General features: G+C 56.5%; 14 protein-coding genes, 1 long non-coding RNA gene and 1 other non-coding gene across 39 annotated transcripts in view; 8 read left to right on the top strand and 8 right to left on the bottom strand.

The window, feature by feature from the left end:
• Positions 1–6,538, bottom strand: part of CFAP410 (cilia and flagella associated protein 410) — an 11,052-nt gene extending 4,514 nt beyond the window's left edge. Inside the window, exons 1-4 of one of the 2 annotated variants that reach the window (XM_053220489.1) lie at positions 5,927–6,538; positions 4,623–4,641; positions 3,291–3,337; positions 907–1,136 (exon numbers count right to left, since the gene is read on the bottom strand). In XM_053220489.1, coding sequence (XP_053076464.1) covers positions 907–1,136; positions 3,291–3,337; positions 4,623–4,641; positions 5,927–6,156 — 526 coding nt within the window. In that variant the 5' untranslated portion in view covers positions 6,157–6,538. The remainder of the gene's footprint in view (positions 1–906; positions 1,137–3,290; positions 3,338–4,622; positions 4,642–5,926) is intronic. The other variant, XM_027041475.2, reaches the window with a different exon arrangement.
• A 2,459-nt stretch (positions 6,539–8,997) lies between these two features.
• On the top strand, positions 8,998–64,651 carry TRPM2 (transient receptor potential cation channel subfamily M member 2). Of its 14 annotated transcripts, none has more exons than XM_053220487.1 (34): positions 8,998–12,603; positions 16,845–17,114; positions 17,833–17,921; positions 25,786–25,954; positions 26,467–26,647; positions 28,685–28,851; positions 30,150–30,330; positions 31,261–31,322; positions 32,386–32,586; positions 34,564–34,666; positions 37,977–38,098; positions 38,279–38,632; positions 40,944–41,081; positions 42,412–42,541; positions 42,729–42,874; positions 43,347–43,459; positions 44,410–44,623; positions 45,314–45,432; positions 45,942–46,074; positions 46,485–46,656; positions 51,763–51,946; positions 52,104–52,285; positions 52,520–52,652; positions 54,248–54,335; positions 56,141–56,228; positions 57,129–57,286; positions 58,021–58,097; positions 58,348–58,449; positions 59,732–59,818; positions 60,389–60,494; positions 62,060–62,161; positions 63,315–63,383; positions 63,578–63,694; positions 64,282–64,651. In XM_053220487.1, exons 2-34 carry the CDS (start codon positions 16,950–16,952, stop codon positions 64,405–64,407), a joined length of 4,578 nt encoding a protein of 1,525 aa, XP_053076462.1. In that variant the 5' UTR covers positions 8,998–12,603; positions 16,845–16,949; the 3' UTR covers positions 64,408–64,651. The 14 variants fall into 14 exon arrangements, with proteins under 14 accessions (XP_053076462.1, XP_053076452.1, XP_026897265.2 ...); XM_053220477.1 differs by lacking the exon at positions 63,315–63,383 and adding an exon at positions 55,829–55,906; XM_027041464.2 differs by lacking the exons at positions 8,998–12,603; positions 63,315–63,383 and adding exons at positions 13,138–13,346; positions 55,829–55,906.
• LOC128315090 (uncharacterized) lies at positions 27,332–28,685 on the bottom strand. Its single transcript, XR_008297485.1, has 2 exons — positions 28,107–28,685; positions 27,332–28,020 (listed from the first exon to the last, which is right to left on the bottom strand). It is a non-coding gene; the product is annotated as an uncharacterized LOC128315090 (long non-coding RNA).
• LOC113594458 (Z6 small nucleolar RNA) lies at positions 60,448–60,524 on the top strand. Its single transcript, XR_003414843.1, has one exon. It is a non-coding gene; the product is annotated as a Z6 small nucleolar RNA (small nucleolar RNA).
• An 11,482-nt stretch (positions 64,652–76,133) lies between the features above and the next one.
• On the top strand, positions 76,134–79,099 carry LRRC3 (leucine rich repeat containing 3). Its single transcript, XM_027041461.2, has 2 exons — positions 76,134–76,289; positions 76,911–79,099. The coding sequence occupies exon 2, from the start codon at positions 77,069–77,071 to the stop codon at positions 77,840–77,842; it is 774 nt and encodes a 257-aa protein (XP_026897262.1). The 5' UTR covers positions 76,134–76,289; positions 76,911–77,068; the 3' UTR covers positions 77,843–79,099.
• An 11,862-nt stretch (positions 79,100–90,961) lies between these two features.
• Positions 90,962–246,253, bottom strand: TSPEAR (thrombospondin type laminin G domain and EAR repeats). The gene is made up of 12 exons (XM_027041446.2): positions 245,433–246,253; positions 142,788–143,008; positions 116,637–116,875; positions 114,658–114,748; positions 113,020–113,176; positions 111,528–111,659; positions 110,610–110,836; positions 108,969–109,155; positions 107,578–107,807; positions 95,831–96,018; positions 94,033–94,134; positions 90,962–91,478 (listed from the first exon to the last, which is right to left on the bottom strand). Exons 1-12 carry the CDS (start codon positions 245,515–245,517, stop codon positions 91,325–91,327), a joined length of 2,013 nt encoding a protein of 670 aa, XP_026897247.1. The 5' UTR covers positions 245,518–246,253; the 3' UTR covers positions 90,962–91,324.
• LOC113594340 (keratin-associated protein 10-7-like) lies at positions 119,272–120,525 on the bottom strand. Of its 3 annotated transcripts, none has more exons than XM_053220469.1 (2): positions 119,785–120,525; positions 119,272–119,709 (listed from the first exon to the last, which is right to left on the bottom strand). In XM_053220469.1, the coding sequence occupies exons 1-2, from the start codon at positions 120,454–120,456 to the stop codon at positions 119,605–119,607; spliced, it is 777 nt and encodes a 258-aa protein (XP_053076444.1). In that variant the 5' UTR covers positions 120,457–120,525; the 3' UTR covers positions 119,272–119,604. The 3 variants fall into 3 exon arrangements, with proteins under 3 accessions (XP_053076444.1, XP_053076445.1, XP_026897260.2); XM_053220470.1 differs by having other exon boundaries at positions 119,272–119,862; positions 120,061–120,525; XM_027041459.2 differs by having other exon boundaries at positions 119,272–120,525.
• Positions 119,272–129,900, bottom strand: LOC113594412 (keratin-associated protein 10-5-like). The gene is given in 3 exon segments (XM_053220460.1): positions 119,272–119,461; positions 128,192–129,175; positions 129,178–129,900. Coding segments are annotated over 2 exon segments (1,569 nt in total). The 5' UTR covers positions 129,838–129,900; the 3' UTR covers positions 119,272–119,461; positions 128,192–128,266.
• Positions 132,613–137,162, bottom strand: LOC128315088 (keratin-associated protein 10-8-like). Its single transcript, XM_053220472.1, has one exon. It carries the CDS (start codon positions 137,075–137,077, stop codon positions 136,505–136,507), a length of 573 nt encoding a protein of 190 aa, XP_053076447.1. The 5' UTR covers positions 137,078–137,162; the 3' UTR covers positions 132,613–136,504.
• LOC128315089 (keratin-associated protein 10-7-like) lies at positions 160,587–161,892 on the bottom strand. Its single transcript, XM_053220476.1, has 2 exons — positions 161,591–161,892; positions 160,587–161,525 (listed from the first exon to the last, which is right to left on the bottom strand). Exons 1-2 carry the CDS (start codon positions 161,804–161,806, stop codon positions 160,881–160,883), a joined length of 861 nt encoding a protein of 286 aa, XP_053076451.1. The 5' UTR covers positions 161,807–161,892; the 3' UTR covers positions 160,587–160,880.
• Positions 165,988–193,751, top strand: LOC128315085 (keratin-associated protein 10-7-like). Of its 4 annotated transcripts, XM_053220463.1 has the most exons (3): positions 165,988–167,122; positions 181,689–181,750; positions 193,319–193,751. In XM_053220463.1, the coding sequence occupies exons 1-3, from the start codon at positions 166,050–166,052 to the stop codon at positions 193,459–193,461; spliced, it is 1,278 nt and encodes a 425-aa protein (XP_053076438.1). In that variant the 5' UTR covers positions 165,988–166,049; the 3' UTR covers positions 193,462–193,751. The 4 variants fall into 4 exon arrangements, with proteins under 4 accessions (XP_053076438.1, XP_053076436.1, XP_053076439.1 ...); XM_053220461.1 differs by lacking the exon at positions 165,988–167,122 and having other exon boundaries at positions 180,375–181,750; XM_053220464.1 differs by lacking the exons at positions 165,988–167,122; positions 193,319–193,751 and adding an exon at positions 180,375–181,452 and having other exon boundaries at positions 181,588–182,139.
• Positions 201,515–202,808, top strand: LOC113597372 (keratin-associated protein 10-8-like). 3 transcript variants are annotated; one of them, XM_053220468.1, is made up of 2 exons: positions 201,515–202,002; positions 202,183–202,808. In XM_053220468.1, exons 1-2 carry the CDS (start codon positions 201,574–201,576, stop codon positions 202,504–202,506), a joined length of 753 nt encoding a protein of 250 aa, XP_053076443.1. In that variant the 5' UTR covers positions 201,515–201,573; the 3' UTR covers positions 202,507–202,808. The 3 variants fall into 3 exon arrangements, with proteins under 3 accessions (XP_053076443.1, XP_053076442.1, XP_026909009.2); XM_053220467.1 differs by having other exon boundaries at positions 201,515–202,032; XM_027053208.2 differs by having other exon boundaries at positions 201,515–202,808.
• LOC128310959 (keratin-associated protein 12-2-like) lies at positions 208,370–209,231 on the top strand. Its single transcript, XM_053220475.1, has 2 exons — positions 208,370–208,612; positions 208,671–209,231. Exons 1-2 carry the CDS (start codon positions 208,437–208,439, stop codon positions 208,945–208,947), a joined length of 453 nt encoding a protein of 150 aa, XP_053076450.1. The 5' UTR covers positions 208,370–208,436; the 3' UTR covers positions 208,948–209,231.
• On the bottom strand, positions 221,617–222,455 carry LOC106985674 (keratin-associated protein 12-1). Of its 2 annotated transcripts, XM_053220474.1 has the most exons (2): positions 222,223–222,455; positions 221,617–222,162 (listed from the first exon to the last, which is right to left on the bottom strand). In XM_053220474.1, the coding sequence occupies exons 1-2, from the start codon at positions 222,376–222,378 to the stop codon at positions 221,887–221,889; spliced, it is 432 nt and encodes a 143-aa protein (XP_053076449.1). In that variant the 5' UTR covers positions 222,379–222,455; the 3' UTR covers positions 221,617–221,886. The 2 variants fall into 2 exon arrangements, with proteins under 2 accessions (XP_053076449.1, XP_053076448.1); XM_053220473.1 differs by having other exon boundaries at positions 221,617–222,455.
• LOC128315087 (keratin-associated protein 10-7-like) lies at positions 234,013–235,868 on the top strand. Its single transcript, XM_053220471.1, has one exon. It carries the CDS (start codon positions 234,056–234,058, stop codon positions 234,818–234,820), a length of 765 nt encoding a protein of 254 aa, XP_053076446.1. The 5' UTR covers positions 234,013–234,055; the 3' UTR covers positions 234,821–235,868.
• On the top strand, positions 238,873–241,239 carry LOC128315086 (keratin-associated protein 10-1-like). 2 transcript variants are annotated; one of them, XM_053220466.1, is made up of 2 exons: positions 238,873–239,785; positions 239,831–241,239. In XM_053220466.1, the coding sequence occupies exons 1-2, from the start codon at positions 238,969–238,971 to the stop codon at positions 240,109–240,111; spliced, it is 1,098 nt and encodes a 365-aa protein (XP_053076441.1). In that variant the 5' UTR covers positions 238,873–238,968; the 3' UTR covers positions 240,112–241,239. The 2 variants fall into 2 exon arrangements, with proteins under 2 accessions (XP_053076441.1, XP_053076440.1); XM_053220465.1 differs by having other exon boundaries at positions 238,873–241,239.
• Positions 246,254–277,423: the final 31,170 nt, after the last annotated feature.

Below are 277,423 nucleotides of genomic sequence, written 5' to 3'. Positions count from 1 at the left end.
GTGGGGTCGTGCCTGTCACACCCTGACCCTGGCATGTGCTGGATGAGAGCCTGAACTTCAGCAGTTCTGCAAGTATTCATAAGAAGTGAGGGGTGCCTGGGTGGCTCAGTCGGTTAAGCGTCTGACTTCAGCTCAGGTCATGATCTCACGGTTCGTGAGTTCAAGCCCCATATTCGGCTCTGTGCTGACAGCTCAGAGCCTGGAGCCTGCTTCGGATTCTGTGTCTCCCTCTCTCTCACTGTCCCCTGCTCATGCTCTGTCTCTCTCTGCCTCAAAAATAAATAAAACATTAAAAAAAAAAAAAAAAAGAAGTGAAATTAACGTACACTTTAAAAAGGAACAGAGTGCATAATATTTAGTCCATTTCACTCACACGTGGCTTAATTTCCCGGAGTTAACGTATGGGAGTTAACGTATGCACACGTGGGGAGGGCCAGGGACCGGCACGGCCATTACAGTGGACCCCAGGAAACAGGCACGGGTCCCGGACAACGGGTGTGGCGCAGACCCGGGCTGCGGGGAGGCGCCCTCCCGCCTCCAACAGGAAAACCAGGGGACCCGGTGCTCGGAGGGCAAGGGTCCCCTCTGCCTGCAGGGACGCTGCCAGCCCTCCCGGACCCTCGACGCGCTCGCCAGGGCGCTCAGGGAAGTGCAGCAGTGCATTCTGACAATAAAAGGGCAGCGGAAACAACTCTGCTCTGACAGTGGGGCCGATGGGCAGTGTGGGGCCGTGCCCAGGGCCCCTCGCCCCACTCACGCTTGCGAAGTGAGGAGTGCAAACCTGGGGGCTCTCCCCAGAGACCATGGTGGGGGGTGGGGTACACCTGCCAGGTCCACAAGGATCAGCAACACGCGGGAAGGGCGGGGGAGAGGAGGGGCCCCCGTCGGGGCGGCGCGGACACCTACTCTGGTTGTCCAGCTTCTGCAGGTGCGGCAGGTTACGCAGGACGGTCATGCGGTAGAGGTGTGGGTCGGACCCACAGCACGGGTTCTCCGCCAGCCACAGCACGCGCAGGCGCGGCAGGCCCTTCAGGTAGTAGAGCTCCGCCAGGCTGGGGATGCGGTTCCTCCGCAGGTACAGCTCACTCAGCTGCTGGCAGCGGCTCACGGGCTCCAGGGTAGACACGCTGTTGACGCTGCACGGGGACAGCACGGTGTCAGCTGTAAGGCCCGCGCCCATCCGCCCTCCCCCGGGGAAGCTGATCGAAGCTGGGAGGCACGAGTCACGTTCCACGAGGTGCCCGGGGCGAGGAGAAAGCGTCAGGAGTACGGGCAGCAGTGAGCAACCCCCAACTTGGTGAGTTGTTAGGCTCACCGAGTCAATGGGGAGGTAGGAGGGCCCACTCTCCCTCACAGGACAGGAAACAGGCCTCCAAGGGACCGTCTCCATGCCCCAAAGCAGGCAGCAGCCAGCAGAACCCACAGCAAATACAAGGAAGCCCTACCCTACACACGCTGGGCACCGAACTTCTGAGCCCCGGCTTGAGCAGCAGGGTATATGGGTTTACATTTTCCGCAGAGATGTGAGCACATCACAGACAGAAGGTCGCCCAGGCATCTAGGCAGAGACTCTACGGTCTAAACGGACACAAGCAGAAAGCTCGCACCTCCACAAAAGCAAGCGGACCGTGGACACACGCCCAGCGCAGTGTCCAGCCGAGCTCAGAGCCCAGCGTCCTCGTGGGCCTGGTGGGAGCTCCTCCTCCACAGCTTTGGGGACGCTGCTGCTCCCTGCCGAGCCGGAGGGCACGGGTGGGGCCACTCCAAGAGACCCTGCCCGACGAGACCTATCTAGAACATTCTCTCTGGAGTCTGTATCTGCGTTGGCAGCGATGTCCTGATTCTTCCAGGGACACCCCTGCAATTCTGAACACTCACTGACCGCAGTTACCAGCGCTCAAGGTGTGCGGGAGCTGCCCAAGGCACAGGCAGGGGTGCGGTGGGACCCGAGGCTACACGCTGGCCCGGTCCTCCTCGTCGACCACCGGGCTATCTGTGGTTGGACTGAATGTCTGTGCCCCCCAAACTCATACGTTGAAACCTACCCCCCAAGGTGCCGGTGTTTGGAGGTGGCTGGGTCAGAGGAGCCCTCACAACGGGACCTTAGGAAAGAGACCCCCGAGCTCCCTCGCTCCTGGCCCCACCTGAGGACCCAGCGAGAAAATGGCGTGTGAACCGGAAAACAGGTCTCACCGGACACTGAAAATCCAACACCCTCATCTTGGACTTGCGGCTCCGGAATAGACTGAGACAGGCCTTGTACACACGAGGACTAAGACCGTAGGGAAATGACCGCACCTCACCAAAGATCGGCACCCTGTGTTCACAAGGCAATTTACACCCAGTCCCAGTGCCGCCAGATACCCAGGCCCTGGAACCTGGGCTCAGTCAACAACCCCGGGCCTTGTCCTTTCTCAGAGCCGTCCACAGGGCGCTCAGAGAGGCCCAGCGACCTGCCCCAAACCACTCCAGGCACGGCAGAGCCGGGGTTCAAGCCACGCCTACCCCCAGGTTTCCTGCTACTTGGGGGAATGGAAGGCAATATATTTATTTGTCAGGTAAGGCTTCCTGGGGTGTGGGCTCAAACCTCGGCTTCACTGATACGAGGCAGTGACAGTGACAGCTGGTGTGTGCGCACTGGCTCAGCGCTACAGCCCCTCCTCACTGCCCCCAAGGGGCAGGCGCTGGTATTATTTCCATATTACAGATAGGGAAACTGAGGCCCAGGGACCTGAGCCTTGCCCAACGTGGGAGGGCCGGCATCTGGCAAGCGGTGATGACTCACGGGCTCTCTCCAAACAGCCCAGCTGCCAGAAGTCCCGGCAGCACCTGGTTCAGCCATGGATTCCCTAGTCTGTTAAGATGCCAAGGCCTCCGGAAGAGGTGGCTATGACCGGTCAGAGGCCGTGTTTTTGCGGGGACACTGGTGGAGCTCCTGGCAGCTCCGGAACCAGAGGGCAGAAATGGTGGGGGTGCTGGAGGCGGACGTGGCCACCTCGAGGGCAGCTGCTCATCACGTGGGGGTTGCACCCACTGAGCATGGTGAGGCTGGGCACGGATGCAGCGGGGCGTGCTCGAGGGGACGGCCGGGGGCCCCTCATAAGGAGGCAGAGCTCAGGGGGGCTGAGGCACAGCCAGGCCTTGTGCCGCCGACCCTGCTCCGCACACAGAAGCTCCCCACCCCCACGCCCCCAGACAGACTCTTGTTGGGAGCTTTCAGATTATCCGAGGGGATCTGAGCCTTCTCCTTTTGAGCCCCGTGACTCAGAGCACAGCAGGCGTTTAGGTACCTGAGGGTGATCACTTCCAGGCTGGGCATTTCCCGGCAGATGGAGACCTAGGAAGGAAAGGAATGTGATGGCAGACACCGCCAGGCGCTCTCTCCACGAGCCCGGCACAGGGACGGGGTGGCACCACAGAGAGCCCCATCTCAGCCCTCCGCGCCTACGCGGGGCAGCCGCTGGCCTCATGGGGGCTGACGCAACACGTGACAGCAGGCAGGCTCCGCACGACACTCCGCTTTGCACCCAGACACTCCCTCAACATGAAGAAGCACGCGCTCTCTCTAGGACTTTGGAGAGCGTTGCCGCTATCAGAGGCCGCTATCCCTGAGATGCCCGCAGAAGACATCAAGGGAGGGGACCTCAATGGCCCCTGCGTGGACAGAGAAGGTTTCTTTTGCTGTCCCTGAGGCACAGGGAGAAGGCTCGGCCAACGGAGCTGGGGCAAAAGGGAGACAGGATTGGAACTGGACCTCACACCACATTAATACTGTTGATTCAGGGAAAAGACCAATGGGGCGCTTGGCTGGGTCCATAAAGTCAGCCTGGAAGGCCGATGGGGGGGTACAGCCCCCACAAACGTCTGTGCTGCCACGTGTCAGGCGTGGAGCCAGATGAGGCCCTTGACCTCCAGAGGCTCACGGTTGGCTCAGAGTGCTTTACATGTGCAATGGGTTTGTTATCTGCTACAGTGGCATTTTTGGGTTTCAGGGGTTTTTTTGGGCTGCTGAATATGCAGCATTTCAGCTATAGAAGGAGGCGGAATCAGCTTTTCTGGATAGCCCAGTGTCTCAGCAGCACTTCTGACTGTTTCCAAGGAAAGGGACGCTTCACGTTACAAAAGTGAGAAAGAAATCACAGGTACACAATCCGTGTGTAAGTCCGGGACGTTCACTCTCGGAGAGGGAGAGGGCAAGACCGTTCACAGACCCGGAGCTCAGCTGGGGGCACTGCCCCCGCCCAACCCAGGTGCCCATCTCTTCCCGCCGTGGCCCGGGGGGTGGGGGTGGGGGTGGGGAGCAGAATGCTGGATCTGACCAAGAACAGGGCCAAAACGAGCAACTCCTCAGTGACCCAAAGCCTTCCCCCTCCTCTGGGAGACCTGGGACACGAAGCCTTTCATCAACTAAATTCTGAAAGGAACTTCAGAATAAAGCTGGGCACTCGGGGGTATGTTTTTCATTAGTCATTCTACATTCCAAGCACTGCTAAATGAACAAAGTACCAGATTAGGGGCTGAATTGAATGTGTGCGGTTCTGTAAATTTAACAGTTCTCTTGAGGGACAGGTGACACCTTTGGGGACCAGGGGGCATCTGGAGATGATCAGCAGAATACTTACATCTGTGAGGCGGCTGCCCCTATGGAGAGAGAAGACATACTTTAATTCTGTTAAAGCTGAGTAAGAAAACAAATGGACACAAATTAGTGACAAATGTCTACAAACTAAAATTCTATAATTCCAATGATAAAGTGAGGGAAACCTTGCCCAGATGACTCACAAAAGTGTCAAAAGTTGTCACACCACTGAAAACTGTTTATGTCTGGTGCCTGAGGGGTGCTTCTCAGACTGAGGAGCCGGAGGGCTGCCCCACTTGGAGGGCACAAAGACCCACTCACCCTCCAGGCTGCCGCAAGGCAGGACCACTTCCCTCACTGATGTAAGCAGACAAGCAAGTCCTTGTAACAGGCCACGCTCAAAGGCTGAACACGCAGCTTATGAGACCAACACTAGAGAGCCTGAAATAGGGCCCTTGTCTCTCCCTGCTCTGGGGAAGCATGGCCACCCCACGCAAGACAAAGAAGCGTATTGTTGAGAACAAACGGCAGAGCCAAATGTCAGAAGTGCCAGGGCAGAGGGAAAGGCTTTTTAATGCACAGGCAGGGCCCACTGCAGTCAATCTGCCCACACTTCCTGCGAGGCCGGTCTGCCCCTGGCTGGGCTCCCCACGCCCCACCTGAACTGTCCAGTGTACAGGGGTGCGTGAAGCCTTGCTTTGAGTCCCCAGTGAACACCTGTAGACCTTCCCAGAGTTCATGGAGTGCTTCTGGTCCTTCCTCAGCCCAGCCAGACCTGGTCACCCCCCAGACAGGGAGTCACCTGGGGACAGCCCCTCCCCAACAGGGCCCAGTTACAAGAATGTTTATGGATTCCTTACTTGGGAGTCTCAGCTCTCTCTCTTTCCCACTAGAAATGGTGTTAATCACCTCGATCCCCCACCCGATTAGTAGACCTGGCACCCAGTGGCTGGCAATGTCAGAAATCAGATCCTTCCAGAGGGGACCCGTTTGCCCCATCTACCCGTTTGTCCATTGCATCGGGCCCAATGCCATCTAGAGGGCTGACAGAGACTTCGCGGTAATGCCAATTGTCTCAAAGAGTGCATGTTTGGGGCCTGGGTCTGAAGCACCACCACTCCGCGGGGGCAAAGATTCTGGAATGATCCTTGCCAAAGGCCACCTGGGCTGGTGGCAGCACTTCCTGCATGCTGGGCGGGGCCCTGGCACTTGCTCTCCTCCGTCCCGAACCCTTTTCTGGCCCCTCCGCAGGCCCTTCCCGCCCCCCGCCCAGAGCCCAGGTGCCGGGCGGGGGTGCTGGGCAGCGGGAAGGACGTGAGGGGACGGCCCCGGGCTCTGGGCCCTCACCAGCAGTTGAGCTTCCGCACGCTGTGCAGCTCCGAGGCCTTGGCCCGGGACAGGACCATCTTCCGAGTCAGCTTCATGGTGGAGGGCCTCCCGGAACCCGCCCCCGGCCCCCGGCCCGGCCCGGCCCTGCCCTCAACCAGCCGCCCGCTAGCCACGGGTTCCCGGCTCCATGGCGGCCTGTCTCCAGGGGGCGGGGCCCGCGTCGTCAGGGGCGGGCCCTGCGAGTCCATTGGCCATTCCTTGAGGGGCGAAGCGGCGCGAGCGAGGTGGGGCCGCCTGGGCAAGCGCTCAACGCGTTAGTTCGGCCCTCTCCTGCCCCGCCCCGCCCCTCCGGCTGCGCGCGTCCAGGCCTGCGCGTGCGCGGCGTGGGGGGACGGGGGACGGAGAAGTGTCTGCTTCTGACGTAATTCTGCTGCGACCCAGGTGAGGCCCCTCGTCGGGACAGACCGGCGATACCGAGTCACCGAGCACCGGGGCCCCCAGCTCCGAGTCTTCGAGCCCTGAGATCCTGAACCGCCCCAGCCCCGAGCCTTCTAGCTCTTGAGCCCCCGAGCTCGGAGCCTGGAACGTAGACGTGACAGTGTCTTGACTCCCTGAATAACGGAGATTTACACTGTTCAGATAAGAAGCCAGCCCTAGGCCCGTGTGGATTTCCTTTCCCCTTGAGCATAAAGGTACCCCCCCCCCCCCCCCCCCCGTATTAGGCGTTTCAGAAGCCAGAGGCGCAGCTTACGTTGACTGGCTTTGGGATCTCAGAGCTGTTGAAGGTGACAGGACCCAGCTTTAGTCATCCTCCTCTGTCCCCTTTTCCACTGCCTTTGGCCTGCCCGGCCCATCGGCAGAGCCTGCTAAGTCGCTCCACCCTTGATGTCTGTTCGCCCTCACTGTCTGATCCGGTTGTCCTGCAGGTGGTATCTGATCGTCTCCGCCTGCCTTTAGCAAGACCCCCGACCCGCGATGTCTCAGTACTTTTCCGTCCCCTGGGTTCTCCCCACCACCACCACCACGCTGACCTTGGCTGTAAACCCCATTTGTCTTTGTATTTGGAGTTGAGGCCAGTCTCTCTCCCCTATTCCAATAGCCTTGAATAAAGTCTTCCTTACTGTTTTAAGAAGTGTCAGAATAACTTTTTCTTGAGCGGAGGTCAGAGACTGCTTTCCCAGGACGTCACAGCAACCTCTGAAGCCCAGGGCCCCTGAGACTGGTGGAGGGCCTGCCCGTACCAGGGGCGTACTGCACGACAGGAGGCGGAGACGCCGTGGGAGAGAGTAGACTTCCTATGGGGTCTCCCGTCCCTCTCAGCCCTGCCGCTTGTATCACAAAGACGACATAGGGATTTTACAAAGAGGAAAGTCTGCCCATGGAAGTTGAGCAATTATTGCTGTTCTGTGGGGTTTGTCCACGTGCTGTGTTTTGCTGGGCCACGGGATGCCGTGAGCAGTTTATCGGTCAGATTCTTGCCCTGAGGCCTCTCATCAGTGCATGGGTGAGGTGCCCCCCCCCCCAAATGGTGTGTGAGCCTCCTCAGGCAACAGAGTGCAGTGCTGTTCTTTGAGGAGGAAGAAAGCCCGTAAATAGTGCCAGTCGGAGCTCTCAGACGGACCCTGGGTCTAGTATCAGGCTCTGGCGACCTGTCCAGGTCTCAGGGCAGGACAGGAGTGCAGCCTCACCGAGAGTGGCAGGAAGAGTCCAAAAAGCCCAGGCTGTGCAAGCTTGCAGAGGCTTTCTGGCTGTCCCAACTTGGGAGCCGCATCAGGTGACAGGAGAGTCTGCCCAAGGTGTGGGTGACCTGCCACCAGCAGATGGAAGCCAGCATCTGCAGAAGCTGGTCCTGGGGAAGGTGGGACAGGCAGAGCACGGTGTGCTGTGGCCGTGGGCCGGGACATGTGGGAAGGGGGCTTTGCAGTTGCTGGCCCTGCTTGTCCCCACCTGGCTGAGATGGCCTCTCCTCCTCCTACCAGGACTGGTGTGGTCCAGGTACAAGAACCAGACCAGGTGGGGCATGAGCCACACCAGGGAGGCTGTGGGACAGGCCCCAGCTCTCGGCAGCAGGGCTGCACCTGGGAGGCTCTGTGTAGGCGATGGGGGTGACAGGGGAAGGTGTGAGGACCCTGCAGGTCTGCCTGGAGTAGGTCGACCCTCAGGTTCAGGGTGTGTGGATTTCCCTGTACTAACCACTGGGGAACAGGAACCACTGGGCCCTGAGTCCAGGCGGCCTGGGCCTCTGGGAGGAATCTTCTCAGCGGAAGTTGAGGATGGGCCCCCGTCAGGCACCCACACAGAGGGAAGGAGGAGACAGGTGTGCTTACGGCCCTCTGGCCTCTGGGGGCCTCTGCAGCCCCTGCCGGCTCTGTGGCTGTTCAAGAGGGTGGCTGGGGTGTGAACCGGTTGAAGGTCCTGGTGACTCAGGTGACTCTTGTAAAGCGAGGATTCTTTGCCTGCTTAAGTAGAAGTGTGTCGGTTTGGATGTGTCACTGTGCATCCCCAGAACTCCCTTCCCCGTGTAGCTCCGACGAGGGATTTGCATGCGCTTTGGAAGACAGCAGGTGGAAGGCCATCCCGGGCAGAGGTGGGGAGAGATGGATGGACTCAGAAGGGTGGGGTGGGGGTGGGGGCCCAGGGTCTTCCCTGAACTCTGCCCTCTTCTTGCCGACAGTGGCCTTACCTGCCGCCAGCAGCCCTTGTTGCTGCAAACTCACGGTGGCAGAGCTCTGAAGAGGCCACCGCCGTCCACAGACCTCTCCACAGCCCCCCTCGTGGTCCTGCTTCCAGAGCTGGCCACGCCGAGCTCCCCAGCTCCCCTGCAAGCCCGCTCCTGTGCACCTGCCCCCCTGCCCTGGGAGAAATGCTTCTCGCTCCCCCTTGTCCAGTTTCTCCCGGACTTCTGTGTCCCCAGCTCCTTCCCGCTACTGTGTAAAGATGAGCGCCTGTCACACATCTCCTATTTTGCCATGTTCCCAGGGCTCCTGCTTCCTGGAATGAACCCTGACACAGGCAGAAATGCAGCACCAATTTGCTTAAACCAAAACGGAAACACCGGTTCCCGTCGCCGAGTAGCCGAGGGGACACGGGTGGGCGTCGCCGAGAAGCCAAGGGCAGTGGCTTCAAGTGTGGCCGGATCCAGGGCCTCGGTCTTCGTTATTGGGGCCCGGCCTCTACTCCCGCTCCCAGCTTACACTTGCCCGCATCAGATGCTGTCTGCCCTCTGCTTCAGGCCTGCACCGTGGCTGCTTGAGTCCAGCAGAAAGAAAGCTTTTCCCAGTGACTCAAGTGCCTGTTTGGGGACTGGCCTGGCATCAGTCCCATGCACCCCGAATCCGGCTCTGCGGCTGGCGGTGCAAAGCCCGGGTTTCCGGCCTGAGCCACATGCCCAAGGTGGATGATGGGAGTGAGGGAGGGGAAGTGACCCAGAGGAACATCAGAGAAGAAGGGAACCCGCTGCTTCAGACTGGCGGTTGCCGTGGGAAAGGTGACAGCCCGAACATGCCTTGTCTTCTGCCCCCCACCACGTTCTCTCCTTGTGTCCCCTGCACACACTTCCTTATTCCAGGGGAACTTCCCTCTCCCAGCGGTCACTCTGGGGCGATTCCCATGTGGCCCTGGCTACTATAGGACAGTGTCCTTCCCTCACTTCTAGCCCAGCTGAATCACGAGCTTCATTTCTGCCAGCACCACATCCCAGAGACCCGCGTGGCTTCCCCGAACTCCTGTGAGCTTCTGGAAGCTACACCCCCAGCGTCTCCTCCTTATGGCTCCTTGAAGCCCCCGGGTTGGAGGGGGAGTGGGAGGGGCCAGGTGGCCTCCAGGCCGGGAGGCATGGTCCTCCCTCTGCTGGGGTCCTGGCCCCTGTGCAGTCTGGGAGATAGCACTGCTCCAGCAGGCGTGACAAGGACCCAGGGACAGGGCCTGCTCTCCTCTCAGCACCCTGGACGGGCTGACCACTCCGCCCTCATCCCCAGGGGGCTGCGCCACAGCGGGTGGGGACTGAAGCACAGAGGAAAGTTCGGGGTGTTTGGGCTGGACGGTGGCAGAGAAGAAGGTCCTGGGGTGGAGAGAGAGGAACCTCCTCCAGGTGTGAGCTCTGCTTCTCCGATGGCAGCAGAAACTGTCAGTAGCCAGCAAGGTCACCCCAGGGTGGACCGTCCCCAGACCTGCCTACCTTCCTGCTGCCTGGTTTTCCTCTGGGGACTCGGCCTCCGTGTGTTTTAGCCACTCTGCCTCCAGTTCTGCCTCCGCTCTCAGCTGAGACCCTCCCGGGCACGGCCCCCGGCCTATCACTGCTGGGGTACAAAGGCGAGCCCTGTGGCTCTGGGTGCACAGCTGGAGGGCCACCCGGCCTCAGAGCTCCCTGGGGCTCCTGGGAGAGCACCGGACTCGGACTCGGGCGGCCTGGAGCCGCTGGCCCGTCTTCCCGAGCTGGCTGTCCAGGGCTCCTGAGGCCTCGCCTGCCAGCGCGGGGCCGGCTGCCTCTCACACCCAGGAATACCCTTGAGGGCAACAACCACTGCCTGCTCCCTCCATGCTGTGCCTGGTGGGGGACTCCACGCTGGGCCTGCTGGCGATCGTGTTCTGACCACGCGGGGCCGGGGATGACTGGGACTTGCCCCAGCTTCTGCCCTAGCTTCCCTTCTCTCTACCCACCCCGACCCCAACCTCCAAACCCTTTGGTTATCCGGTTATCCGCAGCTATGTAACAATGGCTCCAAACCTAGCAGCTGACGGCGGGAGACATTACCTCTTCACGGTGCCTGAGGGGCGGGAATCTGGGAGCCGTGGGGCTGCTGGCCTGGTCTGGGGCCTCTCGTGGGGTCAGGCTGTGGGCCCGGGGCCAGGGGCTGGGGACCAGGGCTGCCATCTCTGGAGACCTGAGTGGGGTCCGGGCTCGTTCACGCGGCTTGTGAGAGAAGAGTAGCCTGCATGTGTTCATTTAACACAGTGTCCTGAGAGGTTGTTTGGGCCTCGAGGTCCTTCCCAGCTCTGTCCCCATATCTGTTGCTTGGAAACGCGCTGCCTGCTATGGCTGTCGGGAAGGCACGTGGTGCAGGGCATTGGCCCCTGCGCCGATTTGTTCCCTCGTCACCATCACATCTCAACCGTCCTTTCTGAGAGGTCATTCCCAGAAGGCAGATGATCTGTCAACCTCAGGCATGAAGGCATGAAGGCATGAAGGGACGATGGTGTCCCCAGCATGAAGCCCACTTCTCTTGGTGCTCTGTCCGGACCAGGGCTCTGCAAGCCACAGCCACTGCCTGTTTTTGTAAATAAAGTTTTATTGGCACACGGCCACGCCCATCCATGTACCTGTGGCTGATGGCTGCTTCCTGGCTGCAGGGGGCTGAGTAGTTAAAACGGAGCCCCTGAGCCTGCGGATCCTGAAGCATTACCAGTGGCCCTTAGAGAAGCCGTTGCAGCCCCGCCCTAGACTCTGGCCGTGTTGTCGCCCCACCCCCTGGACCCACCCCAGCAGCCAGCTTCTCTGCTCCCGTGGATTATTCACGGCCGGCCACAGCATGCCCATGCCACGTGGCCAGACTGCTCTCTTTTTCACTGACTGAGTTTTCTTTTCACTGCCAGAACTTTTTACCTTGGCCGTGTTGTCCACGCCGTGAAAACGTCCTCCGCGTTTCCTTTAGCTGGATGTGAGCCAAGTCGCAATCAAAGTCAGGACTGCTGCGTTCCTGCTTTATGGCCAAACGCCTCTTTATTTTTATGGGATGGATGTTTCATAATTGCTCTTGCAACGGCGTCCTGGCGGACGGAACGTGGCCTTCTTGTGAAATGTGTGGTTTTTTCTGGAAGGGAAGGAGCCACAGGGGCGACATGAGCGCTGATGTTTGGTCAGCAGCCTGTTTCACGTACTGCTTCCCCTTCACCGACGTTCCCACAGAGGCCCTGGGATACTCGGAAGCCAAAGTCAGACCGCCCATGCCTGCCCCCCCAGAGCTCTGCGTGATTGCTGTCTCTTGAAATATTAACTGATCCTCCGCCGTGTGCTTTCAGTCAGTGGAATGGCTCTCAGGCCAGAAGGCCCCCCAGGGAAGGAGCGCTAGCCCAGAGTCTGGGCACGGCTGCTAAAAACCAGCTGCAGACGCCGTGGGTCTCTGCTTGCTTTGCCTGTTAACTAAGGTCTAAGACCCCTCCCGGGGGCGGTGGCAAGCCAGCTCCTGCAGCGGGTGCCGGCCGCCGAAGGCCTGGGCTGCCAGACTCTGACAACGCAGCAGTGACAGGGGGGCGCCTCCTGCAGGTGAGAGCCTCCAATCAGCCGTCACACCCCCGCTGCTGTCCACCCTTTACCTCCACGGTGCTGACCGCTTCGGAGGAGGGCTCCAACCACCCTTGTGCCCATCAAAGTGCCTTGAGAAATCCATCAAGCACTGCCCTACGTAAGGGGCTCTGATGGGTTCTGATGGACCACAGGGGTCCTGTGGGCCCATGGCACTGTGGCTCACCCCTCTGTGGAGAGGCAGGGGCAGATAAAGGCCAGGTGCCTTCCAGTGGAGGGTGTCATGGGCAGGAATCTGAACACTAGGTCAGCACGCCCAGGGGAGGAAATGAGGGCGTGGTCAGGCGGCCAGGAGTCAGCTGGCAGAGGTGCAGGGCCCGGGAGTGGCATTGTGCCACTGTGGGGGGCATTGTGCACTGGCGTCTGGGAAGGAGAAGGCAGTGGTCTTTGTGAGGTGAGGGCACTGTGGGGGGTGGTCTGGACCTTTAGGAAAGCTGTGGTCAGCTTTTTTGTGTGAGGGGGTGGAGTCAGAATCCTTATCCTTCTTCCAGCCAGGAGGACTGAGAAGGGGCAGTCCAACCAGGGTGGAGTTTAGACATCTGTGGGACCCCATGGCCAGCACCTGCCACGTGGGTGCTGTGAGGTTAGATCTTCCCTGCCCCCTCGGGCCCTGCCTTACTGGGAATGGTCTCCTGGCTTTGGGTACTTCCAGGAAGACGGGGTGGGGGGGGGGGTGAGGGTGGCTGCAGGCATCTCGGTGGAGGAGCATCCTGAGGTCTGCAGGAGGGGAAGTGGGTCCCAGGCTCCAGGCCCACTTCGGTCTCCTGTCCCGCCCACCAGCCGACCCCTGCCCCCCTCCCCGTCCCTGCCCGACGCCGTTCCGTCGGGCCTTTCAAGGAGAAGCCGGCTGCTCCTCCCTCAGGAGGCAGGTACAGGCCCAAGAGCCAGGTCCGGGGCGGGGCGGGGGGGGGGGGGTCCCGTCTGGTGGGGCGTCTCCGTGCGTCCTTGGCGCTGGCGGGCGCGGGACTCGCGGGCTGAGCGCCCCGGGCTGGTGACGCAGAGCGCGCTGCGGGCGACGCGGACCGCGCGCGCGGGACGCACGCTCGGCGGCGAGACATGCGGGCGGCCCCGCGGGGCCAGCTGGCGGTCCTGCGCAGCGGCGCGGGTGACGCGGGGACACGGGACGGCTCCGAGCAGGTACGCCCGCCCGCCGCCGGGGATGGACAACACCGGGGTGCGGAGAGACGTGACAGGACCCGCGCTGGGGCCGGGGAGCGGGCCGCCGGCGCAGGTTGGGGGAGGGGCGAGGGCGCGGGGTGGGAGGAGGGTGCCCCCCAGGGTCCAGGGCCGCGGGCCGGGCTGCTGGTACAAGCAGAGGGCGGGCTGCCGGGTGCGGGGGCCTGGGCGCAGGCCGGGGTGCCGGTGCGGGCGCGGGGCACACACTGGGGCGCCGCAGGGGCGCAGGTTCGAGTGTAAGCTCCGGGGTGGAGATGCGGGCCTGGGCTCAGGCGGGAGTGCGGGGTGCGGGGACCCAGGCTGCAGGCAGGGTGCCGGCACAGGCGTTGCGACGGGGCCAGGGTGAAGTCTTTCCGGGGGCGCCTTGCTCCGACCTGGGGAGATGAGGAACTTGCCACATCTAGGACTAAGCCTCTGACCACAGCTTTCCCACCCCCACCCACCGCAAGACCAGGGGGCCCCTTGCCGCCGGCGGCAGGCACTTCCTTTGATGGGTGTGCTGCTATTTACAGTCTGGAAAGTGTTTTCCCTGCAGGGATTTCAGAGGATGCCTGACCTGGGGATGGGCAGGGAGCATGCAAACGGTTTAGAAAGAGAAGTGGGAAGAGGGGGTGGGGGGGGACGTCTGGCCAGCGTGCCCTGAATAGCCTCACATAGGGAGTCTGTCGGTTCAGCCTTCTGGGCTGGGCTGGTGGGATATGGGGCGGAGACCCTGTCTTTGTGAGTTCCCAGGGTCCCGGCCTAGGTGGCTGCTGCAAAGGACAGTCCTCAGGACTTTTGTTTTGTTTGGACTTGGTGTCTATTCCGAATGTCGCCAGGGCACAGCCTTCCAGCATGCCGCCCCCGGACTGCAGGAGCCTGGATGGGGGGGCCCACCTGGGCGCAGGCGCTGCCGTGTGGCCCCCTCCCCATGCACCTGTGCTCGCTGCCCGTGGCCCCTCCCACTCCTCTCTCCTCCTCGGCCCTGCGTTTGGACATCCACCCCACTGTGCCCCTGCCTCTTGCAGGCCCGCTCACTCCATGGCAACAGCTTCGCGTGTCTGTCGGGGGTCCTGTGCCGAAGGGCATCTATAGATGTGCATTTGTTTGTTTGTTTTTCAGAAACACTTATCTAGATACTTATATCATATATCTATTATCATTAGTGTTTATACCATTACGTTCTACTTTTTGAGTCTGTGTCCTTGGTTTTTTTCCCACTTTTTATTTATATATATATTTTAAATGTTTGCTTAGTTTTGAGAGAGAGACAGAGAGGGACAGAGACAGAGACAGAGTGTGAGCCGGGGAGGGGCAGAGAGAGAGGGAGACACAGAATCCAAAGCAGGCTCTGGGCTCCGAGCTGTCAGCACAGAACCCAATGCGGGGTTCAAACTCACGAACCATGGCATCATGACCTGAGCCAAAGTCGGACGCTTAACCGACGGAGCCACCCAGGCGCCCCTTTTTCCTACTTTTTAAATAAAAATTTCCAAACATACACAAAGTTGAAAGAATTTTGCAGTGAACCCTTAGATGTGCATTTTGTGTGACTGTATGTGCAGGCCCGTGTGCCGTCATGTTCTATTTATGTATCTATGTGCCTGTCTTCTTGGAAGTCATTTACTTACAAAGTGCTCTTTTTTTTTTTTTAAGTTTATTTATGTATTTTCAGAGAGAGTGTGAGCGAGCGCTTGGGAGGAGGGGCAGAGAGAGAGAACCCCAAGCAGGCTCTGCACTGTCAGTGCAGAGCCCGACGACAGGGTTTGAACTCACAAACCGTGAGATCATGACCTGAGCTGAAGTTGGACGTTTAACCCACTGAGCCACCCAGGTGCCCCCACTTTCATCGTTCTTGCCATTGCAAGAACGTGTTTGCCATTGCATATGGAGAGTTAGAGTTACAAACCGGGGTGACCACAACTGCCTTCTGGTGATATGTGAAGAAAACGATGGAGAGTTGGATTTGGGGGGGAGCCCCCGAGAAGGTGGATGGGGGATTTTGTAAGGTCATGGTCAGCCCTGGGTTTCCAGACTCTTCCAGGGCCCAGACTTGGATGGGGGAGGGAGGAGGAGGGGAGGGCAGGGGAGGAGAGAGAAGGTCAGTCAGCATCCCCAGTACTCCGCCCCCCCCCCCCCCCCCCGTTTTGCATGGCTCCTGGCCCTGCCTGAGGGGCCAGGTGACAGCGATTGCCTTAGGGCTGCTCAGGTGTGAGGCTTGCCACACTCAGGCAGCTTGTGAACAGAAGTTTATTCTCACAGCCCTGGAGGCTGGAGGGCTGAGGTCAGGGTGGCAGCATGGTGGGGGGGGGAGGGCCCCCTTCTGGGTTGCAGACTTCTGTCCTCACGGTGGGGAAGGGGAGAGGGCACTCCCTGGGGCTTCCATCAGAGCACGGACCCCGGTCCTCAGGGCCTCGTCACCTCCCAGAGGCCCCGCCTCCGACTACCATCGCCGCTGGGGGGCGGTTTCCACATGCGAACTTCAGGGGGGCACATTCGGACCATAGCGGTCCACTCCTGGCCCCCCAGATTCATGTCCTTCTCACATGAGAACTACATTCACTCCATCCCAACAGCCGAGCGTTAACTCATTCCAGCAGCTACTCCGAAGTCTGATCTAAATCTCATCCGAGTCAGGGGTGGGGGAGACCCCAGCTGCGTTTATCCTGAGGCGGATTCCTCTCCGGCTGTGGGCCTGTCCCGCCAGCAATGGTGGGGCACCGGACGGGCACTCCCACTCCGAAGGGGAGCAACCGGAGGGGTGACGGGGTCCAAGCAAACCTAAACCTTAAGGCCCCTGGCCTGGTGGTCCTGCCCGATGGCTTTTCTGGGCACAGCCCACCCTGCGCTCTCCCCGGCTGGAGACGCATGCCAGTGGCTCTGCTGGTTTGGGGCCACCCCACCCCACAGCTCCACTGGGTATTGTCCTTGCAGTGGCCCTCTCCCAGGGCCAGGTGCCCAAGGCTCTGGGTGGCCTCGTCTGTTAAAATCTGGGTGGAGGCGGCTGAGCCCCCCAGACTTGCACGCTTTTCAGAACAGCAGTGATGGCATCGTGCGGGCGCCACTAACCCTGGCCACAGGGGGCCAGCTGGAGCGACGCCTGGGGCTGCGGGGAATTGGGAGAGCCGGGCCCAAGATGAGTGGGGTGCAGGGCAGCTGTGGCTCCCCGTTTGCAATCGTTCCGCCCCCCCAGGCCCTCGCACTCTGGGCTTGTGCTGGGAGGACGGCCCCATGGACGGGGATGGAGTGCCTCCTCCGGCCCTTCAAAGTGACCTGAGGTCGCTGTGGCTACCAATGGGCCTCTGGGGCCCTGGGGATGTGCATGTGCTTCCAGACGACCCGGGGCCCCTGCTGGCGGACAGAGCTGGGGCAGCCGGGGAAAGGCGCCGACCAATGAGTGGACAGGCCCCGTGCGAGGAAGCACGTGCCCTGTGCTGTCGGGACACCTGCCTCATTCCCCTCTCTGATCTATTCTGGCAGCCCTCCATGGTGTGTTTCCAGAACCTTCAGCCTCACGAGCTGGAGTAAAGGCTGTCCTGAGGGAGGGAGAAGACCGTGGCAGCTGGAGTGGAGGCAGCCCTCACGATGGAGCCCCCCACCCTGAGGAAAGCCGGCTCCAAGCAGGAGGAGGCCTTTGGGGTGCAGCCCCGGAGGGTCGCTGACCTGGGCACGGTCCCCAGTCTCCGGCGCAGCAACAGCAGCCTGCGCAAGGTCAGGAGGTCCCAGAACCTCTTTGGCAACAGTGAGAAGGTAGGCTTCCGGTGGCCAGCAGGGCCCCCCTCCGCCGGGTCCCCCAGAGCCCTGGTGTGTTTCTTGCTTGGGCAGAGGCTCGGCTGAGCCGGGGAAAGGGGACCTGGAGAAAATGGTCAGTGGCCAGGTCCGCCCCCTCCTTGCATCGCACGCCCCTTCCTGTTCTTGGTCTGGTTGGGAGGGCGTTAGGCAAGCACTGCAACCCCATCCCGGGCAGACTCGCTGGAAGCTGTCACCCCTGACCTCACTGTGCGATGACTTCACGTCTCCGATGTCACTGGAGGGCCCTGAGCACCACCGACGTCCTGGGCTAGATTCCCCAAGGCCCGCGACAAGACTGTGTTGAGGGCATGTTTGACTCCCTCGGCCCCTGGTCAGGTGGCGGGAGGGCGTTGGCCTGCCGTCTCGTCAGGACAGAGGCAGGTGTCCACACCCCTACCTGCCGCACCGCTTTATTCCCGAGGAAGGCAGCATTGACAGAGAAACTGGAAAGTGCCGTGCTACTTAAGTAGGGCAAAGGAGGAAGAGGTCCCACAGGGCTGTTCCTCCCACACCTGGGAGCCGGGGCCGGGCACCCCCGCCCCGCTCACGCCTTCTGGAAAAGTCCCGTGTAGCTCGACAGGGAGCCCAGGTGATCTAGGAGTGGCGGAGGGTTTGCTGTCCCGAACAGTGTTGCTATGACTGCCCGGGGATCTCAAAGCGCCCTTTTTATCCTCAGCAAGAAAGTCTCAGTTCGTGGATCCCCGAAAATATCAAGAAGAAGGAATGCATGTACTTTGTGGAGAGCTCCAAACTGTCTGACGCTGGGTAAGGGGCCTGTTAGTGTGGCCACCCCTCCCCCTGTTCCCACGGGCCGGGACCTCGGCGGGCTCCGTTGGTATGTGTGTGTGTCTGTGTGTGTTGTGTCCGTGCGTGTGTGGCCTGGGAAGGCACAGCCCGTGTCTACATGGCTTCAGCGAGCCCAGTCCTGTCTTCGTGGCCTCGCAGGCCCAATCCCGTGTGTGTGTGTGTGTGTGTGTGTGTGTGTGTGTGTATCCGTGTGGTCTTGGGGGGCCCAGTCCTGTGTGTGTGTGTGCCCTCAGTGGGCCCAGTCTGTGTTTGCGTGGCCTCGGGGGGCCCAGTCCCGTGTCCGCATGGCCTTGGGGGGCACAGTCCCTGGTCTGTGTGTCTGTGTGGCCTCAGTGGGCCCAGTCCGTGTCCGCGTGGCCTCGGACGCTTACCCGTCCAGCTGTCTGTGGACGAGCAGCTTTGCCTCACACGTCCTGCAGGTGGGGTGCAGAGAGCTTAGGTGACTCATCCAGGGTCATCAGGGGACTGCTCCACAGGGGCACTTGGACTTGAACGTGCTCATTTGGGCGCCACGTTGCATGCCTCTAGAATGTTCATTTCCCTCTGGAGTAGAGGGTGTCACAGTGCCGTGGGGGCTCTACGGGGACTCAGGGAGAACGCCCAGCCTGGGCCCCTCACTGAGGTCGGTGCCAAATGCAGACCGGGCCACCTCACCCTCAGGAACCGCCCCCCCCCCCCCCCCCCGCCTCTCCTACCTGTGGGGCCAAGACCACCTCCGCGGGCAGCGGTGGCCTCTACGCCTCCACACGGCTGGACGTTTCCCTCCTGGGCCGCTGGCTGCCCAGCAGGGCCGCCCGGGAGCTTGGGGGCGCTGCGGGCAGCTTCGGAGGAACCTCCTGGGAGGTGTGGCACGTCCTCGCCGTTCCTTGAGGAGTATGATTTGTGTCAGCGCCTCCCCCTAGCCGCACCAGAGTCGTGTCTTGCCACCGACCGGCCACGCTCTTTCTCCTCCGCCTTCCTTGTCGCCTACTGAGCTCTTGTGGTGGATGCTGGCTCTGCTGTGCGGCCCTCCCTGACCACACGGGGAAGTAACCTCTCTCCCCACCACGCTCCATCTATCTATCTTTTTACCAGTCCTTCGCACCCCGAGATCGTGTGGCTTCGTGGCGGCAGAATCCCTCTTCCGCTTCCCACGGTGGACGAATAGCATCCAGCCCCCGCGTGTCGAATGACCTGGGGGGAGGAGCCCGCATGGGGAAGGGAGAGAGATTAGGCCGCGGCTCGGGCAGGAGGGATCACCGCCGACGAGGCCGTTCCCGGGGCCCTGCGATCTGCCCGCCGTCGTCACTGAGGGGCTGGGGTTCACGCCTCCGGCGTGGCTCCGCGTCAGGGCCGCGTCCTCATTTCTCCGTCCTGGGAGCAGACCCTTGAGCCAGAGAGGGTTGCCAGCATGTTCCCAGCTGGCAGCTTGGCAGGGAGTGCCAACGTACTCCGTGTGCGTCATCGGAGCTTCCCAGCCACGCTGCTCGCTCTGACGACGTACAGAGAGCGTTTTGCGTCGAGGTTTCCAGTCTTTGTTAGTTTACAGGAAGCTTATGAAAATAGCCTCCGAGGGAACGAGTGTCACCCAGGCGGCCTGTGCAGGACTCGCTGGCTTCAAAGTTGTTCCGAAGGCTTACGCGGCAGTCTGGTCTCCGGCTCGTGGGGCCCGGAGCCACCACCCACCCGACCCCGGGCCCCTTCTTTCCTCTGAGCTAAGACCCAGTGGAGGATGCTGACAAGGGTCAGCGAGGGCCGGGGGACTCAGCTGGGATTTGAGGCTGAAACGGGGCTTCCTGCTCCTTCACGGCCCCTTTCCTGCTTTGAAGAAATACTGCTCAGGATGCCTTTGGTTCTGGAAATTTCCAGGAGCACGTTCACTAGCATCAGGTTTGACGCAAGGGGCTGCTACAGAGGGCTGTCGCTCGGATGTTACATTGAGGGCTGGGAAGCACGGGACCCAGTGATGGCCGGAAAGGTGGGGGCACCCAGAGACATTTTCTTGTAGGGTACCGTGTGATTGGTCAACGGCAACTAGAATGAAGTACCGGTGTCCTGATTAGCCGCGTCTTACGACCTAAAGCAGTTTCCTAAATTATGTTTCAGAACCTGATGGAAGCCGGGGATGGGGTTTATGGCTGGAGAGGTGAAGCAGGTGCCCGGAGGTCCCGGGGACGGCAGGAAACACAGGGAAGGCGGGGAGCTTGGCGAGGTGCATCCGAGTGGGCGCTTCTGGTCATCGGCTGCCTGGGAACTCACCAGGCGTGTTGGACGTCCTGGGGGCGGCCGGTTCCTGGGTCTTTGTCTGGAAGCACCAGTGGCCCGCAGATTGTTTCCTGGTGCTCCCTCATGGAAGAACGGGGCATTCTCCTTGCCTCCTGTTTTCCTTCTCAAAGATTTGGGACCCCACGTGGCAAGAGCGGGGTGTGCGGAGCGGCCGGGATCCTGGTGGCGGGGGCCGTCCCGGCTGCCTGGCGTGGAGGTGGGCAGTGTGCCCACAGCCCTGATGCTCGTGGGCCCCCTTGTGCTCCCCACGTGGAACCAGAAGGAAAGCAAAGGAAGGTGCTCCCCGGGGGCCGGCAGACCCCAGAGAGATGGGGTTCTGATTCGAGTCAGAGACGGCGGTGTAGACTTGTTTCTGGGGGTCCTTGGGGTCGCCGTACGTGTTCTAGGACAGCAGTCACAGCGCACGGACGCCCAGCAGGCTCAACAGGGAAAGCACACGGGCGGGTCTGAGACTCCGTGTGCAGGCTTGCGACCTCTGTCCCCCGTCTCCCTCCCCAGGGGCATGCCAGCAGGAGAGAACGCAGCTGTGTGCCGGGCTTCTGTCCTGCGAAGCTGTTAGGGGCTCAGCGCCCGGGGTTAGTCCCGGGCTGGTGACATCGGCACCTCTGCCTAGCACCCCCCACATTCCAGATGCCCAGGGAAAGCAGGTGTTGAGCACAGATCGTGTCCTCTGCACAGTCTGGGATGAGTGGATTGGGGAATGCAGACCGTTCTGAAAGCCCAGCCTAGTGAGCAGCCCCTCCAGAGACAGTGGTCCCAGGCCTGCGGGGGACTGTGTCCCGCACAGGGTGTTCCCCATCAAAGGGGTCCCTCCAGCGGATGGAGAGGGCGTGCTCCCTTGTGAGAGCAGAGTGCGGTCCAGGAGGAGACGGTGGGAAGGTCCTCCCCGTCACGAACGGAGCCTTGGAACAGATTTATTTATACACCTTACATATTTCCATCAAAGGCGTTGGGGTCTCCCCCACCGCCTTCCAGACCTGAACCCCCCCCACCCCCCCCACCTCCCTACATCCTCATAATCTAATTAGTCCCACGTCCTGAGGGTCCTTCTCAGCTCTGCCCAGATTTGACTCGTTTCCCTTCCCACCACCGCCACCCCAGACCTTCCCCATACTGTCACAGTTACTTTGCGACCTTGACGTATTGGCTCTTTCTCCTCCCTGGAACCCTCATCCATAAAACACAGAGACCGAAGCGGATGCTTCAGAAGCTGTCTTCAGGACGAGGCGTGCATGCTTAGTAAGACCGAGGCGCCTCTCCAGACTGCATGGAGCAGCCCAGATGGAGAGCTTGGGCAGCCACGTAGATTTAAGATCTAATCTCAGCAGAGGGGGTGGCTCAGAGACGAGGTAAGGAGGTGACCCGTCTCAAGCCATTAGAGACTGAACAGAAAGCCTGGGGGCAGCGCTGGGCCAAGATACAAGAGCTGGGTCCTCGTCCTGGTGACTCCCCCCTCCCTGCCTTTGACCATAAATCGAGGTGGTCACACAACACATAACGTGGACCCTGTGTTCCCTGCAGGTCTGAAAGCGCCTGAGTCTCCCTGAGGGGTCGATGGAGGTCAGAGGGCGCACTCCGAGCTCTCCACGGGTGGGGCTTGTGCTCAGAGCACTGGGGGCCCCTGCGGTCACCACACGCAGAAGGAGGGACAGCCCTCGGGGAGGAGCCCAGCAGCACCTGGGTGCAGGGCAGGCCACGGGTGTCTTAACCCATCCTGGGTGCTCTGCATGCTTAGTTGTTTGGCACTAATTTTATACGTTACTTCTAGAACCTCTTTAGACCCTCAAGGCATTCTGTAGGCTGGGGGTCAGGGGATGTACTGTTTCCCCCTTGTAGCGGTGGAGAAATGGAGAGCCAGAGCGTCTGAGCGGGGCAGCTCCGCGTCCTTCCCTGTGCCACCTGGCCCCTGCATCCTTCCTTGTGCCACCTGGCCCCCTCCGCATCCTTCCCTGTGCCACTTGTCCCCCAGCATCCTCCCCCGAGCCACCTGGCCCCCAGCATCCTTCCCTGTGTCACCTGCCTCCGAGCATCGTCCCCCGAGCCACCTGCCCCCCAGCGTCCTCCCTCAAGCCACCTGGCCCCCCATGTCCTTCCCCTGTGCCACCTGGCCCCCCATCCTTCCCTGTGCCACCTGCCCCCCAGCGTCCTTGCCCGAGCCACCTGCCCCCCAGCGTCCTTCCCTGTGCCACCTGGCCCCAGGCTCATCTGGCCTCGGACTGCTTGCTTGTCTCATCTGTCTCTCGTCCTTCGGGTCACTTGATACTAATGAGATGTCAGAACCTAAAAATTCACAATTTCCAATGTAAGGAGGTGTATAGAACACACTTATCTCCTCTCTCTCCCGAAGCCCCAGTGAATAGCAGGAAAGGAGTGAAAAGGTCTCAGTCCCCGAACCTGAAGGACACGAGAGGGGAGGTCACAGTTGGAAGGAGGTGCTGAGGTGCTGCGGCGGGAAAAGCAGAACCCAGAGCGGGGAGTCCCGGGCGCGGGTTCTCCCGTAGCGTCGTCCAGGTGCCCGGCGGGCTGGCCTGCGTCTGTCGCGTGCTGCTTTGAGCCTGCACCACGCGGGGGCTCCTTACCCTTTTTACTCCGGAACCATCATAGGTTTTAGGAAGTTGCAAAGATGCCACGGGAGCTCCCCGGGTTCCGAGCCTGGTCCCGCCCCTGCGTCCTCTGCCCCCACCGCCCTGAGCGCCCGGCAGCCACGAGTCTGTTCTTCATGCCCGCAACCTTGCCACTTCGAGCACGCCACCTAAGGAATCCGACCGAAGTGACCGTGTCACTTTCCACCCAGCGCGATCCCTTCGCCATCCATCCGGGTTGTTGTGCATATCGGCAGTCCTCCCCCCTTTGCTGCCAAGCGGTCGGTCACTCTCAGCTTGCCTCCGTCGTTGGAAGCGAGGATTTTGTAGACAATAAATAATCGGGTCTTACTTTTTCCATCCACTCTGCAAAACCTGTGTCTTTTCAAACTGGTGTATTTACGACACTATATTTAAGGTGAGTTTTGATGTTAGGACTTAAGTCCGCCATCGCATCTTTCCGTTTTAAGGTTTTTCTTTTTCTGCCTTTCCAGGTGACTTGAACATTTTTCCAGAGTTCCGTTTACCCGTTCCGTCATTCTTCCTTCCTTCTGCTGTTCAACCTTTCCACCGTCCATCACTTCGTTTCTGCTTAGAGAACGACCTTTATCCACCCTCGTAGGGCAGTCCTGTGGGTGACAGATTCCCTCCGTTTTCTTTCATCCGAGAACGTCTGACTGAGCCGTGCGTCTGCTGAGTGTTCAATTCTGGGTTGGTGCTTTTTGAAAGCTGTTGTGCCCCTTCCTCCTTGTACTTCCTGAAGAGGGAGACACAGAATCCAAAGCAGGCCCCAGGCTGTGAGCTGTCAGCACAGAGCCCGACACGGGGCTCGAACTCACAAACTGTGAGATCATGACCTGTGCTGAAGTCAGACGCTTAACCAACGGAACCACCCAGGCGCCCCAATTTCACTTTCTGTTTGTTACTTCTGTATAGACATAAAATTGATTTATTTCTATTGACCTTGTATCCTACAAACTTGTTAGAGTTACTGTCAGTCTTACACCTTTTTGTAGATTCCCTAGGGTTTTCTACACACACAATTCCATCACCTGTGAATAAAGATAGTTTTACTTCTTTTCTTCTATATGTGCCTTTTCTTTCCTTTCCTTCCTTCTTTTCTTTTTCCCTCCCTTCCCTTCCCTTCCCTCTTCCTTCCCTTCCCTTCCCTTCCCTTCCCTTCCCTTCCCTCTTCCTTCCCTTCCCTTCCCTCTTCCTTCCTTTCCCTTCCCTTCCCTTCCCTTCCCTTCCCTTCCCTTCCCTTCCCTTCCCTTCCCTTCCCTCTTCCTTCCCATCCCTTCCTTCTTCCTTCCCATCCCTTCCCTTCCCTCTTCCTTCCCTTCCCTCTTGCTTCCCTTCCCTTCCCTTCCCTTCCCTCTTCCTTCCCTTCCCTTCCCTCTTCCTTCCCTTCCCTCTTCCTTCCCTTCCTTTCCCTTCCCTTCCCTTCCCTTCCCTTCCCTCTTCCTTCCCTTCCCTTCCCTTCCCTTCCCTTCCCTTCCCTTCCCTTCCCTCTTCCTTCCCTTCCCTTCCCTTCCCTTCCCTTCCCTTCCCTTCCCTCTTCCTTCCCTTCCCTTCCCTTCCCTTCCCTTCCCTTCCCTTCCCTTCCCTTCCCTTCCCTTCCCTTCCCCCTGTACCCTTTCCTCTCCTTTCTTTCCACCACCCCATTAGCTAGGACCTCTAGTGCCATGCTGAATAGCAGTGCTGAGGGTGGACAGCATCGTCTTGTTCCCAATCTTAGTGATGAAGGGTTCAGCCTTTTATCCTCGAGTATGATGTCAGCAGTAGGATTTTCACAGATGCTTTTGTACCAGGTTGAGGAAGTTCCCCTCTGTTCTTGCTTTGCTGACAGTTGTTACTACAACTGGGTGTTGAATTTGATAAAACACTATGATCCAAGCAAACGATCAGACGGCTTTTCTCCCTTATTCTGCTAATATGATAAACTATGTTGATTGGTTTTTAAGTGATAACCCAACCTCTCATTCCTAGGAAAGCTCCCATTGGGCCATAATTTTTTATTAAGTTTTTAATTTTAATTCCAGTGTAATCAGCATACAGTGTTAGATTGGTTTCAGGTGTGCAATACAGCCACTTCTGTACCTAACTCAGTGCTCATCACAGCTGGTCACAATTTCTTTACACGCGTTTCCGGCCCCGCCCCCCTTCCCTCGGCCCCGCCCCCTCTCCCTCTTCCCTTGGGGACTCTGTGACGTGCCTGCTCCCGCTTCCTTCACAGCTCTGAGGCTCAGAGGCTCTTCACGTCATTGTTCATTTAGGTCTGTTTCTCTCTGGCGTTCATGGTGGGTCATTGCTATGCTCTGTGTTCAAGTTCACGGATTCTTTCCTCTGCCACCTTCATTCTGTGGCTGAGTCCATCCACTGAGTTTTGAAAAGATTTTGGTTCGTTAGTGCATTCTTTTCAGTTTTTAAATTTCCATTTGATATGTCTTCCATTTCTTCGCTGAGACTTTATACGTTTTCCTTTTTTCCAAGTGTGTTCGTGATTCCTTGGTAAAGCAGTTTTATGGTAGCTGCCTTAACGTCCTTGTCAGATGATTCTAACAACAGCGTCACCTTGGCCTCGGTGGCTGCTGTCTTTTCTCATTCCGGTGGAGATTTTCCTGGTTCCTGGTGTGATGGTGATGTTCAGTCTGAAACCTTGACCTTTGGGGTATTATGTTATGAGACTGCATCCTGTGGTTTAGCAGGTGCCCTGTGACGTGTCTGTGGGGGAGGGGGGGCCCTGCCTCATTACCGCCACGTGGCGATGGGAGTCCAAGCCCCTCTCAGCCCGGGTTGACGCTCGGTGGGAAGGGGTGGGAGCCTCAGCTCCCCGCTGGGCTTTCACTGACACGGCTCCTCCTCACAGCGGGGGGTGGGGTCCTGATGCTCCGCTGGGCCCCTGCTGACACCCCCCGCGGGGGGCACGGGGCACCTCCTTCCCTCCGCTGACCGTGACCGTGTGGTCTTTGCAGGAAGGTGGTGTGCGAGTGCGGCTACACACGCCAGCAGCACTTGGAGGAGGCTACCAGGCCCCACACTTGGCAGGGCAAGGATTGGGACCCAAAAAAGCATGTCCAGGAGATGCCAACGGACGCCTTTGGTGACATTGTTTTCACGGGCCTGGGCCAGAAGGTGGGGAAGGTTGGTCTCCACCCCTCCGCTGCTCTCGCTGTGACTCACGTCACCCTTCCGTGACCTGAGGCGCCTCCGGAGAGGCCTCGAGCCTTGCCAGCACTAGTGACGGGGCAGGCGGGGCTTCACGAGGCTCACGGGAGACCCAAGGGTGCCCTCGGGGTTCTCGGTCACCACAAAGCAGGGCGGGTGCATCCCACAGCAGAGAGGCGGGGGTCAGAGGGGTGCCGTGAGTGCAGGCTGGGCGGAGGGGGCTGGGAGATGGGGCTGGTCTTCCCAGGGCGGCCTGTTGTCCCGCTGGGCCTTTGCCCCTTCCCCCTTCCTCTCGATCCGTGTCCTGCTTAGGTGCGGCCGCTTCTGCTCACTGGATCTAGATCCAGGGTGGGGGGCGTCCGCCCACCTGGCTGGGCTCTCGGGCGGGCTGGTGGGGGGGTGCCCACAGCTGCCCTGCCGTCTCTAGGGCTGGGCTGGGCCCCCCGCTGACACGGGGTCCCCCCTGCTGCCCTGTCACTTCCCTGCAGTACGTTCGCCTCTCCCAGGACACACCCCCCAGCGTGATCTACCACCTGATGACCCAGTATTGGGGCCTGGACGTCCCCAACCTCCTCATCTCGGTGACAGGCGGGGCCAAGGACTTCAACATGAAGCCCAGGCTGAAGAGCGTCTTCCGAAGAGGCCTGGTCAAGGTGGCCCAGACCACAGGTAGCCCTCGGGGGCTGGAGCCATGGGCGGGCTGAGCAGGCAGCACCACAGCTGTTGGGACTACGGGGGTCCTCGGGGGCCACCCAGGCCGTGCCCGGCCCAGTCAGACTCCCCAGCCCTCGCCGGCCCACGGCGGCTGCCGCTGGGCATGCTCGTGGGGCAGACAGGGCTCCAGCCAGCTCCCGAGAGGGACTCCCTGCTCTGCCCCCACGGGAGGCCTCGTTTAGCCGCGAGGTAACGGCAGGAGGTGGAGGAGGCTGGAGGCGGTCGTGTTCACCGTGGGGCCTTCGGGGAGGGTCTCCACGAACCAAACCCCTGTTACCTAACCCGTCTGTTCACATCTGGGAGGGGGGGACAACGGTGTCCATCTTTACACATGACGTGACTGCCTCGGGGTCCCGTGCCCCCCAGGGGTGCACCCCCAGTGAGCACAGGGCAAGGCCCCAGGCTGCGTGAGCTCCACGCAGGCAGCCCCGGGTGCTCCCTCAAAGTGACGCCGGAGAAGCAGCCGTGCTGCCCGTGGTCTCCAAGGCGGCTACGCCGGGTTGGTTAAGGGCAGGAGAGCAAGGATTCTGGTCCAGATGAGACTGGGCCACCCAGAGGACGCTGGCTTTAAGGATCTGGTTTTAGCAGCACGTGAGGGCCGCGCTCTCCGTTTGGTCTTTGCCCTGAAACAGAGGCTCGGTCAGGGTCTCACTGGCCCGTGTCTCTTGGGGCTTCCGCAGCACGTGGGATTTGGTTAAATGCAGCCGACCATCCCCCAGGCACGCTCGTGACCTTCGCAATGAGCCCATTAGGTGCTCACCTGTCCCCCAGGTAATCACAGGTGACGGTTTTACCTCGTCTTGACAGTTATCTTTTTAGGGTTCGATAGCAAAGTCCTTGCTGTCACCTCCCAGCCCCAGAGCCAGGGCCACACGTTTTAGATGGTTCCTTATGGCAGCACCACGCACAGCTGGTTTCTAGGCACCGGGTGGTGTGCCGTGGCCGGCACTGCCCCGGTAGCAGGCAGCCCGAATGATAGAGAACTTCACCCCTTTTCCGAGGAGGCAGCTGCACGTCTACCCCGTGTCTCCTCTCATCCGGACACGGGCTGGAGGAGCAGAGCACACTGGGGACCTGCTTTCTCCTGGTGGGCAAGGTGCAGCAAAGATGGCCGGTGCAGATTCAGGGCTCCCAGACCTGGTGTTCACGGTGCTCCCTGCACGCGATGCCCCGAGCGGGTCCCCCGGTCACGGTGCTCCCCGAGCGCGATGCCCTGAGCGGGTCCCCCGGTCACGGTGCTCCCCGAGTGCGATGCCCCGAGCGGGTCCCCCGGTCACAGTGCTGCCCGCATGTGATGCCCAGAGTGGGTCCCCTGGTCACAGTGCTCCCTGTGTGCAATGCCCAGAGCGGGTCCCCTGGTTATGATGCTCCCCACATGTGATGCCCCAAGAGGGTCCCTTGGTCATGGTGTTACCCAAATGCGATGCCCCAGGTGGGTCCCCTGGTCACGGTGCTTCCCGCGTGCGACGCTCTGAGCAGATCCCCTGGTCAGGTCACACAGGGCTGGGAAGTGTGTGCCCTATCAGGGCCCCTGCAGGTCACATGGCAGTGGGCAGGGTGGCAGGACAAGTGGCCAGGAGCAGGGGTACAGTCTGCCACACTCAGGCTCCGAGAGCTGAGGAGAAGAAGGGACGTTTATGACTTGGAGTAGAAGAATTCAGACACTTGCGTTCCGAGTGCAGGACAGGGAAGCAGCAGCAGGCGGGGGGTGGGGGGCGGGGTGGGGGGAGAGGCCCACAGTCCCCGCTCCCGGCCGCACCACCTCCCTGAGCAAAGTGGGAACCCTCGGCCCCCAGAGCTGCTCTGTGAAGGCAGAATCGCGCTGTGGCTGCTTCCTCCGTGGTCCTGGTCCCGAGACTTACACCTGATGACAAGTTTGAAAGCCCTCTGAGCTGGGCCCTGCAGAGGAAGGACAGTGGGCGTCAGAAGCACACGGGGCCGCGGGCATCAGGCGTGTGCGTGGAGGGTGCACAGCTCCGGTCCTGTCCCCAGGGGCCTGGATCATCACCGGCGGCTCCCACACGGGTGTGATGAAACAGGTGGGCGAGGCGGTGCGTGACTTCACGCTGAGCAGCAGCCACAACGAAGGAGAAGTCGTCACCGTCGGAGTGGCCACGTGGGGCACCGTGCACAACCGTGAAGACCTGATCCACCCCTCGGTGAGTTCGGCCACCTCTCCTGGTGGGCGGCGTCAGAGGGGGTGACGTGTAGGGCCCCCTGGGTCTGCAGTGGACGGGCCGCTGCCTGGGCACCAGGGTAAATGCAGCACGGAGGGAGGAGCCTGGACAGGGGTGCAGGAGACCAGGGCTCACGCCCAGCCGCACCACAGACCCTGATGGCCAGGGTGAGCGGCTGATGTGGCTGGACCCCCTTGCGATTACAAGATGGGTCCACGTAAGAGCCACCACGGGTCTTAGAAACACAGAAACGACTTAGCAGAAAGCAGGGGCGTGGCCGCCTCTGCGCGGCCAGAGAGTGTCGCGTTCTGATCCCAAAGCCTGACCTCTGAACCCTGTGAACCCGGCCCTCACAGGAGCCCTGAGCCCAGGCGACACGGTGCTCTGGTTCTGGTAGTCATTACCGAGCCACCCAGGTGCCCCCCTTTCCCTCCGGTTTCTGATCCGCGGTCCTCATTTCCTTCTGGGCCTTGGCTGGCGGCTCCTCAGTGTCCAGAGCTATGGACGCTCTGCCGGCACGTCGAAGACGGTCGAAGCTCGCTCTGCCCGCCCCCCACTCCCGTCTGGCGTCACCAGGCGTGCCCTTGCACCTGTGCTCCTACCGCAGTCTGTTCAAGGCCCCTCGGACGTTGTCCCTCGTGTCCCCAGCGTCCTTCCGGTCTCCGCCCGTTGCCCGGTTCCAAGGCCATCTCACATTTGTGCGTGTTTCTTATGGCGACGCTCCACTTCCTGATTGTCAGATCTGTTCCGGTTTCCCGCAGCCGCTGTAACAGACGATCGCGCGCCTGGTGGCTCAGAGCCGCAGAAATGCGTTCTCTCCCCTTCGGAGCCAGGGCTCCGGATCCGCCTCGCCTGGCCCGGATCCCGGTGCGGCGGGGCCCTGCTTCCTCCGGAGGCCGGCGGGGGGGGCAGCCGGTCCGTGCCTTCCAGTGGCCACTGGCTTTCCCCGGCCGTGGCCACATTGCCCCGATCTCTGCCTTCACGGTCACTGGGCTCTCCTCCTGTTGTGGTCAAATCTCCCTCTGCCTCCCTCTCGGAAGGTCGCTGTGGAGACATATAGGACCCACCCGGATACTTCGGGATAAATCTTCCCCGTGTTACGATCCTTAACTTAAATCTATAGGGGCTCTTTTTCCAAATGAGGGAACGTTCACAGCTTCCAGGAATGAGGACTTCGTATCTTTGGGGGTCACTTTCTAGCCTACTAGGCCCCCATTTCTGGCATTCAAGATGCAGAACTCTCTGTCTGTCTGTGTCTGACTCTCTCCGGCCGTCCCCAGGGCGGCTTTCCTGCCGAGTACGTCATGGACGAGGAAGGCCAAGGGCACCTGACCTGCCTGGACAGTAACCACTCCCACTTCATCCTTGTGGACGACGGGACCCACGGCCGCTACGGGGTCGAGATTCCCCTGAGGACGAGGCTGGAGAAGTTCATATCAGAGCAGACAAAGGAAAGAGGAGGTGAGGGAGCCCCCATGTGTCTGCTGTCCCTCAGGTCATACGTAGTGCACCGGTAGTCACTCTACACCACAAGCACGGCTCAGTCTGGAAATAGCAACGTGCATAACTCGGCCCTGACGTGTCTTCCCTCGTGGGTGAGATGGGCCAGGTTCCAGGACACGGGAAGGGCAAATGCACAGGATGTGAGGGGCGGAGAAGGGACCAGAATAGCAGCAGGTCCTAGCTCTGTGCCAGGTTGGGTGGGCCCCTTCAGAGCCATGGTGTTCAAGCTTCACTGCACGTCAGAGTCCCCGGCGTGCGGGGAGAACTTGCTCTTCTCCGTGCTCAGGTGAGGCTGAGGCTGCCGGCCCGGGGACCGCGTGAGAGCCCCGCTGTGTCCCAGAGAGCCTAGGTGGGGGTGTGGGGCTGGAGACACCAAGGCGGCACGCGGGGGGACGTCTGTTGCCCCGGAGAGATTTCTGAAGTCTTTGCAGGTGCTCTGGCTGCCGGGACGGATGGGGGGGCTCAGGGCGAGGGCTGAGCGACGGGACAGAGGATGGAGGTCCCGACGCTGTGCTCCCCTGCCATGTGTGCGGTGCCTAAAGCCCACCCGCTTGGCGTGCGCAGATTTGAGGCTCCACGAAAGGCATGCCGAGGAAAGCAGGCTGGTCGGGGTGGCCTCTGAGGCAGACAGTCCTGCCTTCGCCTGCACCCCCAGAAAGGGAACAGAAGTAGAAGGTGGACGAGCCATCTCAGGGCTCGAATTTGCTCTCATTACGTAGAACAGGCAGATCGTCCACTGACGGCCGAGCGTCCGCCTTTGAAAACCACTCAGTACCAACTGTCCGTCTCCATCAATGCCTCTGGAGCTGGCGGGAGGTGGGCAAGAGGGCCCCAGGGGGACGGTCTGGGCCCCCGCATCCCTAATTCGGGGTTCATGCTTCGTCCTAGGAGTGGCCATCAAGATCCCCATAGTCTGTGTGGTGCTGGAGGGGGGACCCGGCACACTGCACGTGAGTACTGGCCTGTGGGGTGGGGATCTGAGGTGCAACCCTGCTGCGGGGGGGCGCTCTGGCCCAGAGCCCCGTGACTGGCACCCCAGCGGAGTCGTTGGCAAGGGGGAGGGGCAAGGAGAAAGAGTGGTGACTGTGGGTGGGAAGGCAGCCTTCGAGGAGGTACCCTGCTGCGGGGTGGGGGGACACTGGCTCCAGGCCTGGGTGGCTGACCAGTAGGAGGGGCCGCAGGGGGACCCACACAGCACCTTCTTGCAGGACCCCAGGGTGGCCACTCTGCACAGTTCTCGAAGAGCCGGCCCTCAGGCACCCCAGCCCCATGGGACTAGCAGCTAGACGTAAAGCAGGTTCCTCGGTGGTTTTAACACATTCTCCTTGATGGAGGAAGGCTGACCGCAGGGACACATGATGCTCTTACAGCCTGCAGGTTTGGGGCAGGAGCAAGGACATTGCATTTATGGGACTGGAGGAAATGTGTGTTCATGCTTAGGAATGTCAGGAGAGCTCCCCCGTTTCAGACCCAGTCCCCGGGGGACAGGAATGCATCTGGTCCCCTGTCCCCTCCGCACGCGGGGTTCTCTGCATGGAGGCCCCACTCCCTCACGCCCAGAGCACGGTGCCTGCTCATGTGGAGGGTGTCCTTCCCGCGGGGGTCCGAGTCCCTTCCTGAAGTTGACCTCGTGCCGGGTGTCCAGGGGTCTCCTCGTGTGGCCCTGGTCTCACCCTGGGCCTTAACGAGGGAGCGAAACCACAAGCCGGCAGCACGGTCCCCCGGGGATGGCTCCCTCACCCACACACCCGTGGGCCGAAACGCTGTAGGGCTCCCGTTCCGGTGGCCACGGTCCACCTGAGCAGTAGGCCTGAAGGAGCCGGTCTGTCAGGTGGCCGCCCCTGTGTCAGGATTAGTGCTTTTCACCCCCAGCAGCAGAGGCTGCCAGACTCAGTGTTTTCACTTCATTTCTCAGTAGCCCCGTAGCCTTGACGCTGAGATGCCTGTGGTTCAGGGGTCAGAGCCGGGCGGGCACTCGGGCCCCGGGGCTCACCGTGGGCCCCTGCGTTTCAGACCATCTATAACGCCATCACCAACGGCACCCCCTGCGTGGTGGTGGAGGGCTCGGGCCGTGTGGCCGACGTCATCGCCCAGGTGGCCGGCCTGCCCATATCTGAGGTCACCATCTCCCGGATCCAGCAGAAGCTGAGTGTGTTCTTCCAGGAGGTGTTTGAGACCCTCACTGAGAGCAGGATTGCGGAATGGACCAAGAAGGTAGGCACACAGGCACCTGCTGGCTCCCAGACACCCTTAGCCTGGAATCAGGACCAGGGCCTAGAAACAGAGACCCCGCGGGCCTGGAGCGCACATGGATGTGATCTTGGAGGAGCGGGGGGCTTTGTGCCAGGCGGGGGCCCAGGGTGGACGGAAAGCCCTCAACTGAGGCAGCACGGTGTCCTGCCCAGGGGGAGGGCATGTCTTGAACCTCTGCCCCCAGAACTGCAGGCTGGACTGGGGAACGGACGGGGCTGACAGCACAGCTGTTTGGGAGCGAGGACTGCCTGGGTCGGGGGGCAGGAGGCGGCTGTTGAGCCCAGTGCAGGGCAGAGGGGTAGAGCTTCAGGCGGCGCGGGGCTGCCGGGTGATGGCCACGGGATCTGGCGCAGCCTCCAAGCCTGGTGAGCCCCAGGCCGCCCGGGCAGATTAATGGGGGCGTTTGAGCCCTGGCAAGGCAGGGGGACAGGGGGACCGTGAGGCCACAGGGGCCTGAGCGCGGCTCCTGGGGGCCGTGGGGTGTCTGCGCGCCCCTCAGCCAGAGGCGTCGGCAGGTGTGAGCCCATCCTGAGGATTCGCAGGTCCGGTGAGCGTTCCAGGGGACCCCAGCCCCGGTCTCCGGGGTGTTTGGGAGACCCAGTCCCCGGGGGCAGGCTGGTTATACTGCCTGGAAGCAGGGAGCCTCAGGTCATCAGGACATCCTCGTGAGGACCGGGCACGGCCCTCATTTCAGGTGTCCTGCTGGTTCTCTCTCGCCCTTTGGTTCTGGGGTAATTTTAGGTCCGCAGAATGGTTGCAAAGGTAGTAGAGCGCTTCTGGCCAACCGTTACCCAGCCCGTCCCGAGGGTCACATCCCGCAGAGCTGCGGTCAGAACTGAGAGACGAGCCAAAGCTCGCACTGTTGCTTTTGACGTCGGTCTGCTAATGTCCTTTCTCCGTCCCGGGATCCAAATCAGACTCTACCACATTGCGTTTAGCCTTTTCCCTTTCATTATGCGCCCCCATCCTTCCTCCTTCCTCCCTACTTCCTTCCTTCCCTCCTTCCTTCCTTCCTTCCTTCCTTCCTTCCTTCCTTTCCTTTCTTCCTCCCTCCCTCCCTCCTTCCTCCCTCCCTCCTTCCTCCTTCTTTCCCCTCCCCCTTCTTCCTTCCTCCCTCCCTCCCTCCTTCTTCCTTCCTTCCTTCCTTCCCTCCCCTCCCCTCCCCCTCCTTCCTTCCCTCCCCTCCCCTCCCCCTCCTTCCTTCCTCCCTCCCTCCCTCCTCTCTCCCTCCCTCCCTCCTCCCTTTCTTCCTCCTTTCTTCATTCCTCCTTCCTCCCTCCCTCCCTCCCTTCCTTTCTTCCTTCCCCTCCCCCTCCTTCCTTCCTCCCTCCCTCCCTCCTTTTTCCTTCCTTCCTTCCTTCCTTCCTTCCTTCCTTCCTTCCTTCCTTCCCTCCCCTCCCCCTCCTTCCTCCCTCCCTCCCTCCCTTCCTTCCTTCTTTCTTCCTTCCCCTCTCCCCCTCCCTCCCTCCCTCCCTCCCTTCTTTCTTCCTTCCCCTCCCCCTCCCTCCCTCTCTTCCTTCCTTCCTTCCTCCTTCCTTCCTAAGCCTGACGCTATTTAGCTAGCCACCAGATTTCAAGGATTTTCTAGAACATCACCACAAACATTGGAAGAGAGACTGGGGGCTCTGGGGGTGGGCGGGCAGGCAAGTTGAGGAAGCGGGGGAGGAGTCCCAAGTTCAGCGGTGTCGGGCGTTCTGCAGACAGTCTCGTGGCGGGCGGAAGCCCTTACACTTGGGTGTGTTTCCTCCCGGCAGACTTCTCGCACACGTGGTGTATTTGGTCCTTACACATCTTCATCTTCACCGTGGGGAGGCGAGGTGGTGGCCTCATGCCGGGGCGCTGGCTGTGTGTCCGGGGGCCTCGATTCTGCGGGCGCCCCTCGAGGAGGCGGGGGGCCGCTCGTCACCCCAAACCTCACCTGGGCCGTGTCGGTTGCAGATCCAAGACATTGTGCGGAGGCGGCAGCTGCTGACCATCTTCCGGGAAGGCAAGGATGGGCAGCAGGACGTGGACGTGGCCATCCTGCAGGCCTTGCTGAAAGGTGAGGGTCAGGCAAGGTGGGGCGGAGGGAGAAGCAGAGGGGAGGTGCCCGGGGCCCCGAGCTTGGAGGCACCAAAAGACCCACCCCTGAGTCAGAGGCACCGGTCAGAGGGCAGCCGGGGGTGGGCCACGTCGGGGCCCAGGTCACAGCCCCGCCAGGCAGGTGGGGGCCCGCAGCCGGGGCTGGCGGTTCGGGCCCCTTTCTCCGACTTACCTTCCTCAGCGGAGCCCGAGTGCAGCCGCACGAGTGGTCCCTCCGCGGCATCGCAGCCGCCCATACAGTGTCGGGGAAGGAAGAAGGCCTTGGGAGGCCTGCTGCCGACCTGCGTGCTTGCTCATGTGCCGGGCTCCCACGGCCCCTCCTGGGCGATAGAGCTCCCGCGGCGGCCGCCCCTGGGCCAGCCCCTGGCCTGCCCTCCGCCCCACACTCCCCTCTCCCTCCGATTCTGGGGGACGGCAGGTGCTCCTGCCCCTCCCGCTGTGGACGACGTCCCCACGCCAGGAAGCCGTCGTGCTGGCTCCTCACCCCCGAGGGACGCGGCCCAGGCGGAGCAGGGCGGCAGGAAGCTTTGCCGGGAGAGGGGGGCAAACCTGGGCTTGTTCCGTGGCCTCCTCCTGACAGAAGGACTCGCGATGGCACGTAAAACCTCACGGAGCCAGTGAGACGGTTAAAACCTGGACCGGGGCTCTCATTTGAAGACCCCCGTCCGGGGAGACAGAAGAACCGGGAAGAGCCGGTTGAATAGACTCAGAGCAGCTGTGCAGGAGCTGGGATGCCACCGTGGCCCGTGCGGCCCCCGCCACCAAGGACCCCGAAGGCCGGGAAGCCGCTGTGAAGATCCACGTGACCACAGGGGTTCGACAGTGTCCGCTCGAGGCACTCGACCCTCCTGTTCACAGACGGGGCAGTGAGAGCGTCTGTCCCCTCCTTGCCTTCTTCCGTGAAGGGACCACGGAGCAGGAAGAGAGAATGCCAGGCTGCCACGTCTGGGAGGTGGTGACGAGGGGCCTGCGGCCCTGAGCGGGGGCATCCCTGCACAGCGCCGGGCGGGGGGGTGGGGGGGAGGGACCGCTGCTCACGGCCAGGACGGAGCCCAGTGTCTGTTCTTCGAGTTCAAGAGCAAGTGAAGATAATGCTGTGAATCGTGGTTTCTCCTGGGTGCGGGGGGAGCTGAGCGGGGAGGCCGTGCGGGCCTCTGGGCTGTGGGAATGTTTCATTTCTTGTTCGTGGCGGTGGTTACACAGGTGTGGACGTCGGCCTCCCACGTGTGCCGGGGGCGGGGCAGGTCCTGGGGGAGAACGAGGGCATATTTATTTCTGGAAGCCAACACAATGTAATTGGTTGTTCAGGGGAGAGGCGGTGGGCCTCTGGGAGAAAGTGGCTCTCTCTTTATTATGTGTGCAATATATGAAAACAATAGAAATATGTATATGGTTTTTCAATAACAATCCCCTTTAAAGATTTGTTTATTTATTTTGAGAGAGAGACAGAGAGGGAGGGAGAGAGAGGGAGCGAGCAGCAGGGGCAGAGAGAAAAGGAGAGAGAGAGAATCCCAAGCAGGCTCTGTGCTGTCAGCTCAGAGCCTGATGGGGCTTCAACTCGTGAACCGCGAGATCATGACCTGAGCCAAAACCAAGAGTCGGATGCTTAACCGACTGAGCCACCCGGGCACCCCAATGACAACCCCGTTTAAAAATCAACTTTATCGAGGTTATGGTTTAAAGAAGGTGACGTCCCCCATCCTGGGTTTACTGCCGGATGCATTTGAGCGGGTGCGTACCCTGCGTACTGATGCAATCCAGATACAGGACAGCTCCCCCCACCCCCCAGAGCTCCCTTGTGCTTCTGTGTGCCTTGGGTAACCATCTGTCTGCTTTCTGTCCTTGGAGATGGTTTTGCCTGTGCTAGAAACTCACAGAAATGGAATCATACACTCGGTGTTCTTTTGTGTCTTGCGTCGGCTCAGAGCAGCACGTTTGAGATTCTTCCGCGTGGGCGTGTGTCAGAGCTCTGTTCCTTTCTACTGCTGAGTGTTATTTCACTGTGCAAAGGTTAGGGTTAGCTCGCTTCTCCACCCGCCTGTCTCTGGACCCGAAGACCGCCTCCGGTGTGGGGCTCTGATAAAAGCTGCAGTTTGTTCCCGTTTCTCTCGGGTCCGCATCTCGGGGAGTGGAATTATGGTTCTCTGTGGCACGGGCACGTTTATAAGAAACCGCCCAACTGTTTTCCAACAAGATGGCACCGCCTTCCCTCGTTGCCAGCCGTGGACGTGGGCTCTAGCTTTTCTGCGTCCTCACCGGCGCTTGGCAGGGTCAGCGTTTTAAACTGAAGCCGTCCTAGTGGGTGTGAAGTGACAGCTCGGGGTGGTTTGGATCTGCGTCTCTCTGATGGCCCGTGACACGGCGCGTCTCTTCCTGGGCTTGTTGGCCGCGAGTTAGCATCCGGGGGACGTGCCTTTCAGATCGTCTGTCCATGTTTGTTTGGTGGTTTGTCTTCTCAGTTTCGAGTTGCAGGAGGTCTTGAAATACTCTGATACGAATCCTTTGTTAGAGAGATGCCCTGGGGAGGTTTTCTCTTGGTTCCTGGCTCGCCTTCCGAGTTCCTTCAAGTTGTCTTTGACGAGCAGAAGGCTTACATTTTACTGGAGTTTCATCTGTCCGTTTTGTCCTGTCTGGTCCGTGTCCTTCGCACCCCAGGAAATCTTTAGCTGCTCTGCGGCTGCAGATCTTGTCTCGTGTTTCGCCGTGGAAAGTCTGCAGGCACCGCCTTTACGTGTAGGTGTCTGGGGCACATCTCAGCTTGGGTCTTGTGTGTGGTGTCAGGCGAGGGTCCAAGTTCCCTTTTCACTTCCCCAAATAGCAGCCCATGCTTTAAGGTGTGAAACCCGCCAGGGAGAGCAGGAAGCAGTTGGGAAAGCCGCTGTAGAGCCTGGGTGGGGCGGTGGTTCTGCAGTCAAGGTGAGAAAGGAAACTGATGGGATATGCAGTGGTGACTTCCGAGGGTTCGTGCGAACACGCCTGCCTTTCAGACACCCGTGTCTTCTGTAAGTGCTGGGGCCAAGGGGCTTGACCAGGAGGTGGGGGCGGGGACGAGCCAGAGTGAGGCCGAAACCCGGAGATTCCCCGATTCCAGCACTGAAAGGAAACGTGCTTTTCACGAAGGTGTGTGCGTGGGGGGGGATTCCGCCACTGGGCACACGGAGACACCGCGGTTGGTGACAAATCCCTCCCTGTGTGACATTATCAGATGGCAGGGAAGTGGCTCTGAGACCCAGATGGAAGCCTCCTGACACGAGTGCTCTTACCTGCAGCCTCTCGGAGCCATGACCACTTTGGCCACGAGAACTGGGACCACCAGCTGAAGTTAGCGGTGGCGTGGAACCGCGTGGACATCGCCCGGAGCGAGATCTTCACCGACGAGCGGCAGTGGAAGGTAGGGCTCCTGGGCTGCCCCGTGGAGGGCCTTGTTGGCCCCCGGGAGCAAGGCCAGGCCCCGGAGGGGGGCCTCTGCACGACCCCAGCCCTTCCCCAGGTGGAGACAACGGCAGTCCCGTCTCCAGCGGCCTCGCCATCAGGGTGTGCGAGGCCTGCCCCCCACGGTGCTCTCTCTCAGCCTTCAGAGCTGCACCCCATGATGACGGCCGCCCTCATCTCCAACAAGCCCGAATTCGTGAAGCTCTTCCTGGAGAACGGGGTGCGGCTGAAGGAGTTCGTCACGTGGGACACCCTGCTCTACCTGTACCAGAACCTGGACCCCTCCTGCCTGTTCCACAGCAAGCTTCAGAAGGTGCTGGCCGAGGAGCCGGAGCGGCCGGTCTGCACGCCCCCCGCCCCCCGTGTGCAGATGCACCACGTGGCTCAGGTGCTCCGGGAGCTGCTGGGGGACTTCACGCAGCCGCTGTACCCCCGGCCCCGGACCGGCGACCGGCCGCGGCTCCTGCTTCCCGTGCCGAACATCAAGCTAAACGTGCGTGCTGGTGACGTGGCCCTAGCCCCACTTGGCCCGTGTGCTGGGCCGCTGCTATGTCCTTAGGGCTTCTTTTTAAAAGAAATTGTCCTTTATTTTTATTGGGAAAGAAATATGCTCCATTGTAGTCTGCCAGGGCCCCTATAAAAAAATACCACAGACCGGGCAGCTTAAACAAGATATTTAGTCCCTCACTGTCTGGAGGCTGAAGTCTGGCCTCGAGGCATCGTGGGGCCGGTTTCTAGGGGGGCCTCTCTTTCTGGCTTGAGGACAGCCGCCTTCTGCCACGTCCTCACGTGGTCTTCGCTCGGCGTGCAGGCAGAGAGATACGGAGAGCAACAGTGTCCCTTCCCCTTCTTACAGGGACACAGGTCCCATCAGATCAGGGCCACAACCTATGACCTCATTCAACCTTAATCACCTCCAAATACGGTCACTTTAGGAGCTGGGGCTTCAATGTATGAACTTTGGGGACATGTTTTCATCCATTATTCTCCCTTTCTAAAAATTTCAGACAGTACAAAAGGTTATGCAGGGAAAATGATCTCCTTCGTGCCTTGTACCCCCCCTCCTGGCCACCAGGTGAAATTGGATTTTCATGTGGTCAGGTCAGCAAGATTCCGCCACATTGCTGTGAGGTGCCCAGCATGTGCACTGCCACACAGGAGCACGGGAGAGATTGTTTTCTAGTCTCCGTCCGTGTTTGATGGGACTCTTGACTCATCTCGGTGTTAAGTGTGAGACTGGCTTCTGAATTTATGTTAGCAAGTATCCATCTCCCAGTTCTTTAAGCTTTTTAATGTTTCTTTTTGAGAGAGAGAGAGAGAGAGAGAGAGAGAGAAAGAGAGAGAGAGAGCATGATTAGGGGAGGGGCAGAGAGAGAGGGGGACAGAGGATCTGAAGCAGGCTCCAGGCTTGGAGCTGTCAGCATGGAGCCCGACGCAGGCCTCAAACCCATACACTGTGAGAGCATTACTTGAGCCAAAGTCAGACACTTAACCAACTGAGCCACCCAGGCGCTCTGTTACCAAAACATTTTTAATCCTATTTTGATCTCAACTTGATTGCATTGTAACATGTGTTTACTATGATACTGGATTATGTTGCTGATATTTTCATGGTTTTTGCATCAGAATGTTTGAAGCTTTGATTGTGGTTTTATTTGGGGGCTGTCTTTGTCAGGTTCTGGTATCAGCTTGATGTTGTCCTTGTGGAAACCATTGGGAAATCTTCCTCATTTCTTTGCTCTGGAACAGTTTATGTGGCTGGAACTCCCTGTTCTTACAGATCAGCAGGCTCTCCTAGGAGTCCATCAGGGCTCAGTGCCTTTTTCAGTAGTAGCTCTGAGGATTTTCTGTTTCTTTTCTGATAATTGATCTGTTGAGCTTTTCTATGTGTTCTAAGATTAGATTTGGGTTTTCCTCTTCTGCTAGAAAATTACCCGCTTCCTTGAGTTTTCAAATTCATCCATCGTCCCAGGTAGGCTATGCCTGACTCTGGAGAAAGACGTGGCTGTGGCTTGGTTTTGTATATTCACAGTTCTGCATTTCTTAATTCCAGAGTATTTAAGATGCCCTTTAAGAAGGTCAAAATTGGAAGCTACAGTTAACTGTGTCTATAACTTAATTTGTCGATTAAGTTTTTAAAAATATAAAGATAAGCTTTTAGGAAATGTACAAAATGACTTGAAGAAAGTGGAATTTTGTGCTTGATGTGGGAAGTTGTTCTCACCTCTGGTAATTATTTCCAGACCATCTGAGTAGGTGTTTACTTACTGATCAGCCAGGAAGCTGGATTCCCATGTGACTGTGTAAATTGAGTGTGTCTGGGGGCAAGGGGCCCTCCTGCTCACAAGTATTCCTTGTCTGTTCAGCAACAGTTCCTTGTTGGTCTTCTCTGCAGGTGACACTGTAGGTTCCCTTGAGGAGCTCACTGCCACGAATCTATAACAGACTCTGTGTTGGAAGTTTACCTCACAGAAAAAGGCTGGATGCCGTCAGCTAAGATGAAGGAGACTAGAGGTGCCTGGTGTGTAACATGAGGCTACAATTGTTGGCAAAGGACTTAGCTGGGTTTTCCACTTTCTGAGTGTTTCCACATGTCTCCAGAGTGATGGTCTTAAAACTCCAGTGTACATGAGATTGATCTAAAGTGTTGCTGAAGATGCAGGTTGTAGGGCTCACCCTCCAGGAACAGTGGTTCCAGAAAGGTGTGGAGCTGGGCTCAGGACCTGCATGCTCAGCAGGCACACCCAGGGATGCTGAAGCTAGTGGGGACCTAGGAGAGGTTCTGAATGTCTACTGCTCACCAGGTGCAGGGAGTGAGTCTCCGGTCCCTCTACAAGCGTTCACCAGGCCACGTGGCCTTCACCATGGACCCAGTCCGTGATCTTCTCATTTGGGCCATCATCCAGAACCGTCGGGAGCTGGCAGAAATCATCTGGGCACAGGTAACCAGACCTGTTTCTCAGCACACACGGCTACATGTGGACGAGTGACGGGGTTTCAGCCAGGGAGTGTGGCCAGAAAGCCAGTGCCGACAGCAGGTGGAGGAGCACGTGGCCTTGGAGGGAGGGCGGTGGGCGTCCATGACCCCAGAAGAGACCCAGGGTGCCCAGTGGTGGAGAACAGAGAATTTGGCTCAGGCAAGGAAAGAATTTTAAGAAGCTGTGCTGCCCCCTGCCATTCTGTCCAGGGGCTGAGCTCAGGGGGCACACACAGCTGGGAGGAGCCGCCCTCCATGGCCCACACGGGGGTTCCGGTGGGTCGGCACCTGTGCTGTGGCTGTCCTGTTCACTAGACAGTCTGGAGGCAAGTTACATCCCCGGAGGTGCTACATCTCTTTCCACTGACCGTTACGGGTCTCAACAGAGACAGTCTGGTACTTAGATGGGGGAAGAGCCCCTTTCTGAGCCACCTGAGAACATCGGTCAGCAGCTCCCTTGCCACTGGGTCCATGGGCAGCTTGGTGGTCATGACGGAGGACATGCCAGGTGGGGCCTGAAGCCAAGTGTTGTGGACCCAAGTCTCTCACACGTGGTTCTCCTTTACTTCAAGCAGATTCTCTTCTTAAAACAGTGTCATTTTTTCTCAGAGAGGTCCCCTACCTCTCAGTGTTGGCCTTTCCAAATTGCTGTTGTGGAACCAGTCCCCTCCCCAGTGATGCCAGCAGAGTGGCATAGGTGGCTTCCTACCTGGTCTGTGGTTCTGGGGGTTTTGCCCTCTCCCAAAGTGTGTGGTGGGTCCGTGGTGGAGCTGGGCCTGACCGTGGCCTCAGGCGTGCTCTGTGGGGCAAAGTGGATGGGAGGCCCAGAGATTTCCAGGCTCTGCCACCGGCCCCTCGTCCTGGGCCAGTGCTGCCTTCTGACCAGGCAGTGCTTTGAGAGCTTTCCTTGAGATTTTCTTAACATCCCTGGTGCCGCTGAGGCAGGGCGCCCAGAGCCTTGAGGGGTCTTGCGTGGACCTGGTCACGTTTCTGCCCTTCAGCCCCATGCTGGGGGTTGACCAGATGCCCAGGGAGCGCTGAGATTCATGCCTGCATTGGGTCCGTGCTCCGGGTGGGCGAGCAGACCGCTCCCACTGGCCAGTGCGGGAGCCCAGGCCACCAGCTAAGGCTCACCTCTAGATCTGGGGTGACCCAAGTGATACAGACAAGAGCACAAGTAATCAGCTAGTGGCCCCTGTGTCGCGGGGCCTCTGTTCTCATCACCCCTGGGCAGCGTGTCTGGGGTTCCCGGGCTGGACCACCCAGGTTCTCACTGTGGCCTCCCTGGTGCCCAGAGCCAGGACTGCATTGCCGCGGCCTTGGCCTGCAGCAAGATCCTGAAGGAGCTGTCTAAGGAGGAGGAGGACACGGACAGCTTGGAGGAGATGCTGGCTCTCGCTGACGAGTATGAACACAGAGCCATCGGTGAGTCCACAGGTGGCGGCCTTGGACCACGGCTCCCCTCCTCACATGTCACCCCAGGATCCTCGTCCCCGGCCTCCGCCCCCAGTTCTGTCCAGACCGTCTCATCGGCTGGGGCTGCTCCCTGACGCTGTGCCCCGGCATCGGGGACTAGGACCCTGCTGCCATGACACGATCTTCCTCGTCCCAGGGGTGTTCACCGAGTGCCACCGGAAGGATGAGGACCGAGCTCAGAAGCTGCTCACCCGCGTGTCGGAGGCCTGGGGCAAGACCACCTGCCTGCAGCTAGCCCTGGAGGCCAAGGACATGAAGTTCGTGTCTCACGGAGGCGTCCAGGTGACGTGCAGGCTTGCTTCCGGGAGGAGCTGTCCGTGGTGCTGCCGGTGCGGGTGCAGCCCCCGCTCACACAGAGGCACATGGGTCCCTGTGCTGCGGGGACCCGGGGACAGGCCTGGGCCTTGGTCCTGTGCTGCGGACCGACACACCCTCTCCACTCCCTTTGCAAGTCAGCAAAGTGGTGCTAAGAGAGAGTGGGCGGGGGGTCCCCTACCTGGGAGCCTACAGTCCTCCACGCGGCCCCAGCCCTTACCTCCGGGAAAGACTGCCCGGCCCTGCCCACCTGAGCCTCTTCCTCCGCCAGAAGATGACGGGGCCTGTCCCGTGCTGCCCACCACGCTGCGTGGCTGGGGGCTCAGAGTGCCGTGCTTGGGGCATGCAGGCGTGTGGCGCCGAGAAGACACCTTGTTCACCCTCAGGGGTGGGGCACAGGGGGTGCCCACCGGCCTGAAGCTGCCTCCTCTGTCCACAGGCCTTTCTAACCAAGGTGTGGTGGGGCCAGCTCTGCGTGGACAATGGGCTCTGGCGGGTGATCGTGTGTATGCTGGCCTTCCCATTGCTCTATACCGGCCTCATCTCCTTCAGGTGCCAGCCTGGCCTCTGGGCTGTAGGGGGAGGGAGGGGGTGCAGGGCCCCAGACCTTCCTTCCCAAATGTGCTTGCTGGGGGCAGGTCACACCTGTCTTGGTGGCTGCTACCAGGTCCTACGGTGATAGAGAGGCATGCAGGCGGGAGGCAAGGGGGGAGGGGTCTCTCTGTGTGCTGAACACCTACCGTGCCAAGCACCAAAAATGGGCTGAGCACTGGCCCTGCCCTGAGCACCTCTCTGCACTGAGTGCTGGCCCTGCCCTGAGCACGCTCCCTGCCCTGAGCAACCCCCTGCACTGAGCACACCACAGCCCTGAGCACCCTGTCTGCACTGAGCACCCCTGCCCTAAGCACCCCTGCCCTAAGCACCACTTGCCATGAGCACCCCCTCTGCACTGAGCACACCCCTGCACTGAGCTGGCCCCTGCCCTGAGCACCCCCCTGCACTGAGCAGCCCCCGTGCACAGAGCTTCCCCCTGCACTGAGCACCCCCCTGCCCTCAGCACTGGCTCTGCACTGAGCTTCCCCTGCACTGAGCACCCATCGTGCACTGAGCACCCATCGTGCACTGAGCACCCCAGCACTGAGAACCCTCCATGACCTGAACACCCCCTTGCACTGAGCACCCACCTGCCCTGAGCACTGGCTCTGCACTGAGCTCCCCCCTGCACTGAGCATCCCTGGACCCAATATTTATTTTCAGTCCCGGTGGAACCAGAGACAGGTGCTCTCAGGGCCCTCCCCATGTGGGGCCTTGTGGTGGAGCCCCCATGTGGCTGTGTGTGGAGAGTCCGTGGGCTGCATGGATGCCCCCTGTGCCCAGGCCCGTCTCTGCCGTGTGACAGGAACACACCAGCGCGGTGGCCCTGCTCCTTAGGGGAGGCGGAGGTCCTTTGGGCTCCAGGCCCCTCACAGCCCACCCCCCTCCCATCTGCATCTGCCCTGTAGGGAGAGGAGGCTGCAGGCCGGGCCGGGTCTGCCCCGGGTCCGAGCCTTCTTCAATGCCCCCGTGGTCATCTTCCACCTCAACATCCTGTCCTACTTTGCCTTCCTCTGCCTGTTCGCCTACGTGCTCATGGTGGACTTCCAGCCCACACCCTCGTGCTGCGAGTACCTCATTTACTTCTGGCTCTTCTCCCTCGTGTGCGAGGAGCTGCGGCAGGTGTGCCCGCCCAGCCCCCTTCCCCGATTCCCTTGGGTCCCCAGCCCCCGCGGCCTGTCCACTGGTCCCCATCCCCACCCGCGTCCCCCGGCACTGGAACCCGCAGCTGGCTCACCTTCTCCGTAGGCCCACAGCGGGCTAACCGGGCACCTAGACGCTGCAGTCAGGGTCCGGGGTGGCATCAGAGTTCCCCGGGAGGCAAGTGCGGGAGGCGGCGCTGTCCAGCTGGCTTCCCCTCTGGCTGTGCCACCTCCTGAAGTCCGACCTGCTCCCAGGGGGCAAAGCCCCAGATCGGAGGGTGGGTGTGACCTCCTCCCCGAGGGGGGCCGTCTGCCCCACCCATCCAGTTGCCGGGGACCGGGGCTGCCGTGGTCCTGCTTCTCTGGGTCTTCTGCGGAAGCAGGTGGACAGGGGTCCTGTGGGAAGCTGGCTCACACAGACAGGAGGGGATTGTCCCTGCCACACACATTTGTGGACTGATGGGTTGCGGTGGGTCGGACGGTGGGCTCAGGGCCGCCTGGCAACACCTCTGCCTGGGCTCCTTTCCCACTCTTCCTCGACCCAGGGTACCTGGGGACGGTGGGAATCTGTCCTCTTCCTGGCTAGCCTCACTCTCCGGGAAGGAGGGAGTGTTTTCATTGCTGCTGGTGAGGTTGGTGAAGACAGACCCCTAACCTCGTCCTCTCGCAGCTATTCTATGACCCTGATGAGTTCGGGCTGATGAAGATGGCCCTCCTGTACTTCAGTGACTTCTGGAATAAACTGGATATCGGTGCCATCTTGCTGTTCATAGCAGGACTGACCTGCAGGTGAGCGGCCTGTCTTCTCTGCGGCTTCCCGTCTGCGGCTGCAGCCTGGCGGGCTCACGTCCCCTCTGGCCATGTCTGCTGTCTGTCTGGGGGACAAAATCTGCCCTGAGCAAAGGGGAAGTTGCCAGAGCTCCCGCCCCCTCAGAGGGCTGCGCACCTGCAGCCCAATGACTCCGCCTCCTGCTGGGGCCCCGCCCGCTCCCCTGCCCATTAGGGCCACGGTGTCCCTGCCTCAGTTCCTTTCTCCATGAGGCAAGAGGGACCAGCCCAGCCATGCTGCTTCCCAAGAGGCCAGCATGGCCCACCTCCCCTGCCCAAGGCTGGGCTTCTGGACCTTTCCGGATAACACCTCCCTGGAGGCACTGCTCCATGAGCTCACACCCTGTTTTTAGTTCTCTGGGGTCCGGGGGCCTCCAGAGCACACGTGGGCTTGGTCAGGTGAGCGGGCAGCTGGGGACGGGCTCTGGGAGCGGTGAGCTCAGGGGTCCTTGATTCTGCCTGGGGGCCAGGCTCATACCAGCGTTGCTGTACCCCGGGCGCATCATCCTCTCTCTGGACTTCATCATGTTCTGCCTCCGGCTGATGCACATTTTCACCATCAGTAAGACACTGGGGCCCAAGATCATCATCGTGAAGCGGATGGTAAGGGGATCAGGGGGTCCGGATGCCAGTTGCAAGCAGGGTGCTCCAGGGCTTGAGCAAAGCACGTCCCTGCTTTGCCTTTGGGCTCCCAACCCCAGCATGCCCATCGCAGGTCTTTGCCTGTATGTCACCTCTTCCAGACAGCCTCCCCTGATCTCCACAGCTCATTCCCGAGCCCTGTTACAGCTCCTATCACTCCCTCCGTGGGTCACAGTCATACCCAGCCCCTCCTACACACCATGCCCAGCACCCTGTAAGCATGTGGGGGCAGGCCAGGGCTGTGGCCCCAAGTGTCCCTGTCCAGGGTGACAGCAGCTCCTCCCCCCACCGCAGAGCACACAGCCTGAGTATGGGGGGCAGCGGAAGCGTGTGGGTGGGCGGCTGCAGCTGGTGCCACCCTGTCTCTGCAGATGAAGGACGTCTTCTTCTTCCTCTTCCTGTTGGCGGTGTGGGTGGTGTCTTTCGGGGTGGCCAAGCAGGCCATCCTCATCCACAACGAGAGCCGGGTGGACTGGATCTTCCGGGGGGTCGTCTACCAGTCGTACCTCACCATCTTCGGCCAGATGCCGGCCTATATCGACGGTAGGACACGGGTCCCTGACGGCTCCGGCAGGGGTGCCTGGAAAGCTCCCTGAAGGCTGGGAGGTGAGGGGCGGGGAGTGGGGTGGCTCCCCGGGAGCCTGTGTGGCAGGAGACCCAGTGCATGTGATGCTTAGTTGCGGCGGGGGGGCGGGGGGCTGGGGGGAGCCTGGGCCGTGGCTGAGATCTGGGGTGGGCCAAGGGTGCGGACTGGGGCTCTGACACCCCTCCCGGACACCACATGTCACCCTGTCCCTCCTCCTCCTCCTCTAGATGGAGAGAATCCTTTCTGTACGCTGAGTTTTTTCTTTTCGACAGCGTCATCGAGGTAGAACACCTAATAGGAAAAGCTCACCTGTTTGAGGTGTGTGCTTCAGTGGTTTTCACCGTACTTACGGAATCGCATTTTAGAACATTTGCATCACCCACCAAAGACACCCACCCCCCTTAGCAGTCACTCCCCGTGTCCCCAGCCGTTGGCGACCTCTAATCTGCCTTCCCTCTATACAGTCTGCCTCTGCTGGACATCTCGTATGAACTGGATGATGCAACGTGCGGTCTTTGCGTCTTGCTCTGTCTTAGCGTGACGTTTTCAAGACTCAGCCATATTGTAGCCTGCGTCAGCATTTAGTCCCCCTTTGCTGTTGTTAAACAATGTTCCATTGCACGGACAGGCCACATTTTGTTTCTGCATTTGTAAACCGGTGAGCTCCTGAGTTGTTTCTGCCTTCTGGCTGTTATGTGTAACATTGCTCGGAACGGTTGTAACAGTGATGTTTCCAATTATGTGTCTGTGTGGACGTGTTTCCCTCCCGCTTGGATGAAGGTCAGGCAGTGGAATGTACGCCTGCTGGGTTGTGTGCTGTCTTTAGCAGTTTGAGAAACGGCCACACTGCTTTCTACAGCAGCTGCACCGTATCTCGCGTCCCCACCGCAACAATACAGGGCCCAGCGCTCCAGATTCGAGCGGGCTTGTCACTGTTGTCTTTCTTGCTTCTGGCCATCTCAGGGGGCACGAGACGCGTCTCATTTCCCTGATGGCAAATGTGCTCGTGTGCTCACGGAGCCGTTCGCGTGCCTTCTTTGGAGAAACGTCTGCTCCTATCGTTGGCCCATTTTTCTTTCTTTTCTTTTTTTTTTTTTAATTTTTTTTAACGTTTATTTATTTTTGAGACAGAGACAGACAGAGTATGAACAGGGGAGGGGCAGAGAGAGAGGGAGACACAGAATCTGAAACAGGCTCCAGGCTCTGAGCTGTCAGCACAGAGCCCGACGCGGGGCTCGAACTCACGGACCATGAGATCATGACCTGAGCCGAAGTCGGCCACTCAACCGACTGAGCCACCCAGGTGCCCCATTGGCCCATTTTTCAAGTGGGTTATTTTTCTTTCTTCCTGAGTTATACGGACGCCAGTCCCTTCTCGTACTTCTGACTTGCAAATATGTTCTACCATGCTGCAGGCTGTCTTGTCCCTTTCTGGATGGTGTCCTTTGAAGCACCAGGTTTTAATTTTGGCGAAGTCCACCCCCCAGTCGCTCTGGTCACTTGTGCTTTTGTTGTCATATCTCAGAACCCGCTGCCTGACCCAGGATTGTGACCATTTATGTGACCCAAGATCGTGACCATTTGCTGTCGTATCTCAGAACCCGCTGCCTGACCCAAGATCGTGACCATTTATGTGTTGTTATTCTAGAAGTTAGAATAACTTCTTACTTTTGGCCTTTGAGCTATTTAGGTTAATTTTGTAAACAGTGTGAGGCAGGGGTCACTCTTCTGCATGCAAATACCCAGTTTGTTGAAATCCCCATTGAATTGTCTTGGCCCCTTGTCAAAAACCAATGGACCATTAATGAAAGGGTTTATCTACAAACTCTCCATTCTGTTCCATTGATCTGTGTGTCTGCTCTTGGGCTAACACCACATAGCCTGGTGAGTGTCACTTTGTAGTAAGTTTTACGATTAGGACGTGTCAGGCCTTCAACTTTGCTCTCCTTTTTCAAGATTGCTTTGGCCTCCAGGTCCCTTGGGTCCACACACATTTTTGGATCAACCTCTCAATTTCTCCAAAAAACATCCAGGACTTTGACGGTGAACGTGGGATGTCTTTCTGCTTATTTAGATCTTTAACTTCCTTCAACAAAATTTTGTGATTTTCCGGGTCTGAGCTACGCTGCTTTTGTTAAGTTTATTCCTAAGTGTTTTATTCTTTTTCATATTGTTGTAAAGAGAATTGCTTTATTCATTTTATTTTTGGATTGTCTGTTGCTAAGGTATAGAAACGCGCTGTATGTGGGGTGCCTGGGTGGCTCAGGTCATGATCTCGCGGTTCGTGGGTTCGAGCCCCGCGTCGGGCTCCGTGCTGACAGCTCAGAGCCTGGAGCTGCTTTGGATTCTGTGTCTCCCTCTCTCTCTGTCCCTCCCCCGCTTACGCGCTGTCTTTGTCTCTCAAAAATAAATGAACATTAAAAATTTTTTTAAATACACTGTATTTACACGTCGATCTTGCTGAAGTTCTTTATAGCACTACCAGTTTTTGGTGGATTCCCCGGGATTTGCTGTGCAGGAGATCATGTCTTCTGCAAATAGAGATATTTTCTCTTGTTCTTTCCCACCTGATACCTTTTACTTCTTGTTCGTGCTGAATTATCCTGGCTAGAGCCTCTGGTACAACATTGAATAGAAGTATCCAGGACAAACATCTCTTTGTGGTGCCTGATCTTAGAGGCGGGAGTTTTTTTCAGTCTCACTATTAAGTACGAAGTTCGCTGCGGGTTTTTGTAAACGTCCTTCATCCGGGTGAAGAAGCTCCCTCCCACCCCTAGTGTCTTGATTGCTTTCATTATAAAAGCAGGCACGACTCTGTCAAACGCTTTTCCTGCACCTGTTGAAATGTCTGCATGATTTTTTGTTCTTTATGCTACTAACACGGTGTGTTCATTAACTGATTTTCAGATGTGAAACCGGTTCTGCCCTCCTGGGACAGACCTCACTCGGTCACGGTGTGTAACTCTCTTTATGTGATGCTGGATTCAGTTTGCCAGCGTTTTGTGGAGAATGTTTGCATCTATGTTCATAAAGGGCATTGGTCTGTCGTTTCGTTTCTTGTAATGTTTTTGTCTGGTTTTGGTATCAGGGTGACATTGGCCTCCTAGCACGAGTTAGCAGTGTTTCCTCCTCTCACTATTTTGGAACACTTTGTGAAGGATTGGGTTTGAATTCTTCAAACGTTCAGGAGAATTCACGAGTGAAGCCCCCTGGGCCTGAACTTTTCTTCGTGTGAAGTTCTAAAATTATTACTTCTGTCTCTTTCCTTGTTCCAGGTCTGTCTGGATTTCCCATTTCTTCCTCAGTCCCCTGTGGTGCCTTGCCTCTTTCTAGGACTTTTTGTCCATTTTTTCTACACCATCTACTTTGTTAGCACACAATTTTGTAGTATTTCCTTACAGTTCTTTTTATTTCTGTAGGGTTGGTGGTGATGTTCTCTCTTCCGTTTATAACTTTAGCAATTTGAACCTTTTTTCCCCCTTGATCAGTCTAGGTAAAAGGCTGTAATTTTGTTGGTCTTTTCCAAGAACCAGATTTTGGTTTTATTGATTTTCTTTATTGCTTTTGTATTCTCCATTTCACTTATTTGCATTCTGATCTTTATTATTTCCTTCCTTCTGCTTGCTCTGGGTTCAGTCTGCTTTTCTTTTGTCTTAGTTGGCTAAAGTGGAAGGTTGTGTTACTGGGGTGCCTGGGTGGCTGAGTCGGTTAAGTGGCCGACTCTTGATTTTGGCTCAGGTCATGATCTCATGGTTCACGAGATCAAGCCCTGTGTCGGGCTCCGTGCGGATAGGGTGGAGCCTGCTTGGGATTCTCTCTCTTCCTCTCTCTCTGCCCCTCCCTTGCTTGAACTCTCTCTCTCTTTCAAAAAGTGGTAGATTATGTTATTGATTTGAGCTCTTCTTTTTTAAAAACATTTTTAAGTGTTCTTATTTATTTTTGAGAGAGAGAGAGAGAGAGAGCAGGGGAGGGGCAGAGAGAGAGGGAGACACAATCTGAATCCAGGCTCTGAGCTGTCAGCACAGAGCTGGGCACGGGGCTCGAACTCATGAACTGTGAAACCATGACCTGAGCCAAAGTTGGACATTTAACGACTGAGCCACCCAGGCACCACTCTTTCTTCTTTTTCATAGCACCTTCTTGTAGGGGGACTGACAAGTGGGCGCAGGGCAGCAGGATACTGACTTGCAGTTTTAAAAAATTAGTGCATGCTCATTGTTGACAATTTTAAATCCAAGTAAGTATAAAGAATAATGTGCATAATCCCACTTCCGGGTGTTAACCATCATTAATAACTGCCACTTAGTGTGTTTCGTGAGAGGTTTTTATTTTTTAAGTTTATTTATTTTGAGGCAGGGAGGGGCAGAGAGGGAGAGAGAGCATCCCAAGCAGGCTCCACGCTGTCAGTACAGAGCCCGACGTGGGGCTTGATCCCACAACCCTGAGATCATGGCCTGAGCCAAAATCAAGAGTTGGATGCTTAACCAACTGAACCACCCAGGTGCCCCTTGGAGGGTTTGTTTTTTTTTTAACGTACAAGCTGGACATATGTTTTGTTGAATATGCCCTTCACTTTTCTTCAAACGTGGGACTACATTTCTGTTTGTAATCACCTGTTGGGTATGGGTACATTACCTGTGCCGCAATTTTCCTTTCCCCCCGCCTCCCTTCTTTTCCTGAGAGTTGTTCATTTACTCCGCTTGAATTCTGTCCACGGCAGGGCAGTGGGCTCCCTGTGGTTGGGGGCTGTGTCTCAATGGTGACAGCCCCTCCCCCTTCCCAGCCCCCGGCCCTGCCCCGGGCCCAGGAAGTGGCCTGAAGGGGACAGCTGGGTGCTGGGTGGGTGTATGTGCCTGGGGCGGGACTACAGGTCTGGCTCCTCACTTCCCTCGCCCGCGGAGGACCCTTGGGGGTAGACAGACGCCTCTCTCTGGACCTGAGCTGACAGCTGAGGTCACCCCGTTGTGCAGGTGTCCAGGCCTTGAGGACGCCCATTGCCAAGGGACTCTGGTGACTCGGCGTTGGCTGTCTTTGTTCCCTGCGCCCGCCCCCCCCCCCCCCAGGTGTGAACTTCAGCCTGGACCAGTGCAGCCCCAACGGCACAGATCCCTACAAGCCCAAGTGCCCGGAGAGCGATGCCGTCCGGCACGAGCCTGCCTTCCCCGAGTGGCTGACGGTCATCCTGCTCTGCCTGTACCTGCTCTTCACCAACATCCTGCTGCTGAACCTCCTCATCGCCATGTTCAAGTGAGGGCCCGGGGCAGCGCGGTGGGCGGGTCCTCCTCGCCCCCCGGAGAGCGCGGTGGGCGGGTCCTCCTCGCCCCCCGGAGAGCGCGGTGGGCGGGTCCTTCTCGCAGCGCCGGCCCGGTCTCCTGTAACCCGCGCTCTCCTTGCCTCCCGCCAGCTACACATTCCAGCAGGTCCAGGAGCACACGGACCAGATCTGGAAGTTCCAGCGTCACGACCTGATAGAGGAGTACCAGGGCAGGCCCCCCGCGCCTCCCCCCTTCATCCTCCTCAGCCACCTGCATCTCTTCATCAAGAGGGTGGTCCTGAAGATCCCCGCCAGGCGGCGCAAGCAGCTCAGTAAGGCCGCCTGCGCAGTCCCCGGGGGCGCGCTCCGCTGGCTTGGGGTGCGGTCGGGGGGCCGGTGGGTGAGCGTGGCTGCTCCTTCTAGAACCCTGTTGGCTCAGCAGGCGTGCAGACCCTCGGACGGGCGTGGGGCGGGGTCCTCCCCGTCAGGGCCCCTCCCCGCCAGAGCCTCCCGTGTCCCTTGCACGCGGCGTTCAGGCCCCTCTGTCCGCCCCCCTGCGCCCGCAGAGAGCAAGCTGGAGAAGAACGAGGAGGCCGCCCTTCTGTCCTGGGAGATCTACCTGAAAGAGAGCTACCTGCAGAACCAGCAGTACCAGCAGAAGCAGAGGCCGGAGCAGAAGATTCAAGACATTGGCAATAAGTACAGGAGGCCGTGGCAGCCCAGGGGCGCGCGAAAAACCCCCACTGCCCCAAGTCGCACCGGGGACACGGCCCACCTGGGGGAGAGGCCCGGGCACTGCTCCTGGGGCGGGAAGCTTGTGTCCTCCAGCTGACCCGTGGCTCCCCCCTTGGGAAGCCCGGATCTCACGGGGTGGGGAGGAGGGTGAAGGCTGCACCAGCACTGGGGGCAGGGCTGACCCTTGACCTCCTTAGGAGGCAGGGGTGGGGGAGCTGGTCCTGCTGGCCCTGTGTCTCTCCCTGGGCCAGGAGAGGAGGGGACACGTGCCATGTGGCTATGGCGTCTCCTGGCCCTGGTGCAGTCCCGTGGGCCGTGCAGGGAGAGGGGCGTCCTGCCGCCTGGTGGGGGCGGGGGGGGGGGGGACAGCCAGCGGGCGGGCTCCCTGCAGGCAGGCGAGCACCCTCTCCTCAGAGCTGTGCACCTGCCTTGCTGGGTGTCTCTCAGCTCATCCGTGGGCTGGAGCCAATGATGGCTGCCATCGCCTGGCACAGCTTCCAGAGCGTGCCGGAGGGAGGGCACATGGAGAGCGGGTGCTTGTCTCGGCTGGAGACGCAGGGGGTCATGCTGCCCTGCACCAGCCACCTACCTGCTCTCCCTGGTCGGGTGAGGGCTCCGAGGCCCAGGGAGGCAGCATGGCCTGTGCGGCCCCACAGCCCCCAGGGCTGAGCTGAGCTGACCCTCACATGCACCTACAAAGGGGGTGGGGGTGGGAGTTTGTTGGTGATGAGGTGGGGTCTCTGACAAGCTTGTCATGGGGACTGAGTCACAGGGGTCCAAAGCCACCCCATCACCTTCTCTCCAGTAACCACACAGCATATCCGCAGGCTGACTTGGGGAACACGGCAGGAAGCGGTTCCGTGGCTTTTGTGGGATTGGGGAACGCGTGGTGAAGCGGGGAGTAAACTGCGCCCCCCTCCGCCCCCCGAGAACTGTTCACAGCGGGTCCCGGGCCCAGCTCAGCACTCACTGGTCACTGAAGGGGCTGCTGACTTTGTTACTACGAGCGTTCTCTGAAGGTGCCCTTGAGGGGAGAAGGAGGAAACGCCGGGCACAGCCAGGCAGGAGAGTCTGAGCGGCGTTCGGCCGTGGGATCCCTTGCCTATACACTTGGCAGCCAAAGTTGGGTGACGTCCCCATGTGGTAGCAAAATAAGACAAACCCAAACAGACGTTCCCCAAACAGCGGCACTGCCCATCCCCCGAACCCATCGGTGCCCAGAAGCAGCTTTGATCTTTGCACTTGGCTGTCTAGCGGCCTGTCAGCAAATCAAAGGGAGGACTGCTCATCCCTGTGTGACTCCCAGTGATGCTCCCACGGCTGGCAGTGTGGCTGTGTGAGCTGGGGGCGTCCACTTGCTGGAAGATCTTCCCCTTTGGGGCCGTGGGCAGTGTTCCTTCTATACAGAAACGGGTTATAAATACTTTCAGATTCAGGGGAAGGTGCCTGAAGTTAAGGGGTCCCAGGTAGGGACTCGCACCTACAGACTAGCATTGTGTATCCTCGACATCCAGGCCCCTGGGGCCGGCCCGGCTGGGCTCAGCTGGGTGTTCTTTCAGGGTCAGCACCATGGTGGACTTGCTGGAAATGGAAAGTCTGAAGCGCTCAGGCTCCATGGAGCAGAGACTGGCCTCCCTGGAGGAGCAGGTGAGTTCCAGGCCAGCGCCTCTGTTTCCGGGTCATGGATCTGCCTGGCCGGGGCACCGCTCTGGTGCAGGGGCTTCGAGGATGAGCACGCTGGGGAAACGGCCAGGGGAAGGAGCTGGGGGATGTTGGGGCCATCGTTCCCAACCAGAAGAGGTGCCCTCCAGAACGTTCTGCCAAACACTTCCCCACTGAGCTTCACTACCCTGCACTGTGGGGCGTCTACATCATGGGCTGCTCTGAGGGAGCCGCTCTCCTCCCCAGCTCTGGCCTCCTCAGAGCTGTCCTCCGAGGTGACCTGGCCGCAGGACTCCACATCCAGAAGCTGTGGGAATTCCAAACGCCCGCGGCTGCTTTCCCAGGCTAACCGCGGATGCTGTTGGGGAGGGAGGGCCCCAGGGCAGCAAGATGCGTTTGAACGTCTGGGTGGAGCACTGGGCTGAGTAACATCAGAAAGCGTGTGGACGTCTCAGACCAGCCCCAGACGGTTGGAACGTTGGGTCAAGGTTCTGATGCTTCTGCACGAGGGGGAGCTCAGAGGACGTTGCCAACAGGCAGCAGGCAGTCGATGAACAACCTCCGCCCCACTCGTCCCCCATCAATGCCCACTGATGGTCCCCCACCAGTGGAGCCACGCCTGCTGGGCTCCAAGTCCTGGACCTGAGACAGGCAGCCCTGAGCAGCTTCCCATCTGAGAGTTATCACCTTGCAGGCCAGCTGGGCTCAGGTGCTTGAACATCCCTTCACCCATCCGTCCATCCATCATCCTTCCATCCTCCCATCTTTCCTTCCTTTCTTCTCTCCTCCCTCCTCCCTTCCTTCCTTCCTTCCTTCCCTCCTTCCCCCCTCCCTCCCTCCCTCTCTTCATCCATTCATCCACCCATCCATCCGTCATTTCACGTTTCCTATGCCCCTCGTCCATGCCACATCCAGGGCTGGCCTGGGCAACATCAAGGCAAACAGGCATTGCCTCCCCCTCAGAGAGTTGCAGTCTGGGGGGCACAGACGTAAACGTCCATTGTCACAGTATGGTTTAGTAAGTGCAGCAATCAAGGCGGATGCAGGGGCTGGCGGTCAGGGAGGCCTCGGGCCTTCAGAATAAGAGGGGTGGACGGGGAGGAGGTTGGGTCCCTGCCCCTCTGTGCCCCTCTTGCTGGGGGCTTTCTTATGAGCACCCCTGCTGCCCAGAGCAGCCTCCCAGCAGGCAACACCTGAGCCCCACACGCTGTCACAGGAATCTTGTCTCTTCCCAGCTCTGCTGTGTCAGGTGGGGGCAAGCCACTCGGCCCTGTGATGGTGGGGTGCCCACCGTGAGCCAGCCCCTGCCCTGGGACCGCTGTACACGGGGGTCTGCCCCGACTGCCTTCTCCCCTGTGGGTCCCTGCCTTGCTGACGCCCTCCCGAACGGGTGCAGCTGCTGCTGAACTGAGTTCTCCTGGCCCTGTTGGTCCCCTGGCTCCCACCATCCCCCGTAGTTGAACATGTTTGACTTCCAGGAGTTTCTTTTCTCTGGGAGGAGCAAGAGCCATGGGGAGCCTCGGTGGGCGGTCACGCTCCACCTTCCTGCGGCTCAGGTTTGTTGTACTGTGGCTTCAGGATGGTTCAGCGGCCTCTGCTGTGTCCAGTCCCAGTGGCCATTGCGTCTCACGGGTGGGCACTGCCCGTGACACCGAGGGAAGCAGGGCAGGCTCTGATGCCCGTGGGGTCACTGCAGCCTTCCCATAGTGCCCTCGCCGGTTCAGTGGAGGGCTGGGTGTGCTGTACGGAGGCAGGCGTGGACCAAATCTTGTTTGGGATGTGCCTTCCAGGTGGCCCAGACGTCCAGAGCGCTGCACTGGGTCATGAAGGCCCTGAGGGACGGTGGCTTCGGCTCAGAGGAGGGCATCCCCGCCCCGGGTGAGTGCGCGGCCCTGCCAGCAGCTGGTACCTGCTTGAGTCCGGGGGTCTGTGGGGAGGAGAGGCAGCAGGCTAGATTCTGGCGGGGACTGGGGGTAGGCCGACTGAGCTCCTCCTGGGTCCCATGGGCCTGGGGGAGGGTAGACTGCCCCACAGAAGCAGGGGCCCTGCACAACCGAGCCCATGACTGGACCTGGTGGGGGGCTTTGAGAGGGGGCCTGCGCATCATGCTATATAGGAGGGGCCGCTCCAGGATGCGCCCAAGACCCAGACCAGGTGGCAGAAACCATAGTCCGTGTGTCTTTTTTTTTTTTTTTAATATATTTATTTTTGAGAGAGAGAGAGGGAAGGGGTGAGCAGGGGGAGGGCCAGAGAGAGGGACAGAGAATCCCAAGCAGGTTCCGCACTGTCAGCACAGAGCCTAACATGGGGCTTGATCCCACGAACTGTGAGATCGTGACCTGAGCCAAAGTCAGACACAACCGACTGAGCCACCCAGGTGGCCCCCCAAAGTCCATATTTCTAAGTTTGCAGCCAGCCAAGAAATGGGCAAGACTGGCCCTCCTGGGGCGGTGCTGACCCCGGAGGGGGCACACGTGCCCTCCCTAGCCGGATGGGCCTCTGTAAGGGCCGTGAGTCCAGCTAATTACCGAGAGCTCTGGGGCAGCCACACAAGGAGGCAGGTGCTGGCTGGGGGGACACTGCCCGACCCCAGATCTCTGTCCCCCCAGGGCCGTAGTGGGGAGCCCCCCTTCGGGGCTGGTGGTGTTCAGTCTGGTCTCGGGGAGGCGGAGGTGGCCCAGTTCTGGGGAAAGGACCATCGAGGACGCCCCTGTCCTGTGGGCCAGGTGCCTGAGCCGGGGCCCGGCTTTGCCCACGGCTCCCTGTGGCTGTTCCCAGCACCCCAGAAGGCCTCAGAGGGGCAGGACCTCGAGCCGGACGGCAGACAGGAGGAGGAGGACGTGGGCGACACCCACCACGTGAACGCCCGGCACCTCCTGTACCCCAACTCCCACGTCACCCGTTTCCCCGTGCCCAACGAGAAGGTGCCCTGGGAGGTGAGTGTGGGTCCTGGCGCTCTCCCACCGGGCCAGAGGTGCCCCGTGTTCTGGACATGGCCAGGCGCCAGGTGGACAAGCCTGTGCAGCCTCACAGAGACGTGCTGGGCAGAGGGGGAAACTGAGTCACTAGGGCCACACAGCTAGATGTGGTGGAGCTGGGCGCCCAGTGGGCTGCTGACCCTACAGGGAGCTGACTGCCCCGTTACCTCCAGTGGCCTCACTCATCCCAGACCCCAGCATCCCCAGGGACTGGTCGCTGCCCCTTTCGTGAGTGCAGGTGAGGGATAGCATCGAGGAGGGAGGAAGAGGAAGGGCAGCAGCATCTGTGTGCCCTCCCCGCCCCCACGGGCTTTCCCTCTGGCCTTTCTAGAACATTCCAGGCTGTTGCCTCCATTCCTTCTCCCCAGTCTCTGCCAGCTGGAGTCCCTCTGGAGTCCAGCCTAGACCCTTGCCCCATCCTGGGGGCTCCCCTGGACCACCAGTGCTGTCGCCAGCCCCCTCGGCTGGGTCCCTGGGGGTGGTACGCTCAGCCTGCCTGAGCTCAGAGCTACCCTGTGCACTTTGGGGTCTGTCTCAGGGCCCATGGCGTGAACGCTTTGAGGAAGAGGTGCTGCTGTTGGTCATCCTGGCCACAGGGCCCTAGCCGTGGTCAGGGGTGCCAGTCTGAGGGCTGCAGGGGCCCTACCGTGGTCGGGTGCCAGTCTGAGGGCAGGACCGGCGTCTTTGTGCAGACGGCGTTTCTCATCTACGACCCGCCCTTTTACACAGACGACAGGAAGGACAGGGGCTTGGTGGACCCCGTGGGAAAGTGAGTGTGCACATCCTTGGCCCTGGGCAGGAGGGAGGGTGGGGGACCAGCAGGCGCTCCAGGGTGACGGCCAGAAGGAGCTCAGGGTGAGGGCCTGCCTCCTGCCTGGGCAGGGTGCCCTGTCCTCCCCGAGGGCTGGGACATTCTGGGGAGGCACCTGGCTGGGGGCACCTGCCAGAGACACGGGGCTCTCTGACAGTCTTGGTCACTGCCCCCTCTTACGGGGACATGGCCTCTCCGCTTTTCCCAGCGCCCTGGAGCCTCTGTCCGGGATCAGCTACAACGCCGTGGACGGACCCATAGACCGGCGGAGCTTCCACGGGGTCTACGTGGTTCAGGACGGGCTCCCTCTGTGAGTGCGGCTGCCTGCCATCCCGGGTCAGCCGGGCCTTTGTGGGGCTTGCTTCTGGGGTCAGCCGTCCTGTCCTGGCAAACTAGCCATCTTTCTGATAGAAGTGAACAAAATGCAGAAGAAAAGAGATGCTGATGTAAAACGCTGCCTTACTCGATGAGACCCCTCTCTGCGTCTCCCAGGACACTGGCGTGGAGCTGGGGAGGCGCACTTACCCCAGCTGGCCTTGGGGCTTGGCCCTCGTCCCTGAGTGCCCTTGGTGACTTCCCCCCATTTCCACAGATTCTGACAAAGAGCAGGCTTGCCCTGAGAGGGAGGAGTTGAGGGGCCAGCGGGGTGGCGTCAGGGGACGGTGGTGTTTCCTACTTCTGTTCTCTGTGGGGACGGGCACCGTGTCCCATTGTACACTGAGTACATCCAATGTCAAGATGTTGGGTGACGGTGGCGTCACACCCAGCAGTCACTTGGTGAGCACCTCTGGGTGTCAGCCTGGGGTTCTGGAGATAAAGGAACCTCCTCTGCCCAGGGTGCAGCGCCAGGGGCCGGAGGAAGAGGAAGGCACCATGAGAATTAAGGGAGGGACCACAGACGGGGCCAGAGGTGGCTTGAGAGAGGGGGCAGGTGGGGCGGCCTCTCGGGAATGTCCTGGAACAGGAGTGGGTGTCTGTGCCTGGAGCCAGAGGTGGCATAAGGAGGTGGCGGGAGACGGCGGGGTGTGAACGTGGAGTCCCTGGTCCCAGTCAAGGTGGCAGGAGGTGCGATGGGGCGGACACAGGTGGTACCGTGGGAGAGAGCAGGCTGGAGAGTCACAGAGGGACCCATAGGCCCTGCCCCTGCATGTGTGAAGCCTTGGGATGCAGACGCGTGTCGTGCGGCGCAATGGGCTGATCACACAGTCTCTAGGGGTCGGGACGGCCACATTAACACCTGTGCTGGACTTCTGCTCCCAAGGAGATCTCTTTCTTTTCCAACCAACTCCAAGGTGACCTGAATCTCCTGCCTCATCTCTTGGAGTCCCTAAAGGACAAGATTTGTCCCTAGGTGGACAGTCCTGGGTGGGGAGGCAGATTCGGCCAGGCTGGTGGAGGGGATCCTATCCCAGCCTCCACACACTGGCTTCTTCCCTGCCTCCCGCCGAGGAGAGCGGCCTGGGGTCTGAGAGCCCTGGGCCAGGGCGGGTCCAGGTAGAGTTGGCACACTGCCCCATGAGTGGCCCCCGCCCACGGCCCCACCTGGTCCCGCCGGATGCAGGCAGCAATCTGAGCAGATCCGTCCTCCCCAGGAACCCCATGGGCCGCACAGGACTGCGTGGACGTGGAAGCCTCGGTTGCTTTGGACCCAACCACACGCTGCAGCCTGTGATCACCCGGTGAGTGTGCCACTGAGGCACCCACGGGCCCCTCCCCACGTGCTCAGAGCTGAGGGGACAGATCGCACGTGGCGCATGGTGCCAGGCTCATGGTGGGGCCTGGATAAGTGTAAGTGCACCCGAGATGCAGGGCGGGGGTGTCCCTGTCCCCTAGGAAAAGCCCAGGCCTGTCCCCACCCCTGGAAGCTGCTCTTGCTTCCTTGTGGGCCCCCCTCGGTTAGTGGGCCTCTGGGAGGAGGGCAAAGCCATGGCCAGGGCCCAGGACCACAGACTAGATGAAAATACACATAATCCCGCCCAGCATTTCCAGAGTAAGGAGAGGAGCAGGTGGGGCCAGGCTGTGTGCTTCTTTGAGGCTCGTGATAAAAAAAATATTTTCCTCAAAGGCCTGTCCACTCCAGTCCCTCCAGTGGTGTGGAAGCAGGAAAGACATCCTAATGGTCCCCGTCTCGGTTCTTCCCCTGGAGCCATGTTGGGAAAGGAGACAGGGTTGCCCCCGTCTGCCCCATGTCCTCCTCAGTTGGGGGGGGGGGCTGACCGCAGAGTCCCTGTGAGCTGCCCCTTTTACAGGTGGAGGCGGAACCAGGATGGAGCCATCTGCAGGAAAAGCATAAAGAAAATGCTCGAAGTGCTGGTCGTAAAGCACTCCCTCTCGGAACACTGGGCCTTGCCAGGGGTAAGCCGTGCAAGCTGTCTGTCCAGAGCGTCTGTCCCTCCATCCATCCCACCCAACGACGGAACACCTGCTCCTACAGTCCCCGCCCTGGGCAGTTCTGGACTCTGTCCCTGGTGCTGAAGGACAAACCAGTACTTGGCTTTTTAGGAGGGATTCTCCCTGCTGTCTACTCATTTTGCTGTAGTGAAAACGGGTTCAGATACTCTCTGGGGTGAGCACTGTGTCCCGAGCACCAGGCTCAGCACTGTGGCTGCGTCAGGGGCTAGGCTGCGTGTCCTCGAGGAGCTCATGGCCTTGGAGGCAAATATGACTCCCCATGCAGGTGTCTCAGGCAGGCACCTGCCTCTTGGTGTGCGACCCTGAGCTGAGCCCTAAGGACAGGACAGGGGCCAGGGCTGGGAGGAGGGGGCATATGGCCCCTCAGCTCTGGAGTGGCAGCTGGTTGCAGGGCTGAAGGCCAGAATGCATCCGGGGCCTTGTGGGGATCAACATAACTGGGCTGCAGAAGGCCCTGGGCTGGACCCCCCAGGTGTTACTCCCAGATCAGTCTGCCTGCCCCGACTCCCACCCGTGTTCTGGGTGGGTCCTGGCAAGAGGACCACGTTCCCTGACAGGCTCTGGGTCGGTGCACAGCATCTGGGCTGCAGCCCCATTTGGGAACCTCTCCTCTGAGCCTGCTTCTGGGAAGTCGTGATTTACCCCAACTCGGCACCCACCGTGGCCCAGTGGCCGCTCTCCTGGGGGCAGCCTGTTGGTGAGCATGTGTGGGGTGGTGGTTCCACTGGGTCCCCAGGATGCAACAAGGATTCTGGGCAGCTCCAGCCCTGCAGCCACGATCCCCTGTGCCCCCCAGCTGAAGGAGCACCACTCTGAACCAGGTATCGGGCCAGCCCCTCTCCCCCTGGGAGAGAGTCTCTAGCACGATTCAGCCTTCCTCTTGGGCACTTTGGCCTCTCCGGGTGGGACACTGGCCCAGTCCCTGGTGGCATCTTCCAAGCAGTGCACCTATAGCCCCAACCCTGCATGGGTCCCCCCACCACTGCAGCTTTTGGGGGGCACAGGCGTCTCAGGGGACAAAGCAGATGGATGTGATGTGGACTTCGAGAGACGTTAATGACAAAAAGGGTCTCTCGGAGGGGTGGAGGCCAGGCAGTGCAGGTGCAGGGCCCATGTCCCTGGGGTGGGTGGTGTCGGGAGGGACTGGGAGCTCAGCCTGGGGGAGCAGAGGTGAGAGACGGCATGTAGGGGAATGCAAGAAAATAGTTAAAACGTGCCCTTCTGCTGGTGGCCAGGGCACTGGAGGGCAGGGCGCGTGTTGCTTTATGGGCGCCCACACGTACTCCCCAAACATTGTGCCTCTGGTCTGACGCACCCCTGCTCCGCACAGGCTGACGTGGGCAGTGCACTCTGGACAATGTCACTCCAGCCCTGAGACAGCCAAGCGGCCAGACACTCATCTGCCTGTGGCTCCAGGGGGCTGGCCTGCTGCCCACTCTGGGCAGATGGCCAGTGGAGGTGGGTCTCCGAACAGCCTTCAGACCTGCCCCTGCCTCCTCTCTGCCCAGGGCTCCCGGGAACCAGGAGAGATACTGCCCCGGAAGCTGAAGCAGGTCCTCCGTAGAGAGTTCTGGTCTTCCTTCCAGAACTTGCTGACGCAGGGCACAGAGGTAAGGTGGCCTCTGCTGCGGTCCCATCTGTGTGCCCCGGCCACCCACGGTGTGCTGGTGGGGAGGGCTGCAGGGTGAGCCGGATGGAACACTGGGGACCCTGCTCCCGCCCCAGGAAGGAGCTGGGACCAGGAAGCGTGGCCCTGGCTCTGGTCCCTGGGCACCTGCCTTCCCTCCCTGACCTTCTTCTCTCCAGGTCAGGGGGGGCAGGCCGCCTCCTCCGCCACACACACTTTTGCCCTGGAGCACGTGGGTGCATGGGACCACAGTGTCTGAGTCTCCGAGGGCAGAGGGGGCATTGGGCCAGCGCCCGGCTCCCCAAGGCCTGGACGGGGGTGGGGGCGGGGGGCCTGTATTCTCCACCGTCTTTTCTTAGTTACGAAAGCGGTACGTTACACGTTTGGTGTAACACACGCCCCTTCACACTCACCCACAGGAGCCCCGCTCCAGACTTTGTTTACTTCTTTACACGCCTGCCGCGGGCTCTGTTGCCAGTTTTCTCTCTGCGCTCGAACACCCATACACTCTTAATAAAAACAGGGCCACACAGCACACGCTTCTCTGTAACTTGCTTTTTCACTTAATTTGCAATGCTCATATTTACAAATTTGCCTCCTCTTTTCCATGGTCGCATAACGATTTGTGTCATGATTTCTTGAACGTCCTCTCGGTGGACCCAGAGTTGGTACTGGTCCTGTGTCTCTCCTATCTTAGGATGAAACAGGCAATCGCTGATATTTAGGGTGTTGACCCGTGAACCTGGTCATTTCATAAGGGCTGTCCTGTGCAGTGCCCCAGGGAATAGCACCGTCTCTTTGTAGAAAAGAATTAAGTAGTTTATTTATGGAGGTGAAACATAACATAAAATTAACCATTTTAGAGTGAACAGGTCAGTGGCATTTAGTGCATTGGCCATGTTGTGCCACCATCACCTCCCACCTGTTCCAGAACATTCCATCCCCCATGAGCAGTCATTGCCTTTCCCCCCACCATTCCCTGGCACCCACTGACCTGCGTTCTGTTCTGTGTCCCGGCCTGTTCAGGACACTGGCTGTAAGTGGAATCACACAGGACGCACGCGGGCTTTGGCGTCTGGCTTCTTTCACTTAGTGCAATGTTTGTGACGTCCGCCATCCCTTTTTATCCTCCCAAGGACAGTCGAGGCGGGTGTGGATGCCAAGCCAGAGACCAGGAGGGCGCTGAGGGAGGCGCGGACCCCGCGGTGGGTCGGGCACGCGGGAGGTGGTGTTGGGGAGCAGGCGGCACGGGGCAGGGAAAGAGCCCGGCGGGGCCCCGGGAGCAGTGGACGGCTGTGCTCAGTGTCCCTGGGCCGGGACAGAGCGCAGGACGTGCATGGGGCCCCTCCCTCGGGGAGGAAGCCGGGGCGGACCGGCTCACCCCTGCGCTGCCTCCCAGGTATACAGAGGGTACGTGGACGACCCAAGGAACACGGACAACGCCTGGATTGAGACCGTGGCCATCAGCATCCACTTCTCAGACCAGAGCGACATGGACCTGAAGAGGCTGAACTCTGTATGGGCCTGGGCCGCAGGCTCCCGGTTGGGGGGGGGGGGGGAGATGCAGGCGAGTGAGCTCTGGGGGTCACTCGGGGCCTCCAGGAGGGGTCTGCCTGGCCTCCCAGGGGGCCGGAGCTGGCCAAGACCAGAGAGCGGGGGCTGCAGAGAGCAGAGGGCTCCGAGAGGCACTGGGAGAGGCGAGAGGGCACCAGCAGGTGGCTGGATGGGGACCCTCGGACGGGACTCCCTGGGGGAAGCTGGTTCCCATGCCTTCATGGGGATAATGTCTCCACATTTATATCAGTCCCACCGTCCCTAATCCAGACTGGATTTAAAGGACAGAACACCTGAGATGAAGGCCACCTGCTCTTTTCTCATCAAGGACTTTCAGAGCTTGGTGGGAATTTCCCGTCATGCTTGAAGTAGCTGTTCTTTCTCCCCTTTGATAGAAGAATACAGGGAGGCAGCCCTAGGCAGAGACCGGGGGCGCGTGTCACCCCCCCCCCCCCACCGGGCCCTTCTGAGCTCAGCCGCAGCTCTGGGGTGTGGGGCAGACGTGGGGCCAGCTCAGGAGGGAGTCAGGACCTACGTTTGCCCTTGCAGCACCTGCATGCCTGTGACCCCGGGATGTCCGTCCGATGGCAGGTCGTGGACAGGCGCATCCCGCTGTATGCCAACCACAAGACCATCCTCCAGAAGGTGGCCACTTTGTATGGGGCTTTCTACTGACCCGTGGACTCTGGCCGGGTCCCGATGCCGGGGGCGGGTGAGGCTGGTCTACCCACAGCCCCCTTGGAAGCTCGGCTGCCAGGGACTCAGGCCGAGGCCGGACACCCAAGGCACGGGCCGCCCTGGGCCTCGGATGGGCAAGGGGCTGCTGCTGGGACACCTCGCGGTGTGGTCTGGAAATCTGCTGCTTCTCACAGCCACCTCGAGTCACTGAGCAGACGAGCCTGTGAATTGGAGGGCGTCAGGGCACGGGCCGGCTCTCGTCACACGGCCATTCCTCATGGCCGGTGTGGCTCCTGGGATCCCGCCAGCCATGGCTGCCCCTGGCGGCCTCAGCCCTCAGCCCAGGTGACTCCCTCCTGGTCATGTCGTGAGCAGCTCGCCCACCACCAGATGTGCATTGGCCCAAGGCCCGCATTTCCTGCACAGTTGGGACTGTGGCCTTGTCCTGGAGCCCACACCCCAGAGGTGGCACCCACCGTGACTTCACTCGGACCCTCACCTGCCCTGGGGTGGGGCCCCGTGGGAGCCTCAGTTCACTGCCCTGGCCTCTCAGGGCTGAGCCCCTTTGAGGGGCAAGAGCCAGGCGAGCACACGCCTTCTCTGGGGGTCAAAGTGTGTCTGCCTCCGTGCTGTCCTGGGGATCCGGGCAGGGGCTCTCCACGCACAGCGCTCCCTGTGAGCCCAGGGCAGGGCAGGCGGCGGGCCTAGATGGTGGGGGGGCCGCTCTGCTCAGTGTCCATGACTCACAAGCCATCAGCATAAACCGCCAACAGTCATTAGGGCCAGGATATCGTAAAACCCAACATTAAATCTGTTGCCCGTACCGGCCCGGCCAGCCTCTCTGTGTTCCCTACAGACAAAGTTACAGACATGGGCAGTGGTCAGGGGGCTGTGTCTGGGCCACTGAGACCTCTTCCGGCCCGCGGCCCAGCTGCCTGTGGCCCGAGGGCGTCTCCTGTGGCCATCTCCCCCGGGTTCCTCCCCTTGGACACCCTGCAGGCTCCTTGGGCCCAGACCAGTCCACCCCCACCGGCCCCCCGTTTTTCATCCTCCTGGACCCGCCTCCAGCATGGCCCCCGGTGCCCAGGCTGGGACTCGGCAAGGCCACGCCCCTTCCGTGGCTGCCCACGCCCAGGTGTGGGGGGGCCTTGGTTTTTTATCTAGACTCCCAACTAGCATCCGACTGGCAGCACCGAATAAAAACATTTTAGAATGGAAAGACTCAGAAAATGTGTCACTCGTGCATCCTTTCTGAAGGATCTTCTTTGTTTTTATTTTATTGTTTACTTATTTAGTTATGAATATAATTTATTGCCACGTTAGCTAACATACGATGTATGCAGTGTGCTCTTGGCTTCAGGGGTAGATTCCTGTGGTTCATCACTTACATACCACACCCAGTGCTCAGCCCAGCAAGTGCCCTCCTCGGTGCCCGTCACCCATTTGCCCCTCCTCCCAGCTCAAACTGTCAGTTTGTTCTCCGTATTTAAGAGTCTCTTACAGTTTGCCACCCTCTCTGTCTGAAGCTATGTTTCCCCTTCCCCTCCCCCATGGTCTTCCGTGAAGTTTCTCAAGTTCCACATATGAGTGAAAACATATGGTGTCTGTCCTTCTCCGACTGACTTATTTCACTCAGCATAATACCTTCCAGTTCCGTCCACATTGTTGCAAACGGCAGGATTTCATTCTTCCTCGTTGCCAAGTAGTATTCCATCGTATGCATAAACCACATCTTTATCCATTTGGCAGATGATGGAGATTTGGGCTCTTTCCATAATTTGGCTATTGTTGAAAGTATTGACTCCCTTGGGTCAATTCCTAGCAGTGCTATTGCTGGGTCGTAGGGTCGTTCTATCTTTAATATTTTGAGGAACCTCCACACTGTTTTCCAGAGCAGCTGCACCAGTTTGCATTCCCACCAGCAGTGCAAGAGGGTTGCCCTTTAAAAGAACTTCTCTAAGACGGATTCCAGAAAAGCGAACCGCGGACTCAGCTGGGCTGCTGTAACAAAATTCCACAGACAGGGCGGCTTAAACAACGGACTTGTTTCCAGTCCTGGAGGCTGGAGGTCTGAGACCCAGGGGCCAGCACCCATCTCTGGTGAGAGCTCCCCTCCTGGCTTGGGGACGGCTGTCTCTCGCCGTGTGCCGAGTGCCTGTCCTCAGTGTGTGCACGGGGAGGGAGCGAGTGCTCCGGTGTCTCCTCTCAGAAGGACTCTAATCCTATGACGTCAGGGCTCCACTCTTAAGGCCTCATTTAACCTTAATTACTATATTAGAGGCCCCACCTCCAAATACAGCCACAAGGGGAGATAGGGCTCCAGCATATGAATTTGGGGGTGGGGCGGACACAATAACACACACACACACACACACGTGTGCACAGGTGCACAGCCCAAGCTCTGTGTAAGCCAAGAGACCATTAAGATGTATGGCTGCGTCTTACACCTGTTGGGGCACAGCGTAAAAAGAAAATTTAACAAGCGCTCAGCACTAAAGCCCCCGATGGGGTCACTGGCAGCTGGCGGTGGAGGGCGATCCCAGCGCACGGGTGTCCTCTTGCCTAGGACGACGGGGGCGGGCTGGCCGGCCACACTGCCGCGCGGACGGCGGCGGCTCCCGGACGCGGGCAGCAAGCAGGGCTGTTGCGGGGCGAGCGGTCGCTGGCGGGACAGACACACATGAATCACTGTGAACCCCCGGCGGGGTCAAGTGGAACGACAAAATCGGGGAAAAACAGGAACCAGCGGAGGATGGTCGCTGTGCAATAGAACGAGAGGAGACACTCAAAACGCCTCAGTGATCAGGACACGTGTGAGTCCGGGTTTTCATACTGGGATAAAAAACAACCCGACTCGTTCTTTCTCGTGGCGCCTCGGACGCGGTGGGCTGCTTCAGGATGATGCGGGACGTCTTCCCAGCTACCGGCTGCTGGAAACTCTTTGAACGGAAACCTCGTACCTTTTCTGAGAAGCGAATGGCCGCAGACGCTGGGTGGACTTGGGGGAGAATGGAAGGGTGACGTGGTCTGGGTCACAGGTGGCTGTGACGGACAAGGCCTCCCCGTGAAGGGGGGGTGTCTTGACCCACGGCCGCGTCCGCCTGCTGCTGAGCAGGGGGATTCCTGCTACCGACCCGGGAGGAGGGGGGGAGAAAGCGCGACCCTGCTCGGGGTGCGTCGCGGATGCCAATCTCAGTGCTCTCCACTTGGTCCTTGTGGGACAGGGGAGAAGGATATTGCTGGCCTCACTGACCCATGGACTCCGAACTAGCAGGATCCACGAGCTTTTCAGTCTCTCGAAGGAAGAGGCCGTCCGCCAGCACGTTGTGAGAATGCCCCTAAACAGAGAGGGTGAGAAACCTCGGGCCAAAGCGCCCAGGGTCTTGTTCCTCTGCGTGTCCTCCAGCAGGGACGTCGGCACACTGCTCGGAAGGATCAGGACGCTAAGAAGACTAAGCAGGAGCTGCAGAGTACGTCAGACTTGTGGGCAGCCGCTTGAAGGGGGCCAGGGGCAGATCGCCAAGAGACGGAGGCTGAAGAACAAGAAATAAATAGGATGATGCCTTATCAAACCACCTTAACTAATTTTTTGCATTCACAGCAAAACAGATCAACCGGGAGACACTCGGGTGGGAGAAAAGGGAGCATGGTCAGTCTGATGGTGCATAAAGTGTGCAAGAGATACCTTCAAGTTGAGAGGCCAGGCCACGCTGTGACGGTGGTAGAGACGGGCAGGGAGGGCTTCTTCCGCGGGGGGTGGGTAGCTCAGGAAAGGATTCTGAGCAGAACGTATCTACTGTGCTTTTTGAGAGGCATGGAGCAGCTTGGAAATAAAGGACTCGGACTGTTAAAAAAAAAATAATAACCCGACTCATTTCTATTGTTTTCTATGTATTTGTCTGTATCACCTGAGACAGAGAGACTCAGAAGAGCTGGCAGAGTGGAGAAGTCGTCTGGGCAAATGCTCTCAGAGAGAATGGTTAGGGAGACAGCGTTAAGCCGACTGCCAACCCCGGTCTGGGCCTTCTCGAAGGAGCACACATGGGTCCTGGGTTAGAGAAAGGCATCCATCTAGGGAGAAGGCATCGCTGTCAGGAGCCGTTACCCACCCAACACCCTCGCTTTTTAAATATGTAAAGCAAACTTGATAGAAATTCAAGGGGAAATTGGCAAATTCACAGTAATATTTGAGATACTTCCTCAGGAATCAAGAAATCAAAGAGGAAGAGGAAAATAGGGCAGAATGTGAATAACACAATGAAGACCTAAGTCACTCTGTGTGGTGTGTGTGTGCACATATATACATTCATACATGTTATGCATTTATATATATAATGTATATATTAAACATATATACATTATGTACAACTTATACGTAAGTTTGTCGACACATAAATTATATAAATGATGTACAACGTATTTATATACATAATAAGAAATATATATTTATGTCTGTATAATAACTTAAGTGTAACATGCATACAGGGGCGCCTGGGTGGTTTAGTCGGTTGAGCGTCCGACTTCAGCTCAGGTCGTGATCCTACAGCTTGTGGGTTCAAGCCCCGTGTCTGGCTCTGGGCTGACAGCTCGGAGCCCGGAGCCTGCTTCGGATTCTGTGTCTCCCTGTCTCTCCGCCTCTCCCCTGCTCGTGCTCTGTGTCTCTCTGTCTCAAAAATAAATAAATCATTAAAAACAATTTTTAGCATGCATACACATGTGCCACATACATAAGCATACACTGCTTATATATGTGTGTGTATATGGCTCTGTACCCCCCACCCCAATAGCAGCAGCAAGAGGTCCAGAGGAGACACACGGTTCTCAGACACACACAGGACATTCACAAAAACCAGGCGTGCTCTATATACACCACCAAGCAGATCTCAGCAACTTTGCCAAGGCGGCTCTGGGACGGGGCCACACGCTCCACACTCTTAGAACAGTCACATTAGAACAAAAACGTACAGCAGAAGGGACAGAAAGTACGTCCAGTGGTTCCAGGAGCCTGTGCTTGGGATGTTGAGTGACCGGTCCCCTGACCAGCACGGAGGGCAAGGAGGTGGCGTACAGGGCAGGGCACTGCTGGATGATGCGTCCCTCTGGTCTCCGTTCTCCCTGGGGGGCTTCTGTCCTCACTCTGAAGCTGCCTGTTTCCTGGGTGGGAGCACTGGTGGGGAACGGCTCTGCCTCTCGGGAGAGCAGGCGCTGTCCCTGCGCTGGGTCTCTGGGCCACCCCCACCTGCTCGGGGAGGGGCCGGTGAGGACCCGGAGCTGGGCATTGGCCAGGGAACCCAAGGGGGCCACCACGCCCTGCGAGGACGTGCCCTTCCACACCCTCCTCCCCGCCTGAGACCCGCACCGTTAGTCGTGAGCAGACCAACGCGAGACAGCAAGGATGTTCGTGTCCCGACCTGCTGGCTGTGGCTGGAGAGTCTCGCGGGGAAGGTTTCTAACCTTAGCTGCACTTGGAAGACTGAGAGTGAATTATCTAGGGTTATAACTTAAGAAACTCAAGAAACGGCTACGACATAAATGCAGGGGCCAACAAAGTCAGGGTTTACGGAGGAGGAAAAAATAAAGCAACGGTGTGATGAATACATTAAAAAATTGGTTCTTGGAAAAGACAGTCCAGACAAAGCAGACAAAATGTGGCAATCCATCCACCGGCCGGGCTCTCGGAGGGCCGCTGGCCCCCTGGCCCTGCCTGTTCGGGTCCCCCACCAGCAGCCCGCAGCCCCCTCCCTTGATGCGGCCGCAGCCCCTCCTGTGAGCCAGCTGGGGTTCTGTCTGGGCGTCCCCTGGCTGGGCCAGGGCAGGAGCTGGGGCCTCCTGGGGCGGCCTGGAGGCCGGGGCAGAGAGGGCTGAGCCTGGGCCAGCAAGGGGGTCGAGACAGCAGAGCGGCACTCTGGCCTCACCGAGATGTTTCACTCCTTGGCCTGGTTTCGTCCTGGCTCCCGCGGCTGCCGGGAGCTCGGCTCTTCCGTGCTGGTCCCCGGAGAGATGCTCTCAGACTCGCCCAGCAAAACCACCTTCCTGATGGGGAAGCAATTAGCCGGCTGGCACAGCTGCCTGGCATCCCTGGGGACAGGAAGCCTGGACTCTGGGTGGATAAATGGGTGAGCTAATCAGCCCTGAGCCCAATTACAGTCGGAAGGGCAGCTACAGAGGGCGGTCCACGTGGCCAGGATAGCATTAGAAGGTTTCTGGTGTTTTGAGAGCACGGGCTGGTGGTCCGGAGTGGACAGAGAGCCAGACTCTCTCAGGGCTCTGTGGCCCGGGCCTGGCCGGCAGCCAGAGCCTCCTGTGAGGGCAGCTTGCGACCAGGAAGACCGCTCACCCACACAGCTTTACACGAGCGCCTTGAATCCGTCCATCCGTCTGTCCACTGATGCAGAACCACTGACACCTGTGACCATCCCTGAAGCGCAAACCTGGGTGGCACGTTACTGTTTTCTGTTATCGGGGCAGAATACGCTTCGTCATCTGGGCAAATCTTAACTATGAGCAGCCCGATGTGTTTTTACTTATGGTAACAACCAGCACTGAGCTCCAGATCCAGATCATGCAGCCCGGGAGCAACCCCTCCCCCCCCGCCCCGCCCCATCCCTACTAGAACGTTCCCTAAGCAGAACCACACAGCGTGAGTTCACAGTGTCTGGACCCTCCCACTCTGCTTAATGTCTGTGGATCCCCCTGCATCGGCACCGTACTTTTTGGTAGTAACCCCGTTTAATTTGCTTAATTTAAACATTAAGATATTCCTTAACTTGGGGCTCCCTTCCAGCCTCTCTTTGATTTGCCATACGCTAACATGCTGGCAGCTTCAAGCCTCTTTAATCTTTAAAGATTTTAATCTCTTTAAAAGAGAGCTGGCTGCTCACAGCAGAAATAATCCCGTGTTGTGGGGCTCCTACACATGAGGACATATATGCCGTGTCAGCAACGCAGCACCCACTGCACGTGACGTGGCCAAACGTGGCCCGAGGGACCACCGAGGTAAGCAGCGACAGCTGGACGTGACACCCTGAGCAGCCACTGAAGTAACGTGGCAGAGAGTTACAGCTGGGGTCAACTCAGGACGGAAGACGCAATCATAACACTCACTGCCAACAGAGGCAGGGGGAGAGGAGAAGGGAGCAGAGCAGAGGAAGACAGGCTAGAGCCCGAGCACCGAGTGTGGGTTCTCACAGCCCGGACACCACCGCCGGGAAACGCTGTGGCCTGATTCTGTTCTGCCCTCCCCCACGTCCCTGTCCGACCCAGGACCCGCATGGCAGTTAGCTCTTCTCACTCTGTGGTCTTTTCCTCCTGTCTTTTACGAAGTTCACAGACCAGTCACCTTGTAACATGTCTTTCAGTTTGGGTGTGTCTGAAGTGTTCTCACCAGTGCAGTGAGATTATGCATTTTTGGCAAGAACGTCACAGAAGCGATGTTGTGTGTTTCTGGGTCCATCACATCAAGGGCTGAGTGACGCCGGCTTGACTTATTACCGATGATGTTAACCTTGGTCACATAGGTAGGGTGGCTTCTGCCAGGCTTCTCTACCGTAAAACCATTATTTTTCCCTTTGTAGTTAACAAATGCAGTGAGAAAGACACTTTGGTGCAATAGAAACCCCGAAGGAAGCGGGACAATGGAAGCAGACCCTTGTGCTGACCTAATCGCAAGGAGGCCATGGTGACTATGCTGGTGTCAGACAAAACCGAGGTCAAGGCAAAAAATCTCGGGGTAAAGAGGGTTATTTCATAATGATAAAGGGTCAATTTATAATAAATACATATTAATCTGAATATAGGACTTCAAATGCAAGAAGCAAAAACTGGTAGAACTGAAGGAAAGCAGACAAATCTACAGTCACAGAGACATCAACACCCCTCTCTCAGTAATTAATAAAACAAATAGAAAATCAGCAATAATGTAAAATACTAGATTCACACTATCAGCAGACTTGACCTCATCGACACTTCTAGAACATTCCACTGAGCAACCATAGAACACATTTAAATACACATATAACAATTATTAACACAGCCCACTTTTTGGGCCATAAATGAACCTCAACAAATTTAAAAGGACCCAAAGGATACAGAGTGTGCTCTCTGAGGATGGATTTAAATGAATAATCAAAACCAGAAAGATCTTCAGAAAATCCCCAAATATCTGGAAACAAAAGAAAACACTTCTAAGTCCGTGAGTCAAAAAAGGAATCAAAGGGTAAATTAGAAAGTGTTTCAAACTTAGTGAATTTCATTACAAAATCCTGAGATGTAGCTAAAGCAGGACTTGGAGGAAAATGTATAGCACCAAAATGCCTGTACTAGAGAAGAAGAAAAGTCTCAAACCAGTGAGCTCAACTTTCACCGTAAGAAACAACAACAACAACAACAAAAAATTGAAGAGGAAATTAAACCCATGTAAGCAAAAGATCAGAATGGATGTCAATTGGGAAAGAAAACAGAAAAAAAAAAAAAAAAGAAATCAATGCAACTAAAAATGGGTTCTTTGAAAATGTCAATAAAATTGATAAACTTCTATCCTGACTGACTGATGAGTAAAAGAAAAGAAAGCTGATGCAAACTACCCGTATCAGGAATGGATTGACATCACTTCATACTCTGTATTGAAAAGATAACTAGGGAGCATTATGAGTAGCTTTATGCTGATCAATTAATTCAGATGAAACAGACAATTCCTCGAGAGAGATGAAGTACCAACATTCCGTGAAGGAAAAAAAAAAATAACCTCAGCAGCTCTATCTCTATTAAATAATTCAACAGCATACAAAAATGGTGATACATCATAGCCAAGTGGGATTTATTCCAAGGGCATAAGGTTAACACTTGACACTTGAAAATCTGTTAATATAATCTTCCATATAAACATACCAATTTTAAAAAAAGGTTCTCAATGGGTGAAGAAAAGACATTTATTTGACAACATCCAAAACGCTTCCTGATAAAAATGCTCAGCAAACTAGAAATAGAAGGTATCAACCTTAAAAATAGCCAGTTATTTTACTGGCAAAATGAGTTTATTCAGGAAGCGCAGAGGAATTGCAATTTGGAATACAGCAAACTACAGTGAGCCACATGCAAGTCCGAAGAGACAAAGGAAAGGTCAGCTTTTATTAGGTTGCAGGAGGAACTTGGGGAGGGTTGTGTTGAACAGGAGTTTATTGGAGAAGAACAAGAGTTCGAGGTTGTGACATTTCCTGATTGGCAGGAAGTGGTGGTAGGTGTGTTGTTGCTGGGGCAGGGAGGGATCTTCCTTCCTTTTCTTAAAAGGAGATTAAATTCCTATCGGAAAAATGTCCTCCCTCACAAGATAATTATCTTCCTTCTTCCTGCTGGTGATGCAGGCTTCAAGGAGCGATACATGTGTGAAAGTACCCCTTCGGTACATCCTGACTCCATTTTCAAGAGGTTTCCTCTATTTTCACAAAGGAAACTTCCTCTAATTGATATGAACAGCTTCAAAAGATCTACCACCAACGTTATTCCTAACAGACTGACTGCTTTCCCCCTAAGATCAGGATGGACAAAGATATCTGCTCTCAGTCCTCCTATTAGTACTGAACTAGAGGCTCTAGCCAAAGCAATTAGGCACAGATTGAAGTAAAAGGCACGCAGACTGGAAAGAAAGAATACTCTTTTTATTTACAGATAACATGATTGTATATGTAGAAAATCCTAAGATATGTATGAAAAAGTTAATGGAACTAATAAGTGATTTTAGCAAAGTTAAGTTTGGTATACAAAAATCACTTTTATTTCTGTATACTATCATGTAACAAACAGAAATTAGAATAAAGATACCATTTACAATAACATAAAACTATCAGAAATAAGTATGACAAGAGATGTGCAAGATACGCAAACCAAAAACTACAAAACACAACTGAAAGAAACAAAAGAAGTTCTAAATAAATGAGAAGATATACCATGTTCATGGACTGAAAGACTCAATATTGTCAAGATATTAATTCTCTCAAACTGATCTATGGATTCAGTGGAATCCCAAACAAAACGCAATAGGTTTTTTTGGTGGAAGTTGGTACGTTGGTTCTAAAATTCATGAGGGAGTGCAAAAGATCTAGATGACCAAAAGAATATGAAGGAACAAAGCTGGGAGATTTACACTACCTGATTCAAGAATCATTATAAAGGGGCGCCTGGGTGGCTCAGTTGGTTAAGCGTCCAACTTCATGTGTTTGAGCCCAGCATTGGGCTCTGTGCTGACAGCTTGGAGCCTGGAGCCTGCTTTGGATTATGTGTCTAACCTGTCTCTCTGTCCCTCCCCTGCTTGTGCCCTGTCTCTATCTCTCTCAAAAATAAACATTAAAAAAAAGAACTGTTATAAAGCCACAGCAATAAAGACAGCTTGGACAATTGGCATAAAAATAGGCAAACAGACCAATGGAAGGCAGAGAGCACGGAAGGAGACTCACACACATCTAGGACCACTGATATTCAACAGAGGGTCACAGGCACCTCAGCTGAGAAGGGACGGTTACTTCAACAAACAGCCCTGGAAACTGAATATCCACACGCAGAAAAAAACAGACTTGAATTATATCTCACGCCATGTACCCAAACTAACTCAAGATGGGTAAGAGACATACGTGGGCATATACAGCATGGCACATTCATATTACGTGCTCCTACAAAGGAATAACCATCGACTGCTGCAGTACCAGGAGTGCAGAGAGAAATGAGCTAGACTCCGCCTATACAAGTTCCAGCAAGCGCGAGCTCATGGACTGGGCTCAGCAGGTACTTGCCTGGGGAGGGGGCTGGAGGGAAAGGGGAAACTCTGGGCTATTTACTGCATTATTCGTGGTGATGGCTTCACGCGTGCATGCAGGTGTCAAACACAGCGAATGCAAATACGTGTGTCGTTACGCCACAATAAAGATGCTTTTGAAACCCTGGAGAGGGCTCTGATCCAGCTTAAACGCTAGACCCCACCCCCACATTCCCTCGCCAGGACCTGGGAGGGTGGGGGCTGGGGCAGGACCCAGCCGGGCGGAGACCCAACCTCACTAACCAGCCTCGGGGGCCGCGGGCAGCGGACCTGCGGGAAAAAGCACCGCTTTTTCGGTCTCCGCCCGACACCCACCGCCCCCAGCCTCAGAGCCGGGCGGCAGGGCAGGGACTGGGTCTGCGGCCCTACGGCCCGCCCTCAGCCCCGCCCACAGCCTCCGAGACCCCGCCCCACCTCCGGTCTAACGGTGCCACCTCCCCCCAACAGACCCCAGACTCCGCCCAGGGCCCGCCCCTGTCCCACAGGCCCCTCTTTGCCCTGGCCCCACCCCTCTGCGGACTCCGTCCGAGCCCTGCTCCGCCCCTCCTCCGCCTCAATCCCCGCCTCAACCCAGATTCCGCCTTAAGGCCCGCCCCGCCCCACCACGGCCTCAGACCCCGCCCGAGACCCCACCCCACGATGCAGTACAGCCCCGCCCCCAACCCGCCCCATCCAAGACTCCGCCCAGGCCCCGCCCCATTGTGCCTCACAGCCCCGCCCCCTCGCCGCACCCAGGCCCCGCCCCACCTCTCCTTACAGCCCCGCCTCCAGCCCCGCCCCACCCCCGGCTCCACGCCTTCCTGCCCTTGCAGCTCCTCCCCCACCGCAGGCCTCGCCCACAGGCCCCACCCCGTCTCTCCCTTGCAGCCCCGCCCACAGGCCCTGCCCCTCGTCCTCAGGCCCCGCCCCCGCCCCAGGCCCCGCCTCGCGGAGCCGCAGGCAGAGCCGCGCGCGTCCCGAGCGGCCGCAGAGGTGGGCGCAGGCCCGGGGTCGCCTCCGCACCCGGGTGTGGCTCGGGTCGGGCTCGAGCGGCCGGGAGCGTCGCGCAGAACGGTGTCCGGAGGCGGCCGCGCAGGTAAAGCCCCCGCCCCGGGGGTCGCGGGGGTCGCGGGGTCCGGGCCCCGCCCGCCAGGCCCGGCGCGCGGCGCCGCCACTCCACGCCCCAGCGCGGCCGCGCGCCCAGGGCTTGGCTTTTCTGTTCTCGGTTTCCTTCTTTCTCTAACACAACTGAAATAAAAAGGCGCCGCCCCCGCTGCCGCGTGCTCCGTCCTGTCGGGGCTGACAAAGAGGACCTTTAGCTCTTACTACACTTCCCCGAGGGCTGTCAGAGGGAGCGCCGCCAGTCGGTGGCTCATCCGGCCGCCCTGCATTACGGTTTCTTAAGAGAACCCTGCAGCCCGGTCCTCTCGGTTTCCAGCCTTGAGCAGCTGGGGGGCGGTGGACCCTCGCCGGGCCGGGCAAGCCCCTGGTCCCCTAGGTGTGCAGTGGGTGTGTCCAGGGTTCCTGGACCCAGCCAGCGGTCGGCACGACCTGTCCTTGCTCGTCTGGGTGGCGTTGGGAATCCCTGGAAATAAGTTACAGAGACCCCCGCTGGTCAGATGCTTCAGTGTGCCCGTGACATGCCCCCCAAAGTCAGAGCGCTCCGGGGTTCCCCGCTGGAGCACGGTCACTGATGCTGCTTGCTGCTCTCTTTTAGAACTGACAGAACCCCGCTTTTCCTGGCACGCGAGGAACGAGAGTTCATGTGTGTGTCCGATGGTCGCTTGCACAGCGGCGGCCGGGGGAGTGGGGAAAAACGCAGCTCTGCGGCACTGAGTGAGCGGACGCTGTCGTGTGTCCCCAGGCGTGGTCAGCATGGGCCCCGTGGGCAAGCAGAGCCCCTCAGCCCCACCGGGCCCCACGGGAGGGTCTTGCCTCCTCCTCCTCTTCTGCCTGCGCTTGGGCGCTTCCTGCCCACAGGGCTGCCAGTGCCCTGACCACGCTGGGGCCGTGGCCGTCCACTGCAGCGCGAGGGGCCTGCAGGAGATCCCCAAGGACATCCCTGCCGACGCCGTGCTCCTGAAGCTTGATGCCAACAAGATCGCCCACATCCCCAACGGGGCCTTCCAGCACCTGAACCAGCTGAGAGAGCTGGACTTGTCCCAGAACACCATCGAGACCATCGGCCCCGCTGCCTTCTCGGGCCTGGCCGGGGGCCTGCGGCTGCTGGACCTGTCTCATAACCGCATCCGCAGGATTCCCAAGGATGCCCTGGGCAAGCTCAGCGCCAAGATCCGCCTGTCCCACAACCCCCTGCACTGCGAGTGTGCGCTGCAGGAGGCGCTGTGGGAGCTGAAGCTGGACCCCGAGTCGGTGGACGAGATCGCCTGCCACACGGCCGTGCGGGACGAGTACGTGGGCAAGCCGCTCATCCAGGCGCTCGACTCCGGCGTCAGCTTCTGCAGCACCCACCACAAGACCACCGACGTGGCCATGCTGGTCACCATGTTCGGCTGGTTCGCCATGGTGATCACCTACGTCGTGTACTACGTGCGCCAGAATCAGGAGGACGCCAGGAAGCACCTGGAGTACCTGAAGTCCCTGCCCAGCGCCCCCGCGTCCAAGGACCCCGTCGGCCCTGCGCCCTAGTGCCCGCTGGCCGGACTGCCCGCCTGTCCCCTAGCACTTTTGTAGAGGATGGTGACTGACCCCTGCTTGCAAGACCCCTGAGCGGCGGGTCCCCACAGCCCTTCTGTGCAGCACCCCACCCTTCCAGAACCCTCTCTCGTGTTGTGTTTTAGTCACCACGCCGCCTTTCAAGTCCAACATGTTACCGTCGGGCCCGCTTGACGGGCCAGGAAACCAAAGCTTGGAGAAACGGCATCGCCCGCCACGACACAGTTGGGAAACAACCCAGTCGGGACTTAACACCGGGCCGCCTGTCGTGACGTTCCATGTCCCTTGCACTCAGCTGGCCGCTTCCCCGTGGCGTCCGTAGGGTGTGAACAGCGTTCAGAGAAGAATGGGCTCGCGCCCGGGAGCGTGAGGTCAGCCCGCAGAGGGTGGGGTGCCGACTGGTCTGTTGGAGGCAGAGTCCTACACCGCAGAACTGGGTTGCCCTGCCCCCGAGTAGTGGTTCCTGAGCACATCCGACCACAGGACTCTTTCCAGAGCAAAGTAGTAGAGACCAGGTTTTTCTCGAGAGGTAAGTGAAAAAGCGTAGTTCAAACTAACCTTTGAACAGCTTTGTTTATTCTCAGAATGTTTGTTAAGAGTAACGTTTGTACTGAAATTTCACTCCGGGGAGAGGGGGAAAAATCGTAAAAATCAAAACCCGAGAAAACCATGGACAGAAGCCCGAAAAAGGTCCAGAGTGGATCATCAAGGAGGGCAGTGTCCGCAGCCAGACCGGTGCGTCCCTGCCCTCTGTCCCGCCACTGTCCGAGCCTGGTTTGGGGGAAGGCCCGTCATCCTGGGTCGATACTGTGCCTTGCTTTTCTACTCACTGATGCCTAAAGCAGGTCCTTCTCCAGGACAGGAGGACTGAGATTTGGTGTCTCAAGGCCAGTCAACGGGATGCTACCTTTCTCCAGCAACAGGAAGTCTGTCCCTTCCTCTCTCTGTCTCTCTGCCTCTCTCTCCACCTTTGCCACCAGGAATCTCAGAGCTAATTCCTGTACAACTTTATGTTCGGGGCAGACATTACCTCCACCTGTGTAACTGTGATCTGTCTTCCCAGTTTTATTTTTTGATGTCTTTTGTATGAGTATTTATTTTTAAATTGCTTCAAATATTTGGGGGGGGGGAGACAAAATTGGGACACATTGCTCATGAACTTGAGGTATAAAGGGTACAAGTTTCATCGAGGAGATGCTTGGAAAGGATTAAAATAGAGGGTGGTCTGTACCCGGAAAGCGTCACATGATCTGACATGGGACACGAACACGGGATCCTATCTGAGTGTTGATTCAGAGATTCAGATTCCCCGGCTGAGACCCAAAAGGCTCGTCCAAATGAGGTCATGATTTTTTCAGTTATGGTGCATTAAAAAGAAACAGCTGTCAGCTTCCAAATACCCTCCCGCACCCAAACCCCCCACTTCTCTGCCCCCTGTCCAGATCAGGTGTGCAGGGATGGGGGCAGGGCCCAGGGCCGCCTCCCACAGCCTGACACTCCCAGGGACGAAGGTAGGTGCTGCTGCTGGCTGACCAGCCGGGCAGGGGCCCCACCCGCCCAGGGTGCATGTGGTGGGGAGAGGGGGGCCACCACCCGAGGAGCTCACCACCTGTGGGTTTGCCCGATGGAGGTGACCCGCTACAGGTGTGGGGGCAGCGTGCCGGGGTCCTGTGGGTACGCCTCCGTGCTGTGAGGGAGGCCTTGGCTTTGTGGGGGCCTGTCCCCTGCCAGGGAACTCGACATTTCCTCTTACGCCAGAATGAGCCCAGAGAGCCTGGATTCCACCCAAACGTGGCTCTTCAGGGAGTGCGCAGGGCATGGGGGCTCCTTCCCTCCTTGCCCTTTTTGAGGACCCTGGACACACCAGAAGGTCTCTCCCTCTTACCCTGAGCCAGAGTCCGGCTGCCAGGCCTTCCTGGCCTTTCCGGGACCTTGCCCTTCAGGGGGTGTCCCAGAGCGCACGCCTCCCTCCAAGGAAGACCACCGGGTCCCTAAACTCCGGGACCACGAAGCTCCCCCCCTGGTCCCCGGGAGCCCTCTGCTCTCCCGGGCTACAATCATCGTCTTCCCTCTTTCCCTTCCCCTTGAGGGACCCCTTAACGACACCCTGCCAGGGCCCACCCCCTTCCTCGCTGCCACGTGTGAGTGCGTCCCGCTGGAGGCCCCCAAGGGCCCCACGGCTGAGCGGCCCCAGCCCTGCACCAGTGGGCATTTACTTCCGTCTTAAACCTGCCGGGGCGGGGCAGGGTCTAGCTGGCCTCCCAGGGAGAATCCGTGGTGACAGTGTCAGGTACGCGACAAAGGGGGTATCTTGGCTGGCCAGTCTCAGGGGTAGTGGGGTCATAGCCTTATGGAACGTGGGTGGCCCTTGGCTCTCACTGTGATCCCCAAACAAGGGACCTTCAAAGCTCTTCATGCACATACACATTCCAGTCTGTGAAGCCCGTTTACCGTCGGAGGTAACATGTCACAAGGTCTGGGGGTCAGGGCAGGGTGACTCCAGGGCTCCCCATGGGGCAGGAGGTTGGAGCAGCCACCCTAGCTCAGGGTGGTGATGGGGCCGCCCTTCCTTCCCACGGGGGTTGGTGGAAGGGGTCTGGCTTCTAGGGAGGCCTGAGGGCCAGAGGGGTGACGAGGGGCCGTGAGAGGCTCATGGAACCCTTCGGGGAGCCTGGTCTCCCTGCCCAGCTGCTCTGGTTGGGCTGGGGGAGGCTTCCTGCTCCCTTGGTCCCCAGCCTCACCGTGGATGTGCCTCGTGGAGCCCAGAGTCCCACCCCCAACCTGACCCTAGGAGGGGATGCCTGATAACTCGTGGCCTCCTGGTGCCCCAGCCTGCCTCCACTTTGGGCTTTGGGGTCGCTCCCTTGGGTGGCCCAGTGGTGGGGATGGGCCATCTGGACACTCGGGGGCTGTCCCTGGTGGGTGGGCTCCTGGGCAGAAGACCCCTGCGTGGAGGGCGCCCCCAGCTGGGCTCCATGGGGAGGACAGGACGTGCACCGCCAGGGTTCCTGCGCGGCTGGGACTGGGGGCTCCTCTTGTAGACTCTGTTCTAAAGCCCTGGAACCGGGGGCCGCCTCCCGCCATGGGGCGCTAAGTCCCCAGGTTGGCCTGCAGTGAGGGTGGATGATGGTTTTAAATTGGACACGCGATTGGGTAAACCCAGGTGTATTTTCCTCTTTTTTTAAAAATTTAAAAAAATGTTCTTTATTTATTTTTGAGAGAGAGACAGAGTGCAAGCAGGGGAGGGGCAGAGAGACGGGGGGACACAGAATCCAAAGCAGGCTCCCAGCATGGAGCCTGACGCGGGGCTGGAACCCACGAACCGTAAGATCAAGACCTGAGCCGAAGTCGGACGCTCAGCCGACCGAGCCACCCGGGCGCCCCTCGGGTGTGCTTTTCTTAATGGAAGGTGGCTGCGGGCAGCAGGGGAGGGGAGTCAGGCAGTTGAGAGCAGGGGCTGCACAGCACAGGGCTTCTGGCTCCGCCCTGTGGCGGCTTGGATTCCGCAGGCGGTCTAAGGAGTGTGCATGCAGACGCCCCAGTGCGGGGCTGCAGGGGGTCAGCTCCTCCCAGAGGGTCAGCAGAACGCTGGGGCATCAGCCAAGTCGAGGCTGGGGTGCGAGGGCGTCTGAGCGGTGGAGCTGGGTCCCGGTCACGAGCACCGGAGACGGCTCGGTGGGCGCTGTGCGCCGGCCTCAGCCCTGCCGGCTTTCCTGCACCTGCTCCCCGGGCTCCCTTGCCGCGGGCTCTCGACAGATGCATTTACAGGAGACGTTGATCCCGGACTGAGTTACCTGGGGAGAAGCCAGGGCTGCTTTGGCAGACTGTGGCAGAGATGGAATGTTCTGGATTTGTGGCAGCTCCCGGCAAACGCAGGAGCCTGGCATGGTTTCTGTAGTCCTCTTTCCCGGAAGCTGGGTCCAGAGTCTCACTGCCCTCCCCGCTGCCTCTGACCTCTCAATAAACCCCTTTGTGTTTACATTGGCTGGAGTGGATTCTGTTCTCTGCGTCTCTGACCCACTCGACCCAGACCTGCCCCCCGTTCCTCCTTGCTGCAGACCTTGCCAGTACTGAAGCTTCCGGACCCAGCACACCTGAGAGCCCACGGCATGGCAGAGGGGTGCCGCGGGTGCGGGAGCCAGCTCGTACAGGCTCCAACCGGCTCACGACGGCCAATAGTTAAGTTGGGGGGCATCTTGTGAGCCAGTCGACATCATGATGGCAGCTTGAGGTTGACCACGGGGAGAGTCTGTACCCCAGGCGATTGACGGCACCACAACCGGGCTCCGCTCTCCCGCTCCCGGAGATCGTTAGCCACGTGGGAGCGAGCCGCTGCTGGGGACAGGGCGGTGGGGGCAGGAGGCTGGCGGGAGGGTCACCGAGATCACCGTAACCCGCAGTAAACGCGCCTGCTGGGCACGAGTTCCTGTGATCTCAGCGTGCGCTTTCTTCCCAAGCTCAGGACCAGAGTCAGGAGGGTGCAGGGCCCTGCGGCAAGTGGGCGGGGAGGCCTGCAGCAGCCCCAGGCCCCAGGGGGGACTTCCAGCCAGCCTTGGCGAACTCCCCCCCCCCCCCCACCGGGGCCTGGCCGCTGTCGGGAATATTTCCATTTTCAGACGAGAAGCCGAGACTCTGAGGTCTGGAGGGGACAGATGCCCAACTTGGGAGGCAGCTGTGTGGGGCTGGGCTGGGCAGGAATCTGGGCCTTCTGATGCCCAGGCCTGGAAGTTCTCACTCTGGGAAGGACGGGCCCGAGGGCTGTCAGAGAGCAGAGGCGGGCCTCGGTTTCACCCCAGGTCGAAGCGCCAGGGGAGCCAGGAGGAGCAGAGCCCGTCCACGGCCCGTCCCGGCAAGGCCAGGAGTGCGGGGTCTGCCTCTGTCACCCTGGCACCGACACTGACCTGGAGGGAGCGGGCGCGGGGCTGGCTGCCAGGTCGGGCACCTAGCGCCTGCTGGGTACCTGTGCGACGGAGGTGGGGAGACCGCATCCCAGAGCGAGAGGCCCACTGTGCTGAGCTCTCCTGACCCTCTTGGAGACGCTGGGCCTGCGAAGGGAGGGAGAAACAGCCTGGGGGTGGGGGGGGGGGTGGTGTGGCGTGTGGCCACAGGCAGTGGCAGGGGGCGGGGACATTCGATGACTTCCCCGAGGTCCTGCGGGTTGGTGAATGCCCGGCTGGTTGTGGACAGCAGACAGACGTCGGGGCAGACAGATGTCGGACCGTCTCTGAAACCTCAGCAGCCGGCAGAGGCGTCTGAGCAGTTGAGGTGTGGCAAAAACCCCGGAGCGGGAAGAGTGCGTTTGTGTGGAGGTGTGGGGACTGTGTGTCCGCCCAGCTGGTGACTGTGGCAGGCGTGGCTCCAGAACGGAGTCCGCAGCCCGGAGGTCACCTGTGGAAAGCCTCTTACCTCGTGAAGCCCACCCGGCCGCCAGCTCGCAGCCAGCCCCAGGAGGCCGGGGCCGATGAGGGTGCTCACCGAGACCCTGCCCCTCCCCTCCTCACCCTGTCCCTCCCCACAGGCTTCCGGAAGGGCAGGGAGATTCCTTCCAAAGGGAGGAGGCCCCTGGGACATCCCTGAACAGTGGCCACCTCAGTGCTGGACTCCCCCGAGGGCCGGCTGTCGGAGCCCACGTACATGGTGAGCCCCCCGGGCCCCCCGCACCGCTGCCCAGCCCCCACCGTGCCCTCCATCCCACGGGTGAGCTGGCCATGGCCCCCTTGGATGGGCACACGCTCTCCTGCCCTCCAGGGCCCTCAGCACTCCTGCTGTCTCACAACTGCCAGCACCCCCTCTGCGCCCACTCCTGGGCACCACCAGGGTGGGCCTCGCTCGGCCGGAGGGCTGGGTCCTGCCGTCTCCTGGGGTTGGTGGTGCTGACATGCCCTGCGTGTGGTCAGCCGGGGCCAGGCCCCCCTGCCCCGCCCCAGCCTCCCCTGCTCTCTGGTCTCTCCAGAGCTGCCCGCTGGAGTTGCTGGAGCGAGGGCTTGGGACGGACACCAGACCTCCTGTCCTTGCCCTGGGCCGAGAATCACAGCCTGTCAGTCAGATGTCACAATAATTAGGACACCAAGCTTGAGGTTTTCCGAGCCAATGACTTGCTTTGTTGACAGGAGCCGCTCTGCTCAGGTTTTAACTATGTGGCCCCACGGGAAGGCCGGGCCAGTCCTGTCACCGCGGCGGGCCCAGGAGCACCTGCCGTTGTGACATCCATTCCATTCCAAGTGGGTTTACGTCATCAGAATTTAAGCCCGTTTTCCACCATGTGGATTTCCTCTGCTGTGGATGTTTGCTCGCGCTCTTTGCTCTGGTTCCCGTGCTCTGCTCCCGCTTGGCTGCGGGCCTCACGGCCTCGGACCTCGGGTGTCGGCCATTTGAACCAGTCAAGCCTTGGATGTACCAGTGTGCTGGTATTTCAACTTTATTGATATTTTTAAAAATATATAAATACCTATTTGACAAATATATAGTCTTCCCTTTCCATTTACTGCTCTTGTGTTTACCTTTAAAAAGTTTCTCTCCAGGGGCACCTGGGTGGCTCAGTCAGTTGAGCATCCGACTTTGGCTCAGGTCACGATCTCACGGTCCGTGGGTTCCAGCCCTGCATCGGGCTCTGTGCTGACGGCTCAGAGCCTGGAGCCTGCTTCGGATTCTGTGTCTCCCTCTCTCTCTCTCTGCTCCTCAGACCCTGCTCATGCTCTGTCTCTCAAAAATAAACATTAAAAAAAAAAAAAGTTTCCCTCCAAATAGAAAAAATTCCATTTCAGAATCTTTTTTTTTTCTGACACCTGGAACTTTAACTTCTCCAAATTTATGCCAAGACCAAATTGAATTGTTTTTATATAATTGAATACCTGGAGGCCAGTATTTCCCTTATTTTTCAAGGTATTTTTTTTGTGTTAATTCTTTGAAGTGTTCTGTGGATTTCTCTGTTCATCATTAAAAGGGACAGCGCTGAGCTTTTGGTCAACATGCACAAAAACCACACATGTAGGAAATCGTGACAGTGTGAGGTGTCATTGGAGGGTTTGTCCGAATCTTATCTCTAGGAGTGTGAGTTTTGGGGTCTCCTTAGAGTTCATCTAAGGAGCCGGGCAGTTTTAACCAGGCACTGTTTGTGTTTGTGCACAGGGTGACCGTCAGTCTTTGCAAACACCACACTCTGTTGGGTGAGACCTTGAGGGTCATGACTGAACGCAGCTCTGCCCCTCTGCCCGCACAGGACGGCACCCGACGTCTGCCAGTGCTGGGGGCACAGAAGGGGGTCTGGGGCCCAGGCAGGAGGGGTAGGAGTGGGGAGGGGTCAAAGCCCCTGGGAGTGCTCGGCCTCAAGGACGCCCTCCTCCGGTCCCCAGAACCTGTAAATGCATCAGGTCTCACAGCAAGGTGGGATTAGGGGTGCTGGCCAGCTGGCCTTGGGAAAGGGACACTATCCTGTGTCATCCCTGCGGGCGTCTTGCTCGAGATTGTTGCTGGTGGACGAGGTGGGGGGAGGAGCCAGAGTAAAGCAATCCAGAGAGAGGGCATCGGGCCTTCCACTCCTGGCTGCGAAGATGGAGAAGGGACCTTGAGCCAAGGAGAGGTTCGCTTCCGGAAGCTGGAAGAGACAGGGAAGGGGTTCTCCCCTGGAGCCTCCAGGGGGAATGCAGCCCCGCCCACACCTTGACTTTGGCTCAGCGAGACCCAGGTGGGACTTCTGAGCCCCAGAATTATAAGACAATACATTTCTGTTGCTTTCGGCCACTGAGTGTGTGATAGTTTGTGACAGCAGCCACAGGAGACTGACACGCGGGGCCCAGCCTGTTGTTGGGTGGACGTGGCGGGCGGTGTTCCTCTCCCCAGCATCTGCTGCCCTCCCTCCCTGGGGACGAGGCAGGACCAGTCAGGCTCGGGTCCTTAGATGTGCCTACGGGCAGCCGAGCCCACAAGGTTCTCTGACGGCTTCGGGCAGGTTTCCACTGACCCTCTAGCACTTTCCCACCGGGCAGAGAGGCCGTCTGCAAGGCATCCCCGCGCTGTCCTCTCCCCACACGGCGCCTCCTCGTCCTGTGCTCTCAGCCAGAGGCCGGGCCGCCTGGACTCCCGCGCATGCACGGTGTCACCGCGATTTACCTGGTTACCACGCATGCGCCCGGCCTTTGGAGGACGGCTGGCTCCTAAAGCCCAGCTGCTGCCTGTCCTGGGACAGCTCTACCACTAGATACGCAGCCAGAGAGGGGAAATCACATGCCGCACGCAAGCGCCCCGTGACGTTTGCAGCAGTCACACTCGGGAAAGCACCCGGAGGCCCATCGACGGGTGCACAAGCGACGAGCTAGTCTTACCTGGGGAGAAAGCGACAAAGTGAACAATAAGGTCGGTAATAAGAATGAGCAAAGTGCAGGCGTGGCCACCACATAGCAGAGTGACAGAGGCACATGGGAGTGCGAGTGTGCACCCCGCTGAAGGGAACCCGAGGGTGACAAAGCTTGCCAGAGACAGAGGCGGGAGGTGGCGCGGCGGGGATTGGCCGGAACGGGGCCCCAGGGGGCCTGGGGGGCCCCCCCGGAAAGACTCTAGACCTTGTCCGGGGCTGGTTGTCTGGATTTGCATAATTGGCAAAACTCACTGAACGGGACACTTACGGTCCGTGCGTCTTAATTAAATAAAATTAAATCAAAATAAAATTAAACAAAAATGAGGGCAAAATTAAGGAGCTGCTTCGGAGTCACGGAGCCATGCGCCTTGCCGAGATGCCCTTTCACTCCAGGCTCGCTTACGAGCTGCTAATCATAACAGATCATTTTAGAGGCTGTCCCAGTACGAAACGGTCCTCCCAGGAGTGGGGAAACCCCCTTGGGCGTTGTGTGTTGCCGATTTGCTAGCATGTGGTTTAAGGCAAGGAATCTATGTTCAGAAGTAGGACAGCCTGTCTTTCTCTTTCAAAAGTGATTTTACGTGATCCAAGTTTGTTTAGGAAAACACACCTGGGCAGGTAAGTGGCCACGAGGCCGGTCCAACCGTTGCCTACTGGTGTGTCCAGGAATGGTGCCCCGGGCCACGCAGCGGCCATACCACGTCCTCATGCTGCAGCCCCGGGGATGAGGGGTCCCCTATTTTAGATGTGAGGGACCCCAGAAGACCAAGGTTGAGGGGTTCGGTTACTTGCTCGAGTTCAAACAGTAAAGAGAAGAAACAGGGCTTGACCCCGCTCCATCTGACAGGAAATGTGTGCACTCCACGGTCCCGCTGGACGGTCTTCTCAGCAACATACAACTAGAGAAGGGGACGCTGGGGAGCACTCCGGGCACCTGCCCTGGGGACGGTGCGGAGCACTTGGGGCACCTGCACCCTGGGGAAGGTCGGGGAGCACCTGGAGCATGTGAACCCTGGGAAGGTGGGGAGCATCTGGAGCACCTGCACCCTGGGGAAGGTTGGGGAGCACCTGGAGCACGTGAACCCTGGGAAGGTTGGGGAGCATTTGGGGCACCTGCCCTGGGGAAGGTTGGGGAGCACTTAGAGCATGTGAACCCTGGAGAAAGTGGGGAGCATCTGGAGCACCTGCACCCTGGGGAAGGTTGGGGAGCACCTGGAGCACGTGAACCCTGGGAAGGTTGGGGAGCACTTGGGGCATCTGCCCTGGGGAAGGTTGGGGGGCACTTAGAGCATGTGAACCCTGGAGAAAGTGGGGAGCACCTGGAGCACATACACCCTGGGGAAGGTCAGGGAGCACCTGGAGCACCTACACCCTGGGGAAGGTTGGGAGCTCCCAGGGCACCTTGGGGACATGCCCAAGACACGGTCCCTGGCTAGAAGGGCCTGGAAGGTGTGTACACAGCTGTGTGCGTGTGTGTGTGCACAGCTGTGGGGTATATGTGCATTTGCGCACATGTAAGAATGTATATGCACGTGTGCATGGGTGTGTGTTCACATGCAGGTGTATATGCATGGGTGTGTGTATGTGTGTGTAGGCATGTGTGGATGAGTGAATATGTGTTTGAGTGGAATGTATGTGTATGTGCATGTGTTGCATGTGTGTGTGCGTGAATGGGTGTCTATGTATGTGTGGGGGATGTGCATGTGTGTGGGTGTGTATAAGTGTGCATGCATGTGAAGTGGTATGTGCGTATATGTGCATATGTGTGCATGGGGTGGACATGTGCATGTGCATCAGTGGGCATGTGGAGGGAGTATGTGGGGGTGTGTGCACGTGTGTGGGTGGGTGTGGGTGTGCATGTATATGAGGTGTGTGTGTGCATACATGTGCACGTGTGTGCATGGGGTGGTTATGTGTGTGTGCATGAGTGGGTGTGTCTGTGAGGGGGATGTGCATGGGTGTGTGTGTGCAGGTGCGTACATCTGTGTGTGTGTGCGTGTGTGCAGGCATGTATGCCTGGGGGGGACATGCATGTATGTGAGGTATACAAGTGCATGTGTGGCAGAGGGTGAGGGGGATGTTGGTGGTGCCGAGGTTAAGCGGTGCCCGGAAGAGGAGCCCATCGTGCTGGAAGTGTCGAGTGTCGACCGGGGTGAACACGCGACCTTGCCAGGGCACTCCATGTGCTGACCTGGCGGATGGTGAAATGGGCGAAGCCCCGCGTTGGCCGGGCTGACGGGGCAGGTGTGATCCCGCACCCTGGTCGTGCCGAGCCTCGTCCGGGCTTCAGGAGGGAGCCCTGGGAGTGAGAAGTCCGTGCAGAAGTTTTCACGGACGTTTCTCCCGGAAATCGCGACTTCGGAGAAATGACCCCAAGAGAACTAACTGCAGCTGTACCATCACGTCCTTCAAGTTATTTACCGCCGTAAAGACGGTTGAGAGTCCCACGGGTTAACCAAAGACGCCCAGCCCGGCACACTCCGGAATACCGCCTCGGTGAAATGCGGCTCAGCTGCCAAAGTGACAAGAAGGTGGCCACGTCAAACCACGTGCGAATTCGTGGGAAAGCGCAGGCCTCCTTGCAAGTGCTCGTCAACGGACAAAAACCAGGAGAGCTTACTTGAAAAGATGTAAATATTTTAGTGTTCTCTCCACTTCCCCTCTTGCTTGCGTTTGTAATTTAAACAGATCTTGGTTTACACTTTTGTGTTTCCACCCAGTAGAACGGAGATCAGATTCTGTGCCAAGGACGCGGGGGCACCGTTTGCTTGCAAAGTCCCGGGCAGGATGAGGTGGCTCCCACTGTATGTGCCGCTGTCACCTGCCTCCTTCCTCCCTGGGCTCGTCCCCCATGGCGAGCCAGACACACAGCAACACCAGCCTGGCAGAGAGGCCGCTGGTGTATGTCTGGGTCACTCCAGGGGGAGAGAAGCTGCGTGGGGTGGCGCCCGGCTGGCCCCTCCCCCATGGGTAAACTGAGGCTCGGTGATCAGGAAGTGGCAAGTGGGACTCCTGCGGGCCGTTGCCTGTTAGCCTCTTGTGTTCACCAAGCCTCTCCAGAGCATCAAAACCGCCAGGACGGGATGTGTAGAGACAAGAGCTTTGTCACAGGGACCGGGTGCGGAGGATTTCAGCGGCTGCTGAGGGCCACCGGCCAGGGGGAGACCTGGCAGGGCCGAAGGTACATTCCAGTCTGAAGGCGGGAGAATCCCCCTTGCCGGGGAGGCTGGTCTTTTGTTCCATTCCTCCCTTCACCTGATTGGGTGAGGCCCCTGCATTGCGGAAGGCCACCTGCTTTATCCAGACTCCTGTGATGTGTGTTAATCTCATCCAGAAACATCCTCCCGGTTGACACATAAAAGTAACCATCCCGGGCCGGCCTCCCCTCTCCTGTGTGGAGGCACCTGTGGAATAAGCCCCCAAGATGACCACCCACCAGTGCCCTCTGCCGACCCTGCCCGAGGGCTGCCCGCCCCCCGGCAGGCCACCCCAGCCCGTGGGGTCTCTTTCTTCCTTGTGTCAAATCTCAGATAAAATCAGAGGCCCCGCCCCCCGTTGGCCCTAAGAAGGTCTTGTCTCCCCACGACCCCTCTCTGGGAGTGCAGGACACCGCTTTGAATCTGAATTTCAGGGGAACGACAAATACCCCTTTAGTGTATGTTCCGTGCAGTATTTGGGGTTCACATATACTAAAAACAGCATCCATGGTTTACCTGTGATTCAGATTTAGCTGGAGAGCCTGCATTTTTATGTGGCACCCTCGGCCGGCTGTCCCTGGACCGGCTGTCGCCATCACCACCTGGCCCAGACCTCCCTCGAGCCCCAGGCCCCCCTGCCCTCTGTGGCTCTCCCTGGGGAGAGCCCTGGGGAGGGACATCCTCGTCCGGGGTCAGCTCCAGCCCTCCCCGAGGCACACGGTCCGCTTATTGGCCTGAAGGTGGCTCAGAAAAATCTCAGCTTTCGGAAATCCGTATTGAAATCCCAAATCTGGCTTGGCCGGAGGAGGCGTGGGGTAGGTTTCCTTCCTGGGAGCGGGAAGGGCACCCCATTCTCACATGCACGTGGCCGTGGGGAGCCAGACCCCGGTGACAGCTGGGGCTGCGCCGTGCCCCCTGCTCTGTGATCTTGGGCAAAGATCACCGAGAGTTGAAACTTGAAAGACAGAAACAGCAGAGTACCAAACCAAGGGTGGGTCCCTGAGCTCGGGCAGTGGCCTGGCTCCACGTCCCTCCCCGGCCCTCGCTCTCCTGGAGCCCGTGGCCATGGGTGATGGAATAGGCCTGGCCTGGCCCTCACCCCACAGGCCTTCCCAGCAAAGGCTGCAGCACATGGCCGTTCTTTTACACGCAGATTGTGAGGGTGTGTGTCCTGTCGCGCCCAGGGAGGCAGGAGGCCCCCGCCGGGCAGGGCTGGGGCTCTAGACATGGGAGCTGAGTGAGCGTGGGCCCCAAGGAGGTGTCCCCAGTGCACCCCGCACGTCCACGAGGCCAGTGCAGTGACCAGGGAGCCGGCCTGCGTGGCTTTGCACGGGGTGGGATGGGGTGGGACCCAGTCCCCGCACCGCTGGTTCCTCCCCGAAACCGACCCCCGCCGCATTCCTGGCTAAACCGGGGCCAGAAGAGGCAGCGAGTCCCTGCAGGGGAGGGGCGCCCTCCGGCTCGGTGACCCGGGACCCGAGGGCACATCCCACCGCGCTGGCCGAGTGAACCGTCCCCCCCACAAACACGCAGACGCCTTCAGGCCTTTGGTAAAGAGCGTCATAAATATATTTCTGTACAGACAGTATACAATAAATAGCCGGTGTGAGATACGTGAATCCGCGTGAAGCCTGTGCCCGCGCCCGGGTGGGCCGGGAGGACCGTGGGGAGGTCCCGCTGGTTCTGAGGTAAAATTTTGTATGAACTTCTCCCTTGAGGCGAACCCCGGGCAGCCCGCCCGGGGTCACAGGGCAGCACCCGACTCCGGCCCGACCGCCCGCGGAGCCCCCAAATCCGCCACGACGGTCACCGGGGCAGAGAGGTGGACGGACGGCCCCCCGGACGAGGGCCAGGGCCTGGAAAGGGCCGGCTTCTCCCAGGGCTCCGGGAGGGGCGCCGGTGCCCTCACCCCGTCCTCAGCTTCAGCACCCGGGAGCGGGGCTCCTTCGCGCTGGAGTAGACGAGGTAGGAACCCGCCGCGGTGCGGAAGGTCTCCCAGTCTCTGCAGCCAAAGGTCGGGAGGCTGTGCACGGCCACGAACCCTTCATACCCCTGCCACCTGCCGGAGACATACCGTCAGCCTGGCCGGCCACAGGCGGGGGGGGGCGAGGTGCGCTGGGCATCCGAGCGGGACCCTCCGGGACCCTCTCCGGGCCTGCTCCTGCCCCTCTGCCCCCACCTGCCCCCCCCCCTCCCCGGGCTGCACAAACTCTCCGCACCACAGTCAGCCTGCAGAGAGGGAAACGGAGGCAAGAAGGGGGACACTGCCCTGTCCCAGACCCCACAGCTCCTCGCATCCATCCCAGATTCTACCCCTGGTCCAGAGTGCCGTGTGGCAGGCACCCCCCTCAACGGGCAGGGGGGATGTGGAGGGGATCCCGGCGGTTCCAGAAGGTTCATTGTAGGGGCTGAGCCAGGGCCTCCCCTACTCCTGGGGTCGGTGTTGACAGTGAGCACGTGCCCTCAAACACATACCTGTCACCACAAGGGCATCACCATCGTGCCGTCTGTTTACAGGGGGCTCTGCAGCCCGGCCCCCTCCCCACTTTGGGCCCCCACACCTGCCCACCATGTGTGGCCATCAGCCGTTCTAGGGTTTGCCCTCCAAACGGGGTTCACTGGCGGTGGCTTCACTTTCTAGGGTGGGGTTCCCACGGCGGGCACCTGGGTCAAAGGGCACCATGGTTTTCATTTGGTATTTGCCCAGAAACTTCCCAGAAAGGCCTGGGCAGGTCCTGTTCTGAGGGGAAAGAAGGGCGGGGCTGTTCCACAAGGGGCGGGGCCTTCAAACAGCCTTTAAAGCTGGGGAGGCACCGTCCTCAGGCTTTGAGAGAGCAGCTCCTAATGTCTGCTCTACTCAGGTTTCTGATTTTCTTCCCGTGATTCCTGTTCGTGCCCTTGCCCATTTTTCCAAATTAAAATTAGCTTTGATTAACCTGTAGGGGTTCCTCTTCCATTAAATGTGTGGTCAAAAGTTTTCTTATTAATTTTTTTTTTTTTTTTTTTTTTTTTTTGAGAGAGAGAGAGAGAGGGAGACACAGAATCCGAAACAGGCTCTGGGCTCTGAGCTGTCAGCACAGAGCCCGACGCGGGGCTCGAACCCACAGACCATGAAATCATGATCCGAGCCTAAGTAAGACACTTAACTGAGCCACCCGGGCGCCCCAATAGTTTTCTTTGTGAATAGGATGCCTTTTCCCCCAGAACCCTGAAGTTTAGGGTATCTTCCCAGCAACCTTGCACAGGCCTTGTTTACAGAGGCGTCGCGCCCTCCTGGGTAAGCTTGCGGTCAAAGTTGTCTTAGCTTTTCTGCTAATATTTCTGTTGTTTACTTGCTTACAGTTAGATTTTTAATCCCTGTAAAGTTTATTTCTGTGTATAATATGCAGCAGGGTATGGCTGTGTTTTCCTCCAGACGGATAGGAAATTATACACAATTACTTATTAAGTAACACATAACACATGCTTTCCTCATTGACTTGAAACACATTTGTCACATTAAATGTTCGTAAATTGCTGGCTTCTCTTCTGGACTATATGCCTTCCCGCCTGCGTGTTTAGTTTTCGCAGAAACCACCTGCTGTGTTTCCATTGTCTGAGGGCCTCCTCCCCTACTGTGTTTTTTCAAAATCTTGGCCACATTTGAAAATTTATTCTTCCACATGAATTTCAAAACTCCTTTGTCATGTTAAAAATTCTACTTTCTAATAAATCAAACAGGCTAAAGAAACTTGGCGATTTTTCTAGTAAGATATAGATGACCCAAATTGTCTGGAGAACAGGTAAAAGAAAAAACTGACTTCACTGATAACCCTGGGAGAAATTGGGCAAGTTGTTCAAGAGACGCTATTGAACGCGAACAAAGCCCCAGTGGCTTTATAAGAGAATTTAAGCCAGGACTGACTGGATGGCTCAGTCAGTTAAGCGTCTGACTTCGGCTCAGGTCATGATCTGACCGTCTGCGGGTTCGAGTCCCGCGTCGGGCTCTGTGCTGACTGCTCAGAGACCGGAGCCTGCTTCGGATTCTGTGTCTCCCTCTCTCTCTGCCCCTCCCCTGCTTGTGCTCTGTCTCTCAAAAATAAATAAAAATGTAAAAAAAAAAAAAAAATTAAAAAAAAAGAATTTAAGCTAACCACAAAGGAAGTAGATACATCTTACTATTTGAACTATCCCAGTCTGGGGGGGCAGGTGGAAAACGTCATGATCAACAGCTGGAGATAGAAAGGGAAACGTCCCAGGTGTTGTGCTCACACAACTCGAAAACCTCCCAGAGGCGACTTCAAGGCAGCGCCCCGGTGCGTGTGTGAGGAAAGGCAGGACATCTGACATGGGGACAGAGCTGCCACAGTCCTGGACGGGAACATTTCACAGAATGAAATATCGCGAACTCTCAAGGCACGGTGTCGGAATACCGTGCCTGCGGCCAGGATCCGAAGGTGGGGGCGTCTGTGTGACCAGCGGGCCACCTGGCTGACCCCGGGGCATGACCCAGACTCGGCCTGCTCTGAGGGGACCCACAGACTGCCCGCCTGTGCCTGGCTGTGGCCGGCACTCACCCCACTGCCAACAAACCCAGGCTGTGTGGAAGGGGGTGGCCCTCGGAGGCTCCTTACCTGTAAATAATACTGTTTACCAGGAAGGTGTTTCCATCGAAGGAGTTTGCGACCACCAGGAAATAATCTTCTCCCACCGAGAAAAACTCCCAGTCCAGAGCGCTGCGGAGACAGGTGAGCAGGCATCAGCGGCAGCCGGCGCTCTGGCTTCCAGCCCGTTCCCCCAGGCGCAGAACCCCGGGCCCACTGCCCACCCAAGACCCAGAGCGATTTCGTCACAAGGCGCGTGGGTCCGTTCTGGGGAGGTGCGAACTGGTCGTTCACTTTAAAAACGTTTTTTGAATTTAAATCATAAAATACAAATGGCATAAAATTTTCATCCCGTCCATTTTTAAGCATACAGTCGAGCAGTGTCAAGTACATTAATAACACTGTCTACCATCGCCACTGTCCGTCTCCGGAAACTTCTCGGGTCCCCAGACTGAGCCTCCGTCCCCATGAAACACTAACCCCGTGCCCCCAGCCCTGGCCCCCACCCTGCTCCCGGTCTCTGAATTGCGAGCTCAAGGGGCCTCGTTTGAGTGGAATCACACCGTTTTTGTCCTTTGGTGACTGGCCTATCTCACTCGCTAAGAAGTCCTCGAGGTCTGCCGTGTGGTGGCCTGTGTCACAGCCCTTTCAAGGCCGGATGACCCTCCACCGTGTGGAGGGACGGTTTGCTTATCCCTCCGTCTGTCCACGGGTGCTTGTCCTGTGCGGTGTGGCCGCGGGTGACGGGCAGGGTGGTGCCCCGGGAGTAGTCGTCCAGAGGCGGCGGGTTCTCGAGTCAAGGCGCGTGGGACTCACGCTGTCTGCACCAGACTCCTAGCAGAGGCCAGCTTTGCTTTAACGCGGTAGAAACGGAGGCGTCCAGCCGTGAGTCCCTGCTGAGCCCCCAGAACGGGTATATCTCTGTCCTCCAGAGCCACACCGTTTGGTCAAGGTGGAGAGACCCACATGTCCACCATCTAGGGGGGGTACACGAAACGGATCCGCCCACGCATAATGGAGTATTCTTCGGCCAGTGCTGACGCACACCGGAGCGTGCGTGAACCCCGAGGAGCACGCTAAGTGACAGCGGCCAGGCACCAAAGGCCACCTCCCATATGACTCCACGTCTTGGAAACATCCAGAATGGGGAACCCCGTGGAGACAGAAAGTAGAGCCTGGTTGCCAGCGTTGGGGTGGGGGCAGGAGGGGCAGCTGAATGGTAGGGGTTCTTCTTGGGGTGCTGGAAACGTTCCAAGTTACCTGGTGGTGGTTGCACATCTCTGTGAATTTAATAAAAATCACTGAATCGCAGCCAAGCAACCAGCCACAGTGTTGGAAAGCGGTGAGAGCCGAGCCCACAAATACAGTAAAACCTTGGTCTGCGAGCGCAGTTCGCCCTGGAAACAGGCTCCTCATCCAAAGCACTTGTATCTCAAAGCACATTTCAAGAACCGCTGGCTCAGCTGGGGTCACGTGACGCCGGGCGTGTGGCAAGACGTCGCGCGTTTGCCAAGTCGAAGCTTATTCGAGACGGTTGCTCGTCGTGCAGACTCGCGATCCAGGTTTTACCGCAGAGGCCACGCAGTCCGTCAGCGGGCCCAGCGGGAGGTTCGCAACGTGTTGAGGAGTGAGGCCACGTCACGCCCCCAGCGGCCGCGCACCGCGCCTCAGGCGGCCGCCGCGTGTGCCCTGGGAGTCTCGCGCGGGGCTCAGAGCCGTGCCGCCTCCGCCGGGTGGGCCCCAGCGGGCAGCGCAGGCAGCCGACGCCTCAGAGCCCCTGGGACGCCGTGCCCTGCCCTTCTAGCCGGCCCCCAGCCTCGAGGCGCACCTGCAGGTGGTGATCTCCTGGAACCTGACGAAGGTCTGCGCGGTGACATTCAGCTCGTAGATGACCGAGTTGATGACGTATGAGTCGTTGCGTGCTTCCATTTCCACGTCGTAGCTGTGACTGTTGGCGACGGCCAGGAAGACCCTCTCTCCGATGTGAAACACCTCCCAGTCCGCGGCGCCGAACGTCTGGGACAGAAAGAGGAGTGCGGGGGGGGGGGGGCGGGCGTGAAGAGAGGCCCTCGGAAGGGTCCCGGCGCGGCCGCGGGGAGACACCCCTAACCCGCAGACGCGGCTGGGGCCCCGCTGCGCTGCAGGCACCAGTCGGGTGGCGGTCCCCGTCTGGCTTCGCTCGCTTTCCCGGCCTCGTCGCCACCACTCCTGTCCTGAGGGTGGGTGCCCAGCTGCACCCACGCCCGAAGAGGTCATCTGTGCAAAGTGCCCCTTAGCCTTCTGAGTCCCCCACTCCCCCATGCGCAATGCTGCCCCTCCGGCTGCTATGACACCTCTTCCAGGGAGCCCTCCCTGCTTCCTCCAGTCCTGGCTCTGACCTCGGGAGCAGCCTCTAGATAGTTGTGTTCCTCACCACACGCTCTCCCTGGCCTGAGGCCTTCTTCGGACCCCGTAGGCAGCCCCGTCCCTGGGCTCCCATGCAGGCTGCTCGTCCACAAATCACTTACAGCCCTCGGGGGTGAGACGCACGTGGCGCAACGGGGCCGGACTTGGACACGAGTGGCGAGCCGTGGAGCCTTTGCCCCGACCTCCAGCTGCACGCGCTGATTTGCACGTGGGGCCCACGAGGAGGAAGTTCATGTCCGGTTTATGGCCAGCATCTCAGGGATTGTGGTGACGCAGGTGGTGCAGGGAAGGAGAGGACCCGGGGCGGGCACAGGGAGAGACCCTTTGGGCGACAGCAAATGGTAGGGGCCGAGGAGAGAGAAAACGTGGTCGCTCCCCGGGGCGGGGTCTGTGGCCGATGGGAGAGCACGTCAACGCCCAGGGGAGCCTGAACCACAGCAAGTGCAGGCTGCCTGGCCTTCAGTTCCCATGTCCGCAGGAAGGGGGTTCTGTTGACCCCATCTGTCCCCACGGGCTGGTGAGAGCTGCAGAAACTCTCCAGTGGCACACTTTGCATTGAGGTTGTCTTTAAAAGTTTGCCTCCAGGGGCACCTGGGGGGCTCAGTTGGTTAAGTGTCCAACTTCAGCTCAGGTCACGATCTCATGGTTCATGGGTTCAAGCCCCACGTCAGGGCTGACAGCTCAGAGCCTGGAGCCTGCTTTGGATTCTGTCTCTCTCTGTCTCTCTTTGCCCCTCCCCTGCTTGTGCTCTGTTTCTCTCTCTCAAAAGTAAACATTAAAAAAAAATTTTTTTTTGAAGTTTGCCTCCTGACTTTCAGCTTCTGATGGTGGCAGAGGGCTGCCTGTTAGACTGACCCCTGCCGAAAGCAACTGTAAACACGACTGTGCATGCAACTATCGGAAGGTTCTGGAGGGTGGCCAAGGGCAGGCAGAAACCGGAGGGGCCGTGACCCTTGAACAAAGGGAATCACATGCACAAGGTGTGTGCTTGTCTGACTTTTCCTCTGAGGACTGTCCTTGTCCCACCGCACGTGGGCATTGCACTCGGGTGGGTGCAGCAGGCTGACTGGCTGGGGTTCTTGAGGGGAGAGTCTGGAGTTCCCAGAGTGTCTAGAGACAGAAGGGGAATATCCGAGAGAGGAGGGAGGCACAGAAGGGGGAGCCCTGATGTCTCCCCGTTAACCTCTCTCAAGTCCTTGTCTGGCTCCCGAACTGCACACATGGGGCGAGTTTCCCGGGACCCACAAACAACAGGCGAGAGGCCAGAAGCGTAAGCAGAAGGCAAGCGTGACCCCTGATCAAGAGACAATACTGGACAGAAATGTACCAACGGTGCCAATACTGAAGCTGCACAAGCCACGATGACTCTGATGAGAGTGTAGGGAAAAGGGCTGGGACGGGGAGCCACCCGGCCGGCCGTCCAGAGGGTGTCAGGGAGCCAGAAGGGAGACCCCTGGCGGTTACCCAAACTGAAACACACAAAGGGGATGGTAACAAACATGAACAGAACGGGGATAATGCAATGCGATCAATGCACATACAGCTGGACCTTCCAGAAGGAAAAGAGAACGAGGCAGAAGAAAACATTTAAATCAAAATCTTCCCACATTTGATTAAAAACACCAAACCACAGATCCAAGATCAGAGACCCAACGCAGAATAAACACAAAAATCCACGCCCAGACACGTGGTGCTCAAATCACTGAAACAGAAGACAAGGCGAGAACCTCAAAGGCAGCGGGAGAAGACACATTCGCTACATCAGCGCAGGGACGGCCGTGCCTGTGACCCCGGACTTCTCACTGGAGACCAGGGGTGCTCAGCGTCAAAGGAGAAACATCCTCAAAGTGTGTGAGCTCTGAATTCTAAAACTGGTGAGATTATCCTTCACAAATGAAAGTGAAATGAAGCTCTTTTCAGACAGAAGTGACAATGATTGCTAGCAGCCCTGCTTTGCAGGAAAAGCTAGAGGCCACTGCCAGGGCTGAGGGCGGACCCTGCCGGGCCGAGCCAGGGTCTGCCGCGCTGAGCCAGGGTCTGCCGCACAGATGCTCAAGGGCGCTGGAAGGTGAGCTCTGGGCGTATACAGACAGCTGAGCGTTCACAGCAAAATACTGACAGATCCCAGGCGTCTAAAGCAAGCACACACAGCACACACATGTACACATGCACATACACGTGCACGCACACACATGCATGCACGCGCTTGCACACATGTACACACACGTGCACACACACGTTGCACAGCAGCCTGACACACAGGTAGGGATAACATTATATTGTCACAAGGCTATTACTCCTACGTTGTCAATAGTGAAAAGGCGTGTTGGTGGCATAGTGGTGAGCACAGCTGTCTTTCAATAATGAAAAGGCAAAAAAAAAAAAATTAAAATAAGGACAAAAGACATTTCCCAAAAGAAAGTACAGAAAGCCAATAAATGCATGGACACACGCCCCCTATCTTGAGTCCTCAGGGAATTAACAACTTTAAACCACACAGAGACATCACTTCGCACCCAATGTGTAAAAATGCTGACAAAAGCAAACGTTTTCTCCTCATCTGGAATCTTGCGTGGGGCCGTGGTGGAGCCCAGAGGAGGCGCTCGGCGTGTTCTGGGTGCACCTGCCTGGCGGCAGGGGGTAGTGGGGAGCTGTGTGTGTGTGTGTGGGGGGCAGAAAGCGTGGGGGGGGGCCTGTGAGAATGAAGCGTGGTGGAAGGCAGAGGGTCCGTTCCTTCCTTCCAAGACTAACTTTCAGCTTTTCCGGCCACCGAGAAAGCTGGAACAGGACAATAGATCCAGGATCTGTGTCCACAGGCACCTCGGAAGCAAGAAAAAGATTTGTCTTCGGTGCTTTGGGTCAGTGTCTGAGGCACGTTGCTGGGGAACCCCTGCAGCGTGCTAAGGATGGGAGGTCACCTCCACACATCCTGCTGGCCGCCGCGGCCCCGGACACAGGGACACTCCTCGTGTTTGGGCAACAGTTGGCTCTTAGCACCGTCCCCGCCCTGCACATTTTGGGGCTGTGCTCAGGGCCGGGGTCTAGGGGGATTCCTTTGTGTGGACTAGGACCGAGCCCAGGGGCGAGGGGATGCCCAAAGCCACGCAGCGGGCAGGCTGGGGACCGGGCTGCTCCCCTGGGGACACTGCGTCCGGCCGGGGGGCGGGTCCCAGATTGTCCTGGCTGGGCTGGAGCTGGCCGTACGGCAGGAGCGTGCCTGTGACCCGCCACCGCGTCCCTCCCTGGCTACACAATGCCCAGCGAGGCCTCACGCGCCTGCCCCTCCTTGGCACGTCTGTCACTTTGCCCACGTGCAGATTCGGGATGTGCTGCCCCGTCCCCCGTCAGCCTCAGAGCCGAGCCAACCCCAGCCGCGGGACAAAGAACAAACTCTGGCCTGACGTGGCGGCATTCTCTCCATGCCCAGCAGAGGGCGCCATTGCCTGCCGTGACCCAGCCAACAGGGCCCTGACAGAGGACAGGCCTCGCCCTGCTTGGGCTCCCAGTTCTGCTGCTCTAGAAACGGGTCCGGACCTGTCCTGAGGAGCAGAAACAGGCGAGTTTCGGCTAAAAGAATAAGAGCCACAAGGGCAAGGACAAGGGGCCAGGACACCTGGCAGTCCCTGCCTCCCTGTGGGGGCCAGGAGCCGGGCTAAAGCTTTCTTGGATGAGCTTGTCCTGTCGTGGCTGTGGCTCCACGAGGTGGCACGATTTCCGTCCCCTGGGGCCACCTCACAACATCTGAGGAGGCCCATGGAGTCTTCAGTCCCGTCCTCTCTGTGACACCTGCTCAGGACCCACGCGTGCAGAGTTCCACCTGCGGCTCCGTGACTTTCCAGAAACGGAACGGGAGTCATCAGAACATCACACGCTCCCCCAGCCCTGTGCTGAAGAAGCCACGTCACTGGGAAACTAACACTTGCAAACGCACAGGCTTGCACACACACCTGCACACACAGACATGCACCTGTGCACACACATGCACCTTGTACAAACATGCACACACACGCACCTGTATACACACATGCACGTGCCTGCGTGCACGCGGATGCACACACGTGTGTAGGCACATACACACCCGCGCACACTCACATACACGAGACATGCACACGCACCCATGCACACACGTGCGCATATCTGCACGCACACATGCGCTTGGGCCCACCCTTGCAGTACAAGCGGCCGGGAGCTGCTCTGAGGACGGGATCTCCCCAGTCGCCACGGCTTCCTTCCAGCTCCAACCTACGTGACCCTCGGCCTGCTCACCTGTCTTCAGTCCCAGCATGGAGGGGCTGCGGGAGGCTCTGGGAGCACAGGGAGAAGAGGTCCCGGGGGAGGAGGAAGGACGAGGTGTGTCTCGTGGCAGTAAGGCACGGGGGAGCACTCAGGTGTGCGTGGTTTCGAGGCTCTCGTCCGCACGCCCACCGCCCTGGGGCGCCTGCCACGGCGAGTACGGGGGTGCCTCATCCAATCTGCATTTCAGATAAACAATGAGTTTTCAGTCTATGTGTATCCCATGCACGACTTGGGACATGATTTTACGAGAAATTATTCATTGTTTACCTGGAATTCGAACTGAACGAGGCATCCTGTATTTCATCTGGGCGGAGGGTGGCAGAGGCCCACACGAGGTCTCCCCGATCATGGCCGTTGGCCGTCAGCGACCCCTCCTCCCCGCACGGGGCTGCCAGCGGCCCTCACAGAACAGGGCCAACACCCTCGCCCTGGGCCGGAGGCCGGGCTCCCGTGGCTCAGAAGTGAGAGTGGGGAGAGTCTCTACCTGGGGCTGCACCAGCCTGGGCACGGGGTGTATGGGCCTGGGGCCCGATGTCAGGCAGCTCCTGGATTCTAGGCACGTTAGGGACTCATCAGAGAGAGAAGAAGAACTTCCCACATCAAACAGCTCTGCCAAACCCTGCCTGGCACCCAGCGAGGTAGCCAGGCACCTGCTGGGCTGGGCGGGCCCCTCCCTCCCTCCTTCTGAGTGGAAATCCCCCAGTGCCCTGTCCCAACAGCCCCCAGCACGCAGCCTGGCGGGCTGCCCACGCACCTCACGGGGATAATGGCGCTTCTGGGGGACTCGGCAGCCAGGTGTACCTGGAGCCCCTGACAACCTCCCTCCAGGGTGGGTGGGCTCCTGGGAAGGAGAGGATCAGCTACTGGGCCAGGAGGCCCTTGGGTTCTGGCTTTGGGGAGCAAAGAATCGAGGTCAGGGGGTGCCTGGGGTGCAGGACGGGAGGTGGGGTGAGCTGCCAGGGGCACACAGGCAGCTCCCCCAAAGGGTCCCGGGGGGACGCTGCTGTCCTCGTGGCATGCAGGTGGCCGAAGTGGGCGAGGGTCCCATCCCCCAGGCTGCCTGGCCGCAGAAGTCACCAGGAGGAAGCCCCCTCCCAGGGCTGTCCGGCGCACCGACCACCGAGGGGGACTCTTATGCGACCCTCCCCTCGGTAGGGCTCTGAACCCAACGTGCTGGCCTGTCTTCCAGTTCCTTCCTGGCCCTTTACATTCCTGGTGGAAGCTACGTTTCTGACAAACAACGCCCCCGGCCCCACACACCCGCTGATAACCAGCCTGCCTCCCCCCCCCCCTCCCCCGACAACCTGTTTCCCCACATCCACACCCTGACTTGGTCAGCCGCTCGCCTCTCCCCTCCATTCTGGGTCCACACCGGGTGACCTGGGCCCAGGCCCCACAGCTAGAGGCGGGGTTTCCCATGGGTGGGGTTCATTCCTTCCCGGACACCCCCAGCTCTGGCCTTCTTTGATCTAAGCCGATGGGCCAAAGTCATTGGAGCTTTGGACTCTGCCAGCTGAAGGAAGGTTCTAGAACTCCTGGTGGGAGAGGTGGGGAGACATAGGGGGTGAGGCTGAGGAATGCGCCCCAGGTGAGCCACAAACCCTGCAGCCCTGGGATGCCCCCGGCTCCCTCCCAGCACATCTGTGTGCACAGCCACTGCTCAAACGCCCCCCTGCCCCCCACAGCACCCCATGTCTGGCTGGTGCCTCCAGAAAGGGCCTCCTCGAGGTCAGCACCTCTCCACGTGCGCACGCCTTCAAAGCACCCAACCTTGCCCGCTTCAAAGCTCACGGTCACAAAAGACGTTACAAACTGCAAACCAAATCATAAACACACGAAGGCATCACCAGGACCTAAAAGGACTTAAACGTGATGTGAAAAATGTTGGCAAAACATGAAAGTGGGATTTTGTGGGTTTGAGGTGTGGTCGAGGCATAAGGCGGTGTGGCATGCGGGAGAAGGCCTCTGGGCCGGGCGCAGGGCTGCTGTCGCCCGTCGGGCCGGGTGGTGGCGGTGCCCCCAGAGCTCTGGCTGCTGGGACAGCTCCAGCCTGGGCACAGGCTGGTGCTGGCTCTCAGATGCCGCCCGAAAATGCAGCGTGGCCGCCCCCCACCTCCCGGGCCGGCTTGTTCACCACCGCCCGTGTCGCTGAGGACAGACTCCTGCAACCCCAGCCCGGGAGTGCCTCCCACCTGCCTTCTAAGACCCTGGGGAGTCTGCTCGGCAGAGTTCAGCACCTGTCCCGACCCTGTTGTGATAGGGGGATGGGGCGCACACACAGGCAGGGCGAGGAGACACGCATCCCCAGGGGCCCCTTCCAGGCTCCACACCAGCGACGGGGCCTCGTCTGCGTGCACTGGCTCTCGCACGTACCAGCCGTGTCCCCCACTGGGTCCCCTCACTTCCCAGCCTCAGTTTTCTCAGCTGTGAAATGGGTCTGAGGTGGAATCAGGAGCCAGTAAATGCAGCTGCAGACCTCCCTTCAAATATCTCTGTAAATGGCAAAAAGGCTTTTCAAAAGGGGAAGCAAGAAAGGTGGCCCTCAGCGGAAATCCCAGAGTGGCTGCATGAGGCTGCCAGCAAGGGGGAAAACCGTGTCCCAAGCACAGGGCGGGCCTCCACGCCACCTGGTCCTGCCTGTTGGGGAGCCCCAGGCTGCCCGCGCCCGGCCTGGGCACCTGGAGACAGAGCTGCCCCTGCCTGGGGGCTGCGGCTGCCTGTCCCCTTAGGGGGTCCTGCGGAGACCCCTCCGATTCCTGCGAGCAGTGCAGGCATGGGCTCTTCACACCCCACTGCAGCTCTAGGATGAAGACAGGGGGCCCCAGCCTCCTTCCACCTCCCCTTGCCCTTGGCCCCCTACCGACGAGCCCCAAGAGATGCACTCAGTGTCGGACCCCAGACTTTGTCCACAGGATGGCTCTAGAATCCAGACATCACTGTTCGCATTTCTAGCGCGCTGGCCATGCCCCGAAGTCACTCTGGCAGAGCCTGGGGCCAGGCTGAGCTCACGCCCTGCCCGGGGGTTTCAGTGGTGGGAGGAGCTCCGGGCCAGCCCTGGGGACCGTCCCCACGTGCAGTCTGAACGGTGACGGCTCTGCCTATGGCTTCCTGCACACGTGCCCCGGAGGGCTGCCCATCGTGGCTGTTCAACAAGATGCTGGTTGCTGCTTCTTCCGGAATGCATCCCTGCTTCCCTCTTTTTCCTTCTTGGGGAAGGAGACCCCATCTCTGCACACGACCATGTCTTCCAGCCTCTCGCCGCACCCCCTCCCCAGCCCCCCACCTCGGGAGCCGCTCCCTCCTGCCCTGCGGATGCCGCACCTGCGACGCCGTCCCGGGGAATCTACCCGCGTGGTCACTCCTGCATCCCGTTCAGCCCACCTGCACGGAGTCCTGCTTCCCTAACCTCCCACCTGTGCCATCTGGGCACTGGTTCCCATTCTGGAACTTTCCTTCACCACCATCTTTGGTTGGAGCCACCAGTTGTGATTCTGATCTCCTGTGTTGGGGGTGACTCCCACGGGGCACACCTCCAGGACAGCACCTTCCTCTACTTTTCCCAGTGTCCCATGCAGCTACGCCAGCTCATGTGACCAGTGCCGGCCAGTGGGGCCTTCCCGCCTCTCCTGGCCGTGGTCAAGGCTCCGACGGTGCAGACATGTGGCAGCGGAGAGCCGGGAACCTCACAGTGCTTCACCTGGTGAGGACTAACCTTCGGTGGCAGGAAGCCACTGACATTTGTGGCACCCTGTGCCCCTCCTCCTGCACAAAGTGCAGCCAACAGAATCCAGGCTGAGTGGTCTCCCCAGGATCACAGAGGGCAGACTCTGGGCCAGGGCGCACGGCTACGGGTGAGAAACTGGGAAAGTGTCCTAGGATCTTTCCTGCGACGCCCGCGAATTTCCTCACACAGTCAGACCCGCGTGATCCGGTCTCCGGGGCCAGCGCCCCCTCCGAGGGCGTGTTCCCGGGTCTCGGGGATCCCCTCTGATGGCCCCGTTGCTCTCTTCCCCACCATCACTCCTTCTGGATCTCCCGGCTGGATCCTCTCTGTCTCAGCTTCTGGTTCTGCATTCTAGAAGTTTCCCCGACCTTGATTTTCCAGTCACGTTAACAATGCGATGCTAGCAACTGTACTTGTGATTCCTCAGAGCTCTGTGCTGACTTTATAAATGTAATACCTTCTTGAACACCTCTGCAGATCAGTATAATTTTTAAAACCCCCTTGTGTCCCACAGCCAGCCTGGTCTCCAGCATGGACGTACGTGCTGTTTTAGCTACCAGCTCGTGTGATCGGGTCAAACCCCGGGAGGCCCCAGCCGTCGGCTTGGAGGTGATGGTGAGGATGGTCGGTGCTGGGCTGTGCTCCGGGAGCCGGGCCCCCTGGTCGTGGCCCCGGATGAGGAGCCAAGACAACGAACACCCTCTAACTTGGCCTTTTTTCAGATGCAGGAGGTTTAGGGTCAAGGTGTAGGTGGGCATTGGTGAAAATCTCCAAACTGCACCCCCAAGCCAGGCAGAAACCTGGAAACAAGCTTCCTGAATCTTCCTCCAGAATAAAGCCTTCAGTTCCTGCGGTCGCCCCTCGTGTGGGCTACAGATGTGCGAGCACCCGGAACCCCACCTCAGGCTGGGCGCGCTCACGGTAGGACATCCACGCGACCCGGTGACACGGAGGAAGCGTAGAGCCCACGGACTTTCCACACGAGCTGCGTCAGCCTGTCGCCTTTCACAGCTGCTCAGTGCCACATGCTCATTCCCAGCCACCGTCCCCGCGTGTCTGGGCCTCCTGGGGATTCCTGATTTTGCCACTGTGGAGGCCCGCTTCCCTGGCCGTCCGGCCCCAGACGCCCCAGCGGAGGCCCCAGACGCTCCCGGGTCTTTAGTCTCAAAGGCCTGGCGTCTAGGTCCACGTGGGCCCTGACAGGCAGACCCCAGGCCAGCCCGCTGCGGGATGCTCTTCAAACTGGTGTGCACACACCCAGGCCCGTTGCTGGGGCCAGCCCCACCCCAGGCCGTCCAAGCTGTTTTCCGGGTCCTGGCGTTCACAAGGCATCACAGCGATGGCGGATGCCACATAAGGAGCGCGTGCTCGAGGACCCTGTCCTACGCCGAATGGAGTAAGAGCAAGCACCACACTGCCCGGGCTCCCATCCAGAGCTGCGGCTCCGGCAGGAGCGAGTCCTGGGACCCCCGTGCCTCAGTTTCCCCAGCTGTACAGGGAGACTGGGACAGCACTTAGCTCACAGCGTGGCTGTGAGGACTGAGTGGGAGGAGGCGGGCGAAGCTCCTGGTCTGGGTGCTTTGCGTGGTTACTGCTCGGCTAGCAGCAGCCGCCGACGCGGCTCAGCCCGCTCAGCCCCTCTGGCCGTTACGAAGGCGCGTGGCTGCAAAGGAATCGTGCCCACCCCGGTCCCACTTCTCCCCGGGGCACCCCATCTCAGGAACCAGCAGCCCCAGCAATGACCACCCCCCTGCTGGGAAACTCGGGGTCGGGCCGGCTCCCCGCTCACGCCCACACCCTCTGGGGCAATGTCAGCGCTCGGGGACCCGGCTGCCCCTCCTGCAGCTGTCCTCGCCCTCTGGGGCTTGTCCTAACGTCGCTGGGACGCGGTGCCCTGGCTGGGATTTGGGGGGGCTGCAGCGTGAGCCCCCCAAGCGGGCGGTGGACAGCGCCTCGGCCTCCAGCTGGCCGGCCGTGACCGGTGCAAGCCCAGCCCGGCGGCGGGAACAAACAGGAACTGGCTCGAGCTGCTGTCCGCGAGCCCCGGCTGTGTCCTCGCCGCAGGCTCCTCTGAGCGCTCCACCTCCCTATGCTACCCCTCCACCGCCCCGCAGAGGAGCCTGAAACATTGAACTTCATCTTTCCTCCCGTGCGTTTGAGGCCCACCCCATGTGCCACCTCCAGGCTTGTCCTAGATGGGACAGCGTGTGTGGAATGTTCTAGACTGCCTTCGGTCACTACAGCCTCTCTGCACGGCTGCTGTTCTCAAGGTAGGCGCTGCTTAGCAAAGCCCGCCTGCCCTTCCCAGTTCCCCGCAGAGCCGAAGGGAGGGTGGGTTCTGTGTGTTCCCGTGTTCCCTCCTCTGTCCTGTGACCACCGGCCCCAGGCTGTGGGCACCGCCCACACAGGACGCCTCGCTGGGACGTCCAATGCCAAAGGAGCCACCACCCCAAGGCTCAGAGGGCCCTCGAAGCATTTCTCCCGGGCGGATGAGGGGACAGATAAACCAGAAAAGGAATGTTCCAGAAGGATCCAGGGAGGAAGGAGTCACACTGGTGGTGCATCCTCTCCACCATTCCTGGAGGTAGACAGGGAGTCCCCACGGCTCCACCAGGAAAACAGATGGGCAGCCAGTTCCAGCCCTGAGACTGAGACAGTGGCCCCCCACGCCCCCGCCCCCCGCCAACACCTGTGTTTCCTCTCCATGATCCTCTGCCACGAGCGGGTAGCCCAGGAGCCTGGAACCATCTACGGGACACTCGTGGTCTGAGGGAGAAGTGGGCAGTGCTGCCCCGTCCCTCACCCCCAGGCGGGCCCGGGGCCGCGGCTCAGCTGCCCCAGGACAGGAGCCTGGCGCCCCCACAAAGGCGATTCGGGGGACATGAGGGCCCCCGAGCACCCGGCGCTGCCCGGGGGAGCTCCGTGCCGGAGGGAGGGCAGGCCAGGGGCCCTCCCACCACACGTTAGGGCCCCCCAGGCCCTACTCGGGGTAACAGGCTGCTGCAGGCAACACGAGCTCAGCCTGAGCCCTGTGGGGGAGGTGCCTGGGTGAAGAGGGTCTGGGGTGGGGGGTCCCGGCTCCAGCCGCCACACTGCAGTGCCACGCGGCCCGGCAGGGGTGAGACACGGGCCTCCCGCCGGCTCCTTACCAGGAAGGCCTGGAACAGCTGGAAGGAGCCAAGGAGCCAGACGTACAGGTGGGAGTGCACCTTGGTGGACGTGCCGTTGAAGGCGTTGGCCACCGCCAGGAAGGAGTAGGGCCCCACGGTGAAGAACTCCCAGTCGTAGGCGCCCGAGGTGGCAATGGTCTGGTTGGCCTCGAAGAGTCGGGTCCTCGGGTTCCACTTGTAGATGACGCTGTCGATGTTGTGGTTATCACCTGCCACCAAGCAGCCGCGTTGGCGGGGAAGGGGGGGGGAGGCGGACTTCCGAAGCCTCACGGCGGCCGTGGCAGAGCCCTGGCCCGCCCTGGCCCTGCCCCAGGCCGGAGGGAGGGGTCTGTCCTGTGCACCGAGGCCTCTGGCCGCCGGGCACCTTCCCTGCTCACCCCGCACTCCCTGCCCCTGTGCCCAGAGGAAGGCCCTCCCTGGGTCTCCGCCTTTGAGGGCTCCAGACCTGCTGCCCCGCAGCCCTCTGTCTTGGAGATGGGGCCCCAACCCCTCCCTAGCCTCACTGCTCACACTGCCCCCTGCTCTCTCCGAGAGCCCCCTGCTCTCACTGTCCCCCACAGGTCAGGCCTTTGCACTTCCTGACCCTCTGCCCGGAAGGCCCCTCCCCACAACATGCTCCCAGGAGCCCCCCTGGCTGGGCCAGCCTCTCCCGGAACACTCATTTCCCTGGGGAGCACTGGGGAGCGGGCCCTGGGGTCCCCCTGCCCGTGAGCCGGGAGGCAGGGCTCCTCCCCCGCGGGTTGTGGGCAGAGCTGCCCTGAACCCTGCCCTCGAGAGTTACACACCCAGGAAGGGCCTGCTGCGGTCACTCAGGCCGTCACTGACCCAGAAACCAGGCTTCCCGGTCTCTGCCAGGCCTGTCCCCCCCACCGCACCCGCTGTGTCACAGGGTCTGTGTGCAGAAGGCATGTTCTGGGGCAAACAAGCCCCCCCATCCTTCCAGCGAGTCTGTTCTGCCAGCCGGAGTCCATGCCGATGTCCCTCCAGGGGACACGGGCATGCCGGGCGAACAGCTGGCCTTCACACCTGCCTCAGTCACCTCCTCTGGGAAGGTTAGTCACTTGGTTGGTTGGTCAGTCAGTTAGTCGGGTGGTCAGTTTCGAATGTGGCAGTCTGTGCAGCCGGGCGGCCTGCGTTTCGGTAACCACTCTCCCAAGGGCAGGCACCCGCACGGACTGTGCCTGCCTGTCCGCCTGCCCGGACGCTGACAGGGTGCTCAGGTGTGTTCACCCTCGGACGTCACTGTCAGATGGCCAAGCCCAAAGAATCAGGCTGGGTGTGGCTTATTATAACGTGGTCATGAGGTGAGGGTTCGGGTGAGTCAGCCCCCTGCCCCGTGGCTCCCTTCCAGGTGGGAGGCCACAGCCTACCTTCCCTGTGGTTGGCCACGGCCAAGAAGTGCTCCCCGGCCATCTCGAAGGCTTCCCAGTCCCGGGCGCTGTGGGTGGGGACCCTCTGGTACGGTGTGAACCTCAGTTTCCTCTGGCTCCATTTGTAAATGACAGAGAACTCCTGGCCCTTTTCATTCGGTTCAAAATTAGCCACAGCCAGGAATACCTGAAAGACAGGACCCGGGACACTTGGTTCTTGTCACCTGTGCGAGGGGCCTGGGGCTGATCTTCTGAGCACCTGCGTCTCTGTCCGATGGCCACTGTCTCTCCGGATCTGTCAGTCACGTTCATCAGTCTGTTGTCTCCATTTTTGTCTCCAAAATCAGGAACGGCTCTGTGCACAGAACTGTGCTCATCGCCCGGACGAGCAGAAACACACGATCACGTCCTCCTCCCGCACAGACGCACATGTTGTCACATAGCTGAGTAGGACACGCAAGTGCCCAACATGGGATGGGACCAGGAGGCAAGCTGGCTCGGCGTGTGGGGTGAGTCTGCTGAGCCTGGAAGCGAGCGTGCGCTCAGTGAGCCCGGCACCTGCTTTGGTGAAATGTTTTTCTGAATTTCCTAATATTTCTTGACGTGAAGTTAACATTTCTTAGGGGCCCATGGGTGGCTCGGTTGGTTAAGCGTCTGACTTTTGATTTCGGCTCAGGCCATGATCTCATGGTTGGGGGATCGAGCCCCGCACTGGGTTCTGAGCTGACAGTGTGGTGCCTGTTTGGGATTCTCTCTCTCTCCCTCTCTCTCTCTCTCTCTCTCTCTCTGCCCCTCCCTGTTCGTGCTCTCGCACTGTCTCTAAAATAAAAAAAGAAAAGTTTGCATTTTTTATAATGAAAATGCCGTCAACCAAAAAGCCAGAGCACCAGTCGCTCATCTGCCATGCTGGACTGGGAGCACGGCTGGGCCATGGTGGGCGGTGGCCTAGAGGTCTGTCTGACCTGCTGGCTGTTTCCTCGTCAGGGCGCACCTAGTGAGGGCAGGGCCGCACGGGGCACACTCGTGTTGGCGAGTGAGTGCTTTGGAGGACGGGCACGGGGTCGTGGGGGGAGGCCCTCGGCCACTGCCACTGCAGCAGAGGGTGTCGGGGCTGGGGAGAGAGTGCATCGTGCTGGGGGCGCAGCTCAGACACCCCCCCCCCCCCACATCATGCCCTCTGGCCCATCCAGCCCCGGCTGGGAGGGGGCTGTCCGTGAGGGTCTTACACCCTCACCTAAGGGCCTGTCCCTCTCCGTTTGGACACCGCATGTCCTCGGGACCTGGAGTGAGTCAAGGAGACAGGACCGTGGTCGTCCGCATTCTGAGATGCTTTCTGCGCTGTTGACCAGCTCATCAAGTGAGCCAACAAGCTCTCAATTTAGTCACAATGGGTCTACACGGACTTGACAGCATCTTAGGAATGGTCTTGTCTTTATTTTGTAGGAAGCCAAAGGCACGTCACACTTTGGACTTAGAGACCCCACCAAGTGTCTGATCTCGAAAGCCCCTCAGAACCTAAGTAAGACTTTGAAACCACGAGGAATACTCTTCCCGTATTTCCTACAGAAGGGGTCCCAACCTTTGGACTCCGGGTTTCTCCAAGATAAGAGGGATTGAGAAACTCGCCGAACGCAGACTTGCCTTCTTCCCAATGGTGAAGTGTCTCCAGGACTGTGCCTGGTGCGTGGGAATGTTCTGGTAGGAGGCGAACTTCCCATCGGTCCACTTGTAGATGGCGGACGTGGCTTTGCGGTTGGCGGCTGCCACGAAGAGCCCGGCCTCGGGGATGGCAAAGACCTCGATGCCCAGCGTCTCCGAGTCGGTGAACAGGCTTTGATGTTCTTCCACGTAGTCCAGTTTCTCCTTGGCTGGCGGTAGAAACGTGGAGACCCGCTTAATGCCTCCCCGCATGGAAGCCGACAGGCCGGCTTGGGAGTGTGACCCCAGGGCCCCGAGCCGTGACCCCACAGCATCAGCGACTGCCAGGGCGGTTCGCCTGGGGGCATTTCACCCTCATGGAGAGGCCATCAGGGGAGGCTGTGCGGGTTTTAGGGTCTATGCGGCGTCCAGGGACGCTGAAGGGACGGAACTGATGTGTCGCGTCCTCATTAGACATTTCCCACGCCCGCTGCTCTACACAAAGCTGTGCCCATGAGCAGCGGGGTCAGCGGCCGAGGGCGGCGGCCGCAGCCAGCTCCCGTTTCCCATGGTGACTGTCCAGAGCGCCCTGGGTGACCTCGACCCCCCTGTCCCCATGCGGAAGGCTCTGCCGGAAGGTCCCAGGGGAACAACATACATCCAGGCTCCTGGTGTCATCCCCAGCATGTGTGACGGGGGCAGACACGGCACGAGGAGGGTGTCCCCTCGACAGGGATTGGACGTGCACGAGGGGAGGGGTGGCGAGCCCTGCTCCCCTCGTGTCCCGCCCAGGAGGACACACGTCTCCAGGTTGAATATGCAGCCTGCTGTCCGGGGGGTCCTCCCTATTCCCAAGTCGCACTGGCTCCAAGAAGAACCCCCGAGTCCCCAGAGCCCCAGGAGGCGCGCCGCCCTCCTCACCTGCTAACACGGAGACCCACTGGCTGCCCACACACAGGAACAGCCCCTTCCGGCTAGCATCAAACCAGAACTGGGCATCCTCCATTTTGGTGCATGGAGGCCGGGACCCCAGAGTCACCTTCAGGTCGGTTTCTGGGGGAACAAGGAAGGCGAGTGTCCAGAGAACATGCTCCCTGGAGGAGACCCCTGACCCAGGCGGTCCCACCTTTGCCTCTGCGTGTGGGGACCATGAGGACACAAGGGTCTCCACTGTGGCCTGCTCCCCCCGGGTGTCTGCGGGGCGGGATGCACGCCGTCCGGCTTCCTGCCAGCCTCACTGCCCACTCCAGAGTGCGGCCCTCCTCCCCTTGGAAAAGCCTTGGTGATCGCACACCCACTGCCCTGCTCACCGCTCAGACCTCTCTCCCTGGCGTCAGTTTATCTAAGCTTGAGTTTTGCCTAATTCCGTGGCGTTTGACCCCATCGCTGCTGGTGGTTACACCTCATTTCGAGCCAGGCCCGCACGTCCCGGTGATGCCGCATGGCGGATTCACAGCGACATCATTGTCGCCGCCAAGCCGACACCCGCACCTCGACTGTGACCCGGGGCACCTCGACCTGATGTAGCGCCCAGCAGAGCCCCAGGGGGGCAGTCCTGCCTCCCGCCTATTCTGAGATGACGGGACACATGTGCAAAATTCCCGTGGAGCATATGAAAATTCCACTGTGCAGGGAAATTATTTTCCTCTGTGTCTCTTCTTTTACTATAGCAATCATTCAAAGTTGTACCGTTCCTACAAAATTATTCAACATAGCATGACAACAAACTGCATCAGTTTATAGACTATTAAAGCTCTCTCCAGCATGATAGAAAAAGCTACAGCTGGTGCTTCTGGAAGTTTGGAAACCCCATCCCAGGAGGGGAGTGTAAAGGCGGATGTGCTCGAGGGGCGTCCCCTGACTGGTGAGGCATGACCGTGAGGCCGAGGAGGGGCTGGGGCTGTCTCCCCCGCCTCGCTGAGTGGTGGGGGCTGCAGTGGGGGCGGGATCCGGCTTCTCCGGGGTGGGGTGTGTGGCTTACATATGCAGCATGGTGACTTCAGCCCCAGGAGACGCGAGCACGGGCTAAATGCTGGGGACCCTCTGGGCTGGGGGGTCACGGACAACTGGAATGTGCCTCTCACAGTTTGGGGTCCCCGCTGGGGTGGGGGCTGAGGCTTAGATGCCTATCAGAGAGGGATGGGGGTAAAGACCCCAAATACTGCTCTGGGGACAAAACAGGCAGCAGATGGAAGTCAGAGGCTCAAGAGAAGGAAGACGAGGTCAGGGAACAGCACTGGGGGTCCAGGAAGAACCAGGTTCTCTGGTGGCCATTGGGCAGGACCCCTGCCCATCTGCATCAAGCCAGTCCCTTTGTCAACTTAATAGCCACCTTCCTTTCTCTGTTACCAAGTGACAAGGCTCTCAGGGTCTGCCATAAGTGAGGGGGAGTGGGTGGCTTTGACCTACTAACCATAGGGATATTTTAGCACCTCATTATCTTCTGGCTTCCCCAGGGGGCCCTGCAAGACTGGGGGGATGGACAGCACAGCCAACTCGGGACTCCTGCAGGGACAGAGCCTTGCGGTGGCATCCGAGCCAGGCAGTAAGACCAGCTGCCTCACCAGGCCCTGCAGAGAGACGGAGAGCATGCTTAGAACATCGTTGCCAGAGAGTGCTTGGACCCACCCCTGGGCTCAGCCTGGCCAGACCCTGGTGGAGGGGTGAGAATGAGGACTGAGGGTCTGGCCACCTCAAGAGCCAGGTGAGAAGAATCTGCTGATAGGTTGGGAGTGTGGGGAGCACTGGGAACAATGGTGGATAATTCTACACCGTTGTAAGGTAACAGCCACGGAAGGGGTTTTTCCTGTGAACCAGCCTAGAGTGACTGGGTTGCATTGTTCATCCATCCATCTGTCCATCTGTCTGTCCATCCATCACCCATCCATCCATCCCCCCATCCCCCCACCCATCCATCCATCCCCCATCCATTCACCTATATGTCCACCCATCACGCACCCATCCATCCATCTATCCACCCATCCATCCATCCATCCCCCATCCATTCACCCATATGTCCATCCATCACTCATCCACCCATCTATCCACCCATCCATCCATTCCCCCCTCCATTCACCCATATGTCCATCCATCACCCATCCATCCAGCCAACCATCCATCCACCCTTCCATCCACCCACCCATCTATCCATCCACCCACCCATCCATCCATCCATCCATCCCCCCATCCATTCACCCATATGTCCATCCATCACCCATCTGTCCATCCATCCATCCATCCACCCATCCATCCATCCACCCATCCATTCACCCATATGTCCATCCATCGCCCATCCATCCACCCATCCATCCACCTATCCATCCATCCATCCATCCATCCCCCCATCCACCCATCCATCCATCTATCCATCCCCCATCCACCTATCCATTCACCCATATGTCCATCAATCACTCATCCATCTATCTACCCATCCGTCACTCAGCCTTATGTTCACCCACCTATCCGTCCATCACTGATCCATCCATCCATATGTCCACCCACCACCCATACAGTTATCCATCTGTCCATCCATCCATCCATCCATCCAAACCTGCCATCCACAAATATTCACCAAGCACCTATTATATATCACGCATGGGTCTAGAAACTGGACACAGTATGGAACAGGGTCCCTCACCTGCCCTCTATGGGAGAGACAGCCAATGAGCAAACACACAGCTGGTCTGAGAGTGGTCAGGGCTATGGAGGAAAGACAACCAGGAGAAGGGGTTGGGTGCAAGGCTCATCTTCTCCAAGTGGTAGGGGAAGGTCTCCAAGGAGGATGACATGGGGTGGGGTCCTGAGGGTACAGGCTGTGATCTGTGGTGACAGTGGGGATGAGTGTGCCAGGAAGAGGGAACGGCGAGTGAAAAGGCCCTGTGGTAAATTGTGCCTCGCAAGTGTGGAGCCCCATGTACCCCAGGGCTCCCTGCTCCCGTGTGGCACACACCGATCTGTCGGATCAGAGTGTGAGGACACGGGGCCTGTAGTGACGGCCCCTCTGTGAGCACTGCTGTTGGGAGGCCAGACAGGCAGCCCCTCCCGTGCTTACCGTGAACAGGCCTTTGGTCCTCTTCCGGCTGCCGATGAAGAATCGGGCTCCTCGCACCGAGAGGGTGGCCGGGAAGGGCACGTCAGCCATTCTGAAAACATTTGAGGGTGGCTTTAGGGCCATGGGAGAGCAGCGTCACAGCCCGTTTATGCAGAAAAGGACAGGGGAAGCAGTGCACGGGGGTATCAGTTTCCCAGGGTGGCTGTAATGAACACCCCATACTGGGGGCTTAGGTGGCAGATTATCCACAGTTCTGGAGGCCGGGAGTCTGACGTCAGGGTGTTGCAGGGTCCCGCTCCCTCTGGAGGCTCACCCAGCTCTGGGCTTTCTGGTATTCCCTGGCTTGTAGCTACGTCACCCCCTCTGCCTGTCTTCACATGGCCTTGTCTGTGCCTCTCCTCTTCTTATAAGGACACCAGGTTCTGGATCAGGGCCCGCCCGACTGCAGCCATGACCTCAACTTAACTTGATTACACCTGCAAAGACTCTGTCTCCAAGCAAGTTTGCATTGCAGGGTTCTGGTGGACGTGAATTTGAGGAGCGCTCTTTTCCCCAGGACAAGAGTCTTCTGCAAAAGTGTGGCCACAGAGGTGTCCGTTCAGGGGTTCTCCCATCTCTCTGGAAACTCTAGTGGCTCCCAGCGGCACTGAGTCCCCAGCCTGCCCACCCTCCACCATGCCTATGGGGAAACAGATGGTGTCCGACCCCGCTGATGGCCTGGGAGGCATTGGCAGATGTGGCCAGAGCTGGGTCTTGACGCGGAAGTGGACGCTGCACCCCGAGGGTGGGGGAGAAGGTGGGTGCCTGCTGGAGGGGGGGGGCCTGACTGGAGCCTCTGGGGTGGATGAGCCAGGCATCTCCCCCTGTAAGAACCTGCTCCTTCCAGGCCTGCATCGGGCTGCAGCTGGCCGTGGTGAGGCCACTTTCTGAGCACCGTCCCAGAATCCCCCGTGCTCTGATCACAGCGCGCCCTCCGCGGTGCCCACGAGGCCTGTGACGCCCGACCCCCAGGCCCCGGAGTCCTCCTTGGCCACCACTGGCTGTAGCCGCGGCTCCTTCCCTCCCCTTCCTTGGCCCCCTCCACCTCCCCATCACAGAGCTGCTCCCACTGCTGGGTCCCCACTGTCATCACCCTGGTAAAGGCCCTGATGCGCTTGGGAGCAGAGGGAGCCCTTGTGGTAGAGACGGATTTAAACAAAGTGTCCGAATGGCAAAGAATCTTTTTATTATGGAATAAGTTTCATAGTAACAGAGCAAAGTAAGATTCTACCTCTGAAAGTAGTATCTGGAATAATGAGAGGTTTTAATGTAAACTGGACAATTTGTGATTTAAGAGAGTCACCAGCCCCACTGAGCCAGGATGGTCGTCACGAGCCGGTGGGACTATGGGGACCGACGCTCCCTGGTCCAGCCTAGTGACCAGGCGACGGCGAGGGCAGGGAGGGAACTCAGGCTGCTGATGCCTGGGGCTGTGCCGAAGCTACCAGAAGGGCTACTCTGCGTGTTTATTTGGGGTCAGAGTGACTATTCACTCATCCCGACGGGCAAACCGGGTCTTAGGCCAAACGATGTGTTGAAAATCACAAGGCAGGAGCTGGGCTCCCTCCAGTCAGGCTGCAGGTTCAGTTTGGCTCTGGTGCCTGAGCTCTCTGTGACCTTCCTCTGCGTGTTTCCTGATGGTGACCCTGCTCTGCAAGGCACAGTCCCCACCCCACCCCCAGCCAAGTCCAACCTACCAGGCCTGGGCGCCTGCACTCGCCCCCACCCACTGCGGCCGCTCTGGAGGACGGGTTTGGTGGCCGACCCTGCTGATGACCCTGCGCTCCCGCTTCAGGGGATGGTCCCTAAAGATTGTTCGCCCACGGGCCCGAGCCCAGGGCGCACGGTGCCCGCAGCACCCGGCCAGCCGGCCCGCCCCGCGGCCCTGGACCCGCCGTGTCCGGCAGCACCCGGCCCTCCCCGGGCGCCCCGCTACCTACATGTCCGCGGGGACGCCGCAGTCCGCGGTGAGGGAAAAGGATCCTTCGGACACGGCCAAGACCAGCGTGTGCCATTGGTTGTCCATCAGAGCGGGACTGCGGAAGGTCACGCGGGTTTGCCAGGCCCCCGCCGCATCCTGGCTGAGGAACAGGAAGTGCAGCCTGGTGGGCGAGTACCGCAGACCCAGCAACAGCCCGTCAGACTCCTCCGTCACCACAGTGAACAGGTATTCGTTCTTCTGCAAGAGAGGGCGGGGCAGGGGACGGGGCAGGTGAGGGCGGAGCAAGGGAGGGCGGGGCAGGGGTGGGGCAGGGAGGGCGGGACAGGGGAGGGCGGGGCAGGGGTGGGGCAGGGAGGGCGGGACAGGGGAGAGCAGGGCAGGGGGTGGGGGCAGGGGAGGGTGGAACAGGGGAGGGAGGGACAGGTGAGAGCAAGGCAGGGGAGGGTGGGACAGGTGAGGGCGGGGGAGGGTTTGGGGCAGGGGAGGGCGGGGCAGGGGAGGTTGGGACAGGGGAGGGGGCGAGGAGAGGGTGGGGCAAGGGAGAAGGGACAGGGGAGGGGGCAGTGCAGGGCGGGATAGCGGAGGGGGAGAGGGGAGGGTGGGGCAGGGGAGGATGGACAGGTGAGGTCGGGCAGGGCGTGGGGGCAGGTGAGGGCGGGGCAGGGGAGGAGGACAGGGGAGGGTGGGGCAGGAGAGAGTGGGACAAGGAGGGCAGAATAGGGAAAGGGGGACAGGGGAGGGCGGGTAGGGGAGAATAGGGCACAGGAGGGGGGCTGGCAGGCGGGACAAGGGAGGGGGCAGGTGAGGCAGGGTGGGGCAGGTGAGGGTGGGGGAGGGCTCAGGGGAGGAGGGCAGGGCAGGTGAGGGTGGGGGAGGGCTCAGGAGAGGGTGGGACAGGGGAGGGGGACAGGGGAGGGTGGGTCAGGGGGTGGATGCAGGGGAGGGCGGGACAGGGGAGGGGGGACAGGTGAAGGTGGAGCAGGAGAGGGTGGGGCAGGGAGGGCGAGGCAGGGAGAGCAGGGCAGGGAGGCGGGACAGGGAGGGCGCAGGAGAGGGTGGGCAGGGAGGTGAGACAGGGCAGGGCGGGCAGGGAGGGAACAGGGGAGGGTGGACAGGGCAGGCAGGGAGGCATTGACAGGTGGGGAGGGGGGACGGGCAGGGGAGGGCGGGCAAGGGAGGCAGGATGGTGAGGGAGGATAGGCAGGGGAGGTGGGGGAGGGGAGGTGAGACAGGAGGACTGGGCTCCCAGGGCAGGGCCTACTGCAGTGACCAAGGTCTGTGATCCACCAGATCCCTGCTCCAACCTGTCAGGGTGGCCGCTATCGGGAAACCAGAAACTAGTGCCTCTGAGGATGTGGAGAGATGGGAAGCCGTGCGCCCCGGTGGCGGGGCTGCCAAACGGCATAGCTGTTCTACAACACAGCCCGCGGTCCCCCGGCAAAGTTAGTAGAGGACTGTTACGACGCCCCACAGGACTGACAGCAGGGTCCCCGAGAGAGGCACCCACGTCCGCAAAGGTAAGTGCGGGAGCAGCAGCGGTGCGATGTGCTCTAGCCACACAGTGGAAGGTCACCCAGCCTCGCAAAGAGGCTTCAGCGTCCACACGCACGAACCCGGGGGACGTCACGCTGAGTGAAGTAAGCCATCAGCAAGGACAAACACCGCGCGGCCCACTTCTGCGAGAGACCTAGTCCAGTCGCGTTCAGGGGCGGAGCCTGGAAGGGGGCGCCAGGGCTGGGGAGGCGGGGAAGGGGGCCGGTCGGGGAAGACGGAAAAGTCTGGACAAGGACGGCGGGATGGCTGCGCTGAAATGGACACGGAACGCTTTCTGTCACGTCCACCTCAACACCACTAAACCTCCACGAGCTTCCGCCACCAAGACGGTGACCCGGACACACCAGTAAGGCCAGCCGCACGTCGTTCGACGCACCCTTGATTATCTGTCGTTGCCGTTTAGGGTCTACTGCTTCCCAGCCTCACACAGGGAAAGGGGCCACGGCGTGAAAGTGACCGGCCAGGCGCCAGGGCGGGGGGAAACTCTGCACTGTGGTTTCTGCAGCGAGCCTCGGCCGGGGGCACTGTGACCAAACCCGTGCAACCGTTCCGCTGAAGAAATTAAAGCCTCCGTGGCCCTCGTATTTAACTTAACACCTGAGCCAGTAAAATACACTTGGCGTGGCCTGGGTTATGTGGCCTGTGTGCTGAGGGACACGCGTGGCCCCGTTAGTTCCCACGGTGGGATGCTCAGCCTGCACTTACCTTCCACAGGGGAGGGAGTGGGGGTGAGGCGTGGAAGCCAAACCCACTAAGTCAGGACAGAATCCTCACATGGTGACGGTTGGGACGTGGGCAGGTGGCCGGGAAGAAGCACTGACCTCGCAGCTATGGCACCTGCTGGGACCGAGTCCCCACATCCCCCTGTTCTGCCTTTGGGCACTGGGCCCAGCAGCACGGAGCTTCCTGGGCCAGGGCGTGAGTCCCACCCGTGGCCCTGCCCACAGGAGTTAGGCCCGCCTCTGGGACTGCTCAGTCCCTCGTTCCTAGAAATGTTCGTGGCTGGAGGAGACCGTGTCCGGGCAAAACCCTGGGGTCCCCGCACCCCCATGAAGGTCAGATGAAAGGAAAACAAATCGGCCGGTGAAGTAAGTTTATTGGGCTTCCTGAAGAGGTGCTGACAGGTTAGGAGTCAAAGCCAAGTGACCCAAGCGGAGAAAGGGGGAGGGAAGGACAGGTGACCCAGAACAGGTGCAGGTGCCTCCTGGGAGCAGAAGCCCCGGGAAGCCATGGGGTCAGCATTCTTGGGAGGCAGGAGGTCAAGGTCAGGTCAGGAGAGTGGACACATGGGGGACCCCGTCCTGGGTGGGGGCAGCCACCTAACACAGGTCAGGACTGACTGAGGGGTGGCCGGGAGGACCACAGTCACCAGGTGGGACCTGAGCCCGGCTGGCCCTGGGGGGACGTGCCCATCAGCAGCAGGACTGGCCTGAGGCGGGGCCGCAGCAGGCGGGGCGGGGGCACACAGGGCGGCAGAGCAGGGACACGCAGGAGGAGGGTCTGCAGCAGGGGCTGGGCTGGCAGCAGGAGGGGCCTGAGCAGGGGGAGTCCTCGCAGCACACAGGGGTGCAGCAGACGGGCTTGCAGCAGACAGGGGCGCAGCAGGTGGGCCTGCACACGGGGCGGCAGAGCAGGGACACGCAGGAGGAGGGTCTGCAGCAGAGGCTGGGCTGGCAGCAGGAGGGGGCTGAGCAGGGGGAGTCCTCGCAGCAGACAGGGGTGCAGCACACGGGCTTGCAGCACACAGGGGTGCAGCAGTCTCCCTGGCAGGGGGAGGAGGTGCAGCAGGACGGCTGGCAGCATGAAGAGGTTGTGCAGGGGGAGTCCTCGCAGCACACAGGGGTGCAGCACACGGGCTTGCAGCACACAGGGGTGCAGCAGGTGGGCCTGCACACGGGGCGGCAGAGCAGGGACACGCAGGAGGAGGGTCTGCAGCAGGGGCTGGGCTGGCAGCAGGAGGGGCCTGAGCAGGGGGAGTCCTCGCAGCAGACAGGGGTGCAGCACACGGGCTTGCAGCACGCAGGGGTGCAGCAGACGGGCTTGCAGCACGCAGGGGTGCAGCAGTCTCCCTGGCAGGGGGAGGAGGGGCCGCACAGGAGGGTCAGGCAGGGGGCGGGGGCGCAGCACGGGGGCTCGCAGCAGCTCTCTGGGCAGTCGTCCACCTGCCAGGAGGGGTCGGGGCAGGAGTCCGAGGATCCGGGCAGGCAGACGCGGCTGCCGTAGCTCAGGTCGCTGGAGCAGACGGACAGGGTGGACGCGGCCATGGCGGGGGCAGTGGGGCTGCAGGAGGCGGTGTGTGTGTGTGAGTGTGTGTGAGTGTGTGTGTGTGAGTGTGTGAGGAGCTCCAGCTGTCTGTCGGCTTTTATACCTCCCAGCTGTGTGTTGTCACCAAGACTTCCCTTTCCTTGTTGGTGTTTTGACGGAGTCCTGAGAGTGTTTATTACTTCTGGTTTATTTACACTAAAGAGTTTGCTGCTTGGACAATGCCTGTCATGGTTAAGGACTGGATTGGCCCCTGACTACTTTTGGTTCTCTAAGCAAACACCACAGGAAAACTCTAGAGTCCTGGAGCCCTGCGGGCATGCAGCCTGCTCACTGCCCAGTGTGCGCCCTGATGCCCGGGGGTTTGGGCGGTCCAGGTGAGCACCGTGCATCCCCGGGTCTCAGCGAGCAGAAGGACCGGAACGCCGGGACAGGTCTGCCCATCGGCCGCAGGACGTCCGCACACTGAGTGCTGAGTGGAGGCCAGGCAGTCAGGAGCGAATGGGAAGGGGACAGAGTGTCTCAGCGCAGAACGACAGAGATGGACTGTGCAAAACCTAAGAGAAACGATGTGCACAGCATCCAACGTTCATCAGAGAAGCTTTCCAGGAAGACCGATTGACAAAAGGCAACATTTCTCAGACAGAGGGAGATGTGGTCTTCGGAGGTGGAATCTGACCAAACGTGGGATGAGATACACAGAGAATGCTGCACGTCGGGACACACTGGTGAGTTGTCTTACACCAAACCTAAAGAAGCATCCTGGAAGCTTCCAGAGAGATCGGAAGTGATTGGAAGCAACTCAGCGAACCGAGATGCCTAAAGACCTGGAACCACATCTGCAAAGCTGGAGGGAGATGGGATCGATTACGCGGCAGCCCTGAGCCCTCTGGTGCACGGGACGGGAAGGTTCGCGGCTGCTCCGAGACCCTGCTACTCACACACCGTCTATGAACGCAGACAGGACTCCGTGGGCCAGCAAACTCAGTGCAGAAACAAAGAGAAGCAGAACATAACAAATAATCAAGAGCAAAAAAGAAAAAAAATCAGCAAAGAGCAGATTGCAGTCCTCGACGTCTTCAGGGGGAAGAATTTCGGCCGCTTGGCCTTACAGAATCTATAGAGCAACTGTTCGCTGTCCCACCCCGCGTCCCTCTACGTTTCACTCGTTCTGTGGCGGCACCATGCGGAAGCCCCTTGTGTTCCCCATCCCAAACCCCTGCCACCACTGACTCTCAGTCACTACAGTTGTGTCTCTTCTAGAATGTCCTATGCATACAGTATGCAGCCTTTCGGGTCTGGCTTCTTTCATTTAGCAGAACGCACTGGGCTTCACGCATGTCGTGAACTGACAGCTCTCCTCTCTTTACTGCTGAGTGGACTCCACTGTGTGGACGTACCACAACTTGATTATTCTGTCGATGGGTGAAGGACATTTTCTTTTTCTTTCTTCTTTTTTAAAAAAAATTTTTTTTAACGTTTTATTTATTTTTGAGACAGGGAGAGACAGAGCATGAACAGGGAAGGGTCAGAGAGAGGGAGACACAGAATCGGAAACAGGCTCGAGGCTCTGAGCTGTCAGCCCAGAGCCCGACGCGGGGCTCGAACTCACGGACCGCGAGATCGTGACCTGAGCCGAAGTCGGACGCTTGACCGACTGAGCCACCCCGGCTCTCCGGGTGAAGGACATTTTCATTGCTTCCTGCTTTCGAGGGTTATGAACATGCTGCCACAAACATCGTGTGCAGGTTTTTGCAATGCAGCGAGTTTTTATTTCTCCAGGGTAAGCACCTAGGAGGGGCGTCGCTGGGTCACAGGGCAAGAGCCTGTTTAACGTGATAAAAAACCACCAAACTACAGGGCACCTGGGTGGTTACGCATCTCTCGATCTCGGCTCAGGTCATGATCTCACAGTTCGTGGCTCCAAGCCCTGCCTTGGACCCTGTGCTGATAGCACCGAGCCTGCTTGGGCTTCTCTCCCTCCCTCTCTCTCTGCCCCTCCCCTGCTTGTGTACGTGCTCTCTAAATAAATAAATAAATAGCAGCCAAACTGTTTTGCACAGTGGCTGTGCCTTTTTGCGTTCCCTCCCTCCCCAACAGCACGGAGAGCTCTGGTCGCCGTGTATCATTGCCAGCACTTGAAGCTGTTAACTTTCTGTTAAACAGTAGCCATTCTAATCGGTGAGCAGGCGTATCTTCCTGTATTTGCCTCTGCATTGCCCTGATGACGAACGGCGTCGAGCATTGTTTCACGTGTTTATTTGCCATCCATGCGTCTTTTTGGTATTTCTGCAAGGGTTCAGGCCCCTCCCTTTTGTAGGTTTTCTTGACATTGAATTTTGAGAGTCCTTTATGCACTGCGGATGCATATGGTGGACCCCCGGCTAACACGGGAGTTACCGTCAAACATTTGTGTATAACTTTGACTCCCCAAGACCTTAACTGTTTCTTGCCTGCTGTTGACCGGAAGCCCTACTGATCACGCACACGGTCGATGGACACGGATCTGTATGTTGTGTATCTCTTACCGGCTTTTTGAGGAGCAATCAGAGTTAATGTGGGTAAAGTCCAATTTATCAATTTCCTTCTTTTTCAGACCATGCCTTTGGTATTAAACCTAAGAACTCCGCCCAACACACGGTCACAATGTTCTCCTGTGTTTTCTTCTGCAAGTTTAAAACGTTCACATTTTACATTTAGGCCTAGGATCAATTTTGATTACATTTTTACACTAAGTGTAAGCTATGGGTCAAGATTCACTTTTTTTTTTTTTTTTTTTTGCATATGGCCATCTAGATGTTCCAAACACACTGTGTCACTGATGTGTCAGAAATCAGTTGCCTGTTTTCGTGTGGGTGTGTGTGTCTATCCTGTTTCATTAATCTGCACGCTTCTGTCCCTTTGCCGACATCACATTGTCTTGATTGCTATAGTTTTAAAGCAGATCTGGAAGCAGGTAGTGAAGTCCACCAACTCTGCTCATCATCTTCACATGGTTTGGGTAGTGGAGCTTCTTTGCCTTTCCAAATAATTTTAGAATTAGCTTGTTCACAGTGACAAAAATCTCTTGCTGGGATTGCCTTGAATCTGTGGATCAGTCTGGAGGTAACTGACGTCACGACAATTACTCGACTGTAACCTAGAACATAGTCGAGCTCTCCATTTATTTACGTCTTGTTAAATTACTCCCATCAGTAATTTTTATCATTCTCATGCACACATTCTGTGAGATTTATACCTAAGCTTTCATTTTTCACTCTGTTGTAAATCAAACTTTTAAACAAAAATTTTCAGTTTCAATTCTTTATTGCTATTATCTACAAATGAATTGGGGCTCCTGGGTGGCTCAGTCGGTTGAGCATCTGACTTCAGCTCAGGTTGTGATCTTGTGGTTTGTGAGTTCCAGCCCTGTATCCGGCTTCTTCGGATTCTGTGTCTCCCTCTCTGTCTGCCCTTCCCCTGCTCACACTCTGTCTCTCTCTCTCAAAAATAAGTAAAACATTTTTAAAAATTAAAAAAAAAAAGAAATGAATTAATTTGGGGGCACCTGGTGTCTCAATCAATTAAGCATCCAACTTTGGCTCAGGTCATGATCTCACAGTTTGTGAGTTCAGCCCCACGTCGGGGTCTGTGCTGACAGCTCAGAGCCTGGAGCCTGCTTCAGATTCTGTATCTTCCTCTCTCTCTGAAACTCCCTTGCTTGTGCTCTGTCTCTTTCTCTCAAAAATAAATAAACGTCAAAAAATTTTTTTAATAAAAAAATAAATGAATTAATTTTTATTATTTTAGGCTTACATACTTCAACTTTGCCAAACTCTCTTATATTTCTAGGAGTTTTTTGTATATTCTTGGGGGTTTTCTATGTGGATGATCATGTCCTCTGGGAATGGAGACAACTGCATTTCTTCATTTTCAATACGTATGCGTTTTATTTCTTTTCCTCGCTTGTTGCACAGGTAAGGCTTCAGCGTGACGTTGAACAGGAACAGTGAGAGAGGACATCTGTATCTTCTTCCTGATCTTTAGCAGAAAGCATTCAGTCTTTTACAATTAAGTATGATGTTGGCTGTAAGTTTTTCACAGATGCCTTATATCAAGTTCAGAGTTTGTTCAATCATTCCTAGTTCACTATAAACTTTAAAAAAGTTAAACAGGAGGGAACGCTCCCCAACTCATCTTATGAGACTTATAATCCTGTGACAACAAAGCCAGGCAAAGACACTACAGGAACAGAAAACTACAAAACAATATCCCTTATGAACATTGATGCAAAAATCTTCAATAAAACACTAGCAAATTGAATTCAGCAGCAGAGTAAAGGAATTATGCACCACAACCAAGGAGGACCTATTTCTCGAATTTAAGGGTGGTTCCACATATGAAAACCAGTCAATATAATAGCCAACATTACCAGAATAAAGGAAAAAGTACATGATCATCTCAATTGATGCAGAAAAAGCATTTGAAAAAGTTCAACACCCTCTCACGATAAAACACTCAACAAATTAGGAGTAGAAGGAACTACCTCAACAAAATAAAATATATATGTGAAAATCCCACAACAAACATCATACTCAACAGTGAAAGACTGAGAGCTTTTCCTGTAAGATCAGGACAGAGATGCCCACTTTCACTGCCTCTATTCACCACAGGACTGGAAGTCCTAGGGGAATAGTTAGAGAATAAAATACAGTAGCCCAAATTGGAAGGGAAGAAGTAAAATCATCTCTGTTCACAGACGCTGTGATCTTATTTGTGGAAAACCCTAAGGACCCGTTAGCACTAGCAAATGGATTCAGAAAGACAGCAGGATACAAAAGACAAAAGACAGCAGGATGCAAAATTCAGTTGCATTTCCATACATTGCTAATGAACAACCCCAAAAGGAATTTATAAAACAATTCCATTTACAATTGCACGAAAAAAGAATAAAGTAAAATGAATTAACAACCACGGAGGTGAAAGAGCTGTCCAACGAAAACTACAAAACATTGCTGAAACACAGTAAGGAAGACAAATAAATGGAAAGGCATTCCATGTTCAAGGATTGGAACACTCAATATCGTTACGATATCACTGTCATCTCAAGCAATCTACAGATGTAACACAATCACTACTGAAATCTCAGTGAGGTGTTTTACTGAAACCTAAAACCCCATCCTTAAATTCATGTGGAATCAAGGGATCCTGCATAGCCAAAACAATCCTGAAAACAAAACAAAACAAAACAAAGCTAGAGGACTCCCACTCCTTGATTTCAAAACTACAAATCTATAGGAAGGCAAACCATAAGAGACTCTTAAATACAGAGAACAAACTGAGGGTTGATGGGGGAGGGGAACGGGTGATGGGCACTGAGGAGGGCACTTGTTGGGATGAGCACTGGGTGTCGTATGTAAGCGATGAATCATGGGAATCTACTCCCAAAGCCAAGAGCACCCTGTACGCGCTGTATGTTAGCTAACTTGACAATAAATTATATGAAAAAAAAAAACCACTACAAAGCTACAATAATGAACACAGGGTGATACTGGCATAAAAACAGACATACAGACCAATGGAATAGAGTCCAGAAATAAACATATTAGGTGAAATCATTTTTGAAAGAGCACCGAGTCCATTCAATAGAGAAACGACAGTCTCTTCAGCAAGCAATGCAGGCAAAACTGACTATCCCCAGGGAAAAGAAGGTAGGTGGACTCTTACCTCACACCATACACAAAAATGAACTCAAAATAGACCCATGACCTAAAAGGAAGACCTAAACTATAAAACTCTTAGAAGAAAACACAGGACAAAATGTTTGCAACATTGGATTTCGTGGTGATTTCCTGGATGTGATACCAGAGGCACAGGCAACATACGAAAAATACAAAAAGTGGCCTTTACAAAAATTGTAAATATTTTGCATCAGAAGGCAATGCCAATGGAGAAGAAAAGGTAACCTAAATACAATGAGAGAAAATATTTGAAAATCATGTGATAAGAAATTATATATAACACGTGTAGAGAATTCCCCAAACTCAACAACAAAAAACAAAACAACCCAATTCCAAAATGAGCAAAGGACTTGAATAGACATTTTTCCAAAGAAGAAGTACAAATTACGTGACCTATAAGCATGTGAAAGAGGCTCCGCGTTACTAATCACTAGAGAAACACAAATCAAAACTACAATGAGAAGCCACCTTACGTCCATTAGGGTAAATATATATACATAATATATAACATAATATTTATATAAATGTAAATACAAGGAGTTAACCACATATATCACATAGAATATTCACGCGAATAGAAACACAACGAGGAGATAACACGTAATCTACATACGTAACAAGGAGAAAATAACAAGTGTTGATGAGGACGTGGACAAACCGAAGTCCTCGCGTGTCGTTAGTAGGAGTGAGAAAAGGCCCAGCTACCGTGGAAGCTTGTGTGGTGGTTCTTGAAGGAGTAGCAACGGACTTACTCTATGGTCTGGGGATTATATTGGGAATATGCTCAGAAGAACTGGAAGTAGGGATTCGAAGAGATGCTTGGACACACATGTTCACAGTGACCCCGGTGCCCTCAGCAGATAGATGGATGAGCAGATGTGGCCCGTCCATACCGTGGAACGTTATTCAGCCATAAAGGGAAGCAAGTCGGACTAGAACACTGATGAGGCATGAGGACGCTGGGCCGAGTGAAATGTGATTCCACTTATGTGAGGAGCTTCAGAGACAGAAAGCAGAAGCGTGGGCGCCAGGGCCGGGGAGGGGACACGGCAGAGCACAGAGGGTCTCAGGTGGGGAGACCGCTGGGACGGGGCCTCTTCTCCAGCACTCTGACCCCAACACTGTCTGCCCGGGCTTTTCCCAAGGCCATCTATGGAACTCGGGGTCCTTGGAGTTCCGTGGGGTTTGCCCTCCTGCACAGGGGCTGGAGATTCTGTCCAGGTGGTGAGGGCACCAACAGTGACAGGAACCTTGCTTATCTCCCTCACAAGTGCACTGGTTTTACGCGTCTTGGGCCCCGGATCTGACACCCTTGCTTCATGATCTTGTCAACTTTCAGAGTTGGCCCAGGTGGGAAGGAATCCCGTCCCTGTTACCCCATCTTGGCTGGAGCACTGCCTCCCCTGCTCCATCACCTTTCTGCTAAATGGGTAGAGCCCGGGGGAGGAACACAGGACGACCCCAGGCGCATAGAGGATGTTCTCCCTATGGGAGAGCTCCCTGGAGCACCCAGACCCACTTGTCTGGGGCCGGTTTGCCCAGATGGGGCTGTGGGTGGAAACGGGCCAGGGGCTGAGAACCCCCAGACCATGACCCGTGTGCAGGTGACCAGCCTGGGAAGCCCTGAGCACTGGGCCCACCGGCACGGAGCTTCCTGGGCCAGGGCGTGAGTCCCACCCGTGGCCCTGCCCACAGGAGTTAGGCCCGCCTCTGGGACTGCTCAGTCCCTCGTTCCTAGAAATGTTCGTGGCTGGAGGAGACCATGTCTGGGCAAAACCCTGGGGTCCCCGCACCCCCATGAAGGTCAGATGAAAGGAAACAAATCGGCTGGTGAAGTGAGTTTATTGGGCTTCCTGAAGAGGTGCTGACAGGTTAGGAGTCAAAGCCAAGTGACCCAAGCAGAGAAAGGGGGCAAGGAGGACAGGTGACCCAGAACAGGTGCAGGTGCCTCCTGGAGCAGAAGCCCCAGGACAGAATGCGGGGTCAGCATTCCCGGGAGGCAGGAGGTCAAGGTCAGGCCTGATGGGTGGCCAGGAGGACCACAGTCACCAGGTGGGACCTGAGCCCAGCTGGCCCCGGGGGGACGTGCCCATCAGCAGCAGGACTGGCCTGAGGCGGGGCCGCAGCAGGCAGGGCGGGGGCACACGGGGCGGCAGAGCAGGGACACGCAGGAGGCTGGGCGGCAGCAGGAGGAGGCAGGGGCGCAGCAGGTGGGGCGGGGGCACACGGGGCGGCAGAGCAGGGATACACTGGAGGAGGGTCTGCAGCAGGGGCTGGGCTGGCAGCAGGAGGGGGCTGAGCAGGGGGAATCCTCGCAGCAGACAGGGGTGCAGCAGACGGGCTTGCAGCAGACAGGGGTGCAGCACACGGGCTTGCAGCAGACAGGGGTGCAGCAGGCGGGCCTGCACACGGGGCGGCAGAGCAGGGACACGCAGGAGGAGGGTCTGCAGCAGGGGCTGGGCTGGCAGCAGGAGGGGGCTGAGCAGGGGGAATCCTCGCAGCAGACAGGGGTGCAGCAGACGGGCTTGTAGCAGACAGGGGTGCAGCAGACGGGCTTGCAGCAGACAGGGGTGCAGCAGGCGGGCCTGCACACGGGGCGGCAGAGCAGGGACACGCAGGAGGAGGGTCTGCAGCAGGGGCTGGGCTGGCAGCAGGAGGGGGCTGAGCAGGGGGAATCCTCGCAGCAGACAGGGGTGCAGCAGACGGGCTTGCAGCAGACAGGGGTGCAGCACACGGGCTTGCAGCAGACAGGGGTGCAGCAGGCGGGCCTGCACACGGGGCGGCAGAGCAGGGACACGCAGGAGGAGGGTCTGCAGCAGGGGCTGGGCTGGCAGCAGGAGGGGGCTGAGCAGGGGGAATCCTCGCAGCAGACAGGGGTGCAGCAGACGGGCTTGTAGCAGACAGGGGTGCAGCAGACGGGCTTGCAGCAGACAGGGGTGCAGCAGGCGGGCCTGCACACGGGGCGGCAGAGCAGGGACACGCAGGAGGAGGGTCTGCAGCAGGGCTGGGCTGGCAGCAGGAGGGGGCTGAGCAGGGGGAGTCCTCGCAGCAGACAGGTGTGCAGCACACGGGCTTGCAGCAGACAGGGGTGCAGCACACGGGCTTGCAGCACACAGGGGTGCAGCACACGGGCTTGCAGCACACAGGGGTGCAGCAGTCTCCCTGGCAGGGGGAGGAGGTGCAACAGGACGGCTGGCAGCATGAAGAGGTTGTGCAGGGGGAGTCCTCACAGCAGACAGGGGTGCAGCAGGCGGGCTTGCAGCAGACAGGGGTGCAGCACACGGGCTTGCAGCACACAGGGGTGCAGCAGTCTCCCTGGCAGGGGGAGGAGGTGCAACAGGACGGCTGGCAGCATGAAGAGGTTGTGCAGGGGGAGTCCTCACAGCACACAGGGGTGCAGCAGACAGGCTTGCAGCACGCAGGGGTGCAGCAGACGGGCTTGCAGCACGCAGGGGTGCAGCAGTCTCCCTGGCAGGGGGAGGAGGGGCCGCACAGGAGGGTCAGGCAGGGGGCGGGGGCGCAGCACGGGGGCTCGCAGCAGCTCTCTGGGCAGTCGTCCACCTGCCAGGAGGGGTCGGGGCAGGAGTCCGAGGATCCGGGCAGGCAGACGCGGCTGCCGTAGCTCAGGTCGCTGGAGCAGACGGACAGGGTGGACGCGGCCATGGCGGGGGCGGTGGGTTGGAGGAGGGAGTGGGTGTGGGTGTGGGTGTGTGCGTGAGTGCGGATGTGTGCCGGGTACCCTGGGAGGCCATGGCTTTTATATCTGCCCCTGGCTTGTGTTGTCCCCACAGGAGCCTCACCCCCTTCCTTGTTGGTGTGGTGCCAGTTCAGGGAAGCCACATTAGATGAGTCAGTTGCCCAGGAGGTTCTGATGACCGCCTGACCGGGTCTGGCCCTCGGGGAAGCTGGGGTCCCTGTGGGGAGTCAGGGAAGTGGGTGTCCATGCCTTCCTGTGGCAGACGGCCGTGGTGGCCCCCCATGGGGCTGCTTGTGACTGCCGGGTTCCGCGGGTTACGTGGCAGAAAGGTGCAGACCTGCTCCCACTGCCCCAGGGGGCCCAGGAGGACATCAGCTCCCGCGGGGGGGCCACGTGCTGGGCGGGAGCAGAGGGCAGCGTCGCAGGCACCTGGTGCCACCAGGAGCCTGGGGTCGTTGGTCTGTCACATGCACACCCACGGCCGAGGTGCGGGGGTGTGGCCGCGGGGCGCGAGGGTCCCAGCACACAGAGGGCAGCCCCAGGAGGGAGGCAGGCAGCCGGGGCGGGTCTGTCTCTTACGCCCATGGGTGCGCGGTGCTCCCATGGGGGAGGCGGTGTGGGTGTCACGGAAGCAGTGATGACAGCACAGGACAACTCTCAGAGATTTTGGCCATTCCGTGGCATTGACGGGGATCTGGGTAGTGCCCTGGTGTAAGCTCGAGGGGTGACGGGGCAACAGCAGGGGACAGCGTCTTGTGCCAGCCAGGAGGCGGACGGCGGGTCTGCAGGATCCTGCCCTGGCGTCAGTGTCCCCCTGATAGAACCCAGCAGTGAAGCCACGTGGGCCTGGGGGTTTCTACGTGGATCTGTTTAAATTATAGATTCACCAGAAGTTATAAAAAATTATACTGGGAACTCCTGTCGCCCTTTACGCATTTCCCTCAGTGATGGCCACTTGTGTAACGTTAGCACAAGTCACAACCAGGAGATCGGCCACCCAAGATCCCACCACATTTACCCACATCGGTCTGTGTGTGTGTGTGTGTGTGTGTGTGTGTGTGCATCTCCGTGTGCGTGTGTCTCTGTGTGGGCATGCATGTGCCTCTCTGCAGTGTTCGTATTTGTGGATCATATGGCCACCGCGGTCAGTGTGGGCGCGACCGGAGGCCCCCTCCAGCGCCCCTGACGGCCACACCCAGCCCATGCATCCCTGGCCGCGCACGCCCGCCTCCCCACCTCTACTCCTTGGCTGTACCGAGGCCGTTGCCGAAGGGGAATCATGCAGCAGGCCACTGTCGGAGGTTTTCTCGTACTTGGCTCCTTTGAGACGCAGGCACGGTTCTGTGGTCCGATGTTCTGTGCTGCTTTACGGTTTGCCTGCTGAAGGACGGGTGGGCTGCGGGAAGGTTCTTACGGACACGTCCAATGTCTTTAATAGAACGGGGCTGTTCGGGTTATGTATTTCCTCTTGAGTGGAGAAATACGTTCTTGTCCATTTCACTGGGGTTGTCGAATCCACGCACGTCACGTGGCTCATGATGTCCCCTTATCACACTTCCTGGAGGGTCTGGGGGGCCTCCAGTGAGGCTGCTCCCCTCATTGTCCGTGTCAGCGATCGGCAGCTTCTCTACCAGTACCTTCTTTGCCTCTCCCTTCCTTCTCTCTCTGCAAGGAGCATTAAGGGACTAGAGTGGGACGCTGTGAAACTCCACGACGGGTCTGGGTTCGTGGAGGGGCTGAGATGCAACCGTGGGGGTCCCAGGGCGCAGGACCAGTACGCTGCTTGGCCATTCAGTTTCCATCGATATTTCACTCATGCACAGGTGGCCTTCAGCAGGTGCCCGTGCCCTCCACGCCCACGGCTGAGCACAGCACCCCCTCACCCCAGGACGATGCCCCAGAGCACACAGTGTGGACAGAGAGAGCACATCTCCTGAAGACTGTGCGAGAGTGATGGACACTCGTGGATCCACAGCAACGCTCAAAAGAAGACGTCAGGCAACGTGGGATGCAAGAAGGTATGGTCCCAGTGAACCCAGAACAGAAAGTCATCGTGTGCAGGTGATGGGGGGGGGGGGCGGGAATTCAACGTCTTAGGAGAAGACCCTCAAAATAGCACTAATGGCGATGTTGGTGACGTTAGCTACCATTTTCTGAGTCAGTGGGGGCTCTGAGCATTTCACATCTGGTAACCCACTTAATTTTCACGTCAACTAAGTGACACGTCATTCCATACTGTGAATGAACAGAGGAGGGAGCCTGGGCACAGAGAGGTTAAGCAACCTACTCAAGGTCACGCAGCCCAACGTGGCTGAAGCGGGACTGAAGCCAGCGCATACGGGATCTACGCTCTAACCGGGACTTCCTCATTCCTAATCAAATGGTGGAAGACAGCAAGTGTTCAAGGAAATTGAACACCAAGCAGCTGGATTAAAGACTCACAACAGAGGCAGGAAACAGCAATCATGTCAGCAGTCGGAAGGACAAATGCTGGTGGTACCCCCAAAACACAAGAAAACACCTACAGATGTGGTCAGACAACATGTAATGCACGGACGGATGTTCAGCCGAGACCAAATGCAATAACCCAGTGACCAGAGAGGGAGAGGAGCAGCTAAGATCAAAACAACAGTCAAAGAAATTAAAAAAGGGTTGGGGGGCGCCTGGGTGGCTCAGTCGGTTAAGCGTCCAACTTAGGTCAGGTCATGATCTCTTAGCTTGTGAGTTTGAGCCCCGCGTCAGGCTCTGGGCCGACAGCTCAGAGCCTGGAACCTGCTTCGGATTCTGTGTCCCCCCGCCCTCTCTCCACCCCTCTCCTGCTCATGCTCTCTCTCTCTGTCTCTCAAAAATAAATAAACATTAAAAAAAAGTTAAAAAAAAAAAACAGTCAAAGAAGTAACAGAGGGTGTGCTGCCCGGAGCTGAATGGACAAGACGTGTGCATGTGGGCTGGAAGAACTTGTGAGTTTCAAGAGCATCACGCACTTTGAGTCAACCCTGCACACATATTGCTGAGTTTTTACAAGTTTATTTTTTTTTTATGTTTATTTTGAGACACGGAGAGACAGAGCATGAACAGGGGAGGGGCAGAGAGAGAGGGAGACACAGAATCGGAAGCAGGCTCCAGGCTCCGAGCTGTCAGCACACAGCCCGACATGGGGCTCAAACTCATGGACCGCGAGCGCATGACCTGAGCCGAAGTCGGACGCTTAACCGACTGAGCCCCCCAGGCGCCCCCTCTTTTTCACTTTTAAATGCGGCTGCTGGGATGGCTGTAATGTGGCTCGTACCATGTTTCTGTCAGACGGTGGCCCTTCAGATGATCCCAGAAAACTGAAAGGCGTGGGGCGCGGCCAGATGGTGGGAGAAACACCCAATTCCGTCTCAAGGAGGAATTTCTCACGCCGTATCATTGATTCGTGACTTGACCAGTTGAAACACAAATACGAAGGGAGACTTAGACATTCACGAGTGTGACTGAAAACAGGATGTGTGTCTTTCAAAACAGCAGGGAAAGTAGAAGAAAAACATCCATGGTGGGTATTTTAAAGACAAGAAGCAGCAGAAACAAAAAGAAAATGACAGCAGGCAGGGCTCAGCCGTCGGTTTCGAAGGACATCTCATCTTTCAGGGCAGGGCGCCTGGGGGGCTCAGTCAATTAAGCGTCCAACTCTCAACTTCGGTTCAGGTCATGAGCTCACGGGTTGTGGGTCTGAGCCCCGAGTCGGGCTCTGCGGTGACAGCTCAGAGTCTGCTTGGGATTCTCTCTCTCTCTGCCTTTCTCTGCCCTTCCCCCACTCATGTTCTCTCTCTCTCTCTCTCTCTCTCTCTCTCTCTCTAAGATAAATAAACTAAAAAAAAACCACCCAAAGTACATTTCACCTACTGTTTTTTATTAGACAACAAAACTCTCAAAACGGTTCGTCATATCTAAGCCCAGAAAGATGGTGGTACCATCACGACCCAAGGAGCCAACAGGGCCTTGAGGAGTGCTTGGCCGTGTGCCGCACTCAGCTGCCTCCCGCCTCCCGCTGAGGTGCCGCTGACCCGGAGTGGGGACCGCCCGCCTCCTGCACGTCGGGGGCTCACTGGGCAGCTTTCCCTGCCGCCCGCCCCCCTCGGGGGCCCTCCGACTCTCCGGTCAGGTTTGTACACACCCGCCGTGAAAACCACGAGGGACAAATGAAAAGACACCGTGGCTGACAGGGAAGGGCCCCTCGAGAATTAAGGGTCCAGAAACAACAGGGACACACACACAACCCTTCCTGAGAGTCGGGGCGTCACGGGGGCTGTGCCTCACCTCCGGGAACCCGTGGGCGAGCGGGGCTGACCACCGTCCTGCTGGTGGTCAGAGCCACAGACAGAGAGCTGCTCACGGCCAGAGGGTGCCGGGCGCCCCGACCCTTTCTGTGCCTGCCCCCGCTCCCCGCCAGCTTGAGAAGGCTTCAGCTGGTTCTAAATGAAGAAAGAAAAAACCTGACGGAAATCAAAGGGCACCGATTACAGGAAGGCACGCTGAAACTTGAAAACAAGCGAGTGATTTAGCACACTCCTCCAGTGAGCCCCAGGTGATGTCCTGCGGGGTGGGTGCCGGCCGCCCGGCCATCCGTGAGTGTGGGGCCAGCTGTCCCCGTGAGGCCCGCACACCTGACGTCCGCGGCCGCGAAGGCTCGGGCCCTGCTGATCCTCCCGGGACTGCTGGCTGTTCACCACCACTTGAAGCGCTGGATTTCGGGTACAGGTTGGTGAGACTAAAGATGCCATTCCTCTCTTCTCATCCCGGGTCAGAGCCCAGGGAAGCACCCCTGCTCTGACCCGCAACACTTAGCAGAACCCAGAGTCGCTTCGGTCGCCAGGGCACGTGCCAGTCTGGCCGACTGGGACTCGGGAGTGAGCGGTTCTGGGGGTCGAAGGGACCACAAGTCAACGGCAGGCGCCCGCCGGGGAGGGCAGAGGAAGGGGAGGAGGGGTCTTCAGGGAGAAGCAGGACGGGGCCGGGCGCCTGGGCCGTCCTGGCAGGGAGGCTGGGGTGGGGGCCAGAAGCTGAAGCTCAGTGAGATGGGGCAGAGGAGGGGAGGGGCGGCGCCCAGGGAGAGGCCAGGCTGCTGGGTGGGTGGGTGTGGCTGTTCACCGAGCGACTTGGGGACCGGGGACGAGGGACAGGACACGCCCTGCACCACAGTTGGGGGGGCATGTTGGCATCCACAGGGATCCCGGGTGACTGGCCGGCCAACCATCCAGGAGTCACAATGTTTTGTGCCAGGAAACGCTCCCCAAGGGACACCTGCTTCCTTCTGACCGCAGGTTGGTACATTACAATGTTGCCAGGCATGGTTTCCCTCGAATGTGGCCCGAGGGCTTGTGAGGCCTCCCAGACGTGGCCCTTCCTCACTGGGGATCATCCGTGGCCCAGGGCACGTGCCTGCTGGGCACCGTGCCTGTAGGGCCGGTGGGAATCCCTCCTCCCCGTTTCTTACAACAAGGCGACCTGCCTGAACACTTGAAATCCTGAGGGGACAGCCCAATGAGACCCACCATTTTCAGTACGCCAGACCCTGGGCTGTTGGTCCAGGGAGATGGTTAATTTTATGTGTCATCTTGGCCAGGTCATCATGCTCAGTTGTTTGGTCAAACACATACAAACATTGCCGTGAAGGCCCAGACTGGTATTTACATCGGTCGGCTCTGAGTGAAGCAGATTATCTGTCATATGGTGGGTGGGCCTCACCCAATCAGTTGAAGGACTCGGAGCACAGACAGAGGTCCCCCAAGAGGTAGCCGGAGTCTATCAGCAGACCGTCTCTGGGCTCAAGCTCCAACATCAGCTCATCCCTGGGAAGCCTGCCCTGCAGATTTTGGACTTGCCGGCCCCACACTCATGTGAACCTATGCCTCAAAACCGCCGCATGTTTACGCACACATCCTATTGGCTGTGTCTCTGGAGAATCCTGACCGACACGGGCTCCCGTCATCACCACGCACAGCACTCATGCTCCTGGTGTCTTCACACAGAGGGACGCGCTCGCCCCTGTGCCGAGGGCCACCGGAGAGTGGCTGGCACCATGCATGCCCCCAAGGCGGAAGCTCTTTTAACCGGGCCTCCTTTGTCCCTGGCAAAGGCTCAGGGCCCGACAGATGGCCCTCCGTCCCTCACTGGTGAAGGGCTCTAGGGGCCTCCCAGGTGGGCTGGCTTGTGGGGCTGCCGGGGGACAGCCAGCGCAGGAGGCCCAGCAGGGGGTGCGGGTGGCCACCCTGCCCGCCAGTGCTGTTGTGACAGACGCGGCTCCAGGCCTCTCAGAGCAGCCCCGCCCCACGTGCAACATCGCAGCCCTTCCCTGCTGGCCGAGACGCGCATTCGAGGCCTTCGGGGGCTGACGGTGACTTTATTGGTTAACAGGTCGCTCACGTAGGACAGGACAAAGTGACCTCAATCCGGCTATGATAGAGAGGAGGACACCAGGTGACACACAGGGCCCTCGGGAAGCTGCAGCTGCCCCAGGGGGCCAGCCCGACAGTGAGGGCTCAGCCTTGTCTGCTGCGGTGGGCACCTGGGGGCAGAAGGAGACGCCAGACTGGGCTCGAGGCTCCGAATACTTTGGGTGGGAGTCCTAGCAGCAGTGGGGGGACGTGCCCATCAGCAGCAGGACTGGCCCGAGGCGAGCACGCAGCAGGCAGGGCGGGGGCACACGGGGCGGCAGAGCAGGGACACGCAGGAGGAGGGTCTGCAGCAGGGGCTGGGCTGGCAGCAGGAGGGGGCTGAGCAGGGGGAGTCCTCGCAGCACACAGGGGTGCAGCAGACGGGCTTGTAGCAGACAGGGGTGCAGCAGACGGGCTTGCAGCACACAGGGGTGCAGCAGACGGGCTTGCAGCAGACAGGGGTGCAGCAGACGGGCTTACAGCACACAGGGGTGCAGCAGACGGGCTTGCAGTACACAGGGGTGCAGCAGACAGGCTTGCAGCACGCAGGGGTGCAGCAGACGGGCTTGCAGCACGCAGGGGTGCAGCAGTCTCCCTGGCAGGGGGAGGAGGGGCCGCACAGGAGTGTCAGGCAGGGGGCGGGGGCGCAGCACGGGGGCTCGCAGCAGCTCTCCGGGCAGTCGTCCACCTGCCAGGAGGGGTCGGGGCAGGAGTCCGAGGATCCGGGCAGGCAGACGCGGCTGCCGTAGCTCAGGTCGCTGGAGCAGACGGACAGGGTGGACGCGGCCATGGCGGGGGCGGTGGGGCTGGAGGAGGGAGTGGGTGTGTGTGTGGAGTGTGTGTGTGTGAGGGTGTGAGGAGCTCCGGCTGTCTGTCAGCTTTTATACCTCCTGGCTGTGTGTTGTCTCAGCAGCAGGCTGAGTGAAGCTCCCCTTCCTTGTTGGTGTTTGGTGTTCTTCTGAGTGCTCACTATGCTGCTTCCCAGTCCAAAAGCTGCTGGCTTGTGAGGCTCTTGAGTGGACCTCAGGCCATCCTGACCTGCGTTCGTCCCAGAGGAGACACAGCAGAGATGCTTTGATGCTTTTGCGGAGACTGTAGCAATCAGGAGATTTTCTGGAAGCGACAGCCTGGGCTCCATCCCATGGGGGACTGCCCGTGTAAACAGACCTTGTCTCCAAGGGCAGGGACGAGCAGGGGGGCAGTCCTGGAATCTGAGCTCTGAGCCAAGGGAGGGTGGCCCAGCTGAGGACAGGTCTGACGATGCTCAGCCGGCCTGGCCACGGGGCAGGAGGCACCGTGTGGGGTGATGCCGCTGGTTGCAGTGGGCATAGATTGGACTCGCTCTCCCGGGAGGGAGTCCTGGGGCAGGTGTGAGGACAAAGTGTCCTAGGGGCAGAGACTGGCTCACAGAAGGGGCCAGGGTCACAGGTGTGGGCTAGCACCGTACGAATGACCGTGAGGGGCGATGTGTCTACTTCACCGCTTCATTCCCCATGCTTGCTTCCACACCTGAGACCTAGTGAGCACATAACACCCCACGTGGCCCCTCACGTCCTCGTGGACACTCGGCCATGGTACTCTAAGCTGCAGGCCTCCGGCGGGGGCTTGTTGGGGCCCAGGGGGCTTCAGGGTTTAAAGCCTCACTGACCCCTGATGGATGGGACTGGGGGCTCTGCCAGTCAGCCCTCAGTGGACAAATGTTATTATCTGAAAGAAATAGTGGCTTAAAACTTACCGAATCTATTGAAAAACTTTAATCTACACATCCAGGAGGCTCAACGCACTCAAATAAGTTACGCACAAAAGACCCGCAGACAGACACGTCGCGGCGAGGGTGCCGATGGCAACGTGGATCCACAGGAAAATGGGAAGAGAACCAGAAATGATGAAAAGGCCAGGAGAGCAAAAGCCTTGCATTTCATCTTGTTTTCCTTTCTTCTCTCAGCTTCTTCGAAGTCATAAAAGGCATTAGGTAATAATTACAATACATTCTTGTGTTTTTTACATGGACCGATGGAGTGTGTGTTAACAGCAAGACCATGAAAGGGGACAAGAAGGGACAGCATCCCATACGAAAGGGACAAGAAGGGACAGCGTCCTGGATGAAAAGGAGAATGTTTTTATGTCACGGGAGTGGAGCTGGTATAAATCAGAAGCTAATTCGGCTAAGGTAAAATAAACATGCGTAAGCCCTAGAGAGCAAACACTAGGAAAAACTTTTCTTTAAAGTGAAAAATCATTAAATAAAAAAGCCGCCTGAGAAAACATTCACTAGGTGCACAGGAACGCGCCAACAGAGGACGAGAGGAACGCAGGCGGGCGACACGAGACGCAGAGGGAGAGGAACGGGTGGTAGCAGGTGCTCCCTCCAGCTGCGGCTGGTTCTCCCCGCGGGCGGCGGTCATGTGACAGAAAATCGCCGCTCACGCTGGATTAGCAAATGTTGACACTTGGCTCCTGGGGGACTAGAGTCAGGTTCCTGTGAGCCCCTGGTCTCATTTTCATCAACCGATCAATACAGAACCCCGTTTCATGTGTGTCCAGGAAAAAACACAGCGTCTCCCTTCACCCACACATAACGCTCCTGACGCCAGCTGCGTGGGTGCCCCATGATTAAGTTCCATTCCGACACTCCCCAGCGCTAGCGCAGACCCCAGGTTAAGGGTGCGGGCCACGAGACTGCCCCCACTTCAGAGGCCAGCCACCGGTAGTAGCTGCCCAGTTACCCACAACGTCTGCCTGACTTGGCTACAGAACGGAGGTTCCTGTGACCTCCCCCTTGGGGTTATTACTTTGCTAGGGAAATAGATGAGCTGTATTGCTGATTTGTTACAAAGGTTATTTTAAAGGATACAGATAAACAGCCGCATGGAGGGATGCGCAAGGCGAGGCCTGTGGCAGGGGGCGGCGAGTACAGGAGCTTCTCTCCCTGTGGACTTGGGGTGCGCCACCCTCCTCGGCACATGGATACATTCACCAGACTGGAAGTTCTCAGAATTCTGCACGTTGGGATTTCTACAGAGGCTTCCTCATGCAGGCACGATCTGTCATTAACTAAGTTTCTAGCCACTCTCCCCTTTCCTGAGGATGGGAATGGAGCCTACAGCATGAAGCTTCTAACCAAAGCTTGGTCGTTCTGGTGAGTAGCCCCCATCCTGAAGCTAACCCAGAGTCAATCACTTCATTAGAACAGAAATCATTCCTACCACCCAGGAAGTCCCAAGGCATTTAGGAGCTCTGTGTCAGGAACTGGGGTCAAAGACCAAATATTAGCAAGAACCAGGGACAGAGACACATATATTTTATTATACACATATTCTATATATATATCATATTATATATCTCAACATACATTATTATTTCACAGTGAATATCTAGCATTCATTGCTGATTCTCTGAACTCACCTCCAATCGCAACATAACTCACACCCAAAGGAAGCTTATTTAACACATGTATTTTCTCCATGAGGCACATCGCAGCCTTCTTGCATAATGAGGCCATGTCAAGCAGTGACATCACCAAAAGAAGCACAGGATCATGGAAAATGTGGCACTGAATAGACAGCACAAGACACCTGTTTGACCTCCACTGGGAACCTGTGTGTGGGGACACCCAATGTTTTGCTGCTCAATGCACGTCCATGAAACACTGTGAAAGCACTGTGAGAATTGACTTTGAGATTACAGATCAATTTTAGTGAGTAGCTGAAGTTGCAAATGCCAAATCCATGAATAACGAGGATCAATAATAACATCAATTGTGAATGAATTAAATAATACAATCAAGGAGAAGATTGTTAGACTGGATAAAATTGAGATTCAACTATATACTCATTATAGGAGACACACTTTAGAGTCAAAGATACAGCTAGACTGGAAGTAAAAGGATAGGAAAAACATATGCAAACAGCAGCCACAAGAAAATATTAATATTTACTAACATCAGATAAAGTAGACTTTAAAACAAAAATTGTTACTAGAGACAAAGAGGGATATTTTATAATGATAAAAAGGTCAATCCATGAGGAACATGTAACAATTATAAACACATATGCAAATAATAACTGAGTACCAAAATAGACAAAGCAAAAGCTGACACACATAAAGGAAAAAAATAGACCATTCAATAACATTAGTCGAAGACCTCAATATCCCAATTTCAACAATGGAAAGAACAACTGGAGAGAAGATCACCAAGGACATGAAGAGTACTGTAAACTAGCAAGACCTAATGGACATCTGTAGCACACCCCAACCAACAACAGCAGAATGTACGCCCTTCAGTAACGCACATGGCACATCCAATAGGACAGAGCACAGGCTAGGCCATAAACAAATGCCAGTACGTTAAAATGGATACAAAAATGCAAAGTATGTTCTCTGACCACAGGGGAATGAAATTAGAAATTAGTAACAGAAAAGAAATTGGGGGAATTCATAAATACGTGGACACTAAACAACACACTCCTAAATAACCAAAATGTCAAAGAAGAATTCAAAAGGGAAATCATAAAATACTTTTAGGGGCACCTGGGTGGCTCAGAAGGTTGAGCGTCCGACTTCAGTTCAGGTCATGATCTCATGGTTTGTGGGTTCGAGCCCTGCATCGGGCTCTGTGCTGATAGCTCAGAGCCTGGAGCCTGCTTCAGATTCTGTGTCTCCCTCTTTCTCCCCCCTCCCTGCTTGGGATCTCTCACTCCCTTTTTCAAAAATAAATTTAAAAATTTTTAAAAATTAAAAAAATACTTTTAAATGAATGAAAGTGAAGATCGAAATACTAGAACTTACAGGATGCAGCTTCTTAGAGATTTACACTGTAAGTTGCTATATTCCACTTTAAGACATGGCAGACAAGCAGAAGGAAGGAAATGATAAAGATCAGACCATAAGTAAGTTAAACAGAGAATGGAAAAATAATACAGCCAATAAAACTGGTTCTTTGAAAAGATCAATAAAATTGACAATCCTTTGGCTACATTGATCAGGGAGAGAGAGACAGACGGAGAGACAGAGAGAGAGAAGACTCAGATGGTGAGAATCAGAAATGAAAGAGAGAACAGTGCTGTCAGCCTTTACAGAAACAAAGAGGATTACAGAGAAATGCTATGAACAACTGTGTGCCGAGAAATTATATACGTTAGATGAACAAATCCTTAGGAACAAAATAACTGTCAGACTGGTACTCTAGAGGCTGTAGAACATCATTTTGTTGCATTAAAGAAAATATAAATCCGTGGGAAAACACCCCCGTTTAAGGATGAGAAGACCTGGGGCGCCTGGGTGGCTCAGTCGGTTAAGCGTCCGACTCTTGATTTCGACCCGTGTTCGGGTCATAATCTCACAGGTTTGTGGGCTCTAGCCCTGCTGCAGAGCCTGCTTGGGATTCTCTCTCTCCCTCTCTCTCCCTGCCCCTCCCCTGCTCCCTCCCTCCCTCTCTCAAAAATACAACATAAAGAAAGCCACTTGTATAAAAGCTGCTTCCCGGAGTGATGTAATTTGAGTCCCCCGGGTAGCGCTATCTCGGTGATAGGACGTGTTCACCACATGCTGTACTTAATCCCCTATGTAGAAGCACTAGGATAAAAGACGTTTCTGCAACACAAGTTTTACCCGAAGAAATAATCACTGAGCACAGCAGAAAGTAAGAGATGAAGCGGACAGCACAGCCAGTCCGTGGGCGGTACACACGTCAGAGTCGTCCAGAGTAGAGTCCTTGCGTCCAACTATTGGAGTCGTGTTCAGGACAGTAGCTGACAAGACAGAGGCTTTACGCTGAGAAGTGGAATTTATGTAAAGCAGAAGAAAACAGAAATTATAGAAAGGGGAAAATGCAGTGAATGGAGTAGAAAACTCGGCAGGCTTGACGGCAGGGAAGAGAGGGGCTTTCGTGAGCACATGTCACTGACGCATCGGGGAGTGTCGCCTTCCACAGCACAAGCCAACAAGGACTGTGACCGGGGGTGGAAGGGCCCTCCTTTCTTAACTGAGGACTCTGACCTGGTCACACACCTATGAAGTGCACTGTCCTGGACCCCATGGGGAAGCAGCAACGGGCCCCTGGGGGCCTCACCTTGGGGGGCTTCTAGCCTGGTGGGAGGATGGGAATATTAGCTGGACCCGAGGTGGATGAAACCGCAGATCGCAGGTAACCACGTCCAAAAGGGCCTGTTCTTACCGTTTTATTGTCTACATTTCCCGTGAAGAGACGGCAAAGTAAAAACTCTAAGCATCATCCCTAGCCTTCGACGGTTCAGCCCACCAGAAAAATTTCCATTGCAGGAATTACCGGTACGAATTCCCAGCAAACGGTGCCTCAGGTTCTGCTTGCACACACACTGTGACGGGGACCTCACTACCTACCGAGTCCGGCCACTCTTGACCCTACAGATACCGTAGGAGCCTCTGGCTGGAGCCTGGCCACAGTCTGGAGCGGCCGTGCCCGCTGTACGCGGGGGCAGTGAGGACATCGCATAGGAACATGAGTAAAAAGCATCACTGACCTTAGGGGGAAGATTGGGAACTTTCAAGGTTATGACGATCGAAAATTCTTCAGGGAAGAGGTCGCATTGGAAGAAAATCCTCGATGCGGGGAAGCTCATGGCGTGGGGGGCGGCGGCCGAGAGCTGGAGTCCTCGCACGCCATTCGCCTGTGTCACCCTGATTCCGCCCGCAGCGCCATTTGGAGGGAGGGCCTCTGCCAGGATGTCCAGGGGGCGCAGGTCTGTGTCAGGGAAACCACACGTGGGTTACGCGGGTGCTTACGGGGTGCCTGGCGCGGCAGGCTCTGAACCCTCACGGGGCCCCTACGAGTTTCCCCTTGAACCAGTGGGGAAACTGAGGCCCCGAGGGTTAAGACGGCCGTTGAGTCTGCGGCGACCCCTCCCCCCTCCGCCAAACCCCGGAGCACATCCCGTGGCGCCACTGTTTCCCAGTTGATAGCCGAGCCCTGTGCTGGGCGAGCCAGGGGACAGAGGACGGACGAGTCCCCTCGGGGGCTGGGCTTCAGGAGTTCAGGGACCCTGGAACGTGGAGCATGGCATTTCCTGTGGCCTCAGCGGGGCTCCGTGACTCGTGTCCCCGCGTGCTGTGGAAGGTAGGGCCGCCATGGGACGGGCACTGCTCCTCACACAGCCTGCAGAGGGCAGACATGCTCCCGGAGAGCCTCCGTCCTACAGTTCAAGGTCGTCAGAAACACAGCTGAGGGGCTGGCCTGCCTCAGCTGAGGCCAGATGATGGGAAAGGAAAATGGGGAGCCCCGAGGGGGGCACCTGTGCCCAGAGAGGCTGTTTCTGGACCAACTCACAAGGCCCGGCCTCCAGAAAGGAGGTGCCGGCTTGGAGTAGTGCCCGTGGCTGCCGCCCGGACCCTTCCCGACCCGGCCACGTCAGGTCAGCGGGCAATGACAGTGGAGGCTGACCTGAGGTCCAGTGTGGTCTGTCACAGGTGTCCCTCCCTCCCTCCCTACAGGAGCCATGGTCCCTTGATTCAGTGTCCTTCCAGGAGGGAGAAGCTTCCCTGGGACAGGAAGCCCCATGACCGGGGTCTTGAAGGGCTTTCTGTGCCGTCGCAGCCTGGCGAGGCCCACGGCATACACCCGCTTGCGTTGGTCTGGGACATAGTGACCTGTGTCCTCTCCCAAGTGCAAGGCCTGTCCAGGACGGACACTGTGGTACCTCCATTTCCCCAGAAGTGTGTGGCCGGCCCCTGGCCTATCGTCGTTGCTGGATAAATGTCTGCCACACTGATGTGAACTGGGCAGGGAAAGCGGGGTACCCTGCAGAGGGTCTTGAACATGGGTTGTGCCTGCCGCCACAGGCTGAGAGCCTCGAGGGACACAGGCTGTGTCCGCCGCTCATGGTGAGGGCGTGGGCAGAGAAACAGCGGCAAGAGTAGTTTGTAGCAGGTGCTGGGCCCAGGAACCCGGACCGCCTCCCGTGAGCACACAGCGCCACTTTGGGTTCGTGGCTGGCTCCAAGTAGACGGACGTTCGGCCGTCACTGACCGGTCCTCTGGTTTACCAGGGGAACAGCTCTTCAGAGCAGGGTCGCCGTCACCAACAAAACCCAGAAAACTTCAGCGGTGACTGCCGCCCCTCTGGCTGGCTCTGTCCTCACGGGCACTCGGCACACCTTTCCTGTTGTACGGGTTCCGAGCCCAGTCCCCGCTGGCAGGGACAGACGGCTAATATTTGGGGACCGTTGCCAGCTTCCAGGTGCCCCTGCGGGCTACGTCCACCTCATGCACACCTGGCCCAGGCTGGTGTCGCACAGAGGACGTGACCGATTCCCTGTGCCTGGAAAAACCTCGAAGGCCTTGATCAGGGTGCAGAGGAAGGGCACCCAGCCCTCTGTCTGCTCTCTGAACATGGGTGAGGACACCAGGTGACCAGTCAGAGTGGAGAGCTCCTTCCCAGCGAGGCTGGGGAACATCACTCCCTCTCCTGAGTCACATGGCCACCCACCGCAGTCACACCGGACCAGACCCCAGCAGCCGGGGCAGACGTACACCTACAGTTCTCAGGCAGCCCACAGAATAATCCAGAAAACCCAGGGACACCCTCCCTTAGGGGCTGAACCAGTGATCCTCCTTGAAGCAAGGGCTGTGGCTCAGGGGGGGTGGGGGTCTGGGGTCACTTCCAGCCTGTTGGGGGACGACATGATCACGACTCCCCATTTCTGTGAGAAGCAGAGTCTGGAGGCAGCACCAGCGAGAATGGTGGGCGGCGACTGATGCATCTGAGAGGGGCTTTGCTGTTCCCTAGTTGGACCCCCTTCTGAGGACAGGGCAGGCTGAGCTCGCAAACCCTGCCCCCGCCCTGGGCCAGCAGCCCCGTCAGAGGCCACCCCCTGCAGGGCTGAGCAGCCAGGTGGCCTGGGACCAGGACCCGTGAGGATAGGGCACATTTCCCCCCCTCGGATCAGAGGGACCTAAGAAGCAAAGTCTGAAACAGGAGTTCAGAGGACAGGCACCAGGTGCAAAGAAGAAATGACAAGACAGCGAGCCATGAGCGTGTGGTCCAGAGTCGGGAAGACTGGTCCCAAGCGCTGCTGGGTTGCAGCACTGAGTGCCATCAGGACTTGGGGGCCAGGCGGAGGGGGCAGAACGATGGGCACCCCAGTATGGATACTCCGGCTCCCTAATGCCCCCAGCAGGACACCGAGCAGGGCTGTGCCCCCGGGGCTCACAGGAGGGGAGCCCGGAGCAGCCATTGCAGTGGGGACCATGGACCTGCCCACGCTGCCCAGGAGCATGGAGCACGACCCAGATCACACCTGCCCCCTCCGCCCCCTCCACGCCCCCCACCCCCGCCATGGGTTTCACCGTCAGATCCCTGCCGGTCGCTGGTCAGGAGGAAGCGTGTGCACGGCGCGTGGGGGCCAGTGGAGCGCAAGAGGGGCCTGAACTGGGTCGGGAGGACAAGGACGGATGCCTCTGGGGGGCGCTGTGAGGAGGGGCGGGTATATCAGCATTGTCACTATTGTTCCCGTGTTACAAATGGCACGTGGAGAGCCGGGAGACCGTTGGCTTCTCGGAAAGAGAGGCCCTAGAACTCCCTCCTGGAGAAGGGTCTGTGTCCCTCAAGGGTCTGCACGCCAAAGGCAGGGGTCACCCCTGAGGCAGCTTTGGGGGGGGGCAGGGTCCCAGACCGACTGTAGGGAGGAGACTGGCATCTCAGGGGTGGGGGCGAGCCTGGGCTCCGGGACCTAACCCTGACGAGGCCTGGGGCAGGAGGGGCACCAGGGTCGGACTCCAAGTCCTCTGGGGGTGTGTCGGGGTGGGGCCCCTGGGGGGTGTGAGGCTCTAAGGAAACACTGTGCCCCACATTCACCCCCCAAAACGCCGAGAGACGCTGGGTGCACGGCCCGCCGGACGGTTTAGGCCGAGGCCCCACCAGGCTCTGGCCCCTCGTTCAGGACACGCGCGTCTGCCACCAGGCAGGCCGCCAGCACCCAGGACGGGCCTCGGCCCGGCTGCGCCCCGGACATAGGCAATCAGGGTGCGTCAGCAGCACGGGGAGCCCCGAATCTGGCTGATCCCCCCGCGAGCCCCTCCCTCCCTCCGTTGTTTGGCTAAAGAGCCTCTTCCTGGGCCCCCTCCCCCCACTGCCATGCAGACATGCAGGCTCTGCCGCGACACACGCTCGGTCCGTGGCATCCGGGTCTCCACCCCCGCCCCGCGTGCCGTCTGCACGCGCGGGCAGGGAGTTCCTGCCTCCCTGGAGGTGTTCCCGCTGGAGGCAGGGAGGAGGGGTGACCGAGTCTACAAGAGGCAGAGCCACCGCAGGACACTCAGAGGCACACGGAGAGGCTCGGCAAGTTAGTTCTAACCAGCAGGACACACACGCACCGCAGCGCCCTCCTCCGCCCGGAGGCTGCGTACGCATGCGGGCCGCGACCCCGCCGCGTGCTGACCGTGACCACATCTCGTGCAGAATGTGACCACGCTACGTGCCCATGGCCACAGGACCTCGACTCCCGGCCTCCACAGCAGCCGGCCCCGAAGCCGTCGGCCCAAAGGAGCTGGGACTTGGCAGACGACTGACCCCCTCCCTCAACCCCTAACTGGTCACGTCGGAGGCCGGGCTTCGCCTTGGCTGCCTGCAGCTTCCCCACCCCACGGTCTCCGGGATGCCCAGAGCCTCTCTTCTACCCCTATGACTTCCCTCCCTCCCCGGCTCGGAGTCTGCCAAACCCGGTGCTGGTGGGGGGCCCCCTGTCACAGCCAGCTTGGAAGAAACAGCCCCTGCTTCTTCTCATTTAGGGGGTCTTCCTTTACTCTACAGAGGCTTCTTGAAAGCGCAGCTTCAGGGGTACTTGTCCTCAGGGTACTTACAATTTAGCGGTGGTAGCCACGAATACATGAACTCAAAACCGGCCACACGTAGGTCCTAAACGAGCCTCTAGATCTTAAGAGCCGTCCCACAACTAACTCACTGAAACTGAAACTCTCAGAGCCTCGGTTTTCTCATCTGTAAGATGGGAAGGTGGGGGCGTCCCCCCCCCGGGACCCAGCTGAGCTGCTGGGTGGGTGAGCCGGTAACAGCAGCAAGGCAAAGCGGAGGAAGCAGTGAAGGCTGTCATCACTCACTGCGGTAGTCTGAGCAAGAGGCTAAAACCAGAGGAAGCGTGGACTGCCCCCCCCCCCCAGGGAAAGGCATGTGGTGGGGGTCATGCCCAGGAGCCCAGGATGAAAGCCTCCCGTGGTTCGAGGAGTCCTGGAGTGGGGAGGAGCGGGAGGGAGGGTTGGGCATGAAGCACCGGGTACTGGGGCGGGGGGGGGGGGTGGGGGGGGAGGGGAGGGGCTTCCAGGCATCCCACGAGGAGGCCTCTGATGGCGGCGCCAGGGCTAGAAATGCACATGTACGTCGGAGCATGGCTGGCAGGCCTGGGTCTCTGCTGCAGTTTCACCAGGATGGCAGTGCCCTGGCTGTGTCCCAATCCCGGTGTGTGGCGGGGCTTTCTCGTGCCGCCCGCCGGGTGAAGCCTTCGTGATTGACTGCGGCTGGGCTGATAGGTCACGCATAGGATTTCTGGCCCGGAGCCAGGCCCTTCACGCTCCAGAACTGTTTCCTGGGAGGGCTTTCTATACTGGAGCCCGTCAAGACCCAGGTTATTCGGGAGAGGCCACCTGCGTCGGCTGGCAGTGCAGGTGTGGGCCACAGCGCCTCAGCCAGCTGGACCCTGACACTCTAGATGGCCTCCAAGAAGGGGGGCTCCCCCACTGGGGCGGGAAAGGAGGCAGAACTCAATGGCCAAGAAAGTCCCCCTTACTCTGGGGATTTCGTTGATTTAAATTGTGTGCCCAGAGCCCAGGAGAAGTTTATTTCCAGGAATTTAGGTTGGGGTATTATAAGTTGTTGCTCTGTGGGACAGTAAGACTGACTGTATAGCCATCATCACAAATCAGGCCAGTTTGGGCCTAAGAAGAGGCAGGTGGACCCATGCAGACAAGAGATGGAGAATTCAAATGCCCATGGGTCAGTAGTCCGCGTGGATCAGCGGGGAGGGAAGGGCATTCAAGAGAGGGTGATGGCAAGGCTGGGTGTCTGTGGGGAGAAAACCAGGCTGACCTCCTCCCTGAACAGGACATGTAGTCGTCCCTCCCAGGACGTCCCTCCCTCCTCCTCCCAGGAGGGCGGACGGTGAACATTCCAAGTTGGAGGATTGGTGGCTATCTCTGTGACTTTGGGGTACAGATGATTCCCCAAACAAGCTCAATAAACGTGAGCCATTAGAAAGAAGCCGGTACATTTGCTCATGTCACACCACGGGCAAAGCCAATAGTCCCAGCACGGAACAAGAAAGGTGTCTGTCACACCAAGAAAGGTACAGAAGGAACAGGAAGGCCCTGAAAACCAACAAGGAAAACATAGGAACAATCTTCACCAAAAAAAACCCAACAACAGCAACAAAAACAAAGGTAGGCAACCTAGAAAAGAAGAAACCCAAAGGGCTCACATATGACAAAATACTCAAGTCAATAAGGAGTCAGATTAATGCAAATTAACCCTAATAAAAGACCACTTTTCTCCTGTTATACTGGTTAAAAAAGGAAATAGGAAAATAATGTAAAGACGGAATGGGAATAGGAAAATAACTCCTGTCCCTTTTGTGTGTTCAAACCTGCTTTTCTTAACTTGTTTTAAAGGAAGTCAAGGGATACGGAAGAGGTTGACACACTGGGCTTTGAGCGGGACCCTGAGACTCTCTGGGGCTGCAGCACGGACACATCCCAAACCGGCGAAGGCAAAAGCAGTGTGGCAGTTGGGCCACCGCACTTTCAGGGAGGTGCCAAAATGGCAATGACACCAAGAATAACCTCGAAAAGGCATAACAGAGTGCCCGTGGCCGGCCAGAGCTAAGCCCTCTACACACATCGACACTTTTCAATCCATGTTCATCCGCTTCAGTCTCCCGCCAAAGTCTGCTTTAACTCCTTGGGTTCCAGGGTACTCAGTGTGCACGTTGCCCAAAGGGTCAAGCAGACGGTACAGCAGGGACTGGGGCCTTTGCGCCCAGCTCTCCTGAGACCTGTGTGTCCCAGAGCCTCTGCCATTGGCCTTTCAGAGGCTCAGTCTCCCCATTAGTAATAGGGAATGGTATCCCCCTTTCTTGCAGGGCTGTAGGAAGGATTGGAAATACTGTCTGGCAGGTAGAAGTCGCTCCCCAGAAATGGACAGCCTCACAGTGACTGATCTGGAAACGGACTGCCTGTCCCTCACGAGGCAGTCAGCCCTGTGCTGGGCCAATGACAGAGGCTCTGGGACACACAGGTCTCAGGAGAGCTGGGCACAAAGGCCCCAGTCCCTGCTGTACCGTCTGTTTGACCCTTTGGGCAATGTGCACACTGAGTACCCTTGAACCCAAGGAGGGTTCTGTGGGAGGATGTAGCTGCCTGCAGGAAGGCAGGCTCCCAGGGCTGGCTAAGCAGGAGCCGAGTAAGACCCACGTGGCTAGTACACAGCGTGGTGTTACATCCGCTTTGCATAAATCGGCAATAGGGTATCCGGGGTGCCTTAATCAGCTGACACAGAAAAATACACACACAGCTGGAACGAGTCCACCTGCTGGACCCACACTTGCCAGCCCCAACCCGGAACCTTCTCTTCCCTCCTTTCTCCAGTGTTGTCCATTAGGTATAGCAACTGCCCGGCCTCAGTGGACACATGGACATTCAAGAGGCGAAACACGGGTCACGTATCACACAGACCGCAAGGCTGGCATGGGGACAAGCGGGTTTGATCTGAGCTCTTCCCGAGACAGGATGCTCAGCTGCCCGCAGGGCCCCACCCACAGAACTTGTCCCTATTGATCCAAGATGCCACCTCTAATCTCCTCTGCCAGGAGCTGAGAGGTGGGAGAGGCAAACATGAAGGGGCAGTCCCTGCCCCCCGGGGACCTTTATAATAAAAACACTGCTCTCCCCCGCCAGGCAAGATTATCTCTGCGATCGAGCCAGCTTCCCATGTTCCCTTATCTCACGTCCTTCTGGCAAGTGAGAACAGGACGAGAGGATGAATCCGGCTGCAGTGGCCCCAGGCTGCAGGATGTGGAAAGTCCAAACCGCTCAGCACCTGGAGCTTCACCTGCCTTCCGATCCCGTTGTGTGTGACTCCTCCTGGATTCTATTAGCCTTCAAACGTGTGCACTGGGCCCAGGGATTCTGGAATCGGAGCCGGAAAGGGCTGACATATCAGGGCTATTGGCACAGGGAGGACTGGTAGTGTGCGGCTAGAGGAGAAGGAAGTTTATAGAACTAAGTGCTCCATTAGACAAGAAGACGGGTATCAGACCGACCAACTAATTTGGATTTAAGAAACTTGAATGCAGAAGGATAAGTTAATGTAATTGTATGTAATGTAACTCAGAGGAAGTGAAAACAAGACAAATAGAGGAAATCAATTGAAATCAAAGCAGCTTCTTTGAGAAGATGAATAAAATTGATAAGCTTCCAGCCAGACTGACAAGGGGGAAAAAACAAGAAGAAATAACTTACCAATATCGGGAGCAAAAGAGGGATATTTCCAACCATTTTCCACAAATTAAAAGGTTGAGGAGGGACCTCCGCAAACAACGTTATGCTTATATATTCACACCCTGTGTGAAATGGACCAATTCCCGAGTAGGCACAAATTCCTGAAACTCATTAAAGAAGAAAGATGACCAGAAAGTCCTGTATCTGTTAAAGAAAACTCCAGTTTCTTAGGAAACTCTCCCAGGTATTTAAAGAAGACCAAACACTGACTCTACACAATCTTTTCTAGAAAGTAGAAGAGGAGGAACCCTTGCCAACTCCTTTTGTGAGGGCAGCACTATCAAAATTGAAGACCTTGCAATAAAAGAAAACTACAGACTTATATCTTCATCACAGCAGACATGAGAATCCTGGATAAAATGTTAGCACATCAAATCCAGCAACATATAAAAAGGACAATCATCACAACCAAGTGAGGTTTACCTAGGAATTCAAGACTGGCTCAAAATTCAAAAGTCAATTAATGTGAGTACACGGAACCTCTCTGTCCTGGCTTTGCAATTTCCTGTAAATATCAAAATAAAAAGCATTAATAACCAATTAATGTAATTCACTGTATGAAGAGACTGAAAAAGAAAATGACGCAATCATCTCAACAGGTACATGAAAAGCATTCCATGAAACCCAACATCCATTCAGGATAAAATCTCTCAGTGATAAGAAGGAGCTTTATAGCCTGAGAAAGCTAATCGAGACAAAACCACCACGACCACGGTCCAACTGGCATGAATATTGAACGCCTCCCCCCAAGACCAGGGATGTGCTAGTGTGCACACCCACACCTCCTCGCTTGGCCCACTGGAGCCCAGCATCAACGAGCCCATCTAGCTCCGGATCTTGGCTTCTAAATGCCATCATCCACTGAAAGAAGCAGGACTCCCTGGAGAAGGGGTGGGTTGTAGGGAGGGGACGGGGAGAATTCGAGATGAGCTGGGACCAGAAGTGAGATGTTGGAAAGCTGCAGGTGTGCTGAAAGGTACAAGAGCCAGATGAAGGAGGTCCCAATGGTCAAAGCTGGGACAATTTGGACAACAAAATAAATGATGATGATACTGGATTATAACTCAAATAATACAACAAATACTCTCTAAGTCACATTGAAATGAATAAAAACATGTAAATAAGTGGAGGAGAAGGGGCAACTCCTCCTTATAGAAGGATTTCAGTTAATAAGTGGAGGTGGGATGGGGAAGTGGAAACTCACCATCAGAATACCACAGGGACCTTGTTGTAGGCACAGTCCCCAGAGGGACGCTAAATTAATTGGACAAACGCGATATCTGCAAAGTTTCATAGAACCTCCCCCACCACAAATATTTATCAATTACAAAGGGAAATATAAACATATCCCCCATGACAAGATACATCAACATCATGTGCCCTTGTTTCACTGTGGGATCCTTTCCCCAAATCTAATAACCTTGGTCGAGTTGTGACAAAACCTCGGATGACCCTAAATTTCTACAAGACACCTGGTCCGGGCTCTTCAAGACTGTCAAGACAGAAAGGATAAGGAAAGACCAAGAAACTCTCAGACTGAGTCTTCCCTACAAGACTAGGGAGACCTTACAAATGCAGCGTGGGGGCCCGGACCAGAGAGGGGACATTTGTGGGAAGTGGGTCGGTCCTCTAGTGACTAGTAACGTGCCAACGTTGACTTCTAAGACTCGTCATCGATCTGTGGGTATGTGAGATGTTACTAGAGGAAGCTGGGCAAGGGGCATCCGTAAATCTTCTGTCCTCTTTTTACAAGTATTCTGCCAACTGCACAAAACCAAAAATTGTCCCGTGAGCTCAGCCCCGCCTGGACAAGCAGATGTGTGTGTGCTGCTGGCCTGTCATGTCATGCCACGTGCTACCTGCACCCCGTCCTTCACTTGCTGCAGCCTGGAGTCCCCAAGAAAGGAGACCTGCTCGGTATTTTCTTCCCTCCCAGGTTCTGGCTCTGGATCTGCTTCAAAGCAGGTGCTCGCTCTGGGTGGAAATGTGTCCCCAGGAGGGTGCTGAAGCCCTAACCTCCGGTACCCACAGATGTGACCTTAGCTGGAAAGGCGGTCTCCGTAGAGGATCAAGATACATTGAGGTCATTGGGGGAGAGGGATCCTAATCCAACACGACCTGGTGTCCTTGTAAAATGAGCGAATGTGGATGCAGACAGGCACTCAGGGAGGGTGCCATGTGCAGATGCAGGCAGAAATTGGGAGATGCTTCTACAAGCCGAGGAAGCCCCAGATTGCCAGCGAACACCAGAAGCTGGGAAAGCACGGGACAGGTTCTCCCTCGTGGCCTCAGGACGAATCAACCCTGCCGATCCTTGATCTCAGACCCCCAGCCTCCAAACGGTGAGAGAACGAATCTGTTGTTTAAGCCACGGTCTGTGGTGCTTCGTTGCTGTGACCGACTGAGCACCACATACAAACCATGACTCATCGCTATTTAGAAACCAAATAACCTGCCAAGCACAGAGGCACATGACTGTGCTCAGCCAGCAGGGCACTCCGCGGAAGCACTTGCCCCAGACCAGGACCTAGGACCCAGCACCCAGCACACAGGGATTCTACCTTGGCCCCCGGTGGCCCCTGCTAAAACAACAAGAAACCACACTCCGCCCCCAAGTTTTCTTTCTCGAACTAAACACAGGGAAAACTCCCGAGCCAATTTCCTGAGTTCTATGAACGGAGCAAGGACCTCTGGAAGGAAAACAGCTGTGGCTGGTTCTGCAAGGAACCAACATTCAAAAATCTTGGCGCCCAGGGTGGGAGGGTGTGGGGAGCCTGCTGCTAGGACAGCACAAGCCAGAGAACCTGGCACACACTCGCATTAGGGGCTTTCATCTCTGTATTGCCTGAAATCCTCTCACATGCCCCACTGATATCGCCGCCCAGGGCTGTAATCTGTTGCTTACATCCTGTGTGAGCAGAGATATTTTCCTCAACCTCTCTGGGCTTTTGCGTCCTCCCCATGGTCGGATTGATAGGACTCATGCCTACGATATTTACAAGGACTGGTAATAATGGCAAAGGGCAAGCACATTCTGGTCACTGAATGTGTGGGGCACAGGTGGATTGGTCAGAACGTAAAGACACTGTCATGATTTCTGGGTATTTTGGCAGTGTTTTAAAAATTATGTTTGGAATACTGATGTGTTGGAGTCCTTGCAGGAAGTACTGATTCTCTTCCAACGATTATAAAATCAAAAAGGATTTTAAGTGAAGGTGTCTGACAGTTGCCTACAACTTGACCGCAGAAGAGGCAGAGATTGTCCGGGATGCCAGAGTACCCGCCATGTCGAAAGCCTGGTTCCAGGATGGATGAGAATGTTCATCACACAGGTTTTCAGCCACCAGCTCAGTGTGCCAACTGTAATACATGGGACAAGAGAGTAAAGATCATCCAAAGATTGAGAATTCTGGGGGAGAGTCTTCTTTAAAATAAAGTGCTGCTCCCCTGCCGTGGCCCAGCAGAGATGGCCATTCATGATCAAGGCAATCAGTGTGCTTACCAAAGTCAACTCTGAGTGTAGAAAGTAATTTGCTAGGCAGGGAGCAAACCTCACCAAGATATCCAACGCTGTTACCCATTTCCATTGGCCATTTGGGTGGGGCCTCATCTCATGAAGAATTAGTTTACAAAAAACAAAACTCTCTTCATTGGTCTTTCATTCACTAAGAGATATTATTTCAATTTCTAACTTAGCGACAATACAAATGTTGATGACTCAAGAGACAAAGACCGTGACTAGAGGTCATATCTACCCCCTTGAATAACTGGTGCTTCTCACTAGGCACAGAGACCAGCACCTTTGGGATGCCTCTGTCTGCATCCTCAGAGCCTGGAATAAAGACCTAATGTTCCCACGCCCTTGAACGGACCCTGATCTGTGAAATTCATCATCACCAGGTGAAGCACTTCCTTAGCCTGTTTTAGACCTTTACAGACGAGTCTGATTGAATATATTTAACCTGGAGAATTTGTAAGGCCCATAACTAAGCACATGCTTCTGCCTCTCAGACTGGCTTCAGACTCTTTACACATGTCCCATTTCTCCCCAGAAATGCCCTCTGTTCATTTACTCACTAGAAACCATCAGCAATGCCAGGATGAAAGTCCAAGCGCCTCCCTTGACCACTCTTACCCACAAAATTCTTAGCTGTGAATCTGGATTTTGCTTCCACATACAGGGCCCTCAATTGGGGCTTAATATACTTACCATGGGGTATGTGCAAACAGGACTCCACTGAACCTTGGTTGGGATGTAGGGTTGGTGATGTTTCTCATGGAGCTCAGAGCCCCAGAAAAGTTAGGCTGAGGCTCCAGCACCCATTACGAGCGTTCTACAGGGAGACTGTTGGTTGCATGCTCCAGTTCTGGGCAGCAGGTATGTGTCAGTTTGGAATTGAGTCTAGCTGGAGCATTTCCCAGAGTGAAAAAGGCAGACTCAGTTTCAGAGTCAGGGAAGATCTTGAGCAGTTAAATAGGGAAGCAAGGGATTGTCTAGAAAAGAAACAGAAGTCTCAAAAACAAGGAGTGGGGCTTTGCTTTGGGTCATGATGGACCTGACTTGTCCTCCCACCTTAAATAAGTAGAAGATGGGACAAGGATACAAGAAACCCATTTTTAGACATTAAACAACTGACAGTGCAGATCCCTGGGAGAAGAAAAGCAGAGGGGGTGAACCCTACAATTGCCCAGGCTCAAGGGCCAAGAGAGTCTCTAGGCCACAGTATATGGAGGGGAATGCTATCAGCATTGTGTTTTGTCGAGCTGAAGAGGGGGAAATCAGGGTCAAGGAGGCTGAGGCACCGGGAATTTACGAGGGCAGACACAGGAGAAGAGGCAAATATATAGCAAAATGCTCCATGGGAACCCCCTGAGACCACTGTCGATACCAAGTCATTCATTCAGAGCTCAGAACCCCATGAGGCTGGACAGTAATAACCATGGAGCTCGAAGGTGAACAATTCCCAGAGCTTATGCAAGGCTGAGAGACACTGGAGTTCCAAAAAACCACAATGGAGAGACCTCATTGAGTACCAGAGACATTCAGTACAGATCCCAGAAATCACATAATAGTTGTGCTAAACCTGCCTGAGAATAAAGGCCTCTCTAGATCTGCCATAACAAAATGTAGAAACAAGCATAGAAGCATCACAATTATCAAGCCGTCCCACAGGTGGTAACTGCCAGACAGAACAAAGCCCAGCACTCCTTAAAAGAAGGAAACAAAGTATGACAGTCAACAGTATGACAACATTATTTAATTGAAATCCAGAAACCAATAAAAATTGCTAGAAACATTAAGAAGAGGAAAATCTAACTCATAATCAAGAGACAAAACAGTTTATAGAAATAAACCCAGAAATAACAGTTGATGGAATTAGCAGACAAGGTAGTAAAAACAACTACGATAAATATGTTCAAGGATTTCAAGGAAAAAATGAACACAATGAGGAGAGAAATGTAAGGTACAAAAGAGAACTGAATGGAGCTCCAAGAGCTGGAAAACATAATATTAACAATAAAAAATTTAAAGGATGAGTTTACACTCAGTGTAAAGATTACTGACCTAGAAGACATAATCAGAGAAATTACCCAAAACAAAAGACAGTAAGAAAAAAAATTAAATTAACAGAGCCTCAGTGATCTGAGGAACAATATTAAGTGGTCTAACATACATATAATTGGAGTACCTGAGAAAAAGTTCAGGTGGTGGGAGACAAAAAATATTTAAAGAGATAATGGCCAAATAACTCTTCCAAATTTGATGAAATTGAGAAATATATGGAAAACTTGAGAAACAATATATACTAACATGACCTTGTTGACATTTATTCCCTCCAACAACAGTAGAGTTCACATTTTTTCAAGTGTATATAGAACATTCACCAAAATAAATCATATGCTGGGCCATAAAACAAGTCTTAGTACATTTAATAGGATTGAAATCATACCGAGAATGCTGTTTGACCACAACAAAATCAGAAATCATGAACAGAAAGATATCTGGAAAACTGAAAAATATTTGGATATTAAATAACAAACTTCAAAATAGTCCATGAGTCAAAGGAGAAATCACAATGGAAAATTGGAAATATTTTAAATAAAATAAAAATAAGCTTTATGGAATGCAACTCACACAATATATAGAAGGAAATGTGTAGGCTTTATTTATATTAGAAAATAAGGAAGGTCTATAATTATCTAAGCTTCTACCTTAAGAAGCTACAAAAGAAGCACAATTTGAACCCAAAATAAGTAGAGGGAAGGAAATAATTCAGAAGTGTAGAAATCTACCAAATAGAAAATGGACAAACAAGAGACAAAATTAATAAACCTAAGTCTGATTTTTTGAAAGATCACCAAAATTGATAAATTTCTACCTTGACCAGTCAAGAAAAAGAAAAGAAAGAAAGAAAAGGAAATAAATTAACAATATCAGGAATAAAGAAAGGGTTATCACTAGAGATTCTATAGCCACTAAAAGAATTATAAAAGGGGTGCCTGGGTGGCCCAGTCGGTTGAGCGTCCCACTTCAGCTCACGTCATGATCTTGCGGTTCATGAGTTCGAGCCCCACGTCAGACTCTGTGCTGACAGCTCAGAGCCTGGAGCCTGCTTCGGATTCTGTGTCTCCCTCTCTCTCTGTCCCTCCCCTGCTCATGCTCTGTGTGTATCTCTCTCTCTCTCTCAAAAATAAATAAACATTAGAATTTTTAAAAAGAACAATAAAAGAAGAAGGCAATTTTATGCTGATACATTCAACAACTGAGGTGAAATGGACAAATAGCTGGAGAGATATAAATTATAAATACGAATACAAGAAGATACAGAAAAACAAAATAGCCCTCTATCAGTTGAAGTAACTGAATTATAGTTAAGATCCTTCCCACCAAGAAAATACCAAGCCCAGTCCTAAGGAATATACAAAAAAGCTATTAGAATTCATAAGTGTAGTTACCAAGGTTACAGGATACAAGGTAAATACACACAAATTAATTAAATTTCTACATGTTAGCAATGAATACTTGGAAATGTAATAAATAAACCATTATCTAAAACATTGCAAAGTGAAGTGATAGAGAAACTTAACATATGTACAACATCTATCTACAAAAAATTACAAAATATTGTGGAAAAAAAGTCATCCTAAGTGACTGGAAATATATACTATGTTTATAAATTGAAAGACTTGGTTTTGTTAAAATATCACTTCCTTCCAAATTCACCTACAAGTTTAATGCAATTCCAATAAAAATCCCAGCAAGTTCTTCCTTAGAAAGCAATGAGCTGATTCTAAAATATATTCTAAAATCAATACAGAAATGTAACGGACCTAGGATAGCCAACCAATTTTGAAAACGGAAAGAGGAATTGGTCGACTAAGTGCTGGAATTCAAGACTTAATTTGAAGCTCCATTGATGGAGACAGCGTGTTGCTGGTGCAAGGACAAATGCAGAAGAAGATGAGAGAACAGCGTCCAGAAATACACGCACACATACACACGGCCAATGGATTTTTTGGCAAGCATACTTCAATGGCGAAAGGATAGTCCTCTCGACAAATGATGCTCACCAACCAACAGCACATTCAAAAATTAACTAGAAAGGGATTATAGAACTTGACATAAAAGTTAAAGCCATGGAGTTTCTAGAAATACGCACAGGACAAAACCGGCGTGACCCTGCATGTAGACAAAGATTTCTCAGCACCACCGAAGAAAGGGAATTCATTGAATATCATCAAAATTAAAGATGCCAGCCTCTCCAAAAGCACGGTCAAGAACATGCAAAGTCTAGCCACAGGTGGAGGAATTTGCAATACACATGTATGACAAATGCATCGTACCTGGAACACATAAAGAACACTTAACAATTAATAAGGGTCGCCTGGGCGATTCAGTCAGACAAGCATCTGACTTCAGCTCAGGCCATGATCTCTCAGTTCGTGAGTTCCAGACCCGCGTTGGGCTTTCTGCTGACAGTGCACGAGCTTGCTTCAGATCGTCTCTCCTTCCCTCTCCCTCCTCCCCCACTCGCACTCTGTCTCTCTCTCTCAAAAAAGAATAAACATTTAAAAAAATTTTTAAGTTGAACAGTGAATAAGAACTCGAACAATCCAATTATGGAAAATGGGCAGAGGATTTGAACAGATGCTTCGCCGAATGGGAAAGAGGCAGGTGAGCCACTGACCTACCCCCACAGATCCGTCAGCAGGAGATGCAAATATCACTGTGCCTACTGCCCTGGCCACGGACCCAGTAAGCCTACCCCTAGGTATTGACCCAAGAGAGGTGAGAGCACACAGAGTCCAGGTGTTTACAGTGGGATCATCCATAATCATAAACACCTGGAGACACCCCAAATGTACTTCGATGGGTAAACAAACAACTGTGACACATCCATTCAATAAAACATGACTCTGCAATTAAAAAGGAATTCGCGGCGAGTATCCACAACAAAGGGACAAGTAAAGGAAGCCAGACCCCGGGCACGCATAGTGTTGCCTCTTCTCAAGGCACTCCTTTAGTAACACAGCAGAGCAGTGGTGCCCGGCTGTGGCCAGCGGTGGTGGCTGGGAAGGGACACAAAGAAACCTTTGGAGGGAAATCTTGACACAAGTGGAGGCTGCAACATGAAGACCTTTCTCAAAACTCGTCAAACTGAACAATGAAATAGGGTGCATCTGATTACATGTAAATTGCACTTCAAAAAGGCAATTTTAATGGAAGTATTAGCAAAACACTGGTAAGTGGGGAGAAGGGTTTGGGCAAGGAAAATGCAGCAGGCGGGGCATGAGGCATGGGGTGGAAGGTGGCAGGGTTTCAGGGAAGGAGATTGAGGTCCTGGGGACAGCAGCGGCTCCTTTCGTGGGTTCTGGCCATGGCCACAGCCACGGGGAGAGGAAGCAGCGCGGGGGCAGGGGGCCGACACCCAGTCCCCATGGGGGGTTCAGGAAGGGTGGAAGTCCGTCTGATCCTTCACCGGTAGGGGACTCCGGTCCCGGGTTTGCAACAGCTCTGGAACCCTGGTGGGTGACTTCCTGCATATCTCCGCCCTTGTCAGCAGGTGCCCTCATGTGCGGCCAATGTCACCCTGACATCAGAGCAGACTGTCACCTACAGCACTTGGTACATCGTGGCCTGACGGGGTCCTCAGTTCACAGGGAGGGCCCTGCACCATGACTCCGTGTCCCTCATAGCCCCCCGGGCGGAGCCTAGCCTACCAGATGGTGGCCCCCAGAGTCTGGCCCGGGACCACCTGGGGGCCCTGCCACCCACCCTCATACTTTGTTTCAAACCTAGTCGATTTCTTTGAGAGGTTGGAGCACCGTCTGCCCCTCTCCATCACCTTTCTGCTAAATGGGTAGATCCCGCGGGAGGACCACAGGGCGACCCCAGGCCCGTAGAGGCTGTGAGCCTGGAGCCCCCAGGCCTGCTTGTCTGGGCCCGGTTTGCCCGGATGGGGCAGTGGGTGGAAACGGGCCAGGCCACGACCCGTGTGCAGGTGACCAGCCTGGGAAGCCCTGGGCACTGGGCCCACCGGCACGGAGCTTCCTGGGCCAGGGCGTGAGTCCCACCCGTGGCCCTGCCCACAGGAGTTAGGCCCGCCTCTGGGACTGCTCAGTCTCTCGTTCCTAGAAATGTTCGTGGCTGGAGGAGACCGTGTCTGGGAAAAGCCCTGGGGTCCCCGCACCCCCATGAAGGTCAGATGAAAGGAAAACAAATCGGCCGGTGAAGTGAGTTTATTGGGCTTCCTGAAGAGGTGCTGACAGGTTAGGAGTCAAAGCCAAGTGACCCAAGCGGAGAAAGGGGGAGGGAAGGACAGGTGACCCAGAACAGGTGCAGGTGCCTCCTGGAGCAGAAGTCCCGGGAAGCCATGGGGTCAGCGTTCCTGGGAGGCAGGAGGTCAAGGTCAGGTCAGGAGAGTGGACACATGGGGGACCCCGTCCTGGGTGGGGGCAGCCACCTAACACAGGTCAGGACTGACTGAAGGGTGGCCAAGAGGACCACAGTCACCAGGTGGGACCTGAGCCCGGATGGCCCTGGGGGGACGTGCCCATCAGCAGCAGGACTGGCCTGAGGCGGGGCCGCAGCAGGCAGGGCAGGGGCACGTGGGGCGGCAGAGCAGGGACACGCAGGAGGCCGGGCGGCAGCAGGAGGAGGCAGGGGCGCAGCAGGTGGGCCGGGGGCACACGGGGCGGCAGAGCAGGGATACACTGGAGGAGGGTCTGCAGCAGGGGCTGGGCTGGCAGCAGGAGGGGCCTGAGCAGGGGGAGTCCTCGCAGCACACAGGGGTGCAGCAGACGGGCTTGCAGCAGACAGGGGTGCAGCAGACGGGCTTGCAGAAGACAGGGGTGCAGCAGGTGGGCCTGCACACGGGGCGGCAGAGCAGGGACACGCAGGAGGAGGGCCTGCAGCAGGGGCTGGGCTGGCAGCAGGAGGGGCCTGAGCAGGGGGAGTCCTCGCAGCAGACAGGGGTGCAGCAGACGGGCTTGCAGCACACAGGGGTGCAGCAGACGGGCTTGCAGCAGACAGGGGTGCAGCAGACGGGCTTGCAGCACACAGGGGTGCAGCAGTCTCCCTGGCAGGGGGAGGAGGTGCAACAGGATGGCTGGCAGCATGAAGAGGTTGTGCAGGGGGAGTCCTCGCAGCACACAGGGGTGCAGCACACGGGCTTGCAGCACACAGGGGTGCAGCAGACGGGCTTGCAGCACGCAAGGGTGCAGCAGACGGGCTTGCAGCACGCAGGGTGCAGCGACGGCTTGCAGCACGCAGGGTGCAGCAGTCTCCCTGGCAGGGGGAGGAGGGGCCGCACAGGAGGGTCAGGCAGGGGGCGGGGGCGCAGCACGGGGGCTCGCAGCAGCTCTCTGGGCAGTCGTCCACCTGCCAGGAGGGGTCGGGGCAGGAGTCCGAGGATCCGGGCAGGCAGACGCGGCTGCCGTAGCTCAGGTCGCTGGAGCAGACGGACAGGGTGGACGCGGCCATGACGGGGGCGGTGGGGCTGGAGGAGGGAGTGGGTGTGGGTGTGTGAGTGTGTGTGAGAGTGTGTGAGGTGCCTTAGGCTGACAACTTTTATACCCTCCTGGCTCTTGTGTCCCAGGCCCCACAAGCCTCTAGTTCCGGCTCCCAGGCTGCATTAGGGATGTTTATTTGCCTGGATGTTGTCCGCAGCTCGTAAATCTCCCAGAGCATCTGACTCAGAGCGGGTCCCATTGTGTCCCAGGGGAGCAGGAGTGGGATGGACAAGGCCCCAGCCCTGGGTCTCCAAGCAGGGGTGGAGGGTGTCGGGTAAGTGTGTTGAGACCGTCCTGGGGGCACCAGCTGGGGCAGCCCCAGGGCAGTGCTCACTTGGCGGGAGGACCACGTTAGGGGGTTTCTCTGTGGTTCAAGCGCCTCTTCCCCTGGGGATTAGGCGCTAGAGGTCAGGACACAGTGGAAAGGACACGCTCACATCTGGGGGCTGAAACCAGAAGGCAGGCGCCGCCTCGTTCCACGTCAGCCGGGGGTGTGTGGCGGCCTCTCAAGGTCGGGGCTTTCTGCACATGTCCTCGCGTGACCGTGCACACGTCACAAGCAGTGATTTGGGGTTACGAGTAAATTTTCGCGAGTAGGTGAACCACAAATAAAGAATCCATGAACAATGAGATTGACTCTATCCACCCATCCTCTCTCTACATCTCTTCTCTCTCTACATGTGTACATACGCATAGAATGGATTTGTGTGTACACGTTTTCAAAATACAGACTGTATCGTGTTCTACCCACTTGGCTTTTTCATAACTTAATACAACGTGCAGCTCCCGTGAATATGTAACGATTTCTCTTTCTAGTTTGCAGCTGCGTAGAACTTCACACTGTCCTGTGTATTGACTTGTATTCTTTCCCATCTTTGCCCTTCCATCATTCTCGTGCCCTTATATTTAGGATCTAGCTCTTGGAATCAGCACACAGGTTTTCCGTGATTTCCATGCAGACTAACGGTCCTTCTTTGTAAATCGAACTGTTTAATACTTTACATTTAATTTCATTATTGATAATTGGGTTTATGTCTACTATCTGAGTGCATGTCTTCTATTTCTCTCAAATTTTTATGTTCCTTTTAAAAATCATTTCCCGGGGTGCCTGGGTAGCTCAGTCAGTTCAGCGTCTGGCTTCGGCTCAGGTTGTGATCTCACAGGTCGTGAGTTCGAGCCCCACATCGGACTCTGTGCTGACCGCTCGGAGCCTGGGGCCTGCTTCGGGTTCCGTGTCTCCCTCTCTGCCCCTCCTCCACTCATGCTCTGTCTCTCTCTCTCTCTCAAAAAATAAATACACATTGAAAAAAATTTAAAACTCATTTCCTGACTGCTTTGGGTATTTTTTATCACTTATCTCCTGTCTTTCACTCAATACTAGTTGTACGCGGTTTGGGGATTGTCTCGGCGGCTGCCCCAGAGGCCACAGCGTACCTTCCTGGGATATTCAAGTCTGAGGGACCTGGGCGCTTGGGCCGCTTCCAGAGCAACAGCCTAAGGGCCTCGTCCTTCTCATGATGCGTGGTTTCATTTCCACTTACAGTTTAGAGCCCACGGGAAATTGTAAATATAATACATATTGTAACGTTGTGAATGGAAACGTGGGCCATTTGTCACTTCAACTGTGCTTCTGTTTCCCCTTCCAGGCTCTCTTCAACCTTCCTGCATTTCTGTCCTTTGCCGTCCTACCCAAAACCCTCCCTTGGGAGTTACTTTAAAGTGGATCTTCCGGTGTGGCCCGTGCTCCATTTCTGTTGGTCTGGCGATGTGTTGGGGCACCTTCACCTCTGGGTGGTGCTCTTGGGGAGCAATAGTCCACTTGCGCAGCCCTTTCCTTTGCCCTTAAACACGCCACCCCACTGTTCCATTCCCGCTGTCTGGCCCTTCCACCACCCGTGCTACTGCAACACCCACCTAAGAGTCGATAAACGCCGCTCCTGTTCTCTTCAGTCTAGAATGTCTACTTGTCTCTTCATGCGTGTTTCAGTTTTACGGTGTCACACCCGTTTCCCTGAGCACATTCACCACCATTGTTTTGCAAGTCTCTGTCCGAGGACTCCACCCCTGTCATCTCAGGTTTGTTTCTATCATCCGTTTTTTCTGTTGGCGTGACTGTCATTCTTGATTGAATGTTTGACATCGTCTATGAAAAATTCTGGCAGCTGTGGATGAGTTTGTCTCCTTCCGAAGAGTTTCACCTCTCGCTCTGGCTGGTGGCCTGAGTGGGGGCAAGGGACTCACTGACGTCAGGCTGCTCCTGGGATTTAGCTGTCCAGGGGTCCACCCAGAGCCACTCCGCCTTGGCCAGTCATCAGAGTCGTTGCCTCCTTGGTTGAGGCTGTAAAGGCTCTGCTCAGGCTGTCCTGGCTTTCTCCTGGCTTCCTCAGCATCTTTCCCGCATGGCATGAAAGCATGCCAAATGCCTGGACGTTTAACCTGCAGCTTTGGGGCTCCCCCTGGTGCCCGCCACTGATCTAGGCTTGTCCCCTAGAGTCCGTGCTGCCTCTGCTGCCACAGTTCTCTCCACGCCCTCAAGGTTTCTAGAAGCTCTGCCGGCCTCACTATGTGCTAGTTACTTCCCCTCGAACCCCACACCAAGATTCATCAGTGGTACCTCAGGAAAAGCCATTCAGAGATGCCAGCTCGCCTCTCGGAAGTCACCCCATCTCCACCTGTTGACTCTCAATGCTGAGTCTCATCAGCAGCCTTCAAAGGCTTTACGCAGACGTTTTTGTATTTTATGCTGTCCTCGGCAGGAGCATATTGGAAGGCAAACACCCCCCCGCCCCCCTTGCTCGGCCATGCGCGTCCAGCTTATGGATCAGTTCCTGTACCTCCAGAGGGGCCTGAGCACAGGATGCCAGGCTCGACTCTATCCTATTTTTATAGCTCGAGACATACAGAAAGATGACTCGGCCCACAGTTTAACTGCATTCTCACAACCCCTTCCTGGACTGTCATGAACCCCTCTCACCGGGGTAAGAACCATTGCTGGAAAGAGAAGGGCGGAAGGGAAAGGTGAGAATTTGAGCCCAGGGACTTCCCAGGGTGGGGGCATCACAGGCCTTCCCACTGGGGTGCCTCTCCTGCCCTGCTGCTGAGTCGGCTTCTCTCTGGTATCACAGGGCACTGAGAGCCTGCCTCCTTGGCCCACAAGGCTCCCTGTGCCGGGCCAGCAGGGCCCACTGAAGGTTCAATTCTGGTGCTAGCCCACATTTCCAGCACACAGTGGGGAGGCCGTGGCTCCACAGTGAATAAACTCATGCTTGGAAGGTTCCAGGACCGGAGAGGATGGAAACTCATCCAGCAGAGGACCCCCAAAGCACGTGGTGGCCACTTGGATAGCACCTGCAGAAGAAAGGAAGGGGCCTGCATGACGTACCTGGCTGCAGTCACCCGAGGAATTTTTCAGTTCACAATCAAGAAAATCAACAGGATTTGATCAGCGCAAAAGCAGTCACTGTTTTCCATACAGAGGCTCAGCTGAGGCTACGCTTTCTTCAGGGAGAAAACAGGGGGTCCGTTTGTACTCACACTTCACAGCGTTTGGGGTAAATGCAAGTGGGAATCAGAAGGCCACGGACAGATGGCATCTCCGGCCTCAGTGAGTGCTCAGGCAGAGGACAGGGGCATGCACGGCCACCCAAGGACACCGGACTGTCCCACCTTTCCCTGCCTGCCACCTGACCAGTGCCCTCAGGCACCACACAGAGTTCCGGGGTGTCATGACCAGGAAAGTTCTGGCCACATACCCCCGTTGACCCTGGTTCCTCTAGCCTGGCACTCTGAAAGCTGTGCCACCCTGACAAGCGGATCCCCCCCGTGAATGCAAAACCCATCCACATGCCTCAAAAGGGCAGAAGGAATTAGAATATCTGGATTTCTTACGCAGCCACAGAACATGGTATTTGCACACTCACACCTTTTCTAGCTCAACGCACGTTCTGGATGCTCAGGGTGCGTCAACAGACTCAAAAATGTACTAGGAGTTTTATAGCTAAGCAACATCTCATAGAATCAAACATAAACCTGGAACTAATGAGAGTCCCCTGGGCTGCAAACACCAACAAGGAAGGAGCCGTGGGAGCCGTCGGCTGGGACAACACGCAGCCGGGAGGTATAAAAGCTGACAGACAGCCGGAGCTCCTCACACCCTCACACACACACACTCCACACACACACCCACTCCCTCCTCCAGCCCCACCGCCCCCGCCATGGCCGCGTCCACCCTGTCCGTCTGCTCCAGCGACCTGAGCTACGGCAGCCGCGTCTGCCTGCCCGGATCCTCGGACTCCTGCCCCGACCCCTCCTGGCAGGTGGACGACTGCCCAGAGAGCTGCTGCGAGCCCCCGTGCTGCGCCCCCGCCCCCTGCCTGACCCTCCTGTGCGGCCCCTCCTCCCCCTGCCAGGGAGACTGCTGCACCCCTGCGTGCTGCAAGCCCGTCTGCTGCACCCCTGCGTGCTGCAAGCCTGTCTGCTGCACCCCTGTGTGCTGTGAGGACTCCCCCTGCACAACCTCTTCATGCTGCCAGCCGTCCTGTTGCACCTCCTCCCCCTGCCAGGGAGACTGCTGCACCCCTGCGTGCTGCAAGCCCGTCTGCTGCACCCCTGCGTGCTGCAAGCCTGTCTGCTGCACCCCTGTGTGCTGCAAGCCCGTCTGCTGCACCCCTGTGTGCTGTAAGCCCGTCTGCTGCAGCCCTGTGTGCTGCGAGGACTCCCCCTGCTCAGCCCCCTCCTGCTGCCAGCCCAGCCCCTGCTGCAGACCCTCCTCCTGCGTGTCCTTGCTCTGCCGCCCCGTGTGCAAGCCCGTCTGCTGCACCCCTGTCTGCTGCAAGCTCTTCTCCTGCACCCCTGTGTGCTGCGAGGACTCCCCCTGCACAACCTCTTCATGCTGCCAGCCCGCCTGCTGCACCTCCTCCCCCTGCCAGGAAGACTGCTGCACCCCTGCGTGCTGCAAGCCCGTCTGCTGCACCCCTGTCTGCTGCAAGCCCGTGTGCTGCACCCCTGTGTGCTGCGAGGACTCCCCCTGCTCAGCCCCCTCCTGCTGCCAGCCCAGCCCCTGCTGCAGACCCTCCTCCTGCGTGTCCCTGCTCTGCCGCCCCGTGTGCAGGCCCACCTGCTGCACCCCTGTCTGCTGCAAGCCCGTCTGCTGCACCCCTGTGTGCTGCGAGGACTCCCCCTGCTCAGCCTCCTCCTGCTGCCAGCCCAGCCCCTGCTGCAGACCCTCTTCCAGTGTATCCCTGCTCTGCCGCCCCGTGTGCCCCCGCCCTGCCTGCTGCGCCCCTGCCTCCCCCTGCCAGCCCAGCTGCTGCCGCCCGGCCTCCTGCGTGTCCCTGCTCTGCCGCCCTGTGTGCCCCCGCCCTGCCTGCTGCACCCCTGCCTCGGGCCAGGAGTGTTGCCGCTGAGCGATCTTTTTAAGGGCATCCTGAATCTCGAGAGCTCCTCCACACACTGTGGGTTCTTTACAAAGCACCGAGACAGGTGTCAGGTCCCCTTTCCTGGGTCCCTGCAGTGGACACCGGTCACCAACCCCATTTTGCACCTGTCCTCCTACAAACAGCTCACTCGTTTGCTCAAGTGCTGACTTCCCAAATCAGCGTGCCCTGCCTCCTCAGCCTGGGTTGGCAGTGACCCCAGCCGGGCCTCCCGCAGCCTTCGGACCGTATGTGGAGTGGAGGGAGAGAAGATACAGTATCCACAGCGTCACCCCTGGACCCTGTGTGGCCCCTGCTCCCCCACTGACTCCCGAGCTGGTTTCTTTATCGTCCCACGAGCTATCGGTTCCTCCAATAAATTCTTTTCTTTATTAACTTAACCAGGATGCCTTTCTGTGCTTTCCAACAAAGACCCCTGCCTGACATTCCCCACGAGCGCGGCCTGTGGTTTTCCCCAGGCCCGCATGTTCCTGGCCTTCGGCGGTCGAGGCGGTGCCTCTGGCTACGTGTGTGTCCAAAACAGAGCACAGTGTCAAGGACATAAGGGCTGAGTGATCCACCCCGGGGAAGAGCCACCTTTCGGGGCGACTTCCCTGGACCCAGACTGTCTCCAGCCCCCACACTCCAGAAGGATGGATGCCACGGGCCCTGTGTAGTTGGGAGTTAGCACCGCAGGCCCGGCACGGCCGCCCTTAGGCCTGCTCACAGCATGAGCCCTTGGCTGTTGTCTGGGAATGTGGATTTTGGGGTTCCCACCAGGTGATAGGAGGGCCCCAATGGGCGTACACTGTGCAAATACTATGGCTTGTGCTGAATACCTGCTCTGCCTGGGGGTCTGGAATTTGGGTACGAGCCAGGCAGAGGGTGCCCACGTGACCGGGCCCTGATAGAAACCGTGATCTCTGATGGGTCCCTGGGTGGGGGCGGGAGTGGGGGGTGACACATCACATGTGTTGTCACAGCTCCTAGCTGGGGAGTGAAGTGCATCCTGTATGACTCCACTGGGAGGGGCTCTGGAAACGTGTGCCTGGTGCCCCTCGACTTTTCCCCGTGCGCCTTTGTGCTGTGTGTGCTGAGTCCTGCGAGGTCCCCCGGCAAATCACCAAATCCTGGGGACCCCCCCCCGTCAGATTGGCGGAAATGTCCAAGTCTGACAACAAGCATGGCTCTCTGTTCAGTGCTGCCGGCGACAGTCCTCCTGTTTCGGGGCAAAGTGGTAACAACCCGGAGAGGCCGAGTCCATGCACACCCCAAGGTGGCTCTCCTGGAGAAGACCTCATGGGCTGCACCTGACCCCCACGTGGGTTATTTCACGGAGCTCAAAAAGCGTCAATGTTAAAAACCAGCGGGCACTCCTCGGCGGGAGAATGGACAGCTAGAGTGCGCGTGTGCACACAAAGGAAGTGCATGTAGCGGTTAAAAGGACTGAACCGGAGAAACACATCGACGTGAATGGGTCTCAAAAACATAACATGGAGTGAGAACAAGAATCGCGTTGCAACCGATCCGTGCAGAAGAGCACACATCGGAAGGTTAAAAGCACAGAGGAGTATCTTGTCTTCACGACTGTAAACAACTCTACTAAAACTACAAAGGTGTGTGGGGGGGGGGTGTGAACGCCAGCCTCCACACAGGGGCTGGCTACCCCAAGGGAGGGAGTGGGGTGGGCACATGAGGGTGTTGACGGCATCTGGAATATTCTGTAAGTATGGCAAGAGGTGAAGATTTCTGTTAATTCCTAGGTACGTGGATGTCTATTATATTATTTTCTATGCTTTTTGAAATATTTTATAGTCAAAATACTAGCCAGAAAAGTAAAGACATGTTACATAGACCAATTCCTGAGCCAGATTCAGTAAGACAAACTTAGAGCAATAAATAGAAGTTTCATTGGGAAAATTTAAAGTTGCTTTCCCAAACTGGAAAGGAAACAGAAACGCAATTTCAAGTTCCCAGGACATAAAGGAAGCCAAGCCCTACATCTCAGAGCCTGGGGGTTTGAGTGAAGCAGGATTCAGGGGGCAATCAAATCCTTAAGGACATACAGCAGAAAATAAGCAAAGTTTACAATAAGTAAGATTTCAATTCAGAAAGTTAAAAAAAAAAACTTCCAAAGGAAAAAAAAGAAACAAATTAATAAAATTAATGAATTAAAAACAGAAAAAGCAATAGTAGATCTAATCAAGAAAACGGAGTGTTTTTAAAAGGTCTATAAGAGATTAAAAATGTTGGAAACCTGAAAGAGAGATAATGGGTATTGAATATGAAAACAGGCACACGACAGGCGATGGAGAAAATGTGAAATTATAGAAAAATATACATCTTTAAGTCAACACAATCAAACTTTTTAGGCAAAGGGGATAACTGTCTAGGAAAAGATCATTCCTGAAATCAGTGTCAGGAAAGCTAAGACACTTGAAAAGATAGGGATCATAGGAGAATTTGAAAGGACAGGGCGACACTATCTGTCACACAAAGCACAAGATCCAGATGTGGATCAGACTTACAGACCAAGGGGTCTCCCAGGGGCCCGGTAACGACCCTCACCCCCAGTGCCACTTGATCCCCAATCAGGATGTCACTGCGGTTCAGCAGGGTAGTGGTGAGACTGGCCCACCGGCTCTCCGTATGAGCAAAACAAACTGCCTTTTACCTCACACCACACACACAATTAATGGAGGGGAGGCAGGAATCTTAGGGCTTCATGTGGAAGGTGAAATAGTGGAGGTCCAGAAGGACACACAGGAGAATATCTTCACCATGTGTGGTAGGCAAAGACTGGAAATAGTACATTAAAAAAACACTAAACATAAAAGGAGAGAATCACTGTGTTGGACTTCATTAAAATTAGGAACTCCTATTCGTCAAAGGACACCATGAACCACAACACATCCATTAGGACGCCTAACTAACTAGACTAACTCGGGGTAGTCTACGCCGCACGTCAGAAAGTCTAACTACCCCGAGTGTCAGGGAGGATGTGGAAGAACCAGAGCATACGCATGCGCCTGTGGGAACGTGGACGGGTACAGTCACTTTGGAACAGGTTTGGCAGTCTCTTAATCATATGCCAACCATGTGGCCCAGACATTCCACCCCTGGCTGTTTACCCAAGAGCAAAGATAACACAAGTCCACATGAAGAATTGCTCACGAATGTTCATACTAGCCATATGTGCATCAACAGCTGAGTGGATAAACAAATTGTGTTATATCCACACAATGGAATGCTACTCAGCACAGAAAGAAGGCAATCACATACATGTTTATACATCTCAATATACTCAGGGGAGGAAGTCAAACCCAAAGAGTTGGTGTAATGTAATTTAATTTATGTGCAACTGTAGAGAAGACAAAACTAACCTAGATGGGAAGGAGATCTGGAATTTCCCAGGTCAAGGCTAAAAGGAGGTGGGATTAAGAACACATGAGAAATTTGGGGGATGATGGAAAAGTTCTCTATCTTGCTCATGGCAGTGGGCATGCAGGGGCAGATTTTCCCAAAACTCAACAAATGGAAACTTTAGATGGATACACATCCCAGTATGTAATCAAACCTCAATAAAGTTAACTTCTCTATTTAAATTTTTTTAATGTTTATTTATTTTTGAGAGAGAGAAACACAGAGTGTGAGCGGGGGAGGGGCAGAGAGAGAGGGAGACACAGAATCGGAAGCAGGCTCCAGGCTCCCAGCTGTCAGCACAGAGCCCGACGCGGGGCTCGAACCCACGAACTGTGAGATCGTGAGCCACGCAGGTGCCCCTGAAGTTGACTCTTTTAAAAGGACCCCACCAAGAGGATGAGGAAATGAAACCCCCTCTAGGAAGAGTCCTGTGTAATGCTCATATCCAATGGAGTGCTGAAGCACACGTGTATCAGCTCTTCCCAGGTCTGTGCTCAGAACATCATGGTGGTAGCTGTGGTGTGTTTACAGCACAGAAGCAGGGACATGCAACAAATCAAGGCTCGTTTTGTTTTGTTTTGTTTTGTTTTGTTTTGTTTTGTTTTGTTTTATAGAGAGCCAATTATTAAACATTTACCACACACCACTGCATACATACAACTAACTCATATTTGGAATATATAATAAATTTTTATAAGCCAATGAGAAATGCAAATAATCTTACTTTTAACAAAAAGACAAGCAAATGACTTGAACTGGCACCTCACAAGAAAAGACATCCAAATGTTTAAAGAGCGGCTTTACTCATCAGGGAATGCAAATTAATGTAATGATGTGGTATCCCTACACCCTTTCCAAAATGGGTAAAAATTTTAAAAGATTGACAATACCTCTTTTATAAAAGATTCAGAGTGACTAGAAGTCGTAAGATTGGTCCGTGGGAATGTAAATATTTTTAGAAAGCCATTGGACAAAAAAATATATCTGCTCAACTGCACCTGTGCCTAACATTTGATCTGGAAATCCCACTCATGGAATCTCATTAAAGAGATATTGACAGATATGTCCACCAAAAACAAAATGCACAGGAATTTTTATAGCAGCATTATTAATATTAGCCAAATTCTGGAAACAATCCAAAACTCCATCACTGGGAAAGAGAGCGAATCAATAACACATAGCAGGTTTAACGTAACAACTTTTATGGCACAGCAAAAAAAGAATGAACTACTGAATCTGCAGCAACATGGATGCTTATCACAGACACTGTGTTGAACAAAAGGAGCCATAAACCAAAGAGTAGGCAGAAGAGGCGAAACCAATCCAGGCAGAGATAAGGTGGAATAGCGACTCCTTGGAGGAGGTGGGTTAATGGAGAAACAGCACAAGGGAACACTTGGGATTCTGGAAACATTCTGTCTTCAACAAAATATTGTAAGGGAAGGGCGCCTTGGTGGCTCAGTTGGTTAGGCGTCCATCTTTGGTTCAGGCCATGATCTCGCAATTCTTGAGTTCAAACCCCACATCAAGCTCTGTGCTGATAGCCTGGAGCCTGGAGCCTGCTTTGGATTCTGTGTCTCCCTCTCTCTCTGCCCCTCCCCTCTCTCATTCTGCCTCTCTCTCTCAAAAATAAATATACATAAAAAAAATATTCTAAGGGAAAGCCTTTCCAATCCAGAGGACTATACCCAGCTAAATTATTAATCAAGAATAAGTGGAGAATAAATAAAATAATTTTTAGTTATGTCATGCTCACAAATTTATCTCCCATGCACCCATTTTCAGAAAGCTACCAGAGGGTGTGCTTCCTCAAAATAAAGGCATAAATCCAGAAAGAAAAGAACACCACATTCAGGAAATAAGAGATTCATGGTAGGAGAGATATGGAGGAAAATCCAAAGACAATGGTGAGGGGAGATCCCTGGATGACACCTGAACACACGTGCAGCTGAGGGAATAGACAGCAGACAACAGCCCACAAATAGAAAGAGTTCTTGGAGAGATGTTTCCACAAAATAAATGGAGCTGGCAGACTACCCAATATGTTCAACCTTCTTGAGTGGACCTTGGGGATACATTAGTCAGAGGACTTGGGGATGATTTAATGATAGGTACACAAAGAAATAAGCAAATAAACATAAGAAGCAATTGTTAACTCTAAGAACAGAAAAACACAAGCAAAAGCAAAACATGTACAAATGAGGAAATTAAGTCTGGCTCTAGTACACAGACCTGGCTATGAGCAATACACCCTGGTTAAAATGATACAGATTTGACACCGATTTGACCAACTTTTGCTGCCTTCTAGGAAAAGGAACTTTTTATGGGCCTGGTGGAAAATATGAGAAAGTGCCTTCCTCCACAACAGAAACTCACATCGTATCTAAAACTGAAGACTCAAGAAGGGGGGAAGATGGTAGTGGAGTAGGAGGACCCCAGGCTGGCCTTGTCCCATGAATACAACTAGATAACCATCAAGTCATCCTAAATACCCCAGAAATTGATCTGAAGACTGCAGAACAAACCCCACAACTAATGGGGGACAAAAGGTCACATCAAAGAAGGTAGGATGTGCAGAGATGTGGCTTGAAAGAGACACAGATCATGGCCATTGCAGTGGGAAAGGAACAGTGGTCGTGGAGAAGGGGGAGAGACAGACTAACACACAGGGAAGCACACGGGGGAAACAAAGCCCCACTGCAAGTGGCTTAGAAAGTGAAAGGGCCCAAGTTTCCTGAATTCTTACAACCAGTGGGGCTTAGAGCCTGGAGTTTGAAAGATCAGTGTGCTTGTCTCTGGGACAGCGCAGAGGACACTGGGCTGCTCTTGGAGAAAAGACAGGCAAACAGTCCACAGACATACAGCATGGAAACAGCAATCTGAAGAGCACCTGGGGGCACACAGTGGGGATATTATTCGCTCATCTAGAAGCATATCCAAGAGAGGCAGCATTCACGGAGAGACTTCTCTGTGAACAAAGGAACTGGCCAATGCCATCTCCCTCCTACAACCTCCATCAAAAGCACAGGGCCACCTGCAGGAACCAGCCCAGTGCTGACACTGGCTATCTACCTTGCTTACACCAAGCCTCATTCCCCCGTGTTCCAGAAGAGCCACCCTTCCCAGTCATGCTCACCACAGTCCCAGCATGACATTTCCCCTCCCCTAGAAGACCAGCCCAAACCCCTGCTCACACTGCACTTCCCAACACAGGAGTTTTGCAAGACCTTGGTTCCGGTGGTGGTGGCAACAGGTCTCATTTCACAAGCAGGCCAGAGCACAACTCGTTAAAATGTGCCACATTCAGGCCAGGGACCAAACACTTCCCACAACAGGCAAAGAGAGCCTAGAGATGACTGGCTTGAAAGATAAAGTGGCCAGGACATAACAGCAGAGTACACACAGAACACACCAGAGACATTCCTGGAAGCATCAGATTCTGGGGAACAGGGAACACTACATTAGGGGCCCTAATGGTCCTCTTCCTCATAAGGCGATTACCTTTAAGAACAGGAGAGTGACTCCTAACACACAGAAGCAGGCACACAGACTTAGGCAAAATAGAAGGCAGAGGAATTTGTCCCAAATGAAAGAACAGGACAAGGCACGGCAAGAGATTTAAGAGGAATAGATATCAGTAACATGCCTGATGGAGAATTTAAAGCAATGATCGTAAGGATACTCACTGGACTTGAGAAAAGAGTGGAGGACATCAGTGAGACCATTAACACAGAGATAAAGTATAAGAGCAGAGATAAAAGTTTCAACAAATGAAATGACAAACATGCTGGATAGGATGAACAGCAGGTTGGAAGAAGCAGAGGAATGAGTCAATGACCTAGAAGACAGAGTAATGGAAAGCAACGAAGGTGAATAAAGAGGAAAAAAAAAAAAAGAATTATGGAACATGAAAATAGACTTAGGGAAATCAGTGAATCCATGAAATATAACAAAATGTAATAAAATTTATATTATATGGATCCCAGAAGAAGAAGAGAGAGAAAAGAAGGCAGAGAAATAATAACTGAAAACTTCTCTAGTCTGGGAAAGGAAACAGATATCTAGATGCAGGAGGCACAGAGAACCGCCAACAAAATCCACAAAAGCAGATCCACACCAAGACATATTGTATTTAAAATTGCAAAATACAGTGATAAAGAACAAATATGAGAAGCAGCAAGATAAAAGAAGAATTATATTAAAAGGGAAAACATCTAAGGCGAGCAGGAGATTTTCCAGCAGAAACTTTCCAGGCCAGAAGGGAGGTGCATGGTATATTCAAAGTGCTGAAGGGGGGAATTTCAGCCAAGAATACTCTATCCAGCAAGGCTAATATTCAGAATAGAAGGAGATATAAAGAGTTTCCCAGACAAACAAAAATGAAAGGAGTTCACGACCACTAAACCAGCCCTGCAAGAAATACTAATGAGGATTATTTGAGTGGAAAGAATGACCAAAAGTGGCAGGATGAAGGTAAGAAATGAATGTTTCTGTAAAAAAATGAATATTTCTATAAAAAGTCAGTGCAGGAACTCACAAAATAAAAGGATGTAAAATATAACAACATATACCTAAAATATGGGGAGGAGTAAAGAATGGGTTCATGGGGTGTCTGGGTGGCTTAGTCAGTTAAGCATCTGACTCTTGATTTTGGCTCAGGTCATGATCTCATGGTTCATGAGATTGAGCCCTACACTGGGCTCTGCGCTGACAGCATGGAGTCTGCCTGGGATTCTTTCTCTCCTTCCCTCTCTGCCCTTTCCTCACTCACAGACTCTCTCTCTCTCTCTCTCTCTCTCTCTCTCAAAAATTAGAAGAAGAAGAACAAGAACAAGAACAAGAAGAAGAAGAAGAAGAATGGGTTCAAAATTAAATGAACATCAACTTAAGATGAACTGCTATATGCAGAAGAGGTTATATACAAACCTAATGGTAACCATATGTCAAAACCTACTAATAAATATGCAAAGAATAAAGAGAATTCCAAATACATCACTAAAGAAAACCAGCAAGTCTCAACCATGAAAGACAAAAAGGGATCAGAGAAAATCTTCAGAGACAACCACAAAACAATAAAATGGCAATAAATACATATCTATCAATTAATTACTTTGAATGTAAATGGACTAAACTCTTCAATCAAAATACAGAGGGTGACAGAATAGATTAAAAAAAAAAACAAGACCCATCTATATTCTGCCTACAGGAGGCTCATTTTAGACCTAAAGACACCTGCTAATTGAAAGTGAGGAGATGGAGAAACATTTATCATATAAATGGAGGTCAAAAGAAAGCTGGAGTAGCCACACTTATATAGGACAAACTAGATTTAAAAACAAAGATTGTAGCAGGAGGCAAAGAAGGACACAATATAATAATAAAGGGGACAATCCAACAAGAAGATATAACAACTGTAAACACTTACACACCCAACAGAGAAGCACCCAAATATATAAACACAAAGAAACTAATTTGTTAATAACAAACACAAAGAAACTAATTTATAAAAATACAATAATAGTAAAGGGCTTTAACACCCCACTTACAACAATGGACAGATCATCTAAGCAGAAAATCAACAAGGAACAGTGGCTTTGAATGACACGCTGGACTTAACAGCTATATTCAGAACATTCCATTCTAAAGCAGCAGAATACACATTCTTTTCAAGGGCACATGGAACATTCTACAGAATAAATCATATATCAGGTCAAAATTAAGCCTCAACAAATCTAAAGAGACTGGAGTCATACCATGCACCTTTTCTGACCACAACACTATGAAACTTGAAGTCAACCACAAGAAAAACTCTGGAAAGAACACGAATACATGGAGGTTAGGGAACATCCTACTAAAGAATGAATGGGTCAACCAGAACATTAAAGAAATTTTTAAAAAATACATAGAAACAAGTGAAAATGAAAACAAGTGGGTCCAAAACCTTTGGGATGCAGCAAAGGCAGTTCTAAGAAAGACGTCTATAGCAATACAGCTCTACCTCAAGAAGCAAGAAAAGACTCAAATATACAATCTAACATTACACCTCAAGGATCTAAAAACGGAACAGCAAATAAAGCCTAAAACGAAAAGAAGATGGGAAATAATAAAGATCAGAGCAGAAATTAATGATATAGAAACTAAAACAAACAAACAACAACAAAACAAACAGTAAAACAGATCAATGAAACCAAGAGCTAGTTATTTGAAAAAAAAAATCAATAAAATTTATAAACCTCTAGCCAGAATAATCAAGACAAAAAGAGAAAGGACACCCAAAAAAATTACAAATGAGAGAAAAGAAATAACAATAAACCCCACAGATATACAAATAATCATAAGAGAACATTATAAAAAACTATACACCAACAAATTAACAACCGAGAAGGATAAATTCCTAGAAACATAACCTACCAAAACTGAAACAGCAAGAAATAGAAAATTTGAACGGACCAATTACCAGCAAAGAATTTGAATCCATAATCAAGAAAATCCCAACAACAAAAAAATGTCCAGGGCCAGATGGCTTCACAGGGGAATTCTATCAAACATCTAAAGGAGAGTTAGTACCTATTCTTCTCAAACTATTCCAAAAACTAGTAAAGGAAGAAAAACTTCCAAATTCATTCTATGAGGCCAGCATTACCCTGATACCAAAACCACATAAAGAAATCACACACACACACACACACATACACACACACACAAAACTACAGGCCAATGTCCCTGATTAACACAGATGCAAAATCCTCAACAAAATATTAGCAAACTGAATCCAACAATACTTTAAAAAGACTTATTCACCACAATCAATTGGGATTTATTCAATATAAAGAATGGTTCAATATTTGCAAAGCAATTGATGTGATATACCACATTAATAAAAGCAAGATAAGAACCATATGATCATTTCAATAGATGCAGAAAAAACATGTGACAAAGTACAACATCCATTCATGATAAAAAAAAAAACCTCAACAAAGTAGATTTAGAGGAAACATACCTCAATAAAACAAAGGCAATATATAAAAACCTCACAGCTAACATCATCCTGACAGCCTTTTCCCTAAGGTCTGAAACAAGACAGGGATGTCCACTCCCACCACTGTATTCAACATAGTACTAGAAGTCTTAGCAACAGACAGCAACAACAAAGGCATCCAAGTGAGTAAGAAGAAAGTCAAACTTTCACCGTTTGCAGATGACATGATACTATAGATAAGAAACCCGAAACACTCTACCAAAAAACTGCTAGAGCTGATAAATAAATTCAGTAAAGTCACAGGATACAAAATCAATGTACAGAAATCTGTTGCATTTCTACACACCGATAATGAAGAAGTCGACAGAGAAATTAAGAAAAAAATCCCATTTACAATTGAACCAAAAATAATAAGATACCTAAGAATAAACCTAACCAAAGAGGTAAAGATCTGCACTCTGAAAACTACAGAACACTGATGAAAGGAACTGAAGAGGACACAAAGAAATGGAAAGAGATTCCATGCTCATGGATTGAAAAACCAAATACTGTTAAAGTGTCTATACTACCCAAAACAATCTACACATGTAATGAAATCCTTATCAGAATACCAACAGCATTTTTCACAGAACTAGAACAAACAGTCCTAAAATTTGTATGGAACCACAAAAGATCCTGAATAGCCAAAGCAACCTTGAAAAAGCAAAGCGAAGCTGGAGGCATAATAATTCTAGAGTTCAAGTTATATTACAAAGCTGTAGTCATCAAGAGAGTATGGTACTGGCACAAAAATGGACAAATAGATCAATAGGACAGAATAGAAAATTCCGGAAATAAACCTAGAGTTATATGGTTAATTAATCTTCGACAAAACAAGGGAGGATATCCAAAGGGAAAAAGACAGTCTCTTCAACAAATGGTGTTGGGAAAATCGGACGACAATGTGCAAAAGAATGAAACCAGACCACTTTCTTACACCATGCACAAAAATTAACTCAAAATAAAGACCTAAATATGAGACCTGAAACCATAAAAATCCTGGAAGAGAACACAGGCAGTGATTGTTCTTACATCCACCATAACAACATTTTTCTATATTTATTCCCCAAGGCAGGGGAAACAAAAGCAAAACTAAACTAACTCCTGGGACTATATCAAAATAAAAAGCTTCTGCAGAGAAAAGGAAACAACCAACAAAACTAAAAGGCAACCTACAGAATAGGAGAAGGTATTTGCAAATCATATATCTGATAAAGGGTTAGTATCCAAAATCTATAAAGAACTTCTCAAACTCAACACCCAAAAAACAAATAATCCAGTGAAGAAATGGGCAAAAGACATGAACAGACACTTCTCCAAAGAAGACATCCAGATGGCCAACCGACACATGAAAAAATGCTCACATCACTCATCATCAGGGAAATGTAAATCAAAACCACAATGAGATACCACCTTATACCTGTCAGAATGGCTCACATTAACAACTCAGGCAACAACAGATGTTGGTGAGGATGCGGAGGAAGAGGATCTCTTTTGCATTGTTGGTGGCAATGCAAACTGGTGTAGCCACTCTGAAAAACAGTGTGGAGGTTCCTCAAAAAGTTAAAAATAGAACTACCCTACGATCCAGCTGTTGCATTGTTAGATACTTATCCAAAGGATATAAAAATACTAATTCAAAGGGATATGTGCACCCCAATGTTTATAGCAGCATTACTTAAAACAGCAAATTTTGGAAAGAGCCCAAACGTCCATCGACTGATCAAGAAGGGGTGTGTGTGTGTGTGTGTGTGTGTGTGTGTGTGTAGATACAGAGATAGACAGATAGATATATGCATATAACGGAATATTACTCAGCCTTTGAAAAGACTGAAATCTTATAAAGACATGGATGGAACTAGAGAGTATTATGCTAAGTAAAATTAGTCAAAGACAAATACCATATGGCTTTACTCACATGCGGAATTTAAAAACTAAAACAAACGAGTAAAGGGGAGAAAAGAGAGAGAGGCAAACCAAGAAACAGACTCTTAACTACAGAGAACTAACTGACGGTCACCAGAGGGGAGGTGGGTGGGGGGATGGGGGAAACAGGTGATGGGGATCAAGGAGGGCACTTGGGATGAGCACCAGGTGATAAACATAAAAACTGGAAAAAAGTCAAAAATTAAAAGAAAATAATGAAACTGCAAACTCGGGAGAGAACAGAATAACGCACATGGTTTGGTAGCTGTGAGATAAGCAGGGAATTAAGAACAGGGTCTGGAACGGACCATGGAAGTCACACGCACTCGGCAGGGCTGGGCGCACCTGCCAGAGTCTGCAGGTGGAGCCGGCAAGGGGACACCCCTCCGGCCAACACAGCCTCGTAGAGCGAGGAGGGTCTGGGCCACGTGCGGAGCACCTGCAGAGACCGGAATTCACACCAAAGGCACACAGGCGAAAATGGAGTGGACACACCCAACCACCGGCCTCTCAGCCAACGGAAACTCTGCATCCCAGGCTTTGCTTTCTGGACACGAGCCACCAGCCACCACCAGACACACTCAGGGTCTTGGAGATGGTGCCGCAAACACCTCGCAGGAGGTAAACCAGTCAGCACTGTCAGCAAACACGCCGGCAATAACAAGGAAAAGGAAGTCCGGTCGAGACTCCGGCGACGCACAGCACCCCAGGGAGGGATATAAAAGCCCTTGGCCCGGAGCACCTCGCCCTCGCACCTGCCACACACACCCCCGTCCAGCTCGGCTCCCAGCACAAAACTCCAGCATGGCTGACCCCTGCTGCTCTAGGACTTGTGTTATTGCCGCGTCCACCCTGTCCGTCTGCTCCAGCGACCTGAGCTACGGCAGCCGCGTCTGCCTGCCCGGATCCTCGGACTCCTGCCCCGACCCCTCCTGGCAGGTGGACGACTGCCCAGAGAGCTGCTGCGAGCCCCCGTGCTGCGCCCCCGCCCCCTGCCTGACCCTCCTGTGCGGCCCCTCCTCCCCCTGCCAGGGAGACTGCTGCACCCCTGCGTGCTGCAAGCCCGTCTGCTGCACCCCTGCGTGCTGCAAGCCCGTCTGCTGCACCCCTGTGTGCTGCAAGCCCGTCTGCTGCACCCCTGTGTGCTGCAAGCCCGTGTGCTGCACCCCTGTGTGCTGCGAGGACTCCCCCTGCACAACCTCTTCATGCTGCCAGCCGTCCTGTTGCACCTCCTCCCCCTGCCAGGGAGACTGCCGCACCCCTGCGCGCTGCAAGCCCATCTGCTGCACCCCTGCGTGCTGCAAGCCCGTCTGCTGCACCCCTGTCTGCTGCAAGCCCGTCTGCTGCACCCCTGTGTGCTGTAAGCCCGTCTGCTGCACCCCTGTCTGCTGCAAGCCCGTCTGCTGCACCCCTGTCTGCTGCAAGCCCGTCTGCTGCACCCCTGTCTGCTGCGAGGACTCCCCCTGCACAACCTCTTCATGCTGCCAGCCGTCCTGCTGCACCTCCTCCCCCTGCCAGGGAGACTGCTGTACCCCTGCGTGCTGCAAGCCCTGCTGTACCCCTGTCTGCTGCGAGGACTCCCCCTGCTCAGCCCCCTCCTGCTGCCAGCCCAGCCCCTGCTGCAGACTCTCCTGCGTGTCCCTGCTCTGCCGCCTCATGTGCAGGCCCTCCTGCTGCACCCCTGTGTGCTGCAAGCCCGTCTGCTGCACCCCTGTGTGCTGCGAGGACTCCCCCTGCTCAGCCCCCTCCTGCTGCCAGCCCAGCCCCTGCTGCAGACCCTCCTCCTGCGTGTCCTTGCTCTGCCGCCCCGTGTGCAGGCCCACCTGCTGCACCCCTGTCTGCTGCAAGCCCACCTGCTGCACCCCTGTCTGCTGCAAGCCCATCTGCTGCACCCCTGTGTGCTGCAAGCCCGTCTGCTGCACCCATGTCTGCTGCGAGGACTCCCCCTGCTCACCCCCCTCCTGCTGCCAGCCCAGCCCCTGCTGCAGACCCTCCTCCTGCGTGTCCCTGCTCTGCCGCCCCGTGTGCAGGCCCGCCTGCTGTGCCCCTGCCTCCTCCTGCTGCACCCCTGCCTCCCCCTGCCGGCCCAGCTGCTGCCGCCCGGCCTCCTGCGTGTCCCTGCTCTGCCGCCCCGCGTGCCCCAACCCTGCCTGCTGCGGCCCCGCCTCAGGCCAGTCCTGCTGCTGATGGGCACGTCCCCCCAGGGCCAGCTGGGCTCAGGTCCCACCTGGTGACTGTGGTCCTCCCGGCCACCCCTCAGTCAGTCCTGACCTGTGTTAGGTGGCTGCCCCCACCCAGGACGGGGTCCCCCATGTGTCCACTCTCCTGACCTGACCTTGACCTCCTGCCTCCCAGGAACGCTGACCCCGTGGCTTCCCGGGACTTCTGCTCCCAGGAGGCACCTGCACCTGTTCTGGGTCACCTGTCCTTCCCTCCCCCCTTCTCTGCTCAGGTCACTTGACCTCGACTCCTAACCTGTCAGTACCTCCTTGGGTACCCCAATAAACTCACTTCGCCAGCTGATCTGCTTCCTTCCATCTGACCCTCAGGGTGCGGGGACCCCAGGGTTTTACCCAGACACGGTCTCCTCCAGCCACAAACATTTCTAGGAACGAGGGACTGAGCAGTCCCAGAGGCGGGCCTAACTCCTGTGGGCAGGGCCACGGGTGGGACTCACGCCCTGGCCCAGGAAGCTCCGTGCCGGTGGGCCCAGTGCCCAGGGCTTCCCAGGCTGGTCCCCTGTACACGGGTCGTGGCCTGGCCCGTTTCCACCCACTGCCCCATCCGGGCAAACCGGGCCCAGACAAGCAGGCCTGGGGGCTCCAGGCTCACAGCCTCTACGGGCCTGGGGTCGCCCTGTGGTCCTCCCGCGGGATCTACCCATTTAGCAGAAAGGTGATGGAGAGGGGCAGACGGTGCTCCAACCTCTCAAAGAAATCGACTAGGTTTGAAACAAAGTATGAGGGTGGGTGGCAGGGCCCCCAGGTGGTCCCGGGCCAGACTCTGGGGCCACCATCTGGTAGGCTAGGCTCCGCCCGGGGGGCTATGAGGGACACGGAGTCATGGTGCAGGGCCCTCCTGTGAACTGAGGGCCCCGTCAGGCCACGATGTACCGAGTGCTGTAGGTGACAGTCCACTCTGATGTCAGGGTGACATTGGCCGCACATGAGGGCACCTGCTGACAAGGGCGGGGATATGTAGTGAGGTCACCCACCACGGTGGCCGGGATCGTCCTGCCCCAGCCCCTGCCCCCACCCTAGGAACACTTGTCCTGAGTGGTTTGCACACGTGACCTGCGATTCTGCGGGCTTCTCTCCAGTCTCTGGAGCCGTGCCAGCCCAGCTGGTGAAGACCCTTCCAGTATCTGTCCACACAAACCAGGGTCTTGTGCTTCTGGCTCAGGCCCCTTGCCTCCGTCCATCCAGCCGTGTAGACCCCTTGCAGGTGTGCTAATAAACTCCCATGCCCCAGTTTGCTGATCCCGTCTGGTATGCGTCTCCTGCCCGGGCCCTCTGGGCTCTCCTGTTGCTTCCGTAAGGCGCACAGTCTTGAACGCTCTGAGCCCACCTGCCATTCCGTGGTGTATTCACAAGAAGCAGTGGCCCGGCCCAGCCCTTCTCTGGGCCTCACAGCTGTAGGCACCAGGAGGCCTCGGGAGCTAATCTCACTGTGGTCCCTGCTCTCAGGCCTCTTCACGCCCCTCACGATGAGGAAGCTGAGGCCACACACAGGATGACCAGCCCCGTCCAGGCGGTGCTCCGGCTGCTGCCTTTGGGGGAGAACTTCGTAGACGTGAACTTTGCCCTGCGGCAGAACTCCTTTTCTGTGACAGAAGCGTCTCTTGGCCCCAGGATGATGTTTGTCTGCACGTTTACACGTCACGGGAGACATGGGATTCTGGGTCTGAGTGACATGGCCCAAGTGGCCAAGTGGCGTGGATGGTGCACACCCAAAGAGCCACCCTGCCACCGGCTGTCATAGGGCCCGCTCTCCGATCACCCGAGGGCACCTGCCAGTCTTTGCCCATGGGGCAGTTCCTGGCTGCCACGGCGGGTCCAAGCCTGGCCCACACCTGAGCAGGGGTGGCTGTCCCCACCGACCACCAGGTGGCCTCTGTCATGTGCTTTGTGCTGCAGCTGGGACAGTCCTGAGACAAAGAGTGGTCATGGTGGCTGGGAAGGTACCAGAAGGCTACAGGCTAAACAGGGTGTCGGGGGCCCCGCTGGCAGAGGGGGACTGAGAAGCATATGCCCAACAGCCCAAAACAGACCAGACTGCTCTCACACTCAGGGTCAGGGCCCTGGGTGAGGGTGCAAACGCACCCTTGCCCTCCTCTTCCCAGCCCCGCACTGCTCCTCACAAGCCCCGTCCACCAGCCCTCGGGCCCCTGGGGCCTTGGGGAGTGCACCCTGGGCACACCATGGAAGGACCCATGTGTGCCCTTGGCAGGCCTGGGGACACCTGGGTGGGCATCTGGGGGGTTGGCACTGAAGTGAGCATGCTCTAGAAGGGGGTCACTGGCTCTGGCCAGACACTGCTACTGGCCCCGGGATCCCTCACCCCGGAGGCAGGGGGTTGAGACAGCTGGAGGGGAGCTGAGCAGGGTCCCCTGGAACTGGGGCCAGGCCCGAAGGTAGTGCTGAGGGCAGTTTCTGACCCACCCCCTGAGCCGTGGCTAAGGCTCTCCACGTAGTAGGCACAGAACGCTCTAGAAGCCTGCAGCTTCTATCCAAAGCCAGAAGAGCTCTCCTACTTGGAGAACCGGTCTCCAAGCAGACATATTCATAACAGCCAGAGGAGCGTCCCACAGAGAGATGCTCCCGGGACAAAGTTGGGAAAACACAGCAGAGAGGCACCCGTGTGGCTGGCTGCCATGATGCCATTTAAGGGCTGCCCAAGGAAGGGGCCTCCAGACCGGCCCCGACCTCCACGCTGACCTCCCTCCAGCCCCCAGCCCCCACGTGCCACACCAGCAGCTCCACAGGCTGCCAGCCAGCTCCCCCCAAGACCTTGGGCTGTGTCCCTGCTCGCCGCCCTCTCCCCCGGGGTCGTGGGAGCTCCTGCAGCCCAGCCGGCCACGCGCCCATGAGCTTCCCCTCAGGGTCCTGCCCATCTCACTTAAGCCGTCACCTGCAGGACCCTGCTTACTGCTGACCCCCAAGGCCACCCTCGACTCAGGAAGAAGCCACGCCAGCCTTTCCCTTTCGCAGTCAGTGAATCCATCATCGTGAACTCCTTCCAGGCCTGAGCCAGCCACACCTGCAGCCCCCCCAGAAAATGCCCCCAAAGTGTCCCCAGGATGCCCTGAAAGGCAGACACCACGGACCCTCCTGGGCATTCGGGGCCTGACAGGCGAGGAGCTGACTGCCTCAGCCCCACACAACCCCAGGGTCAGGCAGGCCATGCAACTCCCCGTCTGAAGAATAACCCCCAGCGAATCCTCACATGTCTGACACCCTCTCCCTCTGTGTCCTGTGGCTGTTCTGCTGACGAAGAGACCCACAGCTCATCTGGGAATGGGGGCTCAGGGGAGGCACGTGACCATCAGCCAGCGCCCAAGGGCCTCTGCCACTCTTCTCTGGGGCTTAGATCGCCACCTCTGGGGGGCCGGGGGCTCTCGCACGTGACACTCGGCAGCCGTGTCTACCTCGGGCCATCGCTCTGCTGTCCGGCCACCATCACAGGTGTGAAGATTTGCTCTTGGGGAAATCTGTGGGCACCACCTGGGCTGGGAACAAAGACACCACCACCCCCCGTGGGTAGAAGCAGCTCCATCCTACAGGGGGTGGGCACAGGTGTGGGCTGTCCCACAGGGGAGGGGGGAGCCCACGTTCTTCTATCTTTGCCAACTTGATAAAGAATAATGCCTTCTCACTGTTCCTTTTTGCCTAGACATATAGCCTCCCAAAGTGTGGATATGCCATTTTATTTATGCAGAAACAGGGGCGCCTCGGGGGCTCAGTCGGTTGGGCATCCGACTCTGGATTTCCACTCAGGTCATGATCTCAGGGCTGTGGGATCAAGCCCCACGTCAGGCTCCACACTGAGAGTGGAGACTGCTTGGGATTCTCTCTCTGCCTCTGCCCCTCTCTCCTGCTCTCTCTCTCTCTCTCTCAAAAGAGTCTGTTATTTTTGCAGGAGAACAGGCATCTAAAGTCTCTCTCCTTTTGATTATTACAAACAGCGCACTGTGAGGTCTTCACCACTTGCCTGTGTGCACTGGCGTGCGTTTTCACACCTAAATTCCAAAGTGACTTCCAGGTCAGAGCGTTTGCCAATTTTAAATCCTGAGAGATGTCAACAAGTGCCCTCAAAAGGACTTTTGAAAAGTGTGCCTACTGAGAGTGATGTCAGAAAAGACCGGGAATAGAGAACTCTAAGGGCCCGCTCCCCAGCCCCAGACACTGAAAAAACTGGCAAAGCTGTGGAAGTCAATTTCATCTGAATCATCTGGTTTACAACAACCAAGGGAATGCTTCATCACCACAAAAGCGACTGCAGCCTGGTGGACTTGGTCCCGGTGAGGGGCCTGGTGCTGGAGGGAGAGAGCAGGCCCATTCCCCTGTTCTACCAGAAGGGTGGTTGTCTGTGCAGTGGCCTCTGGAGGCGCCCACACCAAAGGCTTGGCTTTCTTTCTCCTAACTCGGAACTCTTTCAAGGCAGAGAAGCAGCTACACAGAGTGTCTGTCAACTTAACCCCTTGCCGCCTGGGGAAAGGGTATCAGTTGTGGCAAACAGAAGACACCCCAAAACACCGAGGACAGAAAGCCTGGGGAATGAAATTCTTGGGGGAATAGGGCTTTCAATGCTTCTACAGATGGCCGCGAGTCCAGAAGACCCCACCCATGCCCACGAGGGGCCCGTGCTCAGAAAGGACCTGAGAAGGCCCCACGCACTCACTGCTGGCTGCACATCCCGCTCTGAAAGGCAGGAAGTGGAGGTGAAGAGCTGTAAACGCCCAGCCCAGGGTTGTGGGCATGGCCCAACACACAAGCAGAGCCCAGCCACAAAGACTGGACACAAATACTGTTTGGTTCCAGGTGTTCAAGGAACTCTCTGCCAAACCACTATCTGACCACTAAGCTAATGGAACAGCAACCACACCTGACAAAGAGTATAGTTGTTACAAAATGGTTTAGAAGGTTCACTAAACAAAACATAATCACAGGTCACAATAATCAGCAACAACAAACTATAGGGAAGGAGAGAATCTGATATCTGGAATGATTACATTATAATATTGGAAATCTCTGGTTTTCAACAAAAACCATGAAGTGTGCAAAGAAGGAAGAAAGGATGGCTCATTCACAGGGGAAAAAAGCAACTAGCAGAAAATGTCCCTGAAAAAGCCCAGGGACTGAACTTTTCCAACAAAGCCTTTAAATAAACTCTTAATATACTCTAGGAGTTCAAGAAAACCGTGGACAAAGAACTAAGAGAAACCAAGAGAATAATGTTCATCAAACTGAGAATGTCAATAAAGAGACAGAAGTATAAAAAGGAACCAAAAAGAAATTCTAGGGTCACTGAATGAGTCACAATAACTGAACCGATAGCTTCACCAGCAGGGCTCAGTTACACATGTGATCAGGAGAAGAAAGGATTAGTAAATATGAAGACAGTCCAGTTGAAATACTCCTGTACAAGAAGTAGATGGGGAAAAGGAATAAAGATAAATGAACAGAGACTACAAGATCTGTGGGGACACCTTCAAGTAGACCAACATACACTTGACAGGAATCTCCAAAAGAAAGAAGAGAGAGAAAGGAGCAGGAAAAATTCTGAAGAAATAATGGCCAAAACGTTCCCAAATTTAAAGAAACATAGGAAGCTACACATACAGGAAGCTCAAAAGACTCCAAGTAGAATAAATTCAGAGACATCCACACCAAGATGCATTATCACCAAACTATCCAAAGGCAAAGGCAAAGAGAATCTTAAAAGCAGCAAGTGGGAATAATAGTAGCCAATTCCTCGTCAGAAATGCGAGGCGAGGCGGCAGTGGGATGATGTGTTTAAAGTCCTGAAAAGACCACCAACCAAGAAGTCCATGTTAGACATACGCTTTCCAAATGAAGGACAGATTAAGACACTTCCAGGTAAATGAAAGTTAAAAGAGCTCATTATTAGTGGCTATATCTGCCCCACAAGAAATGACCGTTTGGGCAGAAATAAAAGGGCACTAAACTTGGAGACATAGTTAGGGATGAAGAACTCTAGCAAGGGTGTCGGACTGGGTAGTGTGTGTGTTTATAAGGGTTTGTGTGTTGCATCTAATTCCTTGGTGTCCAGTGGTTCACAATACTCTTCTATCTTTTTGTAAGGTCAGCAGTGATGTCCCCATTTTTCTTTAATCTGAGTCTTCTCTCTTTTTTTCTTAGTCTAACTAAAGGTTTGTTCATTCTGTTGCTCTTTTCAAAGAACCGACTTTTGGGTTCATGGATTCTTTCTGTGGTTTTCCTACCCCTCTCTTTCATTAATCTGTGCTTTGTTTCCTTCCTCTGCCATCTTTGGGTTTAGTCTGCTCTTCTTTTTCTAGTTCCTTAAGATGTAAAGTCAGGTTATGGATTTAAATGCTTCTTCTTTTTAAATTAAGTGTTGATGGCTATGAATCTGCCTCTGAGCACTGTTTTTGCTGCATCCTGTAAGTACCGGTTCATTGTGTTTTCATCCCAAGGTACGTTCTAACTTCTCCTGTGATTTCTTCTTTGACCCATTAATTGTTTCACTGTGTGTTGTTTAATTTCCATATATTTGTGAATTTTCCTATCTTTCTTCTGTTATTGGTTTCTTTCCACTGTGGTCAGAGAAGATGCTTTGTATGATTTCAGTCTTTTAAAATTTACTAAGATTTTTTCTGTGTCCTAACATATGGTCTAATCTGGAAAATGTTCCATGAGCACTTGAGAAGAACACGCGTTCTGCTGTTGTTGAGTTAAATGTCTTGTATATGCCATGGATTTAGTTGGTTTATAGCCTTTGTTTCATTATTGATCTTTGATCTAGTTGTTCTATTATGTCATTTTTTTATTAGTGGATATGACTTATTGAAGTCTCCAACTATTGTTGTAGACCTGAAACTATTTCTTCAATTCTGTAATTTTTGCTTCGTATATTTTAGGGGCCTGCTACTGGGTGAATATGTGTTTATAATTGTCATATTTTCTTGATATATTGACACTTTTATCAATATTTTTTAATGCTTTATTTATTTTTGAGAAACAGAGACAGAGTATAAGCTGGGGAGGGGCAGAGAGAGAGGGAGACACAAAATCTGAAGCAGGATCCAGGCTCCAAGCTGCCAGCACACAGCCCAATGTGGGGCTTGAACCCATGAACTGAGAGATCATGACCAGAGCTGAAGTTGGATGCTTAACCGACTGAGCCACCCAGGTGCCCCTATCAATATTGATGTCCTTTTGTCTCTTACAACAATATTTGACTGAAAGTATATTTTGTCTTATTTTATTATAGCCATCCAGCTCTCTTTTGGTTACTATTTGCATGAAATATCTTTTTCCATCCTTTCTTTTCAATGTATTTGTATCTTTGAATCTCAAGTGAGTGAACTGACTTAACAAGAAATAGACAAACTGGAACAGACATAAAACAAGTAACAAGATAACACTGTCATTGAAAACCTCCCCTACAAGTAAAGCCCAGGACCAGATGATTTCGTGATGAGTTGTGCTAAACAGTTATAAAACAATTAACACTAAACTTTCTCAAATTCCTCCAAAAAACAGAAAATGAGGGAACACTTTCTAAATCATTCTGTGAGGTCCTGATATCAAAGCCAGACAAAGACAACAAAATAAACCTACAGATGAATAATCTTTACACATAAAGATTTTAAAAACTTCCACAAAATACAATCAAACAAAATCTGGCAGCATTTTAAGAGAATCATACACCATAACCAAGTGGGTTTATCCCAGGAACGCAAGAGTGATGCAACGCATGAAAACCAGAGTAATGCACGACATTAGCAAAACGACATTAGTCGATCATCTCAACTGATACAGAAAAAGCATTTGACAAAAGGCAACACCCTCTCATAATAAAACCCTCAACAGACTGTGAGAAAATAACTTCCTCAAAATAATAAGAGGGCAGATGAAAAACGCACAGCAAACATCAGCCACCATGGCAAAAGACTGAAAGCCTTCCCCTAAGCCAGGAGCAGGCAAGGAGACCCACTTTCACCACTTCTATTCAATACTACTGGAAGTTCTAGCCAGAACAATTCAGTAAGAAAACAAGATAAAATATATCCGAATTAGAAAGGAGAAATAAAACTTACCACAAAGCTACGGTAATCAAAACAGTGGTACTGGCATAATGATTTACATATATAGGTTAAGGGAATAAAATTGAAAGTCTAGAAATAAATGGATTTCTATGGTCAATTTATTTTCAACAAGGGTTCAGTATCATTTGAATAGTCTCTTCAAATGGTGCTGGGACAACTGGACATCCACATGCAAAAGAATAAAGTTGAACCCTACCTCACACCATATATAAAAAGTAACTCAAGCATCAAAGACCTAAATATAAGAGCTGACATCATGAAACTCTTGGAAGGAAACACAGGGGTAAATCTGCATGACCTTAGATTTGGCAATGGTTTTTCGGGTTATGACACCAAACAAATGAACACATAGATAGATTGGATTTCATCAAAAGTTAAAGTTTTGTACATTGAAGGACACTATCAAGAGAGTGAAAGGCAGCCCACAGAATGAGAGAAAATATTTGCAAATCATAATTCTGATAAGGGTTTAATATCCAGAATACATAACAAACTCCTATAACTCTACAATAAAACGATAGATAACCCAATTAAAAATGGGCAAAGCACTAGACATTTCTCCACAGAAAATATTCAAATGGCCAACAAGCACTCAAAAGGAAGCCCCGTGTCATTGGTCATCGGAAATGCGCGCCCAAACCACAAGAAGATGCCACTTCACGCCCACTAGGATGGCTCCAATGTTTTTCATGCCGAACACAATGGAACCGGTGTTGGGGAGCCCACGGAGGAACTGGGGCCTCGCACCTCACTGCTGGGAATGTAAAATGGCGTGGCTGCAGTGGAAAGTGGTCTGGCGGTTCGTTGAAAGGTAGACACAGAGTGACCATCTGCCCCAGCAATCCCTCTGCTAGGTATATATGCCCAAGAGAACCAAAAAGAGCTATTCCAACAAAAACTTGCACAAAAATGTCCACAGCATCACTTTTCACAACAGCCAAGAGGTGGAAACAACCAAATGTCCACTGACTGGCGAACAGGTAAGTACAATGTGGTCTCCCTGTTTGGTGGAATATTACTCAGCCATGAACAGGAGCGGAGCACGGACACCTGCTACAATGCGGACGAACCTGGAGAACATGATTTTCAGTGAAAGTAGCCAGACACAAGAGGCCACATGCTGCGGGATTCCTTGTTTGTGGAATGTGTGGAACGGGCAAACCCATAGAGACAAGAGCAGGTTAGTGACTGACGGGGGCTGGGAGGGGGGCTCCGAGATAGTGCAGGATTTCCTTCTGGATTGATGAGAATGTTCTGGAAGTAGAGGGTGGTCGGGGTTGCACAACATTGTGACTCCTGTAAATGCCACTGACTTGTGCACTTTAAAATGGATACAATCTGGGGCGCCTGGGTGGCTCAGTCGGTTAAGCGGCCGACTTAGGCTCAGGTCGTGATCCCGCGGTCCGTGAGTTCTAGCCCCGCATCGGGCTCTGTGCTGACAGCTCAGAGCCTGGAGCCTGTTTCGGATTCTGTGTCTCCCTCTCTCTGACCCTCCCCCATTCATGCTCTGTCTCTCTCTGTCTCAAAAATAAAATAAAAAACATTAAAAATTTTTAAAAAAAATAATAAAATGGATATGATCATAAGTTTTATATATTATGGGTTCTGTTTGTAAAAATCATGCCTGCTAGGGGCTTCTGGGAGTGAGCCCCCACACTCAGCAGCACTGGAAGTGATCAACGTTGTAAATCTTGTTGAGCTCACAGGTAGGACATTTTGTTTTACTTTGAGAACATTTGATTATTACTAAACTCAAGTAGTTGCCATGTGCTTAGTGGAAATTTGAATGTCTTGAACGTTGTGCGTGACTCTTTCGTACCCTCTCCCGCTTTCATTGTGAGGACTTCATCAATTTCATTGACCTTCATCCATCAGGCACATTGTCAACATTTTTTATAGTTCAACATCCTTAATTTGTATTCCAAAAAGATTCCCTTTGAATTTTGAAATACAGCAATGATGGAGGGTCCTGGATGGACGGTCCCCATATCACCCTTGCTCCACGCCCACTCCTCCAGATTAAATCTCACCCCACCCTCAGGCCCCAAGCGGGGACCTGCCTCTGCCAGGACCACTGACCACAGGCTCGGGAGAACGAGATTTCGGAACCAAAGGTCAGTCCCTGAATCTGCTCCTCCTAATGACCTAGGGAGTGTAGGCCTCCTGGGACATTCCAGCTCCTCCTTGGGGAAGGGAGGTCCAGTCCTGTCTGAGGACGTCCCCCTCCTTGCTGGCCATGGCTGACATTGGGACCACAGAAGTTCATAAGCCCACTCAGAAGGATCAGTCCCACATTGCCTGTGCCCTACAACATGCACCTCTGTCCTCTTTTCTCCCAATCATGGGCCAGCCCAGCTGCTCCAGGTCAGGTCCAGGCTGGGTCCACAGGAACACAGCACGTGAGCCCAGAGCCGTCACCTGGGGCCCCGGCACATGACTGGCCAGGTGGGAGCTGCGGAGTCAGCCGCAGAGAGGCTATGCCTTCCCTGCAGGTGTCCCAGGGGAACCAGGCTCATGCCAGGGACAACCAGCCCTGACGAGCGCTGCCCTAGGTTTACAAGCTGAGGCAAGATCATGACACGACAACAGAATAGGCCCTAATGACAGTCCTCACAGCCCAAAACACCAACAAGGAAGGAGACATGTGAGCCGTCGGCTGGGACAACATATACCTGAGAGGTATAAAAGCCAACAGACAGCCAGAGCCCCTCACACACTCACACACACACACTCACACACTCACACCCACTCCCTCCTCCAGCCCCACCGCCCCCGCCATGGCCGCGTCCACCCTGTCCGTCTGCTCCAGCGACCTGAGCTATCACAGCCGCGTCTGCCTGCCCGGGGCCTCGGACTCCTGCCCCGACCCCTCCTGGCAGGTGGACGACTGCCCAGAGAGCTGCTGTGAGCCCCCGTGCTGCGCCCCCGCCCCCTGCCTGACCCTCCTGTGCGGCCCCTCCTCCCCCTGCCAGGGAGACTGCTGCACCCCTGCGTGCTGCAAGCCCGTCTGCTGCACCCCTGCGTGCTGCAAGCCTGTCTGCTGCACCCCTGCGTGCTGCAAGCCTGTCTGCTGCACCCCTGTGTGCTGCAAGCCCGTCTGCTGCACCCCTGTGTGCTGTAAGCCCGTCTGCTGCACCCCTGTGTGCTGCGAGGACTCCCCCTGCTCAGCCCCCTCCTGCTGCCAGCCCAGCCCCTGCTGCAGACCCTCCTCCTGCATGTCCTTGCTCTGCCGCCCCGTGTGCAGGCCCACCTGCTGCACCCCTGTCTGCTGCAAGCTCTTCTCCTGCACCCCTGTGTGCTGCGAGGACTCCCCCTGCACAACCTCTTCATGCTGCCAGCCCAGCCCCTGCTGTAGACCCTCCTCCTGCGTGTCCCTGCTCTGCCGCCCCGTGTGCAGGCCCGCCTGCTGCGCCCCTGCCTCCTCCTGCCGGTCCAGCTGCTGCCGCCCTGCCTCCTGCGTGTCCCTGCTCTGCCGCCCCGTGTGCCCCCGCCCTGCCTGCTGTGGCCCTGCCTCGGGCCAGTTCTGCTGCTGAGCCTTCCTAGACATCACCCAGGGTCCTCTCCGGGCAGGACGCTGACCTCAAGCCAGCTGTGCCCCCTGTGGCTTGCACAAGCGCCAGGGGAAGGAGAGCCCTCCTCCTGGCCTGGCCGCTTATTCAGGGACCTGGGATGCTCACCACATCTGCCCTGACCCCAGTTGCACAAGGGCACCCAGCGGCACCAGCCCCATGAGCTCTGGGGTGTTCCTTGTCCCCCAGCAGACCTGGCCCCACCCCAGCAGTGACATCACCTCTGAGTCCTAATAAAGCCTCCTCTGACTCGTGCCGACCTCCTGTCTTTCTGTGGACACACTAGGGTCAGGGTGACGGTGGACACTTGGTGCTGGCTTCTGGGAACCCCACAGGCCAGGCCCCTGTGGGCCCTAGGGGACCCCCGGCCCCAGCACGTGGCCTCCGGGTCCATCTCAGAAAAGCTGTCTCTCTAACCAAGACTGAGGTTTGTGGGACACAGTGGACGCCCACCCCCACGCCATCAGCAGCCACGGACGCCTGAGTCACACTCCCCCTTCCAGCTCGCTGGCTGCCCACACCCAGCAGCCTCTCCTCCGGCCTGTCCCCACCCCACACCAGGATGGAGAAGCCCCCACCGTGGCTCTCAGGCACGGCCGGCGGGGGTACGGTGCTCACCGACTGAGGACACCAGCCCCTGTGCGGCCTCCTCCCGGTTGCCTCCTGACCATTTCCTGGATCCCGACACCTGGTCTGATGCTCCCACATCCGCTGTTCCCTAAGCCCCGGCCCCCCACACCCCCACCCCCACTGCACCAGGCCCCTGAGGCCCACGTCCCAGGTGAGTGGGAAGATGCCCACGTCTCTGGTGGTGGGGCAGGGGGTGGGGGAGCAGGACTCATGAGTACTGCCCCCCAGGCTGCCCTTCCCGCACCCCGAGGTCTGCCCCGCCTCTCCAAATGGCCGCTTGGCTTCTGCCCGCCGCCCCTCGGGCTGGGGCTCAGGCCCCCTCCAAGGCGCCCCACGGGACACGTGGTCCGGGATCCCAAGCACACGGACCGAGCAAGTCGGCACGGAGGACAGCCGGCCAGGTGGCTAGGCACGCACAGCGGGCTGAGCAGTCCCATCTCATACGGCTGCCCCCCTGCTCCTCCCTGAGGCACCCCCAGAGCTAGAGGCCAAGGTGACACAGGCTGGCCCACCTTCCTGGTAGCATGGCCAGTTCCCTAGGGAGGGACACAGTGAGGGCCTGAGGCAGCAGAGAGTCTGGCTTTCCTGCTCCCACACGGCCTGAGCCTCCGGGCTCTGTGTCCTCTGGCCACCGCAGGGGGAGCGGATGGCAGCAGAGGGCCCGGGGCTCCCTCCCCCTCCTCTTCTACTTGGTCCTACGCCGCTGTCACAGCCAGCGTGGCCCAGCCTGCCCTGGTGCCCCGGGAGCGCGCCGGGGGGAAGTGTCAGCCGCCCTCGGGGAGGCCCCACTGCAGTGTCCTTCTGCCCCATCTGAGCCCGGGTCCCAGGCACAGGCTGGAGTAAGAAAGCTCCAAACGTGTTCCCAAGAGTCACAACGCGACCCAGCAGGCCCACCTCCCAGCGCCTTCCCTGAAGACGGAGAACAGGTGTGCCAGCACAATCCGGACACGGTGTTCGCGGCAGCCTGACGCACAGTAACCAAAAAGTGGAAACGAGCCGAATGTCCACCAGCCAAAGAGGTCACACAAAATGTGGCTGGGCCACGCGACGGAGTCTCATCAGGAGGGAAGCACCGTCCACCCCAGCACGGCCGGGCCTGAGTGCGAGAGCCAGACGCAAAAGGCCACATGTCATGGGTTCCCATTCATCAGAAATGTCCAGAGTAGGACAATCCGGGGACGGAAAGCGACTGGAGGTTGCTGGGGGCTGGGGAAGGCAGAGGGTAGCAACTGGTAACCATCACAGTCCCTACATTTGAGGGGGAGGGGTGGTGAAAAGGCCCCAAAATTAAGGCGTGGAGGTGGCGGCACAAGTCTGCGAACACAGTAAAACCACGGACCGTGCACCCGGAATAGGTCAACACGGTGGCAGGTGAGCCATATATATAGAAGAAGTCTGTCAAAAACACAAAGCCTCAGGGTGCCTGGGGGCTCAGTCAGTTAAGGGTCAGACTCTTGACTGCGGCTCAGGTCACAATCCCACGGTTCGTGAGTTCAAGCCCCACGTGGAGATCTGCACTGGCAGTGCGGAGCCTGCTTGGGATTCTCTCTCTCCCTCTCTCTCTCTCTTTCTCCCCTCCTCACATGCGCTCACTCTCTCTCTCAAAGTAAATAAACAAACTTAAAACACACACGCACAAAACCTCATTCCATTTCCAGTTTGGACCGGTTTGCTGACGAACGCTGCCATTTCCCCTGCATCCAAACAACAATCAGTGAGTCCCGGGCAGGGAGAGAAAACCGAGGAGGGCCACCCAGGGACCAAACCCTTAAAAGGTCTTCTGGGAAAGTCTGAGCGGAAAGCGCAGGTTGACTCTAAACCTCGACAGGAAGTACGGCAGGTGTCAGCAGACTGTCGCGGTGGCTTTCCTCCGAGGACCTGGAGCGGCCCGAGGTGGGGGCGTCAGGGGCTGACCTGAGGACAGACTGTGTGTGACCCCTGGGCCAGGGACTCCTGGATTGCAGTCCTGCATTGCGCGGCCCCGGTGCGTCCGGCTGACGCAGAACAGTGGCAGGAGAGGAACCACACGGGGCGGGGTGGCCTGGAGGCTCCCATCCCGGTTGAGGGTTGGAGAAAAACACACAGCACTCTTAGAAACTTCCGGAAGATAAGACACTCCCTTCGCTCCTCAGAGCCCCAGCTGTCAGCTCTGCACGAAGAAGGATACGTTTGCTTGTGCAGAGCACATACCGCCAACAAATACCCAGCTCTCCAGAGCCCCGTGTAAACACGGGAACACCGAAGGTCTCCAAACACGTAAGGAAAGCGTAAGTGTGGAAGAGAAGCAAATCTCTGAACTAACGGTCAAGCGGACACTGAAGTAAGGGAGAGGCTACCACTTCCTAAAGTAAGAACAGGATGCTTATGAAAGACAGAAAGACAGACAGACAGACTGACAGAGGGAGGGAGGGAGGGAAGAAGGACGGAAATACTTGGGACTTCTTGGAAGCTAAAAGTATGACACTCCAAATAAAAGGAGACATAAGAGTGTGTGCAGTAGAGCGTGTGGGTAAAAGCTAATTCTGGAAGGATCTGCACAGAACGCGATACAGAAGGACAGAGCGAGGAAGGTCCGAAGAGCTCAGGACCCGAGGAGGGCAAACGCAGCCGGCCAGCATCCGTGGCCCCGAGCAGAGCGGAAGGGGATGGATCGAACCCCAGTCACGGAAGAAAGTCATGGCATAAAAGTTGCACAAACGCGCCTGGAGCCAGAAGACGCTGTGAGGAGCAAGATGAAACGAGGCGATGAAAGCATTACGGTAACCCGAGGTGGCAGGGGCCAGGAGGGGGACGTTTCTACAAGGTTCTAGCAAGAGAAAAGACTAGAAAATAGAGGAACCTCTGGCCCTGCCCCACTCACCACAGAGGACGGCTTTTAAACAACAGGAGCCCGGAAAGTTCACTGCCCATGAACCTCCTAAACTTCTGCTCAGCGATCTCCAGCAAGACGGAAATGGCCCGGGCTCTTCACGTGTCCACAGAACGTTCACGGATACTATCCGTGCCTGGGACCCAGCGGGAATCCCGAGGCACCTGCCGTGACACCACCATCCGTCACCTCCAAAGCAGAAACTCACCCGCCTGCAGTCTGTCAAGCCTTTCCTAGGGAGGCCTGGCCTTACGGTGGTGGTAGGACAGTCCCGAAAACACAGTAGCCTAAACAAGAGCGTGTGGAACAGTATTACCGACAAAGCCTCACCTCCCCTGGTGCGTGGCTTCCGGGACAGAGGTTAAGTGTTCCCCTCAACACTCTAGAAAAAAATACTTGAAAAAACAAAATTTTTTTAAATTTATTTTTTAATGTTTATTTATTTTTGAGAGAGAGAGAGTGTGTGAGTGTGCGTGGGGGACGGAGAGAGAGGGAGACACAGAGTCTTGAGTGGGCTCCAGGCTCTGAGCTGTCAGCACAGAGCCCGTACGCGGGGCTTGAACTCACAAACAGTGAGATCAGACCTGAGCTGACACTTAACCAACTGAGCCACACAGGTGTCCCTCAAAAAACAAAGTAAGAAAGAGGAGGAGTGGCTCAGTCGGTTGAGCGTCCGACTCTTGATTTGGGCTCAGGTATCATCCCAGGGTCGTGAGATCGAGCCCATGTCAGGCTCTGCACTGACAGCACAGAGCCTGCTTGAGGTTCTCTCTCCCTCTCTCTCTGTCCCTCCCCTGCTTGTGCCCTTGCTCTCTCTCTAAAGTAAACATGAAAAAAAATTTTAATAAAAGTATCAGTAAAATGTTACAAGTTCTGGCAAGTTTACTAACAATAAACTTTAAAATGGACAGAAGAATACGCTCACCGATTCAGAGATATTCGTTTCTAAGCATAAAAAAAGTAGTATATGAGTATATTTATCCTAAAATTAGAAAATGTAAATGAAGGGGTGCCTGGAGGGCTCAGTTAGGTAAGCGTCCGACTTCGGCTCAGGTCAGGATCTCATGATTCGTAAGTTGAAGCCCCATGTCGGGCTCTGTGCTGACAGCTCAGAGCCTGGAGCCCGTTTCAGATTCTGTGTCTCCCTCACTCTCTGCCCCTCCTCCCCCTTCTCTCTCCCTCTCTCTCAAAAATAAACAAACATTAAAAAAAGAAAATGTAAATGAAATATACCAAGTTCTAGAAATTATAAGTTGCCTGTATTGACTAACAAGATGAAAACTATAATACAACAATATCCAAAGAAGATCTTGAAAAGATATGTAAAGGTCTCATCTTCAAAAGGCATAGACTCGCTAAGGTTGCCTACCGCCAGCCTTCAACACAGAGGCCTTTCCTGTTACATTCACAACATTGCAGAGCTTAGAAAAAGCCAGAAGTCTTCTGGGTTTATTTAACACGCCTGGTAAAACTCTGATGCCAAAACCACTCTCTAGAGGGAGGGAGACAGAGAAACTGACTGTAACCCAGGCTCACCTAGGAATACAAAGTAAGAAATTCCAAAGTGTTAGCTCATCCAATACGGAGCTGCCCGACAAGAGTAAAAAGTCGAGTCAATGTCCGAATGCAAGCTAGAAATATGACCAATGATGCTGGAGAGGGGGAGCAGAAAAGCCGTTAGAATTCCTCCCAACAGATGAACACATACACACACACACAATCCGACTCATTCTTTACTCAAAAGCCCAAAGCAAAACTCTTGGCAAACTGGGAAGACAAAGAAACCACGTAAGTTCAACCAAATTCCACCACAAAGCCATGAATGTCGGCCTGGCCACACGCTCCATCACGCACTCTGGTTCCCCCCTGGAGTGAGGCAGGAGGGTCTGCTGCCAGGGGCTCGGGCTGTACCAGGCATCCCAGCTGGTGCCATGACAGCAAAATAAACAGAACGCATGCGCTTGGAAACGAAGACACGAAACGTGAATCCCTTGCCACTGACGTGGCTGTCTGCGCCACAGCCTTCCGGACTCTCGCTCACTGCTGGCGCCTCCGTGCCTGCGAGCCAGGACCCAGCTCGCTGCCCTTCTGTCCCTGCTCAGATGCCCAGAGCTTTTCTTCCTGTTTTCAGAAATCATGTGATCGTTCCATCTCCCACTGACCCTGGCCTGCCGGCACCAGCCTGAAGCCCCCGACCCACAGTGGTCCATCTCAGTGAGGGGTCCGGACCTGGGTCAGGGCGCCAGCAACCCTGAGGAGGTGTGGTTGAAGCAGGGGCAGTTGAATGATGCTGTGACCGTCCAGAGAAGGGAGAAGCAGGCAGTGTATGGGCCAAGGGAAAGGGCATCACACACAGGGACGTGGGCCACAAATCAGAAGCAGAAGAGGAGGATGAGCCCCAACACCTGCTGGCACCAGGGCCTGTCCCCAAAGCCAGCGTCAGCCTCCCCCGACCCCACTGGCCTCAAGCCCGCGTTCCCTCCCCATTCCCACTCACAAAACCCCAGGCTTTGGGGGCCAGGCCTGGGGGCTTGACCAGGGGGCATGAGAGATGTATCCGGAATTGTGGGCTCTTGAACTTCCCACCCACCATTGAGTGGTTCACTTCTCCAGCATTTTTGCATCTGTGAAAGTGGGTCCCCAAGGGGCGCCTCACACAGTGGCTGACCTCGGAAGCTGCCCGCCGTGACTGTGTGTGTCTACACAGGAAAGCACCGGAACACCCTGTAGTACCAGGTGGTTATTCGTATTTCACATAGCAACACTGCATTCTTCCGTTCAGGGGAGTGGATTAAATGCATGGTTCTCCCACAACCCCTAGAAGGCCTACAGAAAGGATATCTCAAACATTATAAGGAAAACTAAATCAAAATAGTATAAAAGCAGGAAGGGAGCTCGGGATTTTTTTTATGTTTGTAGAAAAGAGACGCAGCTGGAAACAGATTTGTATATAAATTGGAACAGGACCTCAATGCCCCAGAAGTTTTTCATTCATAAAATCAAATGAACTGACACCATTGAGCAGGACTTGCCTGATGTCCAATGAAATAGACGTGTAAGACTCGGTGGAAAGCATGGAGACACTTGTACCATAATCAGAGTTGCGGAGAACACATCTCCTTCACATCGCAAGATGAAATCAAGCTGCTATGAACAAGAAATAATCAGGTGATGATGTTTGAAAACTGTAAGCTTGTAAATAATGCCAAATAATAGGCTAGAAATGGCTAAAGACTGAAACATGGTCCAAAACATAAAACCAAGAGAGTCAAGAGGGCAAATGACAAACATAAGGAAAATGAGAGAAAAGTTGAGAGATAGAAAGGCTGGTTCCAGGGGTGCCTGTGTGGCTCAGTCAGTTAAGCGTCCAACTTCGGCTCAGGTCACGATCTCCTGGTTCACAAGTTTGAGCCTGTGTCAGGCTCTGCATTGACAACTCAGAGCCTGGAGCATATTTTGGATTGTGTGTGTGTGTGTGTGTGTGTCTCTCTCTCTTTCCCTCTCCTGCTCATTTTCTGTCTCTATCTCTCTCAAAAATAAATAAACATTAATTTTTTTTTTAAATGGCTGGTTCCAGAAGGTCTGATGTCTAACTGGAGCACAAAAAGAGAGACAAGGAAAGAGGAGATATTTTTTTCAGTTGTACACAAACATTTCCTGAAGTGAGCCTTCGCACTGAAATGCTTGATGAGTTCCAACCATACAAAGTTCAGAACTACAATAAAAAGAAAACCAAGTGCTCCTCAAGTATAAAACAAAAGAGAGAGATAAAAGGTGAATAAACAATGGCAGCACAAGAGAATGGAAACGTACCTTTGAGGCTTTCAGGAAACAAGCAGTTAAAAATCTGAATTCTATACCCAGCCAAACTATCATAAATTGCTGCATTTCAGACATGAAAAAAGTCCTAAAATATAAAACCGACCACCACATGTAAAAATGCTTTTGATCTTCTAACATAGCCAAATGAAAATGGAAAAAAGAAGTCCAGAATGTATCTCGAAATATAACAAGGGGACTCTGAGTTAGTCATGGAGGACAAAGAGGAGCTGAGACTGAGCCTGTCTGGGGGCATGGAAACACTGCTCCTGACACAGGCACAGGGTGGTTACTTAGCTTTCTATGAGCCAGTCCTCTGCATTTTATAAGGTGAGTTGCACTTTATCAGACTTCAAAGGAATTTTAAAATATTTAAAGCAGTTCCAAACAGGGGAGCTGTAACCAGAATTCATCACTTTGGAGAAGGGCTCCCCTCTAACCTCACTCAGCAAAACCTGCCTCAAATATTTTCCACAAGTTTTCTGGAACCAAACAATGAACATGTGGGAAAACAGAGTCCTGCCACAGACTCACAAGACGACTGAGTAAAATCCAATCGTAGAAAATAAAGCAGTGCTAATGAGGGCTTACCCTGCAAGCAGCTCTCAGACCAACAAGGAAGGAGGCATGTGAGCTGTCGGCTGGGACAACATGCAGCCAGGAGGTATAAAAGCCGACAGACAGCCGGAGCTCCACACACACACACACACACACTTACACGCACACCCACTCCCTCCTCCAGCCCCACCGCCCCCGCCATGGCCGCGTCCACCCTGTCCGTCTGCTCCAGCGACCTGAGCTATGACAGCCGCGTCTGCCTGCCCGGATCCTCGGACTCCTGCCCCGACCCCTCCTGGGAGGTGGACGACTGCCCAGAGTGCTGCTGCGAGCCCCCGTGCTGCGCCCCGGCCCCCTGCCTGACACTCCTGTGCAGCCCCTGCCAGTCGGCCCTCACCGGCTCCTGCTGCTGGCCGGCCTGTGGCCCCTCCTCCCCCTGCCAGGGACACTGCTGCACCCCTGTGTGCTGCAAGCCTGTCTGCTGCACCCCTGTGTGCTGTGAGGACTCCTCCTGCACAACCTCTTCATGCTGCCGGCCCAGCCCCTGCTGCAGACCCTCCTCCTGCATGTCCCTGCTCTGCCGCCCCGTGTGCAGGCCCGCCTGCTGCACCCCTGTGTGCTGTAAGCCCGTCTGCTGCACCCCTGTCTGCTGCAAGCCCGTCTGCTGCACCCCTGTCTGCTGCAAGCCTGTCTGCTGCACCCCTGTGTGCTGTGAGGACTCCCTCTGCACAACCTCTTCATGCTGCCAGCCGTCCTGTGGCCCCTCCTCCCCCTGCCAGGGAGACTGCTGTACCCCTGCGTGCTGCAAGCCCTGCTGCACCCCTGTCTGCTGCGAGGACTCCCTGTGCTCAGCCCCCTCCTGCTGCCAGTCCAGCCCCTGCTGCAGACCCTCCTCCTGCGTGTCCCTGCTCTGCCGCCCCGTGTGCAGGCCCGCCTGCTGTGCCCCTGCCTCCTCCTGCTGCCGCCCGGCCTCCTGCGTGTCCCTGCTCTGCCGCCCCGTGTGCCCCCGCCCCGCCTGCTGCGCCCCTGCCTCCTCCTGCTGCCGCCCGGCCTCCTGCGTGTCCCTGCTCTGCCGCCCCGTGTGCCCCCGCCCTGCCTGCTGCGGCCCTGTCTCGGGCCAGCCCTGCTGCTGACCGGCTCCAGCTTCTGCCTCTAGAACTGCCATCTTTGCTCCAGAGCACAGACGTCCTCTCTCAGGAGCCCCGGAACCCCTCTGGGGGCGCCAGGACGCCCCTGCCCCTCGGTGGATGCACAGCTGCTGCCTCCCGGGGATCCGGACATGCCCGGCTTCCCTTTCTGCAAAGACAGGTCCCTCAACGGGGTGGGGGGGTGCGGGGGCTGCTGCCCCCTGGAGCCCTCCCCTGCAGGGCTGGTTGCTCTCATTCCGGGTGACAAAGGCCACTGCTATCATCAATAAAATGTCTGGATCATGAAACAGAGATGGCTGTGCTGTTCCCTCTCCCCTGAGCCCAGAGACCACGCCAACGCGGGCAGCGTTTGCTCTGCCTGGTGGAAGCAAGCGATAAAGACGTAGCCTCCAAGTCCAAGTTCAAAGCCCCTGAAAGAGGAGATCTGCACGCGGACGCCGTCCGCATACTCCACTTCCCTTCCCACCCCGCGGCCCCACCCTCCTCCCCGGGAAGAGCCAGGCCTTCCCCGGGCTGGGCCCAGCACGTGAGTGCGGCTGCAGAAGCCTCGCGCCCTGAGTGGGCCTTGGGCCCTGCCCACGCCTGGCCCCCTGCCCGTGCAGGTTAAAGGTGAGCTGGGGGCAGCACGACCCTACCTGGTGGGAACCCGAGGGCCCAGTAACACCTCGCTGACGCCCTTGGAGAGAGGCGTCCACACACAGGAACGCCTGCGTGCTGGTCTGGGCACGAGGGCTGATGCTCTGAAGCACCAGCAGATTCCCGCGGGCCCCAGGAGGGGTGCAGGGGTCGGTTCAGGCATCACGCATTCTGCTCCAGGTTTCAAGGCCTGATTGAGGAGACAGGGAGCAAAATGCTGCCTTGTGAACAAATCCTCAGGACAGTGGAAGAGGACGAGTCTACAGTCTCAGTGGACCACTAGCACTAGAGAGGGTCAGGGAGCACCGGCCAGACCCACCAGGTCAGCATCAGGCTCCCTATTTGTCCCTGGTGCCAGGGACAGACGGAAGAGGCCCTCGGGAGCAGAACAGCAGAGGCTGGCAGCCGGAAGCGGGAGGTACCTCTTCGCAGAGGCTGGCTCTCCCCACCCCCCTCCCAGGGAAGCAGAGACAGAGCAAAATCCTCAGGGGCCTGTGAAGAGAAAGGGGCTGGATTGTTACCTGCCTTGACTCCTAAATCCCTCAGTTTCCCCACATTTATTCAAAACCTGTGCCCGTTCCTCGTCCATTTGAATTTTAAGAAAAATTCCACCGTCTGCACAGATAGACGGGCAGATTGGATTCCTCACAGCACAGAGTGAGAGATGTGAGGAAGTTCCGCCTCATCGGGAACCAAAAAGAGTGCAGTGCATGGATGTTGACTCACGTGGAAACCAGCAACCCACAACCCACAACCCACAACGGTGCCAGGATAGTGCATGGGAGGGAGGGGCAGGGCTCCTGCAGGACGTGCCCCCGCCCCCACCCCTGCCTCGTGGCACAAGAACATCCAGGACTTTCTGATGGCTCCCCGGGAAAGTCGGTCACAGCTGCAGAAGGCGTGGCCGGCCACCCTGAAGCCAAGCTGCTCCTGGCTGGGGCGTCTACATGGTCAGCCGGACTGCTCCCAGATGGGGGATCTACATGGTCAGCCAGACTGCTCACAGAGGGGCGTCTACACAGTCAGTAGGACTAGTCCCAGCTGGAATATCTACATGGTCAGTGGACTGCTCCCAGACAGGGTGTCTACACGGTCGGCCAGACTAGACTGCTCCCAGACGGTGCGTCTACATAGCCAGACTGCTCCCAGATAGACATCTACATGGTCAATCAGACTAGACTGCTCACATTCGGGGTATCTACACGGTCAGCCGGACTAGACTGCTCCCAGATGGGGCATCTACACAGTCAGCCAGACTGCTCCCAGACGGGACATCTCTACACCATCAGCCAGACTGCTCCCAGACGGGGCATCTACATGGTCAGCCAGACAGCTCTCAGACAGAACGTCTACACCGTCAGCGGGACAACTCCCAGCTAGAGCGTCTACACCGTCAGCGGGGACTGCTACCCAGGAGAGAACGAGTCGGAGGTGATGGCTGTCGTTACCGTTGGAAGCTTCTTGAACGCCGTTCACGGTGCAGCATGTTCTGGGACCCCCCAGATCTCGGGGGAGCCCGTCTGTGGGCAACTCCCGACCCCAGACACCCCGTCACCCATCGGGCCCGAGACTAGGACGGTCGCCCCCTCCGAGGTGTCACTGAGGACACTGGGAGGGCCTCCCTGCTGCCTGGTGGGTGGGCCCATGGCCCCGGGGTCCTGGAGGGAGGGTGTGTGCAAGACGAGGGCCTGACGCAACGACTGAGCTCCTGTGACGGTGAGACAGTGGCTGGTGGTGGGGTCCAAACAGGACCAAGGACGAAGAAGGGCTGCGAAGGGCCGGTGCTCTGAGAGCCGCTCCTGAATTTCACATCCTCTATTATCCCGTGACCTCACGATAAGGGAAGTTTCCAGATATGTGTCTGCTGCAGGAAGGACCCCCCTTGATGGTGTTCCTCTTACACTATTTCTCGGTTCCCAAACAGCTTCCCCCGGCACCCCGGTGTGCCTCGGCTTCCTTGTGCCGACGACCACGCCCTCTCTGCGCGTCTCCCGCCTGTCCCCGGGATGACACGGGCCCGCCCGGCTACTCCAGGGCGTCTCCCATTGCGAGACCCTCCGTGCACCCCGTCTGGGAAGCCGCCTCGCCTGTAGGGCTGCAGTCGCTGATTCCGGGCATGGGGACGCAGACATCTCCGGGGCCCACGGAAGTTACCCACAAAGCCCTGTGCCCCCGGACGTTTGCAGGAGGAGCTGTACTCTGTATGGAGCGGACAGTTTTAATGGTTAGACCGGGGTGGGCTCGCGTAGTAATTGTCGAGCAGGGGACTTTTAACCTCACAAAGTCAGAGGGTCACCCTGGGTCCCACCCAGAGCTGAGTGAGAACTGACCTCACGTTCAAGGGACACAGGAAGCCGTGGGGGCCCGTCGGGCTGAGCTAGGAGTGCCCACACGCCCAAGGGGCCGCCTTTGAGTGGTCAGTCCCCCGGGCACAGCCATCTGGTCCCCTGTGGCTTCTCTGCAGAAGGAGCTTTCCAGAAGCCTGGGAGCGAGCCCTGGAGGAAGCAGTTTGGGGAAAGCACTAAGGAGAGACAGCATACACGCTCGGGTGGGCTTCACATGCGCTCTGGGATTTATTAGAGCTCAGTGCTGGCGGCTGCAGAGCCTGGGCGCTTGCACCAGCCAGGGTGGGTGCCGTGTGGACGACCCGGGCTGGGGTCGGGGGACGCCGGGGGTGACTCTGTCCGCTTGGTTAGTGGGGATCAGGCGGCTTTGCTGTAAGATGGTCTAGTCAGGACAGAAGGTCTCAGGTGGACGAGGTCTGCCTGCCGGGAGTTCAGACAGCAGCTGCTTCTGGCCCCACGGAGGAGGGGTCCCAGGAGGCCACGGGCTAGCCGCAGTTAGGGGTGCCGCAGGGAACAGGCCTGAGGACCAGGGTGGGGCAGGAGGGCCGGCAGCACCCGGAGGACTGGCAGGAGGAGGTCACACACACAACAGGCTTGCCGCTCACGGGCAGGTACACAACAGGCTTGCCGCTCACGGGCACGCGGCAGGACGCCTGGCAGGAGCTGGGCACATAGCAGGACGCCTGGCAGGAGCTGGGCACGTGGCAGGACGCCTGGCAGGAGCTGGGCACACAGCAGGCCGGCTGGCAGCCAGTGGAGCCGCTGGTGTGGCACATGGCGATGTAGGGCTGGAGTGGAGTCAGGGTGGAAAACAGGGCTGGTCTGGAGCCTCCTTCCCCAGGCGGCTTTTATACCCAGGCTGTGGCGTCCTGGCAACAAGCCACACAGGTGCCCTCCTCCTGGTTGCCTGCTTGTTTTCTTCCTCTTCCTCCTGTGTGCGTCTCTTCCTGGAGGTTCTGCTGGAAGTGACTCAGTTCAGGAAACTCTGTCTCAGCCCCCAGGCTCCCTGTGACCCAGCGGCCCTGCGATTTCTGGATTCAGACCCCAGGTTGGATGGCCAAGGACCGTCAGCAGGGACAGGGGACTCCACATCAGGACGTTCAAGGTCCTCCCCAAGTTTATACACACTGCCCTCTGTCCACACAAGTACCATCCCAGTCACCAGACCCGGGGTGGGGGGACGGGGTGGGGGCGGTCCCCCCGTTTTGATTTGGAAACTCAGTGATCTACAACGCCTTCCCCCCTGGCCAGGGCCAAGTGGCTGGGCTCCTCATCGGGGAGAGCTGTGGCCACGTTATTGCAAGAATAACAATGAGGGAGTCCCAGCTTTGTGCCGGGTGTTGTGCTAAGCATCTCACGTGGATCGTCTCATAACTGATTAGTTATCGGTCCCTGCCACCATTCGAGGGGCAGGTGTGCCCCAGTTACACGGATGTGCAATTAGGTTCGGAAGGATTCCGTGCTGTGTGCACGTTCTCACTGGGGCGGCCAAGCAGCAGGAATTGGAAGCTGCTGGGTTTCACTCTGGAGTCCGTGGTCCTCACTATTGGGCCAAATTATGCTGGGGCTTTGGGGGGTTTCTGAGTTTCTTGGAGCTGTTAGGTAGAAGCATATCTATTAGGTAGAAGGTATCTATTTTTTTAATAGATCAAATTTGGGTATTTTTCCCATTATTCAAAACATTCTTGTGCTTCAGTATCATTCTCTTCTCCTTCTTGTGTTGAACTTGCTTGTTGTTCGACTTCCCGATATTGTCCCAGGGACCCTCTTCGTTTTTCGTAATTCTGTTCTCTCTTCTTTGGATTGGATGATTCCTCCCGACGTGTCTTCAAGTTGGCATTGTCTTTCTTCTTCTGTCGGCCCAGGACTGGGATGCCTGGACCCCCAGCTGCACGGTCTGAACCCGTCCGCCCACACCTAAAGACGAGCGTCCACACCGCGCTCATCCACGCTTCCCGCTGCTCCTGGAGCCCATCCTGCAGCAGTGTCGTTAACACTCCCACGGCTGCCTCTGCTTGGAACACCGCCTCCCGACCCCTCCGCATCTCCCAGGAGCCAGCTCAGCGCCGCCTCCACACAGAGGCCCCCAACCACCCACCAACACCCCATTACTCTCTACCTGCTGAGCCTGCTTTCCTTTCTGGGACTCGGCCCTCTCTGTAATTATTTCAGGCGCTGATTTGTACGCACTCATGTATCCATTGCCCCGGAAGGCCCATGAGGCTAGGACATCTCTATAGCCAGCACAAAGTATATGTTGCACGAACAAATCGATGATTACATAGGTGGCTATAAGGCAGAAGTCAGTCACCTTTCTATAAAAGGAAGACAGTAAATGTTTCAGCCTCTGCAGTGACGTGGTCGGTCTCATAACCACTTCACATTACAGCGCGAGCCCTAGACGGCACGTAAGCAAACGAGCATGGCCGTTTCCAATAAAACTTTATTTGCCAAACAGGCGGCAGGCCACCTTTGTCCCACAGACTTCTCTGCTCCCCAGTTTGCAGATCCCTACTTTAATGTTTTCCCGTGCAAAATAAAAGCTCAAAACACATTATTGCACCACAGCCTCCACTGACGGCAAAAAGGAATAAAGGCTCGGCGCTGAGTCGAACCGCTGGCGCTCTGGGCACAGTATTGGCCTGGAGAAGAGACACGGACCCCAAGTAAAGTCGAACCAGGACGTCCTGTTTACAGAAGAAGAAACTGGCCTCTAAGCTAAACTTAATTTACAACGGAGCATCACACGGGGGAGGGCGTCTCAGGACAAGAGGGTGTTGGGGAAACGTGGCGGAAACAGCCATGAGGAAGTCCACAGCTGTGCCTCTGGGTGGCCAGGACGCCCACGGCCCGGTATAAAGGCGGCCCAGGCAAGGAGCCTCCAGACGTCCCCGCCCTCCTCCCTCCCAGACACCGGCCGAGCCCCACGCCAACATGTGCCACACCAGCTGCTCCGCGGGCTGCCAGGCTTCCTGCGGCTCCTCCGGCCCCGGCCAGGCGTCCTGCTGTGTGCCCGTGAGCTGCAAGCCCGTGTGCGTGCCCGTGAGCTGCAGACTCGCCGTGTGCGTGCCCGTGAGCTGCAGGCCCGAGTGTGTGCCTTCCTGCCAGTCCTCCACGTGTGTGCCTGTGAGCTGCAGACCACCGTGTGCGTGCCCGTGAGCTGCAGACCGCCGTGTGCGTGCCCGTGAGCTGCAAGCCCGAGTGTGTGCCCTCCTGCCAGCCCTCCACGTGCGTGCCCGTGAGCTGCAGACCCGCCGTGTGCGTGCCCGTGAGCTGCAGGCCCGAGTGTGTGCCTTCCTGCCAGTCCTCCACGTGTGTGCCCTCTTGCCAGTCCTCCGTGTGCGTGCCCGTGAGCTGCAGGCCCGCGTGTGTGCCCTCCTGCCGGCCCTCCTGCCCCACCCTGGTCTGCAGACCCGTGTGCTGTAGCTCCCCGTGCTGCTTCTGACCAGGGGTCTCCTAACACCTGCTCCGGGGGCAGAGGGGGCCCCACCCGTGCCCCTCCGGTGAGGACCAAGTCTTCGCCGGGCCTCCGGTTCTGCGCGTGGCAGGTCAAACATTCCCGATGAATCATCTGAACCCTGGGGCGAGGACGGAGCAGGACGAGCCGGATCCCCCTGTGACCCTGCGTGTCTCCGCCAGGGTCCTTCTCTGTCTCCGGCAGGGAACCCAGCCCGTGTGAGCCCAATAAATCGTGCCTTCCTGAGGCAGCTTGCCCCTGTCTTATTTTCACAGACTTTGAAGTTCTTTCCTCGACGGCATATACAAACCATAAGCATGGCCGCCCCTCCTCAAAGAGCCCCCTTTCCAACAGCTCAGCTGGAGGTGGGGGCTCCTCGGAGGCCGCAGGGGGCAGTGCCATCCACACACCCACCACAGAGACTCACACTGCAGAAGGGGAGGTGCAGGGGTAACCTGCCCCGCTGAACAGGGGCCGGGAATCGGGCCGGGCACCGGGCCTGACGTGGTGCCTTTGAGGATCGCTACAACAGGGAGGGCGGGGAAGCTCACACAAACCCACCCCCACTACAAAGGGGAGTCTGACCATCCCAGGGAGGAGCAGCTGGAAGTGAGGAAGCCTCGCCCTCCAAGACCCAGGCCCACAGGCCTGCTCAAGACTGACCCGGGGCAGAACAACAGAGCCCTCCTGCCCCTGACTCGGCCTGGCCGGCACGGCCGCAGGAGCAGCAGTGGTCACTGGGGGGAGGCAGGCATGTGGAGGGTCCCCTCCGTGGGCAGGGCACACAGGGGTTGCTGGAAACTTAGGGCAGAGCAAGAACTCTGCGCCTCCAGCCCTCGCCCTGGGCACACGGCACTGGAAGCCCAGCACGAAGGAATCCGAAGTCTTAGGTACCTTGAAGGTCATCGCAAGAACAGCAACGCCCAAGCCAAGGTCAACATCTGAGCAGGCTGATCGAAACTTACCCCCCACCACCCTGGTGACCTGACAGAAGAGACTCACCCGTTTCCAGGAAGAAACACTGGGTATGTCCCTTTCAATTAATACAAGATATCTGATATTCAATCAAACATTAGAAGACATATTTTAAAAAAGCAAGGAAAAAACTCAATCCATTTTCTAAGAACAAAGCAATCAACAAAACTAGACTCAAAAATGACACAGATGTTGGAGCTATCAGACAGAAACATTAAAATAATGATGTTGAGCAAAATAAGTTGGAGAAAGACAAATACTGTATGATCTCACTTATATGTGAATTTTAAAACACAGACCAAAGGAAAGAAAACAAAACAAAACGAGGTGATAAATACAGAGAAGATACTGATGTTTTCCAGGGGTGGGGGGTGAAATGGGTATGGGGTCAAAAGATACAAATTTCAAGTTACAAAATTAAAAAGTCCTCAGGATGTAACGTGTAGCATGGTGACTATAAAAAAAAGTGTTTATATTTAAAGAAATTAGGGAGAGAAATGTAAATATGAAAACAGAGTAAATGTATTAAACTAGAAGAAATAGACTTGAGGGAAACAAAGAGAACTTCGAGAAATCAAAAAAGTCAAGTGATGGAAATTAAAAACTCCGTGGACAACTTAAAACAGAATATTAGACACAGCTAAAGAGAGAATTAGAAAAATCAGAAGGCAGGTCCAAAGAAAGCATCCAGCATGCAGCAAAAGAGAGTCAAAGTGGCAAATAGGTAAGAGATGTTAAGAGTTGCAAATATTTATGGAGGACACGTGTGGTAAATCCATAAATAAAAGCATGAGAATGACGAATATTAAATTTAGGATGATAATTACCTGTGGGGTGGAGTGAAGCACTGAATTGTGTGGTGCAAAGAAGGCTTCTAATTAATTAACTAACTGTGAATAATACATAAATTGGGTTCTTGGACCCAATTGTCATATAGGTGTGAGAAGGCTTCCCCACACCTCCAACAAACAGTGCTCTGGGACACCCTCCCAGGGTGTCTTGGAATTCAACTCAGTTCTGACACTACCTACTTGGAGACAGTGTCAGATCCCACAGGTTAATGGCTCCGTCCTAGAGAGACTGACCCCCACACCACTTCAGATGCCTGCAGCAAGCTGAGCTTGTCACCTGTGTTTCTGACCAACCAGCTCCAGATCAGAGGTCCTTGGGTTCAACTGATTTGGTGAGAGCAGCTCACAGAACTCAGAAACAGCCAGATGGAAGGATGTGGAGGGTAAGGCGTGAGAAGAGCACGTGGAGCTTCCATGCCCTCCACGCTCACCATATCACAATATAAAAAAGATCAGATGGAAAACCCAAAAGATTCCACCAAAACACTCCTAGAACTGATCCATGAATTCAGCAAAGTTGCAGTATATAAAATCAATGCACAGAAATTGGTTGCATTCCTACACACCAATAATGTAGCAACAAAAAGAGAAATTAAGGAATCAATCCCATTTACAATTACACCAAAAACCATAAAATACTAGGAATAAACCTAACCAAAGAGGTGAGAAATCTATACACTGAAAACTACAGAAAGCTTATGAAAGAAATTGAAGACACAAAAAAAAAATGGGAAAATATTCCATGCTGATGGATTAACAAATATTGTTAAAATGTCAATACTACCCAAAGCAATCTACACATGCAATGCAATCCTTATCAAAATAACACCAGCATTCTTCATAGAGCTAGAACAAACAATCCTAAAATTTGTATGGAACCAGAAAAGACCCCGAATAGCCAAAGCAATCTTGAAAAAGAAAACCAAAGCAGGAGGCAACACAATCCCGGACTTCAAGCTGTATCACAAATCTGTAATCATCAAGACAGTATGGTACTGGCACAAAAACAGACACTCAGATCAATGGAACAGACTAGAAAACCCAGAAATGGACCCACAAACGTATGGCCAACTATTCTTTGACAAAGCTGGAAAGAATATCCAATGGAATAAAGACAGTCTCTTCATGCAGAAGAATGAACCTGGACACTTTCTTACACCATACATAAAAATAAACTCAAAATGGATGAAAGACCTAAACATAAGACAGGAAGCCATCAAAATCCTAGAGGAGAGGGGCGCCTGGGTGGCTCAGTTGGTTAAGCATCTGACTTTGGCTCAGGTCATGATCTCGCGGTCCGTGAGTTCGAGCCCCGCGTCGGGCTCTGTGCTGACCGCTCAGAGCCTGGAGCCTGCTTCTGGTTCTGTGTCTCCCTCTCTCTCTGACCCTCCCCCGTTCATGCTCTGTCTCTCTCTGTCTCAAAAATAAATAAATGTTAAAAAAAATTTTTAAAAAAAATCCTAGAGGAGAAAACAGGCAGCAACCTCTTTGACCTCAGCCGTAGCAACTTCTTACATCTCTGGAGGCAAGGGAAACAAAGGCAAAATTGAATTATTGGGACCTCATCAAAATAAAAAGCTTTTGCATAGTGAAGGAAACAATCAGCAAAACTAAAAGGCAACCGACAGAATGGGAGAAGATATTTGCAAACAACATATCAGATAACGGATTAGTATCCAAAAATCTATAAAGAACTTATCAAACTCAACACCCAAAACACAAATGATCCAGTGAAGAAATGGGCAAAAGACATGAACAGACACTTTTCCAAAGAAGACATCCAGATGGCCAATAGACACATGAAAAATGCTCCACATCACTCATCATCAGGGAAATAGAAATCAAAACCACAATGAGATATACTCGGCAATCAAAAAAAAAAAAAATGAAATCCTTCCATTTGCCACAACGTGGGTGGAACTAGAGTGTATTATGCTAAGTGAAATTAGAGAAAGGCAAATATCATATGACTTCACCCATATGAGAAATTTAAGATACTAAACAGATGAACATAAGGAAAGGGAAGCAAAAATAATATAAAAACAGGGAGGGGGACAAAACATAAGAGACTCTTAAATATAGAGAACAGAGAGGGTTGCTGGAGGGGCTGTGGGGGCGGATGGCTAAATGGGTAAAGGGCATTAAGGAAGACACTTGGAATGAGCACTGGGCGTTCTACATAGGGGGTGAATCACTGGAATCTACTCCTGAAATCATTGTTCCACTATATGCTAACTAACTTGGATGTAAATTACAAAATGAATAAATATAAACAAAATATGTAAATAAAACCCAATTAGGAAGACCAGTAGGAACACTGCATTCATGTGAGCAAAACATTACTACCTTTTATGTGCTTCTGTACGTGGAAGCATTGCTTGTTAGTTAGTTGGACTTTTTTGTATAGAGAATACTTTTCAGGGGCGCCTGGGTGGCTCAGTCAGTTAAGCATCTGACTTCAGCTCAGGTCATGATCTCACGGTTGGTGAGTTCGAGCCCCGCGTCGGGCTCTGCACTGACAAATGAGACTGTTTGCAGCCTGCAAGGCCGAGCGCGCGGGGCTGGCTGCCGCGCTGCCCTCACTGCTGCGCCCGGGGTGTTGGGCCAGAGCCATGAGGGAGCACTCCTGGGTCAGCGCCACCGCGGGCAGACCGGCACCAAGCTGGCACGGGGTACAGCGGAGCCCGGCTGGGCCGTTTCCCTCGGCTCCCTGGGCCGGCGCTTTCTGCCACCGATCCGCCCTTGGCCGAGAGCAGCGCGGCCTTCTCGTCTGAGCACGGCGCCTACAGGCTCCTTGGCCAGTGTCCCGAGCAGCGCCTGTGGCCATCAGCACCGCGGGGCTGTGGTGCTCCTGGCGCGTTTCCCCTGGGGTCAGAGAGAAGCAGAACACCGCCATGGGGCCCTTCCCTGGCCCTGACACCACATCCGCCCCGGGGCCCGGGGTGGACGGCTGTGTGCCATCAGGCCAGGTGAAGGTGCTGCTGCAGACAGAACACAGGAGGCCGCGGAGGGACGTGTGCCAGGAGCAGGTGCACTGTGCTGTGCGCTCACGGCCGCTCCCTGTTCTCAGCTTCTCCCGGCGGGCCGGGCCTCCTTCCCCTTCCCCTCACTCGCAGGGCGGCCCAGCGCCCCCGTCCACGAGGCACGGCAGCGTCAAGAGCCCCGCTGCACGGGCAGCCAGAGCTGGGTTTGAGCGGCAGCCCTGCCATCTACAGACTGTCACCTGGGACAGCCCCTCCGCAGCCTCCGCGTCGCATCTGTGACGGGGGTGCTTGCCAGTGCCCGGCTCCGGAGGCCGTCGTGGGTGCTCAGCGAGACGCCGTGCGCCGTGAGCTCAACGCCAGTCCTGGCGCACCTCTCCAGAGGCACACACCTGCAGTCCGGGCTTTTCAGAGTCGACACAACTACAGAAGCGGAAGCGTGAGCTCGCGACGCAGACGCGAAACGCGTGAGCGCACACGTCCGTGCGGGCAAAGTGCCACAGAGACAGCAGCCGCCCGAGAACCTCACGCCGTAGAAATCCCACCACAGACGTTGAATACGTGAGCTTCAAACGGGTGAAACTAAGAGATGAAACAAGAAACACGAAAGAGGAAGAAGGTTCCATTTTTTTTTAAGATCCGTGCACTCGGGAGAACCAAATGTAACCTCTAAAGCTAAAACGGGTGAAACCACTGAAGCGAAAGCCCTCTGCGTGGAGAGACGGCAGGGCGGGTGCACTGCCACGGGCTGCCACGAGCCACAGCGCTGAGCTGCAGGGACCCCATGAGGACAAAGCGTGGCCCGGAGACTTGGAAGATAGACGGAGAAGGTCCAGTAGTCGATGAATTGCTCTTCCAGAGGAAGAGACCAGAGAGAACTAGGGGCAGAAGCTGTCTTCTAGGGACGACGAAGGACGTCCTCAGGTCCCAAAGAGCAGCACAGGCAAGTGCGAGAGACCCAAGTCCCCCCCACATGACGAGCACCGGGAGTTCTCAGGACAGAATGTGGTGGAAGCAGCCAGAGAACAGCCCAGCTTGCCCACAGGGAGCGGCTGCAGTGGGCTCCATAGCTGCCCACGAGGAGGCAGTGAGGCAGACGGAAAGGTCCGCGTGCCTCCCTCCCTCCACCTCCATGCACGTTCCCGGGCAAGCTTACTCATCAGCAGTGCACACACAGGAGCACCTGCAGGACGCCCCCAGGGAGGAGGACCAGACCCAGGAGGAACCATCGGGGAGGCGGAGCGGGGCAGTGACTTAAGAAGCTGGTAGATATGTGGATAAACAAATATTAACTGAGGAGCATAGCAGCAATGCTAATTAGTGGGGTTAGAAAAAATTTAAAGGCAAACCAGAGCCCTGGACAGACGATGCTGGTAAGCTGGAGGGAATCTGCTTTATGTACAGGTGAGAAGGGACATGACTGATGCCAGACCACATGAGGGATGTCCACGGAAATTTTAAGGACTGCCAATCAAAGAATAGAAAGCATAGGAACTTCAGAACCAGTGAAGACAGAAAACAAAAGGAAACTTGTAAAATGTCAACGTGACGGCAGGTAGAAAGGGACTTTGAGAAGCAGCATGGAAAGGTGGGGCAAAGATGATCACAAAATAAGATGATAGAAATATATTCAAATATATTAGTGATCATAATAAATATAAATAGACTAAACTCTCCAGTTAAAAAACAGAGATCGAATCTTTTAGAAATGAAATTCAGCTCTGTGCTATTGTGGTCTAAATCAGGGTACAGGCTGCACCCCTCCCTCGGGGCAGCGCTGGGCCTCTACCCAGGTGTCCACGAGGCTCACTGGACATGGCCACGCTCCTTGCTTGCGCCCCGTCTATGGCAACTCGTGCTGCAACAGCAGGGCTTTGTGGTTGCAGCAGCAACCGGGAGGCCCCACAGGCTGCAGACAGCTGCTGCCTGGTCCTTTACCTAAAAAGGGTGCCAACCCCTGGTCCAGAGCACGCAGACAGACCAACCTCTAGTCTAGAGCACGCAGACAGAAAGGTTGGAAGTGAACAGAGAAAAAGGGACACCCAGCAAACACTAACCCAAAACATCTAGTACAATTATTTTAATAGACAACACGTACTTGAGGGTAGAAAGCACCATTACTGATGAAGAGAATGTCTCATTGGTGATGATAAAATCCAACTCCCCAGAAAGACAGAATGATCCTGACCTTCTATGTACCACAAAGTATAGCCTCAAATATCAATGTCTGGTGCATTCCAAGGAGGAGTGACAGCTCCTGTCACAGGGAGACTGTGACACACTGTCCTCAAACATGACAGGGGCAAGCAGAAAAAGGACATCAATGGTCAACATATTCAGAATTCGACAAGTGGCAAATACTTTTCTTTAGCTATAGATGAGACACAGTATTTTGTCTCAAAAACCTCCCAGTACACGGTAAGATAGCATGTATTTTATTTTCAGGTTAAATATTATATTTATGTATTTCATTGTGGCCTAAAAATCTGAGCTCATGGTGTATATATACTGACTCCTTTATACCTGTCAACAAAGAATTTCAATGAGACAAAAAAAACTGGTTTCTGCCACAATGAATGAGGCTCAGCCACAGCAGGTCAGAAATATGAATTTATTGTCGCTGTAAAACAAGGGGCCGGGATTTCCCTGTTGGCTTCCTTCCACTCTACGACATACTGAAAGCATCTGTACTCGGTTTTCCGAAGATTTTCTATGGAGAGTGTCATGGAAATGTTGTTAAAGTTACTCGGTATAGAAATAGCAAAATCATAGGCAGAAATTAATGGAATAGAAAATAATCACACCACACAGATCAACAAAGCCAAGGATGATTCTATGAAAAACAACTATGTGACAAGACTGGCCAGTGGAATAAACAAGAAAGCACAAATAAAGACTACTAGGAAATTAGGGATAAAAAATGCGACAGGACTACAGATATAATGGAGATTTTTTAAATAATGACTATTATGAACAACTTAATCCCAATAAAATCTCTAAAAATATGTAACTTTCCCAAATTAGCCATTTAAAACTTGAATAACTTTGAACCATTAAAGAAATTGACTCAGGGGGCGCCTGGGTGGCTCAGTCAGCTAAGTGTCCAACTTCAGCTCAGGTCGTGATCTCGTGGTCTGTGAGTTCGAGCCCCGCATCGGGCTCTGTGCTGCCAGCTCAGAGCCTGGAGCCTGCTTCGGAGTCTGTGTCTCCCTCTCTCTCTGCTCCTCCCCCGCTCACATTCTGTCTCTCTCTCAAATATAAACAAACATTAAAAAATTTTTTAATGTTTAAAAGTGTGCACAGTTTATGATGCCTTGTAAATGTTAAAAACCACTAAGGAATGTAACACATTGTCCCAGAACATGGGTGAAGAAACACCCTGCGGTGACCACCCCAGCCTCAAGTAGTGTTCCTGTGGGGGGCGCTAGGGAGGCCTTTCTAACCCAGTAAAACTCTTTTCCCTTCTCTGGACTCTGCCAGCAGCCTTTTCTCACCCTGTGCCTCTCACACAGCAAAGTAGCCAAAGGTTCCCAAACCGGCGTCCTGTGTCCTGTGTCCCACCTACACTGTGAGCTTCATGGGAATTCCCATCAGCCAGTGTGACAAGGGACCCGATAAGCACAGCACAGTGTGTGAGTGCCATGTGTGTGTGTGTGTGTGCATGTGCATGCATGTGTGTGCCCTTGTGTGCACCTGTGCGTACATGTGTGCCCTGTGTGTGCCCACATGCGTATGTGTGTGTGCCCTTGTGTGCAGCTGGGTGTGTGTGCACGTGTACGCACACGTGCGTGCCCCGTGAGGTGCGGGTGGCCCTGTGTATGACAGTCCTCCTGCCCTGCCCTCGCCTGCACGCCTGTCCCCTTTGGTGCCCCCACCTGCAGCAGGACATCCATTCCTGGCCTCCAAGTCCTGGAGGAACCACTCCGGTCACATCAAGGAGCCCAGCGAGATCTGTCCCGTCCCGACCCACACCAGCCTCCCCTCTCCACAGACCTCCTTCCCGGGACGGGTGGAAACACAGCCCACAGGCCCCATTTCGGACTTGCTCATTTTCTTCCCTTTATCGTGGCTTTGAAGAAAATCGCACTTTCCTGGAGGACCTTTTCCTAATTAATACGTTTGTCAGATTTCCATTCTCCTCTTTGGTTTCTCATGTTGTAAAACCTCATTCCTAAGACATGCCCGATGTGGAAAAGCAGCACCACAGAACAGAGGCTCCGAGTGGCCTGAGGGTCCCATAGGCTCTGAGCAGGCTGAGTGGGGCCTCTGGGGAGGAGCTTCAGGGGGTGCTGTTATGTCACTGTCCGCACCCCATCTCTACTCTGTGGGTTTCACCTCCCACTGCTGGCTGGGGAAACCAGATGCCTCGTGCATGTGTGTGCATGTGTGTACGAGGGATATACACTGGTGTGTGCACGGGGCATACATATATACTGTGTGTGTGTGTGCATACATACATCATATGCAAGTACGTGGGTGCATGTCTACATACATCCGAGTCAACTGGCTCAGTTTACCAAAGTCCCCCAAATTCAAACAATGTAATAGGTTCCAGTCTGTGCAGCTAAAAGGTCGTAAAAGCAGTTGTACAGCTCTAAGTTTATCACCTGTCCCTAAGGAAGACTAAAGGGGCTGGAAATCTCAGATGGCCAGTAGTGAGACTGCCCTTGGAAGTACTGGTGCCTCCAGGACTCAAAAGCCACATCCACAGAACCAGAAAAGACCCCAAACAGCCAAAGGAATCCTGACAAAGAAAACCAAAGCTGGAGGCATCACAATCCCAGACTTCAAGCTGTATTAGAAAGCTGTCATCATCAAGACAGTATGGTACTGGCACCAAAACAGACACTCCGACCGATGGAACAGAATAGAGAACCCAGACATGGACCCACAAACGTATGGCCAACTAATCTTTGACAAAGCAAGAACAAATATCCAATGGAATAAAGACAGTCTCTTCAGCAAGTGGTGCTGGGAAAACTGGACAGCGACATGCAGAAGAATGAACCTGGACCGCTTTCTTACACAAAAATAAAAATATACAAACATAAACTTAAAATGGATGAAAGACTTAAATACGACACAGGAAACCATCAAAATGCTAGAGGAGAAAATAGGCAGCAACCTCTTTGACCTCGGCCTCAGCAATTTCTTACTTGACATGTCTCCAGAGACAAGGGAAACAAAAGCAGAAATGAACTATCAGGACCTCATCAAGATAAAAAGCTTCTGCACAGTGAAGGAAACAATCAGCAAAACTAAAAGGCAACCGACAAAATGGAAGAAGATATTTGCAAACGACATGTCAGATAAAGGATTAATATCCAAAATCTATAAAGAACTTCTCAAACTCAACACCCAAAAAACAAATATCCAGTGAAGAAATGGGCAAAAGACATGAACAGACACTTCTCCAAAGAAGACATCCAGATGACCAACAGACACATGAAAAAATACTCCACATCACTCATCATCAGGGAAATAGAAATCAAAACCCCAATGAGATACCACCTCACACCTGTCAGAACGACCAACATTAACCACTCAGGAAACAACAGGTGTTGGCGAGGATGTGGAGAAAGGGGAACCCTCTTGCACTGCTGGTGGGAATGCAAACTTGTGCAGCCACTCTGGAAACAGTATGGAGGTTCCTCAAAAAGTTGAAAATAGACCTACCCTACGACCCAGTAATCACACTACTGAGTATTTACCTGAAGGATACAAAAAATGCTGATTCAAAGGAGCACACGCATCCCGATATTTATACCAGCACTATTGACAACAGCCAAAATATGGAAAGAGTCCAAATGTCCATCCAGTGACGAATGGATAAAGAAGATGTGAGATATATATATATATATATATATATATATATATATATATATGTGTGTGTGTGTGTGTGTGTATATACATATATATATATGTACATATATATATATAAATATAATGGAATACTACTCAGCAATGAAAAAGAATGAAATCTTGCCATTTGCAAGTACATGGATGGAGCTAAAGTGTATTTTGCAAAGTGAAATAAGTCAGTCAGAGAAAGACACATACTGTATGATTTCACTCATATGTAGAAACAAAACAGATGAACACATATGAAGGGGGTGAAGAGAAGAGAGGGAAACAAACCACAGAGACTCTTTAAAAAAATTTTTTTTACCATTTATTCATTTTTGAGAGACAGAGAGAGACAGAACATGAGCAGGGGAGGGGCAGAGAGAGAGAGAGGGAGACACAGGATCCGAAGCAGGCTCCAGGCTCTGAGCTGTCAACACAGAGCCCGACAAGGGGCTCAAACCCATGAACCAGGAGATCGTGACCTAAACTGAAGTCAGACACTTAACCAACTGAGCCCCCCAGGCACCCCCACAAAAGACTCTCAATGACAGAGAACGAGCTGGGGGGGAATGGAGGGAGGTGGGTGGGGGAGGAGCTAAGTGGGTGATGGGCACTGAGGAGGACACTTGTGATGAGCACTGGGTGTTGTATGTAAGGGATGAATCAAAGAATTCTACTCCTGAAACCAATATTGCACTGCACGTTAACTAAAATTTAAATTAAAAAAAAAAAGAGCCACATCCAGAGAGCTGACCTGCCTCCCGGCCCCCACTGGCCTCCTCGGGAGCTCAGGGACAACAGGGCCTGGGGGTGGGGTCGGGCAGGATCCAGGTACTGTGACATCTAGTCACTGCAGAGCTGCGTGAGGAGGAAGGACTGAGGCTCTGGAGGCCATCCCTGGGGTGGGAGGGCAGCCAGGCTCCTGTCCGCAGTGCAGGCCTCTCGACCTCAGCTGGGAGCAAAGCCGGGGGGCGGCGGGGGTGGGGGGAGGTGGTGGCAGACTACACTGCCGGTGGGTCTCAAACGCACCCACTTCTCCGACTCAGAAAATTCATTACAAAACAACCCCCAGAAACCAGGCATGGAGGTGCAGTGGCTTTGGAGACAAGGTGGGTGAGAAGCCGGTGTCCCTGCCTCTCCACCGTCGCCCGGGGCTTGCGGCAGGTGCGTGTTCCCGGGGGGGTGGAGCAGGCTCCCATGCACCTGCCCACCAGCCTGAGACACTGCCAGACAGACAGAGAGCCTTGCCGGGGGACGGGCGGTCGGCTGCCCCAAACGGAAAGGTCACAGGTGCCAAAGGAGGGCATGGACAGTCCACGGCCAGGCCCTCCGGTCCCCCGTTCCCTCGGCCCACACCTGCCCATCTACGGGAGCAGGTTTCAGCCGAAACAGCCCCAGCATGGAGCAGGCGGGAAGGGTCAAGAGGACACACGACACGACACGGGACCCGAGAGAAATCCTAGCAACAGTGCTCGGAGTGAAGAAAGCGGGTCCGAGGCCAGGAGTGCAGGACAATACCTTCCGACGTCCCTCAGGGCCCTGCATGAGAAAACACGCGCTTCAGGGCCACGCAGAGGTGACTCCGCTCTCTTTTTTAGAAGGTAGCACACGATTCTAACAGCGGTTTCCCTGAGAAGCCCGGGGTGAATTACCGACGGTGCTCTAGCTTCCACGTTGGGTAGTGGGTTCGTGGGGTTTATTATAATAATAACTGATCATCGATCAATTAACACTGGGCCGCACGTGGACCAGCGACACAAGTGAATCATGAACTGAGGGCTGGAACTGACAGCCGGGGGAAGCAAGAGCAGCCTTGGAAAAGGGCGAGTCGCTGGCCGCGGCCACACGCACCGGGCCACGGATCACGGGGGCCTGAGGCCGGCGGCCACTCCCTCCACCGGGAGCCCCCAGCGCGGACGAGCCGCCTTGAGGAGGGGATTAGCCCTCCCCGCTCCGTAGCGCCGACTCAGTGGGCAGGAAACGTAGAAACAGAGAGACAGGAGTAGAAAGCTGCCTCAGGAAGGCACGATTTATTGGGCTCACACGGGCTGGGTTCCCTGCCGGAGACAGAGAAGGACCCTGGCGGAGACACGCAGGGTCACAGGGGGATCCGGCTCGTCCTGCTCCGTCCTCGCCCCAGGGTTCAGACGATTCATCGGGAATGTTTGACCTGCCACGCGCAGAACCGGAGGCCCGGCGAAGACTTGGTCCTCACCGGAGGGGCACGGGTGGGGCCCCCTCTGCCCCCGGAGCAGGTGTTAGGAGACCCCTGGTCAGAAGCAGCACGGGGAGCTACAGCACACGGGTCTGCAGACCAGGGTGGGGCAGGAGGGCCGGCAGGAGGGCACACACGCGGGCCTGCAGCTCACGGGCACGCACACGGCGGGTGTGCAGCTCACGGGCACGCACGTGGAGGGCTGGCAGGAGGGCACACACTCGGGCTTGCAGCTCACGGGCACGCACACGGCGGGTGTGCAGCTCACGGGCACGCACACGGCGGGTGTGCAGCTCACGGGCACGCACGTGGAGGGCTGGCAGGAGGGCACACACTCGGGCTTGCAGCTCACGGGCACGCACACGGCGGGTCTGCAGCTCACGGGCACGCACACGGCGGGTGTGCAGCTCACGGGCACGCACACGGCGGGTGTGCAGCTCACGGGCACGCACACGGGCTTGCAGCTCACGGGCACACAGCAGGACGCCTGGCAGGGGCCGGAGGAGCCGCAGGAAGCCTGGCAGCCCACGGAGCAGCTGGTGTGGCACATGTTGGCGTGGGGCTCGGCCGGTGTCCGGGAGGGAGGAGGGCGGGGACGTCTGGAGGCTCCTTGCCTGGGCCGCCTTTATACCGGGCCGTGGGCGTCCTGGCAACACGGGACACAACGGTTGTCTTCCTGGTTTGTGCTGCTTCCGGGCCGTCTCCCAGAACTTGGTTTTCTGTTGCGCGTGTTTTGTTTGTTTGGCGCTCGCCCGCGTGACTAACTGCCCCTCCCCACGCTCGTGTTGCACTTGGAAACCTGCCCGAGTGTGTTACTGGCGCCTCGTTCCTCACCATTTCACACGAGCTACATTTGCGTGAATCTGAAAACGCAGACCTCCCGACCTCCCTCTGTGCGCGATGACGTCCCCGAACAGCCTCTGCCCGTCAGGAAGGCTCCGGGGCAGACACGGGGAGATCGAGAGTGTCGGGCTCACGTCCGAGTGTCCCAGAAGCTGGAGGTCACGCGGCGGCTGGTACGCGGGAAGGACACGGTGACCACTGGCCCACAGCACGGGTGTGGACTGAGGGCACGGGTCACGGAGAACTCCTGGCGGGCAGTGACCTCTGATCCTCGTGGTGAGAAAAACCTCATCATTAGAGAAGCAGGCTGCACAAAGCCAGGGCATCTGCTGCACAGGGGTGCGGCCCTACAGGAAGCAGGGGCGTCCCCGGGAAGCGCGTGGGGGCCGGGGGGCCGCGGATGGACACACAGGGTCACTTGGGACCTGGGTGACGGGCTGAGTCAGCGTGGGTCTTCCTCTCCTCCCTGGGGCTCTCGCCTGACGTCTCGGGCCTGAAAGCCGGCCTGGAGGAGCACTCCCCACCCTCCTCGGGGCTCTGGCCTGTGAACTCCAGAGAGCACCTTTGGATGACCTCCATGCCTTTCCTACAAAGAATCCGAGGTCTCTCCGGCCACCTGCATGCCCCCCGCCCCGCCGACAGTGAGAACATCCCGAAAACTTGATGGCGTTTCTGAAAACGCTTCTGCAGGAGGCTGCTGCATCACCAGACTCAGGACCGGTTTACGAGAATTTTCTGGCACACGGCCCCAAAGATGGACACACAGCTCAGGGAGGTGCAGGCACCCCCAGAGAGGCACACACATCCGGGCCCAGACAAACACTCGTGGGCCTCCCTGTTTGTCAGGGAGACACCGCTCCCCACTCCGAGGTCTCCTCCGTGAGGACAAATGTCCGTCAGTGTTCCCCCCCACCCCCCCACCCCCTCCACCCTGTCCCCCCCACCCCACCACCAGAGGCTTAACATTGAGCGTGTGCTGCAGGACGGAGGGGGAGCCCCCACATGCTGCTAGGACCCCACACAGTCAGGCGTCCGGAGCAGCGACCAGACCCACAGGAAGCCCTACTCTGGGCCTGCCCCAACAAAGCCAACCGGTGGCAACATTTCCAGAGAAGACGGTTGGAGTTCTACCCCCACCAAGACAAGGAGCTTAGTAATCCCCCTGGGCTTCCCGCAGAGCCACCCTGAGCAGGTGTAAAACCCGCTCAAGTTCAACGTGATCAATTAACTGGCGATCTCCCAGAACCAAAGTGAATAGGCAGGAAAAGAGAATGCAGGCCTTCTAAATGTATCACCATAATTAATTGCAATATACAACAACAAAACCCCTGGCCACAAGAGGCAGAGAAAATGCAATCCGCCAGTTAAGGAAACAAATCAATCAATAGGCGTGAAACCCGAGATGGCCCGGACAGTGCCTGGGCAGTGACTGTGGAGCAGCGACTGTAGATGTTTCAAGAATCCAAGGAACAGATGTTCAAAGAATTAAAGGAAAATATTACTTTTGTGAGTGAATGGACGCGGAATGTTAGCAGATAAATGGAAACTGTTTTAAAAACCGGGAATTCGAACCAAGAAGCACAGCACTTGGAAATGAAAATCCACTGGGAGGTGGAAATGAAATCTCAGACTGGAAATGAAATGAAAATCCACTGGGAGGTCCCGACGGCGGACCGATGACGGAAGTAATAGCGTGTGAAAGTGAATCCACGTCGAGGGAAATTATCTAACCTGCAAGAGAAGCGAGAGTGAGGAAAAAATGAGAAGAGCCTGTGAGCCGGTATCTGACAGTCTAACACACAGGTAAGGTCACCCTCAGGAGGAGGGATGAAATCAAAGCACAACAATGTGCTGAACACACGATGGACGAGCTTCCAAAACCTGGTTTTAAAAAAAGACACCAGGGGCGCCTGGGGGGGGGGGGGGGCTGGGGCTCAGTGTGTTGAACCTCCGACTTCAGCTCAGGTCACGACCTCACGGATCATGGGTTCGAGCCCTCCTGCCCCACCCTGGTCCTCAGGCCTGTTCCCTGCGGCACCCCTAACTGCAGCTGCAAATCACCCGGAGCGTGAGGTCTCCCGCCACATCTCATGACGGAATCCCCGACGGGGCCGCACCCCACAGACGCTAGAATCCCCACCCAGTGTCTTATCCATGAGGGCTCAGGAGCTATTAAAAATCCCTCTCTCTGCTCAGCGCTGTGTCTTTCTGTGAGTGTTCCCCAAAGCCGTTTCTCCCTGTCACCTGTCCCCTTGGACAAGCCGATGTCTGAGTACGAGTCCTGTCTTGGGTGGCCTCCTGGGGCGGTCACGCCCCTCGGCACGCTGGGGAGCCCCTCTGACAGAAGCGGCCACCAGGCCGTCAAACCTGACGGGGCCTCCCTTCCCCCCATTTCAAGCGAGGACCTTTGTGCTGGGCTCCTCAGGGCCTAGAAACTGCGCAACAAAGGGTAAGGAATGGAGGGGGGGCACCGCCTGAGTGACCGTGGTTGCTCACAGTCACATGCGGGCTTTCCAGAGCAAGGAGGGGTGCCTGGGGACTCCGTCGGTTAAGCGTCCGACTTCAGCTCAGAGCATGATCTCACCGTCTGTGAGTTCGAGCCCCGCGTCGAGCTCTGTGCTGACAGCTCGGAGCCTGGATCCTGCTTCGGATTCTGTGTCTCCCTCTCTCTTTGCCCCTCCCCTGCTCACGCTCTTTCTCTGTCTCAAAAATAAACATTAAAAAAAGTATACTAAAAAAAAGTTTGCACCAAAGAGCCAAGGTGACAGGGACACAGATTTCAGCTCAAAGAACAAAAAGTTCCCTGAAAGCCAGAGCTGCCCTGCAAAATAACAGGCACCTGGGGACTGTCCTGGCTTCCGGGCACCGAAGCCTTGAAGACGAGGTCTGTTTCTTCCACTCTCTCAATAACAGACAGAACTGAAATCAACCCACACGCCCAACAACAGGGATGGATAAACACCACGACAGTCACACGAATCAGCAGTTAGAGGACCGCACTGTTTAGTCTCAGCAACACGGTGTTGGTGAGCAGAGTCGGGCAGAGAGCGCCCGCCACACAACTGTATCTAAGTGAGACTCTACGACAAGCTGAACTACTTTACATGTTTAACGGCCAGAACACGGGCTGCTTCCGGGGGGTTCGGGTAAACTGACCAGGTGGCAGAGGACATTTGGGGAGGACCGTTAGGGCCGGGGCCAAAAGGGTTGGGCACAGGCTGTGTCCAGAGCCCCGATAAGGTTGGGTGCACAGTCCAGTGGTGGGTCCCAAGAGGGTTTACTCGGATGCACGCATTTGTCAAAAGCCATCAAATGACACGTAAGAGGCACGGTACTTCACACACAAAAGCACAGAAACTCCTACTAATGGGATGCTTCCTGAGTGTTTGAGTGAAGCGTACTGTTGTTTGCGACTGACTTGGCAATGTAGAGGGACGGTCTGTGGGTAAGAATCTGGGAAAGGAAGTGAGGCACAATGTTAGTTGTTGACTGTAGGACGGGATATGTGGCTACACGCTGAGTGATTCTTTCAGTTTTTCTGTATGTCTGAGATTTTTTTCACAATAAAATGAAAATAAAAATAGTTGAAAATAATAGTTGAGCTAAGTAGTTCAAAATAAAATTTCCCTTTAGGGGCGCCTGGGTGGCGCAGTCGGTTAAGCGTCCGACTTCAGCTCAGGTCACGATCTCGCGGTCCGTGAGTTCCAGCCCCGCGTCGGGCTCTGGGCTGATGGCTCAGAGCCTGGAGCCTGTTTCCGATTCTGTGTCTCCCTCTCTCTCTGCCCCTCCCCCGTTCATGCTCTGTCTCTCTCTGTCCCCAAAATAAATAAACGTTGAAAAAAAAATTTTTTTTTTTAAAAAATAAAAATAAATAAAATAAATAAAAAGAAAACAGAAGGCACAAATGGGATTCCTGCTTTGGATGGGAAATTTAACCAAGAGCTTTCATGCCGTGGCAGCCTAATATTCCACGTGAACTGGGGTGCAAAGAGAATTTGGGGACCCAGCATTCAAATGAAATAAGGAGGACTGTGGGTCAGCCAAACCAGAGCGCCAGGGGGGCTGTGGGAAAGCCAGCACTCCAAGAGAGCTGATGCTTCCATTCAAGATGGCGGGCTGGGCCTACTGTCCCCATCTCAACCCTCCCAAGACCCGCCATGGGGAGAAGTCAGCCTACAACGGGTGAGGGACGCAACAAGCCAACGGGAAGCAGAGATGTGCCGACCTCCAGGCAGGGTGGAGCAGGTGGGAAGCCCTGGGCCCTGGAGCATGACAGCATCTGGTCCCCATGGGCAGGCCCGGTGGAGAAAGGTGTGTCCACAGGGGAGGGGGCACCCGGGCCCATTGGAGGCAGAGTGCCCAGAGGCTCTGCACCTCCCCAGAACGTCGCCAGTGTGTATCTCTAGGACAATTTAACACCTCACCCGGGAAAGGCTAAGGCTCCTGGGGGGCTGTTGACACCCCATGTACATAAGTCTCATCCTGGCTTCTGGGCTCCCAACTTTCTTATTCCCAGGTAAGCCCGCCACCTGGCAGGGCCCCACCCCCGATCCCGGAGCACCATGTCAACTTCCCCACACGGGTGAGGTTTCTCTAACTCAGCACAGACACGCAGCGGAAGGGGAGCCCGGCCGCCATGACCACTCCCACACTCACCCCAGCGTATGAGCAAAGCCAGTGGCGTGAGAAGGCCAGCCTGGGGTAGCAAACAGAAAACACACCCCAGAGCAGGCAGACAGCTCATGAAGCAGAAATCACCTTTTAACAAATCTTAAATACACTCAAAGACATTCAAGAAGATGTCACAGCCATAGAGCAAGGGGGGAGAGGCTTTGAAAAGGAACGGTTAGAAAACGTACCCAAAAAAGGTCTATTGTTGGTATTTGAAATTAAACAAAGGGCCTTGCAGGTGAGGCTGAGAAGTCTCTCGGACTTAGAACAAAACATCAAAGAGGTAGGAAGTATGAGAGGAAAGAAACCAGCCTGGGGACCCATCTGGGGGCTGCAGCCTCTGGTGTGTGGGATTCCGGGAGGAGAGGCAGTCAGGACATAGGGAGGATGAGGAAATGCATCCCCAGGGAGGAGCACTTCCCACAGTGGAAAACACGGTCCCCAGGTTAAAGGACTAAGCAACACCAAGAAAAGGAATGGGGAAAACCCATACACATCCTGTTGGAACTGCAGAATGGGATGGGTAATAAGTGGTTCCCAAAAGCGTCTCCGGAGAACAAAACAAGCCAAAAAAAGTCACCTACGGAAAAGTAAAAATCAGACTGGCATCAGACTTGCCATCAACAGCACCGCACGCTTTAGCAAATTTCGGGAACCGTGCTCACAAAGTCCTGGCGACAATCCAACCTGTGCTTCCAAACACGAGTGTGCTATAAGTAAACAGATGAGTAGAAAACTACGTAAACGATGCTTAAGTGAGTAATAAACACGACAACACATTTTTGGCAATAGACGTATTAAATAAGCAGGAGTGTTTTTCTAAAACTAAGTGGCTGTATTTTGTGTGTACGTGGTCATCTGCTTTTCAACACTTTTTCAGGAAGTGAAAACCATATCCAAAAGAATAAAACACCTAGCAATAAATTTAGCCAAGGGGGTGAAAGACCTGTACACCGATCGCTCTAAAACACTGCTGGAAGAACTGAAGGAGACGAGGATAAGAGCAAGGACATCCCATGTTCATGGATGGGAACGCTTAACGTGAAGGTGACAGTACTCCCCAGTGTGATCCTTATCAAAATCCCGAAGCCTCTTTCTCTAGAAATGAAAAGGCTGATCTTCAAAATCATATGGAACTGGTAAGAGTCTAGAATAGATTAAACTTGAAAACGATGAAGAATGTTGAAGGGTTCACAATTCCTGATTTCAAAACTGACTACGAGAGTACAGTGATTGAGTCAGTGTGGTATCTGGCATATAGGACAGACATACACACTGACGGAGTAAAGCTGAAAGTCCAGAGATAAACCCATATATTTATGGCCAACTGATTTTTGACAAGGATTTCAAGACTGTTCAGTGGAGAAAGAAATCATCTTTTCAACAAATGGTGCCAGAAAAGCCATATTTCTACACGCAAAATAATGTAGTTGGACCCCTACCTCACCCCATATACAAAAATTAACTAAAAGTCATAAACATCCTAAATGTAAGCGCTAAAACCAAAGTGTCTTAGAGGAAAACATAGGGGAATCACTTTGTGACCTTGGATTTGTCAACAGGTTCTTAGCTATGACACCAAAAGCATGAAGATCAAAAGAAAAAAATTAATTGGACATCATCAAAATTAAAACCTCTAGTGATTCAAAAGACACCATCAAGAAAGTGACAGGACAATCTACAGAATGGGAGAAAATATTTGCAAATCGTATGTCTGATAAGAGTTTATAACCAGAAAACATAAAGAACCCATACAACTCAGCAACAAAAAGACAAGCAACCCAATTTAAAAATGCGCAGAGAGGGGCACCTGGGTAGCTCAATCAGTTAAGTGTCCAAATTGATTTCGGCTCAGGTCCTGGTTTCACAGTTCATGGGTTCGAGCTCCATGTCAGGCTCCACACTGATGGCATGCAGAGTCTACTTAGGATTCTGTCTCCCTCTCCCTGCCCCTTTCCCACTCACACTCTCTCTGCCTCTCTCAAAATAAATACACTTTTTTTTAAATGGGAAAGGAACTTGAATGGACATTTCTCCAACAAAGCTGTACAGAGGGCCAACATGCACACAAAAAGATGCCCCACATTATTGGTCATCAGGGAAATGCAAATCACAACCACAATGAAACACTACTTCATATGCGCTAGGATGGCTAAAATTGAAAGAAAGAAGAAAGAAGAAAGAAAGAAAGAAAGAAAGAAAGAAAGAAAGAAAGGGAGAGAGAGAGAAAGAAAGAGAGGGAGGGAGGGAGGGAGGGAGGAAGGAAGGAAAAAAGAAAGAGAGAGAGAGGGAGGAAAGAAAGAAGGAAGGAAAGAAGGAAGGAAGGAAGGAAGGAAGGAAGGAAGGAAGGAAGGAAAGAAGGAAGGAGGAAAGAAAGAAAGAAAGAAAGAAAGAAAGAAAGAAAGAAAGAAAAAGGGAGATAGGGAGGGAGAAGGGAAGGAAGGAAGAAAAGAAAGAAAGAGAGATAGGAAGAAAGAAAGAAAGAAAGAAAGAAAGAAAGAAAGAAAGAAAGAAAGAAAGAAAAAAGAAAGAAAGAAAAGAAGAAAGAAAGAAAGAAAGAAAGAAAGAAGAAAGAGGAGGAGGGAGGGATGAAGGAAAGAAAGAAAGAAAGAAAGAAAGAAAGAAAGAAAGAAAGAAAGGGAGATAGGGAGGGAGGAAGGAAGGAAGGAAGAAAAGAAAGAAAGAAAGAAAGAAAGAAAGAAAGAAAGAAAGAGAGGGAGGAAGGGAAGAAGGAAGGAAGGAAGGGAGGGAGGAAGGAAAAAAGAAAGCGAGAGAGAGAGGGAAGAAGGAAGGAAGGAAGGAAGGAAGGAAGGAAGGAAGAAAGAAAGAAGGAGGAAAGAAAGAAAGAAAGAAAGAAAGAAAGAAAGAAAGGGAGATAGGGAGGGAGGGAGGAAGGAAGGAGGGAAGGAAGAAAAGAAAGAAAGAAAGAAAGAAAGAAAGAAAGAAAGAAAGAAAGGGATGAAGGAAAGAAAGAAAGAAAGGGAAGGAGGAAGATAGGGAGGGAGGGAGGAAGGGAGGAAGGGAGGAAGGGAGGAAGGAAGGAAAGAAAGAAAAAGAAAGAAAGAAAGAAAGAAAGAAAGAAAGAAAGAAAGAGAAAGAAAGAGAGGAAGGGAGGGAGGGAGGGAGGAAGGGAAGAAGGAAGGAAGGAAGGAAGGAAGGGAGGGAGGGAGGAAGGAAAAAAGAAAGCGAGAGAGAGAGGGAAGAAGGAAGGAAGGAAGGAAGGAAGGAAGGAAGGAAGGAAGGGGGAGGAAAGAAAGAAAGGGAGACAGGGAGGGAGGGAGGAAGGAAGGAAGGAAGAAAAGAAAGAAAGAAAGAAAGAAAGAAAGAAAGAAAGAAAGAAAGAAAGAAAGAAAGAAAGAAAAAGAAGGGACCAGTGTTGGTAAGGATGTGGAGAAATTGGAGCCCTCAAACATCATCACTGGGACTATCAAGTCGTGCACCAGCCTGGAAACATTCTGGCACTTACCACATGCCCCCAGAAACTCCACTCCTAAGAATATACCCCCAAAAAGTAAAAAAGGCAGTCAGATGTTCTTTGCAGCATTGTTCACAACAGCAAGAAGGTAAAAACAACCCAGGGGTCCACTGACGGATGGCTAAGCAAAATGTGGTCCGTCCACAGAGTGGAATATTCTTCATTCATGACATGAAAGACGTGCTGACACCCGCTGCGACATGAATGAGCCTTGGGGACATGATGCTGTGTGAAGTCAGCCAGCCACAAAAGGACAGCGATGGTCTGACCCCGCTCGTATGACATACCAGAGCAGCCAGACTCAGAAACAGTAGGATGGGGGGTGGGGGGAGGGGATTGCTGGGGGGACTGAGGGACGGGAGGCAGTGTCCCATGGGGACAGAGTTTCAGTTCGGGATGATGGCAAAAGTCCTGAAGCTGGACGGTGGAGACGGCTGCCCAATTGCGAATGCACTTAGTGCCCCGACACTGTACATTTGAAAATGGGTACAATGGCAGATTTTCTGTTACCTCTGTTTTACTACAATTAAAAAACTTTTTTAAAGAAAGTCAAACAGAAGAATATGGCTTTGTCATACTTGTAATGGTAGCTGCAATAATAACATATAACAACCACTGCATGCTCATAATTTTAGTCTTTTTTAATTTATTTTGAGAGAGAGCACACGTGGGGGAGGGTCAGAGAGAGAGAGAGAAAATCCCAAGCAGGTTCCTTGCCGTCAGCACAGAGTCTGACACAGGGCTCGAACTCGCGAACAGTTAGGTCACGCCCTGAGCCAAAATCCAGAGTCAAACACCCAACCGACTGAGCCACCCAGTGGTCCCCTGCGTGCTCATAATTGCACACGCGCACAGGAGGCCGCAGGTGGCCGTCTCAGGGAGGCAGTGAGCGGAGGGAACACGGGCAGAGCCCCCGCCAGTGGGCGCAGCACCGGGTCGGGGAGACTCGAGATAACCGTGTGGCATCTGCTCCCGCGGCAAGGTGGGGACGGCTCCCCGCTGGCCCACAGAGCACTCGCCTGTTGGGCGGCCACGAATGTGAGCAGCGCCAGCGTCCCAGGGGACCGAGTGTGCGTCCGGGCAGGCGTCAGAGGGGTGGGCGGCCGTGAGCGAGGCGGGCACTGCCTTCGCTCTCAGCGCACGAGCATTTGGAGAAGCACGTGCCCGGAAAGCCTGGCCGCCCCCGACCCCAGCCCCAGCCCCCCGCTCGAGAGGCGTCCCCGCAAAGCAGCTACAGACCCCAGCCCCCGGAGGCGCGCCTGGCACAAGCCCAGCTTCGCGGAAAGCAGGGCGCCATCCCTTCGAAGCGTCATCAGGAAAGGTGGCCTGCCCGTCTCTTTGGGAGGCAGGGGCCCCACCCCACACTGCCAGTCCCAAACCCGGATGCCCCCCGCCCCAGCCAAGACCCTCTGCACGTCAGCGTTTGCTCCCCTCTGGCCAACCACCCTGCTGCCTGCGCGGGGCACCCCGTTCAGCTCCATGCCCAAGTTCGGCCCCGCCGCGTCATCCTCAATCAAGTCTGTCTTCCCTGCGAGGCACTGGCGTCTGGCCGCGTGTGGCCCGTCCGTGCCCGCGTGAGCAGAGACCCCGGCGCCTGCACCTGCCTCGGCTCAGGAAGGGCGGCCCGTCTGGCCGGCACCAGCCACACCCACCACAGCCCTCTAGCCTGCTTCCCCGGAGCCCCCACGCTCCCCAGAAATGCCCCGCATCACCTCCAGAAGGGGCCCCCCAAACCCTGGGGACCCACCTGCTCTCCCTCCACTCCTGAGGCTTCTGGGAGCTCAGGGGCTCTGCCCCCGCCGCATCCCTGCTCTCCTGATGACACCAGGCTCCCGCTCGGAGCCCAAGCGGCCACTGCAGGCCGGCCTCCCCGCACAGAGGGCAGCGGTCCCTCCCGCTGCGAGTGTGGACAGTCGGGGGGCGATCACCAAGCTGGCAGTCCCAGTCAGGCCGTGCGCAGGGCCTCCCCTGGCCGCACCCCAACTAGGTTCGGACTCCCTCAGGGTCACCTGCGATGGCTCCGTCCCCCAGTCCCCATCCCCGCCTCCACCAGCTGATGGCTCACCAGCGCCACCTGCCGGGCTCCTGCAGGCCGGTGCCTCAGCCCGCGTGGGACACTCGCCCCGTCCCACGCTCCCTGCTCTCAGCCGGGCAAGGCCCCGCTCTTACCGACCACCTGCCTCCCGCAACCTCGCCCCACAGTCCGTGCACACGATCCTGCGGCCACTGAGCACACGTTCTCCCAGGTTCTAGAAGCACCGCCTTACCGGGTGCTGCCCGCCGGCCGGCACCCACCGCACACCTTCCCGGACACCTCTCGCTGCCATTTCTCAATCTGCCTTCACCCTGTGCCCTCGCATCTCCCAGAAGCCAGCCTGCTGTCTGCCCTCTGGGGCAGCAGGACTCTTGGCCTGAGAACACGGGCCCCCCACTTCTGATCCGGGCCCTTCTGCTCACTTTGTATGGGTGTTGGTATTCACTCGTGCCTCGGTTTCCCCACCTGTAAAATGGGAACAACGGTTCCTCCTTCACAAGGTTCAGGGTCACGGAGTTAACATGTACAGGCTTTCAGGGCGCCTGCGTGGCTCAGTCGGTTAAGCGTCCGACTTCCGCTCGGGTCGTGATCTCACGGTTTGTGAGTTCGAGCCCCACATCGGGCTCTGTGCTGACAGCTCCGAGCCTGGAACTTGCTTCGGATTCTGTGTCTCCCTCTCTCTCTCTGCCCCTCCCTCAATTATGCTCTGTCTCTCTCAAAAATAAACATTTAAAAAAAATGTACACAAACTTGTTCCGAATAGCTGCGGGCACAGAAGAGCTATTACACACGCGTGTTTGCACATACACCAAAAATAAATACAGCTCCCAAGCTATCCCTTGGTTGATGGATTCGGAACAGAATTATTTCCCCGAATAAAGACAACATGAAAAAATAGGCCCATGATTTCTCTGGTGCTGAGAGGCACGGGAAGTGACAGTAAGGAACCGCAGAGGGACGCTGGGAGCGGAGGGCGGGTATCAGGGGTGACTGACCCTCCCGCGTCATTAATGGGCTAAGCTACCCGCCGCGGGCCCGTGACCAGCTTCCTCAGGGACGTGCTCCAGCAACAAGCAGACAGGCTTTTCAGGCCTCGTGATGAACAGCACACAGCCCCGAGGTGTATATAAGCCCCAAACACCCCGAGCACCCACCACACCCACACCCACACCCACTCCCTCCTCCAGCCCCACCGCCCCCACCATGGCCGCGTCCACCCTGTCCGTCTGCTCCAGCGACCTGAGCTACGGCAGCCGCGTCTGCCTGCCCGGATCCTCGGACTCCTGCCCCGACCCCTCCTGGCAGGTGGACGACTGCCCAGAGAGCTGCTGCGAGCCCCCGTGCTGCGCCCCCGCCCCCTGCCTGACCCTCCTGTGCGGCCCCTCCTCCCCCTGCCAGGGAGACTGCCGCACCCCTGCGTGCTGCAAGCCCGTCTGCTGCACCCCTGTCTGCTGTGAGGACTCCCCCTGCACAACCTCTTCATGCTGCCAGCCGTCCTGTTGCACCTCCTCCCCCTGCCAGGGAGACTGCTGCACCCCTGTCTGCTGCAAGCCCGTGTACTGCACCCCTGTCTGCTGCAAGCCCGTCTGCTGCACCCCTGTCTGCTGCAAGCCCGTCTGCTGCACCCCTGTGTGCTGCGAGGACTCCCCCTGCTCAGCCCCCTCCTGCTGCCAGCCCAGCCCCTGCTGCAGACCCTCCTCCTGCGTGTCCCTGCTCTGCCGCCCCGTGTGCAGGCCCGCCTGCTGCACCCCTGTCTGCTGCAAGCCCGTCTGCTGCACCCCTGTCTGCTGCAAGCCCGTCTGCTGCACCCCTGTGTGCTGCGAGGACTCCCCCTGCTCAGCCCCCTCCTGCTGCCAGCCCAGCCCCTGCTGCAGGCCCTCCTCGAGTGTATCCCTGCTCTGCCGCCCCGTGTGCCCCCGCCCCGCCTGCTGCGCCCCTGCCTCGGCCCAGAAGTCCTGCTGCCAGTGATGTGACCAGCCGTCACTGTGGGGACCCCCAGCGCTCCCACCTACCAGCCTCCCAGCTGCTTTGGGGTCTGTCTCTTAGGCCCCTGCCAAGTATAGACAGCACCCCCTCCTCTCAGGCCTGGGTGGGAGGGGGTTCCCACCCAACTCAGGATGACTCTTCCCACCCCCCTGCCACACTCCTCCCGGGGTCCCAACGGTCATGACTTGCGACCACGTCCGAAGCACAGGCCGCAATGGTCTCCCCTCCTCGGAAGCTGCTTGGGAAAACCTAATAAATGTACTTGCATTAACCCCGTGTCACCTGGTTCTCTTGGGGCCAATCCTAGTTGAACACCCAGCCGGTCCCCGCAGAAGTGAGGACTGGCTGCCCTGTGGTCCTCGGCCACACCAGCCCTTCCTCAGGGCCCCGCCTCTCACTGGCCTGGCACGGGGCTCCCGTCCCGCAAGATCTGGGCCAGTCACAGGCGTGGTGGCCGTGGCTGTGGCCCTGGCGGGCAGACCCTCAGGGACTCAGTGGCAGCCATCCCGGGCACAGCAACCCTGGCATCTCTCCCCTCTGCAGGGAGCCCGGCAGGACGCAGGGTTTGGCGTACCCTGGGGAGGAAGGGGGGGTGCAGGGGGACGTCCAGCAAGCACCCCCTTGGCCGCCAGAGCCCTCCTGCCCCTCCTTCCTTCTCCAGCACCTAACACCCTCCTGTCTCCGGAGCTGCGTCCTCAGACCACACACACAGGGCCGAACGCCTTTCCCTCTGTAGTGATGATTAGAGCACAGCGCCCACCCCGCTCCCGGCCCAGAGCAGCCTGTGTCTGTCCCCTTCAGAGCAGAGCCTCGGCTCTCAGTGACCTCCTTCTGCACACCCTCCCCCGAGACACCCTTCCCCCCACCCTCCCACACCCCAGCCCCTGACCCAGCCTGGCACAGCCACCAAAGGCCCCCGTGCTCCCGTTAGTGTCACTCCTGCTCCCTCTCCTATGCATCTGTCCCTGCAGAGCTGGCCCCGGCCTCTAGGACACAGCTCTTGACTTTTGCAGGGCCCCACCCTGACCTCCCTCCCCCTGCACCTTGGCTCTCTCTCCGGACACGTCCGGCTTCTCCTGGGCTCCAGGCCACATGTGCACCTCCAGATGTGACCCCCCAGGACCTGCAGAAGTTGAGCTTGGGCTCATCTGAGCTGAACTGGCCCCCCCCTCCAGGGGAATGAGGCTCCTGCCGTGGCCCTCCCATCCCCACCCCCACCCCCTGCCCGGCTGGCGTTTCTTCCAGGGAGAGGCCTTCAGGGTCTGTGCCTGCCTCCATTTCCCTGGTTCTGGCAACAGGGGTCCCTCGTTTGCTAAACAACACCGGGCAGATAAGACGGGAACCGAGAGCTGCAACGGGGCCAGGCCAGAAGATGACAGGCCCACTGCTTGGAGGCCCCCCGCGGCTCGTGCACATCCCTCTACAGAAGGTCCGGTAGGAGATGCCGCCCTTGCAGAAAGATGATGGGAACTCAACGACTGCGAGAGGACTGCCTTCCGGGGCCCTGCACCCTCACGCCGACGGCCAGGGCAGGCCGGGGAGCGCCGGCACTGAGGTCACATGGCAGAGCGTTCGCCCGTCCCCGTGTGGTCCTGTCCTCGCCCTGCAGCTCTGTGCCTGCGGAACTGCTAAGTCTGAGCGGGAAGAGCCAGCACGGACCTCCTGGAGCCCCCCTTTCGATCCAAAGCATCTAGGGAGTGAGGGCCTGCACGTGGTCTCCTGTAAAGGGAAGCCCCAGCGGGCGCAGGACAAGGCCGTCCAGTTCGCCAGGACCTGTGTCCCAGAAATCCGCACTTTGAACCTTACCACAGGGCCAGACGGTGACCGCCCTCCGGGACCTGAAGCCTCGGGCCCTGCTGTGCACCTTCCGGGCATACTCACGTGCCTGACAGCCACTGAGAACCTTCTAGCTGATTGCATCATGACTTTTCTAAGCTTAGTGGATACTCAGGTCGCATTGTTAACCATGATGCCGCCACATGGCTGATAAAACCCCAGTGAGAGCGGCCGACTTGTGTGAAGCATTTAGTAAGCTCCAGGCACCTGCCGTGTCTAAATCACACCATCCTCAGATAACCCTATGAGCCCATCTTGCCCCAGAGGGGACAGAGGCCCACAGAGGGTCCAGCTGATGTGGTTCAAGCCCCAGCAGTGGTGGGCAGTGGGCAGTGCAGGTAAAACATAGGTATGTTTGCAGGGACACGGCGATAGGCCACATAACGCTCCCAAAGACAGCTTCACCAGAACCCCAAACGGCACCTGTGACCTTGCATGGAAAAAAGGACTTCGAAGGGTACCTGTGGATGGCTGACTAAATGCAGAATCCCACGGTGGGCAGGTGACCCGGGCCAGCCACGTGGGCCCTAGACATCCAGGGGCCGTCTGGGGTCCTTACAGCAGAGAGGCAGACAAGGAGGAGGCGATGTGACGGGAGGCAGAGCTCGGGACGCTGTGGCCACAAGCCAGGGGGAGTCACCAAGCTGGAAAGGGCAGGAGAGACCCTCCTCCAGAGCCTCCCAAGGGGCAGGAGCCCCGCCCACACCCCGATCTCTGCTTGAGAGACCTGCTTTCAGAACTCTGGTCTCCAGAACTGAGAGAATAAATTTCTGTTGTTTTAAAGCATCGGGAGTGTGGTCATTCGTTACACCCAATCCCAGGAAGCAAATACACACGTGCACGGTCAAGTTTGTGTGATGAACGTAGCTTTCATCGTTTCTAAGGATTCTGGTTTGAAATGTCGCCGAGACAATGTACACTAGCAGTAATAATTTAAAAAATAAAATAAACCCTCAGCCTTCTGAGGAGTCTGGTCCAGCCACCCCCAAACCTGGCAGATACGCTAACCCAGTCGCGTGTGCATGGCCTCTGAGAGTCGGCTGCCCTCCCACCACCCCAGAGCCCTCGCACGGCCACCACACCCCTGCACAGTGACTGAGATATCACAGAGCCTCCGCGTGCCGGCCCCGCTGACTCCCTGAGCCCCCACAGGCACCCTGCCTCCGGTTACCCACCTGCCTGTGTCTCCCCTCCCCCTCCTCCGGCAGAGGCCCTGGCCCAGGGCTGATCTACATCTGCTCGCCCACCCCCACCCCCCACGCCCCCACCCCCTGCTGCTGCTGCCCCGGCCCCTGGCTGTGCCTGGCACAAGAGCTTTCGGTGACTGTTTCCGAGACCCTGAATACCCCACAGGGGCGTCCCGGGGGCCCACAGAGGGGACTCCAGGCTCAGCCCCAGGAAAGATACAATGGCAGGGAGAGAATGAGTGGCACGGGGAGGGAGGGGGAAGACGGGGCAGAAGGAAATGCAACCAGCAGCTCGGCAAGCAAGGGGCGGGGTGCGAAACCGGTCCACAGCCCAGCGGGGGGAGGTGAGGGGCACCACATGCCCTGCCCCACCACGCCCACCTTGTGGCCAGAGCCACAGGGGCCCTGGGAGCCCAGAGGTTGGAAAGGAGACACGCCCGGAGAATTATGCCGGCTGCCTGGCCAGGCACAGGCCCACCCCTCCCCCTGCCCACGAACTTGACCCCACAGCACACAGCCAGTTCGTCCCCAGGCCACAGCCTTCCACCCAGGCAGTGGTCAGGCAGAGACAGCCCGCACCATGGCCAGAGCCCTCTCAGGCATTTCTACCCTCCCTTCATCTCTGCACTTGGTGACACATGCAAGAGAATGGGGACCACGTGCCCCAGAGACGGGCACCCACATCAGGAGCTATTCCTGAGGCCAGAATCCGAGTCACCTCCCCTGTTACCACGTCCCTAAGACGACTGTCCACTGGCTGAGAGCCCATCCCCCCCACACACCACATCCACCTGCCTCAGCTCCAGCCTGGCCGGATGGCCCCAAGCCCACTCAGCAGACTCGCTCAGGACCCAACACACAGGGGGACTTTTACGAGCTGGGTGGCATCTTCCGGGAAAATAAACAAGCCGTAATGAGGGCTCCCTGAAAACTAGCTCTAAACACCAACAAGGAAGGGGAAATGTCCTGAGCCTCTGCTGGCAAAACACACAACACAGAGGGCTATAAAAGTGAGCCTGAACAGCTGGCACGCACACCCGCACTCACACACACACTCACACACCCACACCCACACCCACTCCCTCCTCCAGCCCCACCGCCCCCGCCATGGCCGCGTCCACCCTGTCCGTCTGCTCCAGCGACCTGAGCTACGGCAGCCGCGTCTGCCTGCCCGGGGCCTCCGACTCCTGCCCCGACCCCTCCTGGCAGGTGGACGACTGCCCAGAGAGCTGCTGCGAGCCCCCGTGCTGCGCCCCCGCCCCCTGCCTGACCCTCCTGTGCGGCCCCTCCTCCCCCTGCCAGGGAGACTGCTGCACCCCTGCGTGCTGCAAGCCCGTCTGCTGCACCCCTGCGTGCTGCAAGCCCGTCTGCTGCACCCCTGCGTGCTGCAAGCCCGTCTGCTGCACCCCTGTGTGCTGCAAGCCCGTCTGCTGCACCCCTGTGTGCTGCAAGCCCGTGTGCTGCACCCCTGTGTGCTGCGAGGACTCCCCCTGCACAACCTCTTCATGCTGCCAGCCGTCCTGTTGCACCTCCTCCCCCTGCCAGGGAGACTGCTGCACCCCTGCATGCTGCAAGCCCGTCTGCTGCACCCCTGCGTGCTGCAAGCCCGTCTGCTGCACCCCTGCGTGCTGCAAGCCCGTCTGCTGCACCCCTGTGTGCTGCAAGCCCGTCTGCTGCACCCCTGTCTGCTGCAAGCCCGTGTGCTGCACCCCTGTGTGCTGCGAGGACTCCCCCTGCTCAGCCCCCTCCTGCTGCCAGCCCAGCCCCTGCTGCAGACCCTCCTCCTGCGTGTCCCTGCTCTGCCGCCCCGTGTGCAGGCCCGCCTGCTGCACCCCTGTCTGCTGCCAGGACTCCCCCTGCACAACCTCTTCATGTTGCCAGCCGTCCTGCTGCACCTCCTCCCCCTGCCAGGAAGACTGCTGCACCCCTGCGTGCTGCAAGCCCGTGTGCTGCACCCCTGTCTGCTGCAAGCCCGTCTGCTGCACCCCTGTCTGCTGCAAGCCCGTGTGCTGCACCCCTGTCTGCTGCAAGCCCGTCTGCTGCACCCCTGTGTGCTGCGAGGACTCCCCCTGCTCAGCCCCCTCCTGCTGCCAGCCCAGCCCCTGCTGCAGACCCTCCTCCTGCGTGTCCCTGCTCTGCCGCCCCGTGTGCCCCCGCCCCGCCTGCTGCGCCCCTGCCTCCTCCTGCTGCCGCCCGGCCTCCAGCGTGTCCCTGCTCTGCCGCCCCGTGTGCCCCCGCCCTGCCTGCTGAGGCCACCATTCTGATGGGCACGTCCCCCCAGGGCCAGTTGAGCACTCTGGGGACCCCCGGCTCTTCCCTGCCTCCTTCACGATCTAACCCAGCGCAATCTTGGGCACACAGGTCAGCGTGAATGTTCACCATCTTGGGACCCTAATAACCAGGGCCGAGCCGGTTCGCAGCCTCACATCACAACCAGATGAACCAGAGCCAGCCCTCCCGTTACTGAAAGGCCCCCAGGCTGTTTCTGACAGCCACGGCCCCCAGCTCTGTAGTCTTACTGGGGCTCCTGGCCCTAGAAGCTGTCTGCCTCCTCCCAAGCACACACCTGGAGCTAAGCGAATAAACCTGCAGTCCTGGCCTCCACTGGCCCTCTCTCCCAGCCTCCGGGCTAACAGAACCCTGGCTTTAGCAATCTGCTGACGAGCCACATCTTGGGAACACTTCCAATGGCAGTGAGTTCTGAGGCCCACCCTGGCGGTCACCAACTGCACCTCCAGGCGGCTCCGGGTGGCTGGACGGAATGTTCGGGCCTCAGGTGGCCACAGCCACCCGGACAGCGGGCCCCTTGGCAAGAAGGCCCCATTGCCCCAGGCCTCTCTCTCCCCGGTCAGTCCAGCACCAGGATGCAGGGCCCAAGGTAGTTTCTGGGCCGGAAGGCAGGCGGGGCCGGGCCTTCCAGGGAGACAGCTAAAGGGGGCATTGCCTTCTGAGTCTCTCTCTCTCTATCTGCCCTTGAACTTCAGTGTTTTATTCAAACGTCCCCCCGCCTCTGACTGCACATGCCAATATGCCATGCCGTCCCTGGCCGCAGACCCCGCCCGGTGTGACAGAGGTCAAGAGGAAGACCCCAGAGGCTAAGCCACTTTGAGTTCCAACACCCTGGCGTCTGAGGCCCAGGGGTGCTGCCTTCCAGGGCACTTCCCTCGAGGCTGTCTGGACGGGGCCCCCACGTTTCCCAGGGCTCCCCATAGCAGGCCTCAGTCCCAGACAGGGTCACTTCCTCACGGTCCGTGAGTTCGAGCCCCGCGTTGGGCTCTGTGCTGACAGCTAGGAGCCTGGAGCCTGCTTCGGATTCTGTGTCTCCCTCTCTCTCTGCCCCTCCCCTGCTCGTGCTGTCTGTCTGTCTGTCTCTCTCTCTCTCTCAAAAATAAACACTAAAAAAATTTTTTTTAATTAATATTCTTTGCTTCCTAACTTTCGTGCAAACAAAAAGTGCCCTGGCCTAATGGGTGAGAATTTTTAAAGAGGACGACGTCAGGGTGACAGAGTCAGCCTCCCCTGGTGGCAGTGCGGGGCCCTGGCTGGCATCTCACCTCCTCTGCACTGGGGAGTGAGTGGGGTGGTTCTCTCTGAGGTGTGATTTTGGGGAGACGAAGGTGAGGGGTGTGGAGGGGTCTCCTGGGGGCGCGGCACTCAGATGAGACCTGGGGCTCTGGCTGCTTGCGCTCCGCTCCACCGGGAGGCCCTCAGCCCCAGTGGGAAGTCCCCCCCTGGACAAAGAAAGCCTCTTCTTCCTGCGGGAGGATGCTCCGTGAGCCGCCAGGAGGGGGCGTCGTGCCCACACAGGGTCTCCAGGAACCGATTTGAGGGCCCCTCCCAGGGGCCAGGATTCCCCAGAACTCAGGCTGGAAAGCACCACTCTCCTGCAAGCTTCTGGTTGAACAAGTGCAAGGACAAAGTTGGTGGCCGAGAGAGCCATCCAGGCTTCCTGCCCCCCAAACGCGCAAGAGGCCAGATGCTGCCCGCTGGGCCAGCTCCCCGGCCTCCTTACTGCCAGGTAGCTTTTAAAATGCAGGTCTGGGGGCAGCCCTGGGGGGCTCCGTCGGGTAAGCACCCCACTTTCGAGCTCGGCTCAGGTCACGATCTCACGGGTTTGTGAGTTCCAGACTGGAGGCAGGCCCTGTGCTGACAACGGGGAAACCACTTGGGACTCTCGCCCTCCCTCTGCCCCTCCCCTGCTCATGCTCGCACTCTCTCTCTGTCTCTGTCTCAAAATAAACAAACGTTTTAAAAAAATAAAAGAAAATGCAGATCTGTTCTGTCATTTCGTGAGTACTTTCTCTAGCTCTAGGGATGAAGGGCCCCCGCAGGCACCCAGAACCCAGGTCTGACCACCCCACCTGCTCCTGCAACTGGCAGCCTGGGGTCCCTGGCACCCTGGGTCCCCCACTGCCACCCTCAAGGTTCCTTCTTGAGCCCCCCCCCCGGGCCCCTCCCACTCTGGAGGATGTCACAGCTGCTGGTGGCTCTGTGATCCTAGTGTCCCCAGGGGTGGGCACAGCACCACCCTTGCCTGGGTACGGAGTGAATGAAGGAGGGAAGGAGGGGTAAGAAGGGGTGAGTGAAGGGATTCACTTGGACTAGGTTCCGAGTGACGCCAAGGCTGAGCCCTGGTGAGGAGCCCACCCCCGGGTGCTCTGGGGGCAGCAGGAGGGGAAGAAATGGAAGGGGAGACACCGTGACCCTGACGTCCGGCAGCAGCTGACAATTGTGCCCCCCACCCCTTCTCCGTACCCAGCCCCTTGGAGCCCCCCAGCGGGCCAGCCCGGGAGGGTCCAGCTGCGTCCCTCCACCTCGGCCTCCCGTCCCCGTGGACGTGAGCTGGCTGTGACGGATGCCAGGGACTTCCCCCCAGCGTCCCCCTCACCCCACTGTCCACAGCACAGCCCATCAAGGCGTCTCCTCCAGGACGGCCCCAGCCACTTTCCCGGCACCACGCACGCCACGCAGCCCAGAACCACGGATGTCCTACAGGACCCAGGAAGGACCTTAGGGACCCGAACCTCAACCTTTTGGTCCCAAAGCAGCTGGCCCCGCTTGGCGGAGCGGCCGGGGGGTCAGGGGTCAGGAGACGCGGGCTGGCTCCTGGAGCCAGGGAGGCCAACGGCTTATAAGAGGCACGTTGCCCCGGAATCCTGCTGGCCACACTCACCCCCCGGGAGGCCACGCCAACACCACATGCACACCCTGCGCCCCTGAGCCCTGAAACCTGTCCGAGGGCCACCACGTAGGTTTCCCCAGCCTGCACCTCCCACCTGCCCCCTGGTGGCCTCGTGCATGCGGCCTGCCCGCCGGCCCCTCTGTCCCGCTTGGCCAAGGCTTTCTGAGACTTGCCCCAACCTCAGACGCACCTGCACCCACACCTGCGCAGAAAGGCCAGGCCCCAGGCCCCGCCACTCGGCAGGTGGTCTCCTGGGCAGACATGTGACCCAACTGCCCTACCACTAAAACACCTATCCGTAAGGTGTCTGGGAGTGGTGAGCCCCCCCCCCCCCTCCAAAGAGCACTAGTGAGCTGCTCACCAACGTGAGCACCCACGCGACCCTGCCAGCTTTCCCGCCCGGACCCCGTGCCCGCCCTGGCAGTCCAGCACACGGCCCTGCCATCTCGTTCCCACAAAAGCCACACAGAAGTGGCCCGCTTACCGTCCAGACGAGGCCCTCCCCCCACGCCCCCAGCCTCCTGGACCGTCCTGCCCACACCTCCCCAATGGCGAACTCGGAGTCCTCCAGACCCACTTCCCAGTTCTGCCGACTCCTGGGCCCCTCTGGCCGCCCTGCCATCGCCAGCACTGAGTTACCTCTTCCCAAAGTGCAGGTTTAAGGGTACCTTTACTGCCCCGCTGGGGTGAGGGTACCCCCAAATCCAGCCCATAGTCCCCCAACAGCCTCGCAGCAGAGGCAGACGACGGCAGCACTGGGAGCCAAAGCCGCCCCATCTCCCCAGCACGGCACCCTCCACAGAGCGGGGTGGGACGCCCAGGGGCACTAAAGCCCTCGCAGACAGCACGGCACCCACAGTCACCACCCCAGGCTGGTATCATCTGTGCTCCCAGACTCGGGGCAGGACATGACAGCCCAGGGCTGCGGCAGCCAAGGCTCCTGGCACCTGGCGTGCACACGGTGGCACAGACCAGGAACAAGGCCCCCAGGCAGGCGAAATGCCCCCCCCGCCCCCCCCCCCCCCGCACACTCACACAACCCTGCGGTGTAAACTCAGGTGCCTTCCAAAACAGAGAGGAATCAAAGTGATTGTTTTAACCATTTGAAGTCCCGAACCGCCGAGCACGAGTGCCTTGGGAGCACTCCAAACGCACCCGACTTTTATCTTTCCTCCTGAGTCCCGGTGTTTATAACTGGGTCACCTTTTAACTATCTGCAACAAGCCTTTAGGGCACAGGGGGCGGGCTTTATAAATAACCTTTATTATTACTATGCAGGCTGACTCTGTTCCCAGGGCTGAAGGGAACGTGAAGGTACACGTCAGTGATTCATTCCCCACCGGGGAGACTGCCGCACTCAGGACAGCGGCTACAGCAGCGCTGCCTGGGGGTCCTTCTGGGGCCCCCCGGGACCGCGCGGTGGCCTCCGTGCAGGGGGTTTTGCCTGCAACAGGTGACCTTCAAATCCTGCACTGCTCGCAAACCACAAGTCCCAAGGCAGTCGCTGCGGACAGGAGCCCAGAGTGCGGGGCGGGGGGGAAGGGGGGCTTCAGTCCTGCCCCCGCCCCAGGGCTTTGGCTGCTCCCCTTCACGGGGCACCCGTCCACCCTGTGGGTCAGCATTCCAAACTTGGGTCAGCATCAGTCATCTGCCGGTCCTGTCACTGGAACCAGGGGCCATCAGAGCAAAGAGCCCTCACATGGAAGGGACCCCGGCTGAGTAATTTGCACACGAAACTGGAAGGGCCCTGCCAATCCCCTGGCACCTGCCCCCTGCCCAGCCCCGCGCTGCGGACCCCACTCACCCACCTGTGGCAGGTCTCCAGCTGCTAGGCCTCCTCCTCCGGCTACTTTGTGTTTAATGTTAGCTCTGATAAGTAAAATCTCTTGGTAGCGACTCCAGAAAGACAGAGTGATGTCATGGCCGTTAGCTAGTCAACCTTTCCGAACTAGGGGGAGCGGAACCACGCCCCCACCAGGAGCCAGCCGGTGGCACTCTCCCCAGCGCTGGCGCGGGTGTCTGGGGCTGTGCTTTACTAAGCGCAGACCTGGGGCTCTCTGAGCTTGCGGCCTGAGGGGGGCGGGCGGGGGGGGGGGTGGCTCATTCCTGAAGCAGGTGCAAGGCCTTTCCCCAGGATGCACGGGAAAATACTTGTGAAGCCCTTGGATGGAGGCTGGTTAAGGCTTTGAACCGAGTCCCCACCCTGTCAGCAGCTTTCTACTGTGCCGGCCCCCTCCACCCCTTTCATCTCTGCCTCTGCCCGTCCCCCTCTACCTGCCGGTGCCCCCGAAGCCAACCCGGCTCGCAGTGACCTTGACCGGGGGATGGGAAGTGGCCCTGACCCGCGCAGCTGCCCCCCTCCCGGCCCCCAGCTCAATACCCCCCTTACCTGTGCAGGGTTCCCATCGCCGGGTGCCTCGGCCCGGGGTCGCCAGGGCCAGGAGCGGGACACACAGCATCAGCAGGACAGACATGAGGAGTATAGGTCCCAAGCTCCATCCAGGGGCTCCGCCCTCGGCCCGCAGGGAGGGAGCTGCTCGTCAGACACCCGGGTGGGCCCTTTCAGGATGGCAGCAGGGGGCCCTGGGGCAGTCACTGTGATGGCCCCATGCCCGAGTCCTGAGACAGGACAGAGGCGGCCCCGGGTGGCACAGACCTTCTCAGGGCTCTGCCAGGGGGGAGGCAGGTGGCGCGGGCCTATCTCATTTCCGCATGGGCTCGGGTCCTGCCGTGCAGGTGACAGGTGATAGCATCTCAGCACAACTGCGGTTAGTCATTGGCAAAGCACATTTCTCCCAAAGGAAAGACAGATAGATGTGCCGGTGGAGGGCTGGGAGCAAACCAGAAAAACTCCGAGAACCTGTTTTCCGTGGGTGCAGACCCCTGCCTTAGGAGGACAAGCTGCGCGCCGAGCACAGCCACCGGGTCCCAGGAGGGGCCGGGCTTTGAGGACGGCTTTTATCTGGTGCCCAGCCCTCCCGAGGGTGTGTGGGTTTCAGGAATTCCCCTCCGGAGGGAAGCCAGTCCGCGGGAACAGCTAATGAGAAGACACGGGAAGACGGCCCGGGGGCGGGGAGCGCCGAGGCCCAGCTCACGGCGGGAGCTGCCCTTCACCGAGGCCGAGGGTCACTTGGGTCTGACCTCTCCAAACCGCAGCGGGCAGGGTAGCAGACGGGAAAGGCTGCTCCGGGCAGGACAGCTTTTAAGCGCGATTATTGTTGTTTATGACGCCCTGCCCGGCCCGCCCCTCTCCAGAGCACCCAGGGCCGGCGGGGGGCGATGGCCTGTGTGCGGAGACACTGCGTCCTGGGCCCTTTCCCGGGATCCACAGGACCCTTTCGTAGGCCGCCGGTGACCTTTTTCCTCGCCGCAGAATGACTCTGCCGTGGCTGCAAACACCACACTCTCTCCAGGGAAGCCCCCGCCCCCGGGTCTGGGCAGAGGCTGCGGGGGACACAGGTGCTTGCGACGGGGCCCAGCCCCTGGGCTAGGGCTTGCTGGGGGGAGGGGGGCCGGCAGGGGGGAGGGGAGAGAGACAGAGAGATAGAGAGACAGAGGACGGGAGGGAAAGAGGATGATGAAGCCTCTCTGCATGAAACTAACCACGTGACTGGAGAGATTTTTGTTCCCCCACCGTCTCTGGCTCTAGACAGAGACAGACAGACATCTCCCCCGCCTCTGTCTCTAGACAGACATCTGCCCCTCTGTCTCTGTCTCTAGACAGACATCTCCAACAGAGGTTAACAGACGGCCGCCACCCTAGTCGCACGTTTCAGCTCACTGAGGTCACAGGAGGAAAGCCTGGAAAAGCTCGTTAGGCACATGACTACGTACAGCAGCCTCAGTGGGCCCCGGGGTGGCCTCCCGCACCCCTGCTCCGGGTCCCCCGCTAGCTCAGGCCCGCGGCACACAGCGCAGGGACGCAGCCTTCCTGACCCCACCGGTGCAGGCGCCCCCCAGAAGCGAGAGAGGAACTCACCGCGGGAGGAAGGACAGCAGTTTGAACCCAACAGTCGCCCAGTTGATGAGAACTTTGTGGGTCTCGGTGGCCCTGAGGGGTCGCGGGTCAGGAGGGCAGGGGACACAGACCCAGGCAGCATCACTGTGACTCCTGCTGACCCCTCCCACCTGACACCGACCTCTGACCCCAAGTCTCTGGCTGGTTGGTAAATGATCATGTATGTGTCCTTCTTTAACAAGCAGATCTGAAGAATCGTACGCTGCTACCTTGAGGCTTCCGGGAAAGTCTCCTTCTACTACCTTTGACCCACTAACACTAGCAACACTCCCTCGACACACAAGGGCTCATCAGTGGAAATCCTGTCCACATTTACACTGCAAAAACACGTGCCTCAACGCAGAACACAAAGCTCAGAACTTCCTCCTCCGGACCGGTTCCCACGGCACCCCGGACAAGCCGCCTGAACGCGCCCAGTTAGACCCTCATGGTGGGAGCCCATAAATCAGGTGCCGGGTGTCGTTTACGTCAGGCCACAGCTGCACACGGGCTCTGAGACGCTCAGCAAGCAGGAGACGCACAGGCCCGGGGCCCACGTCCCTCCCTCCCCTCCCTCGGACCCCAAGCCCGCCAGGGCCAGAAAGGGCTCCCTCGCCTCAGAAACGCCTGAGCACCGGCCCAGAAGCCACGCTGACGTACAACCCGTGTGTAAGAGAGAGGTCCCCGCCACCACATCACAGACCAGGGCCGCTCCGCGATTGCTGGGGACCTGTCCGAGCCTCCCAGAGTCGGGTTTTCACCTGGGGGAGGCCGGGTAGGTCCCTGATCGCTATGGAGACGCGGGCCCCGTCAGCCTGGAACTGGCCGGAAGGCCGCTCTACCTACCGGTCTGCTGACTGACTCGGGAGGTCCCCGGGACGTCTCCTTAACTCTGGGCACACCCTCACGCCCCTTGTCCGCTGTGGTGACAGAGGAGGGCCTCACTCGCTCCGCTGGGGACACGGGCCTCCTCAAGCGGCAGCAATAGCCCTGGAGCATCCCAGCATGGCCCCAGCGTGTCTGCCTCTCTCCAGGGGCTGGGCCACATGTCCCAGTAGGGAACTGGGCTTTCTCCAGGAAGACGAGGACTCACAATGGGAGCAACGTGAAACAAAAACTCCAGGTTAGAGAAGTAAAACGTCGATATCAGCCGATCACCCAGCTGGTTCTATTAGACTAGCCTGTCACAGTGGGGGAGACTAGCCTGTCACCTAACCTGTCACCTATGGGGGAGACTAGTCTGTCACCTATGGGGGAGATTAGCCTGTCACCTAACCTGTCACCTATGGGGGAGACTAGCCTGTCACCTAACCTGTCACCTGTGGGGGAGACTAGCCTGTCACCTATGGGGGAGACCAGCCTGTCACCTGTGGGGGAGACTAGCCTGTCACCTAACCTGTCACCTGTGGGGGAGACTAGTCTGTCACCTATGGGGGAGATTAGCCTGTCACCTAACCTGTCACCTATGGGGGAGACTAGCCTGTCACCTAACCTGTCACCTATGGGGGAGATTAGCCTGTCACCCATGCGGGAGACTAACCTGTCACCTATGTGCGAGACTAGCCTGTCACCTGCGGGGGAGACTAACCTGTCACCTATGGGGGAGACTAGCCTGTCACCTAACCTGTCACCTGTGGGGGAGACTAGCCTGTCACCTGCGGGGGAGACTAGCCTGTCACCGTGGGGGAGACTAGCCTGTCACCCGTGGGGGAGACTAGCCTGTCACCTAACCTGTCACCTGTGGGGGAGACTAGCCTGTCACCTAACCTGTCACCTGTGGGGGAGATTAGTCTGTCACCTATGCGGGAGACTAACCTGTCACTTGTGGGGGAGACCAGCCTGTCACCTGTGGGGGAGACTAGCCTGTCACCTAACCTGTCACCTGTGGGGGAGATTAGTCTGTCACCTATGCGGGAGACTAACCTGTCACTTGTGGGGGAGACCAGCCTGTCACTTGTGGGGGAGACTAGCCTGTCACCTAACCTGTCACCTGTGGGGGAGACTAGTCTGTCACCTATGGGGGAGATTAACCTGTCACCTAACCTGCCACCTATGGGGGAGACTAGCCTGTCACCTAACCTGTCACCTGTGGGGGAGATTAGCCTGTCACCCATGCGGGAGACTAACCTGTCACCTACGTGGGAGACTAGCCTGTCACCTGCGGGGGAGACTAACCTGTCACCTATGGGGGAGACTGCCTGTCACCCGTGGGGGAGATTAGCCTGTCACCTAACCTGTCACCTGTGGGGGAGACTAGTCTGTCACCTATGGGGGAGACTAACCTGTCACCCGTGGGGGAGACTAGCCTGTCACCTAACCTGTCACCTGTGGGGGAGATTAGTCTGTCACCTATGCGGAAGACTAACCTGTCACTTGTGGGGGAGACCAGCCTGTCACCTGTGGGGGAGACTAGCCTGTCACCTAACCTGTCACCTGTGGGGGAGACTAGCCTGTCACCTATGGGGGAGACTAACCTGTCACCTATGTGGGAGACTAGCCTGTCACCTATGGGGGAGACCAGCCTGTCACCCGTGGGGGAGACTAGCCTGTCACCTAACCTGTCACCTGTGGGGGAGACTAGTCTGTCACCTATGGGGGAGACTAACCTGTCACCTGTGGGGGAGACCAGCCTGTCACCTAACCTGTCACCTACGGGGGAGACTAGCCTGTCACCTATGGGGGAGACTAACCTGTCACCTACGTGGGAGACTAGCCCGTCACCTACGAGGGAGACTAACCTGTCACCTAACCTGTCACCCAACCTGTCACCTGTGGGGGAGACCAGCCTGTCACCCGTGGGGGAGACTAGCCTGTCACCTAACCTGTCACCTGTGGGGGAGACTAGTCTGTCACCTATGGGGGAGACTAACCGGTCACCTGTGGGGGAGACCAGCCTGTCACCTAACCTGTCACCTAACCTGTCACCTACGGGGGAGACTAGCCTGTCACCTATGGGGGAGACTAACCTGTCACCTACGTGGGAGACTAGCCCGTCACCTACGAGGGAGACTAACCTGTCACCTAACCTGTCACCCAACCTGTCACCTGTGGGGGAGACCAGCCTGTCACCTGGGGGGGGGGGGGACTATTGAACCACAGGGGCTTTCAATTCAGACTCGAAAATTCCTCCAGAACGTATGCCATAATTTGACTCGTAACGAACACGGTTCCAAGGACGTTTGAAGAGAGCGCCTGGCTCACCGCAGTCCAGACAGACGCGGGAGCACCTGGCAAGCTGGCCCCCGCCCAGCACCCAGCGCTCGCCTGTCGGCCACTGGCCCACCGTCTCCAGAAACGCAGGCTAGAATTCCGTTCTGAGAGTGATCTCATAGGAGAGGGCTTGTTACTGAACGAGAGAATGAGAGTTTGCCTTGTCGTGTGATGACCCCTTTGGACAGCAGCGCTTTTAATTCATTCTTTGTCCGCAAATATTTTTCCCCCGATCGCCTCTTTTTTGATCCTTAGTTTAAATAATTTTGTGACGTTTTTGTCTTCTGCCAGGCATTTAAATTTATTATCTAGTCAGCAGCATTTTCCTTACGCGTCTTCAAATACGACTCTTAAATTTCTCTGCTGTTATGTCGTCTGTTTATATTTGGCTCTCCATGCCATCCGGGGTGTGATCTTGGGTATCTGGAATGCGGCGAGTTGCTGTTTCCAGAAAGCTGTTATGCACGCACCATTTATTAAATACCTCACCTCTCCCCACCACCTTAAAATGTCACATTTATGATGGATTAGGCCTCACGCATACTTGAACTATTCCATCAGTCTCTGTTCTACTAATCTCTTTGTCTATTTCCTTTACCAGCACGTCATTTGGGTGAATGTTTGGAGTAAGTGTTCATACCTACAGATCAAGGGCAAACTCACTAGTTTTCTCACTTCAAAAACATATTAACTGTTCTCTTTTTCTCTTTCATATTTTCTCTTTCATGTGAACTTAAAAAATTATTGGTTCTCATTTCCATCTCCAAAACCAAAATGAAACGAGCAAAAATGTTATAGGGATACCTATTGGAATGGCAACGAGTTTATTGATTAATTTCAGAATAATGGACATTTCTATGATATGAAGTCTTCCCCACTCAGAAACATGGATATCCCTCTGTTTATTTCAACCTTGAATTAAGTTCATCAAAAAAGTGTGACTGCCGAGGCCCAACACATGTTTGGTAAAATTATCCCTGTAAACGTCCATACACTTACTGACGCCTTTATGAACACAACCCTCCTATTTCCACAGGTTATTAGTTATTGGTAGCAACTTGAATTAGTTATTGGTGGTATAAGAAAGAAAACTATCTTGTATCTCTCAACCTCAGATTCACTAAGTGATTTTGGAATCTCCCGTTTTTCTAGATAAACAAACATTGCCAATAAGAATACTTTTGGCTTGGGGCGCCTGGGTGGCTCAGTCGGTTAAGCGTCCGACTTCGGCTCAGGTCATGCTCTCACAGTTCATGGGTTCGAGCCCCGTGTCGGGCTCTGTGCTGCCAGCTCGGAGCCTGGAGCCCGCTTCGGATTCTGTGTATGTGTGTCTCTCTCTGCCCCTCCCCAGTTCATGCTTGGTCTCTCTCTCTCAAAAATAAATAAACTTTAAAAAAGAATACTTTTGGCTCTTCTGTCTTAATGTGTGTACCAATTTGTTTCCTCGTAGAAGGGACTGGAGCCTTCAGAGCAATGTGGGCAACAGCGAGGAGAGTGGGCTTCTCATCCCTGATTTCAGTGGGAACAACTGGGAGCATCACCACCCTGAAAAGCTTGTCTTCTCTTTTACTTAGAGTAGGAATGACCACTGTATCTCCTCAAAGGCTTGTGCACGTCAGTTGACGGGATGTTCACCTTGTCGGTGGAATTCACCACGGTGCTCCGTTCCCAGTGCTGAGCCATCCTTACTCCCCTGCTGCAAAGCACGGGGGTCATGTGCATTTTCCTGGTACTGCGTTGTGGGACTCAGACCAACATCTCGTCCAGGAGGCTGCTCTCCTGCTCACGTTCGTCTCACTCTCCCTCCAGGCAGCCCCTCAGGTCCGTCTTCCCCTGGATGTAGAAGGCTGAAAAATGTGTGTCGTGGCCCCCGCTGAGGGCGCTGAGCACCAGGCCACCCACCCGACACGCTCCTGGGTGCTGCAAACGCATTATCCACCCCACCCCCCCCCACCCCCACTCAGAAAAGGCCCCACCCAGGGCGACAGGCCAGAAACCCAGAGCTCGTCCTTGGCACCTCCCTCGGAAGTCCCTTTGAGTTTACCCCCAATCATCCCTGCCACCTGCACCCTACCGCCTTCCTGGCCCCGGCCGCCTCCCTTCTGCACTGTCACTGCCCGACTGTCTCCTGCACCCCTCTGGGCCTCCTCCTGATTGGAGCGGTCTCTGCAGAACCCAAACCTGGCCAGACCGGCCCCCCTTCAGCCGCTCCCAGTTTCTCCTGGAATAAAGACAACGTTGGCCTTGTGGCCAAGAAGGCACTGGGTTCGACCCTGCCCCACACCCAGCTGCAGTGTCACCCCCCACGTACACACACCCTCCCTCCAGGCTCCAGCACGCCTCTCTCGGGCCCACATCCAGCATGTCCCTCCTTCCACCGGGGCTGCTCCCAGGCCGGGCCCTCTCCCCAGCACCCTCCTCTCTCCTAATTAACTCCTCTGGGGAAAGCCTCCTTGTTAGGGCCTCTCAGCACACCTCCTCCGCGTCTCCTTCAGGGCCCGTTAGATCGCAGTTCAGGTGATCCTTTGAATGACATCTGTCTTCCTTCCCAGGGTGGAAACTCCGGGTGCCCAGACTATGCCCGTCTGGGCTCAGCCTCGTATCCTGGCATTCAGTAACGTGTAATCTATTAGTGAGCTCACTCTCCTGAGTGTGGGGTGATGTCAAGGTGATGCTGGCTTTATGAAATGAGCTCAAGTCCTTTCCATTCGTTCCCAGGCTCAAGAACACTTCAACTATCCTAACAATTTGTTTTCTGCAAACTGGGCTTCGCTGATAAGAACATCTGAGCCTTCTCGCAACATTGAAAAAAAAAAAACATTAAAAAAAACTTTTCGGGGCTCCTGCGCGGTTCAGTCGGTTAAGGGTCCGACTTCAGCGCAGGTCATGATCTCGCAGCTTGTGGGTTCGAGCCCCACACGGGGCTCTGTGCTGACAGCTCAGAGCCTGGAGCCTGCTTCGGATTCTGTGTCTCCCTCTCTCTCTGTCCCTCCCCTGCTTGCACTCTCTCTCTCAAAAATAAATGAACATCTTTTTAACAATTTTTAAAAAACCTTTTCAACTCTACAGAAAATTTAACCGAACATTTGTTTTGCCTTAATGCACCTGCTGGTGACAGCTTATCCCGTGGGCTTCTGTGAGACATCTGTAGGCGCCTGTGCAAACGTTTCTTCTGCTGAGCCGTTTGGACATAAATTGTTAACATGACCTTCACTCCAGCCATCTCTGCGTGTGTTTCCTAAAATAAAGACACGTTCCAACACTTCCACAAGAAGATCACCGCATCCAAGAAAAATACCGTTAATCCAATAAGGATAGTTAACACAGTGACCAGATTTAAGCTCCAGACGAGCCTCTTTTGATGGTAAATGTTTCAAACAGACTTCTATTTCTTCTCTTTGTTCTGTTTTCCTTCTCCTTCGTAGCTTAATATTGATGGCTTCTATTTGTTCTTTTTTTTTTTCAGGTAATCTCTACACCCAACGTGGGTGGGGCTCAAACTCACGACCCTGAGATCACGAGTCACAAGCTCTTCCGACTGAGACTGCTGGGTGCCCTGATGACTTACATCTTACTGGGAAATCACCCACTTCCTCCAAGTTTTCGTATTTACTGGCAAAGAATTAACATAATATTCTCTTAAAATCAATCTCTTCCGTAGCTGCAATTGTATTTCTTTCTCGTCTCCACGTTGTGTATTTCGGCGCTCTGTACCTCTCTCTGAAGGTTTGCCACGAAGTCATGCAACTCGCTGGTCTTTTGAACACCCAAACTTTATTCTGCACGTACAACAGAGCCTCATTAACACTGTTTCACCAGGCCTTTCGTTTTCTCTTTCTTCCTTTTTTTTCACGGACCTGACGTTTTATTAGATTTATAATACTTCCTTCCAGTTTGAGGCTTTAACTCATTTATACGTTTTCAAGCGTATGAGAATGCTTTTCCCCGCTATTCGGCAGACGGTTTTACCACCATGACGTGTAAAGCAGCTGGTTCTCCTGTGGTGTGTGTGCTGGCTCGTGAGCTCTGCCCATCGGTCCCCGTGACTCCGCCCGTCCCCCCGACACGCACCTGAGCTCGTCGGCACGTCCGTGCCTCTGGCCGCTGTGTGCTCTCAGCATGCCTCTCCCCGGTTGGTATTTAACGGTCCTCTCCACCACAAGTGCTTACATTTCTAGAAGTCTGTTGAGCGGGTTTTGCTACTTGGGTAGCCGCATCACCGGCCCTCTTCTTGTCCCCTGTGGAAATGGGGCTTGAGACCCTGGAGGGATGGTCCTTTGCCCCTGACCCGGGAGTCTCGTGTCAGAACCCGCAAAACTGTGGCAGGCGGACCCATGAGTTTGCAAGTGGGGCCAAAGCGCTGCCCTTCAGGGCCCCAGACACAAAGCTCTTGAGGTACTGAGTGATTTCACTCTGGCGTGAGCCACACGAGGCTGGTGGGGAGCACACGCGGGCCCCAGGACCCCATCCACAACAAACTCCCCTGCCTCCTCCTCCAGGCCGCTCTCCCTCCTGTCTCTGCTCTGGCCCGTGGAGCCATCCAGTCGGGAGGGACGGTGGGGACGTGCAAAGCCCAGGGTGTCCCTCAAAGCTCCTCGGGGGCCCTCTCAGCAGGGGCCCTCCCTCGCTCCGCACCAACACCCAGGTGGGTGCTTGATGGCCACGGCCACACGGGTTGCCGCCTGGCCAGCAAAGTACCGGGACAGCCGGCCGGAGGGCCCTCCCCTCGGGGAGGCGGCGAGTCACGAGAAAGGAGACGGTGGGGGCGGTCCTGCAAAGCCTCGCCGCGACCCCAACCGAGTCCGCGGGGTGCCCGCCAGCCGTCAGCCGGGGCTCAGGCCTCCCTGCTCGGAGAGCCCACCGGAAGCACCCCTGGAGAGAGCGCCTTCATCCGGGAAATGAACAATGCTCTGAAATCTGCCAGCGTGACGGTTAATTCTGTGCGTCAACTTGTCGGGACCGCGGTCAGGAGAATCCGGGTGCTGCTGGAGGCCTGCTCTTCTGTGAGATTACCATCTACTATCCGCCGAAACACGCGAGGGCCTCGCCCCATCTGTGAAAGGCCTTACGGGAAAGACCGAGGTTCCTTCAAGGAAGGAATTCTGCCAGAACTTTGTCTTCAGACTCCATCTGCGACACCAGCCCCCCCCCCCCCCGGGGGGTCCGCCTGCCAGCGGGATCTGCAGATCTCAGATGCTGGGGACCTGCTGGCCCCACAGTCACGCGAGCCGACTCCTGAGCCTCTGTCTGTCTCTGTGAGTGTGTATGTGCCTCCTCCGGAGAACTCCCTTCTAAAGTGAGGACGGTGCCTCTGAAATTACCTTCCAGGCACACCAGGGTGGGGAGAGGCAGGAAGTGCAGAGGGGAGTGGGGGGAGGAAGGGGGGGTTCAGGAACTGGGGAGGAGGAGGACAGGAAGGAGAGTAGGAGAAGGAGGGGCAGGAAATGGAGCTGGAGGAGGAGGAGGAAGAAGGCAGACAGGGAGTACAGCTGGAGGAGGAAGAGGAGGAGGAGGGGGCAGGAAGTTGAGAGGGGGGAGGTGGGGGAGGGCAGGAAGTAGAGCTGGAAGGGAAGGGGGAAGAAGGGGGGCAGGCAGTGGAGCTGGAGGAGGAAGAAGAAGAGGAAGGGAGCAGGAAATGGAACTGGAGGAGGAGGACGGGGACAGGAAGCTGAGGGGGGGAGGAAGAGGAGGAAGGGGAGGGGCAGGAAACCCAGCTGGAGGGGGAAGGGGAGGAGGAGGGGGCAGGAAGTTGGGGAGGGGGGAGGAAGGAGAGCGGGAAGTTGTGCTGGGGAAGCAAGGCTCTGGATGCTGACCTCTCTGAAAACAGTTCTGCTTTTATTATTCTTGTAACCCAGGGTTCCACGGAACTTCGCTTTAGCGGGAAAGGTTCTCTTCAATTGAACTCGAAGTGCCAGCACCGCTCCCGGGACTTTGGCCGTGCTCCCTTTCTGTGGATTCAGGTAGGATCTGTCTCCTTGGGCCCCTCCGCTCCCCAAGTAGGTTGCACCATGCCTTAGGCATTTATTTACTGTTTTCTACACAATCCTGCCCTGTAATAACGTCCCATGAGACTCTCGGCCTGGACCCCACCCAGACGAAGCTGGGTGTCCACGGGCTCAGGAAACTGCCTTATTTGTGGTTCCAGGAGGGCCCTGGAGTTTCCCTTCGAAGGCGCTGGGCTCGGCCAGGTTTGCTCACTGTGGGTCTCGACGCGCTGTTTGGAGAGCAAACGCCGGCCGTCCCGGGGCACGTCGACTTTCTGACCTCGTGAACACCAAACCCGGTGAGGACGTCCAGGGGCACATTTACTGCTGGCATGGCCCGCTCCAAGGGGCCCCACCTGCTTTGTTTCCTACGGAGAACCGAACAGAGGGGGGCAAGAAGGAAACGTTTCCCGGGGCGCCTGGGTGGCTCGGTCGGTTGAGCGACCGACTTCGGCTCAGGTCACGATCTCACGGTTCGTGAGTTCGAGCCCCGCGTCGGGCTCTGTGCCGACAGCCCAGAGCCCGCTTCCGATTTTGTGTCTCCCTCTCTCTCTCTGCCCCTCCCCCACTCATGCTCTGTCTCTCTCTGTCTCAGAAATAAACATTTAAAAAAAAAAAGAAGAAGGAAACGTTTCCCTCCCTCCCCACCAAGTGGCTTTGGGCTTGTTTCAAACACCAAAAGCACTCGTATCCGTTGTCATCACTCAAGTTAGTTTTATTAACTGGTTATAAGGAGAGGGGACGTAAAAGGGGCCGGCCGGCGAGGCTCCGCCTCGGGCTCCGCTCTCCAGGCGCAGGAGGCAGGGGGCACGTTTGCTCCGGGGCCACCGCACAGCCCCGGCCTCCTCCCCTCACCGAGCCTGTCATCTCCAGCTTGCCCACGGCACCAGGTGCCACCTCCGGGCAAAGCATGTTCTTAAAATTCTTTGCAGATTAACCTACGTTAATCTAACCCCGATAAAAGCATAGGTTTTAGCTTCTCCTGAGAGCTGCATTGTAATTTCCCCAACAACCTGCTGAAAAGACCCAGGGAAACTTAGCAACCAGCCTCGGCCCGGAGGGAAGCTGCAATTACCGGGGTGCGAGGCCGACGGGCAGCGGCGGCCGCTTCAAAGGCGCGCGGGCGGGGTGGGCAGGGCTATAATTAGCACCGGGAGCCCCGCGCACGCAGAGCCGGCGGGAACAAAGGCGCCCACTGTTTGATGTGAATCACCCGGAGTCGGGCAGAGAGAGGCGAGGGCCTCACCCTGCACCGGAGACCCCGCGGGCCGCCCTCCCTTTGCAGTCGCAGGGACGCAACCCGGAGGCCAGGCTTTGCGGAGACCCACGGCCTGCGTGCGTCCCCGCCCTGCGTGCGTCCCAGCCCTGAGCGCCCCGGGCAGGAGGGAGACGCACGCGGCCCGAGCGCCCACACGTGTGGGACCAGGGGACCCTCGTGGCCGGGGCCCAGTCTGCACAGCACCTGTCCGGGGATGGGTATGCCCTTGGGTGCCTGCAGGGCAGGGGACCTTGGTTGCTGGGGAGGGAAGCCCCCAGAAGGACCCACCCCCAGAGAGAAGGAAGTGTGGGATTCCCAATGGCCACTCTGGCCTCCGTGTTGGTGTCCTGTCCTTGTTACCTTAAGACATCTGTAAAACCACGTTTGCAAGGACTCAGGGTGTGTGAAAGCTGTCACTGAGACACCCACGCGTCCAATGGAAAACTGTGTTTTGTGGCCGGCGGTGACGGCGGGGCTCTATAATTAGTTCGTGCATAATTTGTTAGCTCCAATAGAAAGAGAGTTGGGGGCATTTGGGAATTTTCTTAGTCCTGAGCCCAGATTTTCTACGGCAACATCCCCCTCCTTGCCTGTGGCCCCGGGCGAGTCTCTCTGCTGCGGGGGCCGGAGCCTCGTGCAGTCACCAACACCATGCCAGGCGCCTGCCTCTCCCGGACCCCCGCCTGCTGCTGGCCTGTGAGGCCCAGTGAGCAGAGGCCCCTGTGCTCTCCTGGGCGGCTCGCAGAACTGTCCCCTCTGTCAGTCCCCCGTCCGACAGGAGGTGGGCGTCTGCTGCCTCCTCCACACGGCCACACACCTGCCATCCTGCACGGCCCCCTGGTCCTGTGCACGAGGCTGCGCCCCCTGCCCAGGCCGTGCTCAACACAGCCACCCAGGCGTGGTCCGCCCGCCTCCCCAGCCGGCCACCTCTTCCCTGCGCTCAGGGACTTCTCCAGGGCAGCCCTGCTGTCCGTCTGCAGCCCAGAAATGCCACCAGTGTCCTGACTCCGCTGGGGCAGCCGCTCCAGCTCAGCCCTCTCCTCTGCCTCCAGCTGGCACCTCTCCTGCCCGAGCCCTGTGCCTGTGCCCCCTCCACGCCCCTCCTCTCCTCCTGCTGCGTCTCAGGACTGGGAGCCCCTCGCTGTCCCAAGGAGGTGCCGAGTGTGTGGACACGCCTGCCGGGCTGTGCGGTGAGGCCTGACTGCGGTCCTCCGGGACCAGGTGCTCCTGTCCCAAGACCCGGGGGCCCCTCAGGTACCAGGCTTTCCAGCAAGGTTGCCAATAGCCTGAAACTGGCATCCGTCACGCGCTCTGTACGTCTCGACGGAGCGTCTGCACGGTGCCAGGCAAGGGGCTGGGCCGCAGCCACCACGGGCAGGTGGCACCGAGCTGGGGGGCTGAGGGAGGGCCGGGGGGGGGGGGCCCGCAAGAGGCGCGGTGATGGGCTCACCCCGCAGTGTGTGAGCGCCCACCCGCCCCCAGGTGGGGATGCGCTGATGCCGGGACAGGCTCGCGGGCAGCCAGCCGTCTGGGGGGCACACGCTTGAGGACAGGAGGAGGAGCGGGGCCGGGCCCAGGAAGGGGGCGGGAGGCCATGGGCGAACGGTGCAGGGGTGTGGGCCACGAGGAAAACGGCTTCTCCCCGAGTCTGGGTCCTCGCCTCCTCCCCTAGGAGGATGCCAGCCCTGGGGGTCAGGCCCAGCCGCGCCTCCCCTGGGCCTCAGTCACCTCTCCGAGGCCGCGACTCCAAACACCTCCTGGGTCCTGGGGGTCAGGACCCCAACGTAAGACTCTGGGGGACACAGCCCCTCCTACGAGACACAAGGTGCCATTTACTGAAAACACAAGTAGACCCAGGAAGCACACGCGGGGCCGGCGCGCCCCTCCGCGTGGGGACCGGGCTGGCACGCGGGCTGGGCGAGTGGGCGCGCCGGCCCCGCGCCGGCCTCGGCCTCACACCTGGCGGGGCGCTGGCTGGCGTCCGAGCGCGTCGCAGCACTGGTCGCACGGGACTCGCACACCTGCATTTCTTCAGGCAGAATTCGGGAATCCGCACGTCCGCGGCCCGGGCCCGACCTCGCCAGACAACGCCCCTCGTGCTGACGGGAACGGGCTCGTGTGTTGTGTGCTCTGTGAAAACAACAGTGACAGAAGGGCCACTGCACGCTTCAGCATTATTCTCCGCGGACAGACCTGACGGGCCATTATCCCCAGCAAACAAGTTACATCACTTAGACACACATTTGCTTTTAAAAATGACTGTAGTTTTGTTACACAAGGAAAAATGGGGTCATTGTTGAAACTTCGTATCACGTGGTGACAAAAAGGAGGAAATAAAAAGTATCCATAACTCTACCATCAGGGAGAATCACCTGGCACCTTGGTATATGCTGCAGCAGGAACGTAGCACATTCACACACACACACACGCACACACCACACACGCATGCACTCATGCATGTGCACACACACCTGCACACGCACATTCACACACGCGCACACACGCGCACACCACGCACGCGTGCATTCATGCATGTGCACACACCTGCACACGCAATGCACATTCACACACACGCGTGCACACGTGCACACCACACACGCGTGCATTCATGCATGTGCACACACACCTGCACACGCATGCATACGCACACACACACCACACCCACACACAAATGCACACACACGCACCACATACCCCCCCACACCACACACACCACACATGCTCTCGCACACACACACACACAACATACGAGGCAGCTACACGTGGACACACACACGTCTCTTCCGCCCTCTCTTCGGAGCCGGTGCTGCAGCTGACCGTATGGGCCCCTCTGCCGGCACAGCCGCCCTGGCCCACCCTCACCGAAGGAGGCGCCGCCGTGCCCCTTCCCCGAGGGGACATGGGGCGCGTTAGTGCTCCGGCCTGTCGTTAGGGTGAACTTGCTTCACGCTGACACACGCCTCGCTGACCTGAGGCCCCTGACCTGTCACAGAACTTACTCTCTTTAACATCTGCTGACCACGGCCCCGAGGAACGTTCCCAGGCCACAGAGGCCACCACGCCTGCTGAAGCTGCTTGGCTTTTTTCTTTTTTTAATTTACCTCCAAGTTAGTTAGCATCTACTGCAACAGCGATTTCAGGAGTAGATTCCCTAATGGCCCTCCCCCATCTAGCCCATCCCCCCTCCCACAACCCCTCCAGGAACCCTCTGTTTGTTCTCCATGTTTAAGAGTCGCTTATGTCCGTCCCCCTCCCTGTTTTTATATTATTTTTGCTTCCCTTCCCTTATGTTCATTTCTTTTGGATCTTAAAGTCCTCATATGGGTGAAGTCATATGATTTTTGTCTTTCTCTAATTTCACTTAGCATAATACCCTCCAGTTCCATCCACTTCACTGTGTGTGTGTGTGTGTATATATATATATATATACACACACACACACACACACACACCACATCTTCTTTATCCATTCATCTATCGATCGATGGACATTTGGGCTCTTTCCATACTCTGGCTATTGTTGATAGTGCTGCTATAAACATGGGGGTGCATGTGTCCCTTCGAAACAGCACACCTGTATCCTGGGGATAAATGCCTAGTAGTGCAATTGCTGGGTCGTAGGGCAGTTCTGTTTTTAGTTTTTTGAGGCACCTCCGTTTTGTTTCCCAGAGCGGCTGCACCAGCTTGCATTCCCACCAACAATGCAAAAGAGACCCTCTTTCTCCGCATCCTCGCCAATGTCTGTTGTTTGAGTTGTTAATGTTGGTCATTCTGACAGCTGTGAGGTGGTATCTCATTGTGGTTTTGATTTGTATTTCCCGGATGATGAGTGATGTGAGCGTTTTTTCATGTGTCGGTTGGCCGTCTGGATGTCTTCTTTGGAGAAGTGTCTATTCATGTCTTTTGCCCATGTCTTCACTGGATTATTTGTTTTTTGAGTGTTGAGTTTGATAAGTTCTTTATAGATTTTGGATACTAACCCTTTATCTGATATGTCATTTGCAAGTATCTTCTCCCATTCTATCGGTTGCCTTTTAGTTTTGCTGATTGTTTCCTTCACTGTGCAGAAGCTTTTTATTTTGATGAGGTCCCAATACTTCGTTTTTGCTTTTGTTCCTGGAGAAACGTGTTGAGTAAGAAGTTGCTGTGGCCAAGATCAAAGAGGCTTTTGCCTGCTTTCTCCTCGAGGATTGTGATGGCTTCCTGGCTTACATTGAGGTCTTTCATCCATTTTGAGTTTCTTTTTGTGCCTGGTGTAAGAAAGTGTCCAGGTTCATTCTTCTGCATGTCGCTGTCCAGTTTTCCCAGCACCACTTGCTGAAGAGACTGTCTGTCTTCCATCGGATACTCTTTCCTGTTCTAAGATTAGCTGCCCATACGTGGGTGGGCCCATCTCTGCGTCCTCTGTTCCGTCCACTGAGGTGCCTGTCCATTCCTGTGCCAGGCTTCAGCTTTCTGATGAGCCCAGCAATCTCCTAGCAAAATGTCTTCTTTTCAGGGCACACAGATGGCTCTACGGACCTCTCTTTGCACATCTGAGGACCTGGTTCCCCTTTGTAGCGAGAACAGAGCCTTCCTGCGCCTCACGACATGAGAACGGGAACCCCGCACACCCCCGAGCACTGAGATGACTCCAGGGCCGGCACCATGGAGTCTGCGGGTGATGAGGAATCACAGCCGTGGCGCCCCCTGGGCCGGCCTGACCCCTGGGCCAGGCGCAAAGCTCGGAGACGGCTTTGGGACAAGAGTCTGCCTTCTCAGGCGGCCAGCCTCGTCAATACAGCTCAGTAACAGGAAGGGAGCTGCCCCCGGGGTGCCCGGCCCGCTCCTGCCCCGTGGGGCCGGGCAGTGCTGACCCTCTCTGAGCCCCTCACTCTAACGGAAGCCAGGACGTTGCCGCTCACGGGACCTCCCTCTGCTGCCCTCAGACCCAGCAGCGCTGGGACGGGCGGCCCGGGAGCTGTGGGGCCGGAGCTGTAAGCACACGCGGCAGGTGAAGAGGCACTAGGCGCTCTGAGCCCGAGAACGAGTGACGGGCCGGGGCCTGCTTCTGGGGGCCGCCAGGGGCGCCAGGGCTCCCTTATCCAGCCGCCTGCAGCCCACCCGGCCAGCCTGCCCAGCCAGCACCCACTCTGGGCGCCCCCCATGCTCCCTGGACACCTTTACCCAACAGAGGCCCTGCCTTCTGACGGCAACTTAACATTGAGAGGCAAGAAAAAGACGTCGCGGTTTCTGGCTCCGGCCCACAGCAGACCGCGGGGACTCTCTTGAGACACCCCCACTGCTGCCGTTGGCTGAGCTCCAAACCTGCAGCTCGCCTGCCGAGAGGGGAAGGGTGACAGGCTCTCTCTGTTGGGCGTGTCACGTGCCCTCGGAATTCTCAGGGTCTCTGTCCCCCACGGGGTCATCGGGCATACCACAGGCAGGCACCCCAGGGGAGAGAGGTGCCAGCTCTGTCCACGTGATGGCCAGGTGGGCCTGGGTGGCTCGGGATGACAGGTGTATAACTTCCTTCGTGGGGCCACTACATGCACACAACGGGGCAGTTTAGAACAACATGGATTTATTTTCTCACATTCCGGAGGCTGGAAGTCCAGGGATCAAGGCATCGCGGGGGCGGGGCCCCTTCTGAAGGCTCCGGGAGGATCCGTCCTGCCTCGTCCAGCTCTGGTGGCCCCAGGGCCCCCTGGCTTGTGTCACGTCACCCTGCTCTGCCTCCATCATCGCATGGCTTCTCCCTGTTTCTGGGTCATCACTCGGCCTCCACCCGAGCCATTGGATTAGGGCCCACCCCGCCCCAGGGTGAAATCTTCTTAACTAATCACACCTGCAGTGACCCAGGTTCTAGCTAAGGTCACAGTCACAGGTACAGAGCTCAGGACTCCGACGCATCTCTTTGGGGGACACCATCCGACCGCAGTAGGTGACCACCAAGAACCATGGGTGCTTTTACAGGCTGACCTGAGAGGTCATGAGGTCCAGCCTGGGCAGCTTAGGCAGAGAGCCAGGGGCTTCTCCAAGGGAGCGGGGGCCTCATCCCTGAGTCTCCTAGGCTCTCTAGGAAAGCGTCACCTTGAAGCTGTGTGTCACCCTGTTTCCACGCCCCTGGGTCCCTGGGCCCACCAACATCCCAACTCTATCCTCTGGAGCCACCGTGAGGCCCTGGGCACATGGCCCTCCCTGCAGGGCTGCCCCTGGGTACCAGCCCAGAGACGCTGGCCCTCGTGAAGAGCAAACCCCTCGCCTCACCACCCACCGAGTGCCTGCACAAGAAGCAAACACGAGGAACACGCAGGAGGCCGTACCTCTGGAGGCCCAGGGGGAGGAGCCGGCAAGGTCAGGGCCACTGCATGCACAGGTGGCCTGCAGGAACCCGCACCTGGGTGTATGTCACCCCTCCGCCTGCAAGCCTTCTCTGGGCTGCCCCACCTGCACATTCCAGGACAGGGTCCCTGTCCCGCTGGGTGATGGAAACCAGTGTCCCAGAAGGAAGGGGAGGGGAGGGTTGCACATGGGGAGCAGAGAGTGATGGATGGGCTGGGTTAGAGAAGTGACTTGACAGAGGAGTCCGTGAAACAAGAGGAACAAGGCTCGAGTTTCCAGAAAACAGCTGGAAAGGGGGAGAAACGGGGAGGGGCCAGTGGTGGGAAAGGGGGAGGGGAGGGGCCAGGGAGAGGAAGAAGGGCAGGATGAAAGGAGGAGGGGCTGGGAGAGGGGCAGAGGGGGAGGGGCAGGGGCAAAATGAGAGAAGGAGGTGAGGGGCGGGGGCAGAGGAATGGCAGAGGGGGAGGGGCAGGGTGAGAGAAGGAGGCGAGGGGCGGGGGCAGAGGGGGAGGAGCAGGATGAGAGGGGCAGGGGGGCAGAAGTCTGCAGGGCCTTCATCCTTGTGGGCCAGGGAAAGGGGTGAGGTCTTAGTCCAGGGCAACAGGGAGCCAGGGGGGCTTTGAGCAGAGCTCGGGGCACGATCTGAGACTTGGGGGCAGGGACGGAAGCCCGTGAGGAGGATTTGGGATGACAGAAGCAGAGGCCACATAAGACAGACACCCTCTGAAGGCCAAGCAGGCAGAATGCAGGGCTGTGGGAGGCAACCAAGAGAGGGCCCTCCCCTGCACACCTCTGCTCAGCCAGACTGCGGACAACACGGTGACACCACATGGCCTCTGTATCTTTCTCACTTTGGTCAAAAACTGTGTCAAGAGTGATCTGGGGAAATTAAAAATAGACCTACCCTATGACCCAGCAATAGCACTGCTAGGAATTTACCCAAGGGATACAGGAGTACTGATGCATAGGGGCACTTGTACCCCAATGTTTATAGCAGCACTTTCAACAATAGCCAAATTATGGGAAGAGCCTAAATGTCCATCAACTGACGAATGCATAAAGAAGTTGTGATTTATATACACAATGGAGTACTACATGGCAATGAGAAAGAATGAAATATGGCCCTTTGTAGCCACGTGGATGGAACTGGAGAGTGTGATGCTAAGTGAAATAAGCCATACAGAGAAAGACAGATACCATATGTTTTCACTCTTATGTGGATCCTGAGAAACTTAACAGAAACCCATGGGGGAGGGGAAGGAAAAAAAAAAGGAGGTTAGAGTGGGAGAGAGCCAAAGCATAAGAGACTCTTAAAAACTGAGAACAAATTGAGGGTTGATGAGGAGTGGGAGGGAGGGGAGGGTGGGTGATGGGTAGTGAGGAGGGCACCTTTTGGGATGAGCACTGGGTGTTGTATGGAAACCAATTTGACAATAAATTTCATATATTGAAATAAATAAATAAATATTAAAAAAAAAAGAGTGATCTGCGGAGAAATAAGTTTAAAAGGGGTCATATTCCAGATAAAGCATTTTGAACAATAAAGGAAGATGTTTCTAGAAGGATGTGGGAAATAAAATGACCCCCAGTCCTGCATGGCTCCCCGACCTGAGAAGCAGAGGCAGCCCCCTTCTGCTGAACGGCACGCTGGAACAGAGTCTGTGCACAAGGTTGGAGGCTTTCTGGAAGAGAAGGCACGTGAGCCAGGCCTCGAAGGATGAGAAGGTGTGTGTGGGTGGAGAGAGGAGGGGACAGAAAGTCTAGGTGGAGAACATGCAGGAGTGTCCCATCCAGACATGCTCACAAAAAAGCCGCCTCTCACCAGAAAGTCCAGTAGAGGCCTTAAGAGCTCACCACCAACTGTGGGGAAGGGCGGGGCGGGGGGAGAGGGGGGGGGGGTCCCAAGCGGTACTGTTGTTTCCGCCAGGGGGCGCTGGTGCTCTTTTATCTGGCGGGAGCGAGGCCCACAGCTAGTCTCTCAGTATTTACAGCAGCAATCTCTTCTGACCCAGCAAATCCCATTTAGGACACGGTCACATATTTACTCTCACATCTGCACAGCGATGCGCGAACAAGGCTGTGATGGTGGTGTTGTGTCCAAGAGCAGAAGATAGAAACAAGGTGACTGTCAATCAAGGGTCTCGAGAAAGGTTGGGACGTCCATGTGAGGGACACACTACAGACGCTAAGAGAAGAGAGGTACATCTGCAAGTTGTCCATGGCACAGGAGCCCAGACAGGTCCTCAAGAGGAACAGGGGCAGTGGACATCCCAACCAGCCACCCGGTGAATGCACAAAGCGGGCAGCTGGCAGACGCTGGTAGGGACAACTCAGTGTTGTGCAACTTCAGGCCGTGTGCATGCACTGCCTTGAGCCTGACAGGCACCAGGTGAGGCACCAGTGGCCCTCCTGCAGAGACCCCTGAGTGCAGCTGTCCAATGTCCCTCCACAAGGGCCAGCCCGTCATCTGGAAGACCCACTCAGCCCACAAGAAAGAAGGAGGACCCATCCTGCAGCTGAGATTTCTCCTGTCCTGGGGCCAGGAGGCTGGACCTGACCCCCCCTGGTTGGCGTGGGGCCCGAGGCCAGCAGGCAGCAGCTAGCAGGGCACGGGTGAGGGGTGCCAGACAGGCCAAGGCCATACACAGTCCTGCAGAGAAGGCAGCAGTGACCCCAGGGAGAGAGCAGCAGAGGAGATGGGGACAGCACAGCTGGACAAGAGATGAAGCCTTGGAGCAACGTCCTCAAGTGTCCTGGAGCTTCAAGGGACAGACTGATCCCTGGGAACCATCAAGTGAGAGTATAGTGTGAGAACGGGGGCGCTGGGGCTGCAGGGGGAGGCTGTATGACTCAGGGACGGTCCTGTGTTGAGTGAGGACAATGCCAAGAAGAACCCCAAGGTGTGGCCACGGGGGTCGCTGTGCCCGCCCCTCGCCCAACCACTGGCCACCCGTCCATCTCAGAGCTAGGAGACCCACGCGTGCAAAGTGCATCTGGCGTCATCCCTGTTCCAGGCAGCAAGAGGCCTCCCATCCCCACCCCCGCTGCCCCTCCCCACAGCCTCCTGTCTGTGCAGGAGTAAACACACACGAGCACGTCTTTGGGACACCAGCCCCCCAGCGTCTGTTCGTCTCTGGGTCTCAGAGCGTCCTTCTCTCACATTAGACAAGGCTGCTCTCTGCGGGGCCACGGGAAGTCCCCGCCCTGGTGGGACCACGTCAGATCATTGGGGCCGGTCCCCGCGGCTCCTGCCAGCAGGTGGTCCTCCTTGTGCCACATGGGCATCGGCTGGGAGCTCCTTAGAAGGCAAATTCTCAGTCCCCGCCAGACCCTGGAGGCCCTCTGGGTGGTTCTGGTGCTGGGTGAGGGCTGGGAACCGCGGAGGGTTGAAAGGAAACTCAGCGGTGATGGGGGCTTAGGAAGGGGAGCCTGTGGTGAGGAGGGTCCCGGCAGCCGGGGTGATGCAGAGGCGGAAGGAGGATGTGGAAACTTCCACACAAAGTCAGAGCCCCCAGACCCACAGTCCCGCAGTGCACGGACAGGACAACGCCATGCTCCACATGACATCAGGGAGCAGACGTCACAAAATAAGGTCAAGAACCATTTCCCCAACATGCAGCCCCTGCCCAGGGGCCACACTGCACCCACATTTCCCACAAAACGCTTAGTTGTTCACAAACCCACGCTCGGGACAACCAGGTCGTCCCAGGGTCAAAGCCACAGCAGCGAGAGAAGCCAGACCCCAAAGAGCAGAGAGCGTGAGGCTTGGCTCCCATAAAACACCCAGGACAGGCAAAGCCGCGGGGTGGGGGGGGAGGCGGACTGGGGGGTGCCAGGGTTGGGGAGGGGATGCGGGGACCGCTAGCGGGCTCGGGGCTTCCTCTGGGTGACGGAAATGTTCTGGAACTGATAGAAGCCACGGCCGCACAAAAGTGTGAATGTACTGAATGCCACTGAGCCGTTCACAACAAGATGGTTAATTTTTTTGAGCGAGAGAAAGGGCGCAAGTGAGCAAGTGGCAGAGAGACTCCTGGGCGGGGGAGGGGGAGGGAGGGGGAGGGGAAGCGGAGGGAGAAGCAGGGTCACCCGGAGCAGGACTCAAAGTCGCGATCCGATCCGATCCGTGAGATCACAACCCGAGCTGAAGTCAGATGCTTAGCGACTGAGCCCGCCAGGCGCCCAGTTAAATGGTTACTGTCACGTGCATTTCATCTGGCCTCACCAGAGCGGCTGAGCTCCGAGCAGCGTCACCCCTCGGCCTGGCTGGACGGAGCCGCGTCCAGAAGCAAACGCCGGGCAAGCCGAGCTGCGGCGAGGGCACTGCGTATGACAGACGGCCTGGCCGCTGCTCCCTGGAGTCCACCTGCCCGTGCCGGTGACGTTCTTCCCAGGGCCGGACGCGTGGGGCAGGGAACGTCCCCGAGGGAGCGGCGCGTGGCAGGCAGCGTTCCCATGGAGTTCGCCAGAACTCCACAGGGCCGACCGGGGTAAGCACTGAACGAGGAACGTCCAGGCGGAGCCCAGGCCCCTCCAGCAGCAACTCTGAACACTTCCCGGGCAGTTTCGCTTAAGGGGACCTGCGCCTCTCACCCGCTGTCCTTTGAACTCGGGACATGTGCGTTTACAACCGCGTGGGGTGGGCGCTCCAGGGTCTCCTGTGGGGAGACCGAGGTGGGTGGAAGGCTCGGGGTCACAGAGCCGCGGGGACGTCCATCCCGAGACGGGAACGTGCTCGGGGCGGACTGTCCCCGGGACCCTCAGCTCCGGGCTCACACACCACACTCCGGTGTCCTGCCCGACCGCACGCTGTGGAGACAGGCAACCCCCACGAGGGAACTGGGGGAGGCCCTGGGGAAGCAAGGCCCCTTGCGGACCGCACGGCCCCAGCACCGACCACGGCTTCAGACAGCGGGCCCCTGCCCTGTCTTCCACTCCTGACCCCTGGGCAAACCCTGTCGCTTCTGCCCTCAAAGCCTCTCGGATGCGCCCACCGCCTCCACCCCCGCAGCTCCCAGCTGACCCCCCGCCCCGCCCCACCCCACCCCTAAACCTCCCGTGGGCCCACTGCCTACAGAGTGACAGCCAGTGCGATGGGGTGGCCTGTCCCCGCCCAGCCGTGCCCAGGGAAGCCGCCGCTCACGGCTGTGTGTATGTGATGTGTGTGCGCATGGGGGCGCGTGCCCGCGCCCATGCATGTGTGCGAGTGTGTGTGTGTGTGTGTGTGTGTGTGTGCACGTGCGTGTGCGTGGCCATCTAGCCAGCAGGGACAGCGGCCCCGCTAGATTCCAAGGCTGCGTCTGAGTCACCTCCCGCCGCAGGGAATGCAAGCTGGGGGCAGGAAGATAGGATCTAGGCAGACGGTGGATGATCGCATCTCCAGGTGGCTGAATGGGAGGAGGCTGGACACGTTCCGAGTGTGGCTCTGGCTCCGAGGGTAAAGCACCGGGAGCGACACTGCCGTGTGCCGTCGCTAATGAGGCAGCTCACGACTGGTCCGGGCTCGCGTCTCCCCCACAGGAGGAGAGAGGAGCCCCGGGGCTCACACGTCACCCCAGCGCCGCTCGGAGGCCCGGGCCCGTCCCGGCATCCCCGGCAGCGGGCTGCTCCCACGGCGGGGTGGGCAGCACGAGGGAGCAGCTTAGTGGGAAGTCAACTGTCCATGCACCGGGCCCCCGAGGACTCAGGGGGACCCGCTCTGTGCGCCGCGGGGGCAGCGTGGCGGACAAGAGCAGCAGCAATAACGAGTTCCGTCTGTCGCGCACGCAGCCTTTTAGCGGTGGGGCCAGAACCAGACCCAGGTCCGCCGGTCCCCCGGCCAAGTTCCTGACTGGCCCCAGGGCCGCCCCGAGAACGCCGTGGTCTGACCTCGGAATGACAGCCGTCGGGTGAGCCTCCATCAAGTCTTCTCTGGTCACGCGGCGCCCCCGACAGGCCGGCTCCTCGGGGCGCCCTCGACACAGGATGCAAGCCCAAGGCTGCCAAGGATGTGAGGGAGGCGAGGCGGGACGCGGCGGGCCGGGGACCAGACTCGGGGCTGCAGGGAGGGGACACGTCCGCCTCTGCACATCAGCCAGGTGGCCTGCTCTCTCCGCACACCGGGGGTGGCTCACGGCTAGGAAAATGGGACGAACGCCTCGCTGACGCGACCGCAGAGCCAAGTACAGGGCAGCACGAGGCCGAGACCCGCGGGGGGCACGAAACGAGAGAGAGAGAGAGGCCGGGGCTCGGAGCTGGTGTGCTCTGGGGGGGGTGGCTGGGAGCCCCGGCTCTGACGACAGCAGGCAGACCCGCCCCACAAGGGGCCCCAGGGGAGCACCCCCCCACTTCTGGCCTCGGCCCGGAGCTCAGCACCCCCAGAGCTACTGTCCGCAGGGGCCCAGCACGGCCGTCCAAAACCCTGCCCGCAGGGTAACGTCCTGGGCCTCAAACTCTTGTTCCAAACACATCTTAAAACAAAGTGCCCAACAGACGAAGGGAACAGACACGCAAGGCCACACCGCCACGTGAAAAAAACCGACCAAATCAACAAAAAGCGGAGACCGGCCCTCAGAGACGCCGCCGTGGGAGCAGCAGGTAGACGTGAAAGCCGGGACTGGCTCGGAGGTCCTGCCAGAAAGCAGAAACCGTGGAACGTGAAATGTGCATGTTTGAAACCCCCACACGGGAGCCACACGGGAGCCACATGGGAGCCACACGGGAGCCACAGGACCCAAAACACAGGGACTCTCTTAGCTTCCCACAGCAGCACACGAGCCATCACAGGACTCGCGCTCTGGGCTCTGGACGAGGTGCCGGGGCTAAAGCCAAGGAGCCCCAGGAGACTTCCGTCTCCTTCTAGAGGCTTCTAGAGGCGCCACATCCCTCGTAGCAGCTCCCCGGCCCCCATCACGTCTCCTCTGACGCGGACCCTCCGCCTGCTCTTATGAGGACCCAGTGATGCATGGGACCCACCTGGATCATCCAGGGTCACCTCCCAGCTTGAGACCCCTAAGTGAATCGCACTCGTGTGAGACGTTAAGACGGGGGAGGCAGCACGTTCAACAGGGCTCAGCTGGGGCGTGGACATCTTTCGGAGCCGTTGCCCTGCCCGCCTCAGTTTCCCCCTCACTCAGTCACAGGACAAGGACTTGACGCATGGGTCTGACAGCGAGTTTAAATCACAGCTGAAAAGACAAGTAGCAGAGTAGGAAATAGATGAGAAGAAAACACATCCAGAAAGACGTGCGGACGAAGAAGGGACGGAAGGCACCAGGCAGAAAGAGACAGGGGGCGCCGTGCGGCGGCTTCTGTAGAGTCCAGGAGGAAAAAGGGAGAGGCACACTCATCCACAAGCCCCAGAAACCCACAGCTGGGAGCACGGGTCCCCGGGGCCGAGCTCCCACCCACACGCCGCTGGTGCCCTGGACGACTTCCTCCCTCGTGAGGCAGCTGGCTCGGAAAGCGGGGACCCCGAGATGCCGTCACCCGAAGGCACCACTCCCTCCACGAACACGCACACAGCAGCGGCTCCAAGCCGGGCACTTTGTCAAGGCCGGGTGAGACGCCGTGGGGCCTGAATGCTCGTGTCCCCCGAAGCCCCACACCCAGCACGTGGGTTTAGATGCAGTCATGAAGGAGGGGCCCCCGTGATGGGACTAGTGTCCTTACAGGAAGGAAGAGATTCTGGGTCTGCTTCTCTCTGTGCCGCGTGAGGACACAGTGAGCAGGCGGCTGCCGGTGAGCCCGGGACGGAGGCCTCACCAGAAGCCGACCGTGCGGCGTCCTGATCTCGGCCGTGCTGCCACCGGTCTGTGAGCTCCGTACGCAGCCTGAGCTAAGACACGTGCCCCCTGTTCACGTAGCTGAGTCAGACAAACAAGACAAATGGGGGCTGCTGGGGAGGGTCCGATCTAGGAGTGGTGAGGTCAGACAGCCCGCAACGACACTGGAGGGAAGGAGGCGAGGGAGCGACCACTGGGGGTGCAGAGAAGACAGGCTCAGCGGGGAAAGAGCAAAGGCCCTGGGGTGTGCTGCGTCCTGAAAATCAGCCAGGCTCCCAAGGAAGAGGGAGGATGGTTTTCAGTATTTTGCAATGGATTAGAACTACCATGTTGACTTTCCTGTCGTTTCTTTGAGATTCCCCAACCAAAATACAAGTTACTTTTTTAATTTTTAAACTTTACTGCTTTTTCAAAGCTTGTTTTGAGAGAGAGAGAGCGAGCATGCACATGTGCACATGAGTGGGGGAGGGGCAGAGAGCGGGGCGGGGGGGGGCGGGGCGGGGAGGGAGTGGAGAGAGAGAGAATCCCAAGCAGGCTCCATGCTGCCAGTGCAGAGCCTGACGCGGGGCTTGAACTCATGAACCGTGAGATCGTGACCTGAGCCGAAACCAAGAGTCAGGTGCTTTAACCGACAGCCCCCCAGGCGCCCCTCAAACTTCACGTTTAAATGAGCAGGACTGGAGTGACAGAGAAGAGGGGTGGGCATTCCTACTGCAGCTCAGAAGTGTGGGAAAGTTCCAGATGGCCAATGGCCGGAGTATGCAAGCCCCTGAACGAGTAGGGAGGTCCTGGATGCCAGCCAAGGCCCAGGCACCCACGATCGTCTCCCCAGGGCCTCAAGACCCATTTCCCACCAGGGCGTCTAGACGAGGTCTCAGGGGCCTCAGCCTCCGAGCTGCCCGCGGCATGGCCCATTCACCCTAGGTATGATCAGGACTGCGAACAAAGGTGTCATTTCCCCCCGGATTTTGTGAGAGCAGAGGCCGGGGCTCCACAGGGAGGCCTGGCCGAGCGGCGGTGGTGTCTCTGGGACGGGAGGGCGCTCTTGGAAGGGCGTAGGTGCAGCGCCCTGAGGGCAGTGCCCCCACTTGCTGCAGACGGGGCTCCCCTGGAGGGGGACCGTGCTCTTGCCTGAACCGAAGTGTGAGTGCAGGGACCAGCGCAGGGCAGGCCAGGAGGCGAGAGCCTGGACGGGGGGTGGGTTTACTGCAGCTCCCGCTCTGTGCTAACCTTCACCTTTCCCAGTCGCTCAAACTGGGTTTCCAAAATGAAGACAAACTGATTTTGCATTAAGCATTTTAAACTTTTTTCACTTTTTTTTTTTCTAGAGGCCACGGTCACGGTCCAGCAGAGGGAGGGCGGGGGAGGGAGGGAGTGGTCTGAGCGCACAGAGCGCGTGTGAGAGGTGGCATTCTCCGAGGCGGCAGGGGCTGCTCCTGGCTAGCAGGTTTGGGGCAGAAGAGCTGGAGGGCAGGTGCCCGGGGAGCAGGTGGCCACAGGAGCCAGGCTGGACCTGGGGCGGCGGTTGGGGGGGGGGGGGGGAGTCTGAGAAGGCCCGATGTCCAGGAGGGCAGGGCAGCTGCAAAACCAATCGGCCTCCTCTGTGCATCCGAGGCTGACCCCTGGGTGGGAGCCCCAGGCCGTCGGGGAGAGGAGGCGAAACCCCGCTGGCTCCTGAGGGCTTCTGGGCTCCGGGCCTGGCCGAGCCCACCAGACAGAAGACAGGTCGCAGGGCCCCCGCGACGGGATGTCCCCTAGATCCCACGCCCGGCGAGCTGGGATGCCCCAAGGGCGACGCCTCTTCATGGCCACAGCCCCAACTGCGGGGGGCGCCTGGGAAAGCAGGCCCTGCGCTGAGCAGAGCCGGGGAAGCCTGGGGGAGCGGCCAGCAGAGCGGGTGTGCCACACACGCATCCTCTGGGTGATCAGAACCAAACCCGTCCAAGCCAAAACGGGCCGGCAGGGGCACCGAGGCTCGTCTGAGGCGGAACAGAGCCAGTGGTGTGCCCGCACCCACAGAAGCAAAGGCGAGCACGGGCTGGAGGAACAGGCCTCCGGGGAGCACTCGGGACACCACGCACCAGGCCTCGCGAACCAGGACCCGCAGAGACGACGGCCGTCGGGCCGGAGGCCGACCGGCGTAGACCTGGGACACAGAACCGCCGGACTCACCCTGTAACCCGCCGGGCTTGCTGTGTTCGAAAAGTGGGTGGGAAACCACTCTTCACTTCCTGATGGCCCCCAGGGAGGGCGGCCCACGCCTCTTCCACATGCACCTCTGACTTCCTGGGCAGGGGGAGGGGACATGGGAGTGGTCCGAAGAGCCACGTTTGTCATGTGCGTTTGCAAAATTTAAAAGGCAACGATAGGGTTTGTTTGGTTGTTTTTTTTTATTTTTTTAACATTTATTTATTTTTGGGACAGAGAGAGACAGAGCATGAACGGGGGAGGGGCAGAGAGAGAGGCAGACACAGAATCGGAAACAGGCTCCAGGCTCTGAGCGGTCAGCCCAGAGCCCGACGTGGGGCTCGAGCTCACGGACCTCGAGATCATGACCTGAGCCGAAGTCAGACGCTTAACAGACGGAGCCCCCCAGGCGCCCCCGTTTGGTTTTTAAGTACAGCTGAGCAAAATCCTGGCTGGCGGACTCCGAGCCGGAAGACACCCCGATTGCAGGTGTGCCCGCACCCCGCGAAGAGGGGTGTCACAGCCAGGCGAGGGGGGCCCTGAGAGGTGAGCCCCGGTCTAAGACCTGTGTGGGCACCACTGGTCCCCAAGCCTTCCAGGCCCAGGGAGGCTACGCCCTGGCACCAAGCTCCAGTGCGACCGCTCCTGGCCGCAGGCCGTGCTCGAAGTGACCCCCATCCTAGAAGCCCACACGTCACACTGCAGGTCACAAACAACACGCCTACTGCAGGGCAGGGCGGGGACCCTTCCTGGGGACCGGCTGCCGCGCCCGCCCTGAGGCCCTCTGCGGCATTCTCCACACGGCTACCGCCCAGGTCCCGGGGCCACAGGCCACGTTGGAGCCACTTGATGGAGGGTCGTGCGGAGTTGTGTGTAGGTGACAATCGGCGCGGGGCCACCGTATCTCGGCTCCACTTAGCATTCTAGCCCGTGGCCTCGAGGGTCCTCAGGGGCGGACCTCAGGTCACCCTGGGGGCACTCACATCCTGAAACCCCCGAGACCGGCTCGCACGACAGCCGGTGACACCCTCACGCAGAACATTCAGATCACACGTGGTCTCTTTAAAAGCACCTCCAAGTCATTTTCAAAAACTTAAGAGTATCAAAAGGTTACATTTAATAATTTTTATTTACGTTTTATATTCATTAATGTAATCTGTGTTTTACAAATTGTAATTTGCATTTTTAATCTCAGGATATACATTTAAATGCGTTAGCAGAAAATAAGTTTGAAAACACTGAAAAATACTTTTTAATTTTTGTATCTAACTTTAATTTACATAGTACATGGAAATGTATTCACATTTGGTATACTTCGGACATAATTATAGTTTTTAAACAAATTTTAATTTTTTACGTTTTATTTGTTTTGAGAGAGAGAGAGAGAGAGAGAGAGAGAGAGAGAGAGAGAGAACAAAGGTGGGGAGGAGCAAAGAGAAGGGGACAGAGGACCTGAAGCAGGCTCCACACTCACAGCACAGAACCCGACGCGGCGCTTGAACTCACAAACTGCGAGATCGTGACCTGAGCCAAAGGGGGACGCTCATCCGACTGAGCCGCCCAGGAGCCCCAAGATATTTTAGACCAACACTGTTAATAGATATTTAATGAAAATCTTAAATAATATAATTAATGACTGTGTTGAAATAAGGGTAAGGAATACAAATTTTATGGGATAAATATATAACACATAAATAACGTTTGTCTATACACAGAAAACCAGACTTGCACGGTAACCGTTAAACTCCGTGTGTTTTCACGTTTTGCCGTCAGGCCCGGGAGTATCTCCGTCAAGATGGGGGAAGGGGGGGCGCCTGGGTGGCTCAGTTGGTTAAGCCTCTGACTTCGGCTCAGGTCATGAGCTCGCGGTCCGTGAGTTCGAGCCCCGCATCGGGCTCTGTGCTGACAGCTCAGAGCCTGGAGCCTGCTTCTGATTCTGGGTCTCCCTCTCTCTCTGCCCCTTCCCTGCTCATGCTCTCTGTCTCAAAAATAAATAAACATTAAAAAAAAATTAAAAAAAAAAGATGGGGGATGGGAACTTATTTCATAGTTTGTTAGCCCAGCGTTTTGGTCTCCCCACGTGCCCCTGCGGTAGCCCCCTTGTGCGCTGCCTCTGAGCCCTCTGCTGTCTCCCTGGAGGGCCACGTGGAGCAAGGGGCTCCACCAGCCGGTCCACGTGGTCCTGTGGGACCGCTGCACCGGCACAAAGCCCTGAGGTTTGGGGGTGCCTCCGCACAGCACCAGGCCACCCTGGCTGACAGAAGCAGCTCCCGCTGTGGACGCCCCACCAAGTCACACGCAGTCTGGGGACACCCAACGGCAGCACGAGTGGCCACCGAGGCTGGGCCCTGAGACACCCTCACCCCCTCGCCTGGTTCTACACCAGAGGATCCCCTTCCTGGAATGCAGGCTCCTTGGGCCACACTGGCCGGGCGGGGGGCTGGCCCGTGCCCAAGGCAGACTCCGTCGTGCGGGAGCTCCGGGCAGGAGCCTCGGTGTGACCCCTGTGCCGCCCGCGGTCTGCCGAGATGCAGACAGGTGTGCGCAGGGGTCCGCCTCCCCCGATGGAGGCGGCAGGGCCCCTCCCCTGCGGTGACATACCCCTGGAAGCCGAGCGTGTGCAGGCTGGCACGCTGCACATGATTCATGTGGCTGATTTATTGCGACGAGCAGGCTAAATTTAGGTTAATTACTTTGTAATCATTCTCTCGAGGGTACGTGGAAACACCTGAAGGCGGTCAGGCCCTATCTGGGGGACTGGACACCAAGCCGGGCGCGGTGGTGGCGGGGACAGGGGCGGCCGGCCGGCCAGCCAGAGGCGGCCTCCGTCGTGCGTCTCTCGCCCAGCGTGCAAAGTGGTGGCCTCCGCGCGGGACTTTCGGACGCTCAGACGTGAATCCGTGCACGGGGAGCTTGCCTGCTTGTCCAGCCCGGACACAGACACTTGGGGTGGCCTCTCCCGTGGCACCAGCTGGCCCCTGGGCCCCCTCGCCCCTGCCCGGGTGCTCTCCCACCTCCCTCTCTCCGGTCTCCTCCTCCCACCCACCCTTCCACTCAGCAGCACGAGGGAACTTTCCAGAAGGTGGATCTGGGAACGCTGGGACAGGGCACACCCACCCTGCACTGCCAGCGCAGTCTCCCAACCCCTTCTGCACCCCAGCCCCTCACCTGGCCCCTGTGAGGAGGCTTCAGCACCACCCCTCCCCCTGCTCCCCCACCCCCACCCCACACTGGCTCAGCCCAGCTCCCTGCAGAGCAGCTCTGAGGGGCACACACAGCCAGGGCCTGCACGCCCTCTGCGCTCCAATCTATCCCCTCCCCCAGCCATGCTGGCAGAGTGGCTGGAAACCCCGTGCCGCTCCCCAGGGACCGCACCTCCCGGGGGGCCTGGCCCAGATGGCGGACAACCCCTTTGTGCAGCCCACTAACCACGCCCCCATGGTCCAGCGGGCCAGGCACAGGTGCTCAGTGGCCTTGCCATGTTGGGGCTCGGGTCCTCTTTGCCTCTTTGAATACGTCTGTGTGAGGCCCCAGAACAGCGTGAGTTCATACAGGCGACAGTCTAAGCCAAAAATTTGTGTGAAATATACTTTAAAAGTGATCTCAGGGGCACCTGGGTGGCTCAGTCAGTTGAGCATCCGACTTCGGCTCAGGTCATGA

This window comes from Acinonyx jubatus, chromosome C2, assembly GCF_027475565.1.
Source record: "Acinonyx jubatus isolate Ajub_Pintada_27869175 chromosome C2, VMU_Ajub_asm_v1.0, whole genome shotgun sequence".
Classification (NCBI taxonomy): Eukaryota; Metazoa; Chordata; class Mammalia; order Carnivora; family Felidae; genus Acinonyx; species Acinonyx jubatus.
The sequence above is the reverse complement of the archived record's forward strand: the minus strand, read 5'-3'. Positions and strand labels throughout refer to the sequence as shown.

Coding starts and splice junctions, on each gene's coding strand:
- LOC128315089 (XM_053220476.1), bottom strand. CDS start 161,806: ATGGCCGCGTCCACCCTGTCCGTCTGCTCCAGCGACCTGAGCTACGGC. Junction 161,526..161,590: donor GAGACTGCTGCACCCTGCGT/GCTGCAAGCCGT, acceptor GCGTGCTGCAAG/CCCGTCTGCTGCACCCCTGT.
- LOC128315088 (XM_053220472.1), bottom strand. CDS start 137,077: ATGGCCGCGTCCACCCTGTCCGTCTGCTCCAGCGACCTGAGCTACGGC.
- LOC128315087 (XM_053220471.1), top strand. CDS start 234,056: ATGGCCGCGTCCACCCTGTCCGTCTGCTCCAGCGACCTGAGCTACGGC.
- LOC128315086 (XM_053220465.1), top strand. CDS start 238,969: ATGGCCGCGTCCACCCTGTCCGTCTGCTCCAGCGACCTGAGCTACGGC.
- LOC113597372 (XM_027053208.2), top strand. CDS start 201,574: ATGGCCGCGTCCACCCTGTCCGTCTGCTCCAGCGACCTGAGCTATGAC.
- LOC128315085 (XM_053220461.1), top strand. CDS start 180,421: ATGGCTGACCCCTGCTGCTCTAGGACTTGTGTTATTGCCGCGTCCACC. Junction 181,751..193,318: donor GTCCCTGCTCTGCCGCCCCG/CGTGCCCCAACC, acceptor TCTGCCGCCCCG/TGTGCAGGCCCGCCTGCTGC.
- LOC106985674 (XM_053220473.1), bottom strand. CDS start 222,378: ATGTGCCACACCAGCTGCTCCGTGGGCTGCCAGGCTTCCTGCGGCTCC.
- LOC128310959 (XM_053220475.1), top strand. CDS start 208,437: ATGTGCCACACCAGCTGCTCCGCGGGCTGCCAGGCTTCCTGCGGCTCC. Junction 208,613..208,670: donor TGTGTGCCTTCCTGCCAGTC/CTCCACGTGTGT, acceptor TGAGCTGCAGAC/CGCCGTGTGCGTGCCCGTGA.
- TRPM2 (XM_053220477.1), top strand. CDS start 16,950: ATGGAGCCCCCCACCCTGAGGAAAGCCGGCTCCAAGCAGGAGGAGGCC. Junction 45,433..45,941: donor ATAGCAGGACTGACCTGCAG/GTGAGCGGCCTG, acceptor CCTGGGGGCCAG/GCTCATACCAGCGTTGCTGT. Junction 59,819..60,388: donor CTGCAGCCTGTGATCACCCG/GTGAGTGTGCCA, acceptor CCCCTTTTACAG/GTGGAGGCGGAACCAGGATG.
- LRRC3 (XM_027041461.2), top strand. CDS start 77,069: ATGGGCCCCGTGGGCAAGCAGAGCCCCTCAGCCCCACCGGGCCCCACG.
- TSPEAR (XM_027041446.2), bottom strand. CDS start 245,517: ATGTCTGTCCTGCTGATGCTGTGTGTCCCGCTCCTGGCCCTGGCGACC. Junction 113,177..114,657: donor GGACCAAAGGCCTGTTCACG/GTAAGCACGGGA, acceptor GTCTCTCTGCAG/GGCCTGGTGAGGCAGCTGGT. Junction 107,808..108,968: donor CGTGGCCAACCACAGGGAAG/GTAGGCTGTGGC, acceptor GCTTGGTGGCAG/GTGATAACCACAACATCGAC.
- LOC113594340 (XM_027041459.2), bottom strand. CDS start 120,456: ATGGCCGCGTCCACCCTGTCCGTCTGCTCCAGCGACCTGAGCTACGGC.